General features: G+C 46.1%; 1 protein-coding gene across 1 annotated transcript; it reads left to right on the forward strand.

Annotated features, from left to right (window-relative positions):
- The first annotated feature begins 9717 nt into the window (after positions 1 to 9717).
- On the forward strand, positions 9718 to 128568 carry JAG2 (jagged canonical Notch ligand 2). Its single transcript, XM_056851400.1, has 26 exons — positions 9718 to 9798; positions 10636 to 10959; positions 69031 to 69085; positions 71982 to 72236; positions 74030 to 74090; positions 84011 to 84141; positions 85394 to 85513; positions 87177 to 87290; positions 95594 to 95707; positions 97103 to 97216; positions 97656 to 97702; positions 99409 to 99582; positions 103022 to 103172; positions 104986 to 105150; positions 105604 to 105717; positions 108194 to 108307; positions 109878 to 109991; positions 110935 to 111051; positions 112568 to 112595; positions 114156 to 114241; positions 116311 to 116424; positions 117455 to 117570; positions 118239 to 118487; positions 121936 to 122067; positions 125857 to 126013; positions 128068 to 128568. Exons 1-26 carry the CDS (start codon positions 9718 to 9720, stop codon positions 128535 to 128537), a joined length of 3717 nt encoding a protein of 1238 aa, XP_056707378.1. The 3' UTR covers positions 128538 to 128568.
- The last annotated feature ends 159790 nt before the right edge of the window (positions 128569 to 288358 follow it).

The following is a 288358-nucleotide window of genomic DNA, read 5'->3' on the forward strand; positions in this document are numbered from 1 at the left end:
CTGGCAGCGTCTCTCCAGCATCTCAGGTAGAAGCCTTTCCCATCTTCTGCCACCTGATCGTTTTATCTGGAGATGCCAGGAATTGAACCAGCGACATTCTGCATGCCGAACAGATGCTCTACCACTGAGCTATGGGCCCCTCCTGCAGGCTTTTCACTTGTTAGAACACCATTAGGCCTTCCAGAATTGCATCCCCCTGGCCAGAAAAGGACAATGTAAAGCCAGCAAGAAAGTAAGTCAGTAAATGTGTGTGTGGGTGTGCACGTACAGGTACTCTGTATTTCTGTTTCTCTTGTGATTCCCAAAGTACCAGGAGAGGCTTGTAAAAGCTGCAGCTGTTGGAAATCCATCCTTTAATGTATCTGTCCTTGGCCGGGAATCCTACACCATTAAGTTCTGCATCAAAGGAAATTGCTTCCCATTAGAAACAAAAGGCATTCAGCACATGCTCAGAAGAACTTCACTCTTAATTCCTTCAGGGGGTGGAAGAAGAAGAAGAGTTGGTTTTTATATGCTGACTTTCTCTACCACTTAAGGGAGACTCAAACTGGCTTACAATCACCTTCCCCGCCCCACAACAGAAACCCTGTAAGGTAGGTGGGGCTGAGAGAGCTCTAAGGGAGCTGTGACTAGCCCAAGGTCATCCAGCTGGCTTCATGTGTAGGAGTGGAGAAACCAACCCGGTTCACCAGATTATCATTCGCTGCTCATGAGGAGTGGGGAATCAAACCCGGTTCTCCAGATCGGAGTCCACCGGCAGGAAAACCCTCCATTCTGGTGGGAGACAGTCACTCGGCTTATGCACAATTCTATCTAGAAATTTTTGAAAACAAAATCTGGCAACCCTATTAGGACGATGAGGCTATTCCTGCCCCAGCTTCTTTAAAACAGGGTGACTGATTCACCCCCCACACACATACTATTGTGCTCCGGGAAGGGAAGCCAGTTCTATTGTAAAGGACCCAAGGAGGCCAGCTGTTGAGGTGGGTTAAGAACAGCTGGAACATAAGGAGCATAAGTCATGTGCATGGGAAAGGTGGGCAAGTGCACAAGAAAAAAAAACCCTCCCAAAAATCAATGCAAACAGGGTCAGGCCTGTAAGGTGGCCAGGAAGGGGAGAAGCCGGCGGGTCTTTGGTGAGCGGCTCCGCCACCTGGCCTCCATCGAGCAGCTGGCGAGTGTCAGCTGACGGAGGGGGCCGCAGCTGTACCCTGGCCCCTGAATAGCCGAGGAGGGGTGTGCCGGCTGGCGGCTGAGGAGTCAGGCTGGGTTTCTGAAAAGGAGAGGGGGGGGAGGTGCTTTGTGAAAGGGGTCTCGGCCCAGCGGGGAGGCTGCAGTCCATTGACTTCTTGGTTGTTTGTTCCCTGCGAACCCCCCCCCTTGAATGGAGCTATAAATGAAAGGGTTAAGGGGAGGGGGGAAGGAGGGGTAGGTTTGCAGAGAGAGAGAGAGAGAGATCTGCATTGACACTTTAGCACGGCTGCATAGATATCCAGATAGCAAAATCCGTAGTGGCTATTCTTAACTCTGATGCCTCCAGAAGTTGGGTTGCCAGGTCCCTCTTCACCACCAGTGGGAGGTTTTTGGGACGGAGCCTGAGGAGGACGGGGTTTGGGGAGGGGAGGGACTTCAATGCCATAGAGTCCAATTGCCAAAGCGGCCATTTTCTCCAGGGGAACTGATCTCTATCTGCTGGAGATCAGTTGGAATAGCAGGAGATCTCCAGCTAGTACTTGGAGGTTGGCAACTAGGGTGGGGTAGGATTCGGTACTGCGTGTGGGGTGGGGTACTCCAGGTGGGGTAGGGTTGGGTACCCAAGGTTGGGTGGAAGAGATAAAATAACACAGTCGAGATATATATATATATAGGCACTAAATCAGAATTAAAAACATTAAAAATAATAAAACAGCACAATGGCATCTCATAAAGGTGACAGACTTGAATCACATGCCATAAATGTTTCGGCCCACAGGCCTTCCTCAGTGGTCAAATAAAACCAATATAATGCACACACAAATATTTACAAATATATCAACGTATATGGACAATGATATACTAGCCTAGGCATAAGAACATAAGAAAAGCCATGCTGGATCAGACCAAGGTCCATCAAGTCCAGCAGTCTGTTCACACAGTGGCCAACCAGGGGCCTCTAGGAAGCCCACAAACAAGACAACAGCAGCAGCAGCACCATCCTGTCTGTGTTTCATAGCACCTAATACAATAGGCATGCTCCTCTGATCCTGGAGAGAATAGCTATGCATCATGACTAGTATCCCTTTTTACTAGTAGCCATGAATAGCCCTCTCCTCCATGAACATGTCCACTCCCCTCTTAAAGCCTTCCAAGTTGGCAGCCATCACCACATCCTGGGGCAGGGAGTTCCACAATTTAACTATGCATTGTAGGCATGCACGTAGGGTGTATAATACATTTCAAATTATAAAGCCCTCTAGTTGGAGTGCCTGTATTTGTTCTACACCAGGCTGTATTGGTCTCCCATTCAGAATGTCTATGCAAGTATCAACCTGGTCAAACAGGTGGGGTAGGGTTGCCAAACGCCAGGTAGCAGCTGGAGATCTCCTGGGATTACAGCTGATCTTCAGGTGTGAGAGGTCAGTTCACTTGGAGAAAATGGCCACTTTGGAAGGTGGATTCTATGGCATTATACCCCATGGACATCCCTCCCTTCCCCAAACCTCACCTTCCTCAGGCTCCACCCCCAAAATCTCCAGATATATTGGGAAATACCTGGCGATTTTGGGGGTGGAGCCTGAGGAGGGTGGGTTTTGGAGAGGGAAGGGACTTCAATGGGGTATAAGAGACCACCTTCCAAAGCAGACATTTTCTCCAGGGGAACTGATCTCTGTCGCCTGGCGATCACTTGCAATCCCAGGTGATCTCCAGCCACCACCTGGAGGGTGGCAACCCTAGGTCAGTCACACACTCTCAGCCCAACCTAACTCACAGGGTCGTTGTGAAGATAAGACAGAGGAGAGAGAATGATGCAAGCCGCTTTGCGTCCCCATTGGGGGAGGAAGGTGGGACATAAACAAACAAATAAAATATATGGAAAAGAGTGTGTAAATTAATGGGGGGGGATTCGTGATGAGGACTGAGTATGCTTCTGGTGGCACAGGATGCTGACAGCAACTGAGGGCCAGTTAAGGAGGGGGAGGGATGGGCAAATTGTCTGCTCAAGCAACCCCCAAGAGTGCATGTGTGTGTGAATAGTCACCTAGAGTCCTGTGTTCAGTTTTGGGCACCGCAATTTAAGAAGGAGGCAGACAAGCTGGAACATGTCCAGAGGAGGGCAACAAAGACGGTGAGGGGTCTGGAGACCAAGTCCTATGAGGAAAGGTTGAAGGAGCTGGGTATGTTTAGCCTGAAGAGGAGAAGACTGAGAGGGGATATGATAACCCTCTTCAAGTACTTGAAGGGCTGTCATAGAGAGGATGGGGCCGAGTTGTTTTCTGTTGACCCAGAACCAATAGGTTGAAATTAGATCCAAAGAGTTTCCATCTAAACATTAGGAAGAACTTTCTAACAGTTAGAGCGGTTCTTCAGTGGAACAGGCTTCCTCGGGAGGTGGTAAGCTCTCCTTCCCTGGAGGTTTTTAAGAAGAGGTTAGATGGCCATCTGTCAGCAATGCTGATTCCATGACCTTAGGCAGATGATGAGAGGGAGGGCATCTTGGCCATCTTCTGGGCACGGCGTAAGGGTCACTGAGAGCTGGGGGGAAGGTCATTGTGAATTTCCTGCATTGTGCAGGGGGTTGGACTAGAGGACCCTGGTGGTCCCTTCCATCTTTATGATTCTATGAATTTCCAATTTATTCTCTGATCCCCAATAGCTCACAGGTTCGTTCCCCCCCTCCCCCGACTTATAATAATAATAATAATAGTATTGTTTGAGCCTAGGAGGTTTCTGTGTTAGCGCAGCAGCTTGACTTATTGCTGCTGATAATTTCTATAGCACCTTGAGCAGGCTGTACAATCTGCAACTCTTATTTTATTCCCCCTGGCAACGTGAGAAGCGGGCCATTTATTACACCCTGTTAACAATCAGGAAGCTGCCAGCTGGAGAGAACTGATTTGCCCAGGAACGCACAGTGAATCTGGGATTTAAACCCTGGCTAGCACAGCCTGAAGACACACAGACCCCCCCCTCTCCCAAATCTAGTATTGATAAGTTTCACAGTAGAGGATATGATTTATAGGCAGGCTTGAGCCCCCACCGGTGGGTTTTTTTTTTTTACATCACACACCTGAGCTCTGGAAACTGAACTAGTTTTCACGGGTGAGGCTTAAAGGGTTTCTAACTTCAGCTGGTTTGTGGTGTGAGCACAAAAAAGTTCCTAGGCTAGAATGCTCATCTGCACAATGAATTGCCCTTCTTCTATGTTCTCTTCTACGTTAATGATGCTAACTCAGAAACATAAACAGGAGGCAAGGCGCTCAAAGTGCTAAGAGGTAAAAAGTGGCCCACAGATTGGAGTCTGAGAAATAGGATCCTATGTGAAAGACAGCAGCATGCCTGTTGTGTATGTACAAATATACTGTATGGGGTCAAGGGAAACAATTCCTACTGATTGGGTTAAAGGGAAACCATTCTCAGGCTCCTGAACTGCATGTTTCTATTAGCTACCGGGGTTATCCTCCCCAATTACGGACTTGGGGGGGAGTAGCCGCAGGCGGCCAAGGGGGCATAAAAGCAGGGGTCCGATCACAGTAGTTAGTTCTGTTCTGCCTGTTCTTAATAAAGCATTGCTGTTGGAATGCCATCTCTGTTCTTCGTGTATCGCCCACGCTACATAACAATGCCCCCCCCCCAAGATTGCTCCTGATCATATATGCCAGTGTGGCATAGTGGTTAGAGTGTTGGACTAGGATCTGGGGGACCCAGGTTCGAATCTCCACTCTGACAAGGGTGAACTTGGGCCCGTGGTTAAGGTCGCCAGGTCCCTCTGTGCCACCGGAGGGTGGTTTTCGGGGCAGATCCTGAGGAAGGCGGGGTTTGGGAAGGGGAGGGACTTCAATGCCACAGAGTCCAATGGCCAAAGCAGCAAAGGAGGCAGGGCCAGAATGTGCAGGGGGGGCAGGTTCTTAGCCAGTGTGTCCTCATTTCACCCCTGTGGGCGGAGGTAGCAGGAGCCACTGGGTCACAGGGTATGTGTATCTCTTTTTTCTCTGCAACACGAACCAAGAGCTTGGCGTGGGGAGAAGGGAAAACAGGCTTCTAATCGCCCACCTAAATTTGCCACATCTCAGGTTTCCAGGCTAGAAGATTCAAAGAACCCGACTTCTCGTTTATCAGCTGGAAGTTGGCTCTGGATTCTCCCCCCGCCCCCAAACCCGCCCCCTTTGCTGGGTACACAGCAGAGTTTCCCCAGCAGGAGACCAGAAGCTGATTCCCATGCCTCCCTCATCAGCTGGGAGTCGGCTTCTGATGGCTGCAAGCAGTCTGTTCCTCTGAATGCACAGGTACCGGTTTCTAAACAGTCTGCTGGTTAACTGGCTGCCTGATCGCGACTGATGAATGGAAACTGAGCCTAACCACCAGGTGTTCGAGCATCCCTAGTCATATCCAAACCTCCCAAGTCCTGCTGGGATTTAAACCCTAGAGTCTCAGGCTGAGGTCTTTCACATTACTTATTGCCTGATCCTGAGCCAGCATAATGTAGGAAAGCCAGTGTGGTGTAGCAGTTAAGAGCGGTGGACTGTGATCTGGAGAACCGGGTTTGATTCCCCGCTCCTCCACATGAGTGGCGGAGGCTAATCTGGTGAACTGTGTTTCCCCACTCCTACACATGAAGCCAGCTGGGTGACCTTGGGTTGGTCACAGTTGTCTCTGAACTCTCTCAGCCTCACCTACCTCGCAGGGTGTCTGTTGTAGGGTGAGGGAAGGGAAGGTGATTGTAAGCCGGTTTGATTCTTCCTTAAGTGGTAAAGAAAGTCGGCATATAAAAACCAACTCTTCTTCTTTTAACTAGAGATGCTGGGAACTGAACTTGGCACCTTCTGCATGCAAAGCAAATGCCCTACCACTGAGCCACAGCCCGCCCCATTACTAGATTTGCACTGAACAAAGGACTTTTCTCATGCCGCTACAGGACAGGCTGGGCTGTGTGCCAAGTGGAGTCTCCAAATGTTGCTAGATCTACATCACTTCATAACCCTCCTATATCTTTGGCTCCTCAGGAGCAGCAAATCAATAGCTCTTCTTCTGCTCCTCATTTAAGTGTTCTGATACAGGAGGATGTGGCGATGGCTGCCAACTTGGAAGGCTTTAAGAGGGGAGTGGACATGTTCATGGAGGAGAAGGGGATTCATGGCTACTAGTAAAAATGGATACTTGTCATACCTATTCTCTCCAGGATCGGAGGAGCACGCCGAATATATTGTGTGTGCAAAGTGCTGTCAAGTCGCGACCCCTTTTGGGGTTTTCATGGCAAGAGACTAACAGAGGTTGTTTGCCAGCGCCTTCCTCTGCACAGCAACCCTGGTATTCCTTGGTGGTCTCCCATCCAAATACTAACCAGGGCTGACACCGAATATATAAGGTGCTGTGAAACACAGGCAGGTTGGTGCTGTTGCAGCTGTCTTGTTTGTGGGCTTCCTGGAGGCACCCGGTTGGCCACTATGTGAACAGACTGCTGGACTTGGTGGGCCTTGATCTGATCCAGCAGGGCTTTTCTTATGTTCTTATGTTAAAAGCTGTGCTGGATACATGCCCCATCTGGCCCCACCTACTTTCTAAAAACACTTGGTAGGTGCCCTTAAAGTTGTTAGTGGGTGCCATGGTGCCTGGGGCACCATATTGGGTACCCCTGATTTGCACCATTGCCCGTCTTTTTGAGCATGACACATAATTTCTCAGGGATGTCTTCTGGAGTTGGGGGCTCTATCACTACCAGATGTTGCCCCTTAAGACAGCTGAAGTTGTAACCTTTTGCAGGCTTTCTTAGAAATAAGCCTGTACAGAAATTTCTTAGAAATAAGCCATAGTCATCTGGGAAATTATACTTTGGATACATGACCAAAACAGAGACATGAACCAGAATACCTAACACCGAGTTTAGAACCAAACTGTATTTTGCAAATCTGAGCATATGAAGATAATTCACAGTGGGTAGCCGTGCTAATCTGTTTGCAGTAGTCAAAAAGGGCAAAAGTCCAGTAGCACCTTAAAAACTAACAAAAATATTTTCTGGTAGGGTATGAGCTTTCGTGAGCCACAGCTCACTTCTTCAGAACATATGAGCATATTGTTGTCAAGAGTCTTTAAGCCATCCCATGGGTCTTTGCTGTTAACTGTCTAGTAAGTAAAGGTAAAGGTCCCCTGTGCAAGCATGGGGTCATGCCTGACCCATGGGGTGACATCACATCCCGACATTTACTAGGCAGACTTTGTTTACGAGGTGGTTTGCCAGTGCCTTCCCCAGTTATCTTCCCTTTACCCCCAGCAAGCTGGGTACAAAAGGAAAAATCCTGATTTTCACTTGAGTTCAGTTCTATTTAATGAGGCTGAGACCTTTTCTACAAATAAATACACACTTCAGCTGGAAGCAGATTCACAGGTGGGGCACTTGGAGGTTTTCTGCAGATCCAATTTCCTCCCAGGGTTCTTAGTTAGCAAAACCCAGCTTTCAAAGCCACAAACCTGATTGATGCACACTTATTTGGGAGTCAGCCTTCTCAAATACAGCCATGCTCTCCACTCCCACCCCCAGACGTTACATTCAAAGAGGTCAGCTGTGCGCAGGCTTGCCAACAGGCCTGGAGAAAAAAAGCCACCTGCCCCCTTCCTTTAATTAGATGCTCCATCACTTCTATTAAAGGAGCAGGACATTTTTCTCCAGCTTAGGAAGACAGACTCTAGGGCAGGGGTGTCAAGCATAAGGCCCGGGGGCCGGATCTGGCCCCTTGAGAGCTCTTACCCGGCTGGAGCTAGCACAGGTAGCCACCCTCCCCCCTCAATCTGGGCTGGCGAGGCATGGCCTGACCAAGTGACATTGATGTCATATCCGGCCCTCGTAACAATTGAGTTCGACTCCCCTGCTCTAGGGCATCACTTTCCTGCTGAGCTCCCTCCCATTTTGAAAACTCTGTTCACCCTAGCCACCTCTCCCTAAATTTCCAGAAATTTCCCATGTCTTTCATGCCTCTGTTTTTCCCATCGTTGAAGGACCTGGCTGGCCACTGTGTGAACAGTCTGCTGGACTTGATTGATCTTGGTCTGATCCAGCATGGCCTTATGTTTTTACGGATCGCTCCTTCCCCCCAAATCTCCAGGAATTTCCCAACCCAGAGCTGGCAACTTTGTGTGTGTGTGTTAAGTGCCGTCAAGTCGCTTCCGACTCATGCCAACCCTATGAATCAGTGTCCTGCAAAACGTCCTGTCTTTAACAGCCTTGCTCAGGTCTTGCAAATTGAGGGCCTTGGCAACTTTAACCCATGTCTTTCATACTTCTGTTTTCCCCATCGGTGAAGGATCGCTCCTCCCCACCAAAGTCTCCAGGAACTTCCCAAGCTGCAGTTAGCAACCTAAAGCAAACCTTCTTAAACAGTGGGTCGTGACGCCATATGGGGTCGCGTGCCAAAAAAATTTGGGGCCACGAAAAATTCAGCAACAGTAAGCGGCAAAATTATACATGCACCAAAGAATTGTTTTTAAAAAAATTCCTTTATGATGTAGTATCAGTAAATGTTTGGTTTGTGTACCTATTTTATATACCTATATACCCCGGGGTCGTGTAAAAATTTATCCCGCGAAAAGGGGTCGCAAGTGGGAGAAGTTTAAGAAGCCCTGACTCCTGATGCACGAAAAGCACCCCCCCCCACACTCATCACCGGCGTGCGCAGCGACCCTATGAACCAATGTCATGGCGACCCTATGAATCAATGTCCCCCCAAAACTCTTGAACAGGGTTGCTCAGGTCTTGCAAATTGAGGGCCTCGGGGACTTTGACCCGTGCCTTTTCCCCATCGGGGAAGGATCGCTCCCCAACCTCCAGGAATTTCCCAAGCCGCAGATTGCAACCTAAAGCATGCCCCCGGGGCACAAAAATCACAACCAGATCCCCCCTCCTCCTCCTCTCCCGCCCGTCACCCACGTGCGGAGCTGGGCCTTGCCCACGCGCCACAGGTGGCTCGCCCAAGCGAGGCGGAAGATGAAGGGCTCGGGGCCGTGCTTATGCAAACGCGGCGCGCGCTCTCGCTCTCTCTCCTCCCCCCCCCCCGGGGCTGTTGCTTTTATTCTCCCTCCCCCCTCCCCTTTTTGCATTCGCCCTGCCTCGCAGCCGGGCCGGCCCTTTAAGGAGCCGCGCGCGCGGCCACGCCCGCCCTCCCTCCGCCGGGGCCCTTCCCCCTTCATTAATATGAAGGCAGAGGCGCTGCTGACTAATGGGTAATGAAGCTGTCACTCCGGCACCTACTTGTTGGGTGTCCGCGCGGCGGAGGAGCGGAGTTGCAAAGGGGAGCTGCTGTTGCTGCAGCCGCTGCTGCTGATTGCGCTGCGGGCGGCTGGAGGCGGGGAGCGCTCGCGCCGCGGCGCCCTCCGGCCCGGGGCCGTTGCAGAGGGGCTCGGCCGGGTGGGTGCAAAGGGCCGCCGGCCGCCGATGCGGTTCCTCCCGGCCGCGGCCGGTCGATGGCTCGTGGGGTCCTGCTCCTCGCCTGTCTTCCCTGATCCGGCGGCGTTGGGCTGGGAGCAGCAGGCATGCTGGATCGTCGCAGGCGGCCCCGGGCTCTCCTCGCCGCGGCGCTTCGGCTGGGGCTGCTGCTAACTTCGTGGGCGCAGGTAAAAAAAGGACAAAAAAGCGGCGCGGTTATTTTATTATTATTTATTCCTTTGCAAGGTTTTCTCCCCATGGCGCCTGCATTGCAAAAGGGGGAGAAAGCTGCTTGCAAACGCGTGCCGTCCCTTTCGCCCAGCCGGGTGGGGGCTGGGAATACCTTGCATCGAGGGTCACCCCCCCCCCCATAACTTAAAAGCTTCGGCTTCGCTGGCCGGGGGTGGGGGGAGATAGGGGAGCAGCTGGCGAAGGCTCTTCTAATTGCATGGCTCCAGCTTCTCCCCCCCCCCCCTTTCTGCTTGCTTTTTGCAACGCGTTGCTTCCCAGTCGCGGTGTTTGCTTTGGAAGGAGACGGGCAAAACTTGCGTTGCTTGGAGCTCGCCCCCCCCCCTTCATTAATTTTTTTCGGAACGCTTTTTTTTTTTTTAAGTAACTAAATCCACTTGCATCGCCGGTGCAATATCTCCAGCTCTTCCGTCTGCATTCCCGGGGGGAATTTTTTAAGCGCTTTTATCTGTTTAATTCTGCGTTGCAAATGGGAGTTCTCATCTGACCCCCCCCTTATTTATTATTATTATTATTTTGCATGGCTTTAAAGCCTTTCCTGTCGCCCCTCTCCCGTCATTGCGGCACGCTTTTTGATTGCATTTATTTATGGGACGGCACGACCCTCCTTTTAATAGCACGTCTGGTTGGAAGAGCTTGACGGGAACGGCTTGGCCGAAAGAAACTCTATATAGTGGACCGTCCGGCTGCTTGCGACACCCCCCCCTTCTCTTGTGATAAGGCTGCCTCCCTTTTGATTCTGACTTTTTTTTTTTTTTTTGCAATTTTATTTTTAGGTCTCGGAGGCCTCGGGCTATTTCGAGGTGCAGATCCACTCGGTGAAGAACGTCAACGGTGAGCTGTTGAGCGGGGAATGTTGCGACGGCGCGAAGAACCCCCAGAACCTGGACTGTGCCCGGGACGAGTGCGACACTTTCGTCAAAGTCTGCCTGAAGGAATACCAGTCCAAGATCACGCCCACGGGAGCCTGCAGCTACGGCTCCGGATCTACTCCGGTTCTCGGTGGAAATACTTTTTACCTGGCCAGCCGCAATTTGCACCTGGGGAAGAGTCATCGCGACGTGGGCAGGGTCGTCATCAATTTCCAGTTCGCCTGGCCGGTAGGTCGACTTTGGTTCAATCCCCACCCCTTCTCCCGTGCAATTCCTTAACATAAGTATTTTGGCCCTGCATGGAGTAGGGGTTGCTGGGGATATGTGGGGGGGGAGGTAGTCGTGAAATCCCTGCATTGTGCAGGGGGTTGGACTAGATGACCCTGGTGGTCCCTTCCAACTCTGATTCTGCCATTTATGCCTGGGAGGGCCTTCGGCCGTTTATGCCTGGGAGGTTTTGCCTTGGATTTGCTGCTCTCTGCGTGCACATTTCCCCCCATCCGAATTCTCAAAACTCTGCATGGGGGCTTATTTTTGAGTTTTGAGAATACAGATGGAGGAAATGTACACGTCGAGAGCTGCAAATCCAAGGCAAAAACCTCCCAGGCATATATGGCCTTGGATTTGCCCCTCTCTAGATGCACATTTTCCCCATCCGTATTCTCAAAAAATAAGCCCCCAGGCAGAGTTTTGAGAATTCAGATGGGGAAAATGCACATCTAGAGAGGGGCAAATCCAAGGCAAAACCTCCCAGGCATAAAAGGTTGTATGATTCTAGAAGTCGCTTTCGGTTTGCATCGGGTCCTTATTTTTAAGCACGCTCTCGCCCGCTGGGAATATCCCGGAGCGGTTCGGATCTTCCTTTCTTGGTAGTTAAAGCGTTGCAACTTGAAAGGGGGGGGGAGAGAAGAAAGATGCAGCTTGGCTTCCGCCCTTTGTGGTTTGCGTAGAGCATAGGGTGTCCGCTTGTGCCCCCCCCCCAGCCCCCTTGCGGAAGCGGAGGGAGGTTGAAACAAATCCTAGGGGTCGAAGGATTGGCGGCGGCGAGTTCTGCAAATCTCGGTCGTGTTTTGCATCGCCCCGGTTCTCTGCAGGCGTCCGGGTTGCAAGCGGGGGTGGCATGCTCGCCCCTTACCTGGAACGACCCTCGCCGATGGGGTCGCCGGCGCGTCCCCCTACGGATCTGATAGGGGCGGATCATCGCTGCTGGGGTGGGGTGGGGGGGATCGCGTTAAACTTTCAAGCGTGCAGTGGTGTAAAAAAATATGGGCATGGGGCGCCGATCCGGAGGCATCTGTTTGCTGGGGCGCGTCTGTCGTAAAGGAAATGTTTAAAACGGGGACTTGGCGGTGGCACCTTGGAGACTTCGAGAGCCATGTCGCGTGTATGGGTTCCGGTTTTCATTTTGCTAGCAATGGGTCTGGCGCCAGCGGGTGCACGTCGCGTGTACGGACTCCTGTTTCAATTTGGCTAGCCACGGGTTTGGTTGCCCCGGAATTATAAAAGGGGAAGGGGCGCCTTTTAAACCCGAACAGCTTCCCCAGCTGTTTGCAAAAAGAAAAAACCCAGATGCCAGCGGCCGAGCCCCTCCACCTCTCTGGCGAAGGAAACTGGCTTCCTTGGCGGCTTATTCTTTAAAGCGCTACTGCACTCTTGGGCCATTTATGCACGGGAGGTTTTGCCTTGGATTTGCCGCTGTCTAGATGCCCATTCCCCCCCATCCAAACTCTCAAAACTCTGCATGGGGGCTTATTGTTGAGCTCTGAGAATTAAGACGGGGGGAAAGGTGCATCTCGAGAGCAGCAAATCCAAGGCAAACCCTCCCGTGCAATAAACGGCCTTGCTCTTTTCTGTCGGCGGTTGATTGCAAGTGGAAAAAGGCGCTGCCGATTCCTCTTCATTTATTTTTATTTCACAGCGGGGCGTGAAAGGGCTTTTTTCCTCCAGCAGAAGGCGCATCCTCTTTAAGTGGGGGGGGGGATTAAAAGCTCGTTTATTTTAATTCTTGCACGAGGCGACTACTTCTTTTTTTTTTTTTAATAATAGGTGCAACGGGGGAGAAAGAGAGAGAGAAAGGCAGGGCGGGAGGAATTAAGCGTGCCGGCGGGGCGTGGAAAGAGGCGTCGGCCCGCCGCCGCTGCTGCTGCTGCAAAATGCTAGCAGCTGCGGCTTTTCGCCCCGAGCGAAGTGGGCTGGGCGCGTGCTGCCGCGCGCGAAGGGCGCGAGCGGCTCTTGGCTCCTGGGAGCGGACCTGGCGGGGGCGTGGCGGGAAAGGGCTCCGCCCCCTGGCGCGCGCCTCGCCGGCGACCGTTAGAGCCAGGAGGAGCCCTCCCTTCGCCCTCAGTCAGAGCGTCGTGTTCTCTGAGGCGAACCGTGTTCGTTAAAAAAGGACCAATACCACCTTCTCCTGTGGTTTAGAAACAAAAGAGAGACGGAGAGATTATATTCTAAACAAACACAAACCTTTATTGGCATAATTGCGATGCCATTTATATTTTACACCTCTGGCTGCAGGAAGGGGGAAATCCAAACTTTTGCCTCAGCCTGTTTAAGGAACATGACACAGACTCTAGAGTTGGAAGGGACCACCAGGGTCATCTAGTCCAACCCCCTGCACAATGCAGGAAATTCACACCTACTTCCCCCCCCCACACCCTTGCTCCATGCCCAGAAGATGGCCAAGATGCCCTCCCTCTCATCCTCTGCCTAAGGTCACAGAATCAGCATTACTGACAGATGGCCATCTAGCCTCTGCTTAAAAACCTCCAGGGAAGGAGAGATCAGCACCTCCCGAGGAAGCCTGTTCCACTGAAACCAGTCCAACTGTTCTTCCTAATGTCTAGATGGAAACTCCTTTGACTTAGAAACAAAATAAGAGAGTGAGGGATGACATTTTACACCTCTGGCTACAGGGGAGGGGGGGAATTCAAATCAGGACATAAGAGAAGCCATGCTGGATGAGGCTAAGGCCCGACAACTCTAGCACTCCGTTGACACAGTGGCCAGCGAGCTGCCTCTAGGAAGCCCGCAAGCAAGACTACTGCAGTGGCATTATCCTGCCTGTGTTCCAAAGCACCTATTATAATAGGCATGCAACATAAGAAATATAATAGGCATGATACATAACATAAGAAAAGCCATGCTGGGTCAGACCAAGGTCCATCAAATCCAGCAGTCAGTTCACACAGTGGCCAACCAGGTGCCGCTAGGAAGCCCACAAATAAGACTGCAGCAGCATTATCCTGCCTGTGTTCCACAGCACCTCATATAATAGGCATGCTCCTCTGATACTGGAGAGAATAGGTATGCATCATAGCTAGTATCCATTTTGGCTAGTAGCCGTGGATAGCCCTCTCCATGAATATGTCCACTCATAAAAACATAAAGGCCATGCTGGATCAGACCAAGGCCCATCAAGTCCATCAGTCTGTTCACATAGCGACCAACCAGGTGCTTCTAGGAAGCCCACAAACGAGACGACTGCAGCAGTATTCATCCTGCCTGTGTTCCACAGCACCCAATATAACAGGCATGCTTTAAGAGGGGAGTGGACATATTCATGGAGGAAAGGGGTATTCATGCCTATTAATTAAAATGGATACTAGTCGTGCTGCATACCTATTCTCTCTAGTATCAGAGGAGCATGCCTATTAGATTAGGTGCTGTGGAACACAGGCAGGACGGTGCTGTTGCAGTCGTCTTGTTTGTGGCTTCCTAGAGGCACCTGGTTGGCCACTGGGTGAACAGACTGCTGGACTTGATGGGCCTTGGTCTGATCCAGCAGGACCTTTCTTATGTTCATGCTCCTCTGATCCTGTAGAGAACGTCTTGACTAATATCCATTTTGACTTGTAGCCATGGATAGTCCTATCCTCCATGAGGATATAGCTGTCTGCACCCAGAGTTTTTTTTAATTATTGTGATGTGATTATAGTTTGTCCTACCTCAGGGCAATGCACATTGTTTCTCCTGCCCTCGCAACAGCCCTGTGAGGCAATTTTAAGTTGAAAGAGCTGGTTTAAGATCACCCCTGGAGCCTCAATTAGGGTTGCCAGTGCAGGGTTGGGAGATTCCTGGAGATTTTTGGGAGTGGAGCCTGGGAAGGGACCTCAGCAGGTATAATGACAGAGAGTCCACTGTCCAGAGCTGCCATTTCCTCCAGGGAAGATGACCTCAGTTGTTATTCTGGGAGATCTCCAGGTCCTACCTGGAGGTTGACAACCCTAAGCTTCATAGTTGAATCGGGACTCTCACCTGATTGCTGTCTGATTACCTGAATTGTCATACCAGTTTTCTAATTCTGGTCTTGGGGGTTCTTTCCTCATGAGGTGGTATTGGTATCTCTGAACCAGGGACGAAAGTAACGTCAGTTTCTTGTTAGCATTGTCTCTGTTGAGTCGCTTGAAATGGGAGATGGAGGTGCTGCTTTTCTTAATGTTGCCTGTTCTGACGCACTTTCACTCCTACTCTAACCACGTGCAGAGTACATTTCTCGCAAGGTTGAAGTGACCAATGCCAAGCCCTTTCGCGTGTTATGTTGAAGGGCTTTGGAAGTTGAGACCTCTTGCATATCCGTGTGGAAATGAAGCTGAAGTCAGTTCTTCGCACTGGCACCCCCCCCCCTCCAAATTTGTGAGGATGGGAAAGGGCGGAACTGCTTCTGTCGCGCTCTCAATGAAGATCTGCTGCTGACAACATATTTTACAACTTCAATGGCTGCCTTCATTTTCAGGGATTGAGGGAGCAGTTGTTGAGGTCATCAGATTACAAGTCCCTTTCTCTGTGGGGTTGCAGAATGAATTTGGTGTGACAAAGATGTTTTTTAAAGAGAGCATTGGTTGTTTAATCTTAACCTGGTATAAATACGTAGGTTGGAAAGTGTGCCAGTTCCAAGCCATGAGGTGGCCCAGTAGTCTGGATTTTTACTGTGTTTCTTAAATTTGGAAAATACCGATCAACTCTGCGGAAACTGAACAAGTATATACTTCTGTCCAATCAAAGCCCTGCGTTGGCTTGTTGTACAAGGTGCAGTTGGGCCATTGGAGATCCAGCAATCACCTTATCCAGTCTTTGGTAGTTTGGGATTTCAGATTCATGTAATATGGCATTGTGCTCTCGGGTAGGGACCAACCGCGAACAAGGTGTGCTGTAAAGGTCGAGAAAATAAATGGGCTAAAACAAAGTTTGGGAATGAAAGCAGGGAGGCTGTGAAACGAATTCCTTTGTGATCTGTGGGTGTTCAAGATAGGAAAGTAAGCTGGTATTTTTTTATGGTGGTATGGGTGTGAATGGTAGGCGGCACACCTGGCTTCTCAATCTGGTTACGACCAGGAAGGGAGAGAGTTGCCATAGGATTGTGGTGAGGCTGTGGGGTGGGGGTTGATTGGTTGATTATGTAGCATGACTGAAGGGATTCTGATGGCAGATGCCAGGTGCTGGGCTTGGCACAGATAACTTTACTGTCCTTGTTCCCTACCAAACTGTACTCCACACAAACCACGCCAGCATCTACTATAAATGGTTTGCGGGCTTCTGGTTAAATCGGAACAGAAGTATTTTTATTATTGGAGGAAGACAATATTCGGAGCAGTTGTGCGCTATATAAAGCGTAGTCGGTGGAATATGGTTGAACAACTGCTAGGTTTCCCATCCTGGTGGTAGACAGAAGTACTTTAAATTCATCCATAAAACTCCTTCAACTTTAAACAAAATTGTAGTTTTCATGTCTTGCTCCAAGGACTGAGCATTCTGCTTTTAAACTTGGGTTTAAATTCAGCAACTGCTGCTCTTTGTTTTACTTTCAGCAATGCCCTGCTTTGTTTTACTTTCAGCAATGCCCTGCTTTTTTTTGTATATTTTCAAAAAGTTGAGATCTGAAATATTGTGTGTATCCAAGTGGACAACTGTACCACTGTTGGTGACTTTCACCACCTTTGTTTCAGATTTGTGTAATCTAAGTCATATCATATAGTTTCTTAGGCGTCTCATCCTGTTGATCACAGAGATTTACGTTGGAAGAAAGACAATAAGTGAAGTAAGTAATAATCTTTTCCACTGCCCTTTATCTATTAAAGGACAGCTGGAATGTGTGCGTGTTGAGGAAGGTCCTGGGATGTTCTAGAGCATGTACTCAGTTCACATTTATTTACTTCATTTACACCCCACCTTTCTCCCCAGTGGGGGCACAAAGTAAGTTACATCGTTCTCCGTTCATCTACTTTATCTTCCCAACAGCCCTGTGAGGTAGCTTAGGGCTGACTGTGTGTGACTGGCCCATGGTTACCTAGCAAGCATCCATGACAGAGTAGGGGTTTAAACCTAGGTCTCAACCACTATACCACACTGGATCTCCCAATTAGATATGTATATCCTTCTCCTTCCCCCCCCCCCAGTGTTGATTCAAAATGGCTTACATCATTCTCCCTTCTTTCATTTTATCCTTACACAGTGCTAAAGTAGTGACAGTGACTGGCCCTAGGTCACTCGGCAAGTATCTGTGGCACAGTGGAGATTCAAACCTGGGTCTCCCAGATCCTAGACCAACACTCTGGACCAGAGGTTCCCAAACTTTTCATGGGCCATTTATGCACGGTCGATTCTGCTCCTTGCTCAGTGCTGATTTTTTAAAAATCCGACCTTTAAAATGATTATTCGTGGTCCTGATGTAAGAGGAGAAAGTCAAACAAATTCCACCCCCACTCGCCTGCTTCTTTGTTTGCATAGCTATTAGCAATGGTCGTTTGCATAGCTAGGCCTCAGCTGGGATTCTTCATGCTTCCTTCAGTGAATGCTTTGATGCGGGGGCGGAGCAAATACAAAAGGTCGCGTTAAAGGGGCTCTTAAATGCGAAGCAGGTATGCACTTCAGCGTAAAGAAATTTAAAAAATATGCGGGGCACTTCAGCCTGGAACACGCTGCTAATTACCAAGCATAAACGGCCCCGGAGTCATGGAGCACTTTTCAGGAGAGAAATTCGCCACAGAGCACGAATTTCCCCCTAGCCACTTACATATGAAGCCAAATGACAGTATTTTTCTTTCCAATCTCTTCATGGAGCACCAGGAGATGTTTCGCAGCGCACCAAGTGCTCCAGGGAGCATGGTTTGGGAGCCTCTGCTCTGAACCACTAGATTTTGCAAGGTTCCGGGAAGACCTGTTTGGGTCTTAACAACATTGTATGTGAATTGTGATCATGCCCTACAATGTACCCAATTCACCACTGTATTTCCCCATTGGAAATGAAGTTCAGTAGTGGTAGATTACCTGCTTACTTTCTCATTCACCCACTATTTTAAGGAACTGTAGGGTTTTCGGTAATTTGTTTTTAAAGAGAGGTTGTTCATTCCTTTGGCTTTCATTCTCTTCAGTCCTCGCTGCCACCAGCAATTTCAATGATGTGGGCCACAAGGTAATATGTGAACAGTGCTAGCATGGGTATACAATTAAAAGTGTGGGTTTTTTATTGTCTGGAAACGCCTTTCTGTGCTGAAATCTATGGTATATTTCTGATTTAAACCCGTGCATAAAACAAAGGTTTTGTTCTAGTAGCCTAAATTTGCTGTTCTGTTCAATATTCTTGAGAAATTTTAGATATAGCAACTTTCAACTGAGCGAATACTGACATGCCTTCTAAATGTAGGTGTCACTGGCCTTTTGTTTTATTTTGCTATTATGTTTGATTATAGACTATCAAGGCACTTTTTCTTGGAATAAAGTTAAGCTATTCAGCCAGGTGTATGCGGCTGCGTTTGGTCTGGCTTTGGTCAGAGTGGTCACCTCCTAAAATAGTTTTAGTTTTTTACCCAGGTAAAAGGGCTGTTTGCCTTTATGGCAGTGGCCTAATAATCTTCTGTTAACTCTGCCATCGATGCTTAAAATTGGGCAATGGTTTTATTTCAGTACACTAAAATGGTACTGACTTTACACCTTTACAATGAGGAACAATGATCTGCAAAACAAAATCTAAATGTTTTGTTGTGCTGATGAAATCTTACCAGAGTTCTTCTGGCAAGGCCATAATAAAGTTGTTTGTTTACCAGTGTTCTTCAGTTTGGATAAATACCACACTGAGAACTGTTCAGTTCGGGATCGGACTTCACTGCAGTAGTGAATGTGATGGGGGATCCATAATTTCTACTGTAGTTCATTGGTGTGGTGGTTATTTGTGGTTGCCACCAGCTCTGTCTTTGCCTGAACACCCTTTGTGGAGGTGGGGTGAGTTTGGTTTAGCTTCCAGGAGGGGTTTGAAGCAGAGTTGGTTTTCATGATGCTTCAGCCAAGCCATTGTGAAGAAGAGGCAGACATCTCCCTACCTTCTCTACAGCTCATGGAAAGTTTTGGTCAAGGGGGAAGAAGAAAAGGGTGTTCACTATAAGTAGGATGGTCACAGAATTTTCAGGGCCTTGGATGTGACTGACAGGATGCTCGTAACTTGTAAATATTTTTGCATTCTTGGGGATGATGAAGTCATGTACCTCACGTAATTTGCTGCTGTTCTGACTGCTGCCATTGCAAAGGATTGTGTCCCGTACAGTTTTAAAATGGCTACCGGAGCCCGTGCTTCTTGTAATCTTTTGGAATCCGTAGAATCCTTTCTTGCTGCTGTCATGTATTGCACTGAAATACTTACAAGTCCCTTTTTAAATTTTGCTACCTAATGTGAAACGCAGCATGCATTAGATTTACTTAGAATGTTCTGTTCTAAGGCAAGCATCCTTGCTAAGGAAATGTTAATTCCTAAATGGTTAGTGTTAAATGTTTCCACATCTTGATTTAAGTGTGTTAATTTCATTGAGTCTTACTAATAAGTGGATCTATTAGGATTGGAGCCCTGGCAAGTTGGGGTGAAGCTTGTCCGTGATACAAAATGTTGATCTTCTAATACTAAAACTAATAATTGATCTTCTAATACTAAAACTAGCCTGGTTAACTGAAAGAGAGCCGTAGTGCCTGTACCCGTTTGTCTGAATATCTGTGGCAAGTAAGCATTGGCTCTTGTTAACCAGGCAGGGAAAGTTAGAAGTGTGTGGATTCGTAAAAATATTTACTGGCAAATAACTTTTGTGAAACTTGCAAGTTTTCTGTCTCAGGCTGTAACTGTGTGCACACTTTCACTTGAAGATAAGATCAGGGTGTAAGCTGTACTTGAGACTCTCATAAGCTACAGGGAACATTTCTATCCTCGAGTGTTCTGTTGTGTTAAGGTGGTACTTGGCTGCTTTCCCATATACTTAAGGTTAATTCTGAGTATAAATACTAGGTAAACTGTTCTGAATGTTGTGAATAAATATTATGTATGCGGTTCTAAAGTTGCCATGAAAAAGCCTTGAGTTTGTATAGAATGTCTTATTTGGTTAAACAGTGTGTATTAACAGCCTAGATCTATTGCCCATAGCTATAGCAGAGTTGGGTGTGTTTAGAACCTATAGGAAATCAGTGAGTGAATGAACTACTTGCATTGCATTACAGCCACTACTAGGCTACAATTCTCACTATAAAATATTAGCTTTTAATTGGCAGGTTTCCATGGAAATCACCCCCCCCAATTACTTTGGGGCTTCGTTTTAATTATGCACATCTTTTCTGACCTTCAGAAGTCCCTTCGTTCTCTCCCTGCATTTCCCCCTCATTTTCTGGGCGCTGCCAGAAACAGCATCCAGAAAATGCAGAGAAAACACGGGGAGAGAGCGAAGTGAATTACTTAAAGATCGAAAAACGTGCATAATGAAAACAAAGCCCTGAAGTAGTTTGGAGGGGGGGGGTGATCGCCACGGAAACAACCCGTGCATAAAAGGCCTAAGATAATACAAACTGTGGCAGTGGTGGCTAAAGAGAGCCGCCACATCCAGAGACAATAAACCTCTGAATAAAAGTGCCAGGAAGCAACATCAGAAGGAAGATCTCAGCCTCTGTGCCCTGGCTGGACACTGCATGAGACAGGATGCTGGACCAGTTGGACCACTGGTCTGATCCAGCAGGGCTGCTTTTATGTTCTTGCTGTAGTCATACTATATGAAAACAGCTACAATCGGTTCTTAAAACTATAGTCTGGTGTGTTAGCTTAAAGCAAAATGTGATATATGCTTGTTGTGCCATTCTAAGCAGGACTCTGACTCTATTCTCCTAGTCGTTCCTATGATGCTCAAGAGAAAAAACAACACAAATATTTAGAATAAATGAGTGGCACTTCCCCTCAGGAAGGTATTGAGATTGCAGTCTTGGTTGTTGCTGCTTGTACATATTTCAAGGCGGGCTGGCTGGCTTACTTTTTGTGTAAGTTGGAAAGGACCTTGCTGCCTTGTCCAACTTCACATGTTCCTTCAAGCCTAACATTCTTCACAGGTAATCCACGTAATAGAACACATCCTCTGACTCAGGTTAACCTGAAATGAGCAGAGTGCAGGAAGAATGAAGATGCACAAAAGCCAGGGGTGCCTAAAGGGCAGGGGATAAGTTTTGACAAAGCCAGGTGATTCAAGTAGGCCAACAGTACCATATGATGCAGAGGGGAGGGGGAAGAAGGAAAAGTCTACAAAATTGTCAGGCAATTTTACCTGAGGGGGTTTACGTGAAAAGGGGAATCTGCTCCTGCATGCAATTGAAGGCTGAAGCTTTGTACGCTATCATAAACAAGGCTTTGCTGTACCACAGTGATTACTCATTGTCTTTCTGATAAGTTGTTGAATTTCATTTTTGCGCCTTCAGGATTCTTTTTAGCCTGTGATAGGAAAGACAGGGAGGAGCCATGGTTCAGTGGCAGAGCGTGTGCTTGGCATGTAGAATGTCCCAGGTTCACTCCCCTGGCAACACCAGAAAAAGATCATATAGGTGATGGGAAAGACCTTGCTCTGAGAACCTCATGAGCTGCTGCCAGCGAGAGTAGACAATACTGACTTTGGTGGTCCAACAATCTGATTCAGTATAAGGCAGTTTCCCGCGTGCTCCAATAACTAAGTGTAAGGAAATGGGATCACTGTTATTTGAGTATAGTGGAGTCAAACATTGTACATAGTATTTAAATTGTCGAGGCTAGATTCAGTTAGGTAACTTTTAAATTTCAATGTTATAGATGCCTTTAATACTCTCTGGCAAGTGGGTAGTAATGAAGACTACATTCTGAGAAGGCAGGCATGCCACTGGGGAAGGTGGAGATGAGGTTTTATCTTTCCGGTCAAGGGCTTAACTTTCACTTCTTAGCTAGGCATAGCTAAGTATAAGAGTATAAAATACATACTTGCCTGGGCAAACGTGAAGGACTTGCACACGTAGAACTGGTTGTATTTCTCTTGGAAGTGATGGTTCAACCCTTTCCCAGTTACCATTTCTGTGCCTATAAGAAAATTCTGTTCACATTTTGATGGGTTGTATGTGTACAGTTGAATATTCTTTATTTCTTTACCCAATTCTAACTTTTTGTAATGCATTATTGTGTGTGCATGTGATACGTTGGCAAAATAGGGCCTTTCTGCCCTTCTCATAAAACCTCTCCTGCATTGCCATAGTCATAAAACGTGTGTATTCTATCCTGGTTAACTTCTAAAAAGGTTTCATACATGGTTATCATTGGTGTACAAAGTATGTTGTTGTGCTCACGTTTCTTTCTTTATATCCAGGCAATAAGACATTGTCATGCAGAAGCAAACCCGAGGGGCATTTACTCTCGAGCTGTTATATTGTTACTTTGGGAAGAAAGCACACCAGGTTGCATCTAAACAACTGCACTGTAGCTCCATTCGTGGATTGGTTCTTCCTGCTTTCCCCCAAAGGAGCGAAACCTCTTTAAAGAAAAACCTGATTTCATGAAAACTGAATGTTGAGTGCAACTGAGGCATCGTTCAGATGTGACTTTTAAACACTCTGCTGAGATGTGCACAGACTTGACTTGTTCCCTTGTTTGTATGTGCACCTTGTTCTTCTCTTCATTCACAGAATCTATGTTAGAGGTTAGCTCTGGTTATTCATGATGTGCATGGGGAGCCGAGATGATGAATAAGGCATGCGTGAGTATGGCAGCAATCCAGGTTAACGTGGTGGCTTACAGTGATGTCTGAATGCAGCCTCAGTTTAAAAAAGGGGAGGAGGAGAAATTGGCCTGGTCAAATCTTGGAGAGCTTAAAGTCCTGGGAGGGGATTGTCAAATTTACCTCCTCCCCAATTCCTCCTGGAAACTTGGATATTTGCAGCTGCCAGACCTTTCTAGTACATAAGAAAGGCCCATCAAGTCCAGCAGTCTGTTCACACAGTGGCCAACCACTGTGTGAAAAAAAGAAAAGTATTCTAGGCAAAATGTTCTTAGCAAATGGTTGGCTCTTGTAGAAATTCTGTAGAAAGAATTTGTGCTATTCGGAAATCCTTGGAAATATGGTATTGATGTGTGTTTCTGACACTTCAGACCGAGTACTGGGCTAACATTCCTTCAAACATTACTTTAAATTTTGCAAACTCAAATGCACAATTTTTATTCTTTAGGAAGGGACTGGTGGCTGATTGTAATAGTCCAAAGTTACATTCATATAATTTTTTTCCAGAGTGAAAAATTATGGACAATGTGCATGCAATCATGTAATCAGTTTCTTTAGCTGCATGATTATCCAAACTAGTACAGTTTTTAGAAGGGATAGCTATTTCTATAAAAATGAAAGGAGGTGCTGAAAGTTGGCTATTGAATTTCAATGCAACACTTGGTATTTAAAAGTGATATGTGAATTTTAAATACAGCTTTCCCTCACAAAAAAACCAAGATTGGCATTCAAATGGATTACTCTGAAGTGGAATTGCTCTGGAGGAATAGCTCAAGAAAAGTTAACTTGACATATAAGGGAGGATGGGAAGGAAGAAGTGGCAACCCACAAGGACTTGCAGGAGACATCTCATTTCCCCCTCCCCCACTATTTCCTCTCTGTTTCCTAAGAGTTTCCCCATAGCTTCTCCCCTTTTCTTGTTTCCTTCTCCCCTTCCCTCCCAACAGCCAACCTACATTTTTACCTGCCCCTTTGTCTTCAGGCAGAGGTCTTTCCCGTCATCTTCTGTGTGGTCCTTTACACTGAAGTTGCTGGGGGTTGAACCTGAGACCTTCTGCATGCCAAGCACTGAGCTGCATCAATTATGGGATTGAATGCACAAGTTCTGCCAGGAGGAATGGACTGAACAGTACAGGCCAATACTACTTGTGTCTAGAGCAGCCCAGGTTGTTCAGTATTTCTTGAACTTTTCTGACTGTGGAGCTTGTTTTGCGTCAGTCAGTTAAGTGCAGTTGGTCTTGTTTTTCTGAAGTTGTAGGAGACAAAGCTTGGTACAAGTCATCCTGTCTTGTTGTAAACTGCATCTAGCTTCTCTGGATGAACCTGAAAACCTTCCTTTACCTGAAAAGGAAGAATCTCAGTGGTTGTTTAGACACACATGCAGCAGGGGATCCTTGCTGCCTCTGTTCATGGGAAGTGAAAATGCTCAAGGATCTGAATTGCTCAGGAGGAATTGGGGTAGGTGGGAGGGATAGGATCACTATCAGGATCTTGCAATAAGCTGATAGACCCCTGTTTACAGGCACATTAGAATGCCAATAATCTTCAGGTAGTAACTCAAATATAGGTGAATTTATGAGCTTCCCTCCCTGATAACAGCACACATTAATTGTATATGTTACAGGACAACACCCTGTGTAACCTATAGTGCTCTTTTTACCATTCTCTTTGATCTGCATTTTTGTACCTGAAGCTACATGCGAAAATTGATACTTTAGGGAATTGTCCATGATATATTTGCACTTTAATCTTTACGAAGCTTTTTTGATATACATTGCATTTTGGGGTGTCTGAGTGTTGTGTGCCTGCAACCCATTTGGGATTCTTTGAAATTTCTGGCTATTATCTGCCTGTGCCATACAACCAACAACATTGAACTGCACAAGGATGTTGTGATACCAGCACTTGCAAGCTGAAAAGATGTCCCATGGGCAGTGTTTTTATATAACTTAGGAGCCTGGAAATACTTACCTGTGAATATGTACGATTTTGTTTTTTGTTCTCATATGTGATCCTGACTCCTGTGTTAACAAAAATTGGGTGCAAACTGATTGACTTTGCCTAGCATTTATAACTATGTTAAATCAGTTGTGCATCTTACATTTTCGCTCTGAGGATAGGCCTTCTTGCAAACTTGCAGGTGATTCCTATTGTGTACCCAGGGAGGCAGGACTAAATATCCCTTCCTGTCTGACTGGGTGGGAATTGCCCAGATAGCCCACTTTCCGTCCTGCCTCAACCAGGGAGAGAAGCGTAATTGAGCAGCTCAGTGCTCATTCAGCAACTTTAGGAAATTACTTTGTTAATCCTTCTGTTTCTCTTAGTTATACAACCTTACCTTTGAGTTTCTACCCTCGCTCTTTCTTCTGTTCTCTGATTCTCCATCCCCAGCCCCTGGCTCTACTGAGCTAAGATTGCGTCCGAGAGAAGAAATGCCGAAGACGAGCTCCTCTCTGAAGAGGGCTATGACCCGGCCCTCATCGTTTCGGCCGGGCATTATTCAATTGAAGCCTTTAACGGCCTCAGATGCGGACCCGCAGAGCAGGGGGAAGCCAGAGAGCCGGGTGCACTGAAGAAAGCGTGGGAGTATGATCCCAATAAAAAAGGCATGAAACGGCACCTCAGCAGTCGGGCGGCCCATTCCGTGTCTCCCGACAGGGAAAACAACCTGGGAGCAGCACTAGCGACGATCCAGACTCCAGATGGTAATGTACTGCCCACCCCAGCCCTCAGAAGGTCCAGCTCAGAGACCATAACTCATTCGGAAGCAGTGGAACTAATTAATATGGCCCTTGAAAGACAGATGTGGGCCTTCCAAGCTCTGAGGGATCTGGGCCCCTCCTTCCAGTCGGGTGGCTGCACTTTCCCTGGGAGATCACCCTCACCCCATTTCCAACACAGAAATTATTGGGAGGGGGAAGACCGAGTGCCTTTAGAAACAATGAGTAGACAGTGGCCTACCAAGGCTGCAATGAAAGCTGCCTACACGGGGGCCTAACAATAGAGATGAATGCTATTCCCACCTAATGGATTCAGATTGTGAATGAAGAGAGGAAGGGGAATTCGTCTGACGAAGAGGACCCTTTAGTGTTAGATGAACAGCGACCCAGGCTGTTCAATGCTGAGAATTTTCAAGGGCTCCTGTCTAAGCCCTTACTGGCATTGGACCTCAACGAAGAGCCAGATCTCTCTGAGGAACAAACCAAGCCTAAGTCTAAGAAACAAGCAGTGAAGGAGTTTTTCCCCAGATCACAAAACCAAAACAATACAGTGCCTTTTCCAGAGTATTTTGAGAGGCTGGTTAGGGCAGAATGGGATAAGCCTCTTGCCAACAGGCAGTTCCCAGCCAACATAAAGAGATTGTATAAAATGGCATCACAGTTTACTAGATTTTCCCTTTACTCCAATCATTTACTAGACTTATCATTGACCTTGGATATGGTTGACCACAGCATCCTGTTGAGAAATTTAGACGTAGATTAAGGGATATACTTTGAATTGGTTCAAGGTATGCCTTATGGACAGGACTCATAGGGGATCGGGTGTCCTCAGTGTGGGACCTACAATGTTGGGTTCCACAAGGCTCAGTCATATTCCCCCAACCTATTCAGTCTCTGTGTGAAGCCCTTAAGAGAAACCATCTGTAGTTCTCACTCAGAGGGAAGGGCATCTTGATCTTGGGTGATTTTCGCCGCTTTCCTGGGGAGGCAGGAACTGATTTCCGCTTCCTGTCCCTTTGGCGGGATGTGTTTTGAAGTCCAGAAGAGAATTCTTTTTTCATGTTTATACTTTTGTCATTGAATGCACCCTTTGTGTTTCAAAGATATCTATTTAAAAACCAGTTAGCTTAGTCTTTTTACTCAGTAGTTATAAAGTTTAGGTGCCGAATGTAGATTCTGTCTGATTATTTTAAAAAAGTGTGTTGGGCTTTGTTGCATTATGGGACACTGTTGGATGGGTAAGAGAACTTGGGTGTCTTGTTTATCTGAATAAAATTGTTGTAAGTGTAGATTTACCCTATCATTTAAAAGTGTTTTACATATTTCAGCCTCTGCACCTGGGGTAGAGCATGAGGAAAGGTTCTCTTAACCTTCCTCCTTGAGCTGTGCTCCCCCCCCCCAAAGAAAGGACAAGGTTGTAAATCCTCAGAACAAAGTTTACAAATTTAGGCTTGTTTTTTTTATGGGGAGGTTGCTAAGAAACTGATGAATGGTCTCTGGAGTGTGTTTTGTCTAGCCAGAAGTGCAAAAGTTTGCTCTCCTAAGGCTTGTAGCTTTCTTATCCAAATGAGCACCCAGCGTTAAATCACTGAAGTGGCTTTAAGTATGGGTCTCTGACCACACCAGTTGATTCTTAAGGTTTGCATGCTGAAGCATTTTTCTGAAGCAGTGCAGACTCTGATTTCCAAAATGTTTACATCTGAGGTAGATGCTGAAGAACATGGAACCTTGAAAATCACAGAACCGGATAACACTATTTTCAAAGGTGCTAAATTCTGGCCAGGATCCAAAGAACCATAACACTAGTTCTATGAACCCCAGGGGCAGTAGCTTTAGAGCTGTTTTTTCTTAGGAAGCAATGCTGCTCCTTACCACCCCCAAATTGCCTGGCAAACTGCTTTTGAAATTGATGAATGTTCCTGGATTAGTTTGCTATGGCAGGAGGAATTGGCCAGGGCAGGGGCGGGGTGGCTCCTAAATACTATTGGGCTAGGCAGGCAACTCTTTGGAACTCAGCAATGGTTCTTGTTTTTTACTTTTATTCAGAGATACTTGCATCTGGTAACTCTGCTGTTAAGTAGAAATCCCTGGTCATCTTGATTCACACCAGAAATACATTTGGGGAAACATGATAATTACTTTTCCTTTGTGAATTAATGTGGACCCTATTGGTTTCACTGGAAGCTGTTCACCATGAGAACCCAACTACATGGTATGCTTTTCCTGGGCTATTCCATTAAGTTTCCCTAGTGGGATTCCTGAAGCCATTTCAGGTTGAGAAAATGGTGTGGGAGGGGAAAGGCGGAACTGCTGTGATCCTATGTCCCAGGCCTGGCAGTATAAGTAAGGAAAGTACATCATATCTTAACGACTAAAAGAGGCACGTGGCTTGACTTCTCTAATTGCACTTAACTCACAGTTGGGTTCAGATACCTTAAGCAAGTCTAAGTGAGAGAGAAATACTTGTAGACACAGGCGCCATACAAAGCAGTCCTCTCGAGCTGTGTCCAGATTGTTCATCAAATTGGGCTCCTTACCTACAGGTTTGCATTCAGTTATGGCAACTTGGAAGAGGGGAGTGGACATGTTGGGTTGAAATTAAATCAAAACAGTTTCCATCTAGACATTAGGAAGAATTTTCTAACAGAGCGGTTCCTTAGTGGAACAGGCTTCCTCAGGAGGTGGTAAGCTCTCCTTCCCTGGAGGTTTTTAAGAAGAGGTTAGATGGCCATCTGTCAGCAATGCTGATTCTATGACCTTAGGCAGATGATGAGAGGGAGGGCACCTTGGCCATCTTCTGGGCATGGAGTAGGGGTCACTGGGGATGTGGGAGGGGGAGATAGTTGTGAATTTCCTGCATTGTGCAGGGGGTTGGACTAGATTACCCTGGTGGTCCTTTCCAATTCTGTGATTCTATGTTCATGGAGGAGAGGGCTATCCATGGATACTAGTCAAAATGGATACTGGTCATGATACATACCTATTCTCTCCAGGGTCAGAGGAGCATGTGTATTTTATTAGGTGCTGTGGGGCAAAGGCAGGATAATGCTGCTGCAGTCGTCTTGTTTGTGGGCTTCATGGAGGCACTGTGAACAGACTGCTGGACTTGATGGACCTCGGTCTGATCCAGCATGGCCTTTCTTATGTTCTTATGGCAGAGCTCCATTTTAAAAGGCAGGTCTGCCATGGTTGTTCCCAGTTTGGCCCTTGAGGCAGTTTTGCACTTCATACAGTAAAGCAGACTGCCCTGCTGTGCATAACTGAGTTCTCTCCTCAGGAAATGGGTGAAACGCAGAAGGTGTGCCCTTGTGGGGAAAGGTCTGTGAACGTGTGGCAGTCTGCTTTGCTGGGCAGACTTTGCCAGTTGGAAAGAAAGTGGTGTATAAAATGGGCGCAACACTGGAAGTCAGACTTTATCCTTGTACAAATATTAATGGAATAAGCATGGGAGGGAATCTCCAGGGTTCTTCTACCACTTGAGTAGATAACTGCTATATAAGTGCATGCTACCAAGGTAGAAAACTTTGCCTTGGGGGATGGAATAACATTGTATAGTTGTCACTCCAAATTACTGCTTCCTTTTTCACAATTAGCAAATAAGGGATCGTATATAGAAGCTTCAAAGAAACTGTAAGTTAACAGGACAAGACTGAAGAAAATCAGTAGTAGGATTTCCTTGCAGATCCTGTAGGTCCTTTATCCTCTGTTGAAGCAGCATCTATATCTGAGAAACGATGAGGGAGAAGGCCTGGACTGAAATGTTACAGAAAAGATTGAGTTTAGATGGAACCTTTACCATCCACCTCCCTCATATTCAAAGAAAGGAGCATCATTTATTTATCTATTCATTTATGTCTTCGCTTTATCCCCTGTGGGAACCCCAAGCAACTTACATCTTTCTGCACTCCTCCCTTTTTTCTTTACAACAACCCAGTAAGATAGGTTAAGCCAAAGGTTCCCAAACTGTGCTCCAAGGAGCACTCTGTGTTCCGCAAAGCATCTCTTAGTGCTCCATGAAGAGATTGGAAAGAAAAAATACTGTCATTCGGTTTAGTATATAGATGCTAGGTGAAAATTAGTGCTCCATGACGAACTTCTCTCCTGGAAAGTGCTCCATGACTCAAAAAAGTTTGGGAACCTCTGGATTAGGCTAACGGTGTATGACTGGCCCAAGGTTCCAGGGCAGACTGGGGATTCAATCCTGGGTCTCCCAGATCCCAGTCTAACCATTACACCACACTGGTATCTCACTCCACAGAGACTTAATAGAAGTTACGGTATTGGGTAGGTTAATTGTTGGAGGCACTGGATACTGGTTTATGCATAAATGGTGGAAGTGCCCAGTTACGTATAAAGTCTGGGAGAAAGTTTTTTCATAATCAGGCACTTGGTGTGGGTTGTAATCTAACAGATAAGCATACTTTTTTGTAGCTACTAAAATTACAATTACTGACAACTCTGGATAGACTATTCTAGTACAATTTAAGAGAGGTGAAGCAATTATGAATTGTTGAGTGTCAGGTTTGATTAGAACAGCAGTTGTAATTGCGGTTATCTGTCTTTTGACGTGCTGCTTCTGCTTGGTAATCTGATGAAATTTATGGTGTACATGAAATAAAAGAGTACATTTTGATAATCCTCTCAGATTGAAAATGTCTAATGTCTGTAATTCTTGACATGCTCCAGAGGCAGATGTTTTAAGCCTCTGCTATGTTCTTAATTGTGGGGTTCTTCGTAGCTTCACTTCATTTTTTCCTTTTGGCTCCTCATTTCTTGTTATGTTTACTTTGACTTCCCTCACCAGTGTGCTTGTGTGTGTTTTCCCTTGCCCTCACTTCATCTTTGCCCTCATATTTGGAGTGTCTTGCAAGAATTTCTGCTATCAACTTGGCATATTGGGTATGCCCAATCTTCCTAGGCTATTTTAATTCAGTATCTATATCTAATAGCTATGGATATATTCTCCACCTGACCCAAGTAATGCAGCTTAAGCTTGGTCACATTTGCTAATGTGGGCAGTCAGTCTTCTCCACACACACACACACACACACCCAAAAAAACTTGCTTCATGTTGGATAGTAGGTGATTTCTTGAAGTGGATGTTTTCTGAGGTTTGGAATAAGTGTTTGCTACAGAAGGAAAATTGTATGAATGCTATATCCCAGCCTCACAGGATCTTCTAGGCATCTCTGCGTTAGGGATGCTCAAACACCTGCTCATTTAGTTCACATCCTGTTCGCCAGTGGTGATCAGGCAGCCAGTTCATCGATGGCCTGTTCAGCCATTCTCCTACTGAGGCTCCAGAGTCTTGATTTGCGGGTTATTTCCTTCCATCATCAGGGTAGGCAGGACTAATTCTTTTGGTTTCCTGTCTTCCCTTGGCGGGAAATAGCCTGCAAAACCTCAGTTCCGTCCTGCCTCGGAAGGGTGAGCAGGTCGTAAGCACAGTTCTTAGATTAGTGGTATTCTTTCTTAGATTAGTGGTAGTCTTACAGAAATCTATTTAAGCTCCTATTAATTGTGATCTGTTTCTGTTAGTTTTTTCCTCTGTACTGGTGGTGTTTGTGTCCTTGTGGTCTATCTTTGTCTGAGTTTTGTGAGTTGTGAGTTTGATCCCCATCATGGGAGGAAGCAAAGGTCATGGCTTGCATCCGTTTGCTTCCCAGTCCACCCTATATCGAATGCCGTTTCCAACATTGAGAGCTGATCTGTAGAGGCTGTTTCTGCCCATGTCCTGGCCATGGGCAACACAGGTGGTGGCAGTGGACAGTTTACCCTTGTCCCTTCCCAAACCTGTGCAGTCAGTCAGGACGCTGGGAGCTTTCACACATCCTGAATAATGCACTTTCAATCCACTTTGCAGCTGGATTTTACTGTGTGAATTGGCAAAATCCACTTGCAAACAATTGTTAAAGTGCATTGAAAGTGCATTATTCAGGATGTATGAAAGTGCCCTATGTGTTAGGTGTAAACGTCTACTGAAACATTTCCAACATCTACAATCCTTCCTAGAAAATGCTTTCCTGGCAGTCTACAGAGTGGGCTAGTTTAGCCTTGAGTTAATGGTATGGCAGAAACTGTAAAACATCTCAAAGATCTTCCAAGCGGTCCAGATGATGCAGTCCATTTATCTCCAGTAGACAGTATTTGTTGATATCTCAAAACTCCTTTTGGTTGTTCTTACATTTTAGTGTAATATTTTTACTGTTATTCACACTTGGAGCATAGGTAAAGAATAGAGTTGAGACGTTGATAAGTTTATTTACCTTTTTAGTAAGTCTTACTGAGGCTCAAAGCAGTTCACACAGTGTAAATCAATGCAGCCAATAAGATGAGATCAGTGCAGTCAATAAGTTCACACAGCGTAAATCAATGCAGTCAATAAGGCACCTGGTTGGCCACTGTGTGTACTGACTGTTGGACTTGGTGGACCTTGGTCTGATCCAGCATGGCCTTTCTTATGTTCTCATGTGACATTTAATAAGTATTGTGATCAGATTATGTGTTTATTTACATTGTTTCTAGTCTGCCTTCCTCACCGGGACTCAAGGTGGATTACACAGAGTGAGTCAATAAAATCAACAGGATGGGACATTCGGTAAACAGTGAGGTAGGATTTGGGTTGTAGAACCAACCAGAAATATAAAAACAGAACTGAAGCAAAGCAAATTGTTAGGATGACTCATTAAATGAATCGAAATTACATAATAGGATCCAATTTACAGCAACCTATGCGCAGTGGTATAGACCACAGTCCCTAATAATTTATCCAAGTAGCTTTACGAATAATTTTTTACCGCTGCATAGAAAAGCCCTCTTAAATAATTCGGTGTGCATAGTTTGCAGAAAGCCATGAGAGTGGGGACCTTCCTGACCTCCTAAGGCAGACCATTCCATGAGCTGGGAGGCACAACGGAGAAGGCACTTGTACGGGCAGTTGTTGATTTTGCCCACTTGCACCTGTAAAAGGCAGTGCTAAATTTAGCAAAGCTGATGTGGTGGAGCATAGGGGGAGAGACCGTCTCACAGATATGAAAAGTCCAAGGCCATGAATGGCTTTATATTTGATAGCCGGTGCTTTAAATTGGGCCTGGCAACAGAGGGACAGAAGGTGGAGTGACTGCAGAATGCCTGTGCCACTTAGCTCTCGATAATAGCTGAGCCGAGGCATTCTGCACCAACAGGAGTTACCAAATTGATTTTGAGGGAAGACCAATGTGCAGTGTGCTACAGTAGTGTAGTCTGGATGTCACTCTGGCATGGATCCAGGTGACCAGAGCAACCATATCAAGGTAAGAGGCCGTTTTTCAGGCTGGCATGAGTTGGAACAAAGACTTTTATTGCAACTACATTAACTTGCTTCTCCAGTAATAATGTTGGGTCCAATATAACCCCAAAGCTCTTAACTGAGTCAACAAGGGTCAGCTGAACCCCATTGAAAGTTGGGAGCATAATGTCCTTCAAGAAGTCCGCTTTCCCAACCAGCATTATTTCTGTGAGTTACAGAAATTTGAAAGAAAGCAAAATTATTTTACGGAATACATTAAACAGCAGAAAATGGTGTTGCACAACTATTTATCTGATCTGCATAGGAAGCTTCTGGCCACAAATGCTTGGACATGACCGGCATCAGATGGGGAAGAACTTCACCATTCTGCTGCCTGCAGAAATAAGCAATCATGTATTGTCTTTGGAGAGATTCACAATATAGCTTTTTGTATGGGATCGAGTTGGCAAAACTTCTGTGAGTTTGTGTGTTCGGTGAGCCTTTATCCTGCGTGGGCTAAGAGCAAAGCCAATAACTCAGTTTTCTGAATTCCTTGGATGTGGTTTGTGTGTTGATTGAAAAGTCATAATGGTATAAAAAGTTAAGAATCGGTTCTTTTGATGCTGAATGTTGTAATTGTGCAGGAAGAAGCAAGCAAATCCTGATTATTTGTAATCAAGGCTGCAGTGCAGCTGCTTGCGATGTGTTATGTGTAGATTTTGATAATTCAAACTAGGGGTGTGCAAAAACAAATTCGGGTTTGGGTTTATTGAGCCCGATTTTTTTTTCAGGAAACCCGAAATAAGCCAAATTCCCATAATGGTAAATATGGAAATTCGGTTAATTTTTGGGTTTCCTGAGAAAATTCATCCCGGGGGGCATTTTTTGAGGTAGAGCCCCCAAACTTGCAGGGTAGCTTGCAGGGACTCTTGTTGCAAGAACCCCCGAGTTTGGTGAAGATTGGGTCAGGGGGTCCAAAGTTATGGGGTCTGGAAGAGGTCGCCCGCTCTCACCTCCATACACAAGCATTGGAAGGTAAGAGATTCTCTGTTCCTAATCGGCTAATGCTTGTCTATGGAGGAGGGAGGGGTGACCTCTCCAGGGTCCATAATACCACACCCGCTGACCCAATCTTTACCAAACTTCGGGGTTCATGCAAGGAGAGTCCTTGAAAGCTACCCTGAAAATTTGGGACCTTTACCCCCCCCCCAAATGCTCCCACAGGAGCTTCGCAAATAATCCTCATAGACTTTAGTGATGGGAATTTTCAATTAGCTGACTTTTCGGTTCGGGTTTATCAATATGCACGGCCCTAATGCAAACTAGTTGCTGTTTAAGATAAATGTTCGTCTTGGGGAAGTGTGTGTCCATGTCCCAAAGGCTACAGAGATATCCAATCTGTACCATTCTGAACAGCCTTACTGTAACAGAACACAGAAGTTGTTTTCAGCCAGCATATCTATTAATCGTTGATAGATCTCTCTTCCATGAGTTTGTCTGATCCCCTTTAAAACTCTTCTAAGCCACTGGCTATCAGCACATCTTGCGGCAGTGCATTCATAAATGAATTAGGCATTCTCTGAAAAGAAATTGTTTCTGTTGAATCTACCCATCAATCGGTTTCTTTACTGAAACACAACTTTTAATGCTCAAGAAGTGTGAAACTGCAGGTTTGTAAAAGTGGTGACATTGTTAACGGTTTCATTTAGTATCCGTTAATTGGTCAGGAAAGGTCTATTTAAAGTCTTAATTAGATGTGGAACTCAGTTTGTGCTTATTATAAGTTTAAATGGCATGGCAAGTGGTCCGTGTCATCTTGGAAAGTTAAAAAGTTATGTACCTTGAAGAGGATTAATTCTTGGCCTAAAGCATCGGATTTGTTGCCTGGATATGGGAGATTTTTTTGGTTCCTGGACATCTAGGTAGTTACCATGCTCATGATTGGAACCTTCATCTACTGTGGGCAGTGCCCTTAACCTGGAGTGTGAGGATCTCAAAACTGCCTGCTTGCCCTAGTAATTTCACAGTGCTTGACTGTTCTGCTTTCTCTATGGGACTGTTCATGAACAGTTTTGTTGGTGGCTTTTAGTTTTTCTGGCAGCTAGATTGCAAGATCTTTCCCTTTCGCGTGAAGCAAACTTTTCCTGACCCTTCAACTGTAGGCCAGGGTCCAGCAGCGCCCCCAAGCTTCAAACCTCCTTCAGGCTGAGTGCTCCCCCTTCCATGAGAGGCTGGACCTCCCCCCCCATTCTCTGACCAGCTTTACCTTTGATCAGCAGCAGAATCTCTCCAGACCAGATACCTTTGTCAGTGGTATTGAAAGCTGCTGAGTAGTCCAGGTGAACCAGCAGGGATAGCATTCCGTCTGACACTCTTCCAGCAAATAATGTCTTTTAGGGTGCCTGAGGCCATTTCTGTCCCAAAGCCAGGCCTGAATCTGTACAGAAACAAGTGTGGATAATGTTTCTTTATCTGTACATGCCCTACAAGATCATGTCACAGAGGGTAGCCCATTTTTGTTTGAGATGAGGAGGACATCCTGGCATGTTTGGGTACTCATCCTAGGAGGCAGGAACTAGATTGTAGCATTGTTCTACTCACCGTGAATGCTCATTCTCGGAACTGAGGCGCAGGCGTCTTGATTCGTGGGTTATTTCCCTCCATCTTCAGGGTAGGCAGGACTAAGTTTTTTATTGGCTTCCTGTCTTCCCTTGGTGGGAAATAGCCTGCTAAGCCTCAGATACAGACTTGCCTAGCTACTTAAGAGACAGGAATAAAGCTCCTTGATCAACAAAAGTCAACAACACATGAAAAAACGACACAATATACAGTGGAACCTCAAACATAAATTTGAGAACTCAGAGAATTTTTGGTTAAAACAGTAACCCGTACTACAAGTAGGAATCCTACTGGACTACCTATGGAGAAAAAAGGCCAAATTATCTCTGGACTATGAGTGTACACGTTATAAGAATGCACGGGCGGGCAAGACGCCTGCGCCTCAGTTCCGAGAATGAGCATTCACGGTGAGTAGAACAATGCTACATTCTCCAAACTGAGGCTTCAGCGTCTTGATTCGTGGGACCTCCAAGAGCTCCCTAACGGGTGGGAAGTGCCTCCTATTCCACAACATGCTGCAGAACCCTACGCCCGAAAGCTGCCTGGGCAGAAGCCCACTTATTTATCCTATAGTGCTTGGTGAATGTCGACACTGAAGCCCATGTAGCCGCTTTACAAATTTCTTCAACTGAGGCTTGCCGATCAAAAGCCGCCGAGGTGGCCGCGCTTCTAAGTGAGTGCGCTGTAATTCCCTCGGGGACTGGTTTCCCTAATGAATTGTATGCCTGAGCAATACACAGCTTGAGAGTACTGCTAATCGCTGATGCTGTCATTCTCTTTCCCTTACCCGGGTTGGATATTCCAATAAACATGAAATCAGTTTGTCGGAAAGGCTGAGTTCTTTTTATAAAAATGCGAAGAGCCCTACGCACGTCTAGGGTGTGCCAAGCTTTTTCTTTTGGACCTGACGGATTGGGGCAAAAAGAGGGAAGGATAATTTCTTGATTCCTATGAAAGGAGGAATTGATTTTAGGCCTAAAGGTGGGGTCAGGTATCAAAACCACCTTGTCTTTATGGAATGTGCACAATCCTTTCGCAATAGAAAGAGCCCTAAGCTCAGACACCCTTCTGGCCGAAGAAACGGCTACTAAAAATAAGACCTTCATTCTCAGGAATTTTAGGTCTACAGAGCGGAGAGGTTCAAACGGAGCTTTTGTGAGGGCATTGAGGATTAAATTTAAGTTCCATGATGGAAAACGGTGTCTGACTGGAGGCTGAATTTGAGCCACCCCTTTCAGAAATGCTGTGACCTGCTGGTGTTTAGCAGTGGGGACCCCTTCGAGTTCTGGGATAACAGTGGCTAATGCAGCCACTTGTCTCCTTAAGGTGGAACATGATAAATTGAGGTGCAAACCTTCCTGAAGGAACTCAAGAACCTGCTGAGGTCCAGGTTGCAGTGGGTCTATTCCCTTTCGTCTTGCCCAGAGGACAAAGGCCTTCCAGGAGGAATTATAAATACGCCTAGTGGATGGTTTGCGGGCTTCAGAGATGGTATTTACTACCTCGACAGAGTATCCTCTGTCTAGTAGAGCTTTCCGCTCAAGCGCCAGGCGGTTAAGGAGAACCAATGCGGGTCTGGGTGAATCAGATGTCCCTGACTGAGGGTTCCCCATCGAGTCGGAATCTTCCAAGGGTCTTGGCATGACAGTTGCCTTAGGGCTGCAAACCAGGGGCGACGTGGCCAGAAGGGAACCACTAATATGACCTCTGCTTTCTCCCTCCTGATCTTTCTCAACACTTTGGCCAGGATGGGTAAGGGTGGGAACGCATAGAGAAGTCCCCGAGGCCACGGACTTAGAAGGGCGTCTGTGGCCTCCGCCTCCGGCTGGTAAAACCTGGAGAAGAACCTTCTTACCTTGCAGTTTTCTGCGGAGGCGAATAAGTCGACCAAGGGATTTCCGAACATGGATGTAATTTGAGAGAAGGTTGCATGGTCCAAGGACCATTCCCCTTCGTCGGCGAACCGTCTGCTTAACTGGTCCGCCTGCACGTTCAGACCACCCCTGATATGCTCGGCCTGGATTGAGAGCACATTGGATTGTGCCCAGACAAAGATCTGGGTAGCCTCTAGGTGTAAGGCCGAAGACCTGGAACCCCCTTGCTTGTTTATATAAGCTTTGGCTGCAGTGTTGTCCGTTCTGATAAGGACATGTAGCCCTGTGATCATGGGGGCAAAAACCTTGAGAGCTAGTTTTACCGCTCTCAGCTCTAGAATATTGATATGTAGAGCTCTCTCCTTCAGTGACCATCTGCCCTGTGTCGGATGCGTTAGACAAGTGGCTCCCCAGCCCTCTAGGCTGGCATCCGTGATTATCTGTGTCGGTTCTGCGTGAATGTAAAAGGAGTGATTGGACAGATTCCTTCGATCCATCCACCAGCGTAGACTTTTTTGTGTCTCTGCTGAAAGTGAGATGAGCTTGTCTTTCTTTTGGGCAATGTCCTGCTGAAAAGGACGCAGTTGCCATTGGAGGGGCCTGGAGTGAAAGCGGGCCCACGGCACCACTGACATGCAAGCCACCATGTGACCCAATAGTTGTGCTAGCTTCATGATTTTTGCTGATCTGGACCTGGCTACGGAGGAAGCAGAGTTGATTAGTTTTTGAATTCTCTCCTGGGAGAGAGAAATAGCATTGATCGATGAGTCTATCCTCACTCCCAGGTGTACCATTGATTGGGAAGGTGTCAGGGAGCTTTTCTGGAAATTGATGACATAGCCATGCTCCTGTAAGATTTGTACCACCCTGTTTGTGTGGACTGTGGATTGATGCTGAGAATGTGCACATATCAGTATGTCGTCCAGGTACGGATGTACCTGGATTCCCTCTTGTCTGATGTTGGCCATGATGGTCACCAAGGTTTTGGTGAAGACCCTTGGAGCTGAGGTCAACCCGAATGGGAGGGCTCTGAATTGGAAGTGTTTGGTTCCAAAGGTAAACCTGAGGAAACGCCTGTGAGATTGATGAATGGCCAGATGTAAATATGCTTCGGTTAGGTCCACTGCCGTCATGAACGTGCCTGGAAGAAGGGAATCTATAATTGATTTTACTGTCTCCATACGAAAACGTCTCCGAGACATCCTTCGGTTTAAGTATTTTAGATTGAGGATGGCTCTCCAGTCCCCGTTCTTTTTGGGGACCGTGAAGAAAGTTGAGTAGACTCCCAGGCCTTTCTCGAGAGCAGGGACCTGTTCGATGGCTCTGATAGATAGTAGGTGTTGTATGGCCCTGATGGACCGGTCTCGTGTCTGTGTTCTGGATGGTACCGGGGAACTGAGAAAACGATCCTTCGGGGGGGAAGTAAACTCCAGTAAGTACCCCTGGGAAACTATCTGGAAAACCCAATTGTCCGGGGATGAAAGGGCCCACCTGGCACTGAAAAATTGGAGCCTCCCCCCGATGGGAATCTGGTCTGAGTCACTGTGGGTTGGGCTTGGTAAATTTGTCTCCCCTGTCAGCGCGAGGTTGCTGGGATTGGGGTCTGGAAAATTCCCCCCCCCCCTGCGAAAAGATCTTGATGAATTCCAGGAGCCCCTCCTGGTGTCGCTTCTAAACCTGTTAGAGGTTCTGGGTTGACGAAAGGACTGAAAGGACGGAGATCTATGCTCCCTCTTGAACTGTTTTGGCATTACTTGTTTCTTGTCCTTCGTCTCAACTAAGATCTTATCCAGCCTATCCCCAAAGAGCTTGCCCTGTTGAATGGGATACGCCATAAGTGTAGTTTTGGCCTTGAAGTCTGCGGGCCATGACCTAAGCCAGAGAGCCCTGCGTATCGAGGTAACTGAAGCCATGGATCTAGCAGAGAAAGCCATGTTATCCAGTGAGGCATCTGCCATGAAAGAGATAGCCGATTGGACTCTTTCTAATCCCCCAATTATCCTCTGGTTGTTAGGAGGAATAAGTTGGATGAGCTTCTTTACCCACAGGTAAGAGGCTCAGGCAAAAAAGGAAGTTGCCGCACTAGCCTGGATTGCGAGTGCTGCATTCTCATGGGCTTTTTTGGTTAGAGCGTCAGCTTTTTTGTCCAATTGGTCCCTAATGGATCCCATGCCATCCTCGGGCACAAGACCCGGGTTTTGAAGATCAACCACCGGGGCATCCACCAGTGGGACTTTGAGAAGTTCCATCGCATGGGGAGCAAGAGAGTATAATTTCTTAATTGACTGAGGAGTCTGTCTGTTAGCAGCTGGGTTACTCCATTCATCCTGGACTGCCCTCATGAAAAACTCAGGGAAGGGAATCAGATTGTGCTTGGCTCTTTGACGAGGAAAACACTCTGGAACTCCCTGTTTCAGGTTATTTTTTACTTCAGCAGAGTCTGAGGATGGTTCGTTTAAGTCAAGTGCCAAAAGGGCCTTGGCTAACAGGGCTTGGTAGTCATCTGCTTTAAAGAGACGCATCTGGGGTTCCTCACCCGGAAGCGCCTCCTCATCGGATTCAAACTCGCCCTCTTCTCTCTCGTTTCCCTCTTCTCCCTCCTCTCCAGAATCAAAGGAGGATTGGGAGCTAGTGCCCAGTACAACCTTATCATTAACCTGAGAGGCCTGTGCTTTTAGGGCCGCTTTTGTAGGCCATTGTTTATTATTAGAAGGCCCCTCCCCAGGGTCTGATGTCCTATCTCCCTCTCTAGAATAATGAGAACTATTAGAGTTGGATAGAGGGGATTCAGCCTGTCCCTGCCCAGGGAAAAATTGCATTCTCATTTGGTATGACTGAAAAGCCATCCATTGCCTTTGCAAGGCTGTATTGATCATGTCATCCGCCTCCTCTCTAGAAAAGGAACGGTTGGACTCAGGAGGAGGGAAAGGGCCTCCAGTATTGGGGGCACTGGAAGACTGATGCCCTGCCACATTAAAACTGGGAGGCAATTGAGGGCCCATAAGTGGAACAAAATGGCCGCCAGAAGGCAGAGGGGGAAAAGAAGCACCCAAATTCGCGCCAAAATGGCCGCCGGCAAATACAGGAACAGAAGAAAAATTACCGGTTCCTGACGAGGCTGGGGTCTGAGTCGCCAGAGAGAAAGCCTGAAGAGACGCACTCGCTGCGCCCGCTGGGCCCGTGGAGCGGACGGGAGACTTTTTCCCGACCCTCGAAGTTGCGCCTAGCATGGGCCCCCGTCTTTTGCGCTTACCGCCCTGTAGCGCCGGGGCTGCCCGCTTTTGTGCCGACGCGGCCTTTTTTACCTTTTTATTCTTAGGCTTGCCCTCCGCGGGTGGTTCGGAGCCCTCCTGCTCCGCACTCCCTAAGGCCTCGCTGCTGCGGGCATTGGGAGGATCCACGTCCTTTGAGGAGGACTGGACTAGCCCCACTTGATAATCTGCCTCCGAGAGGAGGTCGTCCTCCCGATTTTCCATGGCGCCCGCCATTTTGGGCGCCCGGTAAGCCCAAAGGAAAAAATAAAAATATCTTCTCCGCCTCCCGCCCGAGACGATAAAGGAAGGGGGGGGGGGAGACAGACACAATAATAAGAAAAATAAACAGAACAAAAAATAGTCAAGGAGCTGATTTAAAGATTCCTTAACTGGTAAGCGAGAGGAACGCTTACACCCTGCTCACCCTTCCGAGGCAGGACAGAACTGGGGCTTAGCAGGCTATTTCCCACCAAGGGAAGACAGGAAGCCAATAAAAAACTTAGTCCTGCCTACCCTGAAGATGGAGGGAAATAACCCACGAATCAAGACGCTGAAGCCTCAGTTTGGAGAATGCTCTTTACACACACCCCATGGGGAGGGGAGCGCCTGATCTCTTCAGTTCTTTTCTTGCCTCCTCAGAGAGTTCACGGATTCTTTAAGTGCCATGGGACACCAATTCTCACAGAGCAGCTAGATTGCAAGATCTTTCCCTTTTGCGTGCCTAACCTTCCTTGTTAAAGTATTTGTCTTCCCTACAGTCCAGGATTTACCCCCCCCCCAAAAAGGCTGGTTGCATCCTCACTGTCTCCCTTTCCCTCTCCCCCACCCATAATTAGCATATCGTTGCAACTTCAGCGGCTGAGTGTATTGAAGTTATATCTTCAGAAGGAGAGCTGATGATTATTCTGCCTGGCCAACAGAGCAGGAGGGCCTGCATAAATCCTTGCCACAATCCCAGGCTGCACTAGATCTCCAGGGCAAAGCTGTAAGATGCGAAGTGCTTCCGAAGAAGAGCTGGGGATGATTCTGCCTGTCTAGCATAGCCGAAGGGCCTGCAAAAATGCTTGCCACAACCGTAGGCTATTCCCTGTTAGCTCTGGCTCCATATGCCACCATGACATACCATGGTGCTGGGACAGATAGGGGGACAACAAACATGCCAGGATGTCCTCCTCATTCTCAAACAAAAGGAACCTTCATGATAAGTCCAGTGTTACATTTTCTGTAGACTCCATCTTTAACCTTAACCTGTTAGGCTCTGGCCTCCTGAACCTCCATTTTATGGCTGGCTCTAGCACGTGTAGCTGGCATGGTGTAGTGGTTAGAGTGTGTAGGACTAGCATCTGGGGGACCCAAGTTTTAGTCCCCACTCTGCCGTGGACCCTTACTGGGTGACCTTAGCCTGCTCACGGACTCTCAGTCTAACTTACCTCACAGTGTGGGTTGTTAGGATAAAATTGGAGGAGAGAGGAAAACAACATAACCTGCTTTGGGGTTTCCATTGGGGAGAATGGCTGAGAGGGTATACATCAAATAAATAAAGATCCAGTCAAAGGTTTGGCTGTAATGTATTCGTCTTGTGTAAGAGTGAAGTCTTCCAACACTTGGTTTAGATGGTTCTTTTATGGCTTGGTATTCTCCTCTGAGGCAAGGGCGTCTTGAGCAGTGGGTTGTTTTCCTTGCTCCATCCGGGGAAGGCAGGACTAAAATCAAACTTCCTGTCTCCCTGGCGGGAAAACAGCCTACAGAATCCCAGTTTCCTCCTGCCTTCGAAGGGGAAGCAGGTTCTGTAGCACAGCTCTGTTCTTTAGTTTAGAGTAGGGAAACTATTCTATTTGTCTTCCAGCTATCTGTCTAATCTAATCGCCTCTAATTACCTGTTGTATCCGGTGCCCTCTACTCCCCTCCCAACCTTTCTTTTGTGGTATTTTTTCTTTGGAGCCCCTGGTCGGAGCTTCCAAAATGGCAGACGCCATTAATTCCCGGGAGGACGAGCTACTCTCGGTAGAGGACTATCGGGTCGGGCTGGTCCAATCTGCCCGCAACGATTCCGAATCTCCCAACAGCCACAATAGCGAGCCCTTAGGGAGCGAAAAACCAGAAGTTGCGCTGCAGAGCGTGGAGCCCGACTCGGCACACCCGGTGCTAAAAAAGGCGCAAAAAACCACGCCGCTGCTAAAAGCCGTGCCGCTGTACCAGGGCTTCAGGAAGAAGAAGTGTGGCTCCAGGGTCTATACCAGCCAGAAAGCCGGGAAGAGAGCACCCGCCTTTTCTGTTTCCACCGCGAGCGCAAATCCAATCGCCCTCTCAGCGGCTGCCATGGACGCCTCCCTGTCTGGAGCTGGTAACGTACCCTCCCCCTCCCTTGCAGAAGCGGCGGCCAGCCAGCAATTATCTCAGCAGGAGGCTGAAGACCTGCTAACTTTCGCTTTACAGAGACAATGGCAGGCTTTCCAGGCTTTCCAATTGAGAGCCCCCCCCCCTTTCCCTGGATGGGGCCATTTGGTTCTCCCTCCACATCTTTCTCTCACTCCCTGAGTACAAGAGAGGAGGAATCAGCTCCCAATCTGGCACAGGCTTTCACCTCTTCCCAATGGCCGACAAAGGCTGCATTAAAAGCAAAGGGGTCAGAACCACAGAAAAGCCAGTTAGAATCCACAACCTCTTCCACTGATTCCGAGGAAGAGAGAGAGGAAGGGGAGTTTGATTCAGAGGACGAATCCTCTCAGTCAGAGGAACAACAAACCAGACTATCAGGATCTTTTAGCCAAAGCCATCCTGGCCCTAGATTTACACAAAGAGGCGGAACTCTCAGAGGAGCCTAAACCCAAACTAAAGCAAGGGGTTAAGGAATGCTTTCCCAGAAAGAAGGTGTCCAATAACCTGGTTCCCTTCCCTGAGCTCTTTTTAAGAACAGTCAGAGAGGAGTGGGATAACCCATCCTCTAGCAAACCTGTACCACCTAATATTAGGAAGCTGTATTCTCTGGCGCCTCATGCCATGAATATGCTCAAGGTGCCCCTCGTAGATGCTCCTGTGGCAGACCTGCAGGCCCCAGGGCTCGTCCCAGAGGATGGGATGGGGTCCCTGTGTGACTAGCTGTACAGAAAATCAGACTCTTTGGCCAGAAAGGCACACGAGTCATCAGCCCTGGCAATTCAATCCAGCTCAACCATGTCCATCTTTGCTAGAGCTTCTTACCTCTGGGTAAAAAGGCTCATTCAACTGGTTCCAGAGGAAAACCACAGAGTTATCGGAGGTCTGGAGAGAGTTCTAAATGCGGTCAGTCGAATGGCTGATGCTTCCTTAGACTCTATGTCTTTCACAGCTCGGTCCATGGCTTCTGTTACTTCTCTGAGAAGGGCTCTGTGGCTGAGAGTTTGACCAGCAGATTTTAGAGCCAAAACCACTCTCATGGCCTACCCCATTCAAGAGGACAAACTATTTGGGGGAAAATTAGATAAGATCCTGGTGGAAACCAAGGATAAGAAGCAGGCCATGCCCAGACAGTTTAGAAAGGAACAGAGGCCCTCTAACTATCCGTCCTTTCGTTCCTCTCGAGTACCCTCCAGATACAGATCTGAATACAGGAGGGGATCTTGGAACACCTCCCAGTCCTTTCGAAGGGGAGGAAGGTTTCAAAGACCCCAGAACCAACTGTCCAGAACCAGTAAGGGGGACAAGTTCACCAAAAACAATACCCAGTGACGTCAACCCCACGCGGGTCGGGGGAGGCTTCAGTATTTCAGAAACAGGTAGCTATTCTCCAACCCGGACAATTGGGTCCACAGAATCCTAGCAGAGGGCTACTTCCTGGAGTTCACCTCCAAGCCACGCGACCGATTTATTCTATCCCCAACCTCCCTCAGAAAGGAAAAACGTGCCAGGACACTCAAGGCCATCCAACATCTTCTCCAGATAGGGGCCATAGAGCAGGTACCCACCCATGAAAGGCGTCAGGGGGTTTACTCCATCTTTTTTACCATCCCCATAAAAAATGGGGACTGGAGGGCCATCCTAGATCTCAAATATGTCAACAAAAGGATGGCACGAAAACATTTCAGAATGGAGACCCTACGGTCAATTGTAGAATCCCTGTGTCCCGGCACATTCATGACGGCGGTGGACTTAACCAAAGCCTACCTCCACGTTCCCATCCACCCCCTCCACAGACGGTATCTCCGTTTTGCCTCTGGCCACTCCCATTTCAGGGCCCTGCCCTTTGGCCTGGCCTCCGCTTCAAGGGTCTTCACCAAGATCCTAGTTACGGTCATAGTGTCTCTCAGACAGGAGTGCATCCAGGTACATCCGTACCTGGACGACAACCTGATATGTGCCCAATCCAGAGTCCATATCTCACACTACAAGAGTAGTACAGATCCTCCAGGAGCATGGTTACATAGTCAATTTCACCAAGAGCTCCCGGACACCTACCCATTCCATGGTCCACCTGGGGTCTGGATAAACTCCAAAGAGATTTCCCTGTCCCTGCCTCCAGAACGGATACACAAAATTGTCACCCTAGCCTCATCCATAGCCAAATCAAAATCGGCTCGACTCATGTCTTTGGCAAGACTCCTGGGCCTCATGATCACTTGTATAGCGGTGGTCCCCTGGGCTCGCTTTCACTCGAGGCCACTCCAGTGGTTGATCCGGCTGTTCCAGAGGGACATTGCCAAAAAGAGAGAGAGGCTTATACGCATCTCCTTAAAGACCAAACAGAGTCTGCGCTGGTGGTCCCGGCCATCGAACCTTCAGAAGGCCAATCAATACATACACGACGAGCCACTACAATTGTTTACGGATGCAAGTCTGGAGGGATGGGGAGCCACCCTCAACAGACACATAACCCAGAGCCGATGGTCCCCAGCGGAGACCAATCTTCATACCAATCTGTTAGAGCTCAGAGTGGTCAAACTGGCTCTCCGCAAGTTCACGTCTGTCCTCCGAGGTCATCACGTCCTCATGAGGACGGACAACACCACAACCAAAGCACACATAAACAAGCAGGGAGGGTCCAGATCCTCCTCCCTACACCTGGAGGCAGTGGCAGTATTCTCATGGGCACAGATGCACCTCAAATCAATACGAGCAGAACATATGAAGGGTGCCCTCAACATCCAGGCGGATTGGCTAAGCCGCCAGACCATAGACGAGGGAGAGTGGTCTCTAGATCACGATGCTTTTCAACAAATTACTATCAGATTTTGCGTCCCTCAAGTAAACTTGTTCGTTTCAGACGCAAATTGCAGGCTGACAAGATTCTTCACAAGGTACTTCCATCTGAACGCGGAGGGAACAGAAGCTCTGACCAGTCCGTGGCCCAAAGCCTTCTATATGCCTTCCCTCCCTTACCCATTCTGCCCAAGGTTCTAAGAAAGATTTATCAGGAACAGGCCAACGTCATCCTAGTAGCCCCGTTCTGGCCACGCAGGCCGTTGTTTGTTGCCCTTCAACAGATGTCATGCCAGGAACCATGGAGAATTCCAACCCATTGGGGAACTCTTGCCCACCCTGGGCGAAGATAGGAATATTGAACCTTCTATTAGTGTTTTTATGTACAGTATACATCTGCAAGGAAGATTATTGTCCATAAGTTCAGCAAAACTGACCTTTTTCCTATAACTCTGTTGTTGGTTTTTATTAATGTTGCCAGTTTCAAGTTTACAGTCCTGTCTATTGAGCTAAGCAAGCCAGTAACTGGACTTCTGTAGGCTGTCTTCCCGCCAGGGAGACAGGAAATTTGATTTTAGTCCTGCCTTCCCTGGATGGAGCAAGGAAAACTACCCACTGCTCAAGACGCCCTTCGCCTCAGAAGAGAAGGAGCCCTCACGGTAAGTAATCAAGGCTCCATTTGCGTGGGGTTTATTTTTTGCTTGCTTGTTTGTTTTTTTGATTTAGGTGTTATGTTATCGTTCTAGTTCCAAGCTAATTGTATGTGCTTCACTGTCAAATGGAGTGCTAAAAAGCACCATATGAAGTGCTTGCTCAGAAGAATTCTGATTACATTGAAAGAAAGTTAATGTTGCTTGTTTTTACTAGGAAGGTAGTTTTATGGTACAGGTATCTGTCAATCAGTAGTGTAGCCACTGCCAGAACATGCAGTAGCAGTTTACTATGGTGTTGTTTGGCATTCTTGAAAATATTGGATGTTTGCTGTAGGTAGTAGCCACTGTTTTCTTGTGTGGAATATAAGTAGATAAAATACCCATTCCAAGGCAACGTGATACTTACTCCTTTTCAACATCTTCTGTACTCAATTCCGTGGAATTTAGGGTGTTTACAACTTCTGTAATACAAAGTAGTCTAATTCTGCTCTCATAGTGGCAATGTACAGTTGTGAATGAATGAAAATGAATTGAAGTTAATTTGATGCAGGCCTTGACATATTTTCTTTGGCTGTTGGAGCTAGTCCACAAATTTAGCCGCCAAAATCATGACCATGTTTTCTAATTATTGCTACCACAGAACTGACTAATAAGCGCTTCAGCTTCTCGTAATTTTTTTTCAAGTTATAGATGACTAAAACATGTATATAGGGGTAACTGGCTGTAATCATAATAAAGACCTCAAAATAAAATCATTGCTGAAAATACTAGGCTCCATAGTGAAATTTTTAGGTGCCATGGCGAACTGGCACCTGGAGTTAATTGGATTTGCTGTTGAAAAAGATAGCTGTGAACACATCTAATACATTAAAAGGCAGACCCCATTGGCCTGAAACCCATACTGCTTCCTGAGGGCAGATTGACTTGATAACACAGTGACTTCAAGCTGTTTTCAAATAGGCCATGAAATTTGCTGGCATGACCTTGTCAAATAGGCTAACGCTTCTGTGCCCTTATCTATTCACAAGACTTCAATTGCTACGCTTGCTCTAGTTATTAAATGTTCCCCACTGCAGAGCTTTATTTAGCTTAAAAGTTTTAAGAACTGTGTTTGAGAAAGCTTTTCCTGGACTTGCAAAAATAATTCCATGGCACACTGAACTGTTCCCTTCATGAAGTGACTTTCCTCTTTAAAAAATACCAGATATTTATAGTGAAAGCTGAGAAGGCTGGCTGTTAATGTGAGGCAGGGAGGATTTAGCAGCCAGCTGGTACAATCTATGGCATCTTAAACGAGCCCAGTCTTTGCAATAATGGCCCAGGATGGCTGCCAGCCTCTGTTCATCCATGTGCTCTTCACTCGCACCACTCATTCTCCGCCCTTCCCCACCCCCATCCTGCTATAACAGCCTTGCCAGCAAGAGAGGGAAGAAACTGAGATAAAACATGTACTACCTTGTTGATGGTTTTGTCTCCCTGGAGCTATTTGCTCTGGGGCTATAAAAGCTCAAAGAGAACCATGCGAGCAGCTTTCATTATACAATAATGTGGTGATATGCTTTTAAAAAAAATAGTTTTTGAACAAATTAGCATTAGCATAGAATCATAGTTGGAAGGGACCACCAGGGTCATCTAGACCAACCCCCTGCACAATGCAGGAAATTCACAACTGCCTCCCCCACACACACACCCAGTGACCAGAAGATGGCCAAGATGCCATCTCATGATCTGCCTAAGGTCATAAAATCAGCATTGCTGACAGATGGCCATCTAGCCTCTGCTGAAAAACCTCCAGGGAAGGAGAGCTCACCACCTCCCGAAGAAGCCTGTTCCACCAAGGAACCGCTCTAATTCTTCCTAATGTCTAGATGGAAACTCTTTTGATTTAATTTCAACCCGTTGGTTCTGGGCTGATCTTCTGGGACAACAGAAAACAACTCGGCACCCTCCTCTATATGACAGCCCTTCAAGTACTTGAAGATGGTTATATCACCTCTCAGTCTTCTCCTCAGGCTAAACATACCCAGCTCCTTTAACCTTTCCTCATAGGACTTGGTCTCCAGACCCCTTACCTTTGTTGCCCTGATAGCCTGAAGATAGCCTGATAGCCCAGCCTAGCCTTGGGCTATCTTGTCAGAGCTTGGAAGCTAGGCAGGGTTGGCCCTGGTTAGTACTTTGGATGGGAGACCAACAAGGAAGGCTGAAGTTGCTATGTAGAGGCAGGCAATGGCAAATCACCTCTGCTCATCTCTTGCCTTGTGTCGGTTGCATCTAGATGACACACATTTATTGTTTACTATTATTACATATTAGTGTGTTTTCATCCTTCCTGTTTTTTTTTACAATTCTGTTTTTATTTTTATACCATTTGTATGCAAACATGGGCATCAGCTTTAGTATCACAATTTTGTCCAGAGGAAAAAGTTACAGCAGACTCCAGCAGGGGCTTTCAAGGCAAGTGAGAAGCAGAAGTGGTTTGCCATTACTTTCCTCTGCAGAGTCTTCCTTGGTGATCTCCCTTCCAAGTACTGACCGTGCTTAGCTTCCGAGATCGGGCAATACTGTGCCGCCTCCCCTCCCCTCATGGACTTGAGAAAACATTTTTTAAAAACCCTTCCAACTCTCTAATGGAACCAGAGTCATCATGATGTTTGCTAACAGAGCAGTTCTATGGAAGTATAGGTATTAACAGGCTTTTGTGTGATTATGGTTTTCTGTGTGAAATGGCCCCTGTGTTGCATTTCACAGTATGCATGCATCCCCCTGTGGCTTGGTGTGGTTTTTTTCTCTGGTCCACTGCGTTCCAGAGCAGGCAGCAGGAATTTGCAGGCTTGAATGGACCCACAGGTACCCCCTGTGTTCCTGCCCAGGCATGTTACTGAAGACCAGACTTACGTTAGCGTACCTTTTAAAAATACGGTTAAGATAACTAGCTTAGTTAGTCAATGAATAACTTGTAGTTTGCAGTTTGAAACAGCTGTACATACAATGCCTTGGTTTTACCCTAGCTGCACTTCCATTCCCGGACCTTCAAAGGGCAAGCTCTCTCAAGCAAAGCTGTAGCAAGTCTGAAGTGGTTCAAAGCTTCAGGTAGTTTTGAAGGGGTGAACCCCCAGCCTTCCTCATGCCTGGATATCACTGCCATGATCCAGTGGCCCTGGAGACAATGGCTTGCCCTCCTCGTTTCAAATTCACGTTTTGGTGGGAAACTGTCTTCTAAACATCCCAATTAAAAAAAAAAACTTCGCTAAACTGTTATTGTTTGCATTAATAGGGGGTCTGTGATTGCACAGGCTAAAGTGGGCGTAACAACAAATCTACTGCAGGTGTGGTGTAGTGGTTAGAGTGTCAGACTAGTGTCTGGGAGACGCAGGTTCATATTTTTACTCTGGCATGGAAGCTTGTTGGGTGAGCCTGGGCCAGTCACACACCCTCAGTCTAACTTTAGTTCCCTGATGTTACATCTGTCTGTAGGTTGGGTTGGGTAACCTCAACTTGACTCAGGGCAGGCAGACATGTCTGAGTTTGGCCCCGATACCACAAAGATTACGGTGACACCAAAAAACCCGTCTATTTTCATTTGAGACGAGGGCATCCTGGTACATTTGGTTCATTTTCTGTTTTCGGTGCAGCCCCACATTTGGGACTGTGCCTGCTCGCAGGCCTGCCACCGGAAACTTTTACTAGCTTCAGACCTCTAGTTGGGATGCCTCTCCCCTAGGGTAGGTGGGCCGGCTTCCCACCAAACCACCTCGTGCTCCTGGGCGGGGCATCCCCTCCCTCCTCAGTTCCTTCTTTGCCGCCGCCAAGAGTGGAACGTAATTAAACTTCCTCAGAGCCATTTTCTTCAAAAGTCATCAGAACTGTTTGTTTGTGAGTTTTTGGACTGCCGCTCAGGGCTTCCTGACCAGCCCCATCTTCTCTGCTCTGCGGAACGATTTCTGAGAGCCCGGTCCCCCCGGCCTCCAAATGGCCTCCAAATCTCCTTTCAGGCGTTGTCCCAAGTGCGATACCAAGATCCCGCACACAGACAGTCACGACCTGAGCCTACTCTGCCTATGCGAAGGCCATAACGTCACCACATGCAAGACATGCCAAAAATTCTCTACTCGGGCACGCAACACGCAAGCTGCCCGCTTGAATGCCGAACTATGGAGAAAAGCCCTTATGGCCCTGTCTCCGTCGGTCGGATCAAGGACGGCTCAGTCGGTTCACTCCCTGGCAACTGCCCCGACAGCCAGATTCACGTTGGATCCAAAAGGGTCGGATCCGGGACAAACCTTCTCGGATCCGTCCTACTCTAAGCATGAGTGAGAGAGCGAAGTCGGAGGGCCCTTCAACTAAGAAACATAAGAGCAAGACAAAGCACCGAGAGAAATCCATCGACTCGTGCCGCTTGAAGTCTCTCCCATCTCTATCTGTACAACCGACTCCGGTTCCGAGATCACTACCGGAACCGATCATGGTTCCACCGAGAACCCCGTCCTTGTGATCGAGATCTCCATCACACTCTCTCTCTGAAGTGGAATTTGACCTATCCGGGGAACCCCTCCAGTTGCCGGATCCGAATATGTTGGACCCGGTAGTCGAACCCCCCGTGGACATGGATCCGACTCTGGGACCTAACATTCCCCCAGCCCTTATACAAGACTGGGTTGACTTTTGCAGACTCAAACAGATCACACTACAGGGCAAACTGATGGCGCAGAGAGCTGTGCACCAGTTACCACTCCCATCCATGTCCTACTCCCAGCATGGTTCCATGTGGGGTTCTGATGTTGAGGAATTAGACACCTTAACATCAGCAGCCAGCCCGGAGGGTACTTCTGACCCCTCCCCTGACGAACAGGTAGGGGACACGGAGGCCATATCCCCCTCTGAGGATCTACATCTCCGTAGTGAACAAATGATATGCATGGCGGAAGCTCTAAAGTTGAACATCACCACTTAAGATAACAGACCAAAAGACAGAATTCTCAGTCGCCTATATCCCGATTCCCCGGGCATTGTGGCATTCCCTGTCTTGGAGGGCCTGACAGAGATGGGCAGATCGGTCTGGAAGAAGCCGGTTTCCACCCCGGCCTCTACCAAGAAAATAGAGAACCTCTATAGAGTCAAACCGGAATCCACCGAATTTTTGACCATCCCCCCTCCCCCCTCCTCTATTGTCACAGGCGAAATGCAAGCTCGCCAGAGACAGGGCCACCACTCCACCCCTGCAGACAAGGAGAGCAGAAGGTTGGATTATTTGGGCAGGAAGTCATACACTTCTGCAGCCCTCAGCATCAGAATTGCTAACTACCAGGCCATCATGGGGGGCTATCAACTTTTCCTATGGGCAAAAGCCGCCCCTCACCTGGAACTTTTACCTGAGGAGTCAAGAGCTGCCATTGGTCTGATTCAAGCCGAAGCGACTCACCTTTCGAAGCAGGAGATGAGCGCGGGCAAGCATGCGGCAGATATCGCGACACGCTCCATGGCCACAGCAGTGACACTCCGCCACCATTCCTGGTTACGCAACACTGCCTTGCAACCAGATACCAGGTCACAAGTAGAAGACCTACTCTTTGAGGGAGACTCCCTGTTTGCATCAAATACGGCGGAATTCCTCACTAACATCAAGAAGGACCGTCAGACGACCAGATCCTTGGGCGTCATCCCTAATAACTCTCCGCAAAGGAAGAGATTTCAACCACACCAACAAGGCTTCAATACGTCCTCCTACAGAGGACAGAGGCATCAGAGATACCAGCCGTAACCTCAACAAAGGCAATTCCCTCAACAGTTTCACCAGCAGTACCACCAGGGTCAAGCTGGAAGGCGTAGGCCTAATAACCGGCAGAGGCCCACCAACAGTCCACAACCTAAGGACCAACAGCATCCCTCCCAGAGGTTCTGACTTGTCTCACCAGGCCGTCCAAGAGAACCTACCATTTCTCGAGAGACTGGCAAAATTCGCCGATGCCTGGTGTTTTATCTGTTCAGATTCCTGGGTCTACAAGGTTGTTTCACAAGGCTACCGCCTAGAGTTCAAATCCCCCCCTAAGTGTTTTTCCTCTAGTTTGGCAAGGGACAACCCTTTTCCAGTTTGCCCCACAATTGCAGGAGCTCCTGCTGAAGGGTGCCATTCAAAGAGTTCCCACAGTTTGTTTTGGTGTCTACTCCAGGATTTTTAAGGTAGAGAAAAAGGACGGGGGCTCTAGGCCTATAATAGACCTTAGAGCCCTTAATAAATGTTTGAGAATTTCAAAATTCCGTATGATTTCCTTACCTTCCATGATGGAACTCATTACTCCAAACATTTGGTTTGTCGTCCTGGGCTTAAAGGACGCTTATTTTCACGTGTCAATCCACCCCTCACACAGAAAATATCTTATGTTTCATATCTTATGTGTTCCACTACACCGTCCTGCCTTTTGGCCTGGCTACAGCCCCACGGGTTTTTACAAAATGCATGGTGGTTGTCAGGTCTCACCTCAGAGCCAAGGAATGCAGCATTTTCCCGTACCTTGACAATTGGCTTATAACAGCAGACAATCCCAAGATATTGTCCTCCCATCTGGAGATGACTGACTCCACCTGCGCTAACCTAGGCCTTATGGTCAATTGGAAGAAATCAAAATTGACACCTTCATTGAAAGCCCAATTTATAGGTGCTGTACTAGACTCCAGTAAGGGGAAGGCCTTCCTCCCCCTTGAAAGGGTAATAGCCATCAAACGCCTGATTGAACACTTCATGCGCTGCAGACACCAGCCAGTGATCTCCATTCAAAGACTGCTGGACCTAATGGCCTCCATGACAGCAGTGACCCCCTTTGCCAGGCTTCAGATGCGAGTCCTGCAGAACTAGTTTCTCAGGACCTTTGACCAATTCTGCCACTCCCAATTGCACGGACTGTCCATTCCTAGGAAGGTCCTGAGGTCACTAGGGTGGTGGCTTTCAGAGCCCAACCTTCTCCTGGGAGTGCCCTTTGGTTACTGGAACCCTGACTTCACCCTAACCACTGACGCTTCCCTAGAGGGATGGGGAGGTCACTGTGGGGGTGCTTCAATATAAGGCAGATGGGAAGTGGCAGAGTTATCTCTGCATATCAACATATTAGAGTTACGTACTATCCGTTACCTCATTTGCAGATATCCTTCGAGGGTCCAGAACGTTGCTGCAGTCCGACAACCCCTCAGCAGTGTACTACATCAACGGCACGGGCTCCATTCCTCTATGCAGAGAGGCACAAAGGGTCCAGCAGGTGGCCTTAGCAAATGACATCCAACTGAGAGCCACACATATAGCCGGTGTCCACAACACATGGGCGGACACACTCAGCATGGATTTCCGTACCAGTCACGAGTGGGAGCTTCAGGAGACATTCCTGAAACCCATATTTCGGCTGTGGGGATTCCCCCAAATCAACCTGTTTGCTTCCAAGGAGAACAGGAAGACCAAGATGTTCTGTTCCTTAGCAGGAAGTGACCCAGAATCACTAGGGGATGCGTTTCAGATACGCTGGTCGGGCACACTCTTTTACGCCTTTCCCCCATTCCCTCTCCTGGCCAGAGTACTGGGAAAGATCAGGGCAGAACCTCCTGCATCCTGATTGCTCCCCTATGGCCCCGTCAAATTTGGTTCACACAACTGTTAAAACTGGTGGGAGGCAACTACAAGACACTCCCGAGGGATCGGGGTTGCTCAGGTGGGGCATACTCAAACATCACAATGTAGACAGGTTACACCTAGCAGCGTGGAGAATAGAACCCAAGCAATAGGGCTCTCCACCCCTGTTAGAGAGGTTTAGGCCATTCTTTAGGCCAGAAAACCCTCTACTCGCTATTCCTATGATCGGAATGGGAAAGGTTTGAGAGATGGACCAATGCAAGAACTTGTCTCCTTTTGATTGCCCTCTACCGCACATCTTGGACTATCTGTTGGAACTAACCAGAACAGGGCTGACAGTCTCATCTATAAGAGTACACCTGGCAGCCATTTCCGCCTTTCATGACAGGCTAGAGGGTTACACCACATTCTCACACCCCCTGTCTAAACGTTTTTTGAAGGGACTCAATAACTTGTTCCCTCCTATACCTAGAATTGTACCACAATGGTCCCTATCCCTGGTGCTAGCCAAGCTTATGCAGTCATTCTTTGAACCCTTGGCGACTGCACATCTGTCACTACTTACAGCCAAGGTGGCCTTTTTGATAGTCGTTACGTCTCCCAGAAGGGTAGGAGAACTAGCGGCCCTTAGGGTGGACAAGCCCTTTCTGAAAATATTCAACGAATGAGTAGTCCTGCACCCCAGCTTACGGTTTAAACCTAAGGTGGTTTCCAGCTTCCATATGTCTCAGGAACTGGTACTCCCGTTTTTCCCCCCAAACCCGACCTCTCCAGCCGATAAGATGCTTCATACGTTAGATGTCAGAAGGGCCATTTTGTATTACATAGATAGGACAAGACATTTCAGGAAGTCCAAGACTCTTTATTTGTCACCAAGGCCCCAAAAAGGGGAGACCAGCTTCAGCATAGTCCATTGCTAGATGGGTGGTATCAGCAGTTATAACTGCTTACAAGGAAGTGGGCAAGACTTCCCTGCTGGACATTAGGGCCCATTCGACCAGGGCCCAGGGTTCGTCAGCCGCTTTTCACAGAAAGGTTAATCTCCGTGACATCCGTAAGGCGGCGATGTGGTCAAGTGAGGACACGTTCATCAGACATTACTCCTTAGACTTGCAGGCAAGAAAAGATGCAGAAGTGGGAAAGGCAGTCCTCCAATCCTTGTTTCACTAACTCGACACCCACCTCCAAATGTGAGTAGCTTGTCAAAATCCCAAAGGTGGGGCTGCACCGAAGACTGAAAATGAAAACAGAGTTGCACTTACCTGTAACAGCTGTTCATTGAAGTCTTCTGGGCAGACACCCATTCCCTCCCACTGACCCCGCTGTTGACCTAAAAAAACAAAAACAGAACCAGATAAGTCAAAAGTAAGAGTAGAAGGGGTAAAGAATCTTGAGCTCTCCGCATATTAAGTAGGTCAGTGGCAGGCGAGGAACTGAGGAGGGAGAGGATGCCCCGCCCAGGAGCACGTGGTGGTTTGGTGGGAAGCCGGCCTGCCTGCCCTAGGGGAGGGGCATCCCAACTAGAGGCCTGAGGCTAGTAAAAGTTTCCTGTGGCAGGCCTGCTCGCAGTCGCAGTCCCAAATGTGTGTCTGCACAGAAGACTTCAATGAACAGCAGTTACAGGTAAGTGCAACTCTGTTGTACTGCTCTTCCCATCATCCTAGGAGGCAGGAACTAGGTTGCTCTTTCGACCCCTATGGGGAGGGGAGTGCCTGCCCTCTTCAATTCTTTTCCGGCCTCCTCAGAGAGTGCACAGATTCTTTGAGCTATGTGGGTGTCATGGCCCAGCCAGGTCCAAGGGACACCAATGTCTCCTCTGATGAAGTATCAGCCAGCAGCCCTGGCTTCTATCCACAGCCAGCAGCTGAGGTGGCACAGGAAGAAGCAGCCCCTATGGGGCCAGACCCAAAACCAGGAACCAGTGCAGCAGCAACTCAGCCCTCCAGCTTTAAGCTGGCTGCAGAAAGCCAGCTGCCTGTCTACTCACCCCTCATCACCAGAGCCTCAGGAATGGCACAGGAGGCGAACATGTTGGACCTTACAGGACTGGAGGTGAAGTGCTCGACTGGCAGCTTGCTACCCACCCAGCACTGACAGCGGGGAGGAGTGTTTGCAGGAGCAGGTCTGAGGTGGCTGGCAGGTGCATGGCATTACAGGCTGCCTGTGTGGTGTGTTGTTGATAAGCAGCTGGAAAGGGCATAGCTGTGTGGAAGCAAGGTGTCTTCCTACTCCTGAACTTGCTGTGAACTGTCTGCTCTGTCTGGACCTTGGCTTAGACCCTTGGACTTTCTCCTGTGAGCGTTGAAACTGTTTGGTGTGTGTGCGTGCTTCAGTGTCAAATATAGATTGGATGCATTTCCTAATGGCAACTTCCTTCTCAAACCCAGATTAGAGAAACCAGATAGGGTTGTAAAATAAATTTTCCTTGATGAGTAATGAAATGGGTAGGAGTATTAAAAATATTGTCATCCACTGTGCTAGTAAACTTTAAAAAATGTATTATAAGATGCTCAGCAGACAAACCGGCATGTAAATATTTTAAATAAATGTTTTGGTGAAGCAGCTAGAAGGAACGATGCGTACTGCAAGTCACAAATGTGCTTGAGAGAGAGTGCATCCTGTATCCTGTGTTACCTTAGCACGTGTATCTCAATTTTTGCCATTAGAGATTGAAAATATATTGTTGGCACAGAAACAGTCTCATGCAGTCACAATAGAACTACCAGGATATTTGGGGATCAATTTAAACTGAATACTGAAAATACTGACCTCTTCTATGTTTTATCAAACACATAGCATATTGTTGCCAAAATTATTCACATTTAAACAAGAAACCTATCCTGAAATTTTGTATATGCTACAGTGTAGCTAGATATTATCTAATGCGTATGGATTATTTTGCATAGAAATGTTCATGCTATATGTTCTGAGTGAGTAAAAGCTACAAAAAGCATTCCATTCCAAAAGAGAAAAATCTTCCCCAAATTTCCCAAATGTTCAGTTGGAAATATAGGAGAAAAAAGTCCTAGGGTAGGGGCAGAGAGAGATCTTTTTTCATGCTATCACATCTCTAACTTAAGATAGTCTTCTTGCTTCCCCAAGCTAGGTAAAGATCGCAGCACTGTCACCCCCATTGCAGTCCTACTTGCCTTTTATGGTATAACTAGTCATTGACTTCGACAATCAGTGCTAAAGACCAGCCACAACAGCTGTAGCAGTGTAAAGAGTCATATTCTTTACATGCCTGGAGATGGTAATAGGCTGGATGAGGGCCAACAAATTGAAACCCCGGCTAGAGGGGGTTGGTTGAGATTCTGTTTGTTGATAACAGAATCAATTTCCTATTTTGGATAAAGTTGCTCTTCTGCAGTTTGCAATTGTTGGATCTTAAGCCCACGGGTGGAGGCCATTTCTTTGTGGTTGCTGTGCCCAGCTTCAGCTGGTGCACCCTTCCTTGAGAGGCACAGGGTCAAAATACACCTTATTTGTGAACACAGGTAGTTGTGGGCGCCCTACCTGACTTGTTGTCACTCATTTGATTGGGTGAAACTCTCCTTCAAAGGATTCTTTAGGTAGTAATTTGTGTGTTTCACTGTCTTAAGGTGTAGTGATGGGTGCTAGTTTAGTTTGCATTAAAAGGGGATCAAACCAGTTTATGGACAATAGGATCATGATGGCTAAATGCAACCACCATTTTCAGAGTCAGAATACCAATTCTGTGAGGGCAACAGGAAGGGTCTTGGACCACCCCCTCTTGTGAGCCTTCTGGGGAATCCAGCTGGCCACTCTTGTGAAACAGGATGCTAGTATAGATGAATCAATGGTCTGATCCAGCACAGTTGCTCTCCCTCCTGATAACACGATCACTGAAATTTAAAACAATAAGTAATCGGACATTTATGCTCTGGTATTCTTGACTTTTTGGAATATTTGACTTCTGTCAATGGAAACTACCTTACTGGTATGCAGACCTTAATATGGTACTCCAGCATATTGTGAGTGCTTTATTTACCCTGTATATCTTAGAGTTGTCATAAGGAAAAGTCAGTGTCATCAATCCCATGTATCATGTGAAGGGTTGAAGCAGAGAGAGTTGTTTGCCCTAGAAAAGCGCATAAACTGGATTGACATGAGATGAGGGTCTGCAATGAGGAGTGGGAAACGGTGGAAACTACTAGTTTAGTCTGGCTCCATCATGTTACCCTGACAGTGTGGTCCCCATTAGGGTTGTGCATATTGATAAACCCGAACCAAAAATCCAAAATTAGCCATTTCGGTAATTTTTTAGCCAAAACCTGGGGGTCTCCCTGAAGCCGAATAGGTGATTTCCAAATAGGAGATTCTTACAAAAGCTAAATAATTATTATTTGGCTTTATCGGATTCAGCTATTTGCCTTTGCTCAGAGGCATGGCTCTGTGCTTTCTCCCCTTTTTCTTTCTTTTTTTGACTGGTTTTGTTAGGGCCCCATGGTTGGGGCCCTTTTGAGGTTGGGGTTGTGTAATCCGAGCCAACTTTGACCAACATCCAACCACACAGCCATCTGTCCATCAATGGGTTAATATGGATAAAGCATAAGGGTTTTTTAAAAGACAGGACTCACCCAGTCCCATACAGAGGGTCAGCTTTGACTGCTGCTACCACCAGGCTTCCAAAGGAGACTTCTCAGCTGCACGGATAAGCACTCTCCTTCAGACAGCCCCTGTGGTCGAGACTTCGGCTGGCTCCAAATATCACCACAAGCACCCTGAAAACCTGCTCTGAAACTGAAGGTCGCCCGGAGTAGAGGCTTCGTTTCCCTGCACTGCGACCATCTCTTGAAATCAGATTTTTGATTACCATAATAAAGGACTGTTCACAGGGTATCATTTGCCATCAAAATAAATGTTTTCCGTGCCTTATTTTTTTTGGCATTTAAGCTGTTTTCCTCCATTTGGAAGCTAATTTGCATGGGCATCATGCTATGTGCCCCAGATATGAACGGAGCCCCCAGACTTTGAGGCGCCAGACTGTGAGTTGGTTTTTCCCGCCAGTCCTTGGCAGTTCTGAACTTCTGAACCTGAAAACCAACGGACAGCTTGGCTGGCAAATGCCTGGAGGATTGGGTGACCCTTTGCAAGCCCATAAAATTGGACCCTCTGTCCCAAAGTTCACCAAACTCCGGTGACCATCCAAGGAGAGTCCCTTGCAGCCACATTGCAAATTTGGGGACTCTGCCTCCAAAAATGCCCCCACAGCAGCAAGGGCGAAAAGAAGCTCACAGAATTTATAAGGTGTTGGGACGAGGATCTTGAACATCCAGATTCTAATCCCTGCTCTGCCATGGAAGCTTGCTGGGTGATGCTAGGCCAATCACACAGTATTGGCATGACCGACCTCACAGGGTTGTTGTAGAATGAGGTAAGCTGCTTTAGGTCCTCCATTGGGGAGAAAGGTGGGATACCCTACCTAGAGTATATGAGGTACTTTGTTCAAGGTAATTCCTGGGTCATCTAATCAAAAGGAATTTGAAGGTTACAACTCTGTTGCCTCTTAATGGAAAAAATAGGCCATCACATAAAAATAGAAGTTCAAGATAAAGTTGTTTTAAGTTATTTTGAGAGTACATTACAGAAAATAACATGCATTAAGCATAAATAAAACTCAGCTTCACTCGACTGTCTGCTTTTCTTAAAGTGTCATGTATACAAGCGGATTCAATGTGTCACTTTGCAGCAAGGATATTAAATTTGATTTACTTGAACCCTGCTACCTGTCTTCCAGTAAGAACATTTTTCAAAACCTTTTATTGTAAAAAACAAAAAGTGTATAGGAAGGCTGCTATTGTGGTCTGATCACTGACAAAAACAACCTAAAGTTACATGTGACAGCACCCAATGCCATTATTCCTTGGGCAATTACCCTCCAAGCAGCAGGCTGACATACTTGTGAATTGAAGTATGCATGGTGCATACAATTGTTTTTTAAAAAAATTCTTAAATAGGCAGTGGTGGTTGTGTCAAGGGTGTTTTGTCCTGTCAACCACCTGCTCCCTCCCTCCCACTCTCAAATGCCTGCAGTCTTAGAGCCAATGATCCATTTGGAGCTGGGATGGTGGATGTCTCTACTCGTTTGCTGGCATGGGGCAGGTGCTTCTGAAGCCCACTCTCCAGAGACAGGAGCTGCACCTTGAAAAGCGGTTGAAGACCCCTCTTTGTTCGTCAAATCCCTAGGGATTTGTAAGAAGGAGATTTCATTGTCAGGATTCTTAAAAATATGTTTTCTGCTTCATTCGGATTCTTTGTTTTCCTTTTCTCCAGTGAAGCTTCCTAGTTTGCCAAGAATGAGCGTGAAAACGGCTTCAATTCCATCTTTGTTATCACCAGCATGGCACCCAGAGATGGGTTCTCTGCTTCCTGCTGGGTTGCCTGATCCTTTCCACACTCCTTCTTAATCATTTCTCTTTGTTTGTCTTGAAAAGATGCAAGAGTACCACACTTTGGGCTTTATCAGAATTGGACCCTTGTGGCATTTTTAAATGACTTTAAAATGGCGGTAGCATCCTTGTGGCAACCATGTGGATGCTGGCCCTTAACATACTGTTCATACTTCCTCCATTTCTACTCTTTTGTCACCTTCCACATTCCTCTGGCCCTCTTTCCCTTGGATATTTAATTTCTACCCCTCACTACTTCTTTAGCTATCATTAAGGTGTGCTAAAGGCAGTGGGAGAGTGAAGGGGCTGTGTTGTGGTGATGGGATTCATGGGGGGAGGAGTTCTAGCTCTCTCCCACAAAGTCCTGGCCTCAAATGACCTTGCAGCTTGGCACCATTTGCCTTGTTGGGGGCATGTGATGTGCTTGAAACTACTTTGCCCAACGTCAGCACCCCCTTTAGCAGAAATGAAGGGGTGAGGCCTTTTGTTTGCGCCCCAACTTTATGTAAAACTAGCAGCTGTTACAACTATGTGACGTATTTATTGAGGGATCTTCTTTGTTTTGGAACAGTGCAATATTATAACGGTTGATTTTTGTGCAATAGTGAAGACTTCTTCTATGGGCCGGGTGAAATACTAATTAACTGTTGGGTGATGTGTGTGAAGTGTTGACAGCTTTCTCCCTTCTATGGGCAACTGCTGTGCTAACTAACTGAATAGTTGTGTGTGTGTGTGTTTGTGCGCTGTCAAGTCTCACCTTACTTACGGCGACCCTGTAGGGTTTTCAAGGCAAGAGATGCTCAGAGGTGGTTTGCCATTGCTTGCCTCCAAGTGGGCTGAGAGAGTTCAGAGAGAGCTGTGATTGGCCCGAGGTCACCCAGAAGGCTTCATGTGGAGGAGTAGGGAATCGAACCCCGGTTCTCCAGATTATGGTCTGCTGTTCTTAACCACTACACCACTTAATAGGTCGCTTCAAAAACACTTTTTTTTTTGGTAGAATGGAAATCAGGGTTGTTGTTTTTTAAGAAGTTGAGCCTTAAAGAGTAAATACATACATGGACACAGAATAAGGTTAAGAGCTATAATACCACTCAGAAGGCAATTGGGGGGAAATAAATACCATTTTATTCATGGAGATTATTGGAATTCAGAGCTCTTCAACATTAATGGGTGCCTTTTTACAAGTTGTATAGTTGGCTTTCTTTGGTCTTTTTCTTATTTAATGGCTTATATTGATAGTTCATAGTTATAAGTTTATAGATTTTTTTATAGGATTAAGTTTTGGTTTCTTCTTAAGTTCCAATTTGAACTTGAGGTGGTAGTTTACTGCTAAGTATATTATGTTGAAAAACTTCATATACCATAATATTAACAGGCAGTGTACATACTTGTTACTTTGAACCTGCAGAAGCCAGATGTCTTACATAATAAAGTAGAAAGAATGGCAGCAAGTATGATTTGGGAGAAAACTGCAGGGATGAGCAAGATATAGTTTATTTTAAGCAGAAGAGCTTTTCATTAGAAAAACCTGGCTTTGGATCAGTCAGCTGGGGGGAGTATGTGAAGAGTACTTTAAAAACTGCCCTGCAGTTTTGCGGGGTGGCAACTCTAATGATCATACGGTCAAGCTTCCATTAAAATTGATTCCATGCAATAAAATTATTTTAATAGTTGAAATGAGCATTATTATGATGGGCGGAATGTTTTGCAGGTAGATAGCAAGGCATCGTGGCGTACCAAACGGTGCTTTAATTTGCATGAGATTTTGTTTTGGAGCTACAACAGTGGTCGGATTCTCACGATCTAGGTTTTTTAAATTCTGCAAAGGGAGTTCTCTAATCCTTAAATAAACCTACCTATTCAGATGGGTTAAGCTAACAAAAGATTATTGGGGGTATTAAAGCCCAATAATGGTTTGTCAGTTTGAGAAGTACCTTCTAATTACTCTTAAATTCTTACTTTTAGATTAACGGAACTCTACTTCGTGGTCTCTTTTTTCAAATCAAATAATTGCTTGAAGTTCATCCTGAATTTCTTCTTGGAACTCATCACTATAGTTGTCTGTAGGCGAGTTCTTGGGTACCTTTACAACAGGAAGCTGGACTATTTAAAAACTTGGGCTGGGGTCTGTTAACATTTCCTCTTTCTCCATCTTGGCTCTGGCTCTGACTTCTCAGAATGGTTTAATAGCCACGTCAGTTACTCTGATCCAGTTCGCATATGCTTCAAGGAGATACTTCATAAACCCATGTGCTTCCCATTCCTATAATATAAAGCAATATGTTTAGAAAGTTTATCTTATTTTGTGTAGCAGTTAATACATTCTCAAACTCTAGAAGTTGTATTTTTGTTAAACCAACCACTTGAAATGCAGAAATGCTTGTTAAATTGATGGCTGAATAGTTTGGGAGGCACAAGTGAATTCTGTATACCTTTCATGCTTCTGTGTAACATCCCAGGCAGGGCCTTATACATCTCCATATGGTTCTCCCTGTATCTGGAATTCACACATCTTCCCATGAGAGAGATGTGCTATCTTTTATTCAGATGTTACAAAGATATATAATTATGCTAGGTTCAAAACTGCTTTGGATTTCATCCCCATCTATTCTTTTCTGTGCTGATTTACATAATGGTATACAAAATCTTTTCACGTATCACCAACTATTTCATTTTTACTTGGAGGATGCTCAAGAAGGAACCGATGTGTGTGTTTTTTTAGTGGCTCAGTATCGTCTTCACAACTACCCAGACCTTTCTGATAACCCAGTCACACACAGTTTATGGTTTGGAATAGACTTCAGAAATTCCAAATAGTAACTTCTACCTAGGCTCAAGGTGAATGCATGAGGTTGGAAACTACCACTCCCCCCCCTGCCCCCTTCTTTTGAGAACTTGCTGGGTAGTCTCCTTTTCAGTAGGATTAGAGCAGAAATCCTTTCTTTGCAGCCCCCCCCCCCCCAAAGAACAACCTCACCAAGTTACTGAGTCACATTTCAAAATGACTTCAGAGATCTGGTTTGTGTTCAAGGAAACAGATTTAGGTTTCGATTTGAGATTTGGGTTTGAATTGAGTTCTGGTTCGCAGAACCGTTTTTCGGGTTCAACTTTCTAGTTTACAAGATATATTTGAAGCTACAGGACAACATTAAGGACCTTTTTTAGACCAAGTCTTTTGTGAGTGACAGGCAAACCCAAGTCACACCATCCTCAGAATGTGTCACAGCAGTTGTGGTACCCGGCCAGCTATGTGTGTGTGGATATTTATTTATATTTTAGATTTATATCCCACCACTAGGGCTGTGTAAACAAAACAAAAAAATCAGTAAATTTCGGGTTCGGGTTTATTGGGCCCAATTTTTGGGGGGGAAACCTGAAATAAGCCGAATACCCATACCGGTAAATAGGCCATTTGGCTTATTTTCTGGTTTTTCAAAAAAAAATCGGCCTGGGGGAAGTCGTTTTTTGGGGTGGAGCCCCCAAATTCACAGCATAGCTTGAAGGGGCTTTTCTTGCACGACCCCCGAAGTTTGGTGAAGATTGGGTCAGGGGGTCCAATTTTATGGGATTCAGAATGGGTCACCCCCTCTCCTCCATAGACAAGCATTGTGAAGTTTCCAATGGTTGTCTATGGAGGAGGGGGCAGTCCCTTCTGGACCCCATAAAATCGGACCCCCGACCCAATCTTCACCAAACTCCAGGGGTCGTGCAAGGAGAGTCCCTTTAAGCTACGTTGTGAATTTGGGGGTCCACCTCCAAAAATGCACCCCCCCCAGGAGAATTAAATGTACTTACCTTTTTAGACTTGTCAGTAATGGCCACCAGTCTGCTTCCTTCCTCCCTCATGGTTGATTGCAAGGTTGTTGTTAATTATGGGAAATTGAGTTTTCCCACACTTGTGATGGCCGCTTCCTTCCTTTAGAACTCTACTTTGAAAAATGACACACACACACACACACACACGCACACACTCCGGGACCCGAACTTTTTTTCCAGAATTGCCTATTCGGCTTCAGCTTTCTCCCCAGGATTGTGCATTTGGTAAACCTGAACTGGAAATTTACCAAAATGGCTAATTTCGGGGGTGGGGGGAGGTTGGTTCGGGTTTATCTCTGTGCATACACCTACCCACCACTCCCCCACTACAGCAGGGATTGGGGCAGGTAACAACAAGTTACACTTTAAAACAGTTAAAAATAGCTTGAAATCCATAAAAATAATACACATAATAAGATGATGCCCTAAGCTCCCAGCAGAGCAGACTCCCAAGAATAACATACCCTCCACAAAGTAAGTGGGGAGGGGGACCGAGGTGAGCATATAAAAGGGGGGAGCTCTGCCCAGTGACTGGTGGATGTAATAGAGCAGTTTAAAGTATATGAATATGTCATATTCAACGTGGTATTTACCGACTTCCTTTCGGGGGGCATTACTTGGAGCAGCTGTGTAGAAACTCCTTTTCTTAAACTTTTTTTTTTGTGTGTGTGTCCTAACATGGGGAAATGTAGAAAAACATTTTGTGATAACTGAGCACATTTAGAATGCATTGCTCTTTATCAAGGTTATTTTAGGTAGAACTTAACTGTAGGGTATGCATGCACCCACTGTTTCATTTAAACTGAACCCCCGGCTACTAATCTCAAAGAACAACAGCCCAGGTGTGTTGTTCTGGCATGCTACCGGTACATACATTGGTTTTAGAACCAGCTCCACAGGTGCCTCTTTTCTGCTGTGAGATGTAGAATTTACCCAGCTGGTCAGGTTCCAAGGTACTAGAACAGTGATAGTGGTTTGGGAGCCACATGTGGCTCTTCCAAGTATGGCCTCTGCTCCGTGTTTCATGAAAGGGGGAGGGGGTGTAGATCAGTGGTAGAGTATCTGCCTGGCAGGTTCAATTCCAGGCATCTCCAGTTAAAGGGACTAGGCAAGTAGGTGATGTCAAAGACCTTTACCTGAGACCCTGAAGAGCCGCTGCTGGTCTGAGCAGACAATACTGACTTTGATGGACTAAGGATCTGATTCAGTATAAGGCAGCTTCATGTGTTCATGTTCATGGGCAAGGTTCTTTACTGGTGAGGATTGTGGCTGACAGGTAGTTCCTATAGGAAAATAGGTATGATTTGAGCCTCCCTGTGAAGGGAACAGTTCTCATGCCTGGAATGGAAGTAAAATATGGCTCTTGTAGTTGAAGGTAATTGGATTGTGGCTCTCCGTGAGCTCCAGAGTATCACTTTAAAAAGTCGTCTAGGTTGCAGCCGACTTACAATGACCCATAGGGTTTTCCAGGTAAGAGATGTTCAGAGGTGGCTTGTTATTGCCTGCCTCTGCTTAGCAACCCTGGTGTTCCTTGGTGGCCTCCCATCCAAATACTTACCAAGGCCAACCCTGCTATGCTTCCGAGATCTGTGGAAATCAGGCTAACCTGGGCTATCCGGGTCAGGGCACTGAATCACTGTACAAGACCTTGATGAGTTCATCTCTCCAGCCTCAATCTGCCAACCCCAACAGAAATAAGAACTGTTGACTGCTTGCCAGCAGCAGAAGAAATGCAAGGGTAGTCCTTCTACCAACAAAAGGGCTTCTCCCTCAGTACTTCCATTCGCTGAATGATCCCTGACACTTTCCTGGCCACCTCCTCCAACATCATGGACATAGTTGGAAGTCTTAGAAGTCTTTGTCAATTCAGACAGGGGTTTCCCCACCTTGTCTGTATACATTGGTGAACATTGTGACAAATGTAGGTTTTTTTGTACAATGGTGAACATTGTGACAAATGTAGGTTTTTTTGTTTGGGACAGAATGGCTGCAATAAAACACCACAGGTACAGACCATAAGCAGTTTTGCTCAAGCAGAAATATAAACAGGCTTATTGCATTTCTACCTATTCAATGCATAGTTCTTTGCTACCTATGTATCTCAGTGCCCAGAAATTGGTTTCACCAGTTCTTGCATAAGCAGTCACACACCTGGTTGGCCACTGTGTGAACAGACTGCTGGACTTGATGGGCCTTGGTCTGATCCAGCATGGCTTTTCTTATGTTCTTACAAGTGGAAATACAATAAGGTTGACATAGCACAAGTGACTACTGCAGTATTTTTCTTGCATTCTGCTGACACAAGAGCTCTAGCACAAACGTTACACTGGATCCAACTCAATTCCTAGGATGATGTCTTTAGTAACTATCATAAAATGAGAGATAGACTATGTGTAAGGCTACCAGATTTTGGGTTTTTAGATTTTTTGTGCTGGTTTTGTCTAGTGTGTATGTTTGAAGACACATTTTAGTCTTCCCAAGTTGGGAGAAGATTCAAAAGACTCATCTGACCTCTGCACCACCACACCAATCTGAAAAAAAACTCTCCTCTAACTCTTTCCATTCCAGTGCCATTTTAATGCACATCACACTAGCTGCAACATGCTGAGCTTTTTGGATCCAGAAGGTTCATGGGAGCCTGTTGCGTACCTGATGGTCCTGATGCTGCAGGAACCAAAGCCCTTCTGTTTTTTTGGCTACTCATCATTATCACTTTGCCATCCTCTCCATCTAGGCAGATGGGAAATTAACTAGAGAAAGCAGCTCTGTGGCCTTTCACCTGCAAGGCAGGCATTTAATATAGCTTTAACAGAATGGATTGCCCCCCCAAATGTTGTATAAAAATATAGCAGTGATGATGAGGTGTCACTTCACTTCAGTGACATGACTTGCATAGCAGCCCAGTTTAAACAAGGCATTTTGTCATAGGCAGTATCAGACAACTAAGGTCTTCTTGCCAACAGGCATCCGGCTGTCCTCAAACAGAGCCAGGGCTTTTTCCTCCCTGGCCGCAGCCTGGTGGAATTCTCTGCCCAATGAGACCCAGGTCCTGTAGGAATTAGCTCAGTTTCGCAGGGCCTGTAAGACAGAGACGTTCCACCAGGCTTATGGTTGAGGGCAATTATGGCATCCATCAAGAGCCAGCCTCCTTTCCCTTCCTCCCCTCCTGTTCCCTCCTTGGTGTAGTGTAGTGTAGTAGTTAAGAGCGGTGGTTTGGAGCGGTGGATTCTGATCTGGAGGACCAGGTTTGATTCCCCACTCCTCCACATGAGCGGCAGACTCTAATCTGGTGAACTGGGTTGGTTTCCCCACTCTTACACATGAAACCAGCTGGGTGACCTTGGGCTAGTCACAGCTCTCTCAGCCCCACCCACCTCACAGGTGGGGAGGGGAGGGAAAGGTGATTGAAGGCCAGTTTGAGTCTCCCTTAAGTGGTAGAGAAAGTCGGCATATAAAAACCAACTCTTTTTCTTTTCATTATGCCTTTACTCTTGTCCTTCCCCTCCCCTTCCTTCCTATTACCCTCTGCTCATCCGTCTCCATCCTCTCGCCACTCCCGGGCAGAGTAACACCAACAGTGGGCATTGCTGTACGACCACCTTGAAACAACATGCTCTCTAAGGTGGAATAGTTGGGTGCCTTTTAAGATTACTAGTTGTCTTTTTAGGTTGGTTTTAAACTGTATACTGTACTTTTTGTATTTACACGATGCTAGCCGCCCTGAGCCTGGCTCGCCGGGGTAGGGCGGGGTACAAATAAAAAATGATGATGGTTTAGATATGGTGTTACACCAATTTCTTGTGGAAGAAGTGTTTAATGTCTTTTTACCACTGGCTACGTCATTTTGGGAGGGAGTTTTAGCGGAGTGTTTTGTGCCCGTGTGGTCTTCCATCTCTTCTGCAGAGAGTCAGAGTGTTGTTCAGGGCTTTTTCGGGCAAGGTTATTGCATAATTGGTCTGGTTTATTTAATAAGAAACTGGCATGGGGATGCTTCAGATGTTACCTGATTGTCTGTGTGAGCTGGACTTTAATTCTGCACAAAAGGCCTGTAAGTTGTGTCGGGTCGTTTTGTACAGAAACAAAAATGCTATCCTCATTGGAAATGCAAAAGCTTGAAGATGTCCTCCATTCTCTCCCCTCTCCAATAACTCTTCATCTTCATTGATTTAAAGGAATTCTAGGAAACATAAGCAAAATATTAGGCAATTACATTTTAATATGGTTATTACTGAAGTATCAAAACATCGTTTTGACCCAGAGTGATAAGGCTTCAGAGACTAGTCCGGTAAAATTTATCAGTTATTGTACATATCAGCACAACCATATTTCAGACCAAGGGATATTTTTGCCAAGTCAGATATGTGGCGCTTTCAGAATTGCAATTTTCCCTCCGCCATTTTACATGGTAGATACAAGAGGATTCCTCTTTATGACAGATGCTGCCCATGTAAGGCTAGGACCCATGAACATTTAACTCATGTGTTACTGTATTGTGAATTTTACCTGAAGCCGAGGAATGTATTTATCAGACCTTTATTGTGTAATGCTCAGAGTTTTCCAGATCAGCAGCTGGTGGTGTATCTTCTGTCGGATAGAAACTCTTCTATTACCCACCAAGTGGCCAGTTTTCTGTTAGCTGCAATAAGGATTCTCAATCAGCTTGCGTGTGCTTTTTGAGAATGTTATTGATAATGTTTTTTTTTAATGCTTTTATATATTAAAATCCACTAAAACCAGATTACATCTATTAGCGCCTTTTCTCTTAAAATTTTTTTTATAACTGATGTGAAAATGCCTAATAAAGGTGATGATGATGATGAATTGTAACTACCTTAGTTCGTCTCCAGTAACTGATTTGATGTGTGTTTCATTCCAGAGAGCGTTCACATTGATAATCGAAGCCTGGGATTTGGATAACGAGACTAAAGCTGGTGAGTACATGTTTAAAGAATTTGAAAATCGTGAAACTGAAATTGTAGGGGGGGGGGAAATGGCGCTACAGATTAAACTTGCCACCCCATGATGAATGTGTCCAGATATCCCCAGTTTAATTCAAACGCTGAATTATCCAGATTTCAAAGAGCAGCTATTGCTGCTGGTAAGGTTGCCATTTGCCCCAACCCTGAGAAATTGAGGAGCAGAAAAAATGGCCTCCATAACAATGCTCTAGGAATTTCCCCATGTCTCTGTGGTCTGTACTGTAAGAGGTATGGGGAAATTCCTAGGCCATCATGCAGAAACGCCATCCTGCCCTCCCCAGGCATCACCCTCAAATTTTATGTACTGAATTCCCTCTGCCATAATGTACAGTACAGAGTTATGCATATATAGATGACATACAAGTCTCTGCCGTGCTTATGCAAGACTGTGTGTGGGGTGGCCAGGATGCTGCCCTTCTGCCCTACATACAAAAGGCTAATTCTAGCTTCTCTTCTCTACTTGCACAGGTGTTGGGTGGGCTGAAGGGCAAAATGCCAGTGCAACAAGAGAAGGTCAAGTTGGAATTAACCCCCTCTGTACTACTGGAGGCAGGAATCCTGCAGTTTGTACTCAGACATGCGTGCCGGTCTCCAGAGAGCCTTAGCAGAGACCTCTTGTGTGTGTGTGTGTCTCTCTCCCTCCCTCCCTCTCTCTCTCTCTCTCTCTGTGTGTGTGTGTGACCCTCTGCAAAGTAGCTGCAGCCTTTTTCCTCGCTGCGTACTTAAAAGCTGGCCCTTCGTAATGAACAACATGCCTTTCCATGTGCGATGGGAGAGAATCAGTCCTTTCCCCCCCTCCCCTTTATCCCAACAATCTAAAATAGTTTGAGATGCAATTTGAGTTCAGCTGCTCAGGCAGAGCCTAGCTGTGCATTCTTAAGTGGATGTACTTCTGAGAAGCTGGTTCCATTAGCGTGCCAACGTAGTAATGCATTTTGTATCTCTCTTAACTGTGAGTAAACCCCAGGGGGCCACAAATATAAAACACTTTTTTTCCCCGTGGTAACCAAAGTTGGTGTCTAATAGGACGTTGTTGCTGCTGCCTTGAGGTTCATTTTTAACGTTGGGCTTAACCATAGTGGAACTTTGTCTAGCACAGGGGTCGGCAAACTCATTAGTCAAAAGAGCCAAATATCAACAGTACAACGATTGAGATTTCTTTTGAGAGCCGATTTTCTTAAACTTAAACTATACAGGTAGGTACACTGTTTATTAACTTAATAAACTTTAATTAAAGTTTTAAGTTTTAATTAAACTATAGGTACACTGAATAAAACTTATTCAGTTTTATAAAATCATACTTAATAGTGATCTTATTTATTGATAAAAATTAAATTGTAAGTCCCTGCCATTTCCCCCTTCCCGTCCAGAGTCCTCATCTGGAGGCCTGGTCTACAGCTATAAAAGCCTATTGGTAGACCTGGCCTCCGGCTGAGTCCCATTGGGAGGCCAGGTCTACCCATTGGCTTTCTTGGCAGTAGACCTGGCCTCCGGAGGCCCATAGAAGCCAATTGGTAGACCTGGCCTCTGAAGGGGGACTTTTTCCCCCTCCTCGGAGTCCAGGTCTACCGCCAAGAAAGCCAGTGGGTAGACATGGCCTCCCAATGGGACTCAGCCGGAGGCCAGGTCTACCAAAGGAAGCCCGCCCTGCCCAACAGCTGATAAGCGGGGGGGGGGCAGGAACCGCTGAGCCGCCCAGCAATCGCGCGGCTAGATGGGAGGGGAGGCTTTAGCCTCCCAACCATTGAGGGCAAGGGAAAGGGGGACCCGGCCATTCTCCACGGCGGGTGGGGGGGAGAGACAGCGCGCCAGCTCACCCACTCTCTCTCTCTCAGGCGCGCCAGCTCCGCAACCTGGCTGCTGGCGTGAGCGGGCGCAAGAGCAGGGGCTCTGAACCAAGTTCGGAGAGCCGCACTCAACGGGCCAAAGAGCCGCATGCGGCTCTGGAGCCACAGTTTTGAGACCCCTGGTCTAGCAGAAGACAAATCTTGCGTGTATTAGTCAGTGAACGTCTTGGCCTAGATGGCCTAGGCCAGCCCAGTGGCATCAGATCTTGGAAGCTAAGCTGGGATAGCCCTGGTTAGTACCAGATGGGAGGCCGCTAAAGAAGTTAGGGGTCGCTACACAGAGGCAAGCAATGGCAAGCCACCTAGCCACCTCTGTTCCTCTCTTGCCTTGAAAACCCTGTGGGGTTGCCATGCGTCAGCTGTGACTTGATGGCACTTTCCACCACCAGTTGATGAACACTGCATGCTTTCCCTCCAGCACAGTGGTTCCCAAAGTGGGCAGTACCACTCCCGGGGGGGGCGGTGTGATTACCTAGGGGGGCACTATAAGACAAGGGGGCAGTAGGGAGGTGCTAGAGGTAGGCCCTTTCAATTGTGTTGCTGCATAGGGTAGGGGGTGCTGGGGTTGAGTTTGTGGAACCAAGGGGGCGGTGGCCTGAAACGTTTGGGAACCACTGCTCTAGCCTAATGACTCCATAGCAGCAGTTGATTGATACTGGTTTGTCACTATTTTACACTCTGATAACCGTTATCTCCGTCTATTAGTTGCCACTGCAGCACATTGCTGGCTCTTTTGTCCCTAGCGGGGTGGATCCGCTGGGCAGAGTTTGTTTGTTCATTTTTATTGATTCATTAAAATAGATATACTCCACTTTTCCTTTAGGCTCAAGTATGAAGCCTTCCTCCAATCTAAGGAGCTTTTCTCCAACTGAAGTGAAGATTCCTTAGACTGGAGGAATTCTACTTGGGGGATGGTTGTATCCCACCCTATTATCTTGTCTTCGTGTGTGAAACAGGTGTCATGCTTTAACTCTGTGGCCTTCTCATTTTCTTTCTTGAAGACGAAGGCGAATTTATTGACCGAGTGTCATACGCCGGAATGATCAACCCAGAGGATCGATGGCAGACGCAGCAGCTCAATGGCCATGTTGCTCATTTTGAAGTTCAGATCAGAGTGAAATGTGATGAAAACTACTATGGCCCGCAGTGCAATAAATTCTGTGGCCCTCGCGATGACTTCGTGGGCCACTACACATGTGACCAAAATGGAAACAAAGCTTGTATGGAAGGCTGGATGGGTAAAGACTGCAAACAAGGTACCGCGGTTCTCAGTTTTAGATCTTGAAATGTTGTGCTCGAATCTAAAATGGGAGGTGCTTTGTTCATTATGATGATATTTAAGAGTTCATTACCCTACACAATACTCCAGACATATGCTAGGTCATGGCTTTGCAACTAGACTGGCAGATGTACACAAGAGGAAACATTTCATTTGCTCAGTTCTTCGAGGGAGCTCTACAAGGGGGGCAAAGGACTTTCTGGTTCCTCTCCCTTCCCACTTCCACCAGCGGAAAGGGTAGCGGGGTGGGTTTTTGCCCCTTTTCTCTGGTGCCACATGTCCTTCAGGTGCACATGAAACCTAAGAAAAGGAGTGAAAAGCACCCCCACACTTTCTGTTGGCAAAAGAGGAGTGGGAGGGGAAACAAGAAGAGCCAGTGTGGTGTAGTGGTTAAGAGTGGTGGTTTGGTTCAGTGGAGTCTGGAGAACCGGGTTTGATTCCCCACTCCTACACATGAAGCCAGCTGGATGACCTTGGTTGGGCCAGTCACAGTTTTCTGAACTCTCTCAGCCCCAACTTCCACACAGGGTGTTTGTTGTGGGGAGGGGAAGGGAAGGTGATTGTAAGCCAGTTTGATTCTTCCTTAAGTGGTAGAGAAAGTCAGCATATGAAAACCAACTCTTCTTCTTCTCTTTTCCCCCTTGCAGTGCTGAGCAAGTGAGCACTTTAAGAAAAGTTCCCCTCAATGAATGTCTCATTGCAAGTCCGGTCATGCACCCACGGGACCCCACATGGTTCAGGCTTATTATGTAGCTCGGCCTTGAGCCTGCAAGCCTTTGCATGCATAGCTTATGATCTTCTCCTGATCTATGGCTCTCTCCATAGGGGAGGTTTTTACTTTTTCATGTTTTTTATGTACTTTTCATATACTGAAGCCTCATTCATTGGGTAGGAAAGGCGTCTCAGACTGTTTCAATTGTACCATTTTTTTTAAAAATAAAATAAAATTGATGCTTGTCAGATCTACTGTCCGCTTTCATTGCGCTCAGGCCTCCATTTGCCTCAGCACACCAGTTATGGCCATGTAATATTTCACACTCGCTAAAGGATGGGCTGAGAATGTGCTGTTTATCCAGGAGCATCCTTCCTTTCAAGTTGCTTCAACCTCTGGTTCGCTTGATCCTCATGTGAATGAGTTGTGATGGTTTAGATACTTAATCTCAGTCTTGAATATGTTCAAGGAACAGTACTTAAGGGTGTATTAATTTTGGAGAAATGAATACCGTATATATCTTGGGTTAGGAAGTGCTCCTATCAGTGTATTTAAAATTAACATAAGGACAGCTTTGGACCTGTTATTGGTGTCAAACGTAAGGCCCGTGGGCCAGATCCGGCCCCTTGAGAGCTGTTATCTGGCCTGTGAGCCAGCCAAGGCAGCCACCCCCACCCCACCCCCACTCTCAATCTGGGCTGGCCAGGCATGGCCCAGCCGACCAGGTGACATTTATGTCATATCCAGCCCTCGTAACAATTTAATTCAACACCCTTGGTGTAGAGCATCAGGAAACACGAGCAACTTGTGTTCCTTATTCTTCTGCACCTCTGTGGTGTCTGAAATAGAACTCTTACACCTTCTCCTGCCTGGTAAAAATCTCTCTGTTGTTTTCATATTGCAGATTGGTATAATTTGAATGTGTCAAGATGGAGTCGAAATTGCTTGATTAATATGTCATTGTAAAAGACATTTCTAAAGAAGAAAATGACTTTTTTGCAGGACTAATTTTTTCCCAAAGTACTGGCACTAACTGACTAACTTCTTTCTCTTCATAGCTGTATGTAAACAAGGATGTAATTTAATCCGCGGGGGCTGCACTGTACCTGGGGAGTGCAAGTAAGTATATATGTAGATTTGAATCCCCCCCCCCAAAAAAAACTTGCTTTGGCTCTGTTTCATGATCTTGTGGGAAAGGTTTAATGGTCGAGCACACCTGTATCCTCCCTTTTACAGTTTGGGACCTGTCAGACAGACAAATACTTTGATATCAGTCTTCTGTCTTGCTTGTTTCCAAATGTTTCTGTCTCTTTTTTGGAACGGGCTTGTAGTGCTCACAACTCTGATATCTAAGAAAATGCCAAAACCGCTAAAGGGATAGCACCTTTCTCATATACACTTTTGTCTAGCCAAGACCAAAGGCCTTTTGAATAAAATCACTGGAGAGGTGATGAAATTTGTTTCGATTGATTGCTCCCATTGCCTCATATAAAGCTGTTTTATGCTGAGTCAAGCCATTGGTCCATAGCCTGGTACAGTCGACCAATTATCAGTGGCTGCTTTTAACGGGATCTTCCACAGACGGAAGCTTCTGCTTACAAAGCCTGTACTCTTATCACAGAATTATGGCTCCTCCCCTCCTTAGTCAGCATTCTGGCCCTGTCGTGTCAGCAGCTCGATTATTTTTGACTAATGTATTCTATATTGCAAAGTATCTTAACTTTGCTTGTCCTTGTAAAATGAGACACTTAATCACTTGCATTAAAGCGGTAGTCTGGTTTTTACGAGTGAACGTTGGTCTAAAGTATCGAGTGTCCCATGTAATGCTATACAAATCCAATGCATTTCCTGACAGGATATAAACCCTCATGACCTCATGAAGCAGAGGACTTGCGGCTCTTTTCAGACAAATGGTGGGCACGCTAGATTGGAGGAGTCTCTAATCTATCATTAAAAGCATTCTTGGACTAGGCTGAGACTTTACTTAATAAATTTTGATTTGAGAGGAGACACAACCAAGGAACAGACAACTCCTCAATATATAGAAATGCTGTGGTAGGAGCCTTTTGTGTGCCATCAAGCCGCCACCAATTTATGGTGATCCCATAGGGTTTGTGTGGCACGAGGCAAACAGACGGTAGCAACCCTGGGTAGCAACCCTGGACTTACTTGGTTGTCTCCCATCCAAGTACTGACCAGGCTCAACCTTGCTTAGCTTCCAAGATCTGACCAGATCAAGCTAGCTTGGGCCATCCAGGTCACAGTAGACTCCCTTTAATTGTTCTAAAAGCTGAGTTACTGCAGCAAAAGCTATCTCCCAATACCTAGGAATTAGCAGCTTTAATGGCTGAAGTCCCTTCTACTTGCTGACAGCATTGCCCAGTGATGTAGAAGATATGGGACTAGCCATGGAAGTGGCATGAATGAGAAGAAATATAGGGATATGAATTTTGAGTAAGGAAGATCACAAAATCCAATTGCATCATTCTGTCACCAAATCAGACTTTTCCTCCTCTTGGACTCTTCCTTGAAATTCAGTCTAATCTGTAGGAGTTCTAATTGGTGGTCTGAACTTCGAGTTGTATTTTCCAACCATTTTTCCCCCAGTGTCCACCCTTTCTACCAGCAGTAGATATTGTGGGGAAAAATTGTTCCTTAGCCTTTTGGAGTGCATTTCTTGACCCACAACCATTGCTCTGTTTCACTGGAGACTTGTTTACCAGTGCAAACTTGCACACCATAGACCTTGGAATAGTAAAAATATGGGAAGCTACTGAAGCTTTGGGAAAAGAAGAAAAAAGCATGAGCGTATTCCTATCTGTACCGCTTTCTCTATTTCTTTTTTTAAAGAATTGAATTCTGCTCTCCAAAGATTGCAGGACACTCACTAAAGTTTGGATCTGCTGATTGGGTATTAGTCCTGTGGCTATGCAGCTCTGCATCTAAGCGGATAAAGTTCCTAGACCTAGAACTGTACCCTCAACCAAACAGATACACCAAGAATACACCCAGTGTATTGGAACTGGATAGCTGCAGAGGTGTGCACCTTGGGGAAATAGAGTAAGGGGGAAAACAAGGAAAGATAGAAAGTAAAGGAAGAAGAAAAGTACTATGACGAGTGATTAAAAATGTGGAATTCGCTGCCAGAGCACATCATGATGGCCACAGGCTTAGATGGATTCAAAGAGGATAGGTTTGTCAGTGGCTACTAGCCATGGTGACGAAAGGGAACCTCTACATTCAGAGGCAGTAAAACTCTGAATACACTAGTACACACCAGGAGACAACATCACAGGAAGGCAGCAGCCTCTATGCCCTGTTGTTGGACCTCCAGGTGGACTGGTTGGCCACTGTGTGAGACCGGATGCTGGACTAGATGGAACACTGGTCTGATCCAGCAGGGCTGTTATGTTCTTGCCCCCTTTTCTCTGTTCCATTCTGAGTTACACCTTTTGACTGAGTAACTTTGGAACAAGTGCTCTGCAATAAAGGGGGAAGGTATTGAATTAACTGAACAGATCTTTAGGGACACCATGTTTTACTGAGTTAAGTACCCGTTGAAGCTTCCGTTGGAAAATGTCAGTGTTTGCACAGGTGTTTTGCATTAATAGAATAATGCTCCAAGCATTCTATTAAGTGGTTGTCAGCTGTCAGGTCTACTATGACCCAGACTCTTTTATGTTAATGTCTAAAAGGATTACAGTGTCTGTGTACATGTGAATTTGAGCTGTTCACAGTAGTGTGCGGTCTCTATATGCATTGCAGGTGAGTTCACTTGAATGACCAGGACATCTCAAACTAGAGCGGTCGAGTTAAAAACGCAGTTGCAAGCCTGACTTTCTGATGGTTTCAATTCAATGCATAGTTAGATTGTGGAACTCCCTGCCCTAGGATGTGGTGATGGCTGCCAACTTGGAAGGCTTTAAGAGGGGAGTGGACGTGTTCTTGGAGGATAGGGCTATCCATGGCTACTAGTAAAAATGGATAATAGTCATGCTGCATACCTATTCTCTCTAGTATCAGAGGAGCATGCCTATTAGGTGCTGTGGAACACAGGCAGGATGGTGCTGCTGCAGTCATCTTGTTTGTGGCTTCGTAGAGTTGGCCACTGTGTGAACAGACTGCTGGACTTGATGGGCCTTGGTCTGATCCAGCAGGGCCTTTCTCATGTTCTTATGGCTTCTTGCAGACCCCTGATTTTAAAGCTTTTAAACTGGGCGCCAAGCGACACATTCAGGTTTTTAAGGAGTTGGGTTTTGGTTTCCTGCAGCCACAGAGCAGCAGTGGGAAATGGCTTTTTTAAAAAATTAAGGAGAGCCCAAACAGGCCCAGAATGCTGCAGCGGGGGGAGGAAGGATCCTGCCTTCCCCCAGGCCTTTTTTCCTCATGCTTGAAACGGTGCTGATGAGTTATTTCCCCATTTTTGCTGCTTCAGATGGAGCATTCTGTGCACATGGCAGTTTCCAGACTAAATTGGCAGTTTCTGCTGATTTCCCCCCCTTCCCGCCACAAACTCGCCTCAAGTTGTTCCTCAGGGTCGCCTGACACCAGGAGCAGCATTTTAGGGAGACCAGTGAGAAGAGAGAAGCAGGAAAGTTCCGTTCTGCAGATGGAAGATTAAGTCTGGATCCAACCCGGTATCAGGAGTAGTTATGAAAGTGTCAGTCAGCATTGAATGAATTATTACTCACGTTTAATCAATACAAAATATTGCATATGTCCACTGTACACAAGAATTATCATTATCAAATGCTACCGATTCTTCATACCACACATTTTGAGTGAGTGAAAACTTGTCTGAAAAGGCATTTCACATTCACTGAGAATATTTCATTGTAGTTGTATTGCTCTCCAAAATTTCAGTTTTGTTGGCAAAACTGAAAAGTATTCAGGAAGGAGATAAAAGTGTGTGTTTTCTTAATTTCCCCCCCTTTTTTCTGAACCTTTGCTTTTTCTGAACCTTTGCATTTCCGAATCACTCATTAAGTCTAGCAATGCTCCAAGTCATCTTTTGATCTTCAGCTTCCAGGGCAGCAAATTTGCATTCTTTTTAGGTCTTCAAAAAACCCGATATTCATTTGAAAGCTACTTACCACATCCTTTTAAGCTCTTTGGTTTTTGTCTGTGCAGCACTAGGGCTGAATTGCTTTGTTTGACATTTTTTTCCTCGCTATGATGCAGTTTGCTTCTTTCATTAGGATGCTTAATGCTTCCCGCCCTGCTAGCCTTTTCCTGTCTCGAATGTTTTGGCTAAAGTTTCCGTTGGAAGTTATGTGTGCATGAGTTTTCTTTTGTCAGGATGGCTGTTTTTAAATAAGATAAGATGCTTTAGAAATATGGGGACATAGTTATGGTTTCTGCCCTTGCAGGATGTGTCAGTTAACTAGGATGGAATGAAATGTTGGAGTGTGTGTTTAGTTTTCCCTTGTTAAGTCTGTATCCTATTATTTTGCTAACAATTCTTGCAGGCTTCAGTGTTATGAACTCTAAAAGGTGGAGAATGTTGATTTTTGGGATGGATGCATATATACACACTTATGCAATGCATAAACAGAAAGCGATACACTGAGTGAATCCGTTGGGTTCACTTCATTGTCAATTGCTTCATTGTCAATTGCTGTCTGGTTTAGCTTTCAGGAAGGGGGAGCTTCATATATCCCTCATGTTCAGAAGTCACATGGGTACAACTCTCCCTGGATTTTATCACCTCGAAATACAGGCAGTGATTCCTACATGTTAAAAAATAAAACATACCTGTAGAAATCTCCCATGGTGGGGAGGAAGCATATGGCTGTTGTTTTTGCTGAGTTATGTGCCTTTCCACAGTTCTTGACGAAGTTGACCATTCAAACATGAGGTCCCCATCTGCATTCTGAGATGGTACAATCCAGGAAGAACAGTTACCAAATTCCTTTTGAGAACATTGATACCTGTTCCAAGATTCAAGCAATTAGATGAGAACTACTAGTGGTAGAGGGAGCTTAACAGTTGGCCACTTGATTGTTCTGGGACAAGTAACAATTGAGTTTTGAGAGAGCATTGGCTCCTGTTGGCTTTAATTTTGGTCTGGCCTTATTCAGTGCCTTATTACATTAGAATTGCCACATTTTCCTTATGGGCAGAGATGGGGTAGTCAACACTGCCTTGGCGTATGCCTGGAGATTTTAAGAGTGATGCTTGGGGAGGGTGACTTTGGGGAGGATGAGACGTTATTTCCAGTTGACATTCTAGGAATTTCCCTATCTCTCTATGGTTTTTACCATAGATATTTGAGGAAATTTCTATAGCTATTTTTGACCATTTTTTCTGAGGTTGGGGGATTAGGGCCAATGGCAGGGTTTACCAGCCATGTGTGGGCAAATGGCAAGCCTAGGCAGAGTATATGTGCCGTTAACATTTACATGATGGGGCTGAAAAATTTGGAAATGATGGTGAATTCATGTACACCTTGTATCCTGTGTGTGTGTGTGTTAAGTGCTGTCAAGTCGCTTCCGACTCATGGCAACCCTATGAATCAATGTCCTCCAAAACGTCCTATCTTTAATCAGGTCTTGCAAATTGAGGGCTGTGGCTTCCTTTATGGAGTCAATCCATCTCTTGTTGGGTCTTCCTCTTTTCCTGCTGCCTTAAACTTTTCCCAGCATGATAGTCTTTTCCAGTGACTCTTGTCATCTCATAATGTGACCAAAGTACAATAGCCTCAGTTTAGTCATTTTAGCTTCTAGGGTAATTTCAGGCTTGATTTGATCTTTAACTTACTGATTTGTTTTTTTGGCGGTCCACGGTATCCATAATACTCTCCTCCAACACCACATTTCAAAGGAATCTACTTTCTTCCTATCAGCTTTCTTCATTGTCCAGCTTTCATACCCATACATAGTAATAGGGAATACTACATTGTACCCTACCAGCCCCTTTACCTGTGAACCTGCCCAGTGGTGGAGGCAGGAGTGAGATGAGAAGGGCAAAAGACTTAAGCTTGAATGACTTTATGGTTCACCATACTATCATTACCCTTATAAGTACTCTCAATAAATATTTTAGCAGCATTTATTTTGCTGTGTATCAGAACCAGCACTGTTCATTTCATTGAATGACGTGGCTTCTCTGTCCATTTCATATGCTTGGAATCCATCATGATAAAGTTCCTTAGCTGTGCTGCTGCATTCACGTTTTCTTCTAAGTATCGAGTATGCTTCCTGAAGCATTTTCCCTGTTCACTATGTTTTAGGAATGTGCGGTGATCCCTATCAGCCATTTCCAAAACGGAAGTGGAACTAAAGCTGTTCTGGCACCTACTAATCCTGAATGCGGTCTGACTTCCTGTTTTGCGGGAAATCGTAATTTACCCTTCCTTATAAAATGGGAAAATGGATCCTTTTACTGCATGTAACCTTTTGACTTGTAAACACTGTGTTTCTTTGGGTGGGTGCCGGCCTTGCAGAATGATTAACTGGCAGTAGAAAGGAATGTTAGCTTCTGCGTTAAACCTTCTTTTTGAACAATTTCAGTTAGCATAGTAATCTTTCTTAATAACAATGACAGTAGTCATTAGAGGTCATTGTGTAGTCGCTAGCGCATCTGCATACACTTTTCCCAGAAAGGCAACATGACCTACTCCAATAGCAAAATTTAAAACAGATATTGCATACTGAAGCTAACCTGCTTCTGTAACAGAAGTGTAACTTTGAATATTCAACTGGGTATTCTTATATGCATTCATTGAATGGTTTCTAAAATAATTCTTTAAGCTCTTTATTTTTAGTAAGTATTCATGGCATGTGAGTAATGATCATATAAAAGTTGCCATTTTATCATAGATTCGTCCATAGAGTTCATTTTGAGCAAGTGAGTTAGTCTGGCCATGGGCAGAACTTTCTGAAAGCATTTGTTCTGGCTTTCCCATTCTTCTTGCATCCCCCCCCCCACCCCCAGTGAACATTTATGCATTGAACTTTATTTCTATCACTTGCACATCGGGTCCGTATACAAATATGATCTAATTGTCACAAAATCTTAATAGTACAGATAGTGCAGAAGAAGGGCCTACACACATTGACCTCTGCATGAGTAGACCCCGTGCACATGTGAAATCCGCTGCCTCAATATCATGGGGATTTGAGCTGGCTAGTGCAAACCTAATCAAATCCCACATACAGTGACGGATAGGGTTTCCAACCTCCAGGTGGTAGCTGGAGATCTCCCGCTATTACAGCTGATCTCCAGGCAACAGAGATGGGTTCCCCAGGAGAAAATGGCCGCTTTGGAAGGTGGATGCTATGGCATTATGTCCTGTTGAAATCCCTCACCTCTCCAAACCCTGTCCTCTTCAGGCCCCACCCCCCAAATCTCCAGGTATTTGCCAACCCGGAGCTAGTAACCCTAGTGACGGAATGTCTGCATATTCAAAAATCAGCAAATAAGGTCCTACACCTATGAATGCTTACTGAGGAGTAAGCCCCACTGAGATGGAGCTTGTGACTTCAGTCTTCTCATTCTGCAGTCTCTTCGGGAGTAGCCCTTCGGGAAATCCTGAACTTTTAACTGCCTGTTTCAGGCACGTAATAACTTCTCTGCATCCCTCTCTCGACCACCCTTTGTAGTTAGAAAGAAATTCTGTAGTATCAGCAGCTGTTCAAGGTGCATAGTCAAACCACAGGTGAAGTTAATATAGCTGGTGTATTTTGTCTTCTGTAAGCACCTAGCAACCTCTGTTTACCTGTACTCCAATTATCCAAATGAACTTGCTGTCCCTTGAAACCTGTCGATAGTTGAGCTTGCACTGTGCTGTCATTACGGCCTGTGTGGGATCGAGTGGAATTTCTAAGCTTTGGAGACGTCACGTGCTCATTTGTTTACTTGGTTCCTGGACCGAGGTTGCAGGTAGTCGTGTTGGTCCAAAGCAGAATAAAAAAATGGCAGCCATGTAATACAGTACCTTTTTGTGAAGGCCAGCCCAAGTAACACAAAGGTATTATGCTGCTTTTGTGTTGGATTTCTGGAGAGATTCAGTTGTTGGGCTGTAAGCAAGCTGCTGTGTACATAGGAGGGTAATTTTGCATGTAGGCAAATGAAAGCGTAAACGAACTCCTTTTTAAAAGCTCTGTAGACTGCTTTGTTCTATTGAGATAATGGTTTTGGTGCTGGCAGAGAGGTTCTTGGTAATAATTCCTCTTTATTGAATGAAAATCCCCCCCCCCCCCGAACTATGATTTCTCTACGATTCATCCCAGGTGGCTTCTAATGTTCCATTCATCTTCTGCATTTCATAGTCCTAGAGACTTGGAGCCTAACTAGACGTTACAGCATACCCATGTCCACCACGGGGACGTGCCGGCAGCATATTAGGGCAAGGTTTTTCGTCTTTTTAAAAAATGCATGGGGGGAGGCTAATCCTGAAAGCCCTCCTGACGGTGCCACAACTGAACAGAGACCCTAGTGGGCTCCCCCCAGAGGAAGCTTGCAAATGGCACATGGGGGAAGAGAGAGTCTGGAGCCCCAGAGGCAGTGGAGGGGAGGGGCAGTTCTTGCTAGGTGATGAGGGAGCAGCCAGGACGGAGATCGGGGTGTCTCAGTCATCTGGCAAACGCCACCCCTCCCCTCTGCTGCCTCCAGGGCTCCTGTCCCCCCCTCCACACACACACACTGTTTTCAAGGCTCTTCAAGCTAGGGAAAGACTGCCTTGGACTCCACCTAGCTGTGGCGTAGTCAGGTTGGCTTTCAGGATCAGACCTCCCAGTTGTTGTTGTTTTTAAAGAAGAACATCTCAGCCTTAAAATAGCATCACGTCCCTGTGGCGGACGTGGGGATGCCGTAACAACTAGTTAGGTTCTAGGAAGAACCTTAGAGGTCATGTAGTCTAAACACTGTTGGGTGCAGGAATGCAAAACTGCCCTTTCACAACAGATGGGCGTTCAGCCATTCAGCTTAAAGACTTCAGTGAAAAAACCCTCCACCTCCTGAGGCAGTCACTTCTGAAATAAGTGACCCAGGCTCTTCCTAGTCACTTGCCATAGGGTTGCCAGCAGTTCTTATGGGAAAAATAATAATATCCTGTCCTTCACTGAGACTCAGTGGGATGTTATTTAGCAGGTGATAAATATCTCTATGCCATGAAAAGCTTCAACTGTCCATTTCCACACATTATGCCTCTATTAAAGAGGCAAGGCATTTCTCTCCAGGCCTGTCGGAAACGTACACCACCATGATTCAGCCCGGCCTGGTGGAATAGTCTCCCAGTAACATCAAGGCCCTGCGGGACTTGAAAGAGTTCCGTGGGGCCTGCAAAACCGAGCTATTCCATCAGGCCTACGAGGGCAGCCACTACTATTCTAAGCTGTCTATCATACTGGCTTCCTCATCCCTTTTCCCTCCACTTGTCATCTGTGGGGGAGATTCTGCAGTCCAGTCTACTGCAGCTACTACTATTTTAATGCCATCTTGTTTTAATTTGCTGTGTTCGCTGTGTTTTGATTATTGAGTTTAAGGTTTTATGGTTTTGTTGATTTTAAAGGCTGTAACCCGCCCTGAGCCCAGTTGGACCAGGAATGAGGGCGGGCTATAAATGTGAATAAAATAAATAAATAACTTTGTGTGAAAAATCATTGAAGTAGGTTTGTACCCAGCTTGCTTGGGGGGAAAGTGGCAAGCCACCCAACAAACATAGTCTGCCTAGTAAAGGTCGGGATGTGACATCACCCCATGGGTCAGTAATGACCCAGTGCTAACACCTTTACCTTTTTAGGTTTGTGCAGAAGTTTTGTTTATTACATTCCAATGTAAACATTACCTGTATTCTCCTAGTTACGGAAGTGAATGTTTTTGTCCTCGTTCAGGATCATTATTCTCTTGAGAATTTCCAGATTTGTCGGTAATCCTTTGCGAAACGTGGCTAGTGCGTGGCGATGTACAGATCCTGAAAGAGGGAGAGCTCCAGCGTTCTTACTTGCTGAGCGATAAATAGAAGTGATGCTCTGAGTATGTCTGCTGTGTATAATTGGTCCTTATGTTGCTAACACTTAACATGCACTTACCCCTAGGTGTAATTATGGCTGGCAAGGACAGTTCTGTGACGAGTGTGTCCCCTACCCAGGCTGTGCCCACGGGAGCTGCAGTGACCCCTGGGAGTGCAAATGCGAAACCAACTGGGGTGGGCTGCTGTGCAACAAAGGTACTGAACTCTCATTCATGGTATACATTAAATCTCATTACCAAGCGGTAACCAAGTAGCAGTTGTTTACGCTGGCGTGTGTCTACTACTAAGAGCATCTGTTTTCGTAACTCTCTGGTGCCACATTCCTGCTTAAAACACAGCAGGCAAAAATCTCTTGAGTTTGAAAGCTGACAGTGCAAGAATTGGACCGGGCGTTGGTTGCTGTGAGATGGGGCAAAAAACCCAAAGTTCGTGGGTTCTCAACAAGGGGGGAATTCCCCTCCGAGGGGTGGATTTTAGGGTTCCAGGGGGGAAATTGAGACCACTATTCAGCAAAATGTAATGTCCTGTAGATTATGTACAATCTGTAAAATTGTAGTTGTTTTTTTTAGTTAGACTATCTTGGGAAGGGGGGAAATTGAGACCACTATTCAGCAAAATGTAATGTCCTGTAGATTATGTACAATCTGTAAAATTGTAGTTGTTTTTTTTAGTTAGACTATCTTGGGAAGGGGGGAATTATATTCTGAATAATGGTGAAAGGGGGGAATGGAGCAAAAACTGTTGAGAACCACTGCCAAAGTGGAATGGTGCAGTGGGAAGAAAAAATAATTCAGTTACATTGCCCCGATGCATTTTGCATACGCTTCTTCAGGAGGATCTGTGGGAATGGAAATAATAACTTGAAAAAAAAATCAGAATCAAGAAACTTAGTAAAAAGATAGTAGATGTTGAGTTTATAAAAAGTCCATAAATATGTGCAAAAACACAAATCCATGAAAATGTTCCAGATATTATACAGGTGCAAATACATAGGTGGAAACACTTCAAAATAAAACTTATATAGCACACAATAACTTCCACGTGTTACAAAAATATACAATTAATCTGCCTAAATGCCTAGCCAAAGCTGAAGAAGTATATGTGAAATGCAGGGGCAGTAGAACTGAGTAAAGTATTCTTCTTCCCACTGCCCCATTGATTTTTTTGTTGCTCCATCTTTAGTGTGGTGTCTTCTATATTTTGCTGTGAGATGTCCCATCCTCTTTGCCCCGTGGGCAGAGATAAGATGACAGAGCAGCAAGTTAGTCAATATCAGTTAAAAGTGGCACATATATATATATATAAATATGTATGTGTGTGTATATAAATGTATATGTATGTATCTAAGCCTTTCCTCTTTAAAACAAAAGAGAGAGAGAGAGAATTCCAAATAGTACTTTTGTGCCTTCTCATATCAAATTATTTTTTCCCCTTCTTTCTATTCTAGATTTAAACTATTGTGGAAATCACCATCCATGTGTGAATGGTGGAACCTGCATGAATACAGAACCAGACGAATATAGCTGTGCTTGCCAAGATGGGTACTCTGGAAAGAACTGTGAAATTGGTACTAAGAGACTGCATATATTTACTCTATTTATACTACTGCTACCTCTTTCTACTGGAGTACTTAGTGATTAGATGGTTTTATTAGGTTTTTAAGTTTTATTCTATTTAAGGACAGATTGTTTTAAATTGTTGTATGTTATATATGTTGTTAGCCACCCTGAGCCCCACTGTGGCAGGGGGAGAGAGCAGGATATGAATCGAAACAATAAAGTAAGTTACTGTATGCCCTACTTTTAAAAATGGGAAGCTAAGGTGCTAAGCATTTGGGACGTTTCAGAGACCTCCCTCCATTCTCATCTTACCACCTTTAGTGATATAGGGAGGAGAAGAGGGTTTTCTTCTTGCGCAGTAATTGTAAACACATGCAGACTTCTTATGTTCGCTTGTCGATCAGCCAACTTCCCGGCATACTTTATACATTGTCTTAGTGGTTAGAAATGGGAATTAAAGCATTTTCTGGTACTTCCCTGGTAACCACCCCAAAGGTCACTAAACTGACTTTTCTGGATTCCATGCAAAGCAACAAGATTTTGCTCATTAATCCCACTTCATCAAGGAACCAGGACAAGTATCATGGTCCCCCCCTTCTCTTTTACCATGAATAGTTGTATGGGGTAGGTTTGATTTAGAGAAGGGGTGTCAAACTCAATTGTTACGAGGGCCGGATATGACATAGATGTCACTTGGTTGGGCTGAGCCATGCCTCGCCAGCCCAGATCAAGAGTGGGGGAGGGGTAGCTGCTTCGGCTGGCTCGTGGGCCAGATAAGAGCTCCCAAGGGGCCGGATCCAGCCCTTGAGCCTTATGTTTGACACCCCTGATTTAAAGATGGGCCTAAGGTGACCAACCAAGTTTCATGGCAGAGTCGGGTTATGAATGAATTTATTATTTAGATATTTATACCCCCTCTTCTCCCCAGTGGGGACCCAAAGTGGCTTAACCTTTTGACCTCCATGTCATTCTCTCAACAATAACTGTATGTTGGGGGGGATTTACAGTGAGAGTAGTGGAATCAGCTGCCTAGGGAGGTGGTGTGCTCCTCTGGCAGTCTTCAAGCAACAGCTGGATGAACACATATCAGGGATGCACTAGGCTGATCCTGCATTGAGCAGGGGAGTTGGACTAGATGGCCTGTATGTCCTTTTCCAACTCTATGAGCACTTTCACACATACTGAATAATGCACTTTCAATGCACTAACAGTTGTTTGCAAGTGGATTTTGCCGTTCCACTCAATAAAATCCAGCTGTAAAGTGGATTGAAAGTGTGTGTGTGAAAGCGCCCTATGATTCTAACTGTGTGAGGGAGGCTAGGCTGAGAGAGGGTGACTGGCCCAAGGTCACCCAGCAGGCTTCCATGGCATGGTGTGGAGAATGGCGGAATGTGGGCCTTCCAGTCCTGATCTGAAACTCTTAAAACACTACATGAGCAGCGGCTTCTAAAAGAGCATTCGCCTCCCAGAATTCTGACCATTGATTACTACAAGAGCAGATAGATTCACTGCTGAACCTGGAGAGTGTTTCCGGTAGACTCCCCATACACGAAGCCCCCTGATGTTTCTCGGGAAGGGAATGCCTTTGCTTTATTTGTTCAGAATAGTAAGTGCTAAGCCCAGGTACAGGTGCTGTTCTTCCTGCTAAAGAGCCTTTTCTTTTCTCATCAGCCGAGCATGCTTGTGTATCAAATCCTTGCGCTAATGGTGGGACTTGCCATGAAATTTCATCAGGGTTCAAATGCCAGTGCCCGGCAGGATGGAGTGGACCAACATGTGCTATTGGTAGGTACAGCTTGGCCCAGAAGTAGCGCGATTTTGTCTTGTCGATGTAATGGATTGTTCACGTATTGCACTAGACTGACTTAAGCTGTCAGCTGTTGTGTTCTCGGTGGTATTGTCTTTACAAAAATGTGCAGGTCTTAGGTGTATGTTTGTGAAGTGTGGCTGTATCTCACTTTCCTCATTTTGGTCTGGGGTTAGGTTTGTCCCTGGTCAAAGTTTTGGTTGTGTGCATTTTAATTCTTTGATGAAATTTGCCTACATTTACACCCAAAAGCAGCACTTTTGAAGGGAGAACCATACTTCGTTTTTAGGAGATGGATGGGTGTGGCCTTGTCAGCATTTCAGTTCCTCACAGGCTTGCTTATTCTTCACCAGGGCCTCTGTAGTATCACATTTTTATTACAGGTGCTTTTGTGTGTACTTTAGCTTTGTTTGTTTTTTAAATTATTTTTATGATAATGTTTTTAATACTGTTTTGTTTTAACTGTTAGCTGCGTTGGTGGCCTGTATCGGGCAGAAAGGCAGCATACAAATTTCTGTAAATAATATTAATTTGGGATTGCGTCTAAGGGCCATGCTGCACATTACTTTTTGGGGTGAGCTGGGTTGGGGCATGTTGCTTTTCTTGCAGCCATGCAGCCGCTGTGTTTTTAAAAACAAACAGTCCACATGCAGCTCCAGACTTATGTAGATAACTCCCTGCCAGGCCCATTTTAGCAAGGGAAAATGGCAAGGAGTGGGAGGCAGAAGCCCCTCCTCCCTCCAAGCCAGATTGGGCTCCTGCTTATTGATGAATGATTGCTGAGGGGAAGGACGGAGTCCTTTTTTCTTTCAGCTAGTTTTCTCTTAGGAGCCCCGTGGCGCAGAGTGTTAAGCTGCAGTACTGCAGTCAAAAGCTCTGCTCATGACCTGAGTTCGATCCCAACGGAAGTCGGTTTCAGGTAACCGGCTCAAGGTTTACTCAGCCTTCCATCCTTCCGAGGCCGGTAAAATGAGTACCCAGCTTGCTGGGGGTAAAGGGAAGATGACTGGGGAAGGCACTGGCAAACCACCCCACAAACAAAATCTGCCTTTGAAACGTCGGGATGTGACGTCACCCCATGGGTCAGGATGGGTGCTTGCACGAGCGACCTTTACCTTTATCCTTTAGCTTTCTCTAGTAAGTCTTGTTGCTTTGACCCTACTCCAAAATGTATCTTACCCAGAAGGCTGGTTTAAAAAACAAAACAGTCGCAGGTATGCAAGCTCTTAATTTTGATCCGGGGAACGTCCTGTTCCTAAATCGGGAAAGAGCTGCATCGTCCTTTTGGTATTTACCAGCTACGTACACAAGGCACTAACTAGTTTAACAAGAGCAGCGGAACTTGTTCGCTCCCAGCAGGCACATGTGAAATTGCATTATTCTGATCCTTGGTTTAAGAAAGAACTGCTGCTGCGTTCTTTCAGGCTTCTGTCTCAGCAGAGATTTCTAAACGTCTTGCAACGTCAGGTTGTAGCTGCTACTACAACGGAAGGGAAGGGTGTCTAGGTTGATAGTGAAGCTTGATTGGGAAGACGTGTTCACACTTGGCTATAAACAGTGGCTGAATGAGGTCTGGAGCCAGTGTGGTTAAGAGCGGTGGTTTGGAGTGGTGGACTCTGATTTGGGGAACCGGGTTTGATTCCCCACTCCTCCACAAGAGCAGCGGAGGCTAATCTGGTGAACTGGGTTGGTTTCCCCACTCCTACACACGAAGCCAGATGGGTGACCTAGGGCAAGTTAAAGCTCTCTTAGAGCTCTCTCAGCCCCACCTACCTCACAGGGTGTCTGTTGTGGGGAAGGAAGGGAAGGTGATTGTAAGCCGGTTTGATTCTTCCTTAAGTGGTAGAGAAAGTCAGCATATAAAAACCAACTCTTCATCTGCGTGGCTTCTATGCAGTCCCACATTGGGACTGCGCAGGCCAGCCACGGATAAGATTTGACAGCTTCTAGCAAAATCTAAAGTGAGAGTGTTCCCCCTCCCCTTGGGGCATGCAGCCTTCCCACTCAACGGTCACATGTCCCAGGGGGAGGGAGCACTCTCCCCTCCAGTTCTCTTTCTGCCGCCACGGAGAGAGAACGTGTCTGTAGCTTCTCTACATAAAATAGAATCTAAAAAGGTTCCTCTTTTCAAACAATGCCGTTCTTGTGGCACCAAAATGGCTAAGTCTGATTGCCACAAAGATTGCCTTCTTTGTCTGGGAGAAGGTCATATTCCTTCTACCTGTAAGAGCTGTGCCAAGTTCACTTTGAGAGCATTGAAGGCCCGCACTGATCGTCTGAAGTCTCACCTTTACATGGAGTCCCTTTGTCCGGACCTTGGAAAAGGTACTTCTAAGCGGCCGGCTGGCCCTGAAGGATCGACTTCCACGGAGCCCGAGAAAAAACTTCCTCGTCGGAAAATTCGGCTGGACCCTGGAGGTATGTCTAAGCGAGACAAATCCTCCCTTCGGTCATCTAAGACAGCGAAATCCATTATTCAACCGGCCAAGTTCCTTGCTCCGGCCACTTCGGAACGCCGTCATCAGTCTCCGTCGAAATCGTCTCGATGCCGATCTCCATCAAAATCTCGGCGCCGAGCCCCTCAGCGTCGATCTTTTTCAAAGTCTCCTTGGAATTGATCAGCATCGGGATCACCTCGGCGCCTTTCGTCAGTTGTCGTCGACGTCTCCTTGCGTCAACCAACTCCACCGATTGTTCTTGAGGACACGCCTCCTCATGATTCCCTGGTTAATTCCTCTGCTACGGTTCAGAGCGGATCCCAGGATGATCAGCAATTCCGCGCACAGTTCCTTACACAACTGTGTAAGGATATGCCTTTGCCTACGCCGGACAAGCTTCTCCCGAGGGTCAAAGTCGGCGTCGTTACACCAAATCCTCCCTAGCTAGCAGTGGAGAAGTCGGCACTGCGATAGAGATCCATATTGACCGTAGATCCGGCTCTGGTGGTCGTTCAGGATCACGCAGCCCTTCAGCATTGACCCATCATTTGACGTCGAGGCCTCGTTCTGGATCCAAACGTGGTGCCCAGAGTCGTTCAAACTCTTGGCGCCGATCACGTTCTCGGCGCCGATCGAGATCCCACCGTCTGTCCAACCATCACCTCCGGTCTATATCCCACTGCCTGTCCGATCACCGCCGGTCTGCATCCCACCGCCTGTCCGATCACCGTCGCCAGTCTAGGTCCTACCGCCCGTCCGATCATCGACGCCGATCGAATTCTCGATGCCAATCAAGATCCCATCGCCTGTCCGATCATCGGCACTATTCGAGATCCCATCACCTGCCCGGTCATTATAGTCGAACCAATTCTCGGAGCCGCTCCTGTTCTCGGCGCCGACATTTTCAGCGCCAATATGATTCCTTGTGGTCATCGTCCTCCTGTTCCTTATGTTCCAGGCGTCACGAAGGAACCTGGCACTGATCGTCCTCGATGCAGTACCGCAGCCGTCGAAGTTGGTTGCCCTGTTGCCGCCGACATAGGCGCCGCAATGACTCTCGCTATTGCCCTTCACATCAGCATCCTCGCAATGAATCTTGGCACCGAGAGGCTTCCCGGGACCGTGCATTGCAGAGGCAAGAATCTCATCGAGAGATCCCCCTTCCAAGCTCACCCATATTAGTGGACACGGTCCACTCCGAGTCTGACACCGTGGTTACACAGGACTCTGACTCTGAATCCCGTACCTCCCAACCCTCACCCCGGGACATTGTGGGGGATACTAACTCTGTCTCCCCTCCGGGGGATGTAAAGCTGTATGTGGAGCAATTGATACGCATGGCTAAAATTCTAAATATTCTAAATATGACTCAGGACCTGTCGACTCTATCATGGACATTCTACATTCCCCAGAAACAGGTCCTGTGGTCCTCCCAATGATTAAAAGTATAATGGAGGTGGTCAATTCTAACTGGACCAAGCCAGCATCGGTTCCCTTGTCCTCTAAGAGACTCGAGAACCTTTACAAAATCCACCGTGAGGGCGGTGAATTCCTGTACCAACATCCTCCCCCAAATTCCATGGTAGTCGAAGCCCTACCAGGCAAATATAGATCAGGCTCGCACTCCTCACCCCAAGATAGGGAGGGCCGGAAACTGGACTCCCTAGCCAGGAAAGTCTACACGTCCAGTGCTGTGGGCCTTAGAATTTCTAATTTTATGGCAGTTAAGGCCAGGTACCAATATGCCTTATGGGATAGAGTTTCCCCACAGATTAGCATCCTACCTGAGGACCAACGCCCGTTAGCCAAGGCGGTCCAGGGGGAAGGCATAACACTGGCTAGGCAGCAACTAACTGCTGCACGTCATGTTGCGGACATTTCAAGTAAGGCCATGGCTTCAAGTAAGGTCATAGTTCTTTGGAGGCATGCATGGCTTAGGCAGTCCGCTCTCCCGTATGATACTCGATCGTGAATCGAGGACTTGCCCTTTGAGGGCACCTCTCTCTTCTGTGAACAAACCGATGTATTTCTTGATCGACTCAAGAAAAACAAAACCAATGCTAAGTCCTTGGGTATTGCTCCTACTGTACCGGCTTATAAGCCCAGATATTTGGGTAGGCAGTCCCTACCTTCCCGGCCCTACAGGTACCAAGGTGCCTTCTAACAACAATCTCACTTCCGTCCTTCCTTCCAAAACAACCAACAGGATCGGAAGTTTATGGGCAGACCCAGACCCCGTAAGGGGCCCAGACCGTCTCCCAATCGCCCTCCTAAGCCTAAACAGGCATGACTAGATACACATGTTTGTTTCACAGATCGGTTGTCTGGGTATTATTATGTTTGGTGTTCCATCACAGGCGATATGTGGGTTCTTAGAATAATAAAGCATGGATACTTTCTTGAGTTTCAAACCCTGCCTCCCTACCTCCTCCCGGCTTACACTACTCCGCAGGCTCCCGCCCAACTCTTACAGGAGGTCCAAGAACTCTTGGGAAAAGGGGCTATTCGTCAGGTCCCCTCTACTGATTGGGGTCATGGGTATTACTCCCATTTCTTCCTGGTCAACAAAAAAGGGGGGGAACGCCCTATTCTGGACCTGAGGGAAGTTAACGACTTCCTCAAAGTCCAGAAGTTTCGCATGGTATCACTTCCTGAGGTCCTACATCTCCTGGAGGAACAGATGTGGTTCATTGTTTTGGATTTGCGTGACGCATACTTTCATATCGCAATCCATAACGAATGCAGACGCTATCTCCGGTTTGTCCGCGATGGAAAACATTATGAGTACTCAGTTCTGCCCTTCGGTCTTGCCACAGCATCCCATTCCTTTACGAAATGCTCATCTGCAGTGGTCACGCACCTAGCCCTCCGGGGATGTGTCATCTTTCCATACTTAGATGACTGGCTGATAGTCGGTACCTCTGAACACTCTCTTGCTACTCAAGTGCAGGTTGTACTCTCCGTCCTAGCAGACCTGGGTCTTGTGGTCAACTTTCAAAAGTCGCAATTAACCCCCTCCAGAATCATAGATTTCATCGGTGCGCACCTAGATTCGGTCACTGCTAGAGCATATCTTCCTGTCCAGAGGATTCGCTCTATCCAGAAGCTGGTTAGCCAGTTTTCCAGAAAGCGATTCCAAACGGCCCACAAAACTCAAAAGCTCTTGGGCCTCATGGCCTCCACCACTGCGGTTGTGGCCTTTGCTCGTTTGCGGATGTGTCCCTTGCAAACTTGGTTTCTCAGAACATTCTGGCTGAATGTTGATCCGCAATACAAGCGGCTGTCTATACCCAGATCAGTTATTGCTTCTCTGGGATGGTGGTCCTTGGAGACTAACCTCTCGGCCGGTGTTCCCTTTCAATCACCTACCCCAAAGGTTCATATGTTCACTGATGCCTCCCTATCAGGTTGGGGGGCTCACTGTATGACATTTAGGGCACATGGTTTGTGGTCGGTTCAGGAGTCTACCTTGCACATTAATCTGCTTGAATTCCATGCTATTAGGCTTGCTCTCTGTTCCTTTGCAGGAATCCTCGAGGGCAGGCATGTTCAGGTCGCAACGGACAGCTCCACTGCTCAACACTACATCAACAAACAGGGAAACACAGGGTCCATTTTGCTGTGCAAGGAGGCCATCGCGGTCTGGGAGTGGGCCATTTCACACAGCACCACTGTCACTGCCATACACATAGCAGGCACGAGCAATACGCTCGTGGACATGTTAAGTCGTCATCCAAACGACATTCACGAGCTTGCTATAAGCACAGATTGCCTTCGTCATCTTTTCCAGACATGGGGCACACCGCAAATAGATCTTTTTGCGACCCAGCACAATGCAGTATGTCCGCGGTTCTGCTCCCGGACGGGGGCAAGCCCGGCCTCCATGGGGGACGCATTCCAAATGATATGGTCAGGCTACCTTTTTTACATGTTCCCCCCATTCCCCTTACTGAGCAGGGTTCTAGCCAATATCAGGACGGACAGGACAAGTTGCATCCTAGTAACGCCATTTTGGCCCAGGAGGTCCTGGTTCGCAACACTGATGTCCATGGCTCAAGGGGAATACAGGTTCCTTCCCAAGATATCCCCTCACATATTTCTCAAGATCAAGCTGGCAGCTTGGAGAATTCGAATGTGAATCCCTGGTCAGATAGGGTGGCTCAAGTACTTTTGCACTCCCTTAAGTCGTCTACCCAACGCTCATATGATGCCAAGTGGGGAAGGTTTTCCTTGTGCGCTGCTGACAAACTGTTGTCCCCAGTTACTTGTCCCCTGTCGTCAGTTTTTGACTACCTGTTATGTCTAAAGGATTCTGGACTGTCCAACTCCTCTATTAAAGTTCATTTGGCCGCCATTTCGGCTTTTCACGTTGAGCTGGACTCTTTCTTTTTTTTTCTCATCCACACTCAAAGAAGTTTCTAAAGGGGCTCGTCAACCTCTACCCCCCGGTGTCTCCACCTGTTCCACAGTGGAGCTTATCCCTGGTATTGTCCCAGCTCATAAAACACCCTTTTGAGTCTTTGGCTACATGTGATTTACCCTTTCTGTCATATAAGGCTGCCTTTCTGGTTGCTATCACCTCAGCCAGGAGGGTCAGCGACCTAGCGGCCTTTTGTCATTCCCACCCGTTTACTAAGTTTCATGCGGACCGGGTGGTTCTGAAACCTAAGCTTTCATTTTTGCCCAAGGTGGTTTCCTCTTTCCACCTTTCCCAAGATATTGTACTACCCGTATTTTTTCCAGATCCATCTTTATTTGCTTTAGCGGCCACCTCAAGGGTCACCGGGCCTCCCCGCAGACCCTGTAGAGGTGGATTACCTCAGCCATTAGACTTTATTATGAGCGATCACACGTGGATTGCCCAGACATGATCAAGGCGCACTCCACAAGAGCTTATGCTGCCTCCGTCGCCTTTTCATCTAAAATTGACCTCCGGGACATCTGTCGAGCGGCGACATGGTCGACCCCTTCTACACTCATGAAGCACTATGCGGTCGACATGGATTCATCTAGAGAGGCAGCAGTGGGATGTGCCGTCTTGCAGTCATTATTTCGGTGACTGTCCCACACCCGCCATCCTGGTAAGCGAGCTTGCTACTCTCCCAATGTGGGACTGCATAGAAGCCACGGAGATGAAAAACAGAGTTTCACTTACCTGTAACTGTTGTTCCATCTGGTGGTCTTCTATGCAGGCACACATCCCTCCCTCCTTCCCCACTGTGGGACCTCTCCGCAATACACGTGGATGGTTCCGTGGCAGCAGGTTGTAGAACTGGATGGGAGAGTGCTCCCTCCCCCTGAGTCATGTGACTGTTGGGCGGGAAGGCTGCATGCTCCAAGGGGAGGGGGAGCACTCTCACTTTCGATTTTGCTAGAAGCTGACAAATCTTATCCATGGCTGGCCTGCGCAGTCCCAATGTGTGCCTGCATAGAAGACCACCAGATGAACAACAATTACAGTAAGCGAAACTCTGTTTTCTTCTTCTACGTTTTGAAGGCTGCTTTCCACAATACATTTTTTTTTAACACCACAGGATTATTCCTGCAACTTTCCTTCGTAAGATCATAACCGGAATGTTTAGCGCAAATGTCTACTTAGGATAGTTGCTCCTCATAAGGGATCTAAGTAGGAGTACATATCACCTCAAAAACTCTCTCTTTGGCGTGGTAATATTATGGAACGTAAACCTAATGGCCTGGTATTACCTTGGGGTAATGGTTTTCAAAATGGTCCGCGCGGTTTGATGGTGTCTTCCTGTAGAGGTGTCTGGCCAGGTCCTCTTTGCCTTGAAAAAAGTCTTCCTGTGGTTTCCTGTTGCCTCAGACCCTCTTTCCCTCCCCAGATATCGACGAGTGTGCATCTAACCCTTGCGCCAGTGGCGGAACTTGTGTTGATCGCATTAACGGGTTTGAATGTATATGTCCACAACAGTGGATTGGGTCAACCTGTCAGCTTGGTAAGTCTGGACACTTGAAGGTGACTTGACAAGATGATTGGGGGAGGGACAGGGTTTGCTTAAATGATTGCAACATTGGTAAAATGTATGTAAGTGGTCAACTTTGTGTCTTAATTGCTTAATTTAAACACTCGAATTCTCCCAAGAGTTGACTTGAACTAGCCACACTACCTCCTGAGTTCCAAGGCCTATGTATTCTCTGCAGCGTGTAGCATTCTTCCCTGCCTTGATGCATACCTGAGCAGTGGATGAAGATACCTTTGGCATGATAGTAACAGTAATGTGCTTAACTCTGGGGTGGCTGTAACAAGGGCTTTTCTGTGCTGTTAAGTTACTACACCTGTGTTGTGGTGTAAGGTGACTCGGATCGCTGTGGTGTGCTCTGTTCTTGCATCTTGCTTGACCCATATATTTTCCCCCTCCGGTGGTGTGTGCATGTCTCTGGACTGTGCAGAAGTATCTAGGTAGTCCCCGCAGATGAGTGGCCAAAGGCTACACTTCACTAACCTTTGAAACTCCCTCCCAAAAAAACCTGGGGTACAGTAGATGATTAAGCACTCTCTCTGGACCAAAAAAATGGCATGTTTGCTCCAAGGATCCATCAAAACGTGAGGTTGAACGTGTATTACCCCTTGACAGGTGAAGACCGCAAGTATACAGTTTTGGTTTGCAAGCGACAACCAAGAGGCAAATTTCTGACATGGATGAGGGATTTTATTTTATATTGCATTACACTATAGCGAAGACCCCTATCCAGTCTGGCATAATGGTTAAGAGTGTTGGACTAGTATCTGGAAGATCCAGGCTTGAATCCCCACTCATGTCATGGGAGCTCACTGAGTGACCTTTGCCTGCTCAGCCTAACATACCTCATGGGGTTGTTGTGCAAGTAAAATGGAGGAGGGGAGAATAATGTAAGCTGCTTTGGTTCCTCATTGCAAAAAAGGCAGGTATAAATGAATTAAAGAAGTAAATATCCCTTCTCCAAAAACAGTGTATTTCCTACCATTTTTACTTGCCATTCCTGAACACTTGCATCTACGGTAGATTGGTGCTAAACCCCCTTCATGCCACAGCGACCTCTCGCAGTTCTCCGAATGGATATTAAATTGTCCTCAGAGTGAAATAAGAAACTGCAGCCCATTTGAATAACCTGCGTTGGCTACTTGAACTTGGAACTAAAACCCCAAACCCTTTAATTATTGAGCCTTGCTTATAAGGGAGGAGGAGGCTGCGTGCCGAAAATATCAGCAAATGTGCGTCAGAGTCGTAACTGGGTCCCTCCTCTTGCGAGCAGTTGCGCAGCTGATATTTGGAAAGCTTTGCTTTGGTGCAAGGGCAGCCTGATGCTGGGTTTGTTCTTCACTCTCTGCTTTTCTTTCTCTTCTTTCACAGATGCTAATGAGTGTGAAGGGAAACCCTGTCTTAATGCTCATTCTTGCAAAAATCTTATTGGTGGATACTACTGTGACTGCATTCCAGGATGGAAAGGACTAAATTGTCACATCAGTCAGTATTTAATCTTTAGTATCTGCCTTTAACCCTAAAAGAGCTTTTACTCGTAGAGCGTTATTTTTTAATTCTTATCATAAGACTTCTCTTTCCAACTTATGAACCATCACAATCTTCTCAAAGGACTGTTTTGTGCTGCCTCCTTTAGCAGACGTTTCCTTGCATCAAAAGCTTTAGCTTTCGGGTCGTGGAATGAACTAACCAGACTTAACTAAAATCTGGCCTTGGAGGGCTTGCTCAGATAGACCTGTCATTTGGTCACTTTCTCTTGCATTTCAGCTGAAATTGAATTAGCGTTTTCAGTTCTTTCAAACTTATGTTGTGAACCCTTCTGGAAAACATCAAATTGATCACTCAGACACTGCCTACCTTCATTCTGTACAATATGGCTTTTGGTTTTCTGCAGTTTTTAACAGCTTACATATTTGTTCCATAGATATAAATGACTGTCGTGGGCAATGTCAAAATGGAGGGACTTGCAAGGTAAGGCTGACTTTTATGTTCACTTTTGTTTAGAAAACTCTGAACTACCATTGCAAAGTAAGAGGCTACAATGTAGCAAGTGTAAGGGAAAGGTAACAGGCAGGCAATTATCTCCTGTCCTGATGATTAAACTTATTATTATCGTTATTTAAAACATTTCTAAGCTACCTTTCCACCAAACTTTGGGTCCCCATGGTGGCAAACAATGGAAACATTAGAACAAGCTTCAAAATACATATAATTCGGTAGAAAGTGCCGTCAAGTCACAACTGATTTGGGTTTTCAAGGCAGGAGACATTTGGAGGTGGTTTGCCATTGCCTGCCTCTGCATGGGCGGAGAGAGTCCTGGGAGAACTGTTACTGGCCCAAGGTCACCCAGCAGGCTTCATGTGGAGGAGTGGAGAATTGAATCCAGTTATCCAGATTAGAGTCTGCCACGCTTCACCACTACACCACTCTGGCTCTCTACATATAATATATAACACAATTAAAACAAAACAGACACATGAGCAGGAAAGAGAGTCAGTCAGGGAACACAAAACAGAAAAGTCTTCACCCACTAGTGGAAGACAATGAAAGAAGGGGGGGCAAATCTTTCTGTTCGGGAGGGGAATCCATATTTTGGAGGTCATGACCAAGAATACATTTTCTCAGGTTGCCTACCTGCCTAGCCTCAGATTGCAGGGCCTCCAAAGCAGGGCCTCAAAAGATGACCAGAGTAGTTGAGTACGTTCATATGGGAACATGGTCTGATCTGGGTCAGTTCCCCTGCCCTCCAAAGCAGCTGTTCAAGAACAGTTAGTGGCCTGCTTTCAGGAACATATTTGACCTGTGTTCCTTTATGAGGGCGCTTAATGTTATTGATAGGTGATCTTTTTGGAGAGAACTTAGAGTATCAGAACTCTGGCCTGGTGGAACTCTCTTCAAATGAGACCCACGCCCTGCAGGACTTGGCTCAGTTCCGCAGGGCCTGTAAGACTGAGATGTTCCGCCAAGCCTGTGGTTGAGGATGGCGATGGTTTTTCATCTTAGCTGATCTCCCCATCCCTGTGGTTGTTCCTTTTGTATCTTTTTTGCTCCTGACCCTCCCCTTCCGTTTTCTTCTCCCCCCATTCCTTTTACTGGTTATTCCTTGATTGGTTATCCCTGGAATTGGCTTCTTGTGTAGGAGTGGGTAAAATCCAGTTTTACCAGATTAGCGTCGGCTGCTCATGTGGAGGAGTAGGGAATCAGACCTGGTTCTCCAGATTGGAGTCCACTGCTCCAAACCACCTCTCTTAACCACTACACCACACTGGCTCTCTAACAACATAGGAATTGTCAAGTTTAATTCAGGCCAGGTTGTCGATGACCTTTCCTGGATGGCCCAGGCTAGCCCAATCTCATCAGGTCTTGGAAGCTAAGTGGAGTCAGCCTTGGTTTGTATTTGGATGGGAGACCACCAAGGAAGTCTAGGGTCGCTACGCAGAGGCAGTCATTGGCAAATCACCTCCAAATGTCTCTTTCCTTGAAAACCCTACAGGGCTGCTATAGGTCGGCTGCGACTGGACGGCACTTTCTACCACTAAGTTGTCGATGGGCTTGCTTCAGAGAAACCAAATGAAAACAATGGGGGTTCTAGATTTTTTTTTCAACAACTGAGGAATATGTCTGCATGAGTCTTCTTGCGATGAGAACGTTGCTTTCAGCCTTTCCCTTTCTTTTAGGATGAGATGAACGGCTATCGTTGCCTGTGCCATCGCGGCTTCACTGGAAAGAACTGTGAAATAAAAATTGATGAATGTGCAAGCCACCCATGTCAAAACGGGGGGCGCTGTGAGGATCTGGTCAACAGATTCCACTGTGTGTGCCCACAGGGCTTTTCGGGAGAATTCTGTGAGGTGAGGCTTCTTGGAAATTTCTGTTAATAGTTGTGGTGGGCAGTTCAGGAAAGAAAACTTATCCCGTGTTTACACCAGGCCAAATCAAGACCACTGTGTTCTGGATTAATGCAGTAGTTAACTTTAATACCCTGTTTGAACAGGCAGGTTTGTCAGACAGCAGTATGGCCCTAGTGACTGTATCATTTGAAGGGGCCGTGGTTCAATGGAAGAGGCTCTGCTTTGCATGCCAAAGGTCCCAGGTTCGATCCCCAGCACTTGATAATCACTCCGGACTTTCATATCATATTGTGACTGTGGGATTTGGATGTTTTATTTAAGATAGGTTGAAAGCTTTATTTGTAAGGATGCCTTTAACAGACAAAGAAGTTCTGCAGTTCTGTATTGAGACCTTGCTAGTACTACGCCCAAAAGTCAAAAAGATTTGTAGAAATTGGATATATCATTTACAGTCTGGTGTGCTAGTTTCTTTTAGGCCACTGAAGAAGGCAACTATGCCAAAACACATATGGTCTTTATGGGATTGTATGTCTATGGTTTGTGTATGATTGTATGTCTAATTGTATATTATGCCAATTGTGTTATTTTAATATATGTGTTTGGAAGGCTCCTTGCAAGGCCATATAGGAGTCATTAGCATTATTTGGTTTTAACTTGCATTAAACTTATATGCACTTAAGGCAACTTTTTAATGGTTTAGCTTTTAATTGTATTTTTGGCCTTGTTAGTTATTTTGTTTGTTTGTTTTTGCTTGACCTTCTTAGGTACTTAATTCTGTTTTTAGGGTTTTGTCCCCCCCCCCTTTTTTTGGACCTCAAACCCCAGCATCCCCAGTTAAAAAGGACTGTGCAGTAGGCGATATGAAAGTCCTCAACCCTGGAGAGCTGCTGACAGTCTGAGTAGACACAATACTGACCTTGACAGGCCGATGGCTTGATTCGGTATAAGGCAGCTTCATGTGCGAAGTATTAGCTGCCTGTTCCAGCTCTAACGTACTCAAAGCATGCATGTTATCCTATTGAAAGGGGCCCTTGTTATGGCCTGTAGATCACATTCCAATATGGCCAGTGGGAAACACCAAAAATATGCACCTGTGCATGTTTTCTAGTGGTATCTTTGTGCACAAGCATCCCCCCCCCCCCATCTATGATCCAGGCATGTGCTGTGGAACACAGGCAGGATGCTGCTGCAGTTGTCTTGTTTGTGGGCTTCCTAGAGGCACCTGGTTAGCCACTGTGTGAACAGACTGCTGGACTTGATGGGCCTTGGTCTGATCCAGCAGGCCTTTTCTTAGGTTCCACTGGAGATTCACTGAAACCAACACCTGAACATTTTATTTAAGGCTTATGAGACCAGTTTGAGTTGGTTTTGTGTACCAAACTATATGCTTTTCTTATGTTCTTAGCGGTCTAGTTTTTAATCACTCCCCCCTGGTTTTCTCCATTTCTGAGTTATATTGCAAGGAAAGCAGGTTCCTCGTTAAAAGTGCTAACTGCCTCATGACATCCCACGCTAGGTAGGAACAGACTGCTGTGATTGGCAGCTGGTCTATTAACAAGACCCAGTTCCAAGCAACAGACTAGAAACTCCCCTACACCTGTCATCAGAGGAGCTAATGTTCAAGGGCCTTTATCTGGCCAAGGGCCGTAAATAAACTCTCTCCCTCTCTCCTTCTCTCCCTCCCTCAAGGGCTCATTTGCAAGGAAGGGTCAAACTACACAATACACTTTTAGTGAGTTGGGTCAGGGTTCCCTGGATCCGGTTGGCTTTTTTGTTAGATTCGTGGCTGGTTGCTTTTATTGTTTTTAACAAGGTTTAGATTCATTTAGCTGACAGTGCATCTAGGGTGATTTATTTATTTATTTTGCTGCATATATTGGAGCAAATAATTAGAAGATGCTACTTGTACGAGGGCTGTATTGGCAAATTGACTCCTGGCTCTGTTACGATTTGGAATTTTTTGATGATCAGATGGATGATGATCATGGAGCAATTTGGCAGCCTGCCTCAAAGATTGCAGGAAATGGGCCTCTCCGAAAGCTGTTAATCCCATTGCTGAAGCTGAACAATAAAAGGGAATCTTAAAGTAATGGTAGGAGACAAATGGAGGATGCATGACAGAAAATCTTTCTCAGCTTCCATCCACAGTTGTTGTTTTTCCCCTCTCTTTAAAAACTGATGAGCTGAGAGTCAACTTCAGCTGTGTCGAAAAACTTTTTCCGTTTGAGAGCACCAAGGCAAAAGTGAGGGCCAGCTAGCCTTTTGAAAGCTGCTGTTCTCACTGAAATCAAGAAACGTGGAAACAGCTGGGTTCTACAGTATTGTTGTGTCTGTCTTGCTCACGTGTAGATGCTTTTTTAAAGCAAACCTAGTTGACATGAATCCACGGTGTTAAGATTAGTCACTTCCTTAAAAGGATGTGTCTGTGTAAAGGTTTACATGGTAGGAGACTTGTTTAAGTTTTGGCACTTTCATCCTCATAATAGTAACAAATCAGCTTGAAACTACCTTGTTTAAATGTGTCTATCCGTGGAACTGGAATGGCAAAAATCTGCTATGAACAAAACGTGAATAGCCTTAAGAAATACTATGAGAGGCATATTGAGCCAAGTTGAAGAAATGAAAACCCTGTACAGCCTTGGCAAACGCTGTGACCTCCAGCCCCCCACTGTTTGCAAGGGTGTGCATTTGGGAAAGAGTAGTTACAGCTGTCTTTGTATGCACATGCTACTTGAAACAGTTTGTGAAACTATCCCCTGTTAAATTCTTCACTTTAAACATCCCTTTAGACATTGTGTTATTTTCAGGATTGGTTTCTAGAATTATATAATAGATAGTTTATTTGCGGTCCTTGGCCAGATAAAACAAGATACATGGACTAAAATGATCTTACCGACAAAGGTTTACAGTCCGAGTCTTAAGTCACTTAAAAAAATAAAAAAAATAAAATAAATAACATCCAAGTTACATCTTACATTTGGACTAAGAGACTACTCTGTGGCAACGAATTTTCATTGCAGCAGCACAAAATTTTGCAGAATTATATAATATTTCATACCTTCTAAGTGTGAACAGTGAAACAATCAAACTACAAAACCAAATACATGGCCATAAAACTAACACTTAAAATTTACCAGAAAAACAACAACAGAAAGAAAGAGTAAACTAGGCTTACTATTTGTCCAGTCTCAGTGGGCAGTCTTCCATCCCCGCTCTTAGCCCCTCCACCCTCAATAATTTGAGAAGCTGAGGAAAGTGGTGTTGATGGTAACGCTCTAAGAAATTTTCTCAATCTCTGTGCTTAAAAACTACAGAGATTGGGGGGGATTCCTAAAGCACCACCTGGAAGTCCTCGATTTCTGATCTTGTAGTGCTGCATTCCTGTAAATGCATACATCTGATTTATCCTGTATTTTGTTTTGTTTTTAATCTATTACAGATTGATATCGACCTCTGCAAGCCTAATCCTTGTCAAAATGGTGCTAAATGTTATGAACTGAGGGGAGATTATTATTGTGCTTGTTCTGATGACTATGACGGAAAGAACTGCTCTCATCTCAAGGACCACTGCAAAAATAATTCTTGTAAAGGTATCTTCAGCCTTGTGGAAATGTGTTTTTCCTAACATTCGAGCATTCTAAAAACCAAAATGAGAATAGTCACCTTGCAAAAAGAGAGATTGCTCCATGTTGGGGGGTTTTCCTTCACATGAAGTGACAAGCTTAATGAAAAGTGAAAAAGAGAATGCATTTTGCTTCCCGATGCAAACGACATACGGAAAGACGCTGCCTTTCTCTTCACTTACCCCAGGCCCTGCTTACAAAATGTATGCTAAATAAAACTTTCCTGAGTGTGTTTGAAGTATAATTATATCCGGATTTCATTTGTGTCAGACCTGCCTGCTAAGTATTCCTTATGGAGTATTGCACGTTACCTACTAAATTACTAAAATTTTACATCTAAAAAAATGAAATACAGGTAAAGCTTTATTTCCAAGGATATTCATGTTGGTCTGCTTTAGAACAGCCAATATCGAGTCCAGAAGCAGCTTACAGAGCAACAAGATTTTCAAGGTATGACTTTTCGAGAGTCAAAGCTCCCTTCACTTGTATCTGACAAAGGGAACTTAGACTCTCAAAACCCAGAAAATCTTGTTGGTCTCTAAGGTGCTACTGGACTCAAATCTAGAAGAAGAGTTGGTTTTTATATGCTGACTTTCTCTACCACTTAAGGGAGACTCAAACCGGCTTACAATCACCTTCCCAGTGGGGAAACAAATCCAGTTCACCAGATTAGCCTCTGCCGCTCATGTGGAGGAGAGGGGAATCAAACTCGGTTCTCCAGATCAGACTCCACCGCTCCAAACCACCGCTTTTAACTACCACACCATGCTTTGTTATCTGGCACTGGATTATCCAGAACACTCTAGTTAATTGGCATCCCCCCTCAGCCACCGTGCCCTACATCTCTGGACACACGTGCACCCCCATTCCTGCCACTTCCGGCCATTAATGCTTTCTGGCATCTGGCCGGCTGACATCATCCTCAGGTGCTTCCTTCCCCCTCCGCCTGCCCTGGGCTTTCTGGAACCAGCTCTGCCAGAGGGCTCCTGGGCAGCTAGCCTGCTCACCCACCTGCTGTGTAGGGTGGCTCAGTGGTTTGGGCAGAAAGGTCCCTCCAGGCATGTGGGCTGTTGCCACAGTGTTCCCAGCAGGTTGGGGTTGGTTGCTGGAGATTCCTCTGGATAGGGGCAGGACAAAGCAGTAAACTTGAGTACCCAGCATATTTGATTAAGTAGCAGCCCCTCTTCCCTTTGAGTGCCAGATAACAACCTTTTTACTTCATGCTAAGAGGCCTCTTCTAGTATACCCCCCCGAAGGACACTAAGTTCTTCTGACGAAAATCTGGTGGTGGTCCCTGGCCCTAAGAGCGTGCGGCTGTCCTCAGCTACAGCCAGGGTTTTCTCAGTCCTGGCTTCGGCCTGGTAGAATGCTCTGCCAAGTAACATCAGGGCCCTGCGGGACCTTAGTTCCGCAGGTCCTATCAGATGGAGCTTTTCCACCAGGCCTATAACAGGACAGCCGCAGATATCATCATTACTGGCCTCCCCCCCCCTTCCAGCATGAGTGGAAGGGGTGCTACCTGTATGAGGCCAACAGTTTAGTGATTTATGCGCCATCTTTACCATGGGGTCTGTTATGGGGGTTTGCGGATTTTATTGCTGCTTTTACTGTTTTGTTGGATTGTATGTTATGTTTTAATGATGTTACCCGCCCTGAGACAGCTTGCTGGGAAGGGCGGGATGGAAATTTGAAAAAATAAATAAATTAAATAAATTAAAAAGTCACTCTGAAGAGTACCTTTAGGGGCTTTTATATTTCCAACTGCCTTTTCTTTTCTCAGTAATAGACAGCTGTACAATTGAGGTTTTCACCAATGCTACCCAGAAAGGTGTCCGCTTCATCTCGTCCAGTGTATGTGGTCCCCACGGACGGTGCATCAGTCTACCAGGAGGCAACTTCACTTGCGCCTGCGAAAAGGGCTTTATTGGAACGTACTGTCATGAAAGTAAGTGGAAGAAAGGAGCCTGTTTAAATATAAGTTGACTCTAAAGCTGGAAGTTGGTTAAGGAGCTTTACTTGGAAACATGTAGAGGGGGAACATCAGCTCCTAATGGGATCGAGAGCATTTCACTTCTTGCTCTGAGGAGGAGGGCATCTTCAGCGCGGGTGATTCCGTTGCTTGCTCGGGGAGGAAGGAACAAGAATCTTTTACTTCCTGTCTCTTCAAGGGAATCACCCCCTCCTCCTCAGTTCCATTCCTGCCTCGCAAGGGGCGAGCAGCATTAGAACAGGTCTCTGCTGCTTTCCGACTCAATCCTCAGAACCTACCCTTTTCTCATTTACTAATGTACCTGGTGAGTGAGTAGAAGTTTTGTTAATGTACCCAGCGAAACAAATAAGGCCTTATTGCTCCTGGTATAAAATAGTTCTAGTAATGATTATGTTTTATTGTCCTTAGATATTAACGACTGCCTTGGGAAACCTTGCAAGAATGGTGGGACTTGTATAGACGAAGTGGACTCTTTTCGATGCTTCTGCCAGAATGGCTGGGAAGGAGAACTGTGTGATATCAGTGAGTATAACCAAACGTTTCCATAGCAGAAGGTTCTGTAGGCTAGTGTTTGAGCTGCAGTAGGACTCCGTTGCAGCCCGGTTCCAGACATGTGTTGCCTGGAAATAGCTATGTTGAGATTTGGGTAAACGTCTTTAGGATTGCAGAACTGATTCTCAAATTATGTTAACTGGTGTCTAACCGAAGATGAAAGATTTTATGCTGATAGGGTAGTGGGATCAGAGAAAACCTTTTGACGGAATGCTAAAGAAATCCTAGTCAGTCGTGTGTTTTCACTTCCTCACTGCACCACTGGAATTTGTCTTTGCCTTCTTTTGTCTCGGTGACTGGAGCAGCCCTCTTGTTTTGCTGTCAAACGAAAGCCCCAAAATGCATGTTTGATCATAAAATACCTGTCAAAACAAGAATGTGACTCTTTCATCCAGATTGTTCCGTTCAGGAGAGCTTGAACTCTCATAACACTGGTTGGCAGCCATAGAAATTGTATTTTAACTCTGCAAATTCGACAGTTTACAGTAGCACTATAAACAGTGTACCTACTCAAGCTTCAAATAAGGCCGTTTAAACTAAAATGCTGTAGAGCAGCCCTTGGGCTAAACTGACAGATTCCCTGTAGACCATAAACATAAAGGGCAGTTCTCCAAGGTCTCAGACAGAGATCGTTCCCTGGACCTTGATAGTCCTTATTGTGGAGGTGTCAGGGACTGTGCCTGGGATCTTCTGTATGGAAAATCATGTGCATGTTGTCTGGGGGTTTCAGTGGGATTTAACACACAAAGCTGCCCTATACTGAATCAGAGACCCTTGGTCCATCAAAGTCAGAATTGTCTACTCAGACCGGCAGATCCTGGATCTCAGGCAGAGGTCTCTCACATCACCTACTTGCCTGGTCCCTTTAACTGGAGATGCCGGGGATTGAACCTGGGACCTTCTGCATGCCAAGCAGATGCTCTACCACTGTGCCACGGCCCCTCCCCTTTAAGCTCAACCAATTCTGTTTAGGAGTTGACAGAGACTGTTCACTAGCTCAGGACCATCCAAGACGTCTGTGTTAGAGTTTGAATCGACAACAGAAGTGGTGCACATCTGTGTGTGGGGGTGGGTGGGTGGATTTTTAGTATTAAACCAGTAATACTCAGCGGCATCACAAAGCACACGTGGCTCTTCAACATACTTCTTGTGGCTCTTCTAAACAATGTTCCCCAGTATGCTCCCACCCCATGTTTCAAGAAAGTAGGCAAGGCTTGTGGTTGGCAGGTGGTTCCCACCTTGAAAACAGCCTCTGTTGGAGGAATGAGCAAGCAGCAAGCCTCCCTCAGGTTCAGCCCATGTGCTAGGGATGAAGGTAAAAGCTCTTGACCTTAGGCACATCATGAGAGGGAGGGCATCTTGGCCATCTTCTGGGCATGAAGTAGGGGTCACTGGGGGTGTGGGGAGGGGGAGGTAGTTGTGAATTTCCTGCATAGTACAGGGGGTTGGACTACATGACCCTGGTGGTCTCTTCCAACTCTATGATTCTATGACTCTTTTGGCGGGTTCTCCTCGTTTGGAGGTTTTTAAGCAGAGGCTAGATGGCCGTCTGACAGCTATGTTTGATTTTTTGAACTTAGGCAGCTCATGACAAGGAGGACAGGAAGGGTTGCGTCAGAGATTGGCTCTCGTGGCCCTTTCTTACATGCCCAGGGTTATGCCGATCACCACTTTGGGGTCAGTAAGAAGTTTTCCTCCAGGCCAGATTGGCCAGGGATCCTGGAGGGTTTTTTTGGCCATCTTCTGGGCATGGAGTAAGGGGGGGGGGGTCACTGGGGGTGTGTAGTTGTGAATTTCCTGCATTGTGCAGGGGGTTGGGCTAGATCAGTGGTTCCCAAAGTGGGCAGTACCACCCCTGGGGGGCGGTGAGATTACCTAGGGGGGCACTAAGGCAGAGGGGGTGCTAGAGGTGGGCCCCTTCAACTGTGTTGTTCTCTAATTTACAATAGATCAGGCTATGGCACCATACTGGCAAATTTGGTGGAAACGATTAGAATTTTTTTCAGACTTTGAAGAGCTGGTACCATTAGATCAAGTTCATCAGTTTTGTTGAATGTATTTTAACTAAAAAGTTTTAATTTGATTTTGAGTAGATGTGCAGTTAATTGTTACCGTTTTGAAATTGTATCGTTATTATCTTGTTTAGTGAGTCATGCAAACCCCTATTTTGAATAATGCTTTTTATTGGATAAGGTAGGGGGCGCTGGGGTTGAGTTTGTGGAACCAAGGCCTGAAAAGTTTGAGAACCACTGGACTAAATGAACCAGGAGACCCCTTCCATCTCTATTTTTCAATGGTTCTATTATGATAATGGTGAGCATGGTTCTCTGTGAGCCACAGAGTGAGCACTTCTGTATTAAAATGTCTCTCAAAACATCTCTTTTTGAAAAGTGAGTGTCCAAATTGTCAAATCCTTTGCTCAAGTATCCCGCATTTGAATTTTCAGATGTCAATGACTGCTCACCAAATCCCTGTCATCACGAGGGCCGGTGCGTGGACTTAGTGAATGACTTTTATTGTGAATGTAGAAATGGTTGGAAAGGCAAAACATGCCACTCGCGTAAGTATCTTCTAGGTGTGCAGGGCTTTTTTGTTGTTGTTGTTCCGATTTTGTGTATGTTAATTATCCAAAGTTGGAAAGGAAGCTTTTAAACATCTTGGAGAAATGGGTTTGTTGAAGGAAGTCATGCACAAACACGTCCAATAATCGTCCCTTTCTCCAAATGAAGCAAACAACTTTAAAAAATTTGGCACAGTGCGTGGAACAAAGCTGAAGAGACGAGCTTACCGTCATTTTAGAAATTAGGCAATAGCAAAATGCCAAGCTACAGGTTTTAAATCCGATTTTATAAATTCAGTTTGCAAACTGCATTTTAGAATTATTTAACAACTGGCTTTAACCAGTATTTAGGTAAATAGTAAGGATGTATTCATTTGCATTATCCTACGCTGTCAGGAAGGCCCCAGGGTCTCAACAAAGTGTTAAAACAGTAAATTTAAGCAACCTGTAAACATTAACTTGTACAATATAGTATTAGGAAGGTCCCTACGCTTCTGTCATTTTGCAAAACGCGCAAAACACTATTGTTCAGAAGGGCATTTTGTTGAAGGAGCGAAGTTGCGATGTAATAGATCCACTCAGAAGGTGACCTTCATTGGGCATAAAGTCTTTTCCTACACCAATTATCCTGATGTCATAAACAGATATGTTTCCATGTGTTCTTGGTTGTCATCCCCGTCCCCCATCCCCCCCATTCTACAATTTATTTACATTATTTATAGTCGGCCTTTCTCACTTGGACCCAAGGCAGATTACACAGAGTGTTGTCAATACAATCAACAAATGGGACATTCAGTCAACAGTGCAACAGGATTAGGGTTGTAGAACCAATCAGAAGTCTCAAAACAGCACTGAACAGTGCACAAGTAGCAACATGACACATTAAATGATGCAAAATGCCATAGTAGGATCCTAGTTTCAGCAAACTATACACAGTAGTATAAACCAAAGTTTCTTAAACTGTGGGTCATGACCCCCTATGGGGTCACGTAACTGAATGTGGAGGGGGTCGCGAAAAACTTAATAAATTGTAAAATTACACATATACCAAAGAATTGTTTTAAAATAAATTTATTTATGATTTATTATCAGTAAATGTTTGATTTGTATGCCTATTTTATATACCCAGGGTCGCATAAAAATTTCTCAGGTGAAAAGGGGTAACGAGTGGAAAAAGTTTAAGAAGCCCTGGTATAGACCACAGCCCCTGATAATTTGTCCAAGTAACTTTGTGAATCACTTCGTACAGTGCAACTCTGTTGCCTGAGTAGAAAACCCTCTTGAATAATTCGGCTTTTGCATAGTTTGCAGGTAGCCGTGAGAGTGGGAGCCTTCCTGACCCAACTGCATTATGTCGTCTCAGTAGGCGTCTTTGCTCTTATGATATGGAGTCCACTTACTGAATGACTGCAGTTTCTTTTCTCATACTTGTAATTCGACTCAAGTCCCAGTGAGAAAGGCAGAGTATGAATGAAAATCATGATAAGGGTATATCTAACCTCTGAGCTCAGTCCTGTTTCCACAAAGCGAGAAAGGGTCATACGCGTAATTGGTTATCTGTGACTTTTAGGTGAGTACCAATGTGATGCGAATACTTGCGCTAACGGAGGGACATGTTACGACGATGGCGATACTTTTCGATGCTCGTGTCCTCCAGAGTGGAAAGGAAGCACGTGCAACATCGGTATGTACCAAATCTGCACAGTGATGTTCTGTTTGGACAGAATCATAGAGTTGGAAGGGACCACCAGGGTACATATGCCCTGCTCAGCACAATCAGAAAGAACGTTATCTTTCCCCCCCACTTCCATTCTTTATCTCTGTAGTAACCAAGAGTTAGCGTAGTTTGTGTGTAGACTGGTAAGAAACACTTGATTGATTCGGTTTGCATCTGAAGATCAGGTTATCATAAAAATTAAGTTTTGACTGACTGCATGGAAGAGGGGGAATTAGGATCAGATTTAATCTCTCTACTCTCAGATTGTCTGTTCCAGATTACGGGGATGAGAATAAGGGGGGAAATTGACTCTCTGGGCATAAGCCCAGCCTCAGGGTTCACACTGACAATTTACTCTGAGCTGATATGGTGTAGTGGTTAGAGCAGGGATGTCAAACTCAATTGTTACGAGGGCCAGATATGACATAAATGTCACTTGACCGGGCTGTGCCTCGCCGGCCCAGATTGGGAACGGGGTGGGGTGGCTGCCTAGACTGACGAGCCCGCAGTGGGCTTGCCAGCCCAGATGGAGAGTGTGTGTGGGGGGGGAGGGGTGTTGGCTGGCTTGTGGGCCGGATAAGAGCTCCTAAGGGGCCGGATCCAGCCTGCGGTCCTTAGGTTTGACACCCCTGGGTTAGAGTGTTGGACTTGGACCTGGGAAGATTGGGTTGGAATGCCCCACTCAGCCATGGAAGCCTGCCGGGGTAACCTTGGGCCCATCACAATCTCTCAGCCTAGCATACCCTCGCAAGGTTGTTGTGAGGACTGAGTGGAGGAGGGGGGCAGTGACGGTATGTGAAAAGCCACTTTGGGTGCCCAATCACAGAGAAAATCAAAATATAAATACGTAATACTCTGAACTTCACGTTAAACACTCTAGTTAAGACTAGTCTTATTTGTTGCACCAAAGCTAAGAACAGCAACTGTGTTCCCAACCCTTGCCTGAATGGTGGAACCTGTGTTGGCAGTGGAGATTCCTTTTCCTGCATCTGCAAAGAAGGCTGGGAAGGACGCACGTGCACACAAAGTAAGTTCCCACCCACCCATTGATGAGAAAGACTGGCTCTTCAACCAATGTAGTTCATGTTCAGAATATCCAGCTGGGGGATCGTAAGGAGAGGGCTTAACGCTGAGGCCAGCCTGCGTCACAAGCTTGAAAGAGAACCAGCTATAACAACTCACTGGAATATTTTCTTTTAGAGTTACATTTTGGGATTTTACTAGCATACCAACACGATGATTTGCTTAGGTGTGGCAGGACTTGAGTTTGTAGCTCAAGATGGAACACGCACAAAACGTTCCATCTAAGCCTGAATCTGAAATTCCGCTTTGAAATTACCTTTAATAGCATCTTCCTTCATTAGGTTGTGAGTCTTAGGCACTATAAACAGTGATAATTGCCATCGTTTCCTTGAACCCAAAGTAACAGCTGGAGGGGAGGGGATGTTTGGCTCTTTCTGGAGGGGAGCAGACTGCAGTAAACTAGGAATTTCTTTTTGCTGTTCCTTCATGGTTCAGCAGTTTTTCTATAGCTGTTCAAAGTGTTTTCTTACCAAGCCGAGAATCAAAATCACGAAATGACCTCCCTCAATTTACCTTAAGATGGAGTCTTGGAGTCAAAAGGACAATAGAAGGCTGAATCTGGTTGAAAGCACAGAAAGTCACACTTAATTCAAACGTAACTTTGTGTTAATGCCAATACAAACTTGATATGGCTTTTAATCCCGATATTTAGATTGGGATGATAAAAACTAATATGCATCTGTGACTCCGGTAGCATCCTGTTTTTTCTACAATTTGTAGTTACATACAAGAGAAGCAAAAATGGAAAATAACATGGGGAATTTTATAATGAATTTTGGTGGGCTTCATGGTAGACAAGGAGCCCCGTGGCGCAGAGTGGTAAACTGCAGTACTGCAGTCCAAGCTCTGCTCACAACCTGAGTTCTATCCTGACGAAAGTTGGTTTCAGGTAGCCGGCTCCAGGTTGACTCATCCTTCCATCCTTCCGAGGTCGGTAAAATGAGTACCCAGCTTGCTGGGGGTAAAGGGAAGATGACTGGGGAAGGCACTGGCAAACCACCCCATAAACAAAGTCTGCGTAGTAAAGTCGAGATGTGACGTCATCCCATGGGTCAGGAATGACCCGGTGCTTGCACAGGGGACCTTTACCTTTTTACACGGTAGACAAGACACAGTGGAAAAGACAATCATGCTAGGAAAAAAGGAAGACCTAATATGAGATGGATTGACTCAATAAAGGAAGCCAGAACCTTTCAGTTTGCAAACCTGAGCAGGCTATTAATGATTGGATATTTTGGAGGTCATTAAATTCATAGGATTGCCGTAAGTTGGAAGCGACTTGACGGTACATAATACACACATATCTAAAACCAGAATGCAAGCCGCCTCTTAACGCATAGCCCTCTGATTTTATTTTCCCCATAATATTGAATGAGTCTTGATAGCTGAGTAGATGGTTCTTGTATATTCCTAAATATATAGTCTTCAGATGCATTGATATTCTTCTGTCTTCTGTTTAGATACTAATGACTGCAACTCCCATCCATGGTAAGTACTCTAGAATTATTTTTTTCCTTTAAAAATCCTAATACTTCTGAATCTCTTATAGATAATTGTACAGGCAATACCAAGTGAACATTTGGTATTTATTTATTAACTCGTTGCTCAGCCAATATATTTGCTCCCTTTTGGCAGCAGGGTTCTGCCTAATTAAGGAAATGTGAGTTCTGGTTTACTCGTGTAGTAATATGTGGTGGTAGAGTCCAGAATTAGGAGAGTATACTTTTCCAATTCAGATGGGTCCTCTATGTGAAAAAGTATAGTGTACCATGCTGCTTCTGTATTTTTTTAAAAAATATTTATTTCCTTTGTACCCTAATGGGGGGACCAAGGCAGCTCTCATACTTTTCCTCTCTTCCATTGTTACCCTCACAACAACCCTGTGAGGTAGGTTAGGCTGAAAGCCTCTGACAGGCCCAAGGTCACCCGTCAAGCAGGGATTATGAGACTAGACATTTTTGTTTGTGCCACTGAAGACTGTGAATTAAATGTCTAACTAGCATAGTTAAGGCACTACAGATGGCTTATTGAAATTGGCATGCATTGTGAATTTATATACAGTCGCTATGCATAGTTAATTGTAAGAACATAAGGAAGGCCATGCTGGATCAGACCAAGGTCCATCAAGTCCAGCAGTCGGTTCACACAGTGGCCAACCAGGTGCCTCTAGGAAGCCCACAAACAAGATGACTGCAGCAGCATCTTGCCTGAGTTCCACAGCACCTAATATAATAGGCATGCTCCTCTGATCCTAGAGAGAATGGGTATGCATCATGACTAGTATCCATTTTTACTTGAAGCCATGAATACCCCTCTTCTCCATGAACATGTCCACTCCCCTCTTAAAGCCTTCCAAGTTGGCAGCCATCCCCACATCCTGGGGCAGGGATATTGCTTAAGGCTTTCACGGTCAGAGTTCATTGGTTCTCCTAGGTTATCTGGGCTGTGTAACCGTGGTCTTGGTATTTTCTTTCCTGACGTTTCGCCAGCAGCTGTGGCCGGCATCTTCAGAGGAGTAACTCCTCTGAAGATGCCAGCCACAGCTGCTGGCGAAACGTCAGGAAAGAAAATACCAAGACCACGGTTACACAGCCTGGATAACCTATGAGAACCACTGGGGCAGGGAGTTCCACAATTTAACTATGTGTTGTGTGAAGAAATACTTCCTTTTATCTGTTTTGAATCTCACCCTCCAGCTTCAGCAGATGACCCTGCTTTCTGGTATTATGAGACAGGGAGAAAAGCTTCTCCCTGTCCACTCTCTATACCATGCATAATTTTATAGACCTCTGTCATGTCTCCCCTTAACCGCCTTCTTTCTAAGCTAAACAGCCCTTAGCATTTTAACAGCTCCTCATTGTGCAGTTGCTCTAGCCCCTCGATCATTTTGGTTAAACTGAAGTCTCTTGAATTCTGGGTTGCGTAGTGAAACAATACCTTTGAATGCCAATTTGCACAGGCTCTTGAGTGTACTAAGATTTCTTACCTCTCAGTTTGAAGCAACCCTGACAAGCCTTCATTGTAGTGACAGGTTTATTATTGTTACAGTTACAACGGAGGCATCTGTGTTGACGGAGTGAATTGGTTTCGCTGTGAATGTGCCCCTGGGTTTGCTGGTCCCGACTGTAGAATCAGTAAGTACTTGTGTAGGCAAAGAACTGAGTGGGTCACCTGGCTAACCCCCAAAACCCTCTGCCACATCTGCCCTTTGACTTCCCAGGCATTAGGTTTAGCAGAAGCTAACTGAATTATTCATCATGCTGGTCTTTGACATTCTTTACAAAGTAGTCTCTTTTATTTGAGGACAGAAATTTTTTTTGTTTTTTTGGCCAATGCGACTAAAATGATGTGCTTTGAATTGTTAACTTGGGTCTCCAAGCACACTTCAGCCTTTCATGAACCTCCTAGCCCCAAGAGATCCACAAAAGACTAAATGATTCTCGAGAAGTTACAGCGTGTTTTTGCATGCTCCTCTGATTTGAATACTGTGCTCAGAATGCATAATGCAAGTTTGCATCCATTGACCAGTAGGGTTGCCAGCTCTGAGTTGGGAAATTCCTGGAGAGGTGGTGCCGGGGGGTGGGGGGAGACCTCAGAGGACTATACAGTGGCATAGGGTCCACCCTCCAAATTTTGTCCTGGGGAGTTGAGCTTTGTGTAATGATCAGTTGAAATTCTGGGAGATCTGGCCTCGCATGGAGGTTAGCAACCCTAATCATGCTTGAAGGCACCTGGTTTGAGAACATAAAGGCCATGCTGGATCAGACCAAGGTCCATGAAGTCCAGCAGTCTGTTCATACAGTGGCCAACCAGGTGCCTCCAGGAAGCCCACAAGCAAGACAACCGCAACAGCATTGTCCTGCCTGTGTTCCAAAGCACCTAATATAATAGGCATGCTCTTCTGATCCTGGTATGCATCACGACTAGTATCCATTTTTACTAGTAGCTATGGATAGCCATCATATCAGTTCTAGCAGTTGTTCTAGCCCCCTGATCATTTTGGTTGCTCTTTTCTGCACCATCTCAAGCTCTGCAATATCCTTTTTGAGGTGTGTTGACCAGAACTGTACACAGTATTCCAAGTGTGGTCTCACCATAGATTTGTACAAGGGCAGCATGATAGCAGCAGTTTTATTCTCTATTCCTTGTCTAATTATGGCCAGCATGGCCATAATTTGCCTTCTTGTAAAGGCTCAAATGCCAGAAAGCGGGTAGAGGAGGGAGATGCATGGAAGCTAGGGCTTGGTGCCAACTTGAAGGTCCAAGGAATGGGGCGTGTCGTTGACAATTGTATCACTACACTCGGGCCTGGAATCCCGTGAACAAGCTCCGTGCTCGCTAGTTAGTCTCTGCCATAGAATGTGCTTCCTCTTCTGCTAAAACTTCCATTTGCGTGAGTACCATTGACAGGAAGAGGAAGTGTACTCCGCTTCATTAAAATTCTTGGCGAACTGGCCACGCGCCCACATTTCTCAGCTACATGCTTGACTTTGGGGGAAGAAAGTAGGAGATTCTGCTTTTTTTTAGTAGAAGGGTATTTCTCAGAATTTACTTGTTCTATAGCTCGGCATTCTTGCTGGGATTCGATTACAGAATGATAGAGAGCAGTTCAGGCAGGCAGCATAAGATACCCGATAAACAGCACAACAGGACTAGCATTACAGAACAGGAACACAATGCAAACAAAAAACCATCCAACACATGACAATGCTGTAATGCAGAAAGCGGGTTACAAAGGTAGAAAACAATGCAGTAAAAGCCAGGTGATACACACAGTAAACATTGGAAGAGGCGGCAATCCTGTTCTGTTATACAAGAGATCTCCTGAGCTATTCCACTCAGTTCCTTAAAATCCCCAGGCCTAGTCTCCCCTCTGTATAAACATGCCACAGCTTCTGACATTAATTATACAGATGTATTAAAAAAAATAGGAAAGATTTTCAGTTTGTCGTCGAGCCTTAGCAGTTCAGGATTATTGTGCCTCCTGCTACACGGTGCTAATTTGTCACAACGGCTCAGTCAGCGGATGACTCCGCCTGCTGCCCCATGGACAGAACGAGTTTTAAGCTCTTGTATGCTCAGCCTCAGTTTACCCTCAGTTAAAAAAAAAACCCTAAGGTCTAGCTCAGCTGTATTGCAGTCAGAACCTTCAGTAGTTTGCACATTGAGCAAATTTGGGGGATCTCTTTTCCCGTTTTCCCAGATATCGACGAATGCCAGTCCTCTCCTTGTGCTTATGGCGCTACTTGTGTGGATGAAATTAACGGCTATAGGTGCACCTGCCCCCCTGGAAGAGCTGGAACCAGATGCCAAGAAGGTAACTTGAAGCTTTAAACTGAGAGCACAGTATCAGATCCAGTATTTTTACCTGCTGTTTTTATCTGGTGGTTGTTGTTTTTAATTGTGATTGCTTTGGGCTATTATATTATCTATTACATTTGTAGACTACCTTTCAAAAAACAAAAATGAACCTCAGGGTAGCTGTAAAAGAAATATGAAATGAGGATTAACAGAAGGGACCTTTCATCTGCGTGGTCCCACATGGGAACTGCGGATGCACAGGCCAGCCAAGGAAAACCTTACATGGAAAGTTTCTAGAAGCTACAGGACGCTCCCTCTCCCCCCTCCGTCAACAGCTCTTCGTGCCAAAACGACCACGTGATGGGGGAGCGGCCATTCCTCCGTTCTCTCTTTGCTGTTCGCCACCATGGAGAAGAGGGCGTTTGGAGAGCGTCTCTTCCAGTTTTTGAATAATAGCGTTTAAAATGGTGAGGAAGATTGTTCTTGGAAACCAGCTGTTGGAAGATCCAGAGCAGTTCAGGCAGTTGGAACCCACACCATCAATAACCAAAGGTGTGGGAAAACAAAAAATAATAGGGGGGAGTAGCGAGGCCTGCAACTGGTGAAAACCTGCGGCTGTCCTCAACTGTAGGCCTGGTGGAATAACTCCGTCTTACACGCCCTGCAAAACTCTTTCATGTTCCGCAGGACCCTGATGTCACTAGGGAGGGAGCTCCACCGGGGCCAGGGTCGAAAAAACCCCGGCTCTCGTCGAGGACAGCCACACACTCCTAGGGCCGGGGACCACCAGCAGATTGGTATTAGTAGAACGCAACATTCTTTGGGAGGCAGTTGGATCGAGAAAGCTGTTGGGAAGGTTTTCTCATGCTGTCCACCTCTTTTAATTTATTTCCTGGAGGCATATTGGGGGAAAGCTAGCACAGCGAGCGAAGATTTGTTTCAAATGGTAAAAGGGTTTCTTTTTTTTAAGTGTGGTGTCTTGTATTCATCTGAACTTGCTTCTTGTACTTAAATTGGAAACTTTCATTCCCCCCCCCCCCCCAAAGTGATAGGTTTTGGAAAATCTTGCTGGCTTAAAGGAACGTCCTTTCCCCACGGCAGCCGATGGGATCAAGAATGCAACAGCTGCCATTGTTTGGATGGCCGCATTGACTGCACCAAGGTAATATCAGACTTGAATGCTGTGTATTGACTTGTATCTCCCCACCATCATAAATAGTCACAATAGCCTCCGCCACACTCCTGTGCCGTTAATTATTTAACTCTGTAGCATCTCCATAGTTGCTTTGAATTAACCCCTTCTCTCTCCCTCTCCCCACCTTCCACCCAAAATGCACTTAAATGCTTAGAATATTACATAGCATGAAATGAAAAGGAATAATGCCACTCCTTGAGTAGGGTAGCCTGCCCAGCAATATCAGCCTTGCAGAACAGAAGTTGAGCCAAAGCTTAAAAACCGCCCCCATTATTCATCTAATGTGAAGGAGTACACACGATGTGATAAAGTCTGTCTTATTTGCTTTCATTGTGTATAAATTCACATTATACTTGGGGGGAGCTGTTTTTAGGTAGATGTTAACTTGTTCATATTGCTGGCGAAAGACTTTGAGACTACTCTCATTTCTGTAATACTCAAGCTTCTTGCCTCGCACTGTTCATCTGCCACATTCACATCAAACAGAGTGTTCAATGGATCGTTCTGTGAGAGTGTGTTGTTTTGTAGCTATCTGCAGGGATATTGTTGTTCAAACTGAAAATAACGGGAGCAGCGGACTCCCGTGTGTTGGCTCTCTCTGCACGTTGAAACCAATAGATCCGTCTGAATTCTAGGTGTGGTGCGGGCGGAAATCCTGCTTGTTTCCCAGTCATCCGGACCATGCGGCCTACCAATGTCCCAAAGGCCAGGAATGCCAAGAGAAAATGTACGTCAAGTGTTTCCAGCCGCCTTGTGCCGACTGGGGAGAGTGCAGCGAATCGGAGCCCCTGCCCGCCAACATCAGGTGCCATCCCAGTTCGGGCTACTTGGACAACAGCTGTGCCAGGATCACTCTGATTTTTAACAGAGACAAAGTACCCCAGGTGAGGATTTAAGCGGTAGCAAAGTTTTGACAGCTTCGCAACACTAAGGCCATTTATGCTTGGTAATTAGCAGTGCGTTCCAGACTGGATTGCCCTGCATTTTTTTTTTTTTGAGTTTTTCACGCTGAACCCTCATTCAGGAAGTGACTGCAAAGCTGGCACATACCTGCTTCGCATTTCTTAAGAGGCCCTTTAATGCGACCTTTTGTGTTTGCTCCGTCCCCGCCTTGAAGAATCCCCTCAAGGAAGCATGCAAAATCACAGCTGCGCATTAGCTATGCAACCGGAGATTGTTAATGGCTATGCAAACAAAGGAGAAGGCGAGTGGGGGGTGGAATTTCTCCTTTTGCGTCAGGACCGTGAATAGGCATTTTAAAGGTCGCATTTTTAAAAAGAGTTTTGAGCGAGCATCAAAATTGACCCTGCATAAATGGCCTTTGTGTCTGGTTTGTTTGTTTTATGCCCCACCGTTGTCCCTGATGGGGACCTACAGCAGCTTTACATTGTTCTCCATTTTATCGTCGCTACAACCCGGTGACGTTGGGTTAGGCTGAGTGCGCATGATTGGCCCAAAGTCACCCAGCAAGTTTCCCATGGCAGAGTGGGAATTTGAACCTGGGTCTCCCAGATCCTACTCAGCCCCTATTCCTTCAAGCCCATTAGTGGGGATAGAGTGCTTCTCCACCAGGCTTTGAACACAGAAAAACTCTTTCAGATACTTACTTCCTAACAAGGCAGAAAAACCACCTGTTCCTTCGTGCATAAATACTAGTCATGATGCACACCTATTCTCTCCAATCTCAGTGGAACATGCCTATTATATCAAGTGCTGTGGAACGCAGGCAGGACAATGCTGCTGCAGTTTGCGGGCTTCCGAGAGGCACCTGGTTGGCCGCTGTGTGAATAGACTGCTGGTCTTTATAGTCCCGGATCTAATCCAGCAGGGCTTTTCTTAGGTTCTTACTTTCTAAGATAGGGATACTGCATAAATGTACCAATCTTCGCTGATTTCTTAAACAACATAAAGAGTTCTCAGTAGGAGACCTTAAACTGCCACCGAACTGAATCGCTTTCAATTGTTTGGATGTAAAGGTGTGCATTGTTTAGGCTCTTATGTGCTCTGATGCATTTCAATGCACTCTGTGAAGCAACCAGCATTTGTGATGGATTGCAAGGTAGCACTGGCAGAGTGATTGAAGGACAGGAGTTCCTGTGAAGATTGAATGCCGGTACTCCCAGACCTTAAACTTGATAGATGTCTGTGTCTGTGTGTGTGAGTGAGTGAGAGAGAGAGAGAGAGACTGGTCTTCCTTTAGACTGTGCTTGTTAGTGAACCAAACAATCACTCCTCATGGGTCTCTCAAGCAACCTAACACTACGAGGTTTTTTCTGCAGGGTGTGCTTTCATGTACATCCAATTGGTGGGGTCTCCGCCAGGGTAATTGCTCCTGTTTGTAGTTGGGGAAAACAGTACTAATTTAACAATTTAAGGAGAGAGCTGTTGGCTCAGCGGTGGAGCATCCAAAAGGTCTGATAGTCAATCCACAGCATCTGTAGTTAAAAGGGTCTCGAAGTAGATGATGCGAATGATCTCCGCTTGAGGCTCTGGAGAGCCACTGCCAGTCACAGTACACGATACTGACCCCGATGGGCCAAGGGCCTAATTCAGTGTAAGGCAGCTTCATTGTGTTCATCTTGCAGGACAGGATAGATAATTGCATTAGAATGGCTTCGGTTTCCAAACCATAAACTTTTGTTGGGCCAGCGTGGTGTAGTGGCTAAGAGCGGTGGTTTGGAGCGGTGGACTCTGATCTGGAGAACCAGGTTTGATTCGCCACTCCTCCACATGAGTGGTGGACTCTAATCTGATGAACCAGGTTGGTTTCCCCACTCCTACACACGAAGCCAGCTGGGTGACCTTGGGCAAGTCATAGCTCTTAGAGCTCTCTCAGCCCAACCTTCCTCACAGGGTGTCTGTTGTGGGGAGGGGAAGGGAAGGTGATTGTAAGCCAGTTTGATTCTTCCTTAAGTGATAGAGAAAGTCGGCATATAAAAACCAACTCTTCTTCTTCTGTCCTATCCTCCATTCCCACCAACCAGTTCCCTATTTGGATGAGATAATTTTACTGGTAAACCTGCATGGCTGTACATTGCTAGCCATGAATGTACAAGACACTCCTTTGCCCACACTATTCTGCCTACTCCCATGTGAATCTACTCAACCTCTCCAGTCATCCTGCTTCAAGTCCCCCCCCCCGTCCCCCGCCCCAAGCTCAGGCTAAACAGGTAACCATCTGAGAAAGGGCCTTCTCAGTTGTGATGCCGAAAAGTTGCAATTCCCTCCCCAGGAGATTTCTTGGTCTCCCTCCATCGTAGCCTTCCACACATTGATGAAGACTTGTTTTGTTTTGTTTGACATTCCCTCACTAACACTTATCAGCCTTTTCTCTCTGTTTGTGTATTTTGTTTGTTAATACAAATACAAAAAACTGTAATGTTTTATTTGTTCTACTGTTCTATATGTATTTATATTTTAAATGTTTTTTATTGTCTGAAATGTTTTAATGTTTGCTGCCTTGGGGAACGCTGTATTTGGTGGACAGGCAGCATAGAAATATTTCAATTTAATAAATAAATAGCATACGGGAAGAATGTGGCACTGCTGCTTACAAAGATTAAATTCCTGGAGTGGTAATGGCTTGAAGAACCCTGTGAGATAACCTGCACTCCAGGCATTCATGTTTTGTTCTGTTTGATTGGAATGTGGTGAACTTGCCCTTCTTTTATGTTCTGTCACACGAGGAGTGATGCTCCTTTGGGTTACAAATGGGAACCAGTGTGACAGCGCCGAATATTAAGCAGTAGACCTAATGTCTGCAGTCTCTCCGATCTGCGGTAGTCACACCCTTGGGAGCCACCACCCTCAGTGGTAAAAATGGATGGGCATTAGGGACAGGGGCTTTTCTGCAGTGGCACCTCTTCTCTGGATTTCTCTCCTGGTAGCTGCTGTTCCAGACCCTAGTTGTAGGCACTGAATGAAAACTTTTCCCTGGTGCTGTCTCTCCGGGCTGGGTGACCCCAGGAGCAAACTTTCACGGGGCTCAATGAACTGCAGTGGGAGGAAGAAGGACTGTCCCAATCCGCAGAGTTTGCAGATGATGAGACACCCCATTGCTTTCTGCCAGCTAGTTGTATATTACAATAATGTAATTTTTAAAAGCTGTTTTTTATTGTCAGCTGTCTTTAGAAGCTTCAGCTGAAGAGACTGCACGGTATGCGTTTCTTTCGATAAATGCCCATATTTATTATCAGACCGCTAGAAAGGAGACTAACCTCTTGCTCGGTGAACTCCAGCGTGTCCCTCGGGTGGGTTTTGTTCTGAAATTAAGTTGTACTTTTCTCTTCTGTTTCATGAGGAGGGGGGGTCTGTGTTCTCTCCTTCTCACAGGGCACAACCGTTGAGAACATTTGCTCTGAAATCCGATACTTGCCAGTCACCAGATCCGTTTCGAGTGACCGAATGCTGGTGGTGTTGTGTGATCCCTCCTACTCTATAGAGAACGCAGTAGAAGTTGCTATTGTAAGTACTGGGTGTCCTTCTGTGTAAGTAGGGAAATGTTTTCCCATTGAAGTCCGTATTCTTGATCACAGAAATCTCTTTACTTGTTTTGCTTCTAGTTGGAGCGCTCTCTTCATTCAGGCGTAAGATTGTCGGGAGGGTGATTGACAATATTGCAGGGAGTGCGGCAGCTTTACTCTGTTGGAGAGCCAGCGTGGTGTAGTGGTTAAGAGCGGTAGACTAATCCGGAGAACCAGGGTTGATTCCCCACTCCTCCACATGGGCAAAGGACTCTAATCTGGAGATCTGGTTTGATTCCCCACTCCTCCACATGCAGCCTGCTGGGTGACCTTGGGCCAGACACAGTTCTCTCCAAACTCTCTCAGCCCCACTCAGCTCACAAGGTGCCTGTTGTGGGGAGAGGAAGGGAAGGAGATTGTAAGCCGCTTTGAGACTTAAAAGGCAGAGAAAATCGGGGTATAAAAACCAACTCTTCTTCTTAATTCAGAGGCCTGCCACTGTGACCCAGAAATGGGCATAATGACAATCAAAGAAGTATCAGGTGTGTGAGGCACAAGCTGAAGGGGAGAAAGTGATTGACACCTTCCTTGGGTGAGAGAAAGGAGTAGATGCTGATGGAAACTTTCAAAAAGTACAGAATTAAAGGGGAGCAGGAAAATTAGTGTTAGGTAGAAGCCGAGGGAAGGACTGGATTGAAATCAGTGGGCAGTAGCTTCAATAAGACACCTGTGCGTAGCAGAGTGTGTGTGTTAAGTGCTGTCAAGTCACTTCCAACTCATGGCGATCCTATGAATCAATGTCCTCCAAAATGTCCTATCGTTCACAGCCTTGCACAGGCCTTGCAAACTGAGGGCCTTGGCTGCCTTTATAGAGTCAATCCATCTCAAGTTAAGCCTTCCTCTTTTCCTGCTGCCTTCCACTTTTCCTAGCATGATTGTCTTTTCCAGTGACTCTTGTCTTCTCATAACATGACCAAAGTTCGATAACCTCAGTTTAGTCATTTTGGCTTCTAGGGTCAGTTCAGGCTTGATTTAATCTAGAACCCACTGATATATATATAGAGATATAGATAGATAGATAGATAGATAGATAGATAGATAGATAGATAGATAGATAGATAGATAGATAGAGCTGAACTTGGAATGTGAGGCAGTTGCCTTACTTTTAGAAAGCAAACCCCAAGTAGTAACAAACCTGCCCTGGGTCACCATGTCCCAAAACTAGTTTTCGGATCACAAATGTTGTGCCCTTCCAGTGGTTGTGGATATGGTGTGACTGAGGATGTGATGCCCTGACTTGGATGGGCCAGGCTAGCCCGATCTTGGAAGCTAAGCAGGGTTGGCCCTGGTTAGTATTTGGATGGGAGACCACCAAGTCCAGGGTTGCTACACAGAGGAAAACCGCTTCTCTTTGTCTTTGCCTTGAAAACCCTACAGCGGGGTTGTCAAACTCAATTGTTAGGAGGGCTGGATATGACATAGATGTCACTTGGTTGGGCTGGGGCATGCCTCGCCAGCCCAGTTCGGAAGTGGGAGCGGGGGTTGCTGGCTTGCGGGCCGGATAAGAGCTCTCAAGGGGCTGGATCCAGCCCCCGGGCCTTACGTTTGGCACCCCTGCCCTAAAGGGTCACCATAAGTCACCAGCAACTTGATAGCGCTTTATACACACACTCATGTGTTGAATTGATGTGAAGATTTCTTGCAATACATGGAGAAGACTACTTCAGCATATTGGGATAGCCAGACATGCTCAAGTGTGGCAGAGTGGGGATTTGAACCTGAGTCTCCCAGATCCTAGTCTGACACTTAACCACTAAACCGCACTGGATCTCTTAAGAAAGTCTTCCCTTACTATTCTTACATTGTAAGCTCCTCAGGGCAAGGTTCTGCAAAGTTCCATTACTCGGTATAAGAACGTTGTAAGGTTTGTGTTAAGCGGGGCTGTTTCTCCGCTCAAACCACCCAAGAGACTTCTTAATGCGCTGCAGCAAAGAGGGTGCCAGTGCCCCCAAATGGGCTCAATTTTTACTCCCAGCCATCAGCAGCATGGGTGGCGACGGGCGTCTCTTCCTGGGCACGTGTCGCTGCCTGCCGGGCCTGAGCCAAACTGGCTTGAACCCAACTGACATTGGTGCGAGGCCAGGAAGGGGTGAGTGCAACTTACTCGGGAGCAGCAAGATATCCCTAACTGGCCCTAATGAGCATCCTTAGTAAAATCACATCTTACACGGAAGTCAAATGCCTTGAGGATACCTCTGGCCACCAGGGCAAAAATGAGTTCAGTCTGGATGCTAGAGAGGGAATTTGTATTAGCCCCACTAATATCTGAAGGTTGCCAGCAGACAAGAAGAAAGCATAGATATCGGGGCGGGAGAGTTCTTATGCTAAAAGGCATAGTAGCTCATGTGCTCTTGAAATGTCGTTCCTACGAGGACCTTAGATCATGATGTATCTCTCCTCTTTTAATACATAAATCCAATGCCTCTGTGTCTGATATAAAGCCTTTTTAATTAAGTGATAGGGACATTGGCAGTGTCAAAATTTATCTCAGTCCTTATATCCCTCAAACATTAGATTTACCTAGAGTACTGTGCTCAGTTTTGGGCACCGCAATTTAAGAAAGATGTAGACAAGCTGGAAAGTGTCCAGAGGAGGGCAACAAAGATGGTGAGGGGTCTGGAGACCAAGTCCTATGAGGAAAGGTTGAAGGAGCTGGGTATGTTTAGCCTGAAGAGGAGAAGACTGAGGGGATATGATAACCATCCTTCAAGTACTTGAAGGGCTGTTATATAGAGGATGGTGCCGAGTTTTTTTTTTTCTGTTGCCCCAGAAGGTCGGGTTGAAATTAAATCAAAAGAATTTCCTTCTACACATTAGGAAGAATTTTCTAACAGAGTGGTTCTTCAGTGGAACAGGCTTCCTCAGGAGGTGGTGAGCTCTCCTTCCCTGGAGATTTTTGAGAAGAGGTTAGATGGCCATCTGTCAGCAATGCTGATTCTATGGCCTTAAGCAGATGCTGAGAGGGAGGGCATCTTGGCCATCGTCTGGGCATGGAGTAGGGGTCACTGGGGGTGGGGGGATAGTTGTGAATTTCCTGCGTTGTGCAGGGGGTTGGACTAGATGACCCTGGTGGTCCCTTCCAACTCTATGATTCCAGATTTAAAACTGTGCTGCTCAAGATCAATGGATCAAGGAGTTTCTAAGGGATAAAGGAAAAGGCATAGTGTGGGCAGGGGTGGATTGGCCAGTAAGGCCACTGGGAAAGGCCCCAGTGGGCTGATGGCATGGTGGGCACTTCCTTGAAAGCCAGCCTGGCCCTGATTGTGCCTTTGCCCCTTGTGACACGCATAAGAGCCACTGTGAGCCGGCGGCCCCTCCCCCATGAGGAGATCAGGACCCTGCCCTTCCACCAGAGGGGCGGGGAGGCTCTTAATCTGGGGGCATTTTTATTTCCCAGTCTGACCTGTGTGTTGACAAGATATTCTTAGCGCAGGACAGTCCTCAGCTAGGCTGTTTTTGCTTGCTTACAATGTAATGATACAACCAGAGCACCATTTATGCTTAAATGGGTTATATCATTAGTGTCTGGCCACCGTAGAGTTACAGGCTTGTTGAGCAGGCCAGAGATGCTAGCGGATTTTCACTCTGGCTTCAAAGAAGCCCCTCCCACTTTGGCAGCACACAGGGTTTCTAGGATTCTCAGGTGCAGGTCCAGTCATCGAAAAAAGACCAACTAGCTAACGCGAAAACTGGGCGTCGTCGTAAACTTCTGTTTCCTTTCCGATTCCAGTCTTTCATCTCGCATCAAGATGAGACCGATAACAGCCTTATTCAGAACGCTGCCAATACTATAGTGAACGCAATCACCAAGCGGCAAAATAGCACAGTGATGCTGGCCGTAACAGAAGTCAAAATTGAAACCATAGTAGTTGGGAGTTCCTCATCAGGTAGGTGTAAAAGGGTTTTTTAAGAGCATGCCTTGTTCCTGCCTTACATGTATAAAGTTTCAGTCCCCATCCCTGAGTGGCGTTGGTACATCTCTGGGCATAGAGCGGGGGTCACTAGGGGAGTGGGGGGGGAAGTAATTGTGAATTTCCTGCGTTGTGCAGGGAGTCGGGCTACATGACCCTTGAGGTACCTTCCAGCGCTATATTTCTATCTCATTATACCAATATTCATCTTCGTGGCCTCCTTGCAGTCCCACATGGGAACTGTACATGCGCAGGCTGGCCTGCAAATGCACAGTTTCCACGTGTTCCTGCAAGGAGGACCACTCGATGAACAACAGTTACAGGTAAGCAACACTGTTTTCTTGCTCACACTGTCGAGGCTGGCTATCTAAATGCAACCAAGTGTGATGCTGACCGGAATACATCTTTGCTTAGTATCTGTCACATTGGTGAATAGAAATCTTAGCTCATTTGGGGACAGTTTGTACCCATAAAGGTTAGATTCCTCCCCTTTTTGGTAAACAAATTCAAGTACTTAATTGGGAAACAAGATGCATTTACTAGTTTGAAGTAAATCTGTTCAGGAACAAGACTCATAGCTCGAAGGCTTTGCTGTTGCAGTTGGGGAGAAGCATGCCACTTGGCATAACGCCATGCAGCATAAAGTCCAAACTTTGCAAATTATTTTAAACCCTGACAATGCTATCGAGTTGAATTAGTTACCCCATTTGTGCTTTTTTGATAGAATTCCCAGAAAAGTGGATTTAGAACCTGTTCCTCTGAGGACACTGTCACTTTGACAGTGGTCAATTCATATCCCCCAAGTACAGCTGCTAACGGTTTACTTTATGCTTTTTAAAAAATAAACCACCTGGGTAGAAAATAAACCCCAGATAGTCTATGCACATTTTTAAGTGCTTTGGAGTAGAGTTGTGTAAAAAAAGAAAAAAGAAATCCAGTAAATTTTGGGTTTATTGGGCCTGATTTTTTTCAGGAAACCTGAAATAAGCTGAATATCCATCCTGGTAAATGGGCATGTGGCTTATTTTGGGGTTTCCTGGAAAAACTTTGCCCCTGGGGTGTAATTTTTGGTGGTAGAGCCCCCAAATTCGCAGCGCAGCTTGAAGGGACTCTCCTTGCCCAACCCCTGAAGTTTGGTGAAGATTGGGTCAGGGGGTCCAATTTCATGGGGTTCGGAAGGGGTTACCCCCTTCCTCCATAGAGAAACATTGCGAAGTTTGCAATGATTCCCTATGGAGGGGGGCAACCCCTTCCAGACCCCATAAAATTGGACCCCCTGACCCAATCTTCACCAAACTTCAGGGGTTGTGCAAGGAGAGTCCCTTCAAGCTGCACTGTGAATTTGGGAGCTCTACCTTGAAAAATACCCTGACCTGGATGGCCCAGGCTAGCCTGATCTCATCAGATCTCAGAAGCTAAGCAGGGTCGGCCCTGGTTAGTATTTGGATGGGAGACCACCAAGGAAATCCAGGGTTGCTGTGCAGAGGAAGGCACTGGCAAACCACCTCTGTTAGTCTCTTGCCATGAAAACCCCAAAAAAGGGTCGCCATAAGTCGGCTGCGACTTGACAGCACTTTACACACACACGCACCTTGAAAAATACTCCCCCCGGGAGAATTTTTAAAATAATTACATTTTGGACTTGTAAGTAATGGCCACCATTTGCTTCTTCCCTCAAGACACCAATTTTCCCATGGTTAATTGCAGGGTTACAATCAATCACGGGAAATTGAATTTTCACACATTTATAATGGCCGTTTCCTTCCTTCCTTAAAAGTTGTGGGAAAACTCAATTTGGGTTGTATTCCCATCTGAAACCAAATTCCCCACATGTCTGTCTATGTTGCTTGAGACAACAAGTTAATGGATAACGCTTACTACCTCTTCTACTCTCTTCTGATACCCCATTCATGCCTTCCATCTTATTCATCCCTTCATCATGTCTTTCTAGGGCCATTTCTTGCACGCACCCCCTTTATTTTTTATCTTTAACTGACCGATGCTCACCATGCCGTGTGTTCTTTTCCTAGATTATCTGGTTCCGATCCTCTGTGCGGTTTTTAGCATTGTGTGGCTCACCTGTATAATAATTTGTGTGTGGTGGACCCGGAAGAGAAGAAAAGAGCGAGAGAGAAATCCCCCGTCCCGAGAAGAGGCTGCCAATAACCAGTGGGCGCCTCTCAATCCCATATGGAATCCTATAGACAGACCTTATGGTCCCAAAGACATTCACTACGAGCGCAAAAATTTTATATCTCAGAAAAGAACTTACGACGGGGTAGAAGAGTACACGGAGTATGAGGAGGAGGAAGAAGAGGAGGAGAGGGAGGTGATGGAAATGGACAAATTCCTCTCTCACAAACTCTCTAAGCCTTTGCCAGCAAAGGCTGTTGACTCGTCCGAGAATAGCCCTGTTAAGAAATCTCTTCAGACTACCAAAATGGACAACAGATCTGTAAAAAATGTGAACACGACAAACCTTGAAGGCGGAAGAGACTAAATGTGTGTCTGGACCACAAGCCACGCCGGTCTGGGTTTGAAACGGGGTAAGGGGGCAAAAAAAAACCCCGACATCTCCCCTTTGCGTCAAGAACTTTATGTCTGGGAGTCAAATGTTCATAGTTACTTTATTTTCAGTATAAAAAAAAAAGAATGAAAATAAAAAACGTATTTTGTTTCTTTTAAGCCTTGTATAAATTATTCAATGACTGTCAGATGATAGAGTAATCTTTGATAGTTGCTATTTTTGTAAATTCTACTTAGAATACGCTTGCTTTATGGCAGAAGGGGGAAGTTTATATTTTCGATAATTTTCATAAAAGTTTGTTGTACAATCTTCTCTACACTGTTTACAGAATCCATTCTCTTTTTTAAAAAAAATGTTACAGCTGTGGCTTTAAAACCTCCTGGTAGAGGAAGTTGCTAAAAAGGAGTCACATCGGGGTCTTTGAATCCCTGCAAGAAGCAACCCCCTTGCACTTATAGGTTCTTCTCCCCCCCCCCCCCCCCGGAAAATTTGCCTTATTTTTTTTTTAACAAAAAACCCTGTCTATAGAGATCTTTTGAACTGTGTTTGGAGGGGGAAAATGTGGCCTTTTAAAAAAAAAGTTTAACGTGTCCATTCGTTTCATTTCCTTTAGGACTCTGCAGTATTGAAGCACGCGTCAAAGTGCCTTGAAATTATAAAATAATTTTTTTTTCTATAGCAACTGTCAAAGACTGCCATGCCTATCTAAGTTTACCATAAAATGATGCTTGAGGGCTTCAGGCAGACGGAGTTTATTTTCAGATTGTGAGAGTGCATTTTGCTTTTTTGTAAATATGTATATATTTAAATGAATCACTTCTGTATATTTGAGTTAATAACTTAAAAATATTTTTGGTCTTTTTTTAAAAAAAAGTCATTCCTTTTTAATTTATGTCGCAGAAAGGGAAGTTTTATGGCAGTTTCTAATAAAATGAAAAGACACTTATTTTGGTATTATGTCCATATTAGAAAGTGATGTTCATACAATCAATGTTCGGAATCCGTTGGTCACTCTTCTGTACTTTCCACTGTATCGCCACCTTTTCATGTGTAAATAGATCCAGGCTGTTTCATCTCAAGAATGCAGAGAGTAAGTATGCTGTACAGTATAAAGATAACAAGGCAATATTTTTTCTTCCTTTTGTGATTGTTTATTACACATGGTATTGCTTTTTTGCATTTTTTTTTTAAATACAGGCCTAATGAAGGGAACAATATTTTTCATGCTTCTTGTTTCTGATGTGCTTATTCACCTCTTCTTTTCTTTTTTTTTAAGATTGGAAAACTGGCTGGAACTAGACGTGATAGCAGGTGCATGACTGCCATCAAAAAAGGCATCCTTGCGTCATCTCTTCCCTTTCTCCTAACTTCCAAGTTATTCAGGTCACACCAGACAATGGTGCCGCACTGCTAGGCTCCCTGTCTCCACTCCACTTCATTGGCTGCTATTTGTGGGGGTGGGGAAACTCTTAGTGCGATGTCAGGTCTTGGCTATTGTCTTGCTAGGGGTGCTTTCGCACATGCCGAAGAATGCACTTTCAATCCACTTTCCATGCACTTTGCAGCTGGATTTTACTGTGTGAGTCGGAAGGAGCCACCTGCAAATGATCATTAAAGTGCATTGAAAGTGGATTGAAAGTGCATTATTCAGTATGTGCAAAAGCACCCTAGATGACATCATTGAGAAAGGGAGAGAAGGCATCCCGGGGCTGCTTTTCTTGGTAGCAGCCTCATATCTGCCACAACGTCCAGTTCCGTTTTGGAAGATGGAATACCTCACGAAAATGGTCATTCATAACGGAAGGCTTGTGCATTATTTGTGGGTTTTTAAAAGCTTTATTGCTGTTAAACAGATGAGCTATATCTTTATTTTTTAATCACTGGGAAAACATAATCCTACATTACTTAGCTGTCCTATCATTGAAAAGAAAATTGATGTCTGTCTCTCTCCTGCTCTCTCTATCTCTCAACATTTTGGCCACTCATCAATGTAACCCTGAATGTTTTTTTAAAAAAATTAGTTATTTTATACATGAATGCAGGAATTGCTTTGCAGGAACTTCTGTGCAGTACATTTTGTTTGACATGTTCTTCGATAGCTTTCGGAAGAAAACTATTTATTAAAGCATTTTATAACAATGTTGGCAGTTTACTTTTTTTTTTTTACTTTGGGCTTATTCAAACTTTTTTTTTAAATTAAGAAGGTTGTATTTCCTAAACCTGTTTTCCCATTCCTACTCAGTATTGACATCTTCCTTTTCCCAGTGCAACGTCTTAAATTGTTTTTGCTGCCCTTTTTACATGGCTGTCTTCCAGAACATAATAAAACTGCTTTCCCTCATTTCAAGCAGCTCAATTTCCCAATCCCACCTGCTTGGTACTCTAGCCCTTTTGTTAATTTAGCAGATCACTTCGTCAGAACAACATCCTTTTCTAGAAGCTTAAACTACACATGGAACCAGGAGGCCTAGGGTATATCTCTGGATTGGTTTTCTGTGGTTTGAATGAAATACAGGCTTACCAAGGTTTCAAATTTGATCACTAGAGCATTGATATGGGAAGGGCGTTTCCTCTGTGTTGAATTTTTTTTTGGGGGGGTGAACAAATCCTCTCACCTCAACTATCTGTTCCAGGGGTTCCCATTTGGTGAGTCCTTAGAACATAAGAAAAGCTATGCTGGATCAGACCACGGTCCATCAAGTCCAGCAGTCTGTTCACACAGTGGCCAACCAGGTCCTTCTAGGAAGCCACAAACAAGATGACTGCAACAGCACCATCCTGCCTGTGTTCCACAGCACCTAATATATTCAGCATGCTCCTCTGATGCTGGAGAGAATAGGTATGCATCATGACTAGTATCCATTTTAACTAGTAGCCATGAATAGCCCTCTCCTGCATGAACATGTCCACTCCCCTCTTAAAGCCTTCCAAGTTGGCAGCCATCACCACATCCTGGGGCAGGGAGTTCCACAGTTTAAGTATGCGTTGTGTGAAGAAATACTTTATCAGTTTTGAATCTCTCACCCTCCAGCTTCAGCAGATGACTGAATTGGGGGAAGGGGTTTGGGGTATGATTGTAAAACCAGCCCCTTGGGGAAAGCGTTGATTTGCAGGCCCCTCCCCTACCAAGCCTGTATTTTTAAGATTATCACACATCTTCCCAATATATTTTCGAGCCTTTTGTTGGTGATACTACTTAGATTACCTAAGGTCAAGACCTTGAATGCAAAGATGCAAGGCCATCTCTCAATCCGAAGGTCATATTTTCACTGGCACAGATTTCCCCCCAGCTCCTATGTTGCTCCAGTACCAACTTGCAGAATCTGTACTTCATTTGGCCTTTTGCCATTTTCTCTGTTTGTTTCTGTTCTTTTACCAACCAGATTAATTAACCCTCGGGAGATCACATGGTACTTGAGTGAGATGCTAATAGCAAAATGAATCTTGAGATGGCACACCAGCTTTTTATACACGAGTGATTATGGTGTTTCAACCAGGGAACAAGTCCATTCTTCCTGGTTTCTATGCTATCCCTTTCTCTTAACCCCCTCCCCCAACATTTAGGAAGGAACAGTTCTGGTTTTTTTTCCCTTGATTCTCAAATGTGATCCCTGCCCTTTCAGTTGTCGTATTTCTCCCAGCCTCTGCATGTGTCTTTCAGCTACAATGTAAGGAAATTGTGGTAGGATGGAATGCTACTCTGTCCCGGTTAGGTTCTCCTGCCTTACTTGCAGAGCGAGCTTTTTGCCTGGGAGGCATCAGTTGCAGTAAAAAGGGGGAAAGTAAAATTATTTAAGGGCTGGGGAAAGCCAGTGTGAAATTCTTCTGCTTGTACTTTTGGTGGGACCTTACTACTGCTGTGGTCCTTGTAACCTAATTCTATAAATACTGTTCACCCACTCCATCTTCTCACCAGCGTGGTGTTCTCACTCCATCGTCTCACCAGCGTGGTATAGTGGTTAAGTGGTTGTTTGGAGCAGCAGACTGATCTGGAGAACCGGGTTTGATTCCCCACTCCTCCACATGAGTGGCGGACACTTATCTGGTGAACTGGGTTGGTTTCCCCACCCCTATACATGAAGCCAGCTGGGTGACCTTGGGCTAGTCACACTCTCTCAGCTCCACCTACCTCACAGTGTGTTGTGGGGAGGGGAAGGGAAGGTGATTGTAAGCCTTGGAGAAAGGACAGTATTAAAATGTATTGATAGCCTGAACAAGGCCGGACCCTGAACCCATTTACTCACAGCTGCAATTCAGTTTTTTTCTGAAGGGACAGTGTTGATGCAGAAGAAATTTAGAAGCACAAAGGGACGTTTGCTTGGGAACTGTGAAAGGTAACCAGTATCTAAATTTAGGCTTCCTAGATGCTGGCTCTGTGGCACATCTGCTTAATTTCCACAGCTGCCCTGGCCGATGTCTCCCGGCAGTTCTTCTCCTCACGCCCCGCTGTGCTCTGAAGGTGTTCAGATCTCTTGAGTAGCTTCAGATCCTTCTGTTGTAAGGAAAGGAGGGTTAGCCAGAGTGACACGGCTCTAAGTATCTTCTCTTGCGCACGTTGTTAAAGGATATGTCTGCACTTGAGAGGAGCGCCTGGGTTTATCTATACCCAAGGCTCTTGGCAACATTCGCTTGATAGCCCGTTCTCCTTCCTGGTAAAGTGCCCAGTCTGTGTGTGTTTGGAAATGAAGTGGCATAACCCTTTTCCTGTCAACTGGTTTCCCCTGAAACCCTTCCTGACCTCTTCCCCTAAAAATACCTTCCAGACCCAGGTCCCTCTTTGTCACCGGCAGGAGGTTTTTGGGGTGGAGCCTGAGGAGGGTGGGGTTTGGGGAAGGGAGGGACTTCAGTGCCATAGAGTCCAATCGCCAAAGTAGCCATTTTCTCCAGGGGAACTGATCTCTATCGGCTGGAGATCAGTTGTAATAATAGCAGGAGATCTCCAGCTAGTACCTGTTGCAAGCACAGGTCTGGGTCCCAACCATGGAAAAGATGGGGTGAGTTTCAGCTAGGAGCCAGTTCTAGGGGTGTTCTGTATGTGCCTGCAGCATGGCATATAGTTTGGTGCACAAAGCCAGCCCAAACTGGTCTCATAAGCCTTAAATAAAATGTTCAGGTGTTGGTTTCAGTGAATCTCCAGTGGAACATAAGAACAGCTATGCTGGATCAGACCAAGGCCCATCAAGATCAGCAGTCTGTTCACACAGTGGCCCAACCAGCTGCCTCTAGGACGCCCGCAGACAAGACAAATGCTGCAGCAGCATCCTGCCTGTCTTTCACAGCACCTAAGATAATAGGCATGCTCCTCATACTGGAGAGAATAGGTGTGCATCATAACTAGTATCCATTTTGACTAGTAGCTATGAATAGCCCTCTCCTCCATGAACATGTCCAGTCCCCTCTTAAAGCCTTCCAAGTTGGCAGCCATCCCCATATCCTGGGGCAGGGGCAGGGAGTTCCACAAATTAACTATGTGTTGTGGGAAGAAATACTTCCTTTTGCCTGTTTTGAATCTCTCACCCCTTCAGCTTCAGCAGATGACCCCGCATTCTGGTATTATGTCCACTCTCTCCATACCATGCATAACTTTATAGACCTATATCGTGTTTTCCCTTAACTGCCTTCTTTCTAAGCTAAACAGCCTTAAGCAGAAGGGAGTTAGCCACCCAAGAGTCCATGTACCTTTACTGTCCTACTTATTGATTAATGAATGGCCAATTCAAGATGGTCTATGTTGGTGATTGTGATGGGACTGGAGGAGGCATAGTTAAATTGTGGGACTCCCTGCCCCAGGATGTGGTGATGACTACCAACTTGGAAGGCTTTAAGAGGGGAGTGGACACGTTCATGGATAGGGTTGCCAGGTCCCTCTTCACCACCGGTAGAAGGTTTTGGGGGCGGAGCCTGAGGAGGGAGGGGTTTGGGGAGGGGGGACTTCAATGCCATAGAGTCCAATTGCCAAGGCGGCCATTTTCTCCAGGGGAACTGGAGAATATATCGGCTGGAGACCAGTTATAATAGCAGGAGATCTCCTGCTATTACCTGGAGGTTGGGGGAGAAAATAGACACCACTGTACTATTATCAACCGATGAGGAAACTAGTACAGGAGCGAACCAGTATAATGAAGTGCAAAAAATATTTTTGAGCTACTGTGTCTAACAATTATGCACAAATAATTACACATACATATTAACAAGAAATCTTATACATCAACTGTACAACCCATCTCATGGACGGTAAGACAAGGAATATATCTGAACAAGAGTGCAATGTCTCTCTCACATACAGTGAGAGACATTGCACTCTTGTTCAGATATATTCCTTGTCTTACCGTCCATGAGATGGGTTGTACAGTTGATGTATAAGATTTCTTGTTAATATGTATGTGTAATTGTTTGTGCGTAATTGTTAGACACAGTAGCTCATAAATATTTTTTGCACTTCATTACCTGGAGGTTGGCAACCCTAATAATGCTGCTGCAGTTGTCTTTGTGGGCTTCCTGGAGGCACCTGGTTGGCCACTGTGTGAACTGACTGCTGGACTTTCATTTCATTTTTACCTTGGACTTCTTTCATTTTTATCTTCTATTCTAGACCAATGGTGAAAATGTTACCTCAGGAAGCATAACTTCTAATTTTGTTCCAGGGAATAAGCTGGGAGGAGGGGAAACACAGCCAAATAAAAATAGCTGTCCAGACTTTGGGGGATGCAGTCACAATTCAGCTGAAAGGGCTGGGGGAAGTGTGGTCCCAGCTATGAAGAATGTTAGGCCAAGCTAACAATGGGCCTGGTTTACACGGAGCCCTATGATCTCCTGCCAAGATCAGCCGGTAGAAAGGAACTGGAAAGCCACCCTGGAGTGTGTGGTGGTGAAGATACCCCACTGCATATCCTGCTGTTATTGAAGTCTGCCGTATTCAAGCTATTGTAATTTAAACATTTTTTTTCTTATAAGAAAAGGGGGAAACCCACAATTCTTCTCCCAGCAGGCTGGGTGATTATGCTTACTCCTGTAGTTCAGAAATGCTCCCTGGACTTCGAACCCTGCATGCAAAACCAACATTTTACAAGAACGGGGTTCTGCAAAACGTAAGACCCATGAAACCATGTCTCCAACAGTGAGGTTTTGTTCTGCTTTCTGGGGTGTTCAGGATCTCTGGAACAGCGATTAACTTAAATCATCTGCATCCAGGACGCTTCAAAGAACATCTTCTGTCATATATACCTGTCCAGCAGTTAAATTTTTAGAAACCTTTCTGTATTCGCCCGTACCTTCTGGGGTGAAACAGGGCTGCTAGGGGCAGGGCCTTCTCCGTGGTGGCGCCCTGTTTCTGGAGTTCCATCCCTATGTAGATTCGCCTGCTGACCAGCCAATAGGGACTTATCATTTAGTTGTGTTTTTATTTCAGTACTTTCTGTGCTGGTGGTCCAGCGTTCCTGCAGAGACTCAAGGCAGGTCATCAGAATTAAAAACCAGCAATGCAATAAAAACCATAAACACAATTTAAAAATACGTACAAGAAAAACTACCAAGACAATTTCTGCAGGCATTAAAACTTGTTACAAAACTTACAGAAAATATAATATAGCATACAAACCAGCCATTCAGCTCTGCCATTTATAGTGCGTTCTGAGTCTGAAAACTGTTACCTCAAGCTACTTGATTATCTTTTTGTTGTAGTTGTTGGATTCTGGATTTTAATAAACTTCTAATGTTAAACACATGAACACATGAATCTGCCTTATACTGAATCAGACCCTCGGTCCATCAAAGTCAGTATTGTCTACTCAGATCGGCAGCGGCTCTCCTGGGTCTCAGGCAGGGTTCTTTCACATCACCTAATTGCCTGGTCCCTTTAACTGGGGATGCCGGGGATTGAACCTGGGACCTTCTGCATGCCAAGCAGAGGCTCCACCGCTGAGCCACAACCCCTGTTTTTATTACTTTTTATTTTATTAGCTGCTTCAGGCAGGTTTCCTGGAGAAGTGGCATACACATTTTCTAAAGAAATAAATAGAAACAAGATAGATTTGGACAAAGTCACAATTGGGACAGCAGAATTTGTCCAGGAGATGAGTCTAAGGTGGGAACCCACCGCCAGTTCTCAACGTGGCAAGCTGGTTGCTCACGGCCGTATGTGTGTGTAAAGGGTTGTCAAGTCACAGCCGAAGTATGGCAACCCCAGCAAGGGGCTTTCAAGGCGTGAGAAGCAGAGGGGGGTTTGCCATTGCCTTTCAATCCATGACAGAGTTCCATAAAATTATGCATGGTGTGGAGAAAGTGGATAATAATACTAGAACGTGGGGGTCGTCTGCTGAAGCTGGAGGGTGAGAGATTCAAAACAGATAAAAGGAAGTATTTCTTCACACAACTCATAGTGTTAAATTGTGGAACTCCCTGCCCCAGGATGTGGTGATGGCTGCCAACTTGGAAGGCTTTAAGAGGGGAGTGGACATGTTCATGGCGGAGAGGGCTATTCATGACTACTAGTAAAAATGGATACTACTGATGCATGCCTATTCTCTCCATGATCAGAGGAGCATGCCGAATATATTTGGTGCTGTGGAACACAGGCTGGACGATGCTGCCGCAGTTGTCTTGGTTGTGGGCTTCCTAGAGGCACCTGGTTGGCCACTGTGTGAGCAGACTGCTGAACTTGATCTGATCCAGCACAGCCTTGGTCTGATCCAGCACAGCTTTTCTTATGTCCTTAATCCAGAGTCTTCCTTGGTGGTCTCCCTTCCAAGGACTGGCCCTGCTTAGCCTCCGAGATCTGACAAGATTGGGCTACGCCATACAACCTTCCCTCCCTCATGGCCATATACCCATCCAAATTAAAGTTGTTGTGCAATTGACTAGATCAGCCTTGGGCAAAGCCTTTTGCCCAGTCAATTTCATTCTGCTCTCAAAGGAGTTTTCTTTTTTTTAAGGGCTGCATGGTGATTGACCAGGACATATTTCTTTCAAAGGATTTTTTTAGATAAGAGGGCTTCCTCGGAAATTTTGTACATGTGCACATTTTACTTACTGTAGAACCAGTTGCTTATAGGATACAGTGTTCCCTGTTTCCTCCCTGCCAAGAGTTTTCTAGATTGCCATTGTTTTTTTCTTTGCCCCATAGGAGTCCCAGAAAAGAACTGGTTCCATTAACTCCCATGGGGCTCTCTGAAAGGGAAGGAGATTGTAAATCCAGTTTGATTCTTCCTTAAGTGGTAGAGTAAGTCTGCATATAAAAACCAACTTCTTCTTCTTCCACCATTTCCCAGCCTGAAGCTCTGGAGAGCTCCTGTTTGCCCCACTGCATGTACCAGTGGCTACTTCCTATCCATCTATATGGGACTTTTATCCCTCCACTTTACTTGCCCACTTGCAAGATCTCAGATGAGCTTGTGGTCATGAAACAGTGAGCAGTAAGCCTGCCTTTGTCAACCATGGATGATGCAACCCCATCCCTGTTCTGAACACCCCCTTTCTCTGCTGCACCCAGTAGAGAATCACTGGATTAGGAGGAAGGGATTTCAAATATAGATCTCTCCAAATATGTGAATCTCATGACATTGGGGAAGCTTTTCTTTTAGCAATGGGGAGGACTTCAAATGCCAGGAGAAACTTAATTAAAATAATCAGCCACTGGCTATTTAAATTATTTTGCTCAACACCAAACATTTGGAAAGCACCCGCTCACCGCTTCTGGCGACCTCCCAAAGAAAAGCACCTAATTGTCTCAAACAGAAGAAAGCGGGAAGAATCCAAGGAACTGTTCCAGAAGCCCAGGATATATATATTTTTTTCCCTTTTCTGTACGAGATTGTTATCGGCAAAAGGAAATCAAGAATCAACAGCAGGTTTTTGGTTTCCCTTACAAAAAGAACGCAGCATTCCCCTCTTTCAACTCCAAACCAGGCTGCAGATCCGAGTACCGGCGTTCAGGACAGTTAACATTTTGATAATAAAACAGATTAAAAGTCTCTTTATGGGGGTGCAACAGCGGGCAGAAGCTGAAGGGACTCAAGCAGACATGAGACGTGCGGGTGAGCATTCCAGAGAAGAACAGTACTGGCCCTGCCTGCTACCCGAGTCAGACCAGACCAGACATGCCTCTCAATAAAGAATGCTCCGCAGCGGTGGCCTGACTGCTATTAGAGTGAATGAACCACAGCAAATGGCAGGCCCAGTGAACTTATTCCATCAGGACCAGACCAGACAAGGCAGACCGTTAGACCCCATTTATAGGTTACCTGAAGCAAGTTTGGCCACCCCTGGGCATCTCCTGGTGAATTCTCCTCTACTCCATGCTGTGAAAGGAGAGATATTATCTTTAGCTATCCTACTAATGTAAGAACAGGAGGAGGAGGTGGTGGTCCTGGAGACCAAACCCTATGAGGAAAGGCTGAGGGAGTTGGGAATGTTTAGCCTGGAGAAGAGGAGGTTGGGGGTGGGGGACAAGATTGCTCTCTTTAAGTATTTGAAGGGCTGTCACTTGGAGGAGGGCAGGGAGCTGTTCCTGTTGGCAGCAGAGGAGAGGACTCGCAATAATGGGTTTAAATTGCGGGCAGAAAGGTACCGGCTGGATATTAGAAAAAAATGTTTTACAGTAAGCGTTGTTCGACAGTGGAATCGGCTTCCTAGGGAGGTGGTGAGCTCCCCCTCACTGGCAGTCTTTAAGCAGAGGCTGGACAAGCACTTGTCGGGGATGCTGAAGTCTAGGCTGATCCTGCATTAAGCAGGGGGTTGGACTAGATGACCTTCGCCATGCAAGCAGATGTTCTACCACTGAGCCACGGCTCAATTCCCATTGGATTGTACAAGACTCTGCATTACCAAGAGCACCATGTTTGCCATTTCATCTACGATTGTTCCTGTGCCAGTCCCAGGAAAGTCTATACATCTTCCGTACACAAGGTTAGGGAAGACAGCATGATTATCTGCTTTTTGTCATGCCATTCTCATGTCCTAAAGGAGCAGATAGTATGGCTTGTAGCCATTTTCTTCTGTCATAACTCATGGACAGAAGACGTAGGGTTTATGAGGAGTTACATAAGGGTGGCCACACTACTCCAGATAACTGTGCCTAACAGTTGCCATACACAGAAGAACCATTATTTATTCAGTGGAGGGTGTTGTTTTTGGAGGAGAAGCAAAGAGATTTCCATGTTTTGCAGAAAGAGGAGGGACCATGGCTCAGTGGTAGAGCATCTGCTCGGCATTCAGAAGGTCTCAAGTTCAATCCTCAGCATCTCCAGTTACAAAAGGAAGTAGTAGTAGGTGGTGTCAAAGACCTCTGCCCAAGACCCTGGAGAACTGCTGCCAGTCTGAGTAAACAATACTGACCTTGATGAACCAAGGGTCTGATTCGGTACAAGGCTGTGTCATATGTACATCCCCTGCATCTCCAGTTTAAAGAAGGAGGAAGGAGGAAGAACAACAAGAAGAAGAATTGGTGTTTATATGCTGAATTTCTCTACCACTTCAGACAGAATCAAACCGGCTTACAATCACCTTCCCTTCCAATCCCCACAACAGACACCCTGTGAGGTAGGTGGGGCTGAGAGAGTGTGAGTAGTCCAAGGTCACCCAGCTGGCTTCATGTGGAGGAGTGGGGAAACCAACCCAGTTCACCAGATTAGAGTCTGCCGCTCATGCGGAGGAGTGAGGAATCAAACCCAGTTCTCCAGATCAGAGTCCACCGCTCTTAACCACTACACCACGCTGGCTCTCAGCGTGAATGAGAAAGACCTCCACCTGAGACCCTGGAGAGCCACTGCCAGTCTGAGTAGAGGATGCTTACCTTGATGGACTAATGGTCCGACTCAATATAACACAGCTTTGTGTGTTCATGTATTCTCAACAATTCAGAAAAATCTTCAACAAGCCCGTTCTTGTTAAAAAAACAAAAAAATTAAACCCCAAAGCATTCTAAGGCAAGCCTGGCACTGAACCGACATGTGTTCAGCTGGAGAATGACGTGAAATGAATCAGCTTGACTGTTTCACGTTAGGGTCTTCCCGTGGAATGGATTCTGCACAGTCTATATGAGAAGGAAAGGGAAAGGAATGTTTTGATGACAGCAACCTGGAGAGAGGCTGTCAGCAGCCGCCCGGGATCAAAGGCCGTTGTGAAAGGTTGTGGGCTTCGAGCTGTCCAAGGGGTGGAAAGACCAATTCCAAAATGGTCCCTTCAACATGTGGAATCATCTTGAGACATTGTAAAAGAAATGCATGGGAGCTCAAAAAGGAGGGGGAAAGGGGAATATGTGGGGTTCAACCCTAAGCAGCTGCTGAGAAGCTTTATAGCTGCGTACTGGTTGTACTGTTTCGGTTTCATTTTCTTCTGCTTTGCAACCCTATAGGGAGATCGGAATCTGCTCCTCAGACCAAGCCCAAGGTAGGGTTGACAGGTCCCTCTTCGCAACCGGCGGGAGATTTTTGGGGCGGAGCCTGAAAAGGGCGGGATTTGGGGAGGGGAGAGACTTCAGTGCCATAGAGTCCAGTGACCAAAGCGGCCATTTTTCTCCAGGTGATCTGATCTCTATCGGCTGGAGATCAGATGAATTAGCAGGAGATCTCCTGCTACTACCTGGCAGTTGGCAACCCTAGCCCAAGGACTTCCTGTCCTATGGAGTCTTCTGCTCCTTCACACCCTCCTACTTCCTGTTTGGGAGTGAGCATCTCTCTCTAGGGTTGCCAACATCCAGGTGGCACCTGGAGATCTCCTGCTATTACGGTTATTCTCCAGCTAATCAAGATCAGTTCCCCTGGAGAAAACGGCTGCTTTGCAGGGTAGACTTATGGCATTATATCCTGTTGAGGTCCCTCCCCTCACCAAACCCCACCCACCCCAGGTCCCACCCCCAACATTTCCAGGTATTTCCCAACCCAGAGCTGGCAACCCTATGTCTCCCCACCTTCTTCTATCTGCTAAACCAACGCTGCTCCTCTCAGTTGGTTTATTTGTTTTCAGGAATGTAAGAAGACACATGAGAAAGCCCTTTGCAGTGGTTTAGCAAGCACTGGGACACTCCAACCCCCCCCCCAAAACACACACACACACACATATATATGTGTGTGTGTGTGTGTATTCCCCCAAGGAATTTGACTCTCACAGCTACACAAATTATCCCCACCTTGAGCCATGGCCACACTAGTACCCTGTGAGAAAAGAATGGATTTTTGGCTCATGTGAGCTCGCGTACATATCCACTGAGGCTGCCCACTGCAACTCTGCATGAATCACGGCTCGGGTTGTATCTCTTTCCAATCAAACTTCACTGGGTAGAATGGAGGGGGGAGACCCAGTCCCATCTTTGCGCCGTCTGTTTGGATAATCCAATTACTCCTGTAACTATCAACTGGCTGCAGCCATCAGGGTTTAGGCACGTGTGTGGGTGAATACTCACACGAACACATGAAGCTGCCTTATATTGAATCAGAACATGGGTCAATCGCGGTCAGTTTCATCTACTCAGTCTGGCAGCAGCTCTCTGGGGTCTCAGACAGAGGTCTTTCATATCACCTGCTATCTGATCCTTCAACTGAAGATGCTGGGTATTGAACCTGGAACCTGGAACCTTCTGCATGAAAAGAAGATGCTCTACCACTGATCCACAACCCCATCCCACATTATGAAGCTGCCTTATGCTGAATGAGATCATTGGTCTGTCAGGGCCAGTATTGCCTCCTCAAACCAGCAGAGGTTCTCCATGGTCTCAGGTCAGTGTAGTGTAGTAGTTAAGAGCGGTGGACTCTAACCTGGTGAATCGGGTTGGTTTCCCCGCTCCTCCACATGAAGCCTGCTGGGGGAGCTTGGGCCAGTCACGGTTCTCTCCGAACTCTCTCAGCTCCACCTACCTCACAAGGTGTCTGTTGTGGGGAAAGGAAGGGAAGGCGATTGTAAACTGGTTTGATTCTCCTTCAAATGTAGAGGAAGTCGGCATATAAAAACCAACTCTTCTTCTTCTTCACCTCCTGCCTGATCCTTCCCACTGGGAATGTCAGGGATTGAACTGGGACCTTCTGCGTGCTAAGCAGATGCCCTCCCATTTAGCCACAGCCCCTCCTTTGTCATCATTATCACATATTTGTAGGGTTGCCAACCACCAGGTACTAGCAGGAGATCTCCAGCCGATAGAGATCAGTTCACCTGCAGAAAATGACCACTTTGGCAATTGGACTCTATGGCATTGAAGTCCCTCCCCTCCCCAAACCCCGCCCTCCTCAGGCTCCACCCCAGAAACCTCCCACCAGTTGCAAAGAGGGACCCGGCAACCCTATATATTTGAGAAACGCCAAACTCCATAGCTAAGACCTGGCCTTCTGCATGCCGTCTCTGCTGCCTATGACCTCTCTTCCAGGGTCACCGAATCGCTCGCTCCCTCTGTGAAGCCATGCACGCTTACCGGTCTCTTGGGTTCGAGTGCTGCCATGCCTCCCGTCTCCTGCGTTGAGGTGCTGCTATGCCAGCGGCCTCCCGAGGGTTCTGTCTTCCCTGCACGGCAAACGGAGGCTTGTTTTGTTCCTTTCTTGTAACAGAGTCTATTGTGGAGAAATCCTAAAGTGAAAGGAAGAAAGAAAGAAAGAAAGAAAGAAAGAAAGAAAGAAAGAAAGAAAGAAAGAAAGAAAGAAAGAAAGAAAGAAAGAAAGAAAGAAAGAAAGAAAGAAAGAAGAATAAGTCTCTTGCTGTGTAGATGATCCTCGATGCAGATCGATGGCTCGGTGCTGTTGTCTTGGTACCGTGTTCAGAAGGCGTTTTGCAAAGGAGATCATTTGGGGTTTTTTGTTTTTTTGTTTTGCTGCTAGATTGAGCTGGTAGAAGGCAGGAGATGCGTTGAGGGCAACAGGCATGGACAGAGTCAAGGGAAAGAGAGCTGGGAGACCAAGAACAGGCTGGTTAATTATTAGGGCTGCTAACCTCCAGGTACTAGCTGGAGATCTCCTGCTATTGCAACTGATCTCCAGCCAACAGAGATCAGTTCACCTGGAGAAAATGGCTGCTTTGGCAATTGGACTCTATGGCATTGAAGTCCCTCCCCTCTCAAACCCCGCCCCCTCGGGCTCTGCCCCAAAAACCTCCCGCCAATGGCAAAGAGGGACCTGGCAACCCTATTAATTATGATTATATGTGTTAAGAATTCCAGTCTGATTTACTAATGCAAACATCTTGTTTAAGAAATTTACTGAATAAGGCAAATGAGTTAAAAAATGAATATTAGACAGTGGACAGAAAAACTAACAATTTATCTATAGTTGATAGTTCATATAATGACATATATAATTACATAACTATATTAGAAATAGTAAGGGCCAATCACTAATCCATCTTCTTTCTTCTTTTTCCCCCCTTTCTATATATGAAAAAATGCTGATAAAGAAAGAAGGCAGAATAGAATATCTAAGTTCTGGGTAAGAACTGATGTATAATAGATTATGTAAGATCAAGATGTAATAGTCTGTTTTGTGTTTGTATGCTGTTTATGTTTATGGTGTTTAATGTTTGGAAAAATACAAATTTATTAAAAAAGAAAAAGAAGAACAGGCTGGTTGAGACTCCCGGAATTCTAGCCGTTAGATAGTCCATTACGTTAGAATCCATACATTGCGAGACATTGTGATTATCCACCTGCATAATATCCAACTAGGCAGCAATCCAAGCCTTAGTTTCTATTCTCTATTTAATTTTTTACATTTAATTCATTTGTAAACCATTCTTCTCCCCAGAGGGGACCCAAAGCAGCGTACATCGTTCTCCTCTCCTCCATTTTATCCTCGCAACAACCCTGTGAGGTAGGTTAGGTTAGGCTGAGAGAGTGTGACTGGCTCAAGGTCACACAGCGAGCTTCCGTAACATGAGTGGGGATTTGAACCCAAGCCTGCCAGATACTAGTCCGACGCTCTTAACCCCTTCACTGCACTGGCTCTTAACATTTAGGTTCCCAGGTTGCAAACAGATCCCCTGTGAGGACAGCAGCCGTGCGTACATCCCGTTTATTTTTATCTCACCCTTCCTCCAAGGAGCTTAGGTTTTCCTGTCCTCTGTTTTATCCTCACAACAACCCTGTGAGGTGGATGAAGAGGTGAGAGAGAGTGACTGGCCCAAGGTCACATCCAGTGCACTTTATGTCAGAGTGGGGGATTTGCACCTGGGTCTCCCAGATCTTAGTCTGACTTTCTAACCACTTACATGACACTGTCTCACTGGGATGGCAAAGGACCTGGCACCAAAATGAACTGGTGGGATGCAGAGATGGTAGAAGGGATTGTACCACTTCGGATTGTTGGTAGGGGACGCAATTTTGAATGCTCCCCTTATTAAAAACAAGTACTCCTTGCAAATATTTTAAAATGCTCAGCTGGAAGAAAGACTCTAAGCCAGCTCTTTGCCCGATGTACAGTTTTTCTTTTTTACAGGAAGGTTTTTTTTAAGCATAGAAAAATACTTTTAAAAAACGTGATCTCCCCCCCGCCAAGTGGTACATTCCTTTCTTTTCTTTTTTAAAAAATATTTTTTATTGTATTTCATATATAAGGGTACAGAAAGAAAAAGGGAAGGGAAATAATAAAAAGAAAGTTATATATGACAATATCATTCTAATGTATTTTTACCCCCTCTATCAGTTATGAAATATTATTTTTTAATCTCAATTGAACTTGCGTTATTCCTAAAATAAAATATTTATTTGTTTATGTCTAAATCTATTTGTAGTTTATGTCTAAATCTTTTTGTATGGTACATTCCTTTCTAATGCCTCCATTTGCCTCAAGTGCTGCGGCCAGGCATATGGCTTGGGTTGCCAGGTCCCTCTTCGCCACCGGTGGGAAGTTTTTGAGGTGGAGCTTGAGGGGGCAGGGTTTGGGGAGGAGAGGGACTTCAATGCCATAGAGTCCAATTACCAAAGCCCTTGTTTTCTCCCGGTGATCTATCAGCTGGAGATCAATTGAAATAGCAGGAGAGCTCCAGCTAGTACCTGGAGGTTGGCAACCCTACCTATGGCACGAAAGGGATGAGTCCTTGGATCGTACAGCAAGGAAGGAGACTTTGACACAGCATATCTTTGCAGCAGGCAAAAGAGCTCTCTGTGTTACTATGGCATGCCCCAACAGATTCTGCGATCCTCACCTACGCAAAGCCATTCCTAAAGACAACATTGTTATCCAAGGAGGAAATGTGCAGGCATGCACGCGCAAGAGGCAGGTGTGAGCCCGTCGGTGTGCCGTAGACACAAACAACCTTGTTATCTACACTTTTTTCTTCTGGACCCTCAAGTTGATGTAGTGGGTTAGAGCTTTAGTTTAGTTTATTGTTGTTACGGTCGTAGAGCAACAAGGGGGTGGGCAGACAGGCAGGGGCTGGAGCTTCCCAAAACAATGAATGGGCTGCTTCATTGCCTCAAAAGAGAATAACAAATGAGGAGAGGTCCCACAGATAGCAGAGCGTTTTAAAACCAAAGACATACCTAAGATGCAAAACATCTGATGGGGCTGGAAAGGGAGTCAGAAAGCTGCCAACCTCCAGGTGGTGCCTGGAGATCTCCTGGAATTAGAGCTGATCTCCAGACTACAGAGATCAGCTCCCCCAGAAAATATGGCCACTTTGAACACATGAAGCTGCCTTATACTGAATCAGACCCTTGGTTCATCAAAGTCAGTATTGTCTACTCAGACTGGCAGCAGCTCTCCAGGGTCTCAGGTAGAGGGATTTCACATCACCTACTTGCCTGGTTTCTTTGACTGGAGATGCCAGGGATTGAACCTGGGACCTTCTGCATGCCAAGCAGATGCTCTATCACTGCCAAGCAGATGCTCTACCACTGCCAAGCAGATGCTCTACCACTGAGCCACAGCCCCTCCCCAAAGCTGGCACTGAATACATGAAGCTGCCTTATACTGAATCAGACCCTTGGTCCATCAAAGTCAGTATTGTCTACTCAGACCGGCAGCAGCTCTCCAGGGTCTCAGGCAGGGGTCTTTCACATCACCTACTTAGAATCATAGAATCATAGCGTTGGAAGGGACCACCAGGGTCATCAAGTCCAACCCCCTGCACAATGCAGGAAATTCACAACTACCTCCCCCCTCCATACCCCTAGTGACCAGAAGATGGCCAAGATGCCCTCCCTCTCATCATCTGCCTAAGGTCACAGAATCAGCATTGCTGACAGATGGCCATCTAACCTCTTCTTAAAAACCTCCAGGGAAGGAGAGCTTACCACCTCCTGAGGAAGCCTATTCCACTGAGCAACCGCTCGAACTGTTAGAAAATTCTTCCTAATGTCTAGACGGAAACTCTTTTGATTTAATTTCAACCCGTTGGTTCTGGTCCGACCTTCTTGAGCAACAGAAAACAACTCGGCACCCTCCTCTATATGACAGCCCTTCAAGTACTTGAACATGGTTATCATATCCCCTCTCAGTCTTCTCTTCAGGCTAAACATACCCAGCTCCTTCAACCTTTCCTCATAGGACTTGGTCTCCAGACCCCTCACCATCTTTGTTGCCCTTCTCTGGACCTGTTCCAGCTTGTCTAGTCCCTTCACCTACTTGCCTAGTCCCTTCAGACAATTTGCATCTTGGGTCTGTTTTTGGTTTTAAAATGCTCTACTATGTGTGAAGCCTCTCCTCATTTGCCAACCTCCAGCAGGGCTCGAAATTTCCTGGAACCCTACCTCATCCACACACCCCAATGCCCCCAAAATCTTTTTGTTTCCCTGTCCATAGGATTGTCAGCTCTGGGTTGGGAAATACCTGGATATTTTGGGGGTGGAGCTTCTGGATGGCGGGGTTTAGGGATGGGAGGGACCTTGGCGGGGTACAATGCCCTAGAGTCCACCCTCCTCAACAGCCGTTTTCCCAGGGGAACTGATCTCTGTCATCTGGAAATTGTAATAGCTGGAGATCTGCAGGTGCCCCCTGGAGTTTGGCAACCCTACCTGTCTCCCAGGAGCAGCATTTGAGGGTGACACTGGGGGCTGCAATGAGAGGGAGCGGTAAGAAAGTCACACTCTGTGGGTGGAAGTCCTTTTACGTGTGGTCGAGCACTTCTAGGCCTCTAGCTTTGTCTTCCCTGTAAAGTCCACTTTAAACCAGGATGTACCTTGGAATTCCATGCATGTATTTGTGGTTTCAATATCTTTTGCCAATCCTTGGGGGTGTTTTAATACAAGATAACATGATCTCTTTGCAGTGCGTACTTAATGACTATCCTATGAAGAAACAAGACCTTCCTTGCATTCCCTTTCGATCTGAACTAAAAATGATCCGCGGCAGGTTATTTTCAGGCCAAAAGCCGGAGAGGAAGTTTGTGGACCCGTCTGCCGGCATTCTCTTGAGCGCTCTTAAGCCCTCCTGTCTCTCCCTTTGTAGCGGATCAGTCAGCAGTGACGTATTTGCTGTATCTGCCGCGGCTTCTCTTTTGTGCTCATCAACGCGAGAAGACTTAGCCTTGGTGTGCACCTCGGACAAGACAAGCCAGAGACGCGGCAGAGCAGATGTCGGGCTCTGGTGTGTCATGGAACAGTGCGCAGTGATTCATGCAGTGTTGTGGCAGGTGGCCAACCTCCAGGTCCTAGCTGGAGATCTCCTGCTATTGCAACTGCTCTCCAGCCAATAGAGATCCGTTCACCAGGATCTCACCATTGGACTCGGATCTGGGAGACCCTGGTTTGAATCCCCACTCCCCCCTGGAAATTTATTGGAGGACTTTGGGCCAGTCACACAGTCTCAGCCCAGCCTACCTCACAGGGTTGTCGCACAGATAAAACGGAAGAAGGCGAATGATGAATGACATTTTGGGTACCCCCTGGGAAGAAAGGCAGAGGTAAGAAAGAAATCCTGACGTAACTTTACTGTCTGACAGGCCTAAAGGGAGAATTTAGCTATGTGATCACAAAGAAATCTTGGCATTCACCACATTAGCACTTGAACTGGGAATGAATGCTACCTTTTATTAGGAACGACCAGGCTTTTGAGCTCACCAGAACTACTCATCAGGCAAGATGTTACAAATTTTTAAAAATTAGTGTTGCGGGGAGGGGGGGGAGATCATACAGGTTATGATGTTAAGAGATGGCTTCTGGCATTCTCTGCAAAATGCTAACCAGGCGTGTAGCTTTGCTTTGGTGCTGGTCTCAGTTTACAGCATATCCGCTGGGAAGAAGAAACAAATGATGGAGTCCATTCGCTGTCCACTCATTGAAAATACAAAAAAAAGAAGAATTGGTTTTTATACCCTGCTTTTCTCTACCTTTAAGGAGTCTCAAAGCAGCTTACAATCATAATCCCTTCCTCTCCCCGCAAAAGACAACGTGAGGTAAGTAGGGCTGAGAGAGTCCCTGGAGAACTGTGACTGGCCGAGGGTTGCCAGCTCCAGGTTGGGAAATACCTGGAGGTTTTTGGGGCGGAGCCTGAGGAGGGCGGGGTTTGGGGAGGGGAAGGACTTCAATGCCATAGAGTCCAATTGCCAAAGCGGCCATTTTCTCCAGGTGAACGGATCTCTATCGGCTGGAGATCAGTTGCAATAGCAGGAGATCTCCAGCTGGTTCCCGGACGTTGGCAACCCTAGACAGGCCCAAGGTCACTCAGCAGTAGGGTTGCCAACCTCCAGGTGGCACCTGGAGGGCGGGCTCTACGGAATTGCAAAACAGGTGCTCTAACAACGAGCCACAGCCCCTCTCCAGTTCTAGCTGGAGCCTCCTTTCCAAATCTTCTGAAAGAGAGAGAAATAGGAGGTTGCTGTGTCAGTCCACTGCAGCAAAGAAACAAAAGAAAAGTCCTATGGCATCCCTGGAGACTAACAAATAGAGTGGTAGAGCTGTTAGAGTGTCGGCCGGGGATCTGGGATCCCCAGTTTCAAAGCCCCACTCTGTGTGGAATATCCCTGGGTGATCTCGGGCCAGTCATACACCATCGGCCTAACCTTCTGTGTGGAATATCCCTGGGTGATCTCGGGCCAGTCATACACCATCGGCCTAACCTTCTTTGCAGGGTTGTCGCTGTGATGATAAAATGGAGGAGAGGAGAGGGATTTGGGAGAAAAGCAGGGTAGAAGAAGAAGAGTTGGTTTTTTATGCCAACTTTCTCTACCACTTAAGGGAGAATCAAACTGGCTTACAATCACCTTCCCTTCTCCTCCCCACAACAGACACCCTGTGAGGCAGGTGGGGCTGAGAGTGTGTGACTAGCCTAAGGTCAACCAGCTGGCTTCATGTGTAGGAGCAGGGGAACAAATCCAGTTTGCCAGGTTAGCCTCCACCGCTCTTGTGGAGGAGTGGGGAATTGAACCCGGTTCTCCAGGTCGGAGTCCACCAATCCAAACCACTGCTCTTAACCAATACACTACGCTGGCTCTAAAGGAAACTCATTGAAAGGCGACCGAAACTCATTGTACATCTCCCATTCTGCATGATCTGCTACAGCTTATTTGTGAGAGTCCCCCCACTTTTCCTTCATGGGGTCCCAGACAGGGCACCTTTGGGTCCCAAGAGGTCTCCCATCCCGCACCGCCCAGACTTAAACGCAGCCAGGTTGCTGCATCATGAGCTCTATGTGTGTGTGTTAAGTGCCGTCAAGTCATGGCAAGAGACTAACAGAGTTGGCTTGCCGGTGCCTTCCTCTGCACAGCAACTCTGGTATTCCTTGGTGGTCTCCCATCCAAATACTAACCAAGGCGACATAATTAGCTGCAACTCCTCCTCCGAGCGAGCTATTCTTTCCCCCCCGTCCACCGCCCCGCTCCCCGGGCCCGTTACGTTGGGATTATGACATGCCTGTAATTTACTATAGTGGGAGACCTCCAAAGCAGCCAACGCCATGGAAAGAATCCCGGCGTTTCCATCTGTCGGATTCCCAAGTGACAGTAATCTGACTCCTGATGGAGAGGATACGGTCTGCGTTATTATTGGGCTAGCGGATCAAACTGCCTGGCCTCCTGGTCATGCATTATTAAGTGAGCTCATCAGCAGAGGGGAGGGGGAGGGCGTGCAGAGAGCTGGGGAAAGGAGCCAGTGCATTTTGAAAGGCGGGGAGGAAATGCCACCATGGTTTCGTTGCGGCCGCAAATAGCTCGTGCGGCAACCATTTTGATAAGCCCAGCGGACAAGGTGTTGCGGCTGGAAAGAGTGATTTGAGGAAGTCAAAATCCTCCAGTTAACAACAACAACAATAGTAATGTGTGCTACAGGAGCATTACACAACTTTAAGGCTGACAATGGGGAAATTGAAATTGTTCAAGACTTTCTATTCCTTGGCTGAACCATCAACCAAAAGGGGGACTGCAGCCAAGAAATCAGAAGGAGATTGAGACTGGGAAGGGCAGCCATGAAGGAGCTAGAAAAGATTTTGAAGTGTAAGGATGTGTCACTGGCCACCAAGACTAGATTAATTCATACCATCGTATTCCCTATTACTATGTATGGGTGTGAAAGCTGGACAGTGAAGAAAGCTGATAGGAAAAAAATAGACTCCTTTGAAATGTGGTGTTGGAGGAGGGTGTGACGGATTCTGTGGACTGCCAAAAAAAACAAATCAGTGGGTTTTAGATAAAACCAAGCCTGAACTGACCCTAAAAGCTAAAATGACTAAACTGAGGCTATCGTATTTTGGTTACGTCATGAGACGACACTGGAAAAGACAGCCATGCTAGGAAAAGTTGAGGGCAGCAGGAAAAGAGGAAGACCCAACAAGAGATGGATGGACTCAATAAAGAAAGCCACAGCCTTCAGTTTGCAAGATCTGAGCAAGGCTGTCAAAGATAGGACATTTTGGAGGACTTTCATTCATAGGGTCGCCATGAGTCGCAAGCGACTTGACGGCACTTAACACACACACACACACACAATGTGTGCTAAGTGCCATCAAGTCTCTTCCTACTCATGGCAACCCTATGAATCAACGTCCTCCAAAATGTCCTATCCTTAACAACCTTGCTGAGATCTTGCAAACTGAGGGCTGTGGCTTCCTTTATAGAGTCGATCCATCTCTTGTTGGGTCTTTCTCTTTTCTTGCAGCCTTCAACTTTCCCCACCATGATTGTCTTTTCCAGTGACTCTTGTCTTCTTGTAATGTGACCAAAGTATAACAGCCTCAGTTTAGTCATTTTAGCTTCTAGGGTCTTTAGCTTCTTGATTTGATCTATAACCCACTGATTTGGGATTTTTTTGGCCATCCACAGTATCCGTAACACTCTCCTCCAACACCCCATTTCAAAGGAATCTGCTTTATTCCTATCAGCTTTCTTCATTGTCCAGCTTTCACACCCATACAGAGTAACAGGGAATACTATGGCATGAAATAATAATAATGATGATGATGATGATGTGCTTTTCCAAGGCATTTCAATCGTTTGTCTTATAGGTGTCTTGGAATGGCCTGTGTGCAAAAGACCTCTTGTAAAAAGAGACCGAGGGCTCTCCGCTGTTGCTTCTGTTACACCGAGATCAAGTATCTGCAGGGAGAATGTTTCTCAGGCTGGCTGCAGTGCCAAAACCAGCAAAGGTTGTGTAACCCCATCCGACAGCAGGAGCCAGCTGCTTGCTGGACCCAGTGATCCTTTGAGTGGCATTTGCCTGGTACTCGGAGAAAGAGGGCGAAGCATCGGGGGTGGGAGGGGAGATCGGAATCTTGTGTAAATCCATCTTCGATCCTGAGTTAGCGTTGTGGGAAGTATACTGCCCTTGTACAAATCTATGGTGAGACCACACTTGGAATATTGTGTACAGTTCTGGTCACCACACCTCAAAAAGGATATTGCAGAGCTTGAGAAGGTGCAGAAAAGAGCGACCGAAATGATCGGGGGGCTGGAGCAACTACCCTATAAGGAACAGTTAGGGCTGTTTAGCTTGGAAAGAAGGCGGCTGAGGGGAGACATGATAGAGGTCTATAAAATTATGCATGGTTTGGAGAGAGGGGACAGGGAGACGTTTTTCTCCCTCTCCCATAATACTAGAACATGGGGTCATCTGCTGATGCTGGAGGGTGAGAGATTCAAAACCGATAAAGGGAAGTATTTCTTCACACAGCGCATAGTTAAATTGTGGAACTCCCTGCCCCAGGATGTGGTGATGGCTGCCAACTTGGAAGGCTTTAAGAGGGGAGTGGACATGTTCATGGAGGAGAGGGGTATTCATGGCTACTAGTAAAAATGGATACTAGTCATGATGTATACCTCTTCTCTCTACCATCAGAGGAGCATGCCTAATATATTAGGTGCTGCGGAAAACAGGCAGAATAATGCTGCTGCAGTCGTCTTGTTTGTGGGCTTCCTAGAGGCACCTGGTTGGCAACTGTGTGAACGGACTGCTGGACTTGATGGGCCTTGGTCTGATCTAGCATGGCCTTTCTTATGTTCTTAGATGTCCACCTGGAGCAGGCCTTGCTGTAGATTTCATGTAGGTTTGGAATGGCTAGGGTAGGAAAATCATTGGCTACTGGGCCAGGCTCTGGACTGTTTGATGCACGATATACAAATACAATGAGCAGTGCAGCATGTAAATCTGTACAGAAAATAGATAAGATTCTGCGCCCGGGCAATCCAAATCCTGCTCTAACCGAAGCCGGGATTCTGCAAGTTTTTATAAATGATGCAAGCTGGAAAATGTTATTACTTTGTACAGTTTTTGGCAAGGGGCTACGCAAGGTACAGTTGCCCCACCACTGACCAGTGGAACTTGTATTCAGACAGCATTTCGAGTTTTTTAAGATTTCATGCATTTCCAAGCGTACTTCTGTGTTGGAAGGGCTAGGAACTTAACTTTGTAAGCTGATTGTTACACCTAGGGATGCTGTGAAGTTTGTAATGAATGCATTTGAAGGTCAAACTTACCATCGATCAGATGTGGACACACTGGAAAAGTGGGTGAACGTGAACAAGGCGCAATTCAACAAGGGTAAGGGCAGAGTTCTACATCTGGGTAACAAAAACGAGAAATGCACCTACTGGATGGGGGATACACTTCTGGGTAGCAGCGTGTGTGTACAGGATCTTGGGATATGGGTGGACCGTAAGTTATGTACGAGCAGCCAGTGTGACGCAGCGACAAAAAAAGCTAATGCGATCTTGCGATGCGTCAACAGAGACATAACATCCAAGTCGCAAGATGTCATCATTCTGCTGTACACTGCATTGGTCAGGCCATGCCTGGAGTATTGTGTGCAGCTCTGGAGGCCTCACCTATAAAGGGATGCAGACAGAATGGAGCGTGCAGAGGTCTGGAGACCAAGCCCTACGAGGAAAGGCTGAGGGAGTTGGGAATGTTTAGTCTGCAGAAGAGGAGGTTGAGGAGGGGCATGACTGCTCTCTTTAAGTATTTGAAGGGCTGTCACTTAGAGGGGGGCAGGGAGCTGTTCCTGTGGGCAGCAGAGGATAGGACTCGCAATAATGGGTTTAAATTGCAGGCAGAGAGGTACCAGCTGGATATTAGGGGGGAAATTTACAGTAAGAGTTGTTCAACAATGGAATCAGCTTCCTAGGGAGGTGAAGAGCTCCCCCTCACTGGCAATCTTTAAGCAGAGGCTGGACAAGCACTTGTCAGGGATGCTCTAGGCTGATCCTGCATTAAGCAGGGGGTTGGGCTAGATGGCCTGTATGGCCCCTTCCAACTCTATGATTTTATGAACCAATCACCCAGCCTGTTCGGTTCATGCTGAGCAGCTATGAATACCTGCTGAACAGGTTTACGTCAGATTTTTGCAAAACTACATATGTGCAAAGATGCTGCCAATTCCAACTGATTAGCATCACTAGGCACTACTTAGACGTTCTCTGAAGGTTAGGATTTTATTAAATCACAGAATTTAATTATGACTAATCTGTGTAAGGGTATACGGAATGGTATGGCATAGCCCGATCTCATCAGAACTCAGAAGCTAAGCAGGGCCAGTACTTGGATGGGAGACCACTAGGGAAGACTCCACAGAGGCAGGCAATGGCAAACCCCCTCTGCTTCTCACTTGCCTCAAAAGCCCCTTGCTGGGGTTTGCCATCTGTTGGTTGCAATGATGGCACTTTACACACACAATGTACATGATTTGTATCTGATTTAATAGTCTATTTAAACAATGGCCATTTATACAGGGTCAATTTTGATGCTCACTCAAAGCTCTTTTTTTAAAAGCAACCTTTAAAACCCCTATTCACGGTCCCAACGCAAAAGGAGAAATTCCACCCCCCACTCGCTTTCTCCTTCGTTTGCATAGCCATTCGCAACTTCCATTTGCATAGCTAATGCAGGGCGGTGATTTTGCATGCTTCCTTGAGAGGATTCTTCGAAGCAGGGGCGGAGCAAACACAAAAGGTTGCGTTAAAGGGGCTCTTAAGAAATGCGAAGCAGGTATGCGCCAGCTTCACAGTCACTTCGTGAATGAGGGTTCAGCGTGAAAAACTCAAAAAAAATATGTGGGGCACTTCAGCCTGGAATGCACTGCTAATTACCAAGCATAAATGGCCAATGACTGCTGAGAGGAACAGTTAAGCTGCAAAGATGGGGATGGGGTGTAGTAAAGCTCCATCAGGTGGTGCGAGAACGTGAATGTGCGAAAAGCCGCTGCTCTGCATGGTTAGGAAGGAATACAATAAAGCAACCTGTCGAACAGCCACGAGCGGGTCAACGAACAGTTGAACTGATCACTGAAAAGTCAGCTCCCTGTTTGTGACTGGTGGACGGGACATGAGCCGAACTGGTTGGCGTTTGAGCATCCCAGCTTATGCCCAATGCTATGTTTTGTGCTTTGACTGCACGCCTCCTGAATTACTGTGCACACCTAGACCTGGTTACAACCGCCTGCATTGGAGGATCACATGCCATTTCCGTTACTACATTAATCACCAACTAGGAAGTTACAGATTGCATCACCCCATAATGTAGGACTCTGCTTTAATGCCTTGTAACTACTTGACTCTAAGAAAAGTATTCGGGGTTCTTTCACACTTGCGTTATAAATGAGCAACTGGAAGGGTATGTAACTGGAATGCGTTAACCGATTTGTTTGCCAGGGTCTGGCTATGGATTCTTACGGGTAGTTCTCTCACTATGAATAGCAATTCTTCAGCACTCATGTTCTAATGCATCAGTGCCTGCAGAGACTGTGCATGATATTAATCTTCAGACACCAAGTGGTCATGGATGGAAAGTAGAATTGCCAGCTCTGGGTTGGGAAATACCTGGAGATTTTGGGGGTGGAGCCTGAGGAGGGCAGGGTTTGGGGAGGGGAGAGACTTCAACGCCATAGAGTCCAATTGCCAAAGCAGCCATTTTCTCCAGGGGAACTGACTTCTGTCACCTGGAGATCAGTCGTAAGAGTGGGAGGTCCCAGTAGGGTTGACATTCTCAAGGCGGTGGCTGGAGATCACCCGCTATTACAACTGATCTCCAAGTGACAGAGATCAGTTCCCCTGGAGTAAATGGCCGCTTTGGCAATTGGACTCTATGGCATTGAAGTCTCCCCCCTCTCCAGACCCCGCCCTCCTCAGACCCCGCCCCAGAAATCTCCAGGTATTTTCCAACCTGGGACTGGCAACACTAGGACTGAGGGATTGTAGCTCTGGGAAAGGAGGGGGGTCTTTAGGTAACATCCTACCTGTCCTGCCCACCACTGTTTTTTTTTTTTAAAACAATGGTGCATATGCCTGAATGGGTATAAAAAATAGATGTAGAAGAAATAGAGGAAGAAACACCATCAGAGTTGTTGTTTGCGGCTGTTGTTAATGATGCAGATTGTTTATAATGACACATAGAAATGTGTGCTGCAGTGTTTGTTTCCAAGCAGGGCCTGTTCCATTAAATGGTTCATGTGTACCATGTTTAACAGCAATAATTGCTCTGAGCAAAAGGACTGATAAACGAGGCCATTTCCAGAAGCTATTGCTCTTCTCACCCTAACTCTAGCAACTCTAAAACAAATCAAAATATGAACCTTCCGTCTCCTGTTAGGTGTAGGGTTGCCAGGTCCCTCTTTGCCACCGGCGAGAGGCTTTTGGGGCAGAGCCTGAGGAGGGCGGGGTTTAGGGAGGGGAGGGACTTCAATGCCATAGAGTCCAATTGCCAAAACTGATCTCTATCGGCTGGAGGTGAGTTGTAATAGCAGGAGATTCTGTGAACTTAGGCAGTCGTAATAGCAGATCTCCAGCTACTACCTGGAGGTTGGCAACCCTACCAAGCCCGTTCCCAGTGCCTGCCCATGTTGCTGGTTCTCCCTCCTCTCAAGTGGCTGCCTGCTTCTCCTGGTGAGGTGTTCTCCTCTGCCGGTGGGCCGGTCCTCTGGGCCTAAGGTTGCCAACCTCCAGGTGGTGGCTGGAGATGTCCTGCTTTTACAACTGATCTCCAGGTGACAGAGATCAGTGCACCTGGAGAAAAGGGCCACTTTAGAAGGTGGCCTCTACGGCATTATACCCTTTCCCTCCCCAAACCCTGCCCTCCTCAGGCTCCACCCTCAAAAACTCCAGGTATTTCCCAACTCGGAGCTGGCAATCCTATCTGGGCCCCCTGCTGAGCCCCTGCCAACTCTGCTGCCATGGGCCCTGTCAGTCGCTTTCCCCTTGGGCTGAGGGTGAGGCCAGTGGCGAGTCCGGGGCCATGCCCCACATGCTGCAGTCGCAAAGAGTATGTGCGATTTGGGGAGACACAAAAATCCCCCAAAACATCAGCTTCAAAGTCCTCATGTTGTCACCCTGGAAACATGAGGACCATGTGATGGGTAAAGAGACCTACTTGACACAGAAGAATGGAAAGATGAGATGCTGGAATAGTCAAATATGGCCAAAATGACCTTTATGATGAATCGAACTGATAATGAGTCTGTGGAACAGTTTAACGAGAAATGGCAGCCATTCTATACTTATATATTAGCGAACCCATAGATAAACATAATATAAGAAAATTAACATAAGAAAATCAGTTCATAGAATTAGCCATATGAAAGCGTATTTGATCAACAATGCTTGCTTATTGTAGTCAATGTTTACTCATTGTTTACTCGTTGTAGTATGAAACTTTAAAATGTTTTTGAATTTATTTGACCGATAAGAGTACACGTCTATTGCAGACAGATTGCCGCTATCCCTTCCCTTTTTTTTTCCCTTTCTGTATCCTACATTCATAATAATAATTTTTAAAAAGAGATTATTGATAGGCTGGCAGGCTGCAGGCTCAGGGCCTGAGGAAGAGTGAGCTGCTAGATGCTTGTAGGTGTGGCCTAGAGTGCCATGTGATTCTTGCTTGTACTGTAGCCGCGAGCCCAGCATTTAGGGTGGGTTGCCAGATCCCTCTTCACCACCGGCAGGAGGTTTTTGGGGAGGAGGCTGAAGAGGGCGGGGTTTGGGGAGGGGCGGGACTTCAATGCTATAGAGTCATTTTCTCCAGGGCTGGAGATCAACTGTAATAGCAGGAGATCTCCAGCTAGTACCTGGAGGTTGGCAACCCTACCAACATTGCAGAGGCACCCTTGTGTCTCAATGATGTGACTCCTCTGCAGGACTTGCTTGCACCCTGCTCTCCATGTCCACAGGAGCCAAAGATCTCAAATCTTGTTGTATGGGGTTGCCAGTAGGGTTGCCAAGTCCGTCTTCACCACTGGCGGGAGATTTTTGGGGAGGAGCCTGAGGAGGGTGGGGTTTGGGGAGGGGAGGGACTTCAATGCCATAGAGTCCAATTGCCAAAGCGGCCATTTTCTCCAGGGGAACTGATCTCTATTGGCTGGAGATTCATTGTAATAGCAGGAGATCTCCAGCTAGTATAGGGTTGCCAATCTCCAGGTGGTGGCTGGAGATCTCCTGCTATTACAACTGATCTCCAGCCAACAGAAGACAAAATCGACATACACATAGCTTTGATTAGTGGTTTAAAAGCTTTTGGAAGTAGAGTCATTCACCTGAGCAGTAACTGTTAGCAAAATTCTTAGTAACAAAGCATCAAGCATCACCTTTAAAAGCCTCCAAGTACATCTCAGCTGCAGAGGACACAAAATTTCCTATCAAGCTAAAATCGGGTGTTTGGTTTAATCTGGAAATGCAGATTTTTCAGTGTTTTAGACTTGCTGGCAGCCACTCACTTTGTCTATATCAGGTGTTAAAAATGAAATCCCATCTGTTAGAGTGTTAACAATAGCTGTTCATTCTAAATGACATCTCACGTCAACCATCAAGGGCTAAGACTACATCCGGTACAGATGCTAAAAGCAACTTCGAGTTTAAAGGCTACAAAATATCCAATACTGAAATTAAAGACAAATGCTAAATACATAGGAAATATGAAATAGCAATGTGAAATATGAATGAGATGGCAAAGAATTTGCATGTTAGATGGCTATTGTGTCCAAAATCATCTTTCACAGAGGGAAACAAATTCTTTTCACCTGTTCAAAAACGTCAGTGACCAGGTACTCCCCATTCTGCCTCTAGAAATGTCTTTCTTAACGTGTACAAATTAAACAAATTTGCATGGATTTCCCTAATTTATTCTGGTTCAGCTTTCCTTGGGGAGGTATAAGTTGCTATGAAAAGCTCTGAAGCCCCAACAACATCAGTCACCCCCCCAACCCCCCCCCCCAGATCTTAGGGGAAGGGCTGGGGCTCAGTTTGTAGAGCATCTGTTTGGTATGCAGAAGGTCCCAGGTTCAATCCCCGGCATCTCCAGTTCAAGGGACTAGGTAAGGGAAAGACCTCTGCCTGAGATGCTGGAGAGCCGCTGCTGGTCTGAGTAGACAATACTGGCTTTGATGGACTGAGGGTCTGATTCAGTATAAGGCATCTTCAGGTGTAGGGTTGCCAACCTCCATTCTAAATCTTAATAATCAACACATTAAGCAGTGGTATCCTGGATAGGTAACATTTAGTGCTTAAAAATCACCAGGAAAAAGGATCCATTTAAAAATTAACTAGATGCTTCCTAACAAATTCTAATGTGTTAGAGAACAATAAAGACATATTGATGTAAGGTAGAATAGAGCCTTTATAGTTCTCCAGAGTATTATGAGCATTTAAAAACGAGTGACTTAATTTTTTGTACTAGTCTAGAAAAGTCATACAGTTAATTGATTATTTTCAGATAGCTTATTTGTTTATATTATTATAGGCTTAGGATCAAGGTAGATTTCACAATGCAGTCAGGAGGATGAGACATCTGATAAGCAGTGTAATAGGACTAAGATTGCATGAATCTGAAAATTAGTGTTTATGATCCTAAACCAGGGGTGGGGAAGCTTTTTCCTGCCAAGGGCCATTTGCTCATTTATAACATCATTCGAGGGCCATAACCAGGTGTAGATCTCCCGGCGCGGTGGGGGGGGGGAGGCTAGGGTTACCAGGTGTCCAGCCACCACCTGGAGGTTGGCAACCACTGGGGAGGCCATGCTAAATCTAAATTATTAGATTTAGATCTCCCGCTATTACAACTGATCTCCAGCCGACAGAGATCAGTTCCCCAGGAGAAAATGGCCGCTTGGGCAATTGGACTCTATGGCATTGAAGACCCTCCCCTCCCCAAACCCCGCCCTCCTCAGGCTCTGCCCCCAAAACCTCCCACCAGTGGCAAAGAGGAACCTGGCAACCCTATTCATGTGTATGCATAATCATGCAAGGCATGTAGTCCACAGAGTTAAAAATATGATCCTTAAAAGCCGAGAACTTGAAGCTGATTAATTCTGACCTTCGTACGGAAGTCCATGCCTTCTGCATAATACCAGCAGGTCTCGCCTCCGCTGTATATTTTATTGGTTATAGGGATGAGATGAATTGCATCTAACCTCATGCCTATACGTCCTTGGTTTCAACGGTGCTACGTGCATTTTTCTCTCCAAAAGCTCTACGGTGGATTTAAGCAGCCGTTGGGGTGTGTGTGTGTGTGGGGGGGGATTGTTTCAGGAAATAATTCGGAAGCCTGAACATTTTCGTGGTAACGATGGGAAGGAACAGGTACAGCCTGCCACCGCTACCATGACTACAGTTGTATTGTTGTTGTTATCGAGCATCTGAATAAGTAACTGTTTTAAACCCTCTAAACGCAATCTCTTGTTGGGATATAAAATATAAGTCGCTCCAGGGCTGAAATATTTTACCCGCCCTTCTGGTTGTTTTTTTTAATGCAGACATAAATTTGTCCGTCTGCCAGCTGGGACGATTTCCCTTTCAACAGGCTCTTTCCCATTCCAGCATTGTGTTTGCGACAGGGAAAGAAAGCAGAGGAAAAGTTTATAGCCTGCTGGCGAGAGCCGCTAACGTCAAGGGGCGAGGTGTCTCTGCCGCTACCAGATCCTAAATTTCTGCTGAAGAAGAAGAAGAGTTGGTTTTTATATGCCGACTTTCTCTACCACTTACGGGAGAATCACACCGGCTTACAATCACCTTCCCTTCCCCTCCCTACAACAGACACCCTGTGAGGTAGGTGGGGCTGAGAGCGTGTGACTGGCCCAAGGTCACCCAGCTGGCTTTGTGTGTAGGAGCAGGGAAACAAATCCAGTTCACCAGATCAGCCTCCGCCGCTCGTGTGGAGGAGTGGGGAATCCAACCCTGTTCTCCGGATCAGAGTCCACCGCTCCAAACCACCGCTCTTAACCACTCCGACCTGGAGAACCGGGTTTGATTCCTCACTCCTCCACAGGAGCAGCGGACGCTAAAATAATGAACTGGGTTGGTTTCCCCACTTCTCCACATGAAGCTAGCTGGGTGACCTTGGGCTACTCACACTCTCCCAGCCCCACCTACCACGCAGGATGTCTGTTGTGGGGGAGGGAAAGGGAAGGTGATTGTAAGCTGGTTTGATTCTTCCTTAAGTGGTAGAGAAAGTCGGCATATAAAAACAAACTCTTCTTCTTCCCTCTCACCAGAAGAAGGCATTTATTTATTTATTTATTTATTTGTTTGTTTATATCTATATACTCGCTGGTAATTAATCTGCCTCAATATTTATATACCTGCATCCCCCCCAGGCATTCCGGGGCCCACTCCTCCACATCAGTGGCGGAGGCTAATCTGGTGAACTGGGTTGGTATCCCCACTCCTCCACATGAAACCAGCTGGGTGACCTTGGGCTAGTCACACACTCTCAGCCCCACCCACCTCACGAGTGTGGGGGGGAGGGAAGGGAAGCCGGTTTGATTCTTCCTTAAGTGGTAGAGAAAGTTGGCATATAAAAACCAACTCTTCTTCCTCAGCCCTTGCCTGGCACCCCGAGGGCTCAAAGCCTGGCTGGAACAAGACAGGGAGGGCCTATGCTTGGCATAAATTGCTTGGCAGCATATGAGGACTCCAGAAGGGAAGGGCTGTGCCAAAGCTATCAGGCTGCCATTCCACACCCTTATCTCTCTTTCTCTCTGTGTGTGTGCAGAGCAAAGGATGGCATCCTCTTTCGGCCTTTTGTCCAACTGTCTGTCTTCCCTGGCATCGAATTGCCACATGGGTGGACCATGTGTGCAGCTAGCCATGAGTTTTGCCAAGAAACCGAACATTTCTATAGTTTAAAGGCATCTAGTCTTCCATTTGCTTTTTTAATTACAGGGGTGAGCACATAATTAAACAGTAGCTAAGCCCCTACATGCTTGGAATGTAACCCTGTTTTACTTTGTCTCATCTGAAAGACAACTCTTAAAAGCCACAAATGAGCAATTTTTTAAAAAGAAGGGGGGAAAAAACCCTGGGAGAGCACTAATAAAAAAGAAGGGAAAAGAAAGCATTTTCTCCCTTTCTTCTGCTTTTTCAGTAAATACTTTTATTCTGTTAAGAAACATAAAAACTAAGAACATAAGAAAGGTCATGCTGGATCAGACCAAGGTCCATCAAGTCCAGCAGTCTGTTCACAAAGTGGCCGACCAGGTGCCTCTAGGAAGCCCACAAAGGAAGAGGACTGCAGCAGCATTATCCTGCCTGTTTTCCAATGCACCTAGTATAATAGGCATGCTCCTCTGATCCTGGAGAGATATCCAGGTAGTAGCAGGAAATATCCTGCTATTACAACTCATCTCCAGCCGATAGAGATCAGTTCACCTGGAGAAAATGGCTGCTTTGGCAATTGGACTCTGTGGCATTGAAGTAGGGTTGCCAAGTGCCAGGTAGCGGCGGGCAAACCCCCGCCAATCCATCTGGCTGCCCACCACCTGAGGGTCAGCGGGCAACATGTGCACACGCACCTGCCCATTGCGCCACGTCACTTCTGGTTTACACTCGGAAGCGCCGCATCGCAATGGGACTTTTGCCACTCAAACTCCCAGTTTGCATGCGCACGATCTTTCCCTGTCTCTGCCCAAAAACGTCCCACCGGAGGAGAGGAGGGACCTGGCAACCCTACATTGAAGCCCCTCCGCTCCCCAAACCCTGCCCTCCTCTGGCTATGCCCCAAAACCTCCAGCTGGTGGCGAAGAGGGACCTAGTAACCCTATGTCCTATCTAATCCTTTAACTGGGGATACCAGGGTTTGAGCCTGGGACCTTCTGCATGTCGAGCGGATGATCTACCAGTGAGTCAGACCACTGGCGGCACCTTTCCGGAGTCTCAGGCAGAGGTCTTTCAAATCGTCTGTTACCTGATCTGTTTAGATGAAGTTGCTGGGGATTAAACCTGGACCTTCTGCATGCCAAGAAGATCAGGGTTGCCATCCTGTCTGTCTATGGTTTTACCACAGAGCTTCTGCCAATTCCTAGAACAGGTGTGACATCACTTCCAGGTTTTCCCCGGAAGTGATGTCATGCCGTCTCCAATGGCCATCACCCATGTCCCCACCCCCCTGGTCTCCCATAGGCTGTGCCTGGCAACCCTAAAGCAAATGCTTTGCTTCTGAGCCACAACCACACCCCTTAAATGGGATTGGTTACGGCTGATGCAAGGAGCCAACTCCTTTTCCTCATTCTGTCTGTGAAAGTTCACATACCAGTTGCTAGTAAAAATTCTAAAGGATCAGATTCTCTTGCTTTTCCCAATACTCTGATTCTTTTTTAAAAAAAAAAACTGTTTAAGGGACTACAAATAAATACTACATAGATATCCTGTGCTCTATTTAAGCCTAGGCTTTCTCAAGCAAATGAATCACTTTTCCCCAACAAAGACTCTCCATCAAAGCATTGCAGAAACCACCATAAAAATGAGTTGCGTTCTTTGTACTGAGCATATAATCTTCACTTTAACCAGTAAAAAAAAAATTTCTTCTTCTCTGGAAGATCAAATTAAGTTCTTTAAGATACAGGCCTAATTAAGTGTTTTTCTTCTTTCTTTCTTGTTCCTCTGCCGCCGCCACCCCTTTCAAAGGCAAATTCCTGCATAATAAAACAAGTTATAGCACCCTGCAGAATTAATTTTTTTGTAGTTAGAACATGCCTGTCATTCCAAACAAATTAGATATAAAAGGGGTAGGTTTAGGCGCATCCTTGAGTAGCCATAAAACAAAAGCAGCGCACAGTTTGAAGAGATGGAAACATGTTGTTTCGTACAACCAGATGACTGATCCAAGAACTTAAAGCCTCAGTAAGTCACCTCTTGGAATTACAATTCAAGGTTGGTTGTTTTTTTAAGGCATAATGTTTTAAGAACGGTGGGAACAAATTCAGAGCGCCCTCACTGTGTTCCGTGTAAACTAACTGATTTGCCCTGAAGACAGCTTATGAAAAACCAGATCTGCAAGTTTTTGGTATGGTTCAGTTTGAACCAGGGAAAATCAAGGCTTGGAAGGAGACTATTGGCTAGCTCCTGGAATGTTACTAATCAATTAATCCTCCAGTCCCCAAGGCAGATTGGCCATTGTTTCACTTTGTGGTGAAGGATGGACAGGTGTATTGCTATTTTATGATGTGATGGTCTTGTTTGTACTTGGAAGCCCCCTCAAGCAGGTCTCTGGAGAAGCAGCATATAAGTACGCTAAATAAACAAACATGTAACCACACACACATGTACACAAACCTTTTATCTTTGTCACCATGATGTCATGACATGACATAAGAAAAACACAAAAAGAACATGAATTTTAAACAGTATAGAATTAAACCCATTCTTCACAGGACAACTTTTTTTTTAATGAAGTTTTATTTTTGAACATAAACAAACATTGAAACATAAATGGTCATAATATTACCATATATATGGAGCTTACTATTTAAAATTACATTTCAGTTATTAACTTCTTTGAAATATTTTTTTAAATTACATTTCAATTATTAACTGATTTGAATTACATTACTCTTTCTTCTCAATGCACTTTTCATATCTAACATATTTATTATTAACTATATATTTCTTGAACCTTTCTTATTCTGTTTTGTTTTAATTTAAATTGTATTCTTAATTTTAGTGATATAATTTTTAAAAATCCAGTTCCCCCTAAAATGATGACATTGATCTACTATTTATAAGAGATGTTAGTTTTGCTGTAGTTGCGTACTCTGTTAGTTTATTCATCCATTCAATCAAATCTGGGTATTTTTCTGTTTTCCATTTTGCTGCATATATCACTCTTGCCGCCATCACCATGTATTTATTTTGTATTTTTGGGATGTTACTTGCCAAGATATTTAATAACATCTTTTTCAGATCTAACACAAACTTACATTTTAATATCTTTTGTGTTTCATCATGTATCATTATCCATTATTTTCTTGCTTTCTTACGTGTCCACCACATATGATAAAATGTTGCATCTGTATCATGCCATTTCCAACATTTCCCATTCAAGTCTCTGTTGGCTCTTGCTATATCTTTAGGAGTGATGTACCATCTGAAAAACACTTTATATCAGTTCTCTCTTAATATCTGACATTCCGTAGTCTTGATTTCTCCCACTGACTCTTATGTATACTTCCTCCAAAAGCTGGAATCCCTAGGGATCACTGGAGGAGTGGGAGTGGAGGTAGCTGTGAATCTTCTCCACTATACAGGGGGTTGGACTAGATGGCCCTTAAGGTACCTTCCAGCTCTATGTTTCTATGTTTTCTCTCCAACTCCAAACTTGTTCTTTTCCCCCATTGATTTTTTTTTAGCACATGACACTCTTCTGCAACAACTGACAGGTTGCTAGCATTTCTTTTGAGGACAGGCGTATACAATCACACCTTTTGACGTGTCGATTAAATTACAAGCTGACAGACAGCCAAAAAAAATGTCATAGGAAGGAACCTTAAATGAAAGAGAAGCAAGGAACTCCAAAGGCCAACAAAGAAAGGGAACAATAGTCAACAGCTCCCATCCTGTCTTGAGGGCTTTCTCGAAATCCATTTTGCTGCTCAAGAAACACAATACTGTCATTGTCGGTTGTTGCAGTGGGAAAAAGAAGCATCTAGCTGCAGATCTGCTTGCCATCCAAATCTTCCCTCAAGCAAAGTCTGAATCAAATTTGGAGGTTTCCTCTACAAGGTAAATTAGATGAGGAATTCCAAAACACGCCTGTAAACGATTGGATAAGATTAATGAAGTTTCTCAGAGAGAGGAGCGTTCTGCCCATCTCTATGGAATTCCTTTGACATGAATGTAATCTGGAGGTTCCTTCTAATCAAGCAGTCCCTGGAGGAATTTCATATATTTTAGATAAGACTAATGGAACTTCCCCTGACCTGGATGGCCCAGGCTAGCCCGGTCATCAGATCTGAGAAGCCAAGCAGGGTCAACCCTGGTTTGTACTTGGATGGGAGTCCAGTGTTGCTACACAGAGGCAGGCAATGGCAAACCACCTCTGTTCATCTCTTGCCTTGAAAACCATTCAAGGTCTCCCTAAGAAATGGAGTTGTTTGACAGTGGAATCAGCTGCCTAGGGAGGTGGTGAGCTCCCCCTCACTGGCAGTCTTTAAGCAGTGGCTGGATGAACACTTGTCAGGGATGCTCCAGGCTGGTCCTGCTTTGAGCAGGGGGTTGGACTAGATGGCCTGTACGGCCCCTGTATGTCACTGGCCACCAAGATTAAGTTAATTCATGCCATCATATTCCCTATTACTATGTATGGGTGTGAAAGCTGGACATTGAAGAAAGCTGATAGGAAGAAAGTAGATTCCTTTGAAATGTGGTGTTGGAGGAGAGTGTTACAGATACTGTGGACCGCCCCCCCCCCCAAAAAAAATCAGTGGGTTATAGATCAAATCAAGCCTGAACTGGCCCTAGAACTAAAATGACTAAACTGAGGCTATTGTATTTCGGTCACATTAAGAGAAGACAAGAGTCACTGGAAAAGACAATCATGCTAGGAAAAGTGGAAAGCAGCAGGAAAAGAGGAAGACCCAACAAGAGATGGATTGACTCAATAAAGGAAGCCACAGCCCTCAATTTGCAAGATCTGAGCAAGGCTGTCAAAGACAGGACATTTTGGAGGACATTGATTCATAGGGTCGCCGAGAGTCGGAAGTGACTTGACGGCACTTAACACACACACACACACATGCGTTCGATCCTGGCTGAATCCTGGCTAAAACAGGGAATAAAGGAGGCTAAAGCGACCATGCATTTTTGCCCTATGATTCTATGATTCACTTTTTAAATGAACCTCCCCAGATTGTACATGTGGCTGTGAGTTGGGTCGGGCCCATCCAACTCAACTTGCGTCACATTTTAACATCTAACACCCCGCATGGATGCTCCTTTGCCTCTGCAAATATCTCTGCAATTGCAGCAGCAATGAGTTCACAAAGGAGAATCATAGCCATGTGGCCTGAGTCTACTCCTCTACATATTACACCACACTTGCTCTCGCTGTATGTGGTACAACTGTGCCGTAGACCCACCTCTCCCTCAACCTAACTAGAGGCACTGGATGCATCCGGTGTGGACTTGCCCTAGATCAGTGATGGCGAACCTTTTAGAGACCGAGTGCCCAAACTGCAACCAAAAACCCACTTATTTATCGCCGAGTGCCAATGCAGCAATGTAACCTGAATACCACCCCCAGAGGGGGCCCAGAGGGAGAGGCTAGGGTTGCCAAGTTCCTCTTCGCCATGAGTGGGAGGTTTTTGGGGTGGCGCCTGAGGAGGGCGGGGTTTGGGGAAGGACTTCAGTGCCATAGAGTCCAATTGCCAAAGTGGCAATTTTTTCCAGGGGAACTGATCTCTATTGGTTGGAGATCACCTGTAATAGCAGATCTCCAGCTAGTACCTGGAGATTGGCAACTAGTTCCTTAGTGTTTTCTCTCTACATATCAAGACAAATGGAAAGGTGTTTGGAGGATAGCTTGTGGGCACTTCAAAGGTGGAATAGGACTGCACGCTCCTCCGCCCGCACAGTCCCAGAGGGTGCCGGAGAAGCCGCTGGAGGGAAAGAAGGAAGGAAGGAAAGAAGGGAAGGGAGGGGGAAAGGGAAGGAAGGGAGGGAGAGAAAGAAAGAAAGAAAAAGAGAGAAAGGGAGAAAGAAATGGAGCAAGGGAGAGAAAGAAAAGGACAGAGGGAGACAGAAAAAGAAAGAGGCCATTTATGCATGGGAGGTTTTGCCTTGGATTTGCCACTCGGTGGGGCGTGGCGGCAGGCTTGTGAGAGGCGAGCAGGGTGGGGCAGAGGGCGCCTCCTTCGCACCCACCGACCAGCCATGCCCCTCCGCTCGCACAGGCCCAGAGGGCGCCGGAGAAGCCACCGGCCATGCCGAGTGTGAGCGCTCAGCTTCTGTTCCCAGCTCTCCCACCCGCCTGGCTGGCTGCGCACGCTCCAGCGGCGGCAATGGCGGCAGCTTCTGTGGGAGAGTCCGGGGGCCACCGCCAATGATGTCGGAGGTTCCCCACCCCTGGGCTACAGCCTCCCCCATCCAGGGTGGGGCAGGGCCGGAAAGGCCAGCGGCTTGGAGGAACCGTGCGTGCCGGCAGAAAGGGCTACGCGTGCCGGAAGTGGCACCCGTGCCATAGGTTCGCCAACACGGCCCTAGATGAAACACTGCAACTTTCCCGCATCTGTCTCCTTTTATGGGGCTAGCCGGAGTTCAGCTGTGCGCATTCTTCTTTTTATCTCCAGTACTGTTTTACTGTGCTGGGTTAATAAGTAAGCTGCAGTCGGCTACACATCCTCCCTTCCCCCCCATATTGTTTCAACAAGATCTTTGCCCAGAGATCCTCCATGGCTGTGAAAAGATCGGTGCAGTGTACCAATCACACAAAAGTCTTCCCCCACCCACCCCCTCGACATCCTTCCATTCAATGCTGAACCCAAGAAAAATCTGACAATTCCCCGAAGTGGGGGGATGTTCACCTCCCACTCTAATAACAGGGTGTTGGGGCTAAGAATAGCTTGGTTGTCTCCTCCAGACTCAGAAGTGACGAGAGAATCATCAGCTCAAGGGAACGAAAGCATAATGACAGAAATTGGCCAGCTTACAAGCAGGGTGCCTTCATTTTCCCAGCCCCGGGGCCTCTCTGAAGGCTGCCTTTAGTCCCCTGAACCCTAACTAGAAGCTGACCACGGGCAACTGTTGGGGGCAATTGCCTTTCCTGGAGCTCAGTGAGGTTCACAGTTGAATCCCCATGGAACAGCCAGGCACAGGTTCCTAAACACTAGGGTTGCCAGGTCCCTCTTCGCCACCGGCGAGAGGTTTTGGGGGCGGAGCCTGAGGAGGGCAGGGTTTGGGGAGGGGAGGGGCTTCAATGCCATAGAGTCCAATTGCCAAAGGGGGCATTTCCTCCAGGTGAACTGATCTCTATCATCTGGAGATCCATTGTAACAGCAGGAGATCTCCAGTTAGTACCTGGAGGTTGGCAACCCTACTGAGCATGCTGGGGGATATGTCTCAACCATTGCCAATATGTTAATAATGATAATAGTACTGACCTACCTTACAAGGTTGTTGTAATGATGCCAACAAAGTTCATTCGCATGGGACGTTTTTTCATCACTTTGAAGCACTACTTAATTTGAAGCACGACTGCATATTCGGCCGCTCCATCCCCCTTTCCAACGAAGTGGGGAACAGAAGGCAGGGTTCAGCCACTGGCTGGTGGGAAGGGACAGCCAGCCTATACTCACACCGGGGTCCAGGCGCAGAACAGGGGGTGGCCCAAGGAAGGGGCATATATAGACCTGGCCCTCCCTCTTGGATACGGGCCCTTCGATTGTCCCAGCTTAGGGTGTCGGCTCTCCTTATTCCGCGTCCACGGACAATTCCCATGATGCACTGGAATGACACTTAGGGGAGAGTGAATACAGCACGTAAGTTCGGATCCAACGGAGCATTCCATCTGTGGAGCATGACTTTGTCACACACGCATAAACACACACACATGGGAAATCTTCCCATCTACAGAAACACTCTAGTGAGTCCAAGTAGCAGGTTGGATCCTATGGAGGATGCCTGCTGATGGAAAGGGAGGAAATTTTTGCTGATTCCCCCTCCCGCTGCAGATCTCTGACTCCCCCCCTCCACATGCTGTTCCTAAGGGCCTGCTGTGCCCCAGGAGCAGCATGGGGGGGCATTTTTTACTGCAGACAGAGGGAAGAGGCAAAGAAGGTCTGGTCTGCTGGCAGAATTCCTTTCCATCCATGAAAATATTCTATGCCATCCAAGCCACGTATTTTTTAGAATTTTTATTTTTGTATAAAAGGGTACAGAAAAAGAAAAGGAGGAATGGAGAACAGGGGTAAAGGATATTTCATTGTCCGGGCCCCGACTTAATTCAAACTTAACAGAAAGGAAAAAAAAACTAATATCAAAGCTTCTAACTTTCATCTAAAATATTAAAACTTCTTAAAACTCACTAAAACGTAATACATCCCCCAGACCTCAAAGTAATTTAATCCAGAAGGAAACTAATACCCTTTCTATTGTTTAAGATAAAAATTTAAAACATCCTGAATCTCAAGTTCTTATAAGTCATTGGTATCTTAATGTGTAGAATAATTCATTTGTCAAGTGAATAATAATCATAAAGAGTTGGCATTTCATCACACATTCATCTATTATTTTCTTGTTAATCAGGTAGGTTAGCCTCCAAGCCACGTATTTGAAGAGCTTTGATTATTCCTATTTTTGAAGTAGTATCTATCCATTGTGTCCTGATCTGGATGGGCCAGGCTAGCCAAATCTTGTCAGATGTTAGAAGCTAAGCAGAGTCGGCCCTGGTTAGGACTTGGATGGGAGACCACCAAGGAATTCAGGGTTGCTATTCAGAGGCAGGCAAAGGCAAACCACCTCTGTCCGTCTTTTGCCTTGAAGCCCGCCATGGGTCAGCTGCGACTTGACGGCACTTTCCACCCCCTTCCATCCATGCTGATCACATCCTTCCTCCATGCCAATCAGGGCAGTTTGCATTATTTTCTTCTTGCAAAGAGCCCTGCGAGGTAGGTCAGGCTGAGAGAAAGACTGCAAGTCGAAAGGGAACGATGAGAGGAGTTGATATAGAACCACACACATCAGCAACCAATTGTCTGCATCCTACTAACAGACATTATTAACTCCCTAGTACTGAAGATGGTTCAGGAAAATGGTGCTGTGCATGTGAACAAGATCTTGGGGTACAGGTAAGTTAAATATGAGCAGCCAGTGTGATGCAGCAACCAAAAAAGCTAATGCGATCTTGAGGTGCATCAACAGAGGCATTACAGTACATCCAAATTGCAAGATGTCATCATTCTGCTGTACACTGCATTGGTCAGGCCGCACCTGGAGTATTGTGTGCAGTTCTGGAGGCCTCGCTTCAAAAAGGATGTGGACAGAATGGAGCGGGTGCAGAGGAGAGCGACAAGGATGATCAGGGGCCTGGAGACCAAGCCCTACGAGGAAAGGCTGAGGGACTTAGGAATGGTTAGTCTGGAGAAGAGGAGGTTGAGGGGGGACATGATTCCTCTCTTTAAGTATCTGAAGGGCTGTCACTTAGAGGAGGGCAAGAAGCTGTTCCTGTTGGCAGCAGAGGATAGGACTCGCAATAATGGGTTTAAATTATGGGCGGAAAGGTACTGGCTGGATATTAGGGAAAAGTTTGTTACAGTAAGAGTTGTTCGACAGTGGAATCAGCTACCTAGGGAGGGGGCGAGCCCTCCCCCCCCCCCACTGGCAGTCTTTAAGCAGAGGCTGGACAAGCACTTGTCAGGGATGCTCTAGGCTGATCCTGCATTGAGCAGGGGGTTGGACTAGATGGCCTGCATGGCCCCTTCCAACTCTATGATTCTTTTATTCTATAATTTAGACGTGGATTGTAAGTAGAGTGGCATGTGCTCAAGACCTCCAAAGGCATGGTAAAGCTTTGGTTTCTCAGACCCCGTCATATAAATGATACTATCAGTGCTGCAAACTGTACTTGCTTGAACCGGTCAGACATTTGGGTATGTAGCAACAGCCTCCATTCCAAGGGTATTTGCAGAGTATCAGGAGATAACGTCAGGCAGCTGCCTCAAGATAGCCGATTTTTATTTTCCGTTCGAGGAGACAGGGAGCTCTGACCCACGGAGCGCAATCCCCTAAGGAAATCTCTCTGCATGCCCCCTCCCACCCCACTGAAATGAACAAGGGTTGCAAAAGAAGGATTTTTAGAGCTCTATATCAGCGGGAGGAGGGGGATGCTGTTCGGGTTCTCCAGCCAGCGTGGTGTAGTGGTTAAGAGCGGTGGTTTGGAGCGGTGGACTCTGATCTGGAGAACCGGGTTTGATTCCCCACTCCTCCACATGAGCGGCGGAGGGTTATCTGGTGAATTGGATTTGTTTCCCCACTCCTACACACAAAGCCAGCTAGGTGACCTTGGGCCAGTCACACTCTCTCAGCCCCACCTACCTCACAGGGTGTCTGTTGTGGGGAGGGGACGGGAAGGTGATTATAAGCCGGTTTGAGTCTCCCTTAAGTGGTAGAGAAAGTCAGTATATAAAAACCAACTCTTTTTCTTCTTCTTCTTCTCCACCAAAAAGGCACCAAAATGTCTTAGGCTCACACGGGGCAATTGCAACTGTAAGGGCCCCCATGATATGCTTTCACTCTGAGATATGAGTCTGCATGATCCAGATAGTAGCGGAGTTTTAAAAAGGAAGCCCTATAAGCGCACGTGCTATAATAAACTCCCGCCGGCAACTCGCAGGAGCTTATGTGTTGCCCGGGAGGCCCCAAATCAGCTATTTTCGCGTAAATGGCAAAGGCCTCGCTGGCTGTACAGCTTTTCTTCCCAGCTGTTCCGCAGAGTAAATCTGTTCTATATCGGTTTGTTTACCTAGTCTGCTGTAGGAACAGTTCCCATGACGGTCTCCGTTAGCAAGGGCCCGGAGCGCAACTTCCAGAAGAGATGGAAGAACCCTGGGAGTTTTAGGGTGGATGCCGGCATCGAATGCTTGCGGCATGTGCTCATCGAGGCCTCAAAAGGCAACGAGACTCCAGGAAGCAGCATCAAATCAACCCTGCCTTTGAACACATGAAGCTGCCTTCTACTGAATCAGACCCTTGGTCCATCAAAGTCAATATTGTCTACTCAGACCAGCAGCGGCTCTCCAGGGTCTCAGGCGGAGGTCTTTCACATTGCCTACCTGCCTAGTCCCTTTAACTGGAGATGCCGGGGATTGAACCTGGGACCTTCTGCATGCCAAGCAGATGCTCTACCACTGAGCCACAGCTCCTCCCCTTTCTCTTCTACTTACTTGCTTTTCGGCATCTACATTCACCCAGATTAAATATTTGGCTATGGACAGGTCCATTTGCCAAGTATTCTGTTAAGATTGCACCTGCTGATCTACATGGGATTTACATTGGCAGATTCCTTGTGCAATCAGTAGGGTTGCCAGCTACAGGTTGGGAAATACCTGGAGATTTTGGGGGTGGAGCCAGAGGGGGGTGGAGTTTGGGGAGGGAAGGGACTTCAATGGGGTATAATGCCAGAGTCCACCTTCCAAAGCAGCCATTTTCTCCCGGCGAACTGATCGCTGTCGCCTGGAGATAGGCTGCAACAGCGGGAGATCTCCAGCCACCATCTGAAGACTGGCAATCCTAGCAATCAGTGCAATAAAAAAGGTGGGATTATGTCATTCTGAATGATTTACACATGTCTCCAAGGTGGAACTGATAGATTTGGAATTTCTCTGTTTCTATTTCCCAGATTTTGTATGGAGCGCTGCACTTGTGTGTTTCCCCCCCCCCCCCCAGTATGTAATTAAGGCACACATGTGCATCGGTAAAACATGAACTTGATAGCCTCATATGTACGAATGTCTCGTGATACTTTTGATGCAGCATGGCACCGATGCAATGTGCAGCTATGTGTATCAGTAAAGCATCACACTCAAGTATTAAGACTGCTTTTGTGCAGTGTTGTAGCAATGTGCTTCAATGTGCATCAGAGATGTAAATGAATGGAAAGAACAAAATATTCTAATTAAATAAGAAATAAGAAATGTGTATGTGTGCCATCAAGTCACAGCTGACTTATGGTGACCCCATAGGGTTTTCAAGGCAAGAGATGTTCAGAGGTGGTTTGCCATTGCCTGCCTCCGCATGGGCGGAGAGTCCTTAGAGAACTGTGACTAGATCAAGGTAACCCAGCAGGCTTCATGTGGAGGAGCAGGGAATCAAACCCGGTTCTCCAGATTACAGTCTGTTGCTCTCAACCACTATGCCACGCTGGCCCACAAATATGAAATAAATGTTCCAATTCCAACAGTTTAGCCATTATGTGAGTTAATTTATTGGCCTTTTAAAATTCGTTGTGCTCTTTTAAAATGTGGTGATCTTTATTTTATGGGGAAGGTTTAATTTCCCCCACACACACACACACAACGTGGATCAAATCTGGCAGCTGTCCTGCTATGCTTTGGCTGTATAGTGGGATATTTTCTGAAAGAAGGAAGGAGGGAAATGGCAAAATTTGCTCATCCCTAAAAGTAAGGGATGCTCTGACCTGGAGGGCCCTGGCTAGCCCAGTCTCGTCAGATCTTGGAAGCTCAGTAGGGTTGCCATGATCAGTACTTGGATGGGAGATCACCAAGGAAATCTAGGGTTGCTACACAGAGGCAGGCAACGGGAAACCACCTCTATTTATCTCTTGCCATGAAAACCTCTTGAGGCTGCACCTTGACAGGACTTTCAAGAAGGAGGAGGAGGAGGAGGAGTTGGTTTTTATATGCCAACTTTCTCTACCACTTAAGGGAGACTCAAACTGGCCTACAATCGCCTTCCCTTCCCCTCCCCACAGCTGACACCCTGTGAGGTAGGTGGGGCTGAGAGAGAGTGACTTGTCCAAGGTCACCCAGCTGACTTCATGTGTAGGAGTGGGGAAACAAATCCAGTTCACCAGATTAGCCTCCGCTGCTCATGTGGAGGAGTGAGGAATGAAACCCAGTTCTCTAGATCAGAGATCACCACTCCAATATTGGGCTGGTGTACATATGTATCCCTATGGCATTTACAAGGCTAGGTTGAGACATTTTGCAGCTTCTGACACTTTTCATTTTTGCTAAATGGTGAAGTTTGTTAGCCACAAAAGGGGGTCACTCCCAGAATTCTCCTTTATCTCTCCTTTCTGGGCCTTATTTAAACATTACATTTTTGGACAGTGTGTAAAATGCTGCGTTCAAGACAGAGAGAACTCACCGATGAGATGCTGCTTATGCTATGCTTCTCATTTAAGCCAGGCCCTCAGTTTTATACATGTGCAACACTAGCATGCTTGAGAGTTTGGAGCCTGCGTTGGGGGTGACGCTGGTGTGTAGGGTTGTGCAACAACAACAACAACAGTAAATTTCAGGTGTGGGTTTATTGGGCCAGATTTTTTGTGGTAAACTCGGAATAAGCTGAATACCCATACTGATAAAGGGGTATTTCGACTTTATTTTTGAGGTTACTGAAAAATTAGGGTCCATTATAGTCTATGGGGATTTTTTCAAAGCTCCTGTGGGGGCATTTTTGAGGTACAGTCCCCAAATTTGCAATGTGGCTGCAAGGGACTCTCCTTAGATGGTCACCTAAGTTTGGTGAACTTTGGGACGCAGGGTCCAATTTTATGGGCCTGCAAAGGGGTTGCCCCTATCCTCCAGGCATTTGCGAGCCGAGCTGTTCATCAGTGTTTAGGTTCAGAAGTTCAGCGTTGCCAAGGACTGGCAACGCTGGAAAGAGCCAATTGACAGGCTGGCGCCTCAAAGTCTGGGGGCCCTGTTCATATCTGGGGCAAATAACATGATGTCCACACTAATTAGTTTCAAAACTGAGGGAAACGGCTTAAATGCAAGAAAAATAAGGTATGGAAAACATTTCTTTTGGTGGCAAATGACATCATGTGAACAGTCCTTTATTATGGTCATCAAAAAATCTGATTTCAAGAGATGGTCACGTTGCGGGGAAATGAAGCTTCTACTCGGGGCGACCTTCAGTTTCAGAGCAGGTTTTGAGGGTGATATCAGAGCCAGCTGAAGTCTCAACCATTGGGGGCTGTCTGAAGGAGATTGCTCATCCGCGTGGATGAGGAAGTCTCCTTCAGAAGCCTGGTGGTGTGAGCAGCTGTTGAAGTCGGCTCTTTATAGTTGGAGGATATATCCCTCCAGACGGGACTGGTGAGCCCCGTCTTTTAAACAACCCTTATGCTTTATCCGAATTAACCCACTGAATGGTGATGGACAGATGGTTGTGTGGTTGGTTGGTCAGACCAAACTGGCTCTGATTACACGACCCCCTACCTCAAAAGGTTGGGGCCCTAACAAAACCAGTCAAAAAAAGATAGAAAAATGGGAGAAAGCACAGAGCCATGCATCTGAGTGAAGGCAAATAGCCGAACCTGAAAAAGCCGACTATTTATTCAACTTTTTTGGGAATCGCCTATTTGACTTCGGGTAGATCCCCAGGTTTTGGTGTTCGGTAAACCCAAAACCCCTTTCTCAGCTTTCCACCCTTCTAGCTTCAGATGATGGGGCAACCAAAGCAGGCCCCCTGAAAAGGACCACAGTGGTCAAGTAACTTCACATGGGAGAAGGCAGTCCTTCTGACTGAATACTGAATACTGACCCCAAGCAGGATAGGCCTTTAAAGGTCAAAAAGCCGCAACATGAATCGGGCCTGGTAGCCTGGGTAAGTGGAACAAGACTGGAGTGATAAGGTCCCTGTGACCCACTCCAATCAGCATTCTTCCTGCTGCATTCTGTACCAGTTGTAGCTCCTGTACACTCTACAAGGACAGCCCCACATATAGCGGATGCAGTAGTCTAATCTAAATATTACCAGGGCATGCACCACAATGGCAAGATTTTGTTTTGTAGGAAAGGTCACCATTCAAAGCTGCAGAAAGGCACTCCTGATCGCCACTGCCTCCACTTACCGAACAAAAGGAGGTCCATTAGTACCCTCAAACTAAGAACCTCCTCATATGCTCTTCACAGGCTGGCTTCCGTGTATAGGCTGCTTCTACCAGATAAGATAGCTTAGCTGGCTTAAAGGTAAAGGTAGTTCCCTGTGCAAGCACCTGGTCATTCCTAACCCATAGGGTGACATCGCATCCCAACGTTTACTAGGCAAAATATTGTCGAAGGCTTTCACGGTCAGAGTTCATTGGTTCTTGCAGGTTATCCGGGACACTGTCCTTCAGTGTTACTCCTCTGAAGATGCCTGCCACAGCTGCTGGCGAAACGTCAGGAAAGAAAATACCAAGACCACGGTCACACAGCCCGGATAACCTACAAGAACCAGTTTACTAGGCAGACTATGTTTATGGGGTGGTTTGCCATTGCCTTCCCCAGTCATCTACACTTTACCCCCAGCAAGCTGGGTACTCATTTTACCAACCTCAGAAGGATGGGGAAGGCTGAGTCAAGCTTGAGCCGGCTACCTGAAACCGACTCCCGTCGGGATCGAACTCAGGTCGTGAGCAGAGCTTGGACTGCAGTACTGCAGCTTACCACTCTGTACCATGGGGCTCTTAAAGGACAGTCAATTCTAGATTCCTCCACATTGTAACATGCAGATTAAAAAAAATCTTATACCTAAGTTCGTAAGTCATTTTTAACACATGCAATATTTGCAGTTCCAATCTGGATTGTGCTCCAAGTGCTCCCTTTTCAGAAACTAACCACCTTATAAAAGTTGGTTTACAAAATTATTTAATTGTCCCCTCTCCATGTCATACGCGCAGGGAACTAATCTCCCTGGGTGGGTATAGTGTAGGGGAGCCAGTAGAAAGCGCACACAGTTGGAGGACGAGTATCTGCTTCCCTCCCGCCTTCTGAAGGCCGCCATCTCACCAGAGTTATATTTAGCCCCCGGCATCTGTGGTGACAGTCATTTTTTCAGTATTTAGGAAATGCTACTGCTGCCTTCTGGTGGGATGCCAGGTGCTACTGGGAAAACATTTGTTAGGATTATTTTGGGAGCTCCCAGAGCCAGAGGGACCATCAATCACCCCTGTGGAAAGCCATTCAAATCAGTCTGAGCCGCTCCGGCTTTGCATGTCAGTTGGGATAAAGGAAGGAGCCGCAAGATAATTCCCCTACCTCCATCCCCACAAAGTGTGTTTTCTAAAGTACATTGCTGGGGTAAACCACTTATACCCTCTGATTTTTGAGAGGTAAGGATTGCACACATGATTTCTACTAGCATTGTAATGGATGTGCGCATGGAAGAAGAAGAAGAAGAAGAAGAAGAAGAAGAAGAAGAAGAAGAAGAAGAAGAAGAAGAAGAGTTGGTTTTTATATGCTGACTTTCACTACCTTTTATTAAGGAGAATCAAATCAGCATACAAGCACCTTCCCTTCCACTCCCCACAACAGATACCTTGTGAGGTAGGTGGGGGCTGGGAGAGTTCACAGAAAACTGTGACTAGCCCAAGGTCACCCAGCATGAGTAGGAGTGGGGAATCAAACCCGATTCGCCAGATTAGAGTCCGCCGCTCATGTGGAGGAGTGGGGAATCAAACCCGGTTTGCCAGATTAGAGTCCGCCACTCATGTGGAGGAGTGGGGAATCAAACCCGGTAGTCTCCAGATTAGAGTCTGCCCCTCACGTGGAGAAGTGGGGAATCAAACCCAGTTCTCCAGATCAGAGTCCACCGCTCCAGACCACCGCTCTTAACCACTACACCATGCTGGCTCTCCATGTATGGCAGGGGCGGGGAGTCTAAGATCCCTCTCTCCACACACGCCACAGTCGCAGCCTGAATTGGGCACTTGGGAAGCCCAGAATATCAGACCCTGCTTCTCCACTCAACCAGGGGGCATCCCCAGAGGAAAGCATAGTGGGTAATTAGGCTTAACAGAGAGGGGTGTATTCAACCCCCCCCCAGACACACACAGACATACACTTTAGTGTCCCTAATTTGGCAAATAGGTCATATTACAGTACGACATAACCTTCCGATGAACTTCAAATCCCCGTTTGTAAGAACAGAACAAAGTACAGCTGCAGCTTCTTGTAACTGTGTGGTTTTCTTTCCCCTCTAATAAGCAGCTGATTAAAAAAAAAATTGATATCAAATGAATCCATAAACTGCCCAGGCTTGCTTCTGTCATGCCTTTTTTTTTCATATCTGGAAAGAAGTGTAGTAAATAATAGATAAGTCTGAAAGGGTCGAGGATCGCTGACTCCGGCAAACGCTTTGAGCACCGTCATTAAATTCTGCCCCTTCATTTTTTATTTAACAGATGAGAGCGTTTCTTTTCTTTTCTTTCTTTTTGTAGGTTAGCAGTTTGAATCAAACCGAGGCACTGCGAGAAAGAGCGGTCTCGGTTCCCCCAACTGCTAATTTTAGAGCAACGCAGCGGACTTTAATGGAACAGCTGTGTACGGTAGAGAAACGGGTTTGTATTCTTAAATGGAATTCCTGGTACCAAATACTGACAAAATAACAGCGGTTCTTGTGGCACCTAGAAGACAAATTGATTCCGCGTGACAGTCACATCTGGCTCATGAAAGCTTACGCCCCGATACAGCCTTTTAGGGGCCTCAGACTCTTTGTGGCTTCGGCCATAGCTAACTAACACAACTACTCCCCAGGAGGAATATTCACACATTACGGAGTAACAGTAGTCAATCTCAGGGTGGTGGCTGGAGATCTCCTAAAATTACAACTCGTCCCCAGGTTACTGAGATCAGAAAATGGCTGATTTGGAAGGGTGCACCATATGGCTAGGGTGGCCAACCCTGGGTTGAGAAATACCTCGAGATTTGGGGACAGAGCCTGAGGAGGGCGGTGTTTGGGGAGGGGAGGGACTTCAGTGGGGTATAATGCCAAAGAATCCCCCTTCCAAAGGGGCCATTTTCTCCAGGTGAACTGATCTCTATCAGCTGGAGATCAGTTGTAATAGCAGGAGATCTATGGAATGTTCCATGCCCGACTGTGAAATATAAGCAGGAAATAGGGTTGCCAGGTCCCTCTTTGCCACCGGTGGGAGTTTTTTGGGGGCGGAGCCTGAGGAGGGCGGGGTTTGGAGAGGGGAGGGACTTCAATGCCATGGAGTCCAATTGCCAAAGCAGCCATTTCTTCCAGGTGGATTGATCTCTATCAGCTGGAGATCGGTTGTAATAGCAGGAGATCAGCTGCTACCTGGAGGTTGGCAAAGGAAGCAAACTTGTAAATGAGTACATTATGCAGGCCCACCAAACATTCTTCCTGCTTACCTAGAATACAAGTGAAGAGAGGTACCTGGATTTCCATTTGCCATGAGCATTAATTCTCTGAAATTGAAAGCGATTTTTTAAAATCACAGAATATTTTCCTCTCTGTCTCTCCACTTTTTCTAGACTCCCAGCCAATTTGGATTCCGTTCTCTTACCTGCAGTCAGCTCAGACAACCTGACCACAGGAAAACTCCCTGTTTAGTTACAAGCAGCCTTGTCAGGCCTGAAGGGCTAAATTTGCCGCTCTTGTCTCATCTTCAAAGCCTTCCGTAAAACAATAATTAATCCCTGCAACCTCCCTCTCGGGGCAGGTAATGCTATCATTCATGTACTTGGAAGCCGAAACAAGCAAATTAAGGGGACTTTCCCAAGAAAACGGGGGGGGGGATTTTAATTGGATGGCAATTAAAAAGATCATTAGAATTAAGAACACTCTCCCAGCAGGTTCGAAAACACTGCCGAGTAACAGGCTAAATCACCATATTTCTTACGTTCAGAAAACAGCATTGTAAACACAACAGGGCGAAAACGCACGGTCGCTTTAGCCTTCTTTATTCCCTGTTTCAGCCGGGATTCAGCCAGGATCGAACGCATGCGTTTCACCAAACGTGCGCTCGATCCTGGCTGAATCTTGGCTGAAACAGGGAATAAAGGAGGCTAAAGCGACTGTGCGTTTTCAGTGGCTCCTAGGATTGCCAACCTCCAGGTGGGTCCTGGAGATCTCTCAGAATTTCAAATGATCTCCAGACTACATACATCACAACGTCACTTCTTGTTTGCACAGGATGTTATAATCCCGGGGATTCTGGAACTGCTGCCCCCCCCCCCTCCAAATTTTTCACCAGTTACCAGCCTTAGGCTGGGTTGGGAAATACCTGGAAATTTTGGCTGCGGAGCCTGAGGAGGGCGGGATTTGGGAGGGGAGGGACTTCAATGCTATAGAGTCCAATTGCCAAAGTGGCCATTTTCTCCAGGTGAATGGACTTCTATCGGCTGGAGAGCAGTTGTAATAGCTGGAGGTCTCCAGCTAGTACCTGGAGGAATGGTACAAAAAAGCACATAGACGGGATACAAAGTAGCAATATATAATAGGTGACAATACAGCAGCAATGTAAACCAGTTCCCAGTAGGATACAAATGTGGCCACATTTGTATCCTACTGGGAACTGGTTTACATTGCTGCTGTAGAAGATTGAATTGAAACAGACTATTTTTTAATGTAATTGATTTACTACAAAATGGATGGCATACTATGGGGCTGAAGAAAAGAATGTGAAACGGCCATCCCCCATTTTTTGGATTTATACCTGCAATTGGATATCCCAAAGGAACTGGTTATCATTGAAATCCAGAAGAGGACCTTTGCCTCTTGATTCACACCAAAAATTACTTCATACTTACCTTGTATCTTTGTATATATTTACCGTAGCAACTTAGTAGTTAAGATTCTATGTTGTACACTTGCCTTTGTCTTTTCTATTACTGTCACCTATTATATATTGCTACTTTGTATCCCGTCTATGTGCTTTTTTGTACCATTCCTCCCGTGCTAATTTCCAAACCTTATGGTATAGGCATGGAGGTGCCCTTGTTTTTGATTTGCTAGTACCTGGAGGTTGGCAACCCTTCTGGGAACCCTACCTATGCCCCAGACCATTCAGTATGTCTGTCTGTCTGTCTGTCTATCTATCTATCTATCTATCTATCTATCTATCTATCTATCTATCTATCTATCTATCTATCTATCTATCTATCTATCTATCTATCTATCTATCTATCTATCTATCTAGCCATCCAACCTACCCTTGCTCCAACCCACCCTTGCTCCAAGGGATTCACATGGTCCTCCATTCCTCCATTATATCCTTAGCACGACCCTGGAATGCAGGTTAGGATGAGTGACAGCTACATGGTCTGACCAATCTAAGCACTTCACTGGTTCTTTCTTCTTTTACCGGCTTTTCTTCTTTCCTGGCTCCTCTGTAGGAAGCATTGGCAGCCAAAATCCTTCCTGCCTATTAGGCTTGCCAACATCCAGGTGGTGGCTTGAGATCTATTACAACTGATCTCCAGGCGACAGAGATCAGTTCCCCAGAGAAAATGGCTGCTTTGGAAGGTGGACCATTGACATCCCTTCCCTCCCCCAAACCCTGCCCTCCTCAGGCTCCACCCCCAAAATCTCCAGGTATTTCTCAACCTCGAGCTGGTAACCCTACTGCCTACCCATCCAGACAGGCCTTGACACTACCTCAGCCTTCTGTGACATATGGGAAGCGCAGCCAATCACTGCCAGTGGTTTTGTTTTTGTTTTTTGGTTTTTTTGGAAAAAATTTATTGGATTTTTAGGGTACAAGATAAAACAGGGGAAAGGAGGGGAAGGAAAAATAAAATAAACATATATTTCTGTGACAAACCACCACATCTGATACTTGACACATTAACACATTATGTTTCTAATCTAAAATTAGAATTTTCATTGTGTTTCTAATCTGAAATCAATATTCATAATAACCTCAGCAATTTCTATTTATCTCTACTATTAGTCTATATTCTTCATTATCTTCTGTTACAAAATTTTATAATACTATAGTCTATACTATAATCAAACTACATTAGATTTCATTATCAACTATTGGGTATCTTACTCTGCCAATGGTTTTGTGATCATCATTACTTATACGAAATATCTCAGCGCATAAAAGTTTGGCTGAAACAGCAAAGTTTCACAGAATGCATACACACAATGGGTTCTTGATCGCAGCCTTTTGGGGGCTTTCCCCCTCTATTTTGATTCCTGGCTTTGATACATTGATATTGTAGGGTGAGAATTTTCACTTGTGACAGCTCACTTACTGGCACAAAAAGCTGAAATGAAAGAAATGGGTGGGGGGGAAGCTGAAAAGAAGAAATGAGGAAATAAAGAAGTACCTGAAAGCTCTTGAGCAAACAGGAAAAGCTGAAGGCTATGCTTTGAAGAATTATTATGAAAAGGAACTCGGTAATTTTTGAAATTGCATTTATTATTAGGGTTGCCAGGTCCCTCTTTGCAACCGGTGGGATGTTTCTGGGGTGGAGTCTGAGGAGGGCGGGGTTTGGGGAGGGGAGGGACTTCAATGCCATAGAGTCCAAAGCTGAAATGAAAGAAATGGGGGGGGGAGATGAAAAGAAGAAATGAGGAAATAAAGAAGTACCTGAAAGCTCTTGAGCAAACCTGATGGACAAACGGTCTGATTCAGTATACGGCAGCTTCAAGTGCCACGTGAAGTTTCTTTCACTGGCAAAGGGCAAAAAGTTGGGCCAGTCGTTCACTGTTCGTAATGTCCTTTGCTTGTCTCTAAGGTTGCTTTTCATTGGATCCAGCAAATAACACAAGCTCCAGACACCCCATAACACAAGCTCCAGGCACAAGGTTGGAATCACACACATGCATGCATGTGCAAATATTATATATCGTATAATTTAAAAAGAGAGATTTTGGAATGGAGCCAGCAGAGGAGAACAAAGTCTTCACTTTGGAACTAATTCCAAGAAGACACTTTAGCGGGGAGTACTAAGACAGCAGTTCCTTTCTAGGTAACTAACTAGGGCCAACCCTGGTTCATTTTTTGGTTCATGAAGTATCTTCTTAAAGAAAGAAGTAAATTAAGAACAAACTGAACCAGGGGTGAGGGAAGAGTTCGAAAGAGATGAACTTTGCTTTAGAGGTAGGACTTCGGCATGTCTATCTTTCTACTAAGTCAATCCAGAAGAGTAGAGGGCACCGCAATTTCAGAAAGATGTAGACAAGCTGAAACGTGTCCAGAGGAGGGCAACAAAGTTGGTGAGGGGTCTAGAGACCAAGTCTTATGAGGAAAGGTTGAAGGAGCTGGGTATGTTTAGCCTGAAGAGGAGAAGACTGAGAGGGGATAATGATAGCCATGTTCAAGTACTTGAAGGGCTGTCATATAGAGGAGGGTGCCAAGTTGTTTTCTGTTGCTCCAGAAGGTCGGACCAGAACCAACAGGTTGAAATTAAATCAAAAGATTTTCAGTCTAGACATTAGGAAGAATTTTCTAACAGTTAGAGTGGTTCTTCAGTGGAACAGGCTTCCTCGGGAGGTGGTAAGTGCTCCTTCCCTGGAGGTTTTTAAGCAGATGGCCATCTGTCAGCAATGCTGATTCTATGACCTTAAGCAGATGATGAGAGGGAGGGCGCCTTGGCCATCTTCTGGTCACGGAGTAGGGCTCACTGGGGGTGTGGGGGGGAGGTAGTTCTGAATTTCCTGCATTGTGCTGGGGGTTGGACTAGATGATCCTGATTGTCCCTTCCAACTCTATGATTGTATGAATACCAACAAGAGTAAAGGAAACAAGCTACTCTAGCTGTATTGGGGGGGGAGCAAACTCTATGGTACAACTTCCTTCCTTGGAAAATGGGCAATGCAAAGCACTGTTACTGGGTCTCAGTAAATGATGGCTAGCTCCTGGAATGATTATCTCGTACAGTGTGCTCCAGCGAGAAGAAGTCTTCGATATCGAACTCCCATAGAATGTGGAAACAGATGCATTCTATAGTAAGACCGATATGGTAACAACAGAGACCGATGTGTTAGCTGCAACACGGACATGAGAAATTGACACACAAATCACAAACACTCTTTTTTTAAAACCGAGAGCCCAAAGTGGCTGTTACAAAAGTAGCACAGCTAAAGAAGCTGAAGTACTCGAGCCCCATTGAGAGGATTTCCACGACAAGGAAAAGAATCTGCCAACATTTTCTCGTGTCACAACCGAGGTGTGCGCAGAGATGTCTGGCGCTCAAGTACTCATGAATTTCCTTTCAGCTGACCAGGTTGTCAGGAGATCTGGTGCTATAATGCTAGTAATAGCATTTAAAGAGCATTATCCAATATACAAAGTGCATGTATTTTCTCTTTAATAATCCTCTAAGAAGAACATAATCTCCAAATTGCAAATATCCTTCAACAGAACTTTCTCCTTGCCAGACTATTTCCGCTGGTTAGAAAGTCATAAATTCAGGCGAGTTTTCTTATTGGCAAGATGTAATGCCCTAGACTCAGCTGAGACACAAGGGCAATACAATAACATTACTGCAAAGAACGAAAATGCCCATTTTGTCCAGATCAAATAGACTCCCTAGCCCACATACTTTTAGCATGTCCCCAAAATAATATTGCGCGAAATAAATATATTACTCCCTGGATAAAACAGCTAAAGACACTTTCTGAGAAGCGAATACTGTGTTATCTGCTGTCAAATAGATCGGTCAATTGCGTGAGAGATGTGGCAACTTTTTTCTTCATAGTATCAAGGAAAAATTAAATTTCATTTCCCCTTTTTAAAGTGTGAAGTGGTTGATGGATAGCCAGGGGCTGTTAAATCTATGGAAAGGAAATTGGGAGAAAGTGGGTTAAGAACATAAGAAAAGCCCTGCTGGATCAGACCAAGACCCATCAAGTCCAGCAGTCTGTTCACACAGTGGCCAACCAGGTGCCTCTAGGAAGCCCACAAACAAAATGACTGCAGCAGCATTGTCCTGCCTGTGTTCCGCAGCACCTAATATATTGGGCATGCTCCTCTGATCCTGGAGAGAATAGGTTGTATCCTACTGCACTTTTTCTTCAAGTCCATGGACCCTTCCTTTCACCACTAGGCTCCTGTGCCCTCCTTGAGCCAAAGGAGAGCACCACTATTACTGTTTGACATGACCCGATGGCTTGCCCGTGGCTTTCCAGGAACTTCTAATTGCATCCACTCTTCCTCGGAAATCTCAGAGCACCGTTCCCACAGTCCTTCCACTCAGGCCAAATGGCCAGAACTTCTTAGTTTTAATATTAGTTTCATGTGCCACTCTCTCGACTGATTCACGGCAGAGGCGAGAACTGAAGTAGACACTTGATAGGCTGATATGAACAAACTGAAATTCTAAAGACAGCTATCTGTCTGAAATTCTCTTGTTTTGGATTTCCTGCATTGAGGAGGGAGTTGGACAAAATGAACTATAGGGGCTTTTTCCAATGCTGGCACTGTAGAACTCTATTACTATGACTTCCTGACGCCTAGATCAACCTTTTCGCTTGGGGGTGGGTAATTTGTGATCTCTGCTCACGACCTGAGTTCGATCCCAAGGGAAGTCGGTTGCAGGTAGTCGGCTCAAGGTTGTGAACTTAGGCAGATCCTGAGAGGGAGGGCAGGGAGGGTTGTGTCCGTGTTTGGCTCTCATGGCCCTTTCTTACATGCTCAGGGTAACCCTGGGCTCAAAGTATCTGTACATGTGGTAGCTCAGTGGAAGATCTACTCCATTACATCCTGGCCTGCCCTCCTACATTGAGCCTCGGAATAAGTTCCTGGCCAATATTCTTTCCACTTTCCACTTATTATCTGATGCTGATAAACTAATTTTCTTGCTTTCCGATACTGACCTGTTTGTTTCCTGGAAAATGGCACTTTATGGCGTGGCCAGGAAAATCAGGGCAAAGAAAGCCATCGAATGAGAAAAGGAGCCAAATTGGTGTATTTTAATCTTACGACTTTTAATGTTTTTATATATTTTTAAGTTGTAATATTGTCTTGATTGTAAAGGGCTATGCCCACGCACAATAAACATGACTGGCTTTCATGCCCAGGGTAATGCTGATCGCCACTTTGGGGTCAGGAAGCAATTTTCATCCAGGACAGATTGGCCAGGGATCCTGGAGGGTTATTTTTTTTTGCCATCTTCTGGACATGGAGTAGGGGTCACTGGGGGTGGGGGGTGGGGAGGTAGTTGTGAATTTCCTGCATTGTGCAGGGAGTTGGGCTAGATGACTCTGATGGTCCCTTCCAATTCTATGATTCTATGACTCAGCCTTCCATCTCCCTAGAAGCTAAAATGACTAAACTGACAAGAGTCACTGGAAAAGACAATAACGCTAGGAAAAGTAGAAGGCAGCAGGAAAAGAGGAAGGCCTGACAAGAGATGGATTGACTCAATCAAGGAAGCCATGGCCCTCAGTTTGAAAGACTTGAGCAAGGCTGTTAATGATAGAACATTTTGGAGGTCAATATAATTCATGGGGTTGGCATAGGTCGAAAACAACTTGATGGCACTTCAAGTTCACACACACACACACACACACACTAGTTGTCAAGATATTACTGCAAGTCAATGCAGAGTTGAAACAGCTTTAACAAAAGGAATATGCTATAAGTTTTGAGAATTAAGGTCCGTTCTCATGGTACTCTCAAGTTGTGGCTGAAATGTCTGGGAGTAAATCTGCTGTAAGTAAATCTGTGTTGACTTTGAACAGCTGGTGATGGCGATTTATGCATGGTCGCTTTGACCTCCTTTATTCCCTGTTTCAGCCAGGATCAAATTTTTCAGTATGCACGCAACCTCATTCCTTGGAAGCTCAACGCTGTCTCAACGCAAAATGAACCTGACTTTTCCCACTCTTCTTCTGGCCCAAATTAAACCGTTCATCCTGGCTCATTCCGGAGTCACAGAGCATGCATGCTCCGTTCTGAGGTTGAGCTTTTCCAAACTCCTCAGCATGCAGACAGCCAAACAGGGGAAGCACAGAAGACTGGCTTCTCTCACAGCCAATCACGAAGCGGTGTGTAAAGGGGCGGGGATTCAAGTGCTTCCTGCTTCCTGTTACCTCGGAGCTCTTTCTGAGCAAAAGAAAGGCTTTTTTAAAACGAGGATTGGATTTCTCCCCCCCCTCCTCTTTCAGATTGCTCTGTGTTTTATTTTTGTTCTTAAAATGCTTTTTTTATGCGGCAGTTGGGTTTGGGGGGAAGGAAATCTTCTCTCGCGAGGTAAGCCAATTACAGATCAGCATTTAAAGGGGTGGGACTTGATTTGAACTTGGGAGACTGCTTTTCTGTATTCATTGCTCCATTAGCACACAGTTTCGTCCCTGATCATTCAAGCCAATGCAAACAGTTTCCCCCAACCCGGGTTGCTTTGATCCTGGCTGAAACGGGGAATAAAGGAGGTTAAAGCGGCCATGCATAAATGACCCAAATCTGCTGTAAGTAAATCTGTGTTGACTTTGAACAGCTGGTGATCTGAACCAGTCGCCTGAATTTTACCGCCCTCTATAGAGCTCAGGGGGATTGCAGGTTGCTGTGAGAGTGGCTACGCCCCTGACGGCAAATACGCAGATCGATTTTTAATAAGGCCAGTTATTAAAGATGACTACAAATCACCTCACACTGAAGGGGACATGAAACCAAGAAGCCCTTCTTGTTTGGTTTTCAAATATAAGAAGCAGATCTTGCTCCAGCTCACTTTAAAAATTTCCCCATTAAACGAGCCGAGCAGATAAAGGGCCACTTCAGCCTTATCATTTCGAAGATGGACAAAGTGAAGCATTGAGTGCCGGTGTGGTTTTCCAGAGCGCTGAAAGAGGCCGGGCGACAGCGTCAGCCCAGAGAGTGGAAAGATGCCTGCCTGCTTCAAAGGAATTCTGGAGGAGGGACTGACGGAATCAGGAATGATTTGAGGTACGATCCACCCCATCGGTTAAGAACTCCCAAGCTCAGATCTCTGTGCCTTAGGCTTGCCATTGCCTGCCTGCAGAAGGTAGACCTTGGCCCTTGGCCCCAGTCCCCACCCCTTGAGAAACCAAGGAGTAGGAGGAAAAAATGGCTAGAAAACCGCCTCCATAATGATGCTCTAGGAGCTTCCCCATATTGTCAAATGCTGGGAAATGTTGAAGATGTGATGTCAATTTCAGGGGATGCTCTTGGAGTTTCCTCTAATCTCATAAGAACACAAGAAAGGCCCTGCTGGATCAGACCAAAGTCCATCAAGTCCAACAGTCTGTTCACACAGTGGCCAACCAGGTGCCTCTAGGAAGCCCACAAACAAGACGACTGCCTGTATTCCACAGCACCTAATATAATAGGCATGCTCCTCTGATGATGATCCAGGAGATAATAAGTATATATCATGACTAGTATCCATTTTTCCAAGTTGGGCTGTTGTTTTAACGACTTTTCCCCCATTTCCCCCCAATGTCCCACTGAGCAGTGTCAGGGTTGATGGGTGGAGGTTTCCCATCACAGCGGGAGACTTGGTAAGCCTAAATGAGACCTCTATAACGGGGGCCTGGCACAGGTCTAGGATTGCCAGCTCCAGGTTGAGAAATACCTGGAGATTTTGGGGGTGGAGTCTGAGAAAGGCAGGGCTTGGGGAGGGGCTTCAATGCCATAGAGTCCAATTGCCAAAGCAGCCATTTTCTCCAGGGGAACTGATCTCTGTCGCCTGGAGATCAGTTGTAATAGTGGGAGATCTCCAGCCACCACCTGGAGGTTGGCAACACTACACAGGTCAGTGGTTTAAAAACTAGACCAGCTGGCTCAGTTGTGAAGCCTTCTCAAATGCTTCCACCTGTTGCCTGGGTAGTGTAGATGGGGGAATTTAATATTGGTCTTACACAGAACAATGTGGAAACCTGGTTGGGGTACCGGGCTGATGCCTTAAGCGGAACAGCTGTGATATTTTTATTGGGTATATTTGGTTAATAGAGCAGAGTTTGCCCAGTCATGGAAGCGTGATATTGAGTGCAGTAAAATCAATCCTCCCAAGAAGTAAATTGCAAAAAAGTAAAACTTTTATTCAGGTAGGTTCTGTTTGCATTCTTGTTGTAGTTGATAGAAAGATTGCAAGCCTAATCTAAAGAATACGCTTCCCTAAACAAGTGGCCAGCTTTCCCAGGGTCACATGAGTGCAAGTATGATATGTCATGTCTACAGGACAGACCTGTAGATGTCTGCCTCCATGTGGTGAAGAGAGGAGGAAAAAAGGTCATTTATGCATGGGTATCTGCATTCACGTTCATCCCCATGTGTCTTGGTTGTTCCTTGGAATCATGCATAAGTTTTCTGTGCATTAGAGATGACCTCACTGGCAGCCCTCACAGATCCCGGAACTTCCCGTCCCTCTATTAACCCAATTCTTCCCTCTCCCCTGAACTCAGCCCGCATGAAATCCCTATGCATAAGGGAAAGTGCGGGATACAGAAGCTTGGTTTCTCTCATAGCAAGCTACAGCCAATTACAAAGCAGCATGTCAAGGGGCAGGGATTCAAATACTTCCTGCTTCCTCAGAGTTCTTTCTGAGCAGAAGGCTTTTAAAAACGAGGGTTGGGTTTTTCTCCCCCCCCCCTTTCAAATAGCTGTGTTTTTGTTCTTAAAATGCTCTTAAAATGCTTTTTTATGCTGCAATTGGGTTTCGGGGGGGGGAACTTTTCTCTCACTACAGCTAATTACGAAGCAGCATTTCAAGGGGCAGGGATTCAAATAGTTCCTGATTTGAGCTTGGAGACTGCTGGTGCAGAGACTCCCAACAGGAAAGTGTGGGTCCAGCGAGCAATGAACCTCAGGTAAAGCTCCCATGCATAACCGACCTATGACTACTGAGAGAGCAGGAGGAGGGGTCAGAGGGCAGATCCTAGGTTCAGACAAAACGAAGCATCCCAATCAAGAGATAATACCTATACACTTAGAATGAATTAGTGCCCCCCAATGTCCAAGCTGCTGAGTTCTTCTCACTCCAACAATTTTGCCCAGAGCAGCAACTGTGTTTTCTATTGTGAGTGTTACATTCCGGCCCTCACCTTTTGCTCCTTCGCCAGTAGAGGAGTGCATGCACTATGCGGATCCTGTCTGTTGTGGTCAACCTCACCTACCTCGCGGGGTAGCTGTTCATTTATTTATTTAGAAAAATTGCATGTAGGGTTGCCAGGTTCCTCTTCGCCACTGGCAGGAGGTTTTTGGGGCAGAGCCTAAGGAGGGCAGGGTTTGGAGAGGGGGAGAATTCAATGCCACAGAGTGCCAGTGTGGTCCAATTGCTAAAGTGGCCATTTTCAGTTGTAATAGAAGGAGATTTCCAGCTAGTACCTGGAGGTTGGCAACCCTAACAACGAATCTCCCACCAGTGGCGAAGGGAGACCTGGCAACCATACCTGGAGAAAATGGCAGCTTTGGAGGAGGGACTGTATGGTAATGTACCCTGTTGATGTCCCTCCCCTCCCCAAACCCTGCCCTCCCCAGGCTCTACCAGTATGGTGTAGTGGTTAAGAGGGGTGGTTTGGAGCGGTGGACTCTGATCTGGAGAACCGGGTTTGATTCCCCACTCCTCCACCCCCAAAATCTCCAAGTATTTCCCAACCCAGAGCAGGCAACCCTATTCTCAGCCTAACCTACTTCACAAGTGGTTGGTTGTTCTAATAAAATGAACACCTGAAGCTGCCTTATACTGAATCAGACCCGTGGTCCATCAAAGTCAGTATTGAAGGAGGAGGGGTGATGTTGTAAACCATTTTGGATGCCCATTGGAGAAAGAAGAGGGGGGAGCATAAATACCTACATAAAATATATAAAATAAATCTTACTGTTGCATTTTGCACCAATAGAAGCCTCTACACCAACACCACATAAAACAGCACTTCATCCACCTTGCATTACCATCAACCAGTAAAAATGTGTGCAGGAAACATGTTTTCTGAAGGCAGGGTACAGTTCTACTCTGAACCGTTAAGAACCAAAACATCTTATTCTATGGGGAAGAGGGCCGGAAGGTTCTATAAAGGCAATTTCCTTCCTTCACCCCAATTAACTACAGGCCTAATTGCAAAGACAGGGCTATTTTCTCTGTCACACACCCTTTCTTCTCCACCCCCTGAGTTTTCATCTTTCTTTCTCTTTCTTTCTTTCTTTCTTTCTTTCTTTCTTTCTTTCTTTCTTTCTTTCTTTCTTCCTTCCTTCCTTCCTTCCTTCCTTCCTTCCTTCCTTCCTTCCTTCCTTCCTTCCTTCCTTCCTTCCTTCCTTCCTTCCTTCCTTTCTTTCTTTCTTTCTTTCTTTCTTTCTTTCTTTCTTTCTTTCTTTCTTTCTTTCTTTCTTTCTTTCTTTCTTTCTTCTTCCTTCCTTCCTTCCTTCCTTCCTTCCTTCCTTCCTTCCTTCCTTTCTGTCTTTCTTTCCCCCTATCATCTGTTACTGTCTCATCCGGACGAATCTAGTCTGGAGACTTTAAATCTTAAGAAAACAATGCCCAGCCACCATCTTCAATAGTACGGAGGGATCCGGGCTCCCCCGCATAGCTCCCCATGTAACACGAACTTCACTACAAGATTAATAAGATTCCTTTTTAGAGGACAAACCTGACAGAAAGAACCGCGGCGAGCAGGTGGACTTGTGGCAACAAAGGCAAGAAAGCGCAAGGATCAAATGTAGCCTTTGAACGGGGCTGCTCAGCCGTGTATCAGATATCTGCCAATTCCCTGAAAATCTTTCACTCAGCAGCAGTTGTTAGGCCAGGCCGAAGGCGAAGATTCGGGTCTTAATTAGGCCAGGTGGGGTAACGCCTCGCAAAGAAGAAAGGATGTGAGACGGTGCGGCGAACACCCCGGCATTAGCGCACATGTCGTTTTGCCAGCACAATAAAGGGGTGCCTCCTGACGGAGCAGGTCGCACAGATGTAACTCGGGCTTGTCGGAGAGAATTGAGAAACAAAGGACACGAGGGGACTGTGGGTACATGTCACATTCAGGCATTCTGGTTGGGCAAGGTTGCCTCCCGAGTTGCCAAGTTCTGGGTTGGGCTGAGAGATTTCCAGTTCCTTACTAGTAGGGTTGCCAACCTCCAGGTAGTAGCTGGAGATCTCCTGCTATTACAACTGATCTCCAGCCGATAGAGACGAGTTCACCTGGAGAAAATGGCCACTTTGACAATTGGACTCTGTGGCATCAAAGTCCCTCCCCTCCCCAAACCCCGCCCTCCTCAAGCTCCACCCCAAAAACCTCCCGTTGATGGCGAAGAGGGACCTGGCAACCCTACTTACTAGGTCAGGCTATGGTTGCCAACCTCCAGGTATTCCACAAGAAAAGAAGGCTCAGTGCTGTAAGGATAATTGGAGCAACCCAAAACAGCACTATAACACTATAAAGCAAATAAGTGAATTTTATAAAGTGCAAAGTGAATAAATATATACAGCATATACAAAGGGAGTACAAACAGATACAAAATTTACAATAACAATCCAATAAGTATGACTTATCAAGAGGATGCCAAGGATCCTGATTCAACAGGTAAGTTCAAGTAATCAACCAATTAAGGTATCATTTGATATTAGAATTTTTTGAATCATTCAAATTCTTTTTAGGTTGCAGTTATTGGAACAAAGCCACAGGAAAAAAGATGTCAGACGTGTTGTCTAGATCGGGACCACGTTTCGCATATGGCTTCTTCGGTGACCTGTATCAATAATAGATATAAGTATAAGTGCCTTAGTAGGTGTTGTCTCATAGGGACCGCAAAGATTTGTATCCAGGTCTCCAAAAGGTCCTGGATACAGGTTTGGAGACCTGGATACAAATCTTTGCGGTCCCTATGAGACAACACCTACTAAGGCACTTATACTTATATCTATTATTGATACAGGTCACCGAAGAAGCCATATGCGAAACGTGGTCCCGATCTAGACAACACGTCTGACATCTTTTTTCCTGTGGCTTTGTTCCAATAACTGCAACCTAAAAAGAATTTGAATGATTCAAAAAATTCTAATATCAAATGATACCTTAATTGGTTGATTACTTGAACTTACCTGTTGAATCAGGATCCTTGGCATCCTCTTGATAAGTCATACTTATTGGATTGTTATTGTAAATTTTGTATCTGTTTGTACTCCCTTTGTATATGCTGTATATATTTATTCACTTTGCACTTTATAAAATTCACTTATTTGCTTTATAGTGTTATAGTGCTGTTTTGGGTTGCTCCAACCTCCAGGTATTAGCTGGAGATCTCCTGCTATTACAACTGATATCCAGCTGATAGAGATTAGTTCACCTGGAGAAAATGGCCACTTTGGCAATTGGACTCTATGGCATTGAATTCCCCCCCTCCCCAAACCCTGCCCTCCTCTGACTCCACCCCAAAAACACCCCAAAAGTCGTGCGGGGCATGTGTGCGTTGTGCAGGGTGCGCGCGTGTATCATGCACCACCAGCCATGCCCCTGCAAAGCTCCCACTGGTGCAGCAAAGGGACCTGGCAACCCTACCCATGGGCAGACTTCCCCAAGTAGCCTGTCACAACGAGTGAAAGCCAAGAGGAGCCAAAACAGCCCAATATGTTACGCAAATGCTCCAGATGGTAGTTTGCATACTGGTCAAGTCATTTTCAAAAGGATTTATTTTGACCTCTTTTGTTCAAACGTAGCAAATTATTATTTTACCCGCGCTGATGAAGTCATTGCAACAGGCATTGGTTCAGACACCTCTCGCGCTCCCTTGATAATTAAGGTGGAAGCTCGTTCACAGTAGACAGCATAAGTCAACACAGGCGCTCAGGATCAACGCATCTCCCATTTACACAGCTGGCGTTCGATTGTTATTGTGTTGTTATTATTAATTTTCGCTGAAGTGGTAGGTGGATGAAGTCGAGGCAATTTGCTTCGTTAAGTATCTTCGTGCAATCCTCTCGTGGAAACATTTGCCGAGCCGTAAAACAGTCAGTCTTAATTTTTGATGATGAAAAGGGTTTGGAATAAGCGAATTAAATTTGATCAATTTGAATGTATTCATACCAAATCTCAATATCATAACTGGTGGTTGTGAAGTGTGCTATTAGGTCTCAGCCAATTTATGGCAACCCTGTTGGGATTTCAAGGCAAGAGATGAAGAGAGGTGGTTTACCATTGCCTGCCTCTGCATAGCAACCCTGGACTTCCTTGGTGGTCTCCCATCCAAATACTAACTAGGGCTGACCCTGCTTACCTTCTGAGATCTGATGAGATCAGGCTAGCCTGGGCCATCCAGGTCATAGCTAGAGTTGTCAGGTCCAGGCTGGGAAATACTTAGAGATTTTGGGGCGGAGCCTGAGGAGGGCGGGGTTTGGAGAGGGGAGAGACTTCAATGCCCTAGAGTCCAATTGCCAAAGTGGCCATTTTCCCCAAAGGAACTGATCTCTATCACCTGGAGATCAGTTGTAATAGCGGGAGGTCTCCAACCACCACCTGGAGGCAACCCTAGTCATAGCCCATATTCTAACTACCAACCTCACACACTAGGGTTGCCAACTCCAAGTTGGGAAATTCCTGGAGATTTGGGGGCAGAGGCTGGGGAGGGATCTCAGTGAGGTTTAATGCCATTGGGTCCAACCTACAAAGTAGCCATTTGCGCCAGAGTAGCTGGGTGGATTGGCGTGCAGTTGACTACCAAAACCACCCACCTGCCACCCTAGCAGTCAGACTTCTTTCCCACAGCCAACCAGGACTCCGTCCTCTTCATGCAGTAAGTTCTCAAGGGTACTGGAGCACCAAGGGGTCTCCCACTTATTTTTGCACAAGCCAACCCACTACCTCCACTGACAAGGGGAAGAGGGCCCTGGTTAAGTGTTAGTAGGGTTGCCAACCACCAGGTACTAGTTGGAGATCTCCTGCTATTACAACTGATCTCCGGCCGATAGACATCAGTTCCCTTGGAGAAAATGGCTGCTTTGGCAATTGGACTCTATGGCACTGAAGTCCCTCCTCTCCCCAAACCCAGCCCTCCTCAGGCTCCGCCCCAAAAATCTCCAGGTATTTCCCTACCCGGAGCTGGCAGCCCTACTTATCTTGAAACAGACCGTCGATCCATCAAGGTCAGTAGCGCCTCCCATAGATTGGCAGCAGCCCTCCGGGGTCCCAGGCAAAGGTCTTTGACATCACCCACTGCCTGGTCCTTTTAACTGGAGATGCCAGGAATTGAACCTGAGACCTTCTGCATACCGAGTCTCTTCCACTGAGCCATGGCACCTCCCTAAGGACTTTGGTCCTTATGAGTTGAAAATGAGTTCAGTGGGGAACTTAGACACCAGGGAAATATTTGGAGCAGGGGTGAGACTGCAAGGGAAAAGGGAAGAAGAAGAAGAAGAAGAAGAAGAAGAAGAATTGGTTTTTATATGCTGACTTTCTCTACCACTTAAGAGAGACTCAAACCAGCTTACAATCACCTTCCCCTCCCCACAACAGACACCCTGTGAGGTGGGTAAGGCTGAGAGAGTGTGACTAGCCCAAGGTCACCCAGCTGGCTTCATGTGGAGGAGTTCACCAGATTAGCCTCTGCCGCTTATGTGTAGGAGAGGAGAATCAAACCCGGTTCTCCAGATTAGAGTCCACCGCTCCAAACCACTGCTCTTAACCACTACACCACGCTGGCATGAGCAAAACTCATGATGGATGTTCTTCCTTGGTTGCCATATCTGTAATCTGTTATTGTTTATGGGTGGATCACTTGGTCCCATTTGTGGAACAGAATCATGTTGTTAAGCTAGTAATTTTACTTCCAGTAGAGACAACTCCAGTGTCCCATATACTCCTCCATATGCTTGAAGGACACCTGTATTGGCTCTGTCCCACATATGAATGTACAAGGAAGAAAAAGAAGAGTTGCTTTTTATACCCCAATTTTATCTACCTTTAAGGAGTCTCAAACCAACTTACAATCTCCTTCACTTCATCTCCCCACAACAGGCACCTTTTGAGGTAGGCAGGGCTGAGAGAGTTCTGAGAGAACTGTGACTGGCCCAGGGCCACCCAGCTGGTTCCAGGTGTAGGAGTGGGGAAAAAAGCCCAGTTCACCAGATTAGAGTCCCCCGCTCTTAACCACCACACCATGCTGGCTCCCTTATAGCAAGTTAGGTGAAACAAAGGAAAGAAAGAGATGAAGACGTTTCATTTATTTATTTGCTTATTTTTTCATTTCATTTATAGCCTGCCTTATTCTGTTTTGCGATTCAAAGCAAGAGATTGCTAGAACATATATCCCAAGTTTTAACAGAGGGAATAGAAAAACCTTCGGACACCAGTACAGGGAGAAGAAATAGGCTTAGCAGATATATAAAGCTGCCTTATATTAGTGCATTTAGTAAGATAAATAACTATTCAATGGGCAGCTTCTCTCTAGGATCTCAGCTAGAAGAAAAATTTTCATGCCATCTGCAACTTGAGATATTCCAACTGGTAAATTTGCCAGTTCCCTGGTCAGGGCAGGAGATCCCCCACCCCCAGATCCCATTGCCTGCAACTGCTCCAACAGGCAGTGGGAGAACTTACGTCACTTTCAGTGAAAGCCCGGAAGTGATGGATGGTAGTTCTAGGAATTTCCGGAAATTCTATGATAAAATCATAGTGTTTCCAGCAATTCAGAGCTACCCTCTATCACTTCCAGAAGTGATGTAACAGCACATGCGAGACCGTAGGCTCCCCCCCCCCCATGTCCCCAATCCCCCCACACACTGTTTTCCAGGCACGGTTTGGCAACTAGGGTTGTCAGGTCCCTCTTAGCCACCGACAGGATGAGAGCATTTCTTTTCTTTTCTTTCTTTTTGTAGGTTAGCAGTTTGAATCAAACCGAGGCACTGCGAGAAAGAGCGGTCTCGGTTCCCCAAACTGCTAATTTTAGAGCAACGCAGCGGACTTTAATGGAACAGCTGTATAAGGTAGAGAAAAGGGTTTGTACTCTTAAATGGAATTCCTGGTACCAAATACTGGCAAAATAACAGAGGTTCTTGTGGCACCTAAAAGACAAATTGATTCCGCGTGACAGTCACATCTGGCTCATGAAAGCTTACGCCACGATACAGCCTTTTAGGGGCCTCAGACTCTTTGTGGCTTCGGCCATAGCTAACACAACTACTCCCCAGGAGGAATATTCACACATTACGGAGTAGCAGTAGCCAATCTCAGGGTGGTGGCTGGAGATCTCCTAGAATTACAACTCGTCCCCAGGTTACTGAGATCAGAAAATGGCTGATTTGGAAGGGTGCACCATATGGTTAGGGTGGCCAACTCTGGGTTGAGAAATACCTCGAGATTTGGGGACAGAGCCTGAGGAGGGCGGTGTTTGGGGAGGGGGAGGGACTTCCGTGGGGTATAATGCCAAAGAATCCCCCTTCCAAAGGGGCCATTTTCTCCAGGTGAACTGATCTCTATCGGCTGGAGATCAGTTGTAATAGCAGGAGATCTATGGAATGTTCCATGCCCGACTGTGAAATATAAGCAGGAAATAGGGTTGCCAGGTCCCTCTTTGCCACCAGTGGGAGTTTTTTGGGGGCGGAGCCTGAGGAGGGCGGGGTTTGGGGAGGGGAGAGACTTCACTGCCATAGAGTCCAATTGCCAAAGCGGCCATTTTCTCCAGGCGAACTGATCTCTATCGGCTGGAGATCAGTTGTAATATTAGGAAATCTCTAGCTACTACCTGGAGGTTGGCAACCCTACTAACTGGAGGTGTTGGGGATGGAACCTGGGACTTCATGGATGCCAGGCAGATGCCCTAGAACTTAACAATAGCTTCACCCTACAACACTGGGATATTCTGTTCGCCCGAGTCCATTAACAATGGCCCATCCATTCTCTTCAGTTCAGAGAATTTTATCACTCCGCTCACTCTCTACATCTGTAGTTGAGTCTTCTGGGAAGTTTTCAGGAAAATTCGTCCAAACACATGATGATCCAAAGGTGATATTTGATCAGGTATGTAGTGATCACCATGGCAGGACATTACTTCAAGCCAAACGTTGAAAATCCCCAACATGTACAATGCTCTTAATGGCTTTTACGAAAGGAAGTCCGCCCCTCCAAAGCTTATTTATTGTCAACAAAGAGCTGCTTATAAACTCAGCCCCATTTCTCCTGAACAATAAGTGACGAAAATCAAGCCCCATGGCTGGTGAGATGCTGATAACATGTAGATACATGGGGGGTGGGGGGGAGGATCTCCTGCAATGTTTGTTGCTATGTACTGGGTTCCAAACTGATCTGCTAGACAGATTAGCTAATGGAGGGTGGTGTCTCCAACAAAGGAATTTTACATGAAACAATACTAAATTGTCACACACCAAGTAGGGCTGCTATTTTAGGCTTGCAGGGATTGCTTCTGAGAAATGAGGCTGTGTGCACTCCACTCGATTAAAAAAATAATAATCTTAAAATCCTACTCCCAAGCTTCCTAGGCTCTGGGCTTAGAAAAGTGAGTTTCTACACCTAGCATAAATAATGCAAATTGAGCAAATATGCACTTAATTCAACTTTGAATAATTGATTATGCAGTGGCTACTATTTTGCATCGTTTGGGTTTATTTTTTTAAAAGCATTTTATTAAATTTGTTGTTAACAAAATTACAATAAACAAAATAAAGAAAAAGGAAAAAATAAAAAAGAGACAAAAAGATACTTCCGTTTTCGTTTGTATCGAGTATAAATCTAATTAAGAAATTACTACCTGTTCTCTAGCTACATATACAAAAAAAATTAAATTATTCTTACAACTAAAAAAATCAAACTTTTCTCTATCATTCCTACATTCTTATTCTTCTACTCTTCAAACCCACAAATCATCCATTTGTTCTTTTCCGTATTACGCAAAAAAGTCCATAAATGGTTTCCAATTTTCTACCAACGTAGATAAGTTATTTTCTCTAATCAAAGCAGACAGTTTATCCATTTCCACTAATTGTACACTTGTTTGGGTTTTATAGGGAGGGGCAAAAATAAGCGGGAGTCCTGGGGGGGACATATCGAGGCTCTGTTGGGTGACGCTGTGATGTCACTTCCAGGAAAAACCTGATAGTGATGCCATGCCTCTCTAGGGACCGCTGGAAATTCTATAGCAAAACCATAGAGTTCCTGGTGATTTGTGGAGCAGACTGATGCCGCTTCCAGGTTTTCCCTGGAAGTGACATGCTGCCAACCAATTAGTTTTTGTTTTTTTTTCCATTATTGTCCTCCTCCCACTGCAAGTACAGTAGCAGGAAATTGGAATCAGGGGCAGAGGATCTCTCAGCCCTGGTGGGAAAGTGGCAAACCTGGACAAAAAGATATGCAAGGCAGACCCTCTCCCGCAAAACCACCACAGATAGGGTTGCCAACCTCCAGGTGGTGGCTGGAGATCTCCCACTATTACAACTGATCTCCAGGCGACAGAGATCAGTTCACCTGGAGAAAATGGCCACTTTGGAAGGTGGACTCCGTGGCAACCCTAACCACAGACCTTATTCAGCTCTTTTTCTGCCTTCTGAGATTTCATCAGGCATTGTTCACACTCTTTGAAGTATAAGGGCAAGAAACTTGGTTTGATAATAAATAAAAGCTGAGTTTTTGAGAAAGTTGAATTCTCCCAATTACTACATTCTGCATATTGTCTTTGCATTTACACAGATCTTTTTCTAGTTCTTCCTGTTAAATTTATTTAGATATTTATTTCGATGCTTTATTTTCTCTCCAACAGGAACCCAAAGCAGCTTATGACATTGTTCTCGCCTCCTTCATGTTGTCCTCACAACAACAACCCTGTGAGGTAGGGTTGGCTGAGACAGAGGGACCTGGCAACCCTAACAGAAGCCCTGTTCCCCCGTTACAGAGAATGTCCATGTAGTCCTTGTACCGCATACACTTGATTTTTCTTTATACGTTTGTTGAGTAAGATTCATGTGATGTTTGACGCACGTGCAATTGACTGATGTGATCTCAACACATTTATTCCGGTCCTGGTCTCCAGTTTCATTTTTAAAGCATGTTGGCTCTCTCTTACAAACAGTTTTACTATAACATGTGTAGGAATTGTAGGAATTCAAACCTGGGTCTCTCAGATAACTAGTCTGACACTGTGGCCGTTTATGCTTGGAAACTAGCAGCGCGTTCCAGGCTGAAGTGCTCCGCACATTTTTTTGATTTCTTCACGCTGAACCGTCATTCCAGATGTCACTGTGAAGCCGGTGCAGACCGGCTTCGCATTTCTTAAGAGCCCCTTTAACGCGACCTTTTGTGTTTGCTCCGCCCCTGCATCGAAGCATTTACTGAAAGAACCATGAAAAATCACAGCCGCGCTTTAGCTATGCAAACGACCATTCCTAATGGCTATGCAAATGAAGGAACAAAGGAGCAGGCGAGTGGGGGGGTGCAATTTGTTTGACTTTCTCCTCTTGAATCAGGACCGTGAATAGTCATTTTAAAGGTCGGATTTAAAAAAAACAGCTTTGAGCGAGCATCAAAATCGACCCTGCATAAATGGCCTGTGAGACTTCAGTACTTTCCCTCCTCACAAAGAAAATGATCCTGGAAGGTGCTGTTGAAACTTTGTAGCACCCTAAGTTCCAAATTAAATGCTGTGACATATAAAAGATAATCAGTTCAGCCTGGTATAATGAGATTGCTATTGGTTTCTGGGTTCCATGTGCAATCCCATATGGAGGCAATACAAGGAATGCTTACCCTACAGATTAAAATGTCACCAGAAGGGGTGTGGGAAAAGAGAATCTGCTGATAACATTGCTACAAGCAATGTCTCCAAAGCTGATCTTCATCTGAGCGACATCTTCAAAGAGCATAAATCGATGTGCCATTCTCAATTTGCAGAGCTAAGATCCAGAGGGAACTTCTCCAACTGAGGTCTGTTGGCCCCATTGCTCAATCATCATACTTGGAAATATCCACCTTCTCATTTACATAAGTATTTAAATGAATGCACATTTTCTAACACTCAGCATTTTAACATTGGGCCTTGCGGACCCTGATTGGGTGGAAAGACAGCAAAAAAATGTTTTAAATAAATAAATATTGTGTGGTTTTGGTGTTTGAATTTTAATTAGGACCGATGCAGCCTCTTCCAACAGAAAAGGGGCTGTCAAAGTTTTCTTATTTATTGGCTCGGGCTTTCCTTTTTCAACTTAGTGCTAGGGTTGCCAGGTCCCTCTTCGCCATTGGAGGGAGACTTTGGGAGCAGAGCCTGAGGAGGGCGGGGTTTGGGGAGGGGAGGGACTTCTACGCCATAGAATCCAATCGCCAAAGCGGCCATTTTCTCCAGGCGAACTGATCTCTATTGGCTGGAGATCAGTTGTAATATGGGGAGATCTCCAGCGAGTACCTGGAGGTTGGCAACCCTGCTTAGCTCCCCTGCCGTTTTTGATAGGGCCCTGCCTTTCAATCAATCCCACCTGCTTTAGCCATCCTGACTCTTAGTCCACTACCCAATGAAGCTTTCCTTCAGCTTTTATGCCTGTCCACCTTTGATGCTTTCCCCCTCTGTCCTTCCAGACAGCCCAAACCTGTCCGGTGGAAGGTACTGGCAGTCTCAGGCTGGGAATGTGAAGCAGACAGACCCAAGGGCTTTAAGTTGTGTCCCTTAGGCAGATCATGAGAGGGAGGGCACCTTGGCCATCTTCTGTGCATGGAGTAGGCGTCACTGGGGGTGTGTGGGGGAGAGATAGTTGTGAATTTCCTGCATTGTGCAGGGGGTTGGACTAGATGACTGTGTTCAGTTTGGGGCACCACAATTTAAGAAAGATGTAGACAAGCTGGAACATGTCCAGAAGAGGGCAACAAAGATGGTGAGGGGTCTGGAGACCAAGTCCTATGAGGACAGGTTGAAGGAGCTGGGTATGTTTAGCCTGAAGAGAAGAAGACTGAGAGGGGATATGATAGCCATGTTCAAGTACTTGAGGGGCTGTCATATAGAGGATGGTGCCAAGTTGTTTTCTGTTGCCCAAGAAGGTCGGACCAGAACCAACGGGTTGAAATTAAATCAAAAGAGTTTCCGTCTAGACATTAGGAAGAATTTTCCAACAGTTAGAGCTGTTCCTCAGTGGAACAGGCTTCCTCGGGAGGTGGTAAGCTCTCCTTCCATGGAAAGCTTTAAGCAGAGACTAGATGGCCATCTGTCAGCAATGCTGATTCTATGACCTTAGGCAGAGGGAGGGCATCTTGGCCATCTTCTGGGTGTGGAGTAGGGGGTCAGTGAGGGTGTGGGGGGGAGGTTGTTGTGCATTTCCTGCATTGTGCAGGGGGTTGGACATGATGACCCGGGTGGTCCCTTCCAACTCTGTGATTCTATGACCCTGGTGGTCCCTTCCAACTCTATGATTCTATGACCCTGGTGGTCCCTTCCAACTCTGTGATTCTATGCAACACAGAATTGCGAATTTTACCCTGTTCAATGCCTGATTCCAATATGCTGCCCACCCTCAGAGTTACTCATGAGGAGGACATGCTGAAACCCGTCCTGCTCTCTCTTTGCAACGGACTGAGAACACCACCTCCGCAACAGCACCATCTCCCAGATTAAACCTCACAGCAGTAGGAAGTGTTTTTTGTCAGCTACAGACTACTGAAGGTGGGTGCGTGCCCAGAACGAGCCTGGCACCAGATTGCCCCGCATACTTTGTGCACTGCTGAAACTTGCCCACCGAGGACTTCTTGCAAAATCCCTGGCGCCTTGACAGGGCATGCAAGGTAGTAGCCCACTCACAATGTGCAGGTAGAGATCTTTGGGAAGATAATCGTTCTTTTCAACGAAGAGCCACAGGCCATGTTTCTCCCTAGTTTTCAGCTAGTTTTGGAGGAGGGAGGACGACTTTCCCAAGAGGCCTCTTTCTATCTCCTAGTGGTTGGTTTTTTTAAAAAAAACTACCTTATTTTATTCTTCTTCATTTACATCCAATTAGACTATGGGCTTGTTTTCCCCCACAGTTTGGAAAGGGAGGGGGAACATTACGTCACAGTTGAAAACCCACTTGCATTTATTTTAAATGATCCATATATAGAATGACCCTGGTGGTCCCTTCCAACATCTATGATTCTGTGATTCCAGAAGCTGGTAGAAATACAGAAACATAGAGCTGGAAGGGACCTCAACGGTCATCAATCCAACCCCCTGCGCAATGCAGGAAATTCACGACTACCTCTCCCCCACCTGCACACACACTCCCCCAGTGACCCCTGCTCTACACTCAGGTCATTTATACAGGGGAAATTTGAGTTTGGTTTGCTGCACAGTTTTCTGCTCCGAATTCTCAAACATCATATGCATGAGGGTTAGCCCCCCCAAAAAATTCCAGGAGTACCTTGTGATTACTTAGGCATCTCCAGTGAATTACTGAGCTTCTGAGTCCCTCCCCCTGGAAAGGCAGCCTTGTTGCACTTAACTTGGAGGGGGCGGGTCAGCTCTTCAAGGGACTGCATGTGCTTTTGCTGGGTATTCCTCCCCACCTTTCAAAGGTTGCCTTCCAACCTTTGCAGCCTTCTTTGGGGTCTTCCTGCACATTTCATGAAGATTTCACTCCCTGTTTTGTGCTTTGCTTTGAGGGAAGGGGTTGGATGGGAGGGACAGACACGTGGGAGGGAGAAGCCAGAATGGGCGTGGGGAGAGAAACCCGGAGTTAAGAGCTATGCATGGAAACGGGGAATTTGCCTTGCTCTTGCTTCGAAGCAGTATTTAAATTTGTCCTAAAAGGATCCTAGAACTGCGGGGGAAGAACGAGACCAGAGTGAAGTCACATCTGAAGGTCGGTAAAATCATGAATAATGCAAAGGAAGCCTCGAAGCAGACCAGCAGGGACTGCGAACTAAATACCCCTGGAAAAATTGTCTATGAGGAAGGCCAAAAGATCTGGAATTCTCCCGGAATTAGATGTGATCGCTGGACTACAGAGATTAGTTCACTGGAGGAAACAGCAGCTTTGGACAGTGGACCTGAAAGCATCATAGCCCTGCTGAGCTCCCTCCCTCTTACACTCTCTGGGCCCTGCCCCCAAATTTCCAGGAACTTCCTAAACTGGAGTTGGCAACCCTAGAATAGCTCAGGAGTGGAGAAGGATAGGCACAGAGGATCTGAAGCCACATCGAAAAGAGCCAGCCCTCCCTCCTTCTGACTCTGGGCCCTGGGATTTTATTCCTTTTCCTGTAGGGTTGCCAACCTCCAGGTGCCAGCTGGAGATCTCCTGCTATTACAACTGATCCCCAGCCGTTAGAGATCAGTTCACCTGGAGAAATTGGACTCTATGGCATTGAAGTCCCTCCCTTCCCCAAACCCTGCCCTCCTCAGGCTCCACCCCAAAAATCTCCCGCCAGTGGCGAAGAAGGACCTGGCAACCCTATTTTCCTGAGAACCCTAAGCCTTGAAATTTTGCTTCAAGACCCTTTACAGTGCAATCCTCTGCAGAGTTACTCCAGTCTAAGCCCATTGACATTGAAGCACTTAGAACTGGAGTAACTCTACATAGGATTGTTTTGTGATTCTCTTTTATTGATTTTTTAAAAAAATGTTATCCTTCCCTCTCATCCCTTAAGACTCTTGACTTTCAACACCTTTTGCGGTCTATTCAGAGAGCTAATTAGAACTCGACAGAGAGATTTCTGTGACAGAGTACACAAAGGTTTCGGTGCCCGCAATTCCCGCCCCCCAAAGCCCACGGAACCTATTTCCATATGATGTGTTGTTCCAGTTCTTGTTGAAAAGCCCAAGTTAACAAGAGCTGGTATCCCAAGCACTTCCCTCTTGTTTGCGGAACACTTTATACCTAGGGCATGAAGCAGCATGCTGATTTCATAAATCACCTGAAAGAACAAGGTGCCCTTTTCAAATGAAAAACGACAATATTTTCTAGGAAATTTCTTTTTGCATACATGTATTTTTTGGCTCTTAGACTCTTCTCTATATTTCAACTTTATTTAAAAAAAAAACCCAACAAAAACACAGCACCAGGTACGTTCCAAGAGGAATCGGCAATAATGTCGTTCTTTCTGATTCTGGTAACTGTGACTGATTAAAAAATTTAAAAGATCATTGGCTATATTCAAGGATAGTATAGAAAAAGAGATAAACTCTTTTTTTTTTTTATGGTGAGCCACACCCAGGTCATGATCCAACCCAGACCTATGAGCTTTTAAATCTCACCGCTTCCAATAGGCCATATTGTTTTGTGCTGCCCAGTTCCCAGAGCTAATTGGCCTCAGTTTGTCGGATCATGCATTTTAGGCTTGAAACCGCTTTCCTGGGTAGGGTTGCCAGTTCCAGGTTGGGAAATACCTGCATACTTTGGGGGCAGAGCCTGAGGAGGGCGGGGTTTGGGGAGGGGAGGGACTGTTCTGGAGAACCGGGTTCGATTCCCCACTCCTCCACATGAGCGGCGGAGGCTAATCTGGTGAACTGGATTTGTTTCCCCACTCCTGCACACAAAGCCAGCTGGGTGACCTAGGGCAAGTTACAGCTCTGTTAGAGCTCTCTCAGCCCCACCTGCCTCACAGGGTGTCTGTCATGGGGATGGGAAGGGAAGGTGATTGTAAGCCTGTTTGAGTCTCCCTTAAGCGGTAGAGAAAGTCGGCATATAAAAACCAACTCTTCTTCTTTTTCAATGCCATAGAGTCCAATTGCCAAAGCGGCCATTTTCTCCAGGTGAATTGATTTCTATCGGCTGGAGATCACTTGTAATAGCGGGATATCTCCAGCTAGTACCCTATTCCTAGGGTTGCCAGCCAATGGCTGGCACCTGATGCGATACTGGGGAGGAGGGACGTGATGGGTAGGGTTGCCAACTCCTGGTTGGGAAACTCCTGGAAATTTGGGGGTGGAGTCTGGGAAGGGCTGAGTTTGGGGAAGGGAGAGACCTCAGAGGGGTAAAATGCCATAGAATCCATCCTCCACAGCTGCCGTTTTCTCCAGCGGAACAGTTCTCTGTCGTCTGGAACTCACTTGTAATTCCATGAGATCTCCAGGCCTCACCAGGAGGTTGGCAACCCTAAGGGCACTATTACTTCAATAGTTTGATGTCAATGCCAGGTTGAACTCTGAATTGACCTCATGCTGCTCTAGGACGTAGCAGAAACTCTGCGGTTTTACCAGGGAAGAAGAAGAAGAGTTGGTTTTTATATGCTGACTTTCTCTACCACAACCATAAATCAAACATGCTTATAATCAACTTCCCTTTCCACCCCCAAAACAGACACCCTGTGAGGTAGGTGGGGCTGAGAGAGCTCAGAGAGAACTGTGACTAGCCCAAGGTCACCCAGCTGGCTTCATGCGGAGGAGTAGGGAAACCAACCCGGTCCACCAGATTAGAGTCCCCCGCTCATGTGGAGGAGCAGGGTATCAAACCCGGTTCTCCAGATTAGAGTCCACCACTCCAAACCACCGCCTTAACCACTACACCACGCTGGCTCGAAAGAAAGAAAGAAAGAAAGAAAGAAAGAAAGAAAGAAAGAAAGAAAGAAAGAAAGAAAGAAAGAAAGAAAGAAAGAAAGAAAGAAAGAAAGAAAGACACCAGCAAAGCACCATTATGTGTCCAATTTTAGATGTTCATTTGACTGTGCAAGATGTAAGTTTATAAGATAACCATGATTATCCATTCTCTGCTCAGTAGTCTAAAGTCTGTGATGCAACAAAGAACAGGTGTGATGGAGTTGATGCAGAATTCAGTAGAAGGAAATATTTGTTTGCACAAAACCCAAGAAAATAGTCTGGCTGTAGCTGTCTGCTGCTCGCTTTTCAGCCTTTGCCCATTTGATAAATAACGACAGGGTGTGCTTCGATTCTCCTTCACCAAGGCCAAGGTGAACGAGGCATTTCAGATCTTTCCATTCTTGGCAATACCACTGTAGACATAATCTACTCCTAATTCTAGAGAGGTGACCACGTCATATTTTGGTCACATTATGAGAAGACAAGAATCACTAGAAAAGACAGTCATGCTAGGAATAGTTGAGGGCAGCAGGAAAAGAGGAAGACCCAACATGAGATGGATTGACTCAATAAAGGAAGCCACAGCCCCCAATTTGCAAGATCTGAGCAAGGCTGCCAAAGACAGGACACTTTGGAGGACGTTGATTCATAGGGTCGCCATGAGTCGGAAGCGACTTGACGGCACTTAACACACACAAAAACCATGTCAGCCTGTTGCAACAAAACATGAGTCCAGTGGCACCTTAGACACCAAGATAATGTATTCCGGCATCAGCTTTTGTGTGTCAGAGATCACTTCTCATCAGGTGCTCTGTTCCTTTTCCCCTGACGCTCAGCATCCCTGGGCTCGGGCCCTAGGAATGAGTTCTGTGTGCACTAGATAGTCTGGGTCATGGAGCGCACTTCCTCTTCTGGTACAACAGGGGTCCCTGATCTTTTTGAGCCTGCCGGCACTTTTGGAGTTCTGACACAGGGTGGTGGACGCAACCATAAAGTGGCTGCTGCAGGAGGCACAGCCACACAGAGAGAGGAAACCTCACAGCTAGGGTTGCCAGCTCCAGGTTGGGAAATACCAGGAGGTTTTTGGGGCGGAGTCTGAGGAGGGCGGGGTTTGGAGAGGGGAGGGACTTCAGTGCCTAGGGTTACCAACTTCCAGGTACTAGCTGGAGATCTCCTGCTATTACAACTGATCTCCAGCCGATAGAGGTCAGTTCACCTGGAGAAGATGGCCGCTTTGGCCATTGGGCTCTATGGCATTGAAGTCCCTCCCCTAACCCCGGCCTCCTCAGGTTCCACCCCAAAAATCTCCCACTGGTGGCGAAGAGGGACCTGGCAACCCTATCAATGCCATAGAGTCCAATTGCCATATAATCCAATTGCCAAAGCGGCCATTTTCTCCAGGGGAACTGTCGGCTGGAGATCAGTTGTAATGGCAGGAGATCTCCAGCTAGTACCTGGAGGTTAACAAACATCTGTCAGGTAGTATCCTCTGTCTGGGAGTATTTCTTGTTAATGATTAGCTTCCACCACTCATGTGGAGGAGTGGGGAATAAAACCCAGTACTCTAGATCAGATTCCTTCATGCCATTCTTTCACTGTGTTCTGAAATGTCCCTGTTACAGGAGGGTTGCTGTATCGAGTTCTTTTTATTAATGTATAGGCCAGCCTTGGAATAAGAGATGGAGAAATGGCCATGCTCGTTTGTGACGGGTCAATTGGCCGTGTCACATGACAAGTTCTTATCTCAAGAAGAAGGTCCTGCTGCTGGTGGTGGCAGGAGATGCTCTTCAACTGGTATCTTCCAGAATGACACATTCCCAAGGTGTGAACATCTCGCCCAGGACTTATCTTATCTGACAAGTCCTTGTCTTACTCTGCATAGACAACTCAAAAGGACTTCCTAGGGAAGACAGATGAAGAAAGTCTTCTACCCTTCTGCGATCTGTACTCTCTCGTCCTCATCCCACTTCAGCCTGCCAAAGGATGGTGAGGGGGGGGGGGAAGAGAACTTTCTTTTTTTTCTTACTCCACAGTCTGATGCAACCCCCCCCCACACACACACACCACATTTAATAGATGCTACACTTGGCAACGGGGGGGGGATGATGCTAGGTTTAGACATTTCTTGAGGCTGTTGAAGTTTAATCAATTGAATTTTATGGGTCTTGGATTTGATTCAGTAGCTGCGCTGCTGCTCAGGAAGGACCGCATTGATTTTGCAAGAGGATTACAACTTGGTTCGATGCTCCTCTTAGCATCGGGTGCCCACCCCCCACCATGAAAGTAGCCTCAACAAATTACGCATGCGACGATGCACGGTCAGAAAATTGGGCATGAGATTCAAGGCTGTGCTTGAAATGACCTGCTTCAGTTTTAAACCACTTCCTTCCTACGTTTGTATAGCGATGGGTCATGGGGGGGGGGAGTATCTTGGCTCTTGCTTCTGCTAATTTTCACCCATGTGCAAGTTTGCACGAACACACAAAGACACACAATCTGGGCCAGTCGTGTAGGAGTGTGTGCATTTCTCCTGGAACTGTAATGCCCAGATATAAGGGCTAGTATAAAATACTATGTACTCATATGAACACACATGGAAGCTTTGGGGAAGTTGGCATCCGGGAGCCATGAACCAACAAATCACGCTCTCTGTGCTTGGTACGGCCTTTCACCAGTAGAGCTCTGAATTACCTTCATCCTTAGGAATGTGTTTTCTACTTCCAAGATCGCAAGACCTAAAACTTGCTTAGAAACGGCTTCGGGCAATATCTATGGCTATGCTAATTAGAGTGAAGTAGACACTTAATGTGCATTGGTGCTTTTGTGTATCAATCTTCTTGTCAGCAGTCATGGGCCTGCCCCATGGGAATGCATAAATGATCCTAAGCTTCCTTTGTTTCTGGGGTGAGTAACTCTGCATTTATTTGTGGGTTATTTCACCCCCAGGTCTGTGTTTAGCTAAATAAAGAACTGTTGCTCTTTTTAACCTCCTCCTAGTTGTCTTCATTGGACTCTATAAGACAACCAGAGCACTTCAGAACTTGCTCAGGTTTTACATGTTATAACCCTTGCTATCGTATTCCCTATTACTATGTATGGGTGTTAAAGCTGGACATTGAAGAAAGCTGATAGGAAGAAAGTAGATTCCTTTGAAATGTGGTGTTGGAGGAGATTGTTACGGATACCGTGGACTGCCAAAAAAACAAATCAGTGGGTTATAGATCAAATTAAGCCTGAACTGACCCTAGAAGCTAAAATGACTAAACTGAGGCTATCGTATTTTGGTCACATTATGAGAAGACAAGAGTCACTAGAAAAGACAATCATGGTAGGAAAAGTTGAAGGCAGCAGGAAAAGAGGAAGAAATATAGCAAGGGTTGTATGTGTGTGTGTGTGTGTGTTAAGTGACGTCAAGTCATTTCCGACTCATGGCGACCCTATGAATGAAAGTCCTCCAAAACATCCTATCTTTGACAGCCTTGTTCAGATCTTGCAAACTGAGGACCGTGGCTTCCTTTATTGAGTCCATCAAGGAAGCCACGGTCCTCAGTTTGCAAGATCTGAACAAGGCTGTCAAAGATAGGACATTTTAGAGGACTTTCATTCATAGGGTCGCCATGAGTTGGAAACGACTTGACGTCACAACACACACACACACACACACAACCCTTGCTATATTTCTGACTGATAGCTAGGAGAAAGTTCATGGTTTGCTAACTTCACAGTTCAGTGTTCAACCAGCCTCAAGTTGCAATGTTTTTATATGTGCCTTGATATGCCAGAAGCTAGCAGAACATTTTTCATGACATGGATTTGGGGGGGGGGGGAGTTCCTTCCTGATAATTTTACTACCCCCATTGTGGTGCTGCAGTGCTGGAAGAAATTGTACAACGTATCTGATAGGAAAAAAGTAGATTCCTTTGAAATGTGGTGTTGGAGGAGAGTGTTACAGATATCCTGGACCGCCAAAAAAACAAATCGGTGGGTTTTAGATCAAATCAAGCCTGAACTGACCCTAGAGGCTAAAATGACTAAACTGAGGCTGACGTACTTTGGACATATTATGAGAAGACGAGTCACTGGAAAAGAAAATCATGCTAGGAAAAGTTGAAGGCAGCAGGAAAAGAGAAAGACCCAAAAAGAGATGGATTGACTCTATAAATGAAGCCACGGCCCTCAATTTGCAAGATCTGAACAAGGCTGTTAAGGATAGGACACTTTGGAGGACATTGATTCATAAGGTCGCCATGAGTCGGAAACGACTTGACGGCACTTAACACACACACATCATTTCTTATGAACATTTTGGTTTTTCCCCTCTACGTTGCTATCCATACTTCAACAAAATGTTCAAAGTGTCCAGTAGTGCCTTAGAGACCAACAAGATTTTCGTGGTATAAGCTTTCGAAAATCAAATCTCCCCAAAAACCTTGCTTGTCTCTAAGGCGTTACTGGACACAAATCTAGCTCTACCACTACTACTGCAGATCAACACAGCTACCCTATGAAGCAAATAATCTGAAGAACCAGGTTCGATAACCCACTCCTCCACATGAAGCCAACTGGATGACCTTGGGCCAGTCACAGTTCTCTCCAAACTCTCTCAGCCCCATCTACCTCACAAGGTGTCTGTTGTGGGAAGGTGATTGTGAGCCGCTTTGAGACTCCTTGTGGTAGAGAAATGCGGGGCATAAAAACCAACTCTTCTTCTACCTGTCTCACCAGCATATAAAAATGCCTGAGATTTGAATGCTGCTTAGGGATGCTAATGAATTTTGCTGCCCCACACTTTCCAATTCAATTTTTCATGTTGTCTCTTCCTTGCGCAAATCCGACCTCAAGCAAATCAAAATCTTCCTTATGCAGCTTCAATGTCTCTTCCTTGTGCAAACTGAATCTGTGCATTTTTAGTTTCTTTATGTCAATTTTTCCCTGAACCCATCCTTTCCTCCAGCCCCCTTCTCTCTCCCATTTGCTCCATTCTTCCTCCATCCCTCCTCCTACTCTAGTTTCACTCCTCCCATCTTCCTCCTTGGCCTTCCACCCTGCCTACTCTTTCTTTCCCACCCACAACTCACCTCACCTTTCAAAATGGAACTTCAGTGTCCATTTTGGACTTCCTAGGACGACAATATTCTGAGGTTGCCTAGGAAATCCAAAATGGCTACTGAGACCTCATGAAGTAATCATGCAAGATCTCATTGTTTTAAAACTTTTAAATTTTCTTTTGTCCCCTTTTATTGTAAAAAAAAATTTTTTTTTTTTTTGCAAATCTAGGAGTTCCCCCTAATTTTCAGAAATCTCCTCTTTCTGTACCTGGCCCCATTGTGCAGATTTTTTGATCTACATTCTAAGAACAGGTTCAGAATTCCATAGATATACCTTAAAAATGCTACAAAAGAAACAATAAGGCTGCAAACATCGGCACTGAAAATGATCAAAACAAAAAGTTCATGACAGCACATAAAAAACAAACAACAAAGGGATATATTCATACATACTTATATATTTTGGCTGGTTTTCTTAAAGTATCCTCCCATTTTTGAGACCCAGCAAAGTGTTGTGGTTAAGGTGTCAGAGTAGGACCTGGGAAACCCAGGTTCAAATCCACGCTCATTCCATGGAAGCTTGCTGGGTGGTCTTGGGCCAGTCACACACTCTCAGCCTCAACCCTGGCAAGTATTTGGATGGAAAACCTCCAAGGACTACCAGGGGCGTGAAGCGGACCTCTGAACATCTCTTGCCTTGAAAATCCTCTGGGGTCGCCATAAGTCAGCTGTGACTCGACAGCAAAAAAATAATAATCCCTGCTTATTAGTTTTTATTGCATTGGCTTTATTTTGATAAGTTCTATTGTAGAATTGTTTGTAAATTGTAGGTTTTCATACCTAGTTGGACAGGCTTCGATCATTAGCAGAGAATCAAGGCATATATAAATAAATATAAGAAGCAATTGCATAACACCTTTCAATGTCTGGCTTTGATACACTGCAAAATGTGCCCTAGAGCACGTCTTTGGCACAGTGAGATTTTCCAAGTCTGCAAGCAAACAGTTTGAGCCTTCTCTGCTGGAACTGAAGACGTAACAAAGGCGTCTCATTTGGACGTGCTCAGTCTCCTCTCAGGCACCGATCCAGGTCTGCGCCCTTCCTTGCAAAGGAAAGGGAGCGGAGCATTGTAGGTCTTTAGGTATGCAAGGGAGGGACCCAGAGATGCTGAATGAACTTGCACATGTAGGAAGCTCTCCCATTGGCCCCAATGCTGTCAATCAACACAACGAGCATAAAATAATGTTAACTTTAACAGCACTGTTCCCTGATAGGTGCAAAGAGGAGGCCTGCGCTTCATCTGGTGGTCCAATCCGTTCCTGTGCAGAATGTATTTTTATCCCACCTTTCCTCGGAGGAGGTCAGAATGGAGGAGAGTCAGGGAAGGCTTTGTCCCTAGCATCTGTTCCTGCTGGAAGGAAATCCCCACCTCCAGGGTTCAGTTTCTAAGAAAAGACCTTCAAGGCCAAACTCAGAGTGACCCAGAAAATCCCTATTTAGTATCTACTGCTGTTTTTGAAAAGGTTAAATGCCGCTGTGGGGAGACTTAGAACAGGATCACAGGGTTGGAGGAATGGGGGGCTAACTAACCCTTATGCCCTCCATGGCTTTCCCAATCAGAGCTTTCTGGAGCTGGTGCTAGGGTGGCCAACCCTGGGGTGGGAAGAACCTGGAGATGTTGGAGGTGTAGCCTGGGGAGAGCAGGGTTTGAGGAGAGGAGGGACCCCAGTGGGGTATAACGCCATAGAGTCCACCATCCAATCCAGCCATTTGGTCCAGAGGAACTAGGGTTGCCAACCTCCAGGTAGTAGCTGGAGATCTCCTGCTATTACAACTGATCTCCAGCCGATAGAGATCAGTTCCCCTGGAGAAAGTGGCCGCTTTGGCCATTGGACTCTATGGCCTTGAAGTCCCTCCTCTCCCCAAACCCTGCCCTCCTCAGGCTCCGCCCCTAAATCCTCCTGCCGGTGGCGAAGAGGGACCTGGCAACCCGAAGAGGAACTGATCTCTGTCATCTGGAGATCGGTTGTAATTCCAGGAGATATCCAGGCCCTATGTGGCGGTTGGCAACCCTACTTTGCCCTGAGGGGGGGAAACATGTATTTACTGTTGCCTATGTGTGTGATTGAGATCAGGAAAGTGGTGCTTCCTCTAGAACTGTGACCTCATTCAGAATCCTTTCCAGCCAGACCCCACAGCTGATTTGTGACTTTATAAAAATGCCTTTTCAGTATTTTTCGGGGGTGGGGGGTTTACTGGTAAAAAAAATGACAGCAATAAAAGGCAGCCGATAAACCAGATCCCGAATAATGCTGAATTTTGGACAGTATGTGGGTCCTCTTTCATAAAATCACAGAGTTGGAAGAGGCCATACAGGCCATCTAGTCCAACCCCCTGCTCAATGCAGGATCAGCCTAGAGCATCCCTGACAAGTGCTTGACCAGCCTCTGCTTAAAGACTGCCGGTGAGGGGGAGCTCACCACCTCCCTAGGAAGCCGATTCTTCTGCTGAACAACTCTTACTATATATTTTTTCCTAATATCCAGCCAATACCTTTCCTCCTGCAATTTAAACCCATTATTGTGAGTCCTATCCTCTGCTGCCAACAGGAACAGCTCCCTGCCCTCCTCTACGTGACAGCCCTTCAAATACTTCAAGAGAGCGATCATGACCCCCCGCAACCTCCTCTTCTCCAGATTGAACATTCCCAACTCCCTCAGCCTTTCCTCATAAGGCTTGGTCACCAGGCCCCTGATCATCCTCGTCGCTCTCCTCTGCACCCCCTCAATTCTGTCCACATCCTTTTTGAAGTGAGGCCTCCAGAACTGCACACAATACTCCAGGTGCAGCCTGACCAATGCAGTGTACAGCGGAACTATGACATCTATGTCACAATGACAACTATGACAGCTTTGGCCCCACCAGTATTTCCCCCCTCTCTCCCTCCTTCCCCCATTACTTACCTGAGTCAGATTGCCGCTGCTTGCAAGCTCTGACCTCCACATGCGGCCTTCAAACAGCAGCAATCTGAACTCCCCAGAGGCACAGAACTGAACTCTGGGCCCTGCGGAGCCCAGCTGTTATGTATGTATTTTGACAGTAGGCAGGAGAAACCCCGCCGAGCTTGGGGTTCTCTGAGGCTCCTAAAACTGTATGGGCCATTGGTCACTAGGGGTCGTTACCCCCCCATCACGGACTGGGGGGGAGTGGCCGCAGGTGGCCAGAGGGGCATATAAGCGAGGGTCAGTCCACTGTAGTTCAGTTCTGTTCTCGTTCTCAATAAAGCAGTTGTTGTTGGAACTCCGTCTCCGACCTCGTGTGTCCTCCCCATGCGGACTTAACACCAGCATTCAGCTCTGCCCCACGTACTTTTTGGGTTTGGCTTTGATAAACCCGAATATTTTTGAATTTTTCAGAAAAGCTGAATCCATTATATTCGGCTTTTCAATTTTTTTTTGAAAATTTCCGGATTTATTATACCTATACGTGAAAAATACAGAAGGGGGAAGGTGCACAGCCTTAGAGGTTTTCCCCACTGCTAGAGGCTTTCCCCACCGCTTTCCACTGGTTTGGAGAAGTGGAGTCTGACCTGGAGAACCGGATTTGATTCCCCACTTCTCCACATGAGCAGAGGAGGCTAAACTGGTTAACTGGATTTGTTTCCCCGCTCCTACACATGAAGCCAGCTGGGTGACCTTGGGCTAGTCACACTCTCTCAGCCCCACCGACCTCATTGGGTATCTGTTGTGGGGAGGGGAAGGGTATTGTAAGCTGGTTTGATTCTTCCTTAAGAGGTAGAGAAAGTCGGCATATATAAACCAACTCTTCTTCTTCTACTTCTTCCCCAAGCAGCCTGCCATCTGTCTTGAAACCCGTCTGAGGATCAGAAGAGCGTTTCAAGCACAAGACGTGGCCCTGCTTCGACAGGTTCTTGGGCCAAATCACCTCTTTCTCCCTCTTCTGCTCCTGGCTGGTGTCAGTCAGTAGAGGAGGAAGAGAGGGGCACTTTTACCCAATTTCTTCCTTCTCACTGTTGCGTACTGCCTCTTTAACAGGCTAAGCCAGAAGGCACGGCAAGAGTCTGATCAGGGGTGCCATTTGCTTACAAGGCTCTTCCAAACCTCAGATAGTGTTGCCAACTCCAGTTTGGCAGATTCCTGGAGATTTGGGGAGGTGCCTGGAGAATGCAGAGTTTGGGGAGGGGAGGGAGTCAGTAGGGATACGGTGCCTTAGACTGTGCCCTCCGAAGCTGCCGTTTCTTCCAGTGGAACTGATCCCTGTGGTCGGGAGTTCAGCTGATCACAGGAGATCCCCAGGCCCCACCGTGAGATTGGTAACCCTAGCTCATAGAGGAATTTCAGGGCAAACAGTAGGCTGCTTGGGGAAGGGGAAGGCAGGTGAAGAACTGCTCTGCCAACTCGTTCTGTGAATTCTCCTGCTGGATCCAACCTTTAATCTCCACCTGCCTTCTTTCATAAAGTTGCCAACCCCTGAAATCCAAAACTGTAATGAGGGTTCCCCCCCGGCTTCCACTTTAATCGAATTTAGGTGAAGCTCTCTTCAGCAACAGTGAAATGTACAGAAAGTATCGCAGCATAAGAGACCGTTCTCAAAACGAGGCAGCCTGCAGGTTTTTAAAGGATGTAGGCGGAGGAGAGAATCCAGGGAAGACATCAACGGCGTAGCCACATGGAAGAGGTGGGCGGAGCCTGGAAGCCCGTGAAACCTCCCAAGGTCGATGCCTTTGACAAATCATGAGAATGGGATGGAGGAGGAAGGATGGCAACCTTGCAGCGGAGGTGTGGTGTCTGAAGAGCTCCATTGTTCTGGAGATTCCCACTGGGAATTCCCCCTGGATGTGATCTCAGCTGGAAGGGAAATGCAGAGCTAGGAATCAATAGAGCAACCGTTGTAGTAAAATAAAACTCAGCACGCCGGACTGGAGGCAGGGTCTCTTTTTTCTCATCCCTGGTCAGATCTTTCTTGCGGGGGCCGGGGAGGGGGGGAGAGGAGGCAGAGGAAGCCGAAGCAGGAAGGACTGCAGATTCTGGTGCGAGCGCACCGTTGTATTTCGAAAGCTGAGCAGGGCTTTCTGTGAAATAACGATGATGCTCTGCTACAGACTGGACCTTCTTTTCTTATGCAACGTAAAGGCCGATGGCCTGGATGCTGGGAAACCTAGGTTGAACTAATTGAAGGGTGAAGAGGGGTGCCGTCAGATCCAATTTTATCCTTAGGCAGACGTGTGTATCACCAGTTGTGTCTTTGACTTCATCCACATATTGCTGGCTATTGTACACAGTGTAAAATAGCAATCATTCACCTCCTGGATTGTCACAAAGGGTTGCCAGTTGCTGATGAGTTTGGGGAGGGGCTGTGGCTTAGTGGTAGAGCCTTTGCTTTGCAAGCAGAAGGTGCCAGGTTCAATCCCTGGCATCTCCCGTTAAAGGGACTAGGCAAGTTTAGCCTGAAGAGGAGAAGACTGAGAGGTGATATGACAACCATCTTCGAGTACTTGAAGGGCTGTCATAGAGAGGAGGGTGCCGAGTTGTTTTCTGTTGCCCCAGAAGGTCGGACCAGAACCAACGGGTTGAAATTAAATCAAAAGAGTTTTCAGCTAAACATTAGGAAGAACTTTCTGTCAGTTAGAGCGGTTCCTCAGTGAAACAGGCTTCCTCGGGAGGTGGTGAGCTCTCCTTCCCTGGAGGTTTTTTAGGAAGAGGCTAGATGTCCATCTGTCAGCAATGCTGATTCTATGACCTAGGCAGATCATGAGAGGCAGGGCACCTTGGCCATCTTCTGGGCATGGAGTATGGGTCACTGGGGGTGGGGGGAGTGATTCCCCACTCCTCCACATGAGCGGCAGACTCTAATCTGGTGAAACGGGTTGGTTTCCCCACTCCTACACATGAGGCCAGCTGGGTGACCCTTGGGCTAGTCCCAGTTCTCTCCGAAATCTCTCAACCCCACCTACCCCACAGGTGCCTGTTGTGGGGAGAGGAAGGGAAGGATATTGTAAGCCGCTTTGATTCTTCCTTAAGTGGTAGAGAAAGTCGGCATATAAAAACCAACTCTTCTTCTTCTCTCGGAGGTCCCTGTCCTCTCCAGGCTTTGGTGGTCTCCCATCAAAGTACCGAGCGTGCTTAGCTTCTGAGATCTGACACAATCAGGCTATACCGTGCTGCCTTCCCGACCCAAAATGATGATTATACTATATCTATTACAACGCATTGTCATGTATAAACAAACAGAAGTTGACTGTTCCATAAGCATACTTAAAAAAAAAAAAATAACACCTCCCAGCAGCATCAGAATTGGCTGTTTAATATTACCGACCTCCAGCCCACAAAGATCTTCTTTTCTGGATCTCAGGGGATGCTTTGCATGTTCCTTTTTCCTACACAGGAGGAAAAACATTTGCATTGGCAAGTCTGCAGCGCAAACAGCGTGGGTAGTCGATTGTAGCGGTAGATTCACATACCCGCGACAAGGGGAAGAATACCTCCTTTGTGCCACGCTTCCGATGGGAACGTGCATCTTTCTACAGGAAAATTAATCTTCATCTTGGGAACGATGAACAAGAGAGCAGCTCTACGTGTCACCAGTTGATGGTTTGAATGACATTTCCCAAATTAGACCGGCATCACCAGTGTCTCCCTGTCTGTTGTTTGCATTTGCCAAACAAGCAAAATATTAACCCTGTAAAGATTGAGACTTAAAGTTGTGAGGCCTTTATTCCCCGTTTCCTTCATTGGTGCCCACTTTGGTCATCATGAATAGAAAGCTGACTCAATCTGGATCAATTTGCATATGGGCGGAGCTGCACTGCCTTGTGGGAATTTGAAAAGGTTTCCAGCCAGCCAGCAGCTGGCAACCAGCAAGAATCTGGAGAGAGACATGGGGGTGTCATCACATGATGGCTTTACAGGGAAAACTCGGTAAACCCATAGAGTTTCTGGCACTTCCTAGAGTGGTGTGCATAGGGTTGCCACATCCCTCTTCACCACCAGCGAGAGGTTTGGGGGGCAGAGCCTGAGGAGGGCGGGGTTTGGGGAGGGGAGGGACTTCAATGCCATAGAGTCCAATTGCCAAAGCGGCTATTTTGTGCAGGTGAACGGATCTCTATCGGCTGGAGATCAGTTGTAATAGTGGGAGATCTCCAGCTAGTACCTGGAGTTTTTGGTTTTTTTAAAAATGGTTTGGCCTTTTATGCATAGGTTGTTCCTGTCACAGCCACCCCCTGACTACTTTGGTATTTGTTTTAATTATGCATGTATTTTCTGACCTTCAGAAGTCGCCTCACTCTCCCCTGGCGTTTTCCCCATAGTTTCAGGATGCTGTTTTACCCTGAGTTTAAAGTCTGCCTCGATCCCAAATCGAAAGCCGGTCCTGTCCATACTTGTCACTTTGGGTTTTTCTCCCCGCACCCCTTCTCGCTTCTCCTTCGCATGTGTCTTTCCCCCTCATCCAACTCCTCCCCTCAGCCATTATCAAGTGCACTAGTGAAAGAATACTTTTGGAATACCATGCAGCTGCTTATTTGGTCAGTTTCACAGTGAGTGTGGGTCAGTTTCAGATCAAACAGTTGAGAAAATAGTGAAATAATCACAAACGACCTATGCGGCTGCTTCTTTGATCAGTTTCACAGCAAGTGTGGGTCAGTTTCAGTTCTTGGCAGGATGGAACAGAGCCAGGCTGATTTGCTGCTCTCCCCTTATACGCGCCCTCCTTTTGTTTGTTTGCAAATGCAAGACAACCAATGGAACGATGAATGTCACAAATGACCATGCAAGTGATTTTATGTTCTTATGACCCCTGCATTGAGTTATGCAGAAACAAATTGGTCGGGTGGGTTGTCCAGACCCTTCTCTGCTTTGGCTGTAAAATGGCCACATGGTTCAGATCAAATGAAAGAATCCCGCTGCAGGGCTGGTGAAGTATTTCAAAAAAATACACATCAGCCAATTACAAAGCAGCGTTTTCGGGGGGGAGGGACTCACATGTGGTTCATAAGCTCCACATTTTCACTGGGAATGCATAATTGATCACAAGGTACTCCTGGAATTTCTTCGGGGCTAAAAGCCCCTGTGCATAGTGTTTTGAGAATTTGACTGCAAATACTGTGCAGTTAGAGAGCAGCAGATCCACTGGAAACAGACCATGCATAAAAGGCTTTTGGTTTTCTGCATAGGTATGAACTCACCATAAAGGAGGGCCCAGTGGTTGTGATTATCAGATTTTGGGAGATAAGACCTTCCTCTGCTACAGGTTTCATGTGTGACGTTGAGCAAGTCATTTAGTACCCAATCTTAACAGTATGTCTTTCCCAGGTATTTCCACAGTAGTGTCCATTAGAGTTCCACTTATTGACATTTTCATGAGGAAGTCAGTATTAAGCATTGGTAATCTCCAGCAAGCCCTGACCTGGATGGCCCAGGCTAGCCTGATCTCATCAGATCTCAGAAGCTAAGCAGGGTCAGCCCTGGTTAGTATTTGGATGGGAGACCACCAAGGAATACCAGGGTTGCTGTGCAGAGGAAGGCCCTGGCAAACCACCTCTTGCCATGAAAACCCCAAAAGGGGTCGCCGTAGGTCGGCTGCGACTTGACGGCACTTTACACACACACACACACACACACACAATCACCAGCAAGCCCTGATTTTGGATGGCCCAGGCTAACCCGATCTCATCAGTTCTCAGAAGCTACAGAGGGTTTTCTCCAGGTTGTTGGCAACCCTAGCAGCAGTGCAAACCAAGAAGTGATGCCATCACATTGTACTGGGTACCAGTGGAAGCTCTATGGTGTTATCATAGAGTTTCCAGTGAATCCTCAAGTGATGTCACTTCCGGGTTTGCCCCAGAAGTCATGTCACAGTGTTGCAGCAATGCTGATTTTTGCACCATTTCCCCCTGCTGTCCTACTGAGTGGTGGCGGGGTTCAGGGGCTGCCAGTGAGAAGTCTCCTAGTGTAGCAGGAGACCCAGAAGCCCTACTGTCCATTGTAAGAGCAGCACAGAGGGAAGATGGAAACGGTCAGTGTGGTTCGGATACCTGTCTGTGGAGACCCAGGTTCAAATTCTCCCTCAACAATGAAACCTGCTGATTGATCTCACACTAGTCTGAGATCTTCACTGGCTGCCTGTTGGTTACTGGGCATCATTCAAAGTACAGGTTCTTCCCTTAAAGGCCCTAAACAGCCCAAAGCCTGGAGCCGAAGGTCTGTCTCCTCCCATGTTGTCCAGGCTTCTGGTTAAAAACCACTAGTTCAGATCATCTTCTCAAAATCTGCAGTGGTGAGATGGGTGGCAACCAGAGACAGGGCTTTCTCAGTGGTGGTACCTTGCCTAAGGAACACCCTTCCCCTTGATTTACCATAGAGTTTCTGGTGATTCCTAGATCTATCTACTGCTGTTGCTTCTGGGTTTTCCCCAGAAGTGATGTCATCATGCCAGTAAGCTTTTTAAAAAAAAAATTGGAAACAGGAGCTCGGGCTGGGGATTCCCTGACCAGAGGCTTGGCTGCATTACTGGGGCCCCCAAATGGGGCACAGAAAAGACTTAAAGTCAAATTCCATATCCTGAGGACTGTCATCCGCCAGACGTAGCTTTGCAAATCCAGGACTTCTCCCAATGTGTCATTCCGACCTTCCCATCTGAGAGGGAACATTCTGATGGCCACTGATTGGGCCAACAGCTTGTGTCGGCCTCAGCGTGACGCACAATTTGTCTCCGACATCCTTTGTTGGCTATTTTAGGAGGCTGTGTTTCAGGAAAACACAGGAAATTGTAGCCGGTGGATCTATAGTGCATGAACCCGAAAGTGACTGGCTGGAATTGTGCCTTTGATCTTGGCTTTGCAACCTCACCTGCTTGGGGGAAGTTTTCAGGAGCCGTAAGTCCTTGATAGGGGTGTGAACAGAAGACATGGTAGCTAGATACCCATGAAAATACATAGCAGAAAGGGGAGGGGGTCTGGCCCCCCAGACATACTGTCCTGGAGCCAAATTTCTCCTCCCCCTAGGGTTCTTTCAGTTGCGAAAGGAGAATGCAGAGGCATTCACATTGGCAAGGGACTGTCCTCACAGGAGTTGTCTCCAAATTTTCCTTTACCTGCTGAAATTTTGTTACCCCACCGTGCTACCTGTAGGCTTTAATCTAGTAATTACTGCTGTGCCATAGAATAATTCCCCTGACCTGGTTGGCCCTCACTAGCCCAATCTCATCGGATTTTAGAAGGTAGGCAAGATCAACCCTGGCTAGTACTTGGATGGGAGACCACCAAAGAATACCAGGGTCATTATGCAGGGGCAGGCAATGGCAAACCACTTCTGTTTGTCTCTTGCCTTGAAAACCCAACAGGGTTGCCATAAGTCACCTGCAACTTGACGGCACTTTCTATTTCACCATAGTGCAATAACGTTGTAGTGATCTGTTCCCATGATCTATTAGTTCCTCTGAACTCAAAGCTTTCATTAAACAAAAAAAGTCGGTAACTCTTTTCATGGATCTGATAGAGTTGGCTGTTGGCTACAACATTCTGTTAGCCTCCAAACAAAAATGAAGACACGCTTCACTTTTTACACACAGAAAGGTTTTTTTTTTTAGGACAGCTTATCGTAGGAGCCTGCCTGCTGCATCCCTGTGTGAGTCACCGTTCTGGGCTTTCCTTCTCTAAGAACAGCTAATCCTACAGCATCTCTGCCTCAGGAACGATCCATTCACACCTGTCACAAAAGTTGCAACTGAGTATCTTGCTCCCACATGATCCAAAGGCCAGATCTGCAACTCATGCAGACACACCGTTGGCAGCCTCTGCTGCCGGTGGAACCTAGGAGCTCAGGGGAGCCTTTATTTATTCATGCTCATTTTCTGCAACATTCGGGGCATTCGTGCTCAAAAGCTGCCACAGAATGTCGTGTTTTCTAAATTTAAACCAATCTTTCTATTCTACTCTCTGCCCTTATACCTCCCCGCTTCTTTGAGTGCCCATTATAATAGGGTTGCCTCTTTGAGTGCCCATTATAATAGGGTTCCCTCTTCACTACCGGCGGGAGGTTTTGGGGGTGGAGCCTGAGGGGGCGGGGTTTGGGGAGGGGAGGGACTTTAATGCCGTAGAGTCCAATGGCCAGGGGAACCGATCTCTCTCGGCTGGAGATCAGTTGTAATAGCAGGAGATCTCCAGCTCTCCAGCTAGTACCTGGAGGTTGGCGGCACGGAGGCTCAAAAATACAAGTCCACACTGGAAAATGACAAATGAATATGTAATAATATCTAAGCATTAATTCATGCTGAGTACATAAGAAACCATTACATCATAACCCAATAATAACATTCAAAACACCTCTGGAAAAACCGAACGTAAAACCTCCTGGCTGGGGCGGGAACCTCCCGTCCCCAGGGAAGTGTATAATAGTCCCAAGGAAGTCCACAAATAAAAGGTCCGAAAGAGTGCAAACAAAGGAGGACGTGTGCTAGTCGACGTGTGGCTAGTCGACGTGTGGCTAGTCGTCGGTGCACGTTTCAAGGGCTTTCTTCAGCTCCAGCACAATTCAAGGCAACTGTAAAGCTTTTAAGTCCATTTGGAAAATCAGCACGTTGTCCGTAGACCGTCAGCTAGAAATAATGCATTATTTCTTTAGCTTAGTTAAAACTGGCACAGGTGTTTTCACTTATTGTAGTACCTGGAGGCTGGCAACCCTACATTACAGCCACCTCCAATCCTGCCACGACAATAGTTTAATCCTTTCCGACTGGGCTTAAAAACAAAACAAAAATAGGCTGCTACAGGAATCCAGCTATTTTAAAGGCCGCGTGGCAACTGCGACATCAGTGGCCTGTCTTCAGACCCTCTTCCTCCCTCCCTCCCTCCTTACTTGGAGAGCTCCCCTCTCTCTTTCTCTTTGCTTCCACTTTTCAGACAGAAAAATCAGCACTCGCCCAGCTCGAGCCTTGGAACGCCGACTTCCTCTCTCAAGAGCCGCCGCTTCCTTTGGCCGCCGGCTGTCCCAGACTCTCTGGCTCCACCGGCACGCCCCCCACGTGCAGAAAAACAAGGCCAGGGAGAGCTTGGCTGTTCCCCTTCACGAATTCCACTCCGCTGGGCAACAGGAGCCAAGAAAGAAAGCACCTGTAATGCTTTGTTGGGGGGGGGGACACCGTTTTGGCTGAAAGGGTCCCCTAGGAGAGACCGTTCAGGTGCCGTGTTCCCACCCAACCCGTTGCTTCAGTTGGAGAAACTGTAGGCTCTTTCGTACAGGGGCCTCGTGGCACCTTATTAGCGTTGCCAACAAACGTGGAGGAAAATGTTTTGTCCCTTTGAAAGAGTGGGAATGGGTGTGGATACAGGCCTAATACTGTCAGGTATTGCAGTAGAAAAGAGCAAGAGCCCAGTAGCACCTTAAAGACTAACAAAAGTTCTGGCAGGGTATGCGCTTTCGAGAGCCACACCTGACTTCTTCAGATACCTGAAGGCATCTTCATGTGTTCATGACCTCCTGAGCTGTTCCATTATATTATAATTCTAATCCTTTTGTACAAACGCCATCCTACACATTTCTGTTCAGCACATTCTGTGAAATGATAGAAGCGGGGAGGCCTCCCCAATCTCCTCAGGCAGGTCATTCCACCAGGTAGGAGCCAGGGGGAAGGGCTGTGGCTCAGTGGTAGAGCGTCTGCTTGGCATGCAGAAGGTCCCAGGTTCAATCCCCGGCATCTCCAGTTAAAGGGACCAGGCAAATAGGTGAGGTGAAAGACCCCTGCCTGAGACCCTGGAGAGCCGCTGCCGGTCTGAGTAGACAATACTGACTTTGATGGACCAAGGGTCTGATTCAGTATATGGCAGCTTCATGTGTTCATCACATAAACCCTACCCTCTGCCCCTTTATCTACATTTGTGTAGATGCCATTTTGGCGACGGTGTGTTTTCTTCCATTGCTCATCTCACTGTTTTGTTTGTATCGTGTCAAAATTCAAGGCACGCGTCCAGCTTTCCCAAGCTGCCTGCCTCAAGTTGAAACGTGAACCTGTCAGCCTTCTCAAGCCGCCTCGTTGTAGGCTATTGACGGAGAACCACACTGGCACGCCAAACTCCCCCAATGTATAGGGCTATAAATTTTTTGTATATGGCTGGGTTTTTTTTTTAATCCTCTTGGAGAGCCAGAGTGGTGTAGTGGTTAAGAGCAATGGACTCTAATTTGGAGAACTGGGGTTGATTCTCCCCTCCTCCACATGAGCGGCGGACTCTAATTTGGTTACCCGGGTTGGTTTCCCCACTCCTCCACATGAAGCCAGCTGGGTGACCTTGGGCCAGTCACAGTTCTCTCCAAACTCTCAGCCCCACCTATCTCACAAGGTGTCTGTTGTGGGGAGAAGAAGGGAAGGAGATTGTAAGCTGGTTTGATTCGTCTTAAAAGGGAGAGAAAGTCGGCATTTACTGTAAAAACCAACTCTTCTTTTTCTTCTTTATCTTCTTGCAATGGATTACCTTGTCCTGGTTACTGTCTCTCAGCTTAGCCTACTTTGCAGGGTTGTTGTGAGGAGAAAACGGTACATATCTGTGGGGAATCACATGTAGGCCATCCTGGAGTGATGGTATCACTTTACAGTAGGTTAGACCTCACCTAGAGTATTGTGTTCAGTTTTGGGCACCACAATTTAAGAAAGATGTAGACAAGCTGGAGCATGTCCAGAGGAGGGCAACAAAGATGGTGAGGGTTCTGGAGACCAAGTCTTTTTTTTATATATATAAATTTTATTAGGTTTTATACTAGAAGTTTTCCATTACATTGAACAACATCTATAACAATATCAAATTTCAATTCTAACTTAAAGTTGTTATAGTTCCATATCATATAATAAAAAAAAGAAAAAAGAAAAATGGAAAAAAATTTTGACTTCCCCTTCACCTCTATCTGCCTCTTAATAAAAAGTTCATCCCGTCGTAGGTAATCTAATCTTAATAAACTATCAATACCATATATAGAAAAAAAAATCATAGTCTGTTAGTAAATATACTTATACTTAATCATTATAAAAAAGATCAGAAATAATCCTCTGGATCAGATTAGAAAATATTCTTCCATTCTTCCCATTTTTAACTCATATTCACAATAATGCATCCACGCCCCCCATTCCCCCAAAAACCGAACGTCATTTTCTTCATTTAGAATAGCTGTGAGTTTTGCCATTTCTGCAACTTCAAACATTTTAACAATCCAGTCTTTTTTCTCAGGAGTTTCTAGCCCTTTCCATTTCGCTGCATAAAGCAGTCTCGCAGCTGTTGTGGCATAAATCAAAAAAGTTCTTTGTATTGCTAAGTCGTCTGGAATCATACTCAGTAGCATCATTTCTGGTGTTTTGGGTATATTCTTTTGTAGTATTAATCTCAATTCATTATAGATCATGTCCCAGAAGTCTTTGGCTTTGTCACAGGTCCACCACATGTGATAAAAGGAACCAATTTCTTTGTTACATTTCCAACAAGTAGGGGACATCGTTTTATAAATCTTTGCAATTTTCTTGGGTGTTAAATACCATCTATACATCATTTTATAAATGTTTTCTCGCACTGACTGTGCTTTTATTCCTTTTAGATCTTTGGACCATAATCTTTCCCATTTATTTAAAACAATATCATGTCCCAGATTTTGAGCCCAATCGATCATAGTTGGTTTAATCGTATCCTGCTCACAATATATTGTTAAAAGGAGATTATACATTTTAGAAATCAGTTTTGTATTATTATCTAGTAAAATCCTTTGAAAAGAAGATTTTTCTTTAGAGAAACCTTTTTTTGCATCTTGTATAAAAACTGATTTGATTTGGTAGTATTGGAGCCATTGTAAATCATCCTTAAGAAGTTGAAAGTCTTTTAGTGAGCATTTCTTTCCTTCCCAATTAATTAGATCTTGATAAGTAATAAATTTGTCTGGTCTAAGTGGGCGCAAAGTTAGCATTTCTTGAGGCGATATCCACATCGGTGTTTCTGGTTCCAAAATATGTTTATATCTCATCCAGATACGAAGTAAGGAGGACCTGATTATATGATTACGAAATGTTGCTTGTAATTTAATTTTATCATACCACAAATAACCATGCCATCCACTTAAGTTATTATAACCTTCCAAGTCTAACAAACGTATATTTGACAAGTTCATCCAGTCTTTTAGCCATACTAAAGCTGCCGCTTCAGCATAGAGTTGAAAATTAGGCAGTGCTAAACCTCCTCTAGTTTTTAGATCCACCAAGTATTTATAGGCAGTCCTTGGTTTTTTCCCTTGCCAGATGAAGTTTGAAATGTCTTTCCTCCAAGTTTCAAAATATTTAGTTTGTGATATTATTGGTAAATTTTGGAATAAGAAGAGCATCCTCGGTAAGACATTCATTTGGATCGTTGAAATACGTCCCATTAGTGACAATTTTTTGTTTGACCATATAATCATATCAGTTTTAATCTTACCCCATAACTTGAGGTAATTGTTGGTTATCAGATCTTTATTCTTTGCAGTAATCCAAATTCCCAGGTATTTAACTTTGTTAGCTTTCTCCCAGCCAGTATATGATATAAATTCCTGTTGCTGTGTTTCCGATAAATTTTTAAATATTATCTTTGTTTTTTCTTGATTCACTTTAAAGCCTGATACTTTTCCAAAATCGTCCAAAGTCTCCTGAAGTATATTCATTGACTGTGTTGGATTTTCCAAAATTAGCAGTAGGTCATCCGCGAATGCTCTCAAATTAAATTCATGTTTTTTAATTCTTAACCCGCGGATGTCCTCCATACTTCTTAGTTTCACACATAGCGGTTCCAACACCAACAAAAATAAAAGTGGAGACAAGGGACATCCCTGTCTAGTCCCTTTCGTGATTTGGCAATTATCTGACATTGATTCATTAACCAAAATTTTAGCTTGTTGGGAGGTATAAATAGCCGATATACCTTTCTGAAAACGATCTCCAAAATTCAATTTATCCAAAATCCGTTTCAAAAAGTTCCAAGAGACCATATCAAAGGCTTTTTCTGCATCCAAAAATACAAAAGCCGCAGTTTGTTGAATATTCTGGTCATAGTATTCCAGTGAGTCTAGTAAAATTCTTACATTGTCTTTTATTTGCCTTCCTGGTATAAAACCTGCTTGGTCCTCGTGTATAAGATCCTTAATAAATTGTTTTATCCTACATGCCAAAACCGAAGCAAAAATTTTGTAGTCCACATTTAGCAGCGATATAGGTCTGTAATTAGATGTTTTTTCTGGATCTCTTCCTTCTTTAGGTATCAATGATATAAATGCATGTGACCAAGTCTCCGGGGATGTTCCCTCGTCCAAAATTGCATTGTAAAGTGAGCCAAAAAATCCAACTAAATTGTCACTAAATGTTCTATAAAATAGTGCAGTAATTCCATCTGGTCCAGGTGTTTTATCCGTCTTTTGTCTCAGTATTGCTTCTTGTATTTCTTCCCTTGTTACTGGAGCTTCAATACATTCTCTCTGGGTCATTGACAAAGCTTTCATCTGTATTGAGTTTAGAAATTTATCTATTTTCTGTTTTGGAGTATTTTCTTTCTGATATAACTTAGAGTAGAATGAAACAAATTCTTTCTGAATTTCTGAAGTTGAATAAACTGGTCCTTTAACAGTTTGGATTTTTGTTATAATCTTCTTTTGAAATGAGTCCTTCAGTTGTGTTGCTAAAAATTTTCCTGGTTTATTTGCATATTCAAAATACTTTTGTTTAGCAAGTTTCAGATTTTTATTCATTTCCTCCATTATTACCAAATTTAATTGGTGTTTAGATGCAGAAATCTTTATTTGAATTTCTCTTTTCTCCTCTTCCTGTATTACCGTTACCAATTTCTGCTCCAAATTTTGTAAATTCCAAAGTATATTGTTTGTAAATTGCAATTGAGTCTTCTTCCAGGCCGAATGTTTCTGTATCATAAAACCTCTCAGAACAGCTTTGAATGCATCCCAAACTGTATTCAAAGAAGTTTCCCCATTAAGGTTAATTTCAAAAAAGTCTTTCATTAAAGCCTGTAATTCCTTTTGTATCTTATTGTCTTTTAAAAGTTTATCATTCATTCGCCATCTAAATGCTTGTTTATTGTTCCAATCAAAAGTAACAGGATTATGATCAGAAAAAGTTCTAGGTAAGATATGAATTTTACGTAGTTGCGTGAAGATTGATTTACTGGCCCATATCATATCGATTCTGGAGTGTGAATCATGTCTTGTTGAATAAAAGGTATATTCTTTAGCTGTTGTATTCATTGTTCTCCAAATGTCTTGTAATTCTAATTCTGAAGCCATGGTAAAGAAAGTTTTAGGCAAGCATCCATCATTGATGTCTTTTGCTTTTGATTTTTTGTCCAGAGATGGGAGAATAATTCCATTGAAGTCGCCCATCAATAAAATTTGGTCTTTTGCGTGCTGGGCTATCAAATCGTGTAATTTTTCGTAGAAGGGTTTTTTCCCTTCATTGGGTGCATAAATTCCAACCACTATTGTCCTTTGTCCCAATATTTTAGTTCTGATAATTACAATTCTTCCTTCATTGTCTTTATATACTAATTCTGGACAAAGATTGGGGTGGGCATAGATTACCACTCCCTTTGTTTTAGTTTTGGCTGAAGCAATAAATGCTTGTCCAAGCACCTGTTTCTCCAAGTATTTTTTATGCTTTGAAGCTATATGGGTCTCTTGTAGACAAATTAGGGAGTATTTATATTTCTGTAGATATTTGAAGATTCTAGCCCTTTTAGTTTTCTCATTCAGTCCATTTACATTCCAAGAAATTGCTTTTGCCATAATGTAGTATTTTTTAGCAAAATAAAAAGTCTATAATTTGGTACCTCCTTCTGCACCCTGTACCTCTTCTTCTTCCTCTTCTTCTTCCTCCTTCTCTCCAGGTAATTCTTTAAGGTCCATCTTATATTTTCTCAGAAATTTCCCCACATCTGCTTGAGATAGAATTGTCGTTTTCACTTCCTTGTAGGTGAAAGCCAAACCTTGTGGCATAATCCAACGGTATTTGATACCATTAGCTTTCAGTGTAGACACAAAGTCTTTGTAGTTATTCCTCTGTGAGAGTAGATGCCTTGGAATATCCTTCAGTAGTATAAGAGAGGAATCTCCTGCTGACACTGGATTTTCATAATGAATCTTCATAATCTTATCTTTAACTCTGGTGTCATAAAACACTATCATCAAATCTCTTGGCTTAGATCTTCTCATTCTGGCAGGTAATGGTATCCTATATATTCTATTAATGGCTTGTTTTAATTCTTGTTCATCTATCTGAAATAAGTAGGCCAAGTTTGGTATTGCAGTTTCTTTATTGTCTCCCATCATATCTGGAAAGTTGCGTATACGAAGATTGGTCTCTCTCACTCTCATCTCCATCATTGCCATTTGATTTTTTGCCGCCATCTGATCAGTTTGTATTGTTTCAATCTGTTTTTCTTGGCTTGTTAATTTTTTCTTTGTGTCCTTGTGCTCATCCATCACTTTCTTAATTGATACATCCATCGCTTGCATATCTGTCTTCATAACAATCATTTGAGTTTTTACTTCTTTCAAGTCTCCAGTGACCACATCCAACTTCTGATTAATAGCTTGGGATGCTTGACCAAGATTTGTCATCATAGAAGTCAACTGTGCCATCTGTGTAGACATCTGTTCAAACTGTTTATTTGTTGCCTCAGTTTGTTTAGTTAGCATATCCTGTAACTTTTTTTCCATGGTCGAGGTTTGTAAAGAGTCCCTTAGTTTAGTATAGGCAGGGCTGTGTAGTGAGCCAGAGCGGGGTCGAGACATTTACATTCAAAAAAAGCTGGTAAAATACATGTCCACAGACAGGGCCTTTAAGGTGCTGATTAAAAGATGATAATTCAAACATCAGCCTAATAATTTTTTCGGGTTGAAAAGAGTCGAAATTGGCTTTAAAATTGCATTTTAAAGTTTTAAAATACCAGTGAGTTTTTTCGGTCGCTCTAGATCGGGTTAATCAGGAAGTATACCGGAAGTTGCAAGTGCTGCGGACCTTCTACCGCCTCTTCTCGATGGTTATTCCTTCAGGAATGATTTCAAAGTAACTCGAGTGCGACGCATATTCAGTCCCACAGCTACTTCCTGTTGTTTTAGTTCCGATGATAGAGAGGGTGTTATAGAAAGTCTTCCGTTCCAGGCGCTCCCTTACTACAAACGTGGCAGGAAATTCTTTTCGCCGGAAAATCAGGAAGAAAGATCACCCTCCCCTTCCCTCGGACCTTCTCATTGGTGATAGTTCTTGTCAATCTAAAAGGTATCCTTCCGACTCTTTGTTATGGTTTAGGCTGATCAATTTGATAAAGGTCCTGTCGCTAATCCCGATGACTAACTCAGATCAAACTTTTTCAGTTCGAATTAAGGAGGAATGGGGGTCTCAGAAATGTTCTTATCAGCCCCCCGTCTGTTCAAATATTCCAGTAAGTAGACGCAGAGTTCTTTGTACTCACTTGGGTGTCAAGAGGTGAGGTTCTTTTCTTTATGTAGTCCTTATGCTGGTAATAAGGTGGTGGAGGGTAGAGCTTGAGGCCAGAGTTGCGTTTTGGCGATGTCCTTCCCTAGTGCCCTCGCAGGACCGGCGTCCAGGACTCCGAGGGGCTTAAAAAAGCCCCCTCAGAGTACCTAGGAGGTCAAACCGCGTTTGCGGGCTGCAGGGAGTTCCTGCTTTCCAACCCACTTGCAAGGGTCGGATTGGGGTATCTATGTACCCCAGAAATAACGCAAACTTGGATTTCTCCCAGGACAGCCTGGGGAAATGGAGTGCTCTCTCCAGCGGCACCACCGGAAGTCTGGAGACCAAGTCTTATGAGGAAAGGATGCTGGGTATGTTTAGCCCGAAGAGGAGAAGACTGAGAGGGGATATGATAACCATCTTCAAGTACTTGAAGGGATGTCATACAGAGGAGGGCGCTGAGTTGTTTTCTGTTGCTCCAGAAGGTCGAACCAGAACCAACGGGTTGAAATTAAATCAAAAGAGTTTCCATCTAGACATTAGGAAGAACTTTCTAGCAGTTAGACCGGTTCCTCAGTGGAACAAGCTTCCTCGGGAGGTGGTAAGCTCTCCTTCCCTTGGAGGTTTTTAAGCAGAGGCTAGATGTCCATCTGTCAGCAATGCTGATTCTGTGACCTAAGGCAGATGATGAGAGGGAGGGCGCCTTGGCCATCTTCTGGGCATGGAGTAGGGGGTCACTGGGGGTGTGGGGGGGAGGTAGTTATGAATTCCCTGCATTGTGCAGGGGGTTGGACTAGATGATCCTGGTGGTCCCTTCCAACTTTATGAATCTATGATTCCTCAGAGGAATGAGATCCCTTTGTGTCTCAACAAGGTACTAAGTGATCAAACATTCAGAACAGCCTGAAACCACAGGTTTCGGCGCCTCATTGGCAAACACCAGGTCTACAATGAACAGCAGGCTGTGTTACAGAGTTCTGGGTACAGAACAGGGCTTGGAATGGGTGTGTGTCTGAGGGAACAGGAACAACAAACCGTGGTCTTCCATTTCCACATTCTCCTCAGGAAGTCCAGTCTCCTTTGCTCCCCTTTCTTCATCGAGCCTGCTTGGACCGTCTACTGCGGACCCTGCTCACCTCGCCCAAGCGCACCAGCAGCAACCATGCGCGTCGCACTTTCGTTATTAACATAGCCTCAGGTTGTCTGGAAACCATGCCAAGCACCCATTAGCCAAATGAAAAGAAATTTCAGCAGGCGGGCGCGGGCTGTGTGGGCACAGCGATACGTTTTTGGCAGGGCTCCGCTTCCTTCGTAAGCAAGGCCGGAGACGTTCCCCTGATCCTATCTGGACAGAAAGCGAACTTGCGAAGCAGGCCCCGGCATGCGTCCGCTTGGGAGAACGGCGTTGGAAGAGGGTGCCCAAGCTCCCTTCAGACAAGCCCTTTGCACCACCCCCCCCACCTCCAAGCCTCTTAAAGATCTTTTTCATCCCGTGTAAATAGACGCAACAGGCTATCGTGCTAGAAATAAAAGCCCTGGGCGGGGGAGCAGGAAGCGGGGGAGATGGTTCTTTTTATATATTGCCCCTTCGCCAGCTTCAGTTCATGCAAGTTCGTGTGTTCCTGGCGCTCGAGAAACACTGCGGTGTAGAAGCTCAGATAACTAGGCATTCGGAAGTAGGGCTGCCAGCTCCGGGCTGGGAAATACCTGGAGATGTTGGGGGTGGAGCCTGAGGAGGGCGTGGCTTGGAGAGGGGAGGGACTTCGATGCCGTAGAGGCCAATGGCCAAAGCGGCCATTTTTTGCAGGGGACCTGATTTCTGTCGCCTGGAGATCAGTTGTAATAGCAGGAGATCTCCAGCCACCCGCTGGAGGGGCTTAATCAGGAGTGTGGAATTCAAAATATAGCACAAAACAATTGTTTCTAAAATAAAGAAACCAAACAATAGCAACTCATGCTATTACAGATATATATTGGAAACATTCAATAACCACAATTCTGGAGCAAAGAAATGTATATCACAGTTGGTCTAAGTAAGACCCCAGCTCTCAGCATAAGGCTTTACAATGCAAAATATAAGCCAAAATGCTCAGTCCTTATTCAGTCCGTATTAATAGTTTCAATTTCATAAAGTGCATCAGTAAACCACGGAAACAAGATGTGGAGGTTGGCAACCCTATTCGGAAGCGAAGTGAAAGTGTTCTGCCCCCTCTGTGTTTCTTGTCAGGCTGACGGGGAGATAGGGAGACGGGCTGCCAGTCCGGGAGCTTTGGGGGGCGGAGCTAGGTGTTGTGCAGCTTCACGCGACACCTTGGTGCCTCTTCCGAGTGCACAACCAGAAGTGACATCTGTTAAGTCTGCGTGGGGAGGACACACGAGGTCGAGGCGGAGTTCCAACACAACGCGTTTATTGATGAACAGAACAGAACTGGGGAACTGTGTAAACCGGCCCTGCTTATATGCCCCCCTGGCCGCCTGCGGCCACTCCCCCCCCGATCCGTGATGGGGGGAACAACCCCCGGGTCGCCAATGGTGCGTCCCGGCTTAGGGCCAATGGGGCGCGCTGGCTAGGGCCAATGGCGCATGCAGGGTTTAGGAGCCTTCGTCGGGGACTCAAGCTCCTAGGTTTCCCCCCTGCTTACCGGCCTAACTATCTACATACATAACAACATCACACATCACCGTGATGCTCTAGCAATCCCCCAATAGGGGACTGCTAGAGCATCGCTGTGACATTTGATATCTTCCAGTTATGTGACCAATGGTAATATCATAGCGTCATTGAAATGTCACCCCATCCATTTTCTCTTTCTGCTGCATCTTGCAGCAGGCAGCCAGCCAGAGACAAGGTGAGGAATGGTGACATGGTGAGGAATGGCAGAGGGAAACTAGCAGGGAAGAAGAAGAAGAAGAAGAAGAAGAAGAAGAAGAAGAAGAAGAAGAAGAAGAAGAAGAAGAAGAAGAAGAGTTGGTTTTTATATGCCGACTTTCTCTGCCACTTAAGGAAGAATCAAACAGGCTTACAATCACCTTACCTTCCCCTTTTCACGACAGACACCCTGTGAGGTAGATAGGGCTGAGAGAGAATGACTTGCCCAAGGTCACCCATCTGGCTTCGTGTGTAGGAGTGGGGAAACCAACCCAGTTCACCAGATTAGCCTCCGCAGCTCATGTGGAGGAGTGGGGAATCAAACCCGGTTCTCCAGATCAGACTCCACCACTCCAAACCACCGCTCTTAACCACAACACCACTCTTCCCTCTGCCTGCCAGTTTTTCTTTGTGAATACCTCCCCCTGGTTATTTTAAATCTCCCCTTCTCTGAACAAAATGGCCCAGGAAGAATTTGCAAGGGAAATCAGTGCCCCAGGTTTTATGCCATTGGGAAGCGTTTTCCCTCTTGCTTTCCCAGAGCATCATGGTCCATTTGTTTACCTCCTAGAGTTTCCCCCATCTTTTCTCCGCTCTTTCTGAAATCTACTTTGCTCCAAAGTTTTGGGAAAGATTGTAGCAAAGCCTGGATGGCGGCCATGTGGGTGGGAAAACTCAGATTTCCCAATGGTCCCCCCACGGCAGCCACTGTTTCCTGCCCCTTTCCCCGCAGCAGCCATCCTCCCCATACCACCAGGGGGCTTTTTGTTTCCTTTAATCAGCAATTGAATATCATTATATTATTACAACAATATAACTAGGGTTGCCGACCTCCAGGTACTAGCTGGAGATCTCCTGCTATTACAACTGATCTCCAGCCGATAGAGATCAGTTCGCCTGGAGAAACTGGCCGCTTTGGCCATTGGACTCTATGGCCTTGAAGTCCCTCCCCTCCCCAAATCCCGCCCTCCTCAGGCTCTGCCCCAAAAACCTGCCGCTGGTGGCAAAGAGGGACCTGGCACCCCTAACCATATTAGAAGTCACAGGAGCAACAAGCCTTCCCCCATGTGAAAAACACTGCCTAGTTGGGCCTTTAGGTTGTGGGAGGTGGGATAGGGTGGCAAATTTCAGGTTGGGACATTTCTGGAGATTTGGGGAGGTGGAGCTTCTGGATGGCGGGGTTTAGGGATGGGAGGGACCTTGGCGGGGTATAATGCCATCGAGTCCATCCTCCTAAGCAGCCGTTTTCGACAGGGAAACTGATCTCTGTATGCTGAAGATCAGTTGTAAATTCCAGGAGATCTCCAGACCCCAGCTGGCGGCTGGCAACCTATGGGGGGGGGGGAGATAATCTGTGTAATCCGCCTGTGAGAAAGACGGACTATAAATAACAGAAAGGCAGAGTATAAATAACCAAGTTAAATAGATGTCCAGGGGCAGAATTGCAAATTATCCTTCTGACACGTCTTCCCAAAAGGATATCTTTTTAGATATCTTAGATATCTTCCCCCAAAATGACAAAAGCCCACACAAAGCTGGGGGGGGGCATCAGTTAATGGGGGCATACGTTATATCTTGCACATCTTGGTTCCTTCCCAGTTAAACTAATGAAAAACCGTTAAATCTGAGCAAAGGGTCTGAAAAAGGTCAACAAGCAGTGTTGTTATCGGAGAAACCAGCTAAGAAATATCAAGAGACTGAACACATTTTTAAGGGCCAGATGGTGTAAAACCCTTAGGGCTTTAAGGGAATTAGCTCTGATAGCCATTATCTATTATATTCATTTGCTCCTGGAGGCCCCCTGAAGTCTGGGAAAGAGAAGAAAATCAAACGGGACAATTACAGGCCCAATTAGGGAAAGACCTGTGCCAGATGGACAGGTCTTCATCTCTGTGAAGTGCTCGGTGAATGTTCTGAACGAGAAGAAAATCGGAAGGTATTGTTGATAACAGCACGTAGAAGCCAAAGGCTGTTTTAAAATAAAATACACCTGTGTGGCTTCATTGCTAACAATTAGCACATGGCACAATTGTTATTTCAGGTGATGCTCAGAAATGATGCCCAGGGTATCTTCTAGAAGATGGACTCTGTATAGACTCTGGGGATGGGGAGGCTTCAAATGCCAACAATGGAGCAACAGACCCAATGACATGACACCCGTGCTAATTTTGTCAGAATTTACGGATGTGAATCGAAGCCTTTTGAATTCGGAATGTTTTCGAGCTTTGCTTCAGGGATTTCATTCTGAGAGATTAAAAAACAAAAAAACAAATCCAGCCCCTCTGAACTCAGCGACTGGGTAGATTGGTTCTTTTGTACATAAAATGTAGGAACCAAGTAGGGTGACCAGGTAGACCCCCTGTCTACCGGTGGGTCATAAGGGGGTAGGGTGCCCAGCTCCAGGTTGTGGAACTCCTGGAGATTTGGGAATAGAACCTGGGGAGGTCAGGGTCCTCAGTGGGGTACAAATGGGGTTGTCAACCTCCAGGTGGTGGCTGGAGATCTCCTGCTATTACAATTGATCTCCAGCTGACAGAGATCAGTTCACCTGGATAAAATGGCTGCTTTGGAAGGTGGACTCTCTGACATTATACCACGCTGAGGTCCCTAGCTTCACCAAACCCCACCCTCTTCAAGCTTCAACCCCAAATCTCCAAGTATTTCCCAACCAGTTACTCTGGAGGGCCAACAACAGGGCCTAGAGGTTGAGGCCTTCCTCTGATGTTGCCTCCTGGCACTGGTATGCAGAGGTTTACTGCCTCTGAACATGGAGGTTCCCTTTGATCACCAAGTAGCCACTAATGGACCTCTCTTCCATGAAGAACTCTGTAGGAAGGGCAAGTTTAATAAATAAATTGCCTATCTCCAGGTACTGTATCAAACAATAGTACTCGGCTCACAAAATTATGCAAAGGTGCAAACATATTATATACAAATACAAATAGCCAACAGTGACGAAAATACAATATATACACAAGTAACAAGGATAGAACAAAAGAGTGTTACTTGTGTATATATTGTTGTATTTTCGTCACTGTTGGCTATTTGTATTTGTATATAATATATTTGCACCTTTGCATAATTTTGTGAGCCGAGTACTAAACCTCCAGGTACTAGCTGAAAATCTCCTGCTGTTACAACTGATCTCCAGCCGATAAAGATCAGGCCCACCAGATAAAACTCAGTAGCCTCCTTTGGCTGATCCTTCCCTTTATTTTCAAACCCACACAATCTAAATTTTTATGCTTATTTATCATTTTTCCAGGCCTACACGCCTGCTATTGCAACTGATCTCCAGGCGACTGAGATCAGTTCACCTGGAGAAAATGGCTGCTTTGGCAATTGGACTCTATGGCATTGAAGTCCCTCCCCGCCCCAAACCCTGCCCTCCTCAGGCTCCGCCCCAAAAATCTCCAGGTATTTCCCAACCCAGAGCTGGCAACCCTACTAGGCAGCATTCCAAGCTCATGGGCAAGCCATGTGACCTGAGATCCCAGGTTGGTCAAATTTTGCAGCCATGTCCATACCGCAGAAAGAACTCTACCGCTGACCTGCAAACCTTTCGTTGCAGACCCAAGATGGCTCTGATCCAATTCTCCATGTAAAGTATTTAAAATATCCAATTGGGAAACAAATCCCAAAATAGAGCAGGGGCTGTGTTACGGAAAAGAAATTTAGCTCAGCGCCGTGGTTCAGTCATTCTGTTTATCCGGTATGACCCCTCTGAAGCTATTTTCAACCAACCGATGCCCTCGGTTACCATGGGAATCTCCATTGGAGAAGTGGGGAACCGCTTGCAAATTGGCTGCCGATGCCTTGAGGAAGCAATATGTTCCTTCAGCTTCAGCTTGTCCACCCGGAACTTCCGAACCCGTGCTGCTAAGCGGAGAGGAGTGAATCCCAAATATTTTGATGGCTGCAACCTACGAAAGCCTTGAAATCGGAAAGCCACCAGCCCACAGATATCCATGACTCCAGCGTCTTGGTTGGCTTCCAACCGGCAACCCACGGATTCAAATACCACTGGCTGGATTGTTCCTTAGGTTCTCTATTTCAAAGCATCCATTCTGTTGTTATGAATACCCATCCGGGAAGCTCTATTACATGGCACGCTGGAAAGGTTTTGAAAGTTTTAAAAGAGAGAAATCGTAAAGGTTCAAAGAGGACTGGGGAAGGGCTGTGGCTCAGTCGTAGAACATAAATTTTACATGCAGAAAGAGGTAGGATCAACCCCTGGTTCACACTATGCTGATTCAAGTTGCTATACTTTTCAGTCTCAATTAAGATTGCCAACCTCCAGGTACAACCTCCAGGTACTAGATCAGTTGTAATAACAGGAGATCTCCAGCTAGTACCTGGAGGATGGCAACCCTATTAGAAGAATATAATGCTGCTCAGGATGGCGCTGTGAAAGGGAGGGATCCAACAACTTTTCTGCTTGTGAAAAAAAGAGTGTAGGGTCCCCTTTAAATAACAAACAGGATTTATGTCGAAATCATGGACAGACCTTTTTCTTGTTCTGTGCCGGGACCGGTTTGCCTTTTAAAATATTATTTAAGTTATTATTTGAAGTTTTTTTTCCCTGTGGGTTTTGTTTGTTTGTTTTTGCCTGATGGATTGTAGTTGAGGCAAAGCCTTTGTTTTCTTTTCGGTTCTTTTAAAAATAGTTTTCCTTGGTTTTGTTTTGCGCTGTTTTTAAAGGGGTTTAAAGCACTTGTGCTGTTTTGCTGGGTTCTCTTCTCTTGGCTTGTTTTTAAATTTTTAACTGTTTTTGCAGATTAATTTGTAAAGGTTTATGCTTGGGGAGGGGGCTTTCCAAGTTCTGCTTTAAAAGCATGCAGCTGTGTACCCGAGGTTGAGTAAAAGGAAAATATATATCTATATCTACATTTATATCGATAGATAGATAGATAGATAGATAGATAGATAGATAGATAGATAGATAGATAGATAGATAGATAGATAGATAGATAGATAGATGGATGGATGGATGGATGTGTGTGTGTAAAAACTGAAAATATAATTTATTGGAAGCGCTATATAAAGGTTAAAATATTTTAAAAACATTAAAATAGCACAATGGCATTTTCTAAGGTTGACATATCTAACCACAACTCATTTCGGCCTAATGGGCCTTCATCAGTGGTTAATTAAAACCCATGTTAAGCCTGCACAATTTACAGAAATAAATAAATACATACATATACAAACAGTTCAAATGCAACCAGGCATGTGTGTAGGTTGTAAAATCTATTGCCAATTACTCAAACATCTGGTCAGATTGGTTTTAGTTGTAATACTGGTTAGTATATGTCTCTCATATACTATGTGTGCAGGCATCAACCTAGTCGAGCATGCAGAACATATGGTTGACTTTTTAGAAAACTATTACAGTGATCTTAGGGGTGCCAGATCTGGGTTGGGAAACATCTGGAGATTTTGGGGGTGAAGCCGGAGGCGGATGGGATTTGGGGAGGGACTTCAATGGGGTGTCATGCCATACTGTCCACCTTCCAAAGTGGCCTTTTTCTCCAGGTGGACTGATCTCTGTCACCTGGGGATCAGTTGCAAAAGCAGGATATCTCCACCTGGAGGGTGGCAACCTGAAATGACCTGGAGTTCAAAACAATTGAAGCCAGGTGGCTTTAAAAAGTTTAGGCTGACCTTTTTGTGTGGTGTAGGGGTTAAGATCAGTGGGTTATAGATCAAATCAAGCCTGAACTGACCCTAGAAGCTAAAATGACTAAACTGAGGCTATCGTATTTTGGTCACGTCATGAGACGACAAGAGTCACTGGAAAAGACAGTCATGCTAGGAAAAGTTGAGGGCAGCAGGAAAAGAGGAAGACCCAACAAGAGATGGATGGACTCAATAAAGGAAGCCACAGCCTTCAATTTGCAAGATCTGAGAAAGGCTGTCAAAGATAGGACATTTTGGAGGACTTTCATTCATAGAGTCACCATGAGTCGGAAGTGACTTGATGGCACTTAACACACACACACACACACACACACACACACACACACACACACAGGGGTTAAGAGAATTGAAGTCTAATCTGGAGAAGTGGGTTTGATTCCCCACTCCTCCACATGAGGAGCAGGCTCTAATCTGGTGAACCGGGTTGGTTTTCCCACTCCTCCACATGAAGCCAGCTGGGTGACTTTGGGCTAGTCACAGCTCTCTCAGAACTCTCTCAGCCTCACCTACTCACAAGGTGTCTGTTGTGGGGAGAGGAAGGGAAGAAGATTGTATGCCGGTTTGATTCTCCTTAAAAGGGAGAGAAAGTCGGCATGTAAAAAACAACTCTTCTTCCAAAAAACTGGTCAGGTTTTTAAAAAGACTAGGGATCAGCTTAATGTTTGCGGGAAACAGGTTTTGCTTGTAGGTAGGGTTGCCTGCTCCAGGTTGGGAAATACCTGGAGATTTTTGGGGTGGAGCCTGAGGAGAGTGAAATTTGGGGAGGGGCGGGTATAGAGTCCAATTGCCACATGGGCAATTTTCTCCAGGTAAACTGATCTCTATCGGCTGGAGGTCAGTTGTAATAACAGGAGATATCCAGCTAATACCTGGAGGATGGCGTGTAGGCCTGGAAAAATGATAAATAAGCATAAAAATTTAGATTGTGTGGGTTTGAAAAATAAAGGGAAGGATCAGCCAAAGGAGGCTACTGAGTTTTATCTGGTGGGCCAGATAAGACTCAGCAGCCTCCATTTGCTGTTCCTTCCCATCTTTTTACCACCAGCTCAGCTGCTAACCTAGAGACAATCTTTTGTAGATACCGACCAGGTGACATCCGCAGGAGTGGAACTTGGTAGCTGGCCACTCGAGGGAACGGTTCGAAGTGGAACCACTAGCCTGCCCTCTGCCACTCTGCTTTCAAAGAAGCCTTCCGGCAAAAGGACCCGGATGGCGATGATGCTGATGATAAAGATGAAAGTCAATGTGTATGCGCCAAAGACAAACAAAAAGAAAACTTGTTTTGTGTTTGAACGGAGCCCAGAGACAAAGCGGCAAATGCTATAGAGGGATCTGAATAAACAAGAGATAAGAGGGCATGAGCTCGGCGGTAAGGGGGAAAGGAAAGGAAATCCAGTAAGCTGGAGGCATTGGGGGATATCGTTCTTTTGATGACAGGGCATATTTCTCTGTACAAGCAGGGAAACTCTTGTTATGTATGCATGTGTGTGGGTGATTGAATCAAGGGGGACAATAATCCTTGTAATTGCATCAGGGGAAACCCTGGGCAGCTTGGTGTTCTCCAAGGCTCCTGACCTGTATGTTCCCATTGGCAACTGGGGGTTCCCCCCACAATCACGGACTGGGGGGGAGTGGCCACAGGCGGCCAGGGTGGCATATAAGCAGGGGTCTGATCACTGTAGTTAGTTCTGTTCCTGTTCACCTAATAAAGCGGTTGCCGTTGGAACCCCGTCTCTGACCTCGTGTGTCCTCCCCACGCGGGCTTAACAGTGGCGACGAAGGCTGGTAGGCAGTCCGGCTGTCCTGCTGAAATCACTCTTGCATCCTGCTGGAATCGCTGTGCCATTTTTTAGCCAGGTGTGTTATGGGCAATCCGGCCAGAGCATCAGTGGGAAAATATAGACTAGATAAACTATCAAGGAGACAGGCTAAACAAGAGGTCCTGAGACTAGGGTTGCCAGGTCCCTCTTCGCCACCAGCGGGAGGTCTTTGGGGCAGAGACTTAGAAGGGCAAGGTTTGGGGAGGAGAGGGACTTCAATGCCATAGAGCCCAATTGCCAAAGCGGCCAGTTTCTCCAGGCGAACTGATCTCTATCGGATGGAGATCAGTTGTAATAGCAGGAGATCTCTAGCTAGTACCTGGAGCCTGGCAACCCAATCAGATCTCCAATAGTCAATCAGAAGTCTTTCAGAGCAAAAGCCCTACCTGGCCCCACCTACTTCCTGAAAACACTTGGCGGGCACCAGAAAAGGTGTTGGTGGGCTCCATGGCACCCACGGGCACTATGCTGGGGACTCATGCTGTAGGGTTTTCTAAGCAAGAGACATTCAGCGGTGGGTTGCCATTGCCTGCCTCCGCGACACGATTCTGGTATTCCTTGGACGTTCCCATCCAAATACTTGCCAGGATCAAGGCTGAGAGTGTGTGACTGGCCCAAGGTCACCCAGCATGTTTTTATGGCAGAGTGGGGATTCGAACCTGGATCCTAGTCCAACACCATAATCACTACAGCCTAACATTTCCATAGACAGAAAGTGGAATGATTTTTGCTGATTTCCCCCTCCTGCTATAGACTTCTGCCTCTGTCCTCACGCTATTACCAGGTACTCCCCGTCCCCCAGGAGTAGCATTTGGGGAGGGGACATTTTTATTTAATTTATGTACAAAATTTATATCCTGCCTTTCTGTCCAATCAGGGCCACTGGGGGGGCTAACAATTAAAAAACGCAGCATGATAAAAACAGATCATAGAACCAATTAAACCCAAAACTAAAATACATATGCAAAACCACAGAAACAGCAATTAAAACATAGGGCGGGAAGGAGGGGTCATCGAGGGAATACCACATAAAAATTAAAAACAACATTTTCAGCTGCAGCAGGAGAGAGGAGGTGAGAAAGTCATGTCCCGCTAATAGAAATCCTTCCCTGCATTTTCGGTGGGATCCAAGCCATTACTTAAATTGCTTTAAGTACCAGATGCAGAGTTGGAGAAATGGGTCTCCGTTGTGGCACTACCATTAACAGAGAACATATGAGTCGATTCAGTCGAAGAGACAAATACGTGGTGCGTCTCTCAAAATTCAAGTGACAGTGAAAGTTACTGGGTTTTTTTTCCATTGTTTCTTAGACAAAATTCCTAATTATAACAAAATCATTATGGTAGATGGATAAGCCACATCCTTAGTAAACATGCCTGTCAACTAATTACATGCGTTCTGTCATCTGCTTTTTAATTAATTGGTCAATCACTTACATTTAAATCAATTTTTATGTTACCAGTATGTCAATGTAGAACAGTTAATTCATGCCATCGTATTCCCTATTACTATGTATGGGTGTGAAAGGTGGACATTGAAGAAAGCTGATAGGAAGAAAGCAGAGTCCTTTGAAATGTGGTGTTGGAAGAGAGTGTTACGGACACCGTGGACTGCCAAAAAAACAAACCAGAAGGTTATAGATCAAATCAAGCCTGAACTGACCCTAGAAGCTAAAATGACTAAACTGAGGCTATCAAACTTTGGTCACATTATGAGAAGACAAGAGTCACTGGAAAACACAATTATGCTAGGAAAAGTTGAGGGCAGCAGGAAAAGAGGAAGACCCAACAAGAGATGGGCTGGCTCAACAAAGGAAGCCACGGCCCTCAGTGTGCAAGACTTGAGCAAGTCTGTTAAGGGTAGGACGTCTTGGAGGACATTGATTCATAGGGTCGCCATGAGTCGGAAGTGACTTGACGACACTTCACACACACATAATGTAGAAGCCTTTTTTTGCACAAGACAACTTACAGTTTCCTAGACAAAGGTAGAACTCGTGTCTAGTGCAATGTCAGCACTCCTGCATCACGACAGAAGTGATGTCATTGCACGTGCCAATCGCCGTACCCTATAACCTCCCTTCAAGATCTCTCACCAGTTGCCAGGAGGGACCTGGCAATCCTATCAACCACTGAGCCATGGCCCCATTAAGTTTTAATCAGGGAGTACAGACGTCATTGCACTCTAGCGTTCTCCCTAATATCTTGTCTCCTTTTTTACAGATCTAGTTTTTGGCATTTTTAAAAGTTAACACACTATGGAAGAACCAGCCCATCTGTTAAAAACCTCTCCAGTGAATATATGTTTCAAGGACACTATTGCCCCCTTGCATTTTGCTCACTGCCACTGCTGCTTATTTGATCGAGTTTTGTTTACCGAAGGCATTCTTGGATCAGTTCCTAATTGTGGCTCAGTGGTAGAGCGTCTGCTTGGCATGCAGAAGGTCCCAGGTTCAATCCCCGGCATCTCCAGTTAAAGGGACCAGGCAAGTAGGTGATGTGAAAAACCTCAGCCTGAGACCCCGGAGAGCCGCTGCCGGTGTGAGTAGACAGTACTGACTTTGATGGACCAAAGGCCTGACTCAGTATAAGGCAGCTTCATGTGTTCATGTGTGTTCTTTGCTGCGGTGGGAGTGGCTGAAAGGCTTCGTGACTGCTTTTCCCTTTGCAGCCAAATGGATTGCTGTTTTTGTTTTTGTGACATTAAACTCGCAATGTGACCTTAGAGCAGTCCTTGTCTCACCTAACCACCCTCAAAAGGTTGTTGTTTTTAAGAATAAAATAAAGGAAGGGAGGCCTTGTATGCCACTTTGAGCTCCTTGGAAGACAGGCATTCATTCCTCAGAGGAAGTGTTCAAATTGCTGTGGAAACTTGCCAGGTGCCCTTGGGCCCGTCTGTCTTTCTCAGGCTCACCTATTCAGTGAGAATAAAATGGAGGATAATGATTCTATGAACTTAGGCAGATCGTGAGAGGAAGGGCAGGAAGGGTTGTAACAGTGTTTGGCTCTCGTGGCCCTTTCTTACATGCCCAGGGTAATGCCGATCACCACTTTGGGGTCAGGATGCAATTTTCCTACAGATTGGCCAGGGATCCTGGAGGGTTTTCACTGCCATCTTCTGGGCTTGGAGTAGGGGGTCACTAGGGGTGTGGGAGGAGGTAGTTGTGAATTTCCTGCATTGTGCAGGGGGTTGGACTAGATGATCCTTGTGGTCCCTTCCAACTCTATGATTCTATGATTCTATAATGTTGTAAGCCACTTTGTATTCTCATTTTGGGAAGTAAAGCAGGGTATAAATGAATAAACAAATAAATATATAACATTACTTACAAGGTGGTCCCATTCAGCAAAGGTTCTGCCTTTCCCCAGCATTTTTCACTTTAAAATCTGCTTCTTTTAAAGCCTAGTCAGCTATTTTCTGCTCACTTGTTTAAGCTACCTCAAGCTCTGTGAGCTGGGCATAGCTGGGGAGAGACAATGTGGTTTCACCAATGAGATTTCTCATTAGGCAAGCGATTTCATAAATCACAACTTCTCCGATTCATTCAGATCAGCCTTGAATCAAAGCATTTGGCAACCCGTGCTCTCTCTGGCTGTGACTGTTTTCTCTTGGCAGCAACAGATGGTTCGAGAGGAGGGTTATTTTGTGTGTGGGGGGGGGAATTTACTTGATGCCATGAGAAGAATAAATGTAGACGATAAATGTGAACCAGGGAAAGCAAAACATTGCAACTGCCTGTTTGTGAATGTGTAGTGGGGGTAGGGTGGTTTTGATTGACCCCGAGGAGGAGAAGCCAATACAAAACCCAAGTTTCTCAAGAAGCAGATTAAGCAGGCACGGGGGTCATTAATGAAGCTGCAGAGATATGGCTTAAACCATGCCGAGGAGCAGAAAAACAGAGAACGCCATTTTCTAGACCGACGGGTCAGTAGCGTGCCCGGTGTCACACCGTGCCAATCTAGTACACTTTTGCAAAGTTACCTCCTTATGCCCTTGGTTCATGGACTGCAACCCAGCAAAACTGAAAAGGAACCGGAATGGGAGGAAGGGCTACTGTTCCCAAGGCTTTCTCACCTGGCCTTGGTTGCCATGGAAATGACTCCATCTGCCTGTATGCGCTTAAAGCAAAGGCACCCAGAGGGAAACTGTCACTAAGCCATTGTGAACAGTCCTGGGAAGGGCAGCCATGAAGGAGCTAGAAAAGATTTTGAAGTGTAAGGATGTGTCACTGGAGTGGCCACCAAGACTAGATTAATTCATGCCATCGTATTCCCTATTTATTACTATGTCTGGGTGTGAAAGCTGGACAGTGAAGAAAGCTGATAGGAAGAAAGCAGATTCCTTTGAAATGTGGTGTTGGAGGAGGGTGTTACAGATACTGTGGACTGCCAAAAAACACACACCAAATCGGTGGGTTATAGATCAAATCAAGCCTGAGCTGACCCTAGAAGCTAAAATGACTAAACTGAGGCTATTGTATTTTGGTCACGTCATGAGACGACAAGAGTCACTGGAAAAGACAGTAATGCTAGGAAAAGTTGAGGGCAGCAGGAAAAGAGGAAGACCCAACAAGAGATGGATTGACTCAATAAAGGAATCCACGGCCTTCAATTTGCAGGATCTGAGCAGGGCTGTCAAAGATAGGACATTTTGGAGGACTTTCATTCATAGGGTCGCCATGAGTCGGAAGCAACTTGACAGCACTTAACACACACACTGAGAGAGAGAGAGTTTGCTTAAACTGCAAACGGCAAGCAGGTGCGTGTATGCGTTGTATCTCCCTCCTTAATTTATTACATTTTTTATAGTACCCTTCTTCCCAGGTATCCTCAAAATCCTGTGAAGTAAGTAAGAGTATGGGAGAACGGCTGACCCAGGATACTCAGTGAGCTTCTTGGCAGAGAGGGGATTGGAACGCAGGCTTCTCCTGTCTGACACGGACATCCTGGCTTGATGCTGGCTTGTTCCTCACAAAGGCCCCGCAGTGATTCAAGTAGGGTTGCCAACCTCCAGGTGGTGGCTGGAGCTCTCCTGCTATTACAACTGATCTCCAGCCGATGGCGATCAGCTCCCCTGGAGAAAACGGACGCTTTGGCAATTAGACTCTATGGCACTGAAGTCCCTCCCCTCACCAAACCCCGCCCTCCTCAGGCTCTGCCCCCAAAAAATCTCCAGGTATTTCCCAACCTGGAGCTGGCAACCCTAATTGTACCCCACTGAGGTCCTTGTCCTCCCCAGGCTCCAACTACAAATCTCTAGGAGTTTCTCAACCTGGAGCTGGCAACGCTACCCTCCACCCCCACTGGTGGCCAGGGGGGACAGGGCAACCCTAACCAGGAGAGAGTTTTGTAGGGCTTGTTTTGAAAATAATATATTTTTTTAAAGAGTTGGAAGAGTTGTGAACCCTTGCTTCAAACTTTTGGAAATATTCCAAATGCATTCCTGAATGGACCCCTGGTAAACCCTGTTTATCAAAACAAAAACAAATTAACACGCAAATCCTGTTGTTGACCCACATTTTAATAAGCACCAAGATTGCTGGTCATTAAAGTCTAGGAACTTGAATCAGCACCATGCGAACCAGGGATTGGTCCTACAGCATTCTGCATGTAAAACCTATGTTCTACCACTGAGCCACAGCCCTTCCCCAACCCAGAATTGGCAACCAGGATCTCCAGGATCAGAGGAGCATGCCTATTATATTAATTGCTGTGGAACACAGGCAGGCTGGTGCTGCAGCAGTTGTCTTGTTTGTGGGCTTCCTAGAGGCACCCCGTTGGCCACTGTGTGAGCAGACTGCTGGACTTGGTGGGCCTTGGTCTGATCCAGCAGGGCTTTTCTATGTTCTAACCCTAGGGAACAGGTGATGTGATGTGACAAACCTCCACCTGAGGCTATTGGAGAGTGTCTGCAAGCCAGAGTAGACAATACTGACTTTGATAGATACATGCTGAGCTCAACCTGACTCAGTATAAGACAACTTCACGGGTGTCTGTGTGCATGTGGCTGAGGGTGGCCTTCAATGAGCTCCGGTGGCTTTCACCCATCTCAGGCACAGATCTTATCCCACAGCTACCTGAGATCTTCAGTACACAGAGTCTTTGCCGGTAGCTTAGCTAGCAAGGTTACCATCTGATTTAAATGTGATGCCAGGGATCCAAATTTGTTCATATCTATGGCATTCCCATATGACATTGCAACCTCGCCTGCTATGCAGATAGCATTAATGGAGTACCCCACAGTAGTCAGTGGAGCCAAGGACCAGCGTTGTCTACAGGTGAGAGGAGGGATGCCAGCTTCGGGGTGGGAAATACCTGGAGATTTGGGGGGTGGAGCCCAAGGAGGGTGGGGTTTGTAGACGGGAGAGACTTCAACACCATAGAGTCCAATTGCCAAAGTGGCCATTTTTGCCAGGAGAACTGATTTCTATCGCCTGGAGCTCAGTTGTAATAGCAGGCGATCTCCAGCCACCACCTGGAGGTTGGCAATCCCAGGTGAGAGTGCTGGATTGGGTCCTGATTCAAAGCCTCACTCCAGGTGGAGCTCACTGACCTTGTACCCTACCTATGAGGTAGGTGGGGCTGAGACTGGGTTGCCAACCTCCAAGTAATAGCTGGAGATCCACTGCTATTACAACTGATCTCCAGCCGATAGAGATCAGATCACCTGGAAAAAATGGCCGCTTTGGCTATTGGACTCTATGGCATTGAAGTCCCTCCCCTCCCCAAACCCCACCCCCCTCAGGATCTGCCCCAAAGAGGAGGGACCTGGCTAAGAGGGAGCTGGCAACCCTAGGCTGAGAGAGTTCTGAGAGAACTGTGACTAGTCCAAGGTCACCCAGCAGGCTTCATGTGGAGGAGTGGGAAATTGAATCCAGTTCTCCATATTAGAGTCCGCCGCTCATAACAACTACACCATGCTGGCATTAACGTGCTGGCACTACACCACGTTAAGCCCTGAATGTAGGGTTGCCAGGTCTTTCTTTGCCCCCAACGGGAGGTTTTGGGGGCAGAGCCTGAGGAGGGAGGGGTTTGGGGCGGTCTTCAATGCCATAGAGTCCAATTGCCAAAGCGGCCATTTATTCCCGGCGAACTGATCTCTATTGGCTGGAGATCAGTTGTAATAGCAGGAGATCTCCAGCTAGTACCTGGAGGTTGGCAACCCTACCTGAATGGGTTTGCCTGATTTTACGTTTGACAAAGCATGTGTCTTTCCTTATGGTGGGCTTTATGCTTCCCTGGGGCTGAATTCTGAACTTTGCCTCCAAATGGCTCCACTTCCCACAATGCCAACAAATCTCTCGTTGGGAGCACCTGTCCGTCACTCTTGCCTCACCCACTGGTGTTCTGGGTGGCCTTAGGCAAAACTGGACCACTTAACTTCCCTTCTCAATCTCAGTCACAAAGACCTTCCTCAATGAGTTGTCAGAAGAGTGACTAAGGTTAAGGACTGCAGATAGGGTTGCCAGGCCCCTCTTTGCCACCAGCGGGAGGTTTTGGGGGCGGAGCCTGAGGAGGGCGGGGTTTGGGGAGGGGAGCGACTTCAGTGCCATAGAGTCCCATTGCCAAAGCGGCCGTTTTCTCCAGGTGAACTGATCTTTGTTGGCTGGAGATCGGTTGTAATAGCAGGAGATCTCCAGCTAGTACCTGGAGGTTGGCAACCCTACCTGTAGATCAGTTTCCCCCTCTAAAATAGCTATGAATGATAAGAGCTGTTTTTCTCATTGACACCTCTGTCGTCAGGTGAGGATTTAGGGGGTGGGGACTGTAGGGATATCCCTCTGGGAACCGGGCTGACTATCCTAATGATGGAATGAGGAAGAATGCTATAATACTATAGGTGGTTCCGTTAATGAATTGAGAGGAGACATTATGCAACTATGTATTGATTGGAAGAGGGACTGATGAAGAATCGGAAACGGCCGTCTCCCCTTCTTTTCCGTTCAGTGGAACCTTCTTTTTCCTGTACCTTGCTGAAGGACAACTGAAAATAAGAAGACAAGCAAAACTTTTTACAGCAATTTGTACAAGATGTGGACGTTGGTAACACATGGAATCTTATTAGGACAGCTTTAGAGATGTATAGTTGTATAGGTACTCACCTCGCTCTTTACATTGTGTAGCTTATTTAATACATCATTTTACACTTTGTTATATATATTCGCTCCTGTGTTTGTTTTCTAAAGTCCCTGGAGGTTGGCAACCCGAACTGCAGATCAGTTTCCCCCTCTAAAATAGCTATGAAAAGAGAAGGAGCTATTTTTCTCATTGACACCTCTGTCGTCAGGTGAGGATTTAGGGAGGGGGGAAAAACTGTAGGGATTCCTAGGGAACATTTACTCCACGCCTGCATCATGATTTCTGGGAACCAACCTTTATTTTTCCAGGGCTCAAGCATTCCATGGTAAAAGAAACACCCTCAGGTATTGTTTTTCAAGTTTCTCCAGCAAGTAAGGCATGCCCTGCTTTGGAAGAAGAAGAAAACTACCCTATTGTTGCCAAACGCTCACATTCAAACTCCCAAGGACTGATATTTTTGATTAATTCAGGTGGATCAACTGTATACTAGAGGGGAGTTACTTTGGTACAGGGCTGGGAAAGTATTCATTAAACTAATAATCCACAATGTGTGTGTGTGTGTGTGTGTTTTTTTCCCCCTCTCTAGAACATGCTTTACTACTTAGAGCTACAATGAGGGAGACCTAGCTCTAGATGCCAAAAAAGTGACTAACAATTGCTATGCAAAGCGCTTGAACCAGGTAACCACCAGCCGTCGTAGCAAAAATCTAATTTCAGCCATGGAAGTCCTGGACCTTTTAGCGAGTCCACATTAATTTTAGTTCTGGATTTATACGCCTCCTCCCCAAAGACCTGCTCGAGGCAGCCCACAAAGTAAAAACAATACAATAAACTAATGATTTAAGAAATTGCAGTATTAAAACAAGCCAAACAAGCCGGGGCGTGAAACAATTTTGCCACTGGTGTCCTGTACAATAGAATCCCCCTTTTTATGTCTGTGCATTACTTTTGGGGTTTATTCTATCCCCCGTACTAGATTAGTAGAGTGTATTTTTGTCTAGGGCCCGAAATACCAGATCTGACTTTATGTTTCGTGGGCTTTTACCCTCCTTCTCAGGGTCTTCAGAGGAAACAAACAACACCAGGGGTGAGGGTGCCAGCTCTTTTCTGCTTGGCTTGAGACACTAGGCAATTTGCTCCATCCAATCATCCATAGGGTTGCCAATCTCCAGATTCGCTCATTCTGAGCAATGCCAAACGGTCTTTCAAAGAGGCAGCCAGGCTGTCTTCTCTTCTCTTCTTTGAAGCTTTCTTCTTTGGAAAAAGGAAAAGAATAAAATACAAGCTTCAAGCCATAGGGACTACTATTTTTCCACTTACCTTTCTTCTGTGATGCATTCATTGTTCATATCTCCTGCAAGAGATTAAGAAAATACTATGTGTCAGTCTTAATATTTCTATAGTATGTGATGTATATTTGTTTATTGCTCTGTCTGTGAATATGTGTTATTGACATATACTTGTTGGTCATGATACTTTTTGATATATATATATATATATATATATATATATATATATATATATATATATATATACACACACACACACACACACACACATTGCACCTTTTTGGCTCATGCTGTTTATTTGTAGTTTGCTGATTTTGTAGCATAAGCGTATTCCAGTTTTGTACCAACCTTCAGGTACTAGCTGGAGATCTCCTGCTATTACAGCTCATCTCCAGCCCATAGAGATCAGTTCCCCTGGAGAAAATGGCCGCTTTGGCAATTGGACTCTATGGCATTAAGTCCCTCCCCTTCCCAAATCCCACCCTCCTCTGACTCTGCCCCAAAAACCTCCCGCTGGTGGCAAAGAGGGACCTGGCAACCCTAACCATCCAGATGCTCTGCCAGGAATATATCAGCAGCCATGAAGGAAGTAGAAAAGATCCTTATGTGTAAGGAAGTGTCACATAGAGACCAAGGTCAAGCTAATTCATACTATGATATTTCCCATTACTGTATTTGAATGTGAAAGTTGGACAATGTAGAAAATTTGATTTACTTGCAATATGGTGTTGGAGGAGAGTGTTACGGATACTGTGGACTGGCAAAAAGACAAATCAGTGGATTCTAGATTAAATCTAGCCTGAATTCGCCTTAGACTCTAAAATGACTAAACTGAGCCTTTCATAGTTTGGTCACATCATGAGAAGACAAGATTCACTGGAAAAGAAAATAATGCTAGGAAATGTAGAAGGCAGTAGGCTTGCCAGCTCTGGTTTGGGAAATTCTTGGAGATTTGAGGGTGGAGCCTGGGGCAGGGGGCAGGGGAGAGACCTCAGCAGGATATAATGCCATACAGTCCATTCGCCAAAGCAGCCATTTTCTCCAGGGGAACAGATCTCTAGAGTCTGGAGATCAATTGCAATTCTGGGTGATCTCGTCCCACCTGGTGGTGACCTTTTTATAAGGGTCACCTTAAAAAAAAAGAAGTCGTGGCCAGGAGGTCTGTGCATTTCTCTAGCCACAATTCCTGAGCAGCGACTGAGGTGTGGAGGGCCCAGATCAGAAGCCGCTGTGCTTGCCCAGCCTAAACTCACTTACCCTGCTCTCTGTCTCACCTTTCCCCTGTGCCTTGTCATATGGACATAATGATTTATATCTCTCTCTATATATATATATCCTATATATACCGTGGACTGCCAAAAAAACAAATCGGTGGGTTATAGATCAAATCAAGCCTGAACTGACCCTAGAAGCTAAAATGACTAAACTGAGCCTATTGTATTTGGGTCACATCACGAGATGACAAGAGTCACTGGAAAAGACAGTCATGCTGGGAAAAGTTGAGGGCAGCAGGAAAAGAGGAAGACCCAACAAGTGATGGACTGACTCAATAAAGGAAGCCACAGCCCTCAATTTGCAAGATCTGAGCAAGGCTGCCAAAGATAGGACATTTTGGAGGACTTTCATTCATAGGATCGCCATGAGTGGGAAGCAACTTGACGGCACTTAACACACACACACACACACATATATATATATACTACTTTTTTCTCCCAGTAGGGACCTAAAGTGGCTTATAATGCAAAACAGGAAGGACAGAAAGAAACAGGAGAGAGGAGGCTTTTGAGTGAAATGCATCTCTTTCTCTCTGTGGCCATTTTTGCTTGGTAATTAGCAGCGCGTTCCCAGCTGAATTGCCCTGCATTTTTGGTTTAAATTTTTCACGTCATTCCGGAAGTGACTGCGAAGAGCCCCTATAACGCAACCTTTTGTGTTTGCCCCCGCCGAAAAGAATCTCCTGAAGGAACCATGCACAACAACAGTGGCGTGTTAGCTATGCACATGCTAATGGCTATGCAAACAGGAACGAAGGAGCAGGCGAGTGGGGGGTGGAATTTCTCCTTTTGCGTCGAGACCATGAATAGGCATTTTTAAAGTCATATTTTAAAAAAGAGCTGTGAGCCAGCATCAAAATTGACCATGCATAAATGGCCTGTCTCTCTGCCACCAAGCTCTAGCTTATAATCCTCAGGTTAAGAACCAAAGGGCAAGAGCCCTTTGGCTTTTTCCCTTTGGCTTTAGGTGTGTGTGTATTAAGTGCCATATGAATGAAAGTCCTCCAAAATGTCCTATCTTTGACCGCCTTGCTCAGATCTTGCAAATTGGGGGCAGTGCCTTCCCTTATAGAGTCAATCCATCTCCTGTTGGGTAGTCCTCTTTTCCTGCTGCTTTCACCTTTTCCTAGCATGACCGTCTTTTCCAGTGACTCTGGTCTTCTCATAATGTGACCCAAATACGATAGCCTCAGTTTAGTCATTTTAGCTCCTAGGGTCAGTTCAGGCTTCATTTAATCTATTAAAAAAATTAATACTTTCATTCTCACTTTTTTCAGCTGCTGCTAGCCAGCCAGCCCTTCCCCACTCCTTTCCCTGCCAGTTTATATGCCAGTTTATATTGCGTCAGTCCATTGATCCACGTTATTGCATTGTCTATTCTTCAACAGCTCTCTGGGGTATGAGGCAGAGCAAAGCCATTCCCTCACAGAGATGCCAGGCATTGAAGCAGGCACCTTCTGCAAGCAATGCCTTTTCCAAAATCTTGCCTTGACTTGCCCAGTTTTGCCTTCCTTTGTTCCTCACACGTATCTGTGCCACGGACAAGGCTTCATGGCAAAAGAGGATGAAGTCCCTTATTGTTTGTTTGGAATGGGGGGAACTCTGCATGATGAGTGGTTCGTTTGTCCTGCTTGGCAAAACCCATTTTATGGAAGGAAAATAGAAATAAAAATTGAGGGATGGGGCTGGATCTGGGAAAGTGTTTCCCCTAGATCGATTTCGACTGGTCTTAAAGAATTTTTTTATAGAATACTTTTTTTCAGCGTTATTTGACTCCCCACAGATTAGCATTCATGTATAATTCATTGCCATGAGGGAAGGCAGCATGGTATAGCCCGATAGAATCGTCAGATAGAATCATAGAATCATAGCGTTGGAAGGGACCGCCAGGGTCATCTAGTCCAACCCCCTGAACAATGCAGGAAATTCACAACTACCTCCCCCACACACACACACAGTGACCCCCTACTCCACGCCCAGAAGATGGCCAAGATGCCCTCCCTCTCATGATCTGCTTAAGGTCACAAAATCAGCATTGCTGACAGATGACCATCTAGCCTCTGCTGAAAAACCTCCAGGGAAGGAGAGCTTACCACCTCGCGAGGAAGCCTGTTCCACTGAGGAACCGCTCTAACTGTTAGAAAATTCTTCCTAATGTCTAGACGGAAACCTTTTTTGATTTAATTTCAACCCGTTGGTTCTGTTCCAACCTTCTGGGGCAACCGAAAACAACTCGGCACCACCCTCTCTATGACAGCCCTTCAAGTACTTGAAGATGGTTATCATATCACCTCTCAGTCTTCTCTTCAGGTTAAACATACCCAGCTTCTTCAGCCTTTTCTCATAGGACTTGATCTCCCAAGCTAAGCAGAGTCGGTACTTGGAAGGGATACAGCCAAGGAAGGCTCTGCAGAGGAAAACAATGGCAAACCACCTCTGCTTCTCACTTGCCTTGAAAGCCCCTTGCTGGGGTTGCCATAAGTTGGCTGCGACTTGATGGCCTTTTTGTTTGTTTGTTTGTTTGTTTGTTTGCTTGCTTGCATGCTTGCTTGCTTGCTTGCTGGCTTGTTTGCCGTCAAGTCACAGCCAACTTATGGCGACCCCGCAGAGTTTTCAAGGCAAGAGACATTCAGAGGTGGTTTGCCATTGCCTGCCTCCACGTCGTGACCCTGATATTCCTTGGTGGCCTCCCATCCAAATACTGACCCTGCTTACCTTCCGAGCTCTGACAAGATCAGGCTAGCCTGACCTATCTAGGTCAGGGCACTTGACACATACATAATACATTGCGGGATAAATGTTGGAAGTGTGGTTCATCATTTGCTGATATATTTCATACCTTTTGGACGTACTGCAAGACACAAACGTTTTGGAGAACTGTAGTCCAATTTGTTAGAGAAATGTTAGGTATCAATATACCACTTGAGCCTAAAATAATGCTGCTAAGGTACTCTATGTGGATGCCTCAGAGATGGAGCTAGTTTTAAGTTTGTTCTTAACCACCAAGACGTTGTTAGCTGCACGTTGGGAAAAGGCAGAACCCTTTCTATAAACGAACGACTTGATAAAATCCGGTCCCCGCCCCTGCCCTCCAGCCTGGCAACCCAACTTCCAAAGCAAACCCAGAAGTGACATCATTGCATCCGGGAGACACCCTAAGATTCCACTGAAACTTTATGGTAAAACCAAACCATAGAGTTTGGGGGGATCCTAGAACATCTCTCCGATATGATAACATCACTTCTGGGGTTGCACTGTAAGTGACGTCGCAGTGTTGGTGCAACACCTATTTACATGCCCCTGCCCCCCCCCCAATGCTCCCTGCTGGTCGCCAGCACTGTGGAGGCAACCTTAATTCAAACATTAATGATGCAGGCAGGAATGAGAAACAAAAGCAGTTCCTTTTGATATTACACTATCGTTTAAAAAAGGTAAAAGTAGTCCCCGGTGCAAGCACTGACCCATGGGGTGACGTCACATTCCGATGTTTACTAGGCAGACTATGTTTACTGGGTGGTTTGCCAGTGCCTTCCCCAGTCGTCTACACTTTTACCCCCAGCAAGCCAGGTACTCATTTTACCGACCTTGGAAGGATGGAAGGCTGAGTCAACCTTGAGCCGGCTACCTGAAACCGACTTCCGTCGGGATTGAACTCTGGTCGTGAGCAGAGCTTTTGACTGCAGTATGGCAGCTTACCACTCTGCGCCACGGGGCTCCTTCACGCTATCATTACATCGATTATAAAATGACATCAGCGCTCCATTTCTTCTTCTACCTGGGCTTCTTTCCATGCAACCGTTCACTGCCCACTTTGGTTCCTACTTTGAATCACGATCATTATGCTGTTCACCTTTGCATGTAAATGGACCCCTTCGTATTTGCTCTAGCAAATGTCCAAAAATATTTGCATTCAGGCTTGCTGAGACACTGTAAAATATTATGGCTGTCAGAAGAACGAATACAGTAGAAGCAGCTGTGGCAGGCAGAAGATTCCCTGTTCCTTTTGCAGAAAGAAGGGGCCGCTTTTTACACCCTCTCTTGCATTTAAAGCAGGGCGCTGAGAAGTAAGGCAGACCTGGGGCTCTCTGTGCCTGTCTATTGGGTAGATAATACGAAAAATGCAGCTTCATTTCCCCTGAATCAGCAAGGAAGTGATTTATTTGCTCTAGGTTCATCCGGCTTCGACTATCTCACCCTGCCCCACGCACTTGCCAGTGCTCTTTTGTTTATGCAAAAACGAAAGCCGGGAACACAAGAGGTCAAGATCAACGGCCCGAGTAGGAAATCGGTGTTTGCAAAGAGCTGCCAGTGCGAATTCAAGAGACGCAAGCTCCTCCATGGTTGGGTCTATAGGATTCCCCTGTAGAAACTAAAGCAGAAGAAGTTGCCAATAGAACAGAGGAAGACACGAATGTAATCAATGAGCGTAGAGTAGGACTAGTTATGGTTCAGGTTCAGGTTCAGTATTGTATATGGGCAAATGGCCTTTACAAGAGTTAAACATTATATAAATATACACAGAGAGACACACACAGAGACACATAAATCATTGATAGGGTTGCCAACCACTAGCCAATAACTGGAGATCTCCTATTACGACTGATCTCCAGCTGATGGAGATCAGTTCGCCTGGAGAAAATGACCACTTTGGCAACTGGACTATGGCATTGAAGTCCCTCCCCAAACCCCGGCTTCCTCAGGCTCCGCCTCAAAAATCTCCTGCCGGTGGCGAAGAAGAACCTGGCAACCCTAATCAATGATAAAAGTTAGACTTTAGTAACAAATTAAAACTCACAGGATGTGTTACTCTAACCTATCAAAAAATATCTTAAAACTGAGCAAGGAACATTGTTAAAAATTTGGCATTCACGAATCTAGAATTTAAATAACATAACATAAACATCATAAATACTCAGAACTTGGTGTCATAGCTGTGAAATAAAAGAAACCCTAATACTGAAATCTCAAGCCCGTTACAATTTTGGTCCCAATCTTTAAGCAACTGCCTAGATAAGGTTCACATTTGTGGACGGGAGATCCCATTTCACATCAACCTCTCGTGAATAGAATTTATAGTTCAGTTCAGTTCCGTTTTCGTACTTTGGGCCAACTTGGCCCAGATTTTCTTTGTGGCTAAAGCGAAGAGGGCAACTTTATAAGAGATGACTGGCTCCATATCTGCAAGGGGAAAGAAGACTTTCTCCGTCACAGTACATCGGACCAGATTGGGCGTGGTTTTGAACTTGCTGGCCTTGGCCCCACCTCTGTGCCCTCAGTGGCTCGTGAGCATGGTGCCTACATGCAGAGGAAGTGTGCAGGGGCTACCTTCCTATGATTAATTGACCCTGTTTTCCAAACATTCCTGATAATGGGGAGGGATAATGGGGAGGGAATGCTTAATCGACATCCTCGAGTCCTGTTCACGTAATACAGTGCTTACACCTGCAACCTGCTGTTTGTAAACAATGTGTGTTCACTGTACAAATGAATCCAGGGACCAGCATCTGGATCAATGTGTGGTTTACATAACACCTTCGGCTGTGCATGCGTTGAATGTAACATGAGAATAATTCGATGCACATCTATAGAAAAATCAAGTGTGCACTGTACCCGGGCATTCACTGTAATTTGTGAATAGGGCTTCACAAGCTATCACACAGAGGCAGGAGCAGAGCCGTTGCGCTCACGCCCACTCCTGCTCTCCGCGCATTCATTAAACACACAAATGGATCGTGTGCAGAGGGCCAGCAGGCAGGCTGTGTGACCTCCATAAGACTCTTTAGGGATGGGCATGCTTGGGAGAATGTCATGAAACCTGGTTCTCATGTTATAATTACACACCAGTCTTCATGGTTGCGGAGAAAATGCGAGGAAATGTAATGGAAGAAACAACATGGCAATCTAAAAGGTAAAGGTAGTCCCCTGTGCAAGCTCCGGGTCATTACTGACCCATGGGGTGATGTCATATCCTGACATTTACTAGGTAGACTTTGTTTATGGGGTGGTTCGCCATTGCCTTCCTCAGTCATCTACACTTTACCCCCAGCAAATAGGGTACACATTTTACCAATCTTGGAAGGATGGAAGGCTGAGTCAACCTTAAGCCGGCTTCCTGAAACAGACTTCATTCGGGATCGAACTCAAGTAGTGAGCAGAATTTTGCCTGCGATACTGCAGTTTACCAGTCTGCACCACGGGGATCCTGCTAATCTAAAAGAGACTCATATTTTCCAGTTTCCCCCCATCCTCAGCACACTCTTTCTCAAACCTGCTTCACTATGACCTTTTCAGGAAGAATGCGATCCAAGTAGGTTAGCAAGAGCAAATCCTTTTCTGTAATTACTCCAGGAAATCGTTTTATTTTACTTTTACACTGTAAAATATGTTAGATCTGTTCTTGTGGGTGCGTGCTTGTCATGTTGGCTAGATTCTACATGGGATAAATCAGCTTCTAAAATTTTCCTTAAATAGATTAAAAAATCACCCCATGGTGAAGATCGACATGGAATTTTAGAGCTGTGGAATCACTCTGGAAGCGCCTTCCCCATATTCAGTTTAAAGATACTAATTCATCTGCAGGACCAAACTCCAAAAGAAAACAGGTTTTTATTTTATATACGCCACATTTCATCTTGAAAGTGAACTCGAGACAAGTTTCAAGCAAAAACCGGGAAGTCCCACATGCGACTGGCTACCGCTCCCCATATCCACTCACAATATCACCCAGAACAAAATTGTGCTTTTTTAAAAAAAATATTTTATTAATGTTAATCAGACAAGAAATGGATGTATGAATAGTCATATAGAGCTAGGGTTGCCAGGTCCCTCTTCGCAACTGGCAGGAGGTTTTGGGGGTGGAGCCTGAGGAGGGCAGGGTTTGGAGAGGGGAGGGATTTCAATGCCATAGAGTCCATTTTCCAAAGCGGCCAGTTTCTCCAGGTGAACTCCAGGTGAACTCCAGCAGCCAGTTTCTCCAGCGTGGTGTAGTGGTTAAGAGCAGTGGTTTGGAGCAGTGGACTCTGATCTGGAGAACTGGGTTCAATTCCCCATTCCTCCACATGAGTTGCGGATGCCAATCTGCTGAACTGGATTTTTTTCCCCACTCCTGCACACGAAGTCAGCTGGGTGACCCTGGGCAAGTCACACACTCTCAGCCCCACCTACCTCACAGAGTGTCTGTTGTGGGGAGGGGAAGGGGAAGTGATTGTAAGCCGGTTTGAGTCTCCTTTAACGGGTAGAGAAAGTCAGCATATAAAAACCAACTCTTCTTCTTCTTTATCGGCTGGAGATCCGTTGTAATAGCAGGCGATCTCCAGCTAGTACCTGGTGGTTGGCAACCCTACATAGAACTTTAAAAAGCATGTCAAAACGCCACATGGATGTGCATATGAACTGGTGGGGAGAGATGACAAGTCTGAACCATCTTTCAGTATATTCTGCACAGCCTCAATAGCATATATGCAACTCAGAATAACATGGGGGTGGGGGCTGGAATTCTCCCAGAATGACATCTGATCTCCAGACTGCAGAAATCAATTTCCCCGGAAGAAGTGGCAGCTTCAGAGAGCAGACTTGACGGCATTGCATCCCTTTCCAGGCACCAGTCTCAAATCTCTAGGAATTCCCCAAGCCAGAATTGGCCACCCTATGCAAACCAGAAAGAAGCCAGGTCCGTGCGCCGGAAGCGGGAAATTCGCTGCAAAATTCACTGCAGACTCTGTTTCCATATTAAATCTGCCTTTGCCCTTGGTGAGAGTGTAGGCCCTAATTCTCATGTTGCGTTACCACCTGGAAGCAGAATGCCTAGCATATGCACATACACACATGTGCCATAGTTCACTCTAACTTATTTACTGCCAATAGGGCAGGAGACAAATGTCCTGTTGCATTAATAAAGGTTTAAAGCTTGGAGGGCTTTAAGAGGGGAGTGGACATATTTATGGAGGAGAGGGGTATTCATGGCTATTAGTTAGAATGGATACTAGTCATGCTGCACACCTATTCTCTCTAGTATCAGAGGAGCATGCCTATTATTTTGAGTGCGGTGGAACACAGGCAGGATGGTGCTGCTGCAGTTGTCTTGCTTGTGGGCTTCCTAGAGGCACCTGGTTGGCCACTGTGTGAACAGACTGCTGGACTTGATGGACCTTGGTCTGATCCAGCAGGTCCTTTCTTATGTTCTTGATGTTGAGAAATGGGCATGGCAGTAAATAATATTGTCTGGTAAATAACTCACCGTTAGGCCTCTATTAAAGGTAGGGTTGCCAGGTCCCTCTTCGCCACCGGCGGGAGGTTTTTGGGGTGGAGCCTGGGGAGGGTGGGGTTTGAGGAGGAGAGGGACTTCAATGCCATAGAGTCCAATTACCAAAGTGGCCCTTTGCTCCAGGCGAAGTGATCTCTATCGGCTGGAGATCAGCTGTAATAGCAGGAGATCTCCAGCTACTACCTGGAGGTTGGCAACCCTGATTAAAGAGACAGGACACTTTTTTTTCTCCAGGCCAGTTAGCTACCCTCAGCACCTTCCTTCAGAAACGTAGGAAGTTCTGGATTTTGTAGGCTAATGCTGAACATGTCCTTTCCTACGTCACTAAGAGCAGGCGAATGGGAGGCAACTTGGCAACGAGGAAGGAAAGTCATGAGTGTCACAACGCAATATGATTCGTCTTTCTTATATTATTCCAGCAATACATACAGAAACACACGGAAAGCTCTTTTTGGGTGGCAGTCATATTTGTCTAATGACTCCCCCACCAGTCATTACAAAAATTCACAATGACCTGTTAACGGCAAGCCCCAAATCTGCCACCTGAGGAGAGCTGCCCCACCTTGCTGGATAGTCGGGCCACCTTTGGTCTGTAACACAGCAATCCTTTTTTTAAAAGATTATTTTCCTGTTTCCAAAGTGTGTGATCTGATGTCCTTCTGGGACCGTTACCCAAATTGTATTAGATCTGATGCCAAAACAGTTTTGGTGAAGAAAGTGAAAGTGACTGATGCTTTCATTGAACCAATGTGCCCCCCCCCACGTGCATGCACACACCCCCAAACACACTCACTCACTCTCTTTCCCTCTTACAAACACATACACAAAACCATGTAAACTTAAACTGGTTTGAAATGTCTGGTTCCAAAAGAGCCGACTTCACTTGTGAGTTCCTTGCACTATAGTGCCACCTACAGACCACTTTAAGTCCTGCAACTCAGAGCTAATAGAATAGAATAGAATAGAATAGAATTGAATTGAATTGAATTGAATTGAATTGAATTGAATTGAATTGAATTGAATTGAATTGAATTGAATTGAATTATTGTAAGGGTCAAGCCTCCAGCTCCCAGGGTTTTACTGTTGTAGTTTACTATAACTTGTGAGCAAGAAAGACCCCAGTTCAACAGACCATTTATGCAGGATCATTTATGCAGGGTCAATTTTGATGCTCGCTCAAAGCTCTTTTTAAAAATGCGACCTTTAAAATGCCTATTCACGGTCCCGATGCAAAAGGAGAAATTCCACACACTCGCACTCGCCTGCTCCTTCATTCCTGTTTGCATAGCCATTAGCATGTGCATAGCTAACGAGCAGCTGTGATTTTGCATGCTTGCTTGAGGGGATTCTTCGCGGTGGGGGCGGAGCAAACACAAAAGGTCGTGTTAAAGGGGCTCTTAAGAAATGCGAAGCAGGTATGTGCTGGCATTGAAGTCACTTCCTGAATGACGGTTTGGCATGAAAAACTAAAAAAAAATATGCGGGGCAATTCAGCCTGGAACGCGCTGCTAATTACCGAGCATAAATGGCCTAGGACTGCTTCCGCCTCAGGATTTTTCCCCACAGGAAGTCCCCAATTTACATGAGAGCATCCGCATGACATGATGCCCTTTCTGAGCATGACTTGTGGGCCCCTTCAAACAAGATGAAAGAAACCCTCCTTTTGATTTGGTTCAAAGGAGAAATGGTGGGGTCGCTGAAGGTGGAGTGTCCATATGGAGGCGCTATGAAGAAGGTGATGGAGCTAAGCCCCACCTGTAGGGTTGCCAAGCTGGAATGGCAGGGGTTTAAATTTGAATAAATAAAATAAAACCGCCTCATCTCTCCATGGTCGTTTTCCATTATCTTTATATTCCCACCTCTACCAAGGTGTAACTGATGGGGGGGAATTCCTCCATGCACACACATCCTAGTATATTTTCTAGACATTGAAGCCAGCAAAGCCTCCCCACCACCACCACCAAAGAGACGCTAGCAAAGATTTTTATCAGCCCAAGAGTAAGCCATTCACACCCTTAGCATTTTGGCTCGGTAACAAATATGTGATCTTGAAGCTGATGGCTCTCGAGCTTTCCAGCAAAGAATCTCTTCTGTTCAGCTATGGTGAGTAACTACTTGTGTTGTTCCAAAACTGGACCTCAGGCTTCCCTGCAGCTTTTGCAGATTTCTCAAGCGCATGGCATATTCCAGGGGTGCAGGGTGACTGTGTGTGTTGTGGATGTACCTGCGTTCTGATTCAAAAATAATTAAAAAGGCACATGTCATTCAGAAGAAGAAGAACAAGAAGAAGAAGAGTTGGTTTTTATATGCTGTCTTTCTCTACCACTTAAGGGAGAATCAAACTGGCTTACAATCACCTTCCCTTCCCCTCCCCACAACAGACACCCTGTGAGGTAGGTGGGGCTGAGAGAGCTTGAAGAGAGCTGTGACTAGCCCAAGATCACCCAGTTGGCTTCATGTGGAGAAGTGGGGAAACCAACCCGGTTCACCAGATTAGCCTCTGCCACTCATGTGGAGGAGTGGGGAATCAAACCCGGTTCTCTAGATCAGAGTTCGCTGCTCCAAACCACTGCTCTTAACCACTACACCATGCTGGCTCTGCCAGTGTCTATGCCTGCTTACTCGGTTACCCACCAATGAAAGACAACTTTGAGATTCAGGCAGGGTTTCCATGCCAGGGGTGGGAGTGAGCATAGAGATGCATGGAGATTTCAACCAGTCTGAGCTCATGGGAGAGGAAAGAATCGGGTTAACAGAGGAACAGGAAGACCCGGACATTGCGAGGGCTGGCAGCGAGGTCAGCTCTAATGGAGGGAAAACTCATGCATAACTCCAAGGAACAACCGAGATAGATGGGGGGTGGACGTGAGTGAAAGTACCCATGCATAAACAACATATGTTTGTTGGTTCTTGTAGGTTATCCGTGCTGTGTAACCGTGGTCTTGGAATTTTCTTTCCTGACGTTTCGCCAGCAGCTGTGGCAGGCATCTTCAGAGGAGTAACACTGAAGGACAGTGTCTCTCAGTGTCAGGTGTGCAGGACAGTACTCAGCTCAAACCCAACCCCTCTCTGACTCTTCCTACACACCTGACACTGAGAGACACTGTCCTTCAGTGTTACTCCTCTGAAGATGCCGGCCACAGCTGCTGGCGAAACGTCAGGAAAGAAAATTCCAAGACCACGGTTACACAGCCCAGATAACCTACAAGAACCAATGAACTCTGACCGTGAAAGCCTTCGACAATAACATATGTTTGCTTTCTACACACCATGCATAATTGCATTGTAAGGTTCCATTGTAAAGTTTGGGGGACAGTGTCTGGGAAGGGTGGAGTTCAGGGAGGATGTGATGTCACTTCCAGAAGATGCTGTAGGAATTTCCGTTGACTAAGCGTGTCACTATGAAGCAGGAGATTGGGGCTGGGGCTGGGGAATTCCCTGCCAGGCCTGGGCAGATGGGAAGTCTACACCTGCACCCCCAGTCATTCCCCCCCCCAAAAAAAATGTTTTAGCCTTTACCCATGGGGAATGTGCTCCAGGTCCGGGATTATCCTGATTGCCTTTTCCTGCAAAGATAATCTGCAGCTAGCAAGAGCCCTGTTGCTCAGAGCAATGAGAAAATGCAACCCAGAAGCTTCCATGCGATTCAGGGAGCGTTGCTTCTTTTGCGAACGGTAATTTCATTTAACAAATTATGGAGGGGAATTAAGCCAGGTACGGGACCTGGAGAACAACCTTACATAAAAGCGCCACACGCCGGCTTGGAATGCGTGGATTTATAAGGTGCTAACGTCCCCCAAAATCTGATCCCGCCGGAATGTTTCTTGTGCCTCTCTCCTGAAACTCTATCCTAGGTGACTCCCCTGAAGTTAAAAATAAATGCTGGATTTCAATGTGAGTCATGGCCAACTGAAGGCAGAGGAGGTGGAAAACAAGCCTCATGGACAAGCCCAAACAGAGAATCATTAATGGAGAAGTACCAATAAGCTCGAGAGGAGCCAAAAATTCGCGGTTAAATTAATATCCGCAGATTTTTTTTGCTGATACACATGATTCTGGCTCTAATCATTCAGAGATGGTCTCCGAGAGACAAGATATTCCCAGAGCCTACAGGGTATTTACCAAACGCATCGAGGTTGACAGATTCAAGGGTGAGGTAACGGGTGAGATCCTGCATACCCAGTTGCAAATGCTGGTGAGCATGGTGAGCATGGGATGAGCATGGGATCCTGTGCCTTCCAGCTCTAGAATACTATGGTTAGTATGGTTAGTATGGTGGAGGTGTTTCTATGCTAATGCTAGAAGCCTCCAAGCAAAAATGGGGGAATTAGAGTGCATGGTTTTAAGGGAAAACATAGATATAGGGAAAACATAGACATTATAGAAACCTGGTGGGGGGGAGAGAACCAGTGGGATACAGTCATCCCTGGTTACAAACTGTATAGAAATGACAGGGAAGGGCATATTGGAGGGGGTGTTGCTATGTACATCAAGGAAGGCATAGTGTCTAATAAGCTAGAGACCATAAAAAGGGCAGACTTGTCCACAGAATCCTTATGGGTGACGATTCCAGGCCCCAAAGGAGATTTAGTGCTGGGGACGTTCTACCGGCCCCCTGACCAAATGGCTCAGGGTGATCTTGAGATGGAGAATGAAATTAGGGAAGCATGTCAAGGTAATGAAGTAGTAATAATGGGAGACTTCAACTTCCCTCATATTGATTGGATAAATGTATGCTCCAGTCAAGCCAAAGAGATAAAATTTTTAGACATCCTACATGACTGTGCCCTCGAACAGTTGGTCATAGACCCAACCAGAGGGGAGGCGATCCTGGATTTAATACTCTGTCGTGCTGCCAGTGATTTAGTGCGGGATGTGGATGTAGTTGAGCCAGTTGGCAATAGTGATCATACCACTTCCGCCCCCAGCCCTCTTGTAGTACAGAGGGAATATGTTTCTCCACAGCCCGGGGGGGGAAAGGTTAATACAGTTTCTTGGGCGGTCCTAGCAGCTCCATAGCTAACAACTGTTCTGCAAGGGGGGGAAAGGGTTCCTTTTCTCGTCAAAACAAACTCACATCTGCCTTGAATAGAGGCTATTTCTGTCCGCTGGAGGGGGCGGATTGCCAGAGATCCTTCTGAGCTAGAGATCTGCCAGGACCCATGAAGGGCCAGACCAAATGAGTTTGCGGGCCTTAAACGGCCCCCGGGCCTGCCGTTCTCCACCTCTTGATTAGAACCTGGGTCTCCCAGATCCTAGTCTGACACTCTAACCACTACACCATACTGTGAGTGCAAAGTCCTTTCAGGTGGGTGCTTTGGACTCTGCCAGCATCACATGGAAATCATGCCTGTGTTGACTATTGAGAGAAAGTACAGCTTTTAAGAGAGTGATTCTTCTCTGGCTGCTAAAGTAAGAAACCACCCAAGTCTCCTCTACCCAATGTTGTTTGCCAGGGGAGTCTACTCTGAACTAAAGTCAACGTGTCTGCTCATGTTGCCTACTATTCAGATGCCTGACATACATTTATGAAAGATACCCTGTGCCAGTTCCTCAGTTGTGATCCGCTGGAGACAAAAGAAGGAGGTGTTGCGTAACTGCGAACCAGAAGATACGTAGCGTGCCAAAAAATCTTCCCGCCAACCCCGTTTTGAAAAAAATAACTCTGGAATCTTCAAGCTGTTCAAAACCAGGGACTCATGCCAAAGGTTAGGTGTGAGTTCCTGGTTTTGAACAGCCTGAAGATCCTGCAGTATGGGACCCCTTTGTAGTGCTCTTCAACATGGGTTCTTCCTTGTTTGTTTTCCTCGATCATTCATTTTTGCAAGTTTAGCTCCCACGATTACTTTCTCAAGGAGCAGAGCAGTGTGGTGGGAGATAGAGACTAACCCTTCCCTGTCATTTTCTCCATGGGGGGGGGGGAAACACCCCTGGGCTAATTTTACTCTTGCTGTAGAAAACTTGTAGGCCATTTATGCAGGGTCAATTCTGATGCTCACTCGAAGCTGTTTTTTTAAATGCGACCTTTAAAATGCTTATTCGCGGTCCCGACGCAAAAGGAGAAATTTCACACATTCACACACTCGCCTGCTCCTTTGTTCCTTCCGTTAGCAACCTCCCTTTGCATAGCTAACGCGCGGATGAGAATTTTGCATGGTTCCTTAAGGGGATTCTTCGTGGCGAGGGCAGAGCAAACACAAAAGGTCGTTTTAAAGGGGCTCTTAAGAAATGCGAAGCAGGTATGCGCCGGCTTCGCAGTCACTTCCTGAATGATGGTTCCGTGTGAAAAACTCAAAAAAAGCTGCGGGGCGATTCAGCCTGGAACGCGCTGCTAATTACCAAACATAAATGGTAGTAAAGTACTTGTACTTTATCCCCCCCCCAAAAAAAAAGTGTTAAAGGAACTTGGGGTGGCTTTTTCCAGTGAGAAAACTGTAGGGGGGGGGGGTAAGAGTTAAAATTTCCGCCTCTTGTGTCCATTTTGTCTCCACATCCTTCTCCTTCTAAATTTGTCAAAGAAAACAAGCTGTTTAAAATAAACATGTCTAGAGGTGGCCTGGCAACCCATGGGAGACTGGAGGGGGCAGGCACATCGTAGGGGGCAGGTATTGGAAGTTATGTCAATATTATGCCAACTTGGAAAAACCTGGAAGTTATGCCAGTCCCATCTAGGAATTGCCGGAAACACTATGGAACAACCATAGAGTTTCTAGCCATTTCTAGAGAGGTATGATGCCACTTTGGGTTCCCCCCCCCAGAAGTGACATCAAACATGTCAATTGCATGTTTGTATTCTCCTGTCAGCCACTGGAGTGCCAAAGAGCAACGATTGCTGAAGGAAGAGATATCCGACCCCCAGGGGATATATGGCAACCCTAATACAAGGCAGACATCTGTTTGACAGAACATGAGGTGGCTATGAGGTAGACCTGGTTGGACCCTTGGCCTCACCTCCCTCACAAGGCTGTTGTAATGATAAAATGGGAAAGGGTGACCCTTCTGTGTTGCCCTGAGCCCCTTGGAAGAAAGGCAGGGTAAAAATGCACTGGATAGTTTGAAAAAGTATCAATTAGACAAACGGTCCTGTTCCTACATCAGGAAAGGAACCTTATCACACAGTATTCCATGGTGGTTTCCCAACCCACAGTAGGGCAGCCAGCTGTAGGTTGGGAAATATCTGAAGATTTTGGAAGTGGAGCTTGAGGAGGGCAGGGTTTGGGGAGGGGACGGACTTCAATGGCACCTAATGCCATAGAGTCAACTTTCCAAAGAAGCCATTTTCTCCAGGGGAACTGATCTCTGTCACCTGGAGATCAGTTGCAATAGCAGGAGATTTCTAGCCATCACCTGGAGGTTATGTGAGAAGGCAGCACGAGGCTCAAAAAGAACTTAAATATATATAGAAAGCAAACTCAACAATATGCAATAAGCAATCATGGAGAAACGAGGAAGCGGATCCGTGGCAAAGGTCCGTGGCAAGGACGCGTTTCGGAGGACCTTCACCAAGACCTTCGGAGGACCTTCATTTATTAGTGATAGCATAATCATTTTGATTCAGAATACTAGTGCATTTTTGCACAATTGTTAATACTACAAGCCCTTTGGAGCTGTAACTTGAATTGTTGAGTTTGCTTTCTATATACATTTAAGTTTTTTTGAGCCTCGTGCTGCCCTCTCACATAGTCTAACTATTTCAGCATAGGTTATTTTATCACCTGGAGGTTGGCAACCCTACCTGCCAGCCAGTTGAGAAACTAAAAATTCTTCTTTCAGTAAAAAAAAATGATCTATGCGAGATTTTTCTCAACATGCTGCTGATCTATCATTGTTCAGTGACTCGAGCACACCTTCCTCTCGGCCACACAATTAAACATTTCATTAAAGACAAACTGCAAGTCTGGGCTTGTCCAGGGCAACGCCAGCTGCTCTATAATCGGTCTTTGGCTAACTAACCCGGGCAGAAAGGAGACAATCTGTACCTCAAAGCGCCGACTGGCTTCAGTGATCTTCTTTCTAACATGAATATCCAAAGGACTGCATTTCCCTCGGGTTGTTCCTTCGCCAACTTTTGCCAAGTTATCTGACACTTATGTTTAGGGTTGCCAACCTCCAGGTACTAGCTGGAGATCTCCAGCTATTACAACTGATCTCCAGTCAATAGAGATCAGTTCCCCTGGAGAAAATGGCCACTTTGGCAATGGACTCTATGGCACTGAAGTCCCTCTCCTCCCCAAATCCCACCCTCCTCAGGCTCCACCCCAAAAATCTCCTGCTGGTGGCAAAGAAGGACCTGGCAACCCTATTTATGTTTCAAAACAGAGGTTTGGATCTAATCAATGGTTTTGGTCCAGAGAGAACCCTTTACTGAAGTGAGAACAAGAGAGCAATGGTGAGACCCCATTCAAAATTCTCTGGTGTGTAATGAAATGTCCATTTCTTGTTTGAGCTGTAGTTACAAAATTGTGCAAAGAAGATGCCACGGGCTTCCATGAGATGGGTTTCCGGCACTATACCCATTTCACTGTTGGTTTCAATGCCATAGAGTCCAATTGCCAAAGCGGCCCTTTTCTCCAGGTGAAGTGATCTCTATCGGCTGGAGATCAGTTGTAATAGCGGGAGATCTCCAGCTACTACCTGGAGGCTGGCAGCCGTAGGCTTCTGCCACAATAAAGAGGCAAACTAACCCTGCAGTGGCTAAATATCCCTGCCGTGAATCTCTTGAAGAGGCGCGCCGGTTCTTCAGGCCAAACACTGACAACCTTAATTCTCATTTCTCCACATTAACGCAAGAAAGGTTTAAGGAAACGGGGCTTGGCTTCAATGACCCCCAAGGAAGGATTCCTCAGCCTTTCGACACAACGTGCAGAAAGCACCGTTTCATGCACACGGCGTAGGAAGCTTGAGCTGCGTGGGCGTCTGTCAGCGTCATGGATGGAAAAGAGACAAAGAGACCAGTTAAAACTAGCCTGCCGTTTTATTTTCTGTGAAGCTTTTTGTGCCTCGATAAGCTTCTTTCCATAAGCCCATGGCCCACCTGCAAACTGTAGCCAACGTTTACAGCTCCAAAAAAAAAAAGACACCAGGCCATCTATATGGGTAAGTGTACAAAGGGAAGCATTCGGGGGGAACTCCATTGCAGTACTGGATCCAAGCCATGACTTCCGAGTCGCAAAGGCTACAGGGCTTTGCATTAGGGTTGCCAACCTCCAGGTACTAGCTGGAGATCTCCTGCTATGACAACTGATCTCCAGCCGAAAGAGATCGGTTCCCCTGGAGGAAATGGCCGCTTTGGCAATTGGACTCTATGGCATTGAAGTCCCTCCCCTCCCCAAACCCCACCCTCCTCAGGCTCCGCCCCCAGATACCTCCCGCCGGTGGCGAAGAGGGAGCTGGCGACCCCGCTTCCCATACCTACTTGGAACTAAGCGACGCTGAAAATCCCAGCACGGTAATCATGATCCATCAATCACATTTTTATCATTTCCTCTAAGGAACTCAAATAGAATACAATTGCCGAAGCAGCCATTTCCTCCAGGTGAACTGATCTCTATCAGCTTGAGATCAGTTGTAATAGCAGGAGATCTCCAGCTAGTACCTGGAGGCTGGCAACCCTAAACTCGAAGCAGTTTTTGTCTTACCTGTGAGGTAAGTTGGACTGAGAGACTGAGGTATTGGCCCAAGATCACCTAGGCCTTTTATGCAGGGACATTTCCCCTCGGTCACCCCCACCGACTGCTTCGGGGTTTTCTTTTAATTATGCATGCCTTTTCCGCCTGGCAGAGGTTGCCTTGCTCTCCCCATGCATTTTGCCCATGTTTTCCAGATGCTGTTTTAGTCAGAATCTGAAAAATGCGGGCAAAACATGCGGGGAGAGCGAGGCGACCTCTGACGGGCGGAAAAGACATGCATAATTAAAAGCCCCGAAGCAGTCGGTGGGGGTGACCGAGGGGAAATGTCCCTGCATAAAAGGCCCTAGTGAGGTTTTTCTAATGGGTGAATGGAGAATTGAATGCAGGTATCCCTGACCTTAGAAACATAGAGCTGCAAGGGACCTCAAGGGCCATATAGTCCAGCTCCCTGCACAACGCAGGAAATTCACAAGTACCTTGCCCCCCCTCACTCCCTCAGTGACCCATGCTGTATGCCCAGAGGAAGGCAAAAAACTTCCAGGATCCCTGCCCGATCTGTCCGGAAGGAAAAATCCAATGCTTTTTTAGCCACTATACCATACCATTTCTCCTTACGATCATTATTAGTGAGGACTACTTACTAATCAGTAAGGGCAACTTATTAGTAAGGATAAAAAATAGCGGAACCTCTCTCAAACCTTCTTTCTTTCTTTCTTTCTTTCTTTCTTTCTTTCTTTCTTTCTTTCTCTCTCTCTCTCTCTCTCTCTCTCCCCCCACCCTTCAGTTCAGCCTGCTTAACATTTCGTGCTTTGGAGTAGTGATCATTAAAAACTATTTGTTTTGTTGCAGAACAAAGCGCATTCCAGTAACCCCGTGTGGCAGAAGCCTGTCGGCTGCTATTGTCGAAACAGGAATCAAATATGCGCCGGAGAGCTTTTGATAGGAACCGATGGCCAGGCTGAGCGATACCCTTTTTAACATTCCCTTTGCTATTGTGCCTTCAGAAATATGAAAGCACACAGCCGCTTTCCACGACCTCCACTGCATCTGACTCTCATCTTGATTGTGGAGAGAGAGATAGCAGGTCTGGAGAGGTATATCTCAGCCAAGTGAAACCGGAGACCCTTTGTCGACGCCATCGGAGGGGGTCTACCGCTGAAACGATTGCCACCGGCAGGGCAGAGTGATAATAATGGGATAGCAATGGCAGCGTAACTAGTTAATTTACCTGTCTGGTCTCCTTTCAGGGAGTTTCGGTTACGTTTCATTACATGAGAGCACGAAGAAAGAGAGAAAGAAAATTCCTGAGGAAGCGAACTGGAATCGAGAACAATCCCCCTTATCTGCCGACAATTTAATACAGCGCGCACCCCACAAGGAGAAGGCCGGTTCTAGCGGGGGCTTTTGTGTCGCTTGCAAACGCGCTGCCCGTTTGAAAACCCGCTCATCAAAGCATTCTCTCCCTCAAAAGCAAAAGCACCAAAGTATTCCACTGATACAGACCTTATTGGTGTATCTCTGGCTGGATTAAAAATACTAATAAAAGCTCAAAGGAAGGGAGGGGGGAGGCAACAGATTGGGTAGTGGAATGGAATTTGCCGCTGTACTTGGATATTCTCTCAATGGCCCTTTCTGTTCCCAAACAAAATGGACAAGGCAATGTGAATTTGAAAGGGGATTCGACAGATTCATGGAGGATAGCTCCATCAGTGGCTAGAAGCCACAGCAACTAAAGGGAACCTCCATGTCCAGAGGCAATAAACCTCTAAATCCTGCTAGGAGGCAACATCAGGTGAAGGCCATGCCTTCCTTGACCTGTTTTGTTGGCCCTTCAGGGCAACTGGTTGGCCGCAATGTGAAACGGTATGCAGGATTAGATGGACCACGGGCTTGCTCCTCCAGGCTCTTCATATACCGGTAACTATGCAAAGTTGACCTTTAAAGCCCTCAACTGGTTGTAATGGAACATAAGAACATAAGAAAGGCCATGCTGGATCAGACCGAGGTCCATCAAGTCCAGCAGTCTGTTCACACAGTGGCCCAACCAGGTGCCTCTAGGAAGCCCCCAAACAAGACGACTGCAGAAGCACCATCCTGCCTGTGTTCCCCAGCACCTAATATATTCGTCACTTGAATTGTACATAGGGTTGCCAGCTCTGGGTTGGGAAATACCTGGAGATTTTGGGGGTGGAGCCTGAGGAGGGCAGGGTGTGGAGAGAGGAGGGACTTCAGTGCCATAAAGTCCAATTGCCAAAGCCGCCATTTTCTTCAGGGGAACTGACCTCTGTTGCCTGGAGAATCAGTTGTAATAGTGGGAGATCACCAGCTGCCACCTGGAGGTTGGCAACCCTAATTGTACTGATTTTATTTATCAGTGATTTGGAAGGGCAGAATGCCTTGACAGTGCACCTACCACCATCACTGGTGATGGTGGAAAGTCCCATCGAGCCGTGGCCAACTTATGGCCACCATGTAGGGTTTTCAGGACAAGAGATGAACAGAGGTGGTATGCCATAGCCTGCCTCTGCCTAGCAACCCCGGATGTCCTTAGTGGTCTCCCATCCAAGTACTAACCAGGGCTGACCAGGATTAGCTTCCAAGATCTGAGAAGATTGGGCTAGCCTGGGCCATCCAGGGCCTACCATCAGTGGGTCCTTAATCTGGAAATGGCTAGTTTGTTATGGTCACAAAAATGAATGGAAATTGGAAATCGTTATGTACCAAAGAATTAAAGTTTACAGTTAGCCAGGATATATGCGAAAATTGGTACAAGATGTTCTATATGTGGCATTTCACTCCAAAAGTGTTACAAAGGATGCACAGTACAAACCAAGCGGTGTGTTGGAAATGTAATGCAGCAGATGGATCGTATTTTCATGTTTGGTGGTCCTGTCCGAAGTGGCAATTGTACTGGAAGAATATCCATCATGAGCTTCAAAAGATGTTTCAATTAAAATTTTCCTTAGATCCAAAGAGTATGCTGTTAGGCATTATGCCATCAGAATTACCCCTAGCAGCACGTAGGCTCCGTATTATAATATGTCATTTAATGTGAACCTCTATAATACTCAAAGGAAACTTATACACTACCAAACAATCTATAAATAAATATTCATTAGGTCGTTCAATAAACAAATAAACAAGGCATTACAGCATGCCTGCATCAACATAATAAATGAGGCATAAACAGTGTGCATACAAAGAAACAGTAGGTAACACGCAACATAACATGCAGATCATTGCACCTAATAATTAACAATAATTAACCATTAATATTAATTGTTAATAATTAACATAGTTAATTATTAATAATTAATATTAATAGTTAATTATTAATAATTAATATAGTGTCCCCTGCTCAAAGACTCTCCTGGGTGACAACTCCCAAGTAGTTCAAATGGGGAAAAGGTCCTGGATCCAGGGAGGTGTGCAAACTGTGCCGCTAGTGTTTTCTCAGCTTTCTGATTTGCGGCATAGGTCACTTCGGTTTGATTGCTAATCAGAATTACCCCCGCTGTCATATACGAGTGGGTGTTACACGACGCCGGAGACGGAGTTCCAACAACAACCGCTTTATTAACAACCTAGAGCTGAACTGTGCTGAACTCTGCTGAACTGAGTTGAACTGGACTGTACGCACACAACGCCCCGGCTTATATGCCAAACCCAACCACCCAGAGCCACGCCCCCCCAAGTCTACGATTGGCCGGTTGTAGTCCATAGTCCAATGAGAACACAGGCAAAGCCAAGTCTGTGATTGGGCGGCTATAGCCCTTTGTCCAACAGGAATCGCAGGCGAAGGGGCCTGGAGAAGATAGCAAGCTCAATATGAGCCTTGCTTCCCTCTGCATACATAACATGTTTAAATATGCCACAACTGCTGCAAAAACGGTTTTAGCAAAGAAATGGAAGCAGGCATTGCTCCAAGACACAGACGAATGGAAAGAAAAGTTGTTGGAATACGCAGCCGTGACTAAAATGACCAAAATGGTAAACAATGACAAGAATTATGAGCAATTTTATGAAAAGGAAATTATTTTATCAATATGTTAAAGTTTAATAGTAAAAACAAATGGCACGAAAGAAGAAGCTCACTGACTATAGTTAATATCGGGTTATGAAACCCCAATCAACTTTATAATTGGAAGATCATCTTGATTCTGACTGTGTAACCTTAATTGAATGACAAGGTAATTAGTTTTATTTTGTTTTATTTGTAATGTTAAATTTCTTTCTTCGAGCTGGAAGGCAGTTTTGATTGTATAACTGTGCTGAATAAGTAAGGCAAAGTAATCTGTTTGATTTTCTTTTTTCTCTCTCTTCCACTTGTAATGCTGAAACTCTTTCTTCCCCCCTTTTCCCCTTTGTATTCCCCTTCTTATGAAAAAATAAAAAAAGTATTAAAAAAATGAATGGAGATAATAATGAATCAGCCAGTGCCATTCTGTGATCCATCGCCTAGGGTTGCCAGGTCCCTCTTCACCACCGGCGGAAGGGTTTTGGGATGAAGCCTGAGGAGGGCGGGGTATGGGGAGGGGAGGGACTTCAATGCCATAGAGTCCAATGGCCAAAGCGGCCATTTTCTCCAGGTTAACCGATCTCTATCGGCCAGAGGTCAGTTGTCATAGGAGATCACCAGCAACTACCTGGATGAAGGTTGGCAACCCTACCATTGCCCCATGAGGATCCGTCAGCCATTGCTTGCTCAACGAGCGCCATTCAGCAGCTGTGCTCTGCTACAACAGCTGTTCTCTCCAGAGAGAGTGGTGGAGGCCCCAGGGCTGTTATGGCCGCAGCACACAGATGCTGAACATCCCATGACTGACAGCTGCTCTGCACCTGGCACCGCTAGCCATTCAGCCGCACCCTGCTGGGATAGCCGCTCCATTGCCTGCAGAGGCATGGAGAGGACATAGTTTGAGGAGAGAAGAGAGATCTTCCATAATGCCATAGAGTCCACCTTCCGTTTTCTCCAAGGGGACTGATCTCTGTAGCCTGGAGATCAGTTGTAATTCCAGGAGATTTTAAGCAGTGAATATTTTGTCTCAGCGTTGTGTAGTGGCTAAGAGCGGTGGTTTGGAGTGGTGGACTCTGATCTGGAGAACCGGGTTTGATTCCCCACTCCTCCAAATGAGTGGCGGAGGCTAATCTGGTGAACTGGGTTTGTTTTCCCACTCCTACACAGGAAGCCAGCTGGATGACCTTGGGCAAGTCACAGCTCTGTTAGAGGTCTCTCAGCTCCGCCCACCTCACATGGTGTCTGGGTGGGGAGAGGAAGGGAAGGTGACTGTAAGCCGGTTTGAGTCTCCCTTAAGTGGTAGAGAAAGTCAGCATATAAAAACCAACTCTTCTTCTTCATCATCAACTTCTTCTCACATCAAATGATGTCAAGAAAGTTGCATAGGCCACAGTTTCCCACGTTGCATAAGACAATAGTGAAATTTTCTCAGGCAAGAAGACCAATGAAATGGTACTTCATGTACCGTTCATGTGCATCTTTGAATCTGAGATAACACCATGCAGAGTGGTAAGTCACAGTACTGCAGTCAAAAGCTCTGCTCACGACCTAAGTTCGATCCCGACGGAAGTCGGTTTCAGGTCGCCGGCTCAAGGTTGACTCAGCCTTCCATCCTTCTGAGGTCGGTAAAATGAGTACCCGGCTTGATGGGGATCAAGTGTAGACGACTGGGGAAGGCAACGACAAACCACCCCGTAAGCATAGTCTGCCTAGTAAACGTCAGGATGTGACGTCACCTCATGTCTCAGTAGGGACCCGGTGCTTGCACAAGGGACTACCTTGACCTTTTTGAGAACAGATCACCTACAACTCTAGTTAGGTGGCTTGTTCGAGACTTTAAAAATGTTCAGAAGCTCTTTCCATTATTATTATCTATTATTGCAAGGAGGTCTGCCACAGAAACCACAGAAAATGGCATAGGATTCTAGGATGCATACTCAGCTAATCTGGTGTGCTGGCCGGACCCTTGCAATTTCCACATGTGAACTCAGAAGGTAGTCTGTTACACATTCAACACTTTTTTGTGGCTGTGCATAAAGACAACACTTGACTAGTGCCCTGGAGGTAGTAGGGGCGCTGTCCCCCGCAGAACACTTGGGCTGTTAACGCATGGCTTGGAGCTCCTTGTTTAGTCCCTGTTTATTCTCACGTTTTTCGATCCCGCTTTCCAGAAAACATAACGCATGGTGCGAAGGAGCTGGTAGGAGCCACCGCCACTCTGCACTCCTCCACCCCGCTGTCCCAGCGTGGTGTAGTAGTTAAGAGTGGTGGTTTGGAGCGGTGGAGTCTGGTCTGGAGAGCCGGGTTTGATTCCCCACTCCTCCACATGAAGCCAGTGGGGTGACCATGGGCTAGTCACAGCTCTCTTTGAGCTCTCTCAGCCACACCTACCTCACATGGTGTCTGTTGTGGGGAGAGGAAGGGAAGGTGATTGTAACCTGGTTTGAGTCTCCCTTAAGTGGCAGAGAAAGTTGGCAAATAAAAACCAACTCTTCTTCTTCTTCTTCGTCCCTGGTGGAGGCCAGGGGAAGCTGGCAGCTGGTGAAGGCAGCAGCGACTGGTGGAAGGAGGCGGCGCCGCTCTGCCATCCTTCGGGTGGAGGCGAGGGGAAGCCGGCGGCGGCACGGGAGAATTGTTGGACAAAACAGCCATGCGTTTTCAGCATGATTTGACCCTCCTGTGACTATCATGAAAACCGGGCTTTTAGAAATTGTGACAAGGTATCTTGCATTTAAAGAACGAGGGCTTACTTTTAGAGCAGGAAACGTTCTGGTTAGAAAGGGAGGCTAATGCGCTCCTAAACTGACAGCTCTCCAAACTCCACCTTCCTAGCTTGTTCATCCAGTAAGCCCTCTGGCATCTTTACCCTTATCTAGCTTATATTATCTTAGGGAGAGAAACAAACTCTCTTTACCTCCTAAATCTGTGAGCCTGGCAAGGTGTTTAAAGGAAGTAAGAGGTTAACATGAGAGAGCTCTTATTTATGTAAGAGATAGTAAGTAGGGAAAAGTTTTGGATCATAGTGAGCATTGTTCTTACTCAACTAACAATTCACACACAGTAAAATGCACGCCCATGCACGGCAACTGAGTTATAGGAGTTTCTGTTGGGTTTAAGGAAAATTCTGCTTTCAGTTCATTCCTGCATTCTTGGGCCACGTCCAGGCGAGGGGATAAAGAAGTACCCCCACCACAGCAGCAAGCAGGGCAGACGTTTGGTTGTTTTTCCTTATCAAAGAACCATCACTAAAGATTCAAGATTCCTCTGAAGATAGTCTGAGAAAAGCACTAACAGTAAGATATCAGAAGAAGAAGAGTTGGTTTTTGCCAACTTTCTCCACCACTTATGGAAGAATCAAACCAACTTACAATCACCTTCCCTTCCCCACAACAAACACCCTGTGAGGTAGGTGAGGCTGAGAGAGTGTGACTAGCCCAAGGTCACCCAACTGGCTCCATGTGTAGGAGTGGGGAAACCAAACCAGTTCACCAGATTAGCCTCTGCCACTCATGTGGCGGAGTCAGGAATCAAACACAGTTCAACCGATTAGAGTCCACCGCTCCAAACCACTGCTCTTAACCACTACACCACACTGGCTCCCGTGAGAAAGGCACTGTGGTCATGTGCCCACAGTGCTAGGGCTGTAACTCTGGCATCCCCTCTTCCTGTCCTGTGTTCTTTTTTTGCTTCCAGGAAGAAGAAGAAGAAGAGGAGGAGGAGGAGGAGGAGGAGGAGGAGGAGTTGGTTTTAATTCTTCTGACTTCCTTTGCCCCTTTAATTCTGACTTCCTTTGCCCCTTTAGGGAGAATCAAACCGGCTTACAATCACCCTCCCTTCCCCTCCCCACAACAGACACCCTGTGCGGTCAGTGGGGCTGACAGAGTGTGACTAGCCCAAGGTCACCCAGCTGGCTTCATGTGTAGGAGTGGGGAAACCAACCTGGTTCACCAGATTAGCCTCCACTGCTCATGTGGAGGAGTGGGGAATCAAACCAGGTTCTCCAGATCAGAGTCCACAGCTCCAAACCACCACTCTTAACCACTACACTACGCTGGCTCTCCATATCAGTATGGGCTGGGTGCAATGCAGGAGGGGAGATGAATGTTTGTGTGTGTGTGTGTGTGTGTGTGTGTTTTTAAATACAAGTAGCATTTCGCGGCACATTGGCACATGCTGTTGGCATTCCGCAATGCTTTCTTGGCAGTGGCATCAAGACTCCATCCTGTTGACTGCGGTAAGATAAGAAACGTGAGCCTCCTTCCAGCTCCCTCTTGGCTCCTCTTGACTAACCTGGCCACAGCAGCGGGAGGGGTGGGGTGTGGCTGATGAATGACATATGCACCCATGTGGGCTCTTGAGTGCACTACTGCCAAGAAGAACTACTGGAGTGATTTCACTTTTGTCACCCCTCGGTATCAAAAGTGCAGCTAGAGCTGGGCTTTAAGAAGGGGGAGTGGACATTTTCATGGAGGAGAGGGGTATTCATGGCTACTAGTTAAAATGGATGCTAGTCATGATGCATACCTATTCTCTCCAGGATCAGAGGAGTATGCCTATTATATCAGGTGCTGTGGAACGCAGGCAGGAAAATGCTGCTGCAGTCGTCTTGTTTGTGGGCTTCCTAGAGGCATCTGGTTGGCCACTGTGTGAACAGACTGCTGGACTTGATGGGCCTTGGCCTGATCCAGCAGGGCTTTCCTCAAGTTCTTTTGGCTTCAAGGCTTTTAAATGCCCACACCCTTGGCTTAACGCCAGCATACTGGAGTGTCATTGAATTGAACTCATAGCACATGGATGATTGAAAGAATACAGAGCAGAGCTAGGGAGAACTCAAGGAAAACATAACATATACTTGGACGTTCAGAGGGCCAGAGTGGTGTAGTGGTTAAGAGTGGAGGACTCTGGGAAATTCTTGTTATCATACCAAGATACTAAGCTTATCATCTGTGTCTCATTGATAGTGAAATGTAGTGATATGTTATTTTCTTGATTGAAGAATACTATATTTGTTCAATTAATTATTTGTTAAATTGTATAGCAGTTGATATAATAGTTGATATAATTCAAAGTATTAACAATGAAGTGTTACATGGTCAATTTTGTATGAGGGGGGTATTGGAGATTGACCTCAATAGCATGGATGAGGTTGCTTGAACCTGTGGCGGTGTTGCTCAGGAAGCGATGAAGACAGAGACTTTTAAGGTAGCCAATTAGATCTCTACACCTGCAAACTTGCTTCCAGTCCTGTCATTTCAGGAATCTCCATGACCCCCCTTTTGCCAGCATGGTGTAGTAGTGAAGAGCGGTGGTTTGGAGTGGTGGACTCTGATCTGGAGAACCAGGTTTGATTCCCAACTCCTCCACATGAGAGGTGGACGCTAATGTGGTGAACCGGATTCGTTTCCCCACTACTACACATGAAGCCTGCTGGGTGACAGTGGGCCAGTCACAGTTGTTAGCCGAATTGCTCTATAATTGGGGAAATTAGCTTAGCAATCGGTAACTATGTATTTTTAGAGCGAGATCACACTCAGCTATACCAGAATCCGTTTAATGAGACCTTGAATAAAGACAGACAATGGATTCCAAATTAAATAGTGTTTATGTAATCAAGCATTCAAGTGGTGCAACACAAACATACAGAGATGCTATGGAATAAAAGAGAGGAGCACAGAGACGTTTGCCAATGTGGCAGGAGATCGTTGATATATATATTTACCATATCCAGATGAGGTGTTGTCCAAATTCACGTAAACTAAGACAGATTGAAAGTTAAAGCCGAGATGGGGGCAGGGGTTCCCGTAGACTTGACCAGCAAGGCGGGAGGGAGCGTGGCTAGGCTGCGCAAAACCAAACCAACAGAGTAACGGCAAGGGTGCCAGGAAAGACCTAAGGTGACTAGAATGGGTTTGGGGTCCCCCAGTTATACTATTTTTCTGGGGGCGGGGAGAGGAGTTTCACCCCTCCTAGGTTCCCAGGTGACAAATGGTGACAAAAGGATTAAGCTGTGGCTACCGGGGCAGGGTAGTGAGAATTTGGAAATCTATTCTAATTCCAATGACTTTTGCAACCCGTGATGAGCTGGAAGTTCTCTGCTGACACGATTAGCATTCAGGAACAATGGGTGCGATCTGTGCAAACGTCCTGGGGTCGCTGCTGCTGAGGTGGGGGAATGACTCATCTTGATATCTGGATTGCTGCTGACGACCCATTAAGCGGTGGATGTTGCAAGGGGGGGTGCTTGACACTGACTACATGACATTCTGCTTCTTATGACATGGCTGCGGCTGGAACAGAGTTTGTACAGGAACATGGCTTCTCTCTGGTTCACCGGAGGCTGCCCCTGCATCTGTTTCCTGGCTGCTAGCTGCACGGCGCTCGCAGGAGCGGCCGAGTCCGTGACAACGGAGCGCGCTGCGACCGTCCCGTAGCGTTTGGGGCGGGCGCGCGGCCAGCGGAGTAGTCAACTGCCAGCACAGCGGGTTGCCAGATCCCGTCCAGGAGGTTTGGGCAGGCCCATATGCTATCACAGTTCTCTTAGAGCTCTCTCAGCCCCACCTGCTTCACAGGGTGTCTGTTCTGGGGAGGGGAAGGGAAGGCAATTGTAAGCTGGTTTGATTCTTCCTTAAGTGGTAGAAAAAGTTGACATAGAAAATCCAACTCTTCTTCTTCACAATTCTTATTTCTGTTTGTCAGTGGTATTTCATGAAGAAGAAGAAGAAGAAGAATTGGTTTTTATACCCGATTTTCTCTGCCTTTAAGGTCTCTCAAATCAGCTTACAATTGCCTTCCTCTCCCCTCAACAGACACCTTGTGAGGTAGGTGGGACTGAGAGAGTTCGGGAAGAACTGTGACTAGCCCAAGGTCACCCAGCTGGCTTCATGTGTAGGAGTGGGGAATTGAACCCGGTTCTCCAGATTAGAGTTCACCACTCTTAACCACTACACCACATTGGCCCTTTTCAAAAGGTCCCTTTTCAAAAGTCAGCAGCCGCCAGTCAATATTCTGAACCCATCTAGACCCACAGACAGCTTGTGCAAAATTCAATTAGAAATTAATGAGCTGGGCTTCCCATAGCACCACGGAAAAACTTCGCCTGAGGCACAAACATTTCTGGCAGGCTTGTGAGACATTTTTTAATTAGAGTCAAAAAGTGCCCTAAAAGTATATATTTCATCTAATGCGAATGCCTGAAGTAATGCGAATGATAAATAATTTTATTTGTGAACCTGCAACAGGCAAATAGGAGAATTCAGTTCATAAGAGTACTGTGATTCTTGTGCTTCCACATTTTTACGGTACAGGTAAGATGCCTACACCTGTGCTATTATTAGGGTTGCCAGGTCCCTCTTTGCCACTAGCGGGAGGTTTTTGGGGCGGAGCTTGAGGAGGGCAGGGTTTGGGGAGAGGAGGGACTTCAATGCCATAGAGTCCAATGGCCAAAGCGGCCATTTTCTCCAGGTGAACGGCTCTCTATCGGCTGGAGATCAGTTGTAATAGCAGGAGATCTCTAGCTAGTACCTGGGGTAGGGTTGCCAGGTCCCTCTTTGCCATCGGCGGGAGTTTTTTGGGGCGGAACCTGAGGAGGGTGGGGTTTGGGGAGGGGAGGGAGTTCAATGCCATAGAGTCCAATTGCCAAAGTGGCCATTTCTCCAGGTGAACTGATCTCTATTGGCTGGAGATCAGTTGTAATTGCACGGTTATTTCACCCAGGATGATCTCAGGAGAGATCAAAGAATCGGGTTAAGAGAGGAATGGGAAGTCGTGGAATTTGTGAGGGCTGGCCGCGAGGTCATCTCTAGTGGACGGAAAACTCATGCATAACTCCAATCAACAACCAAGACAGATGTGTAACCATGTGTAACCGACCCTTATCTTCTCACTGAGAGAATGAAGGCAACCTCAGAAGCTTCACATAGTAGGGTTGGGCACAGGGTCCCTCTATATTTAAACTTTTAAATAGCTGCTTGGTTTGAAAGGCTTAAATTCTCCCATTCTAGGGTACTCGTATCCATACCCTCGGGGAAGCTTCATCATGAAAGGTTGTTCCTCCTTGACCTACTTTCTAATGCCTCCCAATTTAGCCCACAGGTCTTCTTCAATTCTTCAAAGTCCATTTGTGTGAGTTCCAGAAGCCACATCAAACAGTTTCGCGCTGTAACATCCCCCTCCGGGAGCACCTGCTCTGTTTGCACGAGCCGTCCTCGCAACGGGTTAACGAAAAGGGATCGCTCGTTTTGCAGTTCTAGATTAAACTGATCCAACATTTTTATTCAAGTCCTTTCTTGTTGTAGCAGCGGTCGGCTGTTCGCATGTGATCATCTCTCGCTCAGGAGCACACATAGCCAGACAGGAGGTCGTTCAGTTACTGGTTCCACTCCTCTGCTCTTTATGGCAGCCCACCACACTGAATGTTAGCAATGAAGCTTTTCCTGGCATAAAGTTAATAATGGAGAGAGGAAAACTTCACCGGCTGAATTTCTACCTGGCAGGCTGCTGTTAAAGATACAAGTGCGGAATCAGTGAGGTTGCAATAAGGCTGACATCTCCAGGGTGGGAAATTCCTGGAGATTTGGGGGTGGAGCCTGGGGAGGGCGGGGTTTGGGGAGGGGAGGGACCTCAGGGGGGTACAATGCCATAGACTTCACCCTCCAAAGAGAGCCAGTATGGTCCAGTGGTTAAGAGCGGTGGTTTGGAGCAGTGGACTCTAATCTGGAGAACCGGGTTAGATTCCCCACTCTTCCACATGAGCAGCGGAGGCTAATCTGGTGAACTGGGTTGGTTTCCCCACTCCTACACATGAAGACAGCTGGGTGACCTTGGGCTAGTCAAACACTCTCAGCCCCACCTACCTCACAGGGTGTCTGTTGTGGGGAGGGGAGGGGAAGGGAAGGTGATTGTAAGCCGCTTTGATTCTTCCTTAAGTGGTAGAGAAAGTCGGCATATAAAAACCAATTCTTCTTCTTCTTCTTCTTCTTCTTCTTAGCAGCCATTTGCTTTAAAGGAAGATCTCTGTAGTCTGGAGATCAGTTATAATTCCGGGAGATCTCTAAAGCCCACCTCAAGGTTTTGGGGGGCAAGGACATGGGGGTGCAACATTATTTGTGCCCATATGTCCCTTCCAGTAAAAACCCCTAACTGATATAGAGTAGCTCTTGGAATCACCAGAAACTCTATGGTAAAACCGAGAGCTACCCTCCGTGACGTCCGGGATTTTAATGGCAGTGATGTAACAGTGCACACAATGCCACTGTTGTTTTCTCCTCCCACAGCCACTTGGAGTGGTGGTGGGTAGGGCTGTCAATTCGGTTCGGTCCGAACAGAAAATCAACCGAATTCTCCTCGATTCGGCGCTTTTCTGTTCGGACAGATCCGAACTCAAAACTGGCGGGCAACCGGGGGGGGCCAAATTCAGCGAGTTCGGGAGTTCGCGAATAAATCCGGCAAATTCGGCCGTCAGTAAGCAGGCGCGGGGTGCCCTTTAAACTGATCTGTGCCTCCCGGCCGGGAGGCACAGATCAGTTTAAAGGGCAGCCCGCCCCCCTTCAGGAGAGCCGGCTGAAGAGGCGCGGGGTGCCCTTTAAACTGATCTGTGCCTCCCGGCTGGGAGGCGCAGGTCAGTTTAAAGGGCAGCCCACAACTTTCAGCGGGCTCCCCTGGAGAGATCAGTTTAAAGGGCAGCCCGCCCCCCTTCAGGGGAGCCGGCTGAAGAGGCGCGGGGTGCCCTTTAAACTGATGTGTGCCTCCCGGCCGGGAGGCGCAGATCAGTTTAAAGGGCCCCCCGCCCCCTTCAGGGGAGCCGGCTGAAGAGACGCGGGGTGCCCTTTAAACTGATCTGTGCCTCCCGGCCGGGAGGCGCAGATCAGTTTAAAGGGCAGCCCGCCCCCCTTCAGGGGAGCCCGCTGAAGAGGCGCGGGGTGCCCTTTAAACTGATCTGCGCCTCCCGCGCCTCTCCAGGGGAGCCCGCTGAAAGGTGCGGGCTGCCCTTTAAACTGACCTGCGCCTCCCAGCTGGGAGGCTCAGATCAGTTTAAAGGGCCCCCGCGCGCCTTCAGGGAATCCCTCTGAAGGCGCGCGGGGGCCGAATTTTCCCCCAAACTCCGGATCCCCCCGAATTTCCGGGGATCCGAAGCGGGGGAGTTCGGACTTCGGCACGGCCCGAATAAAAACGGGCCGAATTTTGCCGAATCCGAACTGTACCGAATTTTTTTTTTACAGCCCTAGTGGTGGGTAATGGGACCATGGATCGAGAATTCCCCATCACAAGAGGGGACTTGCAAGCATAGAGCCCAGTCCCCTAGTTTGGCAGGTTGGGGGGGGGGGACAAGTGGTGGCCACCCAGCAGGCCTGGCAGCATAGTTTCACCCTTACTGCGCCCCAGGGAGTGGCTGGCTGGCGCTGGGACAGCAACAGGAATGAAAATGCCAATTGTGCCAACCAAGCTGCCTGGCCCGTTTAAGGAGCCACGCCTAATAGCTGGGCCTGTTGCCAGCTGGGCACCAGGTCCTGAATACAGCTGGGGGAATTCCCCAGCCAGAGATCGGGTCACACCCTCATCCAAAGTCTCGCGGGAATATTCGCTTTCATGGGACATGTTGCCAGTCTCCATGCGGGGCCTGGAGTTCTCCTGGAATTGACATTGGTCTCCAGGCTGTGGAGATCAGCTGTCCTGGAGGAAATGGCAGCTTCAGAGGGTGTACTCGATGGCATCACATCCCAGCTGATCTCCTTCCATTGCCCAAATTCCGCCCCCAACACCCTATGAATTTCCCAAACTGGAGCTGGCAATCCTGCTTCTGAGAGTTCCCTGGGACTTCCTAGATGGTAGGCATTCCAGCCTCCAGGTGGGACCTGGGGGTCTCCCAGAATAAAAGCTCATCTCCAGACTACAGCGATCAGTTCCTCTGGAAGGAATGGCTGCTTTGGAGGGTAGACTCTATGACATTGTAACCCACTGAGGTCCCTGTCCTCCTCAGGCTCCATCCCCAAATCTCCCAACCTGGATCTGGCAACCCTACCCACCTATCCCTTGCCAGGGGACCTGGCAACCCTACAGGATGGTTGGGGCTCAAGTGATCCCTTTAAAAGAAGTCACCACAAGGCCGAGGAGGACGTGCTTGAGCTGTCTCTACTAGGCTCTGGAGAGGCCTGGCATGGGAAAGAAATAGGGCTGCCAACCTCCATGTGGTGGCTGGAGATCTTCTGCAATGGACACTGGAGGGTGGCCAGATCCAGGAGTCTGACTCGATAGCCCAAGCCAGTGACACTCGCACCTCTAGAATTCTGTGGGTGTAATAATAGTGAAGGAAAGACCATCAGGGGCTGGAGCCAGCTTTCATGCCAACCTCCAGGTGGGGCCTGGAGCCCTGGCAGAATTCCAACTGATCTCCAGTCTCGAGAGATCAGTTCTCCTGGAGAAAATGGCTGTTTTGGAGGGTGGGGCTCTGTGGAATTATACCCTGCTCAGGTCCCTCCTCTTCCCTGAACTCCACCCTCCCCAGGCTCTGTCCCCAAATCTCCAGGAATTTCCCAAACCAGAGTTGGCAACCATCCTAACTCCCAAGGAAGAATCCTTATAGTTGCACCAAGCAAAATTACAGTACTGCTCAATTCAATAAAAGAGGCAAATAATAGGGTATTTCTACAGGGGAACAGGGAAAAAACCAAGATTAAGAGGAGCAAACCAAAAGATTTTGGATTTCATCTATGCTGATGAAGAATGGATCTTAACATACAGTGTTTGGATGCCACCATCTGGTGAAATGAGGTATAAGTCTTTCTTTTCACCCTCTCTGCCGTGTCAGCTGTAAATACTGAGTGGGGAGCTTGGTAACCAAAACAGATAATGAGGAAAATTCCTCCAAGATGTATTCCTTATCATGTCCACGAAAGGAGCGGACTAGTCCTCTAACTTACAGTAAAATTACCCGATGGGCCACTGCCCTGAAAAGTTGAAGAGCCAGGACGGTGTAGCGGTTAAGAGCAGTGGTTTGGAGCGGCGGAGACTGATCTAGAGAATCGGGTTTGATTCCCCACTCCTCCACATGAGTGGCGGAGGCTAATCTGGTGAACTGGGTTGGTTTCCCCACTCCACATGAAGCCAGCTGGGTGAACTTGGGCAAGTTACAGCTCTTAGAGCTCTCTCAGCCTCACCTACCTCACAGGGTGTCTGTTGTGGGGAGGGGAAGGGAAGGTGGTTGTAAGACGGTTTGAGTCTCCCTTAAGTGGTAGAGGAAGTCGGCATATAAAAACCAACTCTTCTTCTTCTTCTTCCTGCTGACAGGTAGGAGGGAGCAGAGTCAAACCACCAGGGCCACTCATAGGGTTGCCGACCTCCAGGTAGTAGCTGGCAATCTCCCTGGCCATAGAGTCCACCCTTCAAAGCACCATTTTCTCCAGGGGAACTGTTCTCTGTAGTCTGATCTGTAATTCCGAGGGAACCCCAAGTCCCACCTGGAGCCTGGCCTCCCATTATCGGCCTGACCCAGCAGGACTCTTCTTATGTTCTTATTTTTTTTACAGGAGGGGGCACTATAGGCTAAGTATTCTGCACCATAGATGAAGGGCTGTGGCTACCTCTGGTTGACCACGGTCCTAGCAAGGTGGAGCCTTCTTTATCTATTCTTGACAGTGTCTCTCTGGACTTCCACCCTTATTGCAACCCCTTCTCTGATCAGAATTAACTCTGACCACTAGCCTAACCAAGGTGTTTGCTTTTTATCCATTCTTGACAGGGTCTCTGAAAGTCACAAATATGGTGCCTTCCTGCCCCTCCTTTTCAACTCTGACCACTACGCTAGCAAGGGTATTGTCGTCTTATCTCTTCTGGACAACTGCTCTGTTTGTCATGATTGTTTTTAACTGGACCTCGTTTTTAGAATTCACATAACAAATTTAAGAATTATTTTACCTGTTTTAGTTTGTTAGGAAGAAAGTAGATTCTTTTGGAATGTAGTGTTGGAGGAGAGTGTTACGAAAACCCTGGACCGCCAAAAACAACAACACAAATCAGTGGGTTTTAGATCAAATCAAGTCTGAACTGACCCTAGAAGCTAAAATGACTAAACTGAGGCTATAGTATTTTGGACATATTATGAGAAGACAACAGTCACTGGAAAAGACAATCATGCTAGGAAACGTTGAAGGCAGCAGGAAAAGAGGAAGACCCAACAAGAGATGGATTGACTCTATAAAGGAAGCCACAGCCCTCAATTTGCAATATCTGAGCAAGGCTACTAAGGATCGGACACTTTGGAGGACATTGATTCATAGGGTCGCCATGAGTCGGAAATGACTTGACGGCACTTAACACACACACACAGTTTGTTTATTCATCACCTGCCCCTCCCTGACCAACAGGCTTACTTTTTGCTTGGTTCTGGGCTGTATGCGGAAGTAGGCCAGCTTCGTGTTGGTGGCGATCCTCCCCACACAGCCACGCACGGCGCGATGACATCACTTTCAGGTTTACTCTGAAAGTGCCAGCATCGCAGCTGGGACGCTCTAGCACATTTCCCAAAAAAATGTGTTAGAGCATCCTGTGCAATGCCAGCACTTCTGTGGTAAACCCGGAAGTGACATCATCGCGCTGCACAGCTATGCATGCAGGATCGCTGCCCCCAGCCCCGCCCCACAAAGCTCCTGCCAGTGCCAAGAGGGGACCTGGCAACCTTACCAATCGAGACCAGACCAGGGCTGCTTGCATCTTTCACAGTAACAATAATAAACATTCAATTTAAAATAATAACATTAGAATGCATACATACTGTTAAAACTTTAACAAATCTAAAAATTACACAGTTTCACAGTCCTCAGGCTCGGTTCAGGCATAGAGATATCCATCTAGTCAGATAAGGAAGCTGAGGTGGTTACAGTAATCCAGACTGGAACAGATCATACAGATGGCGTAGGTCAGGGGTGGGGA

This window comes from Euleptes europaea, chromosome 6 (assembly GCF_029931775.1).
Source record: "Euleptes europaea isolate rEulEur1 chromosome 6, rEulEur1.hap1, whole genome shotgun sequence".
Taxonomy (NCBI): domain Eukaryota; kingdom Metazoa; phylum Chordata; class Lepidosauria; order Squamata; family Sphaerodactylidae; genus Euleptes; species Euleptes europaea.

Coding starts and splice junctions, on each gene's coding strand:
- JAG2 (XM_056851400.1), top strand. CDS start 9,718: ATGCTGGATCGTCGCAGGCGGCCCCGGGCTCTCCTCGCCGCGGCGCTT. Junction 10,960..69,030: donor ATTTCCAGTTCGCCTGGCCG/GTAGGTCGACTT, acceptor GTTTCATTCCAG/AGAGCGTTCACATTGATAAT. Junction 105,151..105,603: donor TGGAACGTACTGTCATGAAA/GTAAGTGGAAGA, acceptor TATTGTCCTTAG/ATATTAACGACTGCCTTGGG.